This window comes from Peromyscus eremicus, chromosome 13, assembly GCF_949786415.1.
Source record: "Peromyscus eremicus chromosome 13, PerEre_H2_v1, whole genome shotgun sequence".
Lineage (NCBI taxonomy): Eukaryota > Metazoa > Chordata > Mammalia > Rodentia > Cricetidae > Peromyscus > Peromyscus eremicus.
The window spans coordinates 7222426-7489303 of record NC_081429.1 but is presented as its reverse complement, the minus strand read 5'-3'; the positions used below and the strand labels follow the sequence as shown (position 1 = coordinate 7489303).

Below are 266878 nucleotides of genomic sequence, written 5' to 3'. Positions count from 1 at the left end.
TCCACTCCCTCAAATGCACCCAAGGGAAAAGCTAACAAACCCCTCAAGTGAACTGTCCACTTAATAGAAAATGATGCACTTAGCATCATCGGGACAGCTCAGGAGCTGCAAAGCAATCCGGGTAAAAGATAAAATCAGAAGCTCCAGCTGCTCACAGTCCAGCCCACCGCCGCCAACTCAACACTTAGCAGAGAACAGGGGCAGACCGAGAAAAGCTGGGAGACAGGAGATGGCGGCTGACTAGGGACCTGTGGGAAATACAGAAATATGACCAGAGAGTTAACATCCTAAACAATGTAGAAATGAAAACAAAAACAGCCCATGCAGCTGAACACGGGGAGTCAGTTCTATCCAGACCTATGCAAACGATGAAGTTTCACACATGTAACACAAGAGACCCCATATGAGTGCGTGCACGCTAGCTAGGGCTATAGAAGTGAGACCACACAAACACAAACAAAACCTCAAACAAACCAAGTACACGACCACGAATATATTAATGCACAGTCACACTAGGGACCAAGGGACCACTAATCTCTGACAGTTTAGAATGGACTCATCTGACTACATTCTGCACAGCTGAACAAGTGCTTTCAAATGCTGCATGCCAGTGTTTCTCACAAGACGATGGTTTGGAAAGCTGCAACGGCCTTATGTACAGACTAGAGTTGGACAGATAAACAACAACTATGAGCCAAGTTTACACAAAGAACAGACATGCAAAGCATCGTCAGGAATGTACATAGACACAGGTACCACCTCCAACTGCAGAACTGACACAGGCACGTGACCCAACAGACACCAGTTCTTGGCCTCAGACACTGCACAGCAGCAAGTGTCCCGCTGGCCACATGGCTGCTGTTGGTTGTTTTCACTCTTTACTCCTTTGGGGGCAGGGTGCCGCCTAGCTCCCAGTAAATCACACACGGAGGCTTATTCTTACTTATAAATGCCCGGCCTTAGCTTGGCTTGGTGCTGGCCAGTTTTTCTTAAATTATCCTATTTTTGGCCTCTGGGCTTTTCTTTCACTATATCTGTATACCTTTTCTTTCCTTCTTACTCAGTGTCTAGCTGGCCCCTTACTCAGGTGGCTGGCCCCTGAAGTCCTCTTCCTTCCTCTCTTGTTTCTTCTTCTACTCTTCTTCCAGATTTCTCCTCCTATATATTCTCTCTGGCTGCCAGCCCTGCCTATTCTTTCTCCTGCCTTGCCACTGGCCGTTCAGCTCTTTATTAGACCATCCGGTGTTTTACACAGGTACAGTAACACAGCTTCACAGAGTTAAACAAATGCAATGTAAACAAATGTAATACACCTTAATAATATTCTTAACACATGGCTTTTTAAATGCTGCTCTCCCATACACGAAAACAACTCGTTGGAGCAGGGGATGTGCAAGACCAACCAAAAGGCCCTGTAGTGGCAGAAAACAAGCACTCAGAAGAAGACAGAACCCACCAAAAGGAACTAACTGCTAACACTGGCATAATGAACAGTGGAAGACTCAACGGATATACTTGAACTCAGAGAACAAACACTGGCTTCACACTGTTCTAAGAATGCTAAACAAGTGAGAGGAGCGTCCACACAGAAGTGATGAAGAGCCACATTCTCCATTACAAGACACTGCAGGAATTGTTTCCAGCAAAATGTACCAACAGGTACTGGAACTAGTAAGCACAAATGTTAAGATTCTTGTAAAGCTTCAAAGAACTCCCTCCATTACAGAAGAAAGATCTCTTAACTGAGTGGCCAGGATCACACACGTGCTTGGGCAGAGGAGACAGGCTTCTGAGCACAGTCACCAGAGCATCTATAGAGTAACGAACAAATGTCGAGATCACGGACCTCCAGAAAGCGCCAAAGTACCATCACAGGATAAAGACAAAGGACAGGATAAAGGGGACAAGCAGCCGCCGAGGACCCTGGGTTGATTCCCTGCACCCAGATAGCAGGTCACAACCACCTGCTAGTGAAAATACAACGCCCTCTTCTGGCCTCCATGGGCACCAGGACCACAAGTAGCACACAGACACATATGCAGACAAAATGCTCATACATATAAAAATAAAAGTTAAGAAAAAAAAATAACCCAATGTAACGTGGCATGAAGGACTTGATAGGAGAGCAAGACAGAACAAGGATAAAACAGACACTACCAAATGAGATCATCTGTGTGGCAATGCTAATACTGTGGCTATGTATGTTTGCTTTAGGAGAAACAGTGGGAAGGGTATACTTACGTTTTTTTTTGTTGTTTTTTTTTTTTTTTACAGCTTTCTTCTAAAATTATCATACAGAAAAAACTGCCTTGTGTGCCTATTTCTCAGTGTTTTTTTTTTTTTTTTGTTTTGTTTTTTGAGACAGGGTTTCTCTGTATATCCCTGGCTGTCCTGGATCTCACTCTGTAGCCCAAGCTGGCCTCAAACTCTCAGAGATCTGCCTGCTGTTTTTTGCTTTTTTTTAAATTATTTTATGTGTATGGGTGATTTAACTACTTATATGATTGTGCACCACTTGTATGCCTACTGCCTGCTAAGGCCAGGAGAGGGGGAGATCCCCTGGAACTGATTACAGACGGTTATGAGCCACCATGTGGATGCTAGGAATCAAATCCAGGTAGGTCCTCTGCAAGGGCAGCTCGTCCTCTTGATACTGAGCCATCTTTTTAGCCCCTTCATAGTGGCTCTTAGAGAACACTTTTCCTGGGGAAAAGGAAGCCTTCAAATCTGACTTACGTTAGTGCTGGAAGCATTTTAGAAAGAGGCTGTGGCCCACTACGCTGTGGTTCTTCAGCTCTGCCCTGGATGATAGCTTCTCTCTTTCTGGCACCCCCTCATGGATGCCCACAGGAAACCAGACTCCAGTGTTCAAAGCTTGCACTCTTACACAGCGTATGACTAAAGACAAAGCTTAAGTACGACAAACAAAAGCCACTTGTATGTCTATAACATGAATAAGGAAATATTCTGTCAGCCCCAACTGTCACCATGTTATGAGAAGTGAGTTCTGTCCTTATTAGCAGCCGAGGAGTTTACATCACTCAAGGCAGCTCTTGTGTAACTTTTCCCCAAGACTGAAAATGGAGGCAGATACACAGAACAGTTGTATTTTGATGGTTAGTGTTAGCTGGGGAGTTGACAGGTTCTGAAATCACCAGGAAGGTAGGCCTTAAGCAAACATGTGAGGGAGTATATTGCCTGGGTTAAAGGATGTGAAAAGATCCATTTTAATTGTGGGTGGGCCCTCCCTGGGCCAACATCCTGGAGTGTGTAAAACACAGTGAGATAAGCGGATCACTCACTGCTGTCTCTCCTGACTGCAGGTGATGTGACCAGCAGCTTCAAGCTCCTGCTGCCTCCACTTCCCACCGTGATGGACTGTCCACTGTGCGCTGGAACGGACCCTTCATCCTGCTGCCTTCATTTCCCACTGTGATAGACTGTCCACTGTGCGCTGGAATGGACCCTTCATCCCTAATCTGCTTCTCCAGAATATTTCATCCCATATCAGGGAAAGGTGCTTATTGCTTTCTATTGATGTACCATCACCACAAACTGGAGGCCTTGGCAATCTAAGTGTGTTACACTTGAGGAGGCCAGAAGTCGGATGCAGGTTCCCTGGGCTAAAACCAAGGAGCTGACAGGGCTTACTTCTAGTGCTTCAGAAAAGTGTGTTGCCCAGGCCACTCCATCTGCTGGAGGTGACTGCCGTCCTCGACTCCTGGCCTTTACTGCTTCAAAGGTAGCAAGTGGAAGGCTAGTCTCTTCATCTACTTTAAGAACTCATGAAAGGACTGAGCCACCCAGGCAATCCAGGACTACCTCTCTCTCCATGGCAGAGCCAACTTACTAGCAAGCCTTCTCTGCATGCACAATCAATTCTCTTTGCCACAAAGGACACATCTACATGTTCTGAGAATGAAGATAGGACATCTTAGAAGTCCATTCCTGCCCGCATGAATTTTTTCTAGAACCCTCTTGAATATAAAACAATTTTTGCTGGGGCTAGAATTCAAGGCCTTACTCATGCTAGGTAAAGCACCCTACCATGCTAGCAGTAATAGTCAACTGTGAAAATGCAGTACTTCAAATACAGGCTGGGAACAACTCCTAATAAAACTACATGCTATCTATCCACTTACTATCTCCTATGACCAGAATCAAGGCCAGTACCAGGCACAGACAACAGAGAGTTTTTAGTCCTTTTAACGAGTCAGGGAACTTACTTGTTACTTGATATAACGAAGTGCTCTTTGTTCTTCTGATACTATGGTATCAAAGAAAAGCCATTTGAACAACACTGAACTACATGAAAATTATGTGATATTTTACCTCTGAAGATATTTGGAAACATTTATAATTTGGTCAGTCTTAAAAAAAATTAAGTAGCTGGGTAGTGGTAGTGCATGCCTTTAACCCCAACACTCAGAAGGAAGAGGCAGGTGGATCTCTGTGAGTTCGAGCCCAGCCTGATCTACTGAGTTCCAGGACAGCCAGGAATACACACAGAGAAACTCTGTCTCAAAAATCAAAAACAAAATCAACAAGTATAACTATATTAGAGACTTTAGAACATAAAAATTGATTTTACTTCAGATTCCAAAAGATTCATAAAGAACTATTCAAGTTTTTTTAATGACTTTATTTTTAAATTTTTAAAAAAATATTTTTTATTTTATGTGTGTTGGTGTTCTGCCCATATGTTTGTCTGTGCGAGGGTGGCAGATCTTGGAGTTACAGACAGTTGTTAGCTGCCATGTGGGTGCTGGGAATTGAACCAGGGTCCTCTGGAAGAGTAGTCAGTGCTCTTAACTGCTGAGCATTCTCTAGATATGTTCATTTTCCTTCATGTGTTTTGCCTGCATGTATGTATGTGCACCACACACATGCACAGTGCCTGCAGAGGTCAGAAGGGGTAACCGATTTCCTGGAACTGGAGTTAGGGACTCCATGTGGGTGCTGGGAACCAAACCTGGGTCCTCTGCAAGAGCAGCAAGTGTTCTCAACCACTGAGCCATTTCTTCAGCTCTTGAGTTTCTAATTTAACCTATAAAGAGTCTCAGTTACTGGGTACCACTGAGAGCCCTTTGGTACACAGAAATTGCCAATCTCTAGATTTAGTTATTAGAAAGGACTTCCTAACTCCAAACCCCTGAACATTATTTGAAATGACCTCACTGTATTTTTTTCCAAATGAAATGCAGTTTATTTTGCCTTTTATATATTCTAAGAGATTTATATTTGATTATTCTTTTTTTAAAGATTTATTTATTTATTATGTATACAGTGTTCTGCCTGTGTGCCTGATCTCATTACAGATGGTTGAGAGCCACCATGTAGTTGCTGGGAATTGAACTCAGGACCTCTGGAAGAGCAACCAGTGCTCTTAACCACTGAGCCATCTCTTCAGCCCCGATTATTCTTCTTTAGAAACAAACGACTACAGATATGCTAATTTCTCCAAGCACATTAAAGATAATGTCTAGTCTGGATCACAAGGATATTTAGTGCCAACTGTCAATGTAGCCTTTCAATGAAATGCATATGATTTTATATGTAGGGAATACCCCCATGATTTTATAAGTCTATTAATTTGATGTATGGGCCAGCCAAACCAATTACTTTTGAGTTTAGATATACACACACAGAGGATCTAATTCTTGGCAGATATTTGAAGTAAATCTGGAAATAAATGAGACAAAATAATCATTAAAATAAAAGAGAAAAATCGGGGCTGGAGAGGTGGCTCAGAGGTTAAGAGCACTGCTTGCTCTTCCAAAGGTCCTGAGTTCAATTCCCAGCAACCACATGGTGGCTTATGACCATCTGTAATGAGATCTGGTGCTCTCTTCTGGCCTGCAGAGATACATGCAGACAGAACACTGTATACATAATAAATAAATAAATCTTTAAAAAAAAAAAAAGAGAAAAATCTTGAGCCAGTAGTTACCATTTTATGTATCCACATAGACAGTAGTAGGTGGCTTACACTTTGAAACTCCCACTTAGAGAAAGCACTAGAGTCAGACTGGAACTATAGACTGACTACCTTTATTAAACACAAGGACATCAAATAAATGCTTAATGCGTAATTTTTAATCAAGCAACAACAATGCAGTATTGGATAGAAACAGTTTAAACATTTGGAAAGGTACTAAATGTTAAGGTTATTATTAGTACAAATGCGGCTTTAACCAGTGTATTAGTTACTATTAGAAAGCAAACAGGGTTAACTTCACATTCCATAGTGCTAGAAGACAGGGAACCACATTAGCCTTTGAAAACTGTTTCAATTTATACTCGAGTACAACAGAACTTAGTAAAACTCAGGCCAGAATATGGTGACCTTTTCAATTTCAGGACTTTGCCACAGCACACCTGGGGAAACATATCCAAAAGCTTTACTCTGTCGTCAAAGCACACTAATGCATCCCAAGCAGTATGTATCTCTGCGCATACTGAGTTCATCTTATCTGTACTCTCCGGTCCAATCTGAGTCTTAAGAGCTGAAACTACAATGCGAGCTCCTGACAACCCCATTTTTACAGATGGAATTATGTAAAAATTTTATATAATTTTTACATATGCAATGAACTTTGAAACAGTAAACTTTTTTCTGGACAGTATTTTTTAAATGGACTTATTAGAGATGATTTATAAAAGGACATGACCACATTTTTTTCTAATTGAAAATATACAGCTTGAAATCTTGAGTAATAATTTTGAAGTAAAGTTTATAAACTTAATAAAACATGCAGATTTTAATACTATAGATATAGTTGTTGTTGCTAGATTTTAAAGGACTATCAAAAAGAATATTTAAAGTGTTAGGTCCAATTATAGAGGCTGTTTGATTGTATTACCACAACTTTTTCCTAAGTGCTGTAGAACATTCTCTGATGAAGGGTATTCACACTTTCTAAGGATTTTCTGTAAGATCAAGAACATAAGAGAAAAAAAAAATCAACAATAACATGTGCTGATTATGCCAAATACCACATTCCAGAAAAACTTAGCCAGCAGTATTATTTATTACTACACTATTCATTTTATAACTTACTTGTACATTATATGTACTTTTTTGTTTGTTTTGTTTTTCAAGACAGGGTCTTACTATGTAGTTCTGGCTCTCCTGGAACTCACTCTGTAGACTAGGCTGGCCTCGAACTCAGATCCATCTGCCTCTGCCTCCCGGGTGCTGGGATTAAAGGTGTGAGCCACCATTGCCAAGCACATGCATTCATTTAGTCTGCTCACTGATGAATCCTGTCACTATCTGAATTACTAAGTTAGTTGCAGAAATAGGCCACCAGCTGCCTCATTGGACTCTGGTGGAGCCAGGTGTTGGGTCAGTGTCACTCACTGGGAGGGACTGGAGCTACTGGCCTGTGCACACCCTGCACCACCCATGCGTCCCTTTGTACAATTTGCAAGGATTTGAAAATAGCCTTGCTGAGTTTAACCAAGAGCCCATTTGCCCGGAAGCAGTGCTATCTAGAAGAGTCTGGCTGGCTGAAGTGGGTGACTAGGGGGTGGGCCTTTGAAGGCTGCAGCCTGGACCTTCGTGTTTATTTCTCTGCTTCCTAGCCTGGCCACGAAGGAAGGAACTCATCTACACACTGTGCCACCACGGAGCCTTTCTGCAGTCATCCCCCCACTATGGATTATATGCTCAGAAACAGGACGCTAAAGCAGACCTCCCTCCTAGATTGTTCCTCAGATATGAGCTTTACATCAACAGTTAACACGGTACTTGTTTCCAGTGTACTAGTTTACTATTGTACTGCTGTTCTGTTTGAAGACCAATAGTTTTATGTACGAAACTAAAATCTTTACTATAGAAGTATAAAAGCATATGACTACATTACCTCTGTATTGCTTCTTTTTTTCCTAGCGGGAAGCAGAGTTTCTCAGAAAAGATGAAGTCATTTTGATAATGGTATTGATGGACAAACCATTCAGAAAACCTTTATGATTTATCCTCACTTCCTGAAGAGCCTCTATAATGTGGTCTCTATACAAGAGGAAAACAGACAGCGATTCTGCTTCTCAGATAACCACATGGCAGAAGTTCTGAACATTCCGTTTTCACGTAAGTGTAAAGTTAGAACTTTAGTTAGTACCTGCTGATTTCTGGATGCAGCTCAGCCAGTTTCTTCATGATCTTGGTGAAGCTACGAAGGTTCAACGTATTTGGAGGGATGAATGGAACAGGTGTCTCAGGTAATAATCGAGCAGATTCAATCTGGTTACAATTTTTCTTGACACCCTAAATAAATGTTGAAAACATGAGCAAAAGAGAGAAGAAACTTCTAGAAAGGCAAGAGAACTGAAAAGTATATCAAAGAAGCAAAAGGAGCTTCTCTATCTACACATCTGCACCCAGAGCCTGCAGCACGCTCTCTCCACTCGCCCTCTGCCAACCCCAAGGCCCAGTTGACTGGACCAGAGTGTTGGCTTCGGACTAATGAGCACTTGCTCACAGCTAGGTCAAGTAGACATCTTGCCTATGGAACTGGAACATGGAGTAAACAGATTCAGTCAAATAATCACAAAACCTGACTGAAAATGCTACAGCTAGTCTCGTGAAGTGGAGGGATGCAACCATGAGCAGGAAAACCCCATGAAGAGAGACGTAGAAGGAGCTGACAGATGCACAGTGCTGTGGAGTGCAGAGGGAGGACCAAGTTCCCAAACTTCCAGCTCAGCTCCCAGGAGATCCTGTTTCCTCCTTTCCCACTGTGTCAGGGAAATGAAGGAGAGCATTTTTTTTTCTTCTTTGAGACAGGGTTTCTCTGTGTAGCCCTGACTGTCCTGGAACTCTCCGTAGACCAGGCTGGTCTCGAATTCAGAGATCCACCTGCCTCTGCCTCCCGAGGGCTGGGATTAAAGGAGTGCACCCCTACCCCCATCCCAGAGAAGGGGAACATTTGAAAAGAGACTGCCAGGTGCTCAAGAAGGCAGCAGAAGGAAAAACGGATAAAACACTGCTGACAACGGACAGAACAGTTAGAGTGAGAGAAAAGACCAATGGTGAGGTAGGTCACTGCTGACAACAGATAGTGAGGTAGGTCACTGCTGACAACGGACAGAATAGTTAGAGTGAAAGACCAATAGTGAGGTAGGTCACTGTTGACAACGGATAGAACAGAGTGAGAGAAAAGACCAATAGTGAGGTAGGTCACTGCTGACAATGGACAGAACAGTTAGAGTGAGAGAAAAGACCAATAGTGAGGCAGGTCACTGCTGACAACGGACAGAACAGAGTGAGAGAAAAGACCAATAGTGAGGTAGGTCACTGCTGACAATGGACAGAACAGTTAGAGTGAGAGAAAGACCAATAGTGAGGTAGGTCACTGTTGACAGCGGACAGAACAGTTAGAGTGAGACTTTAGAGAATGAAGTCAGCTTACAGGACAAGGAGGAATGGTCAAATAAATGGCGACAATGGATGTAAGCTACCTCAGTGAGAAGCTTGGCAATAAAAACTCAGGACAAGTAAGGGTTAAGTTCAAGAATGTAAATGAGACCCTGCTGGGCTTAGGAAGGGCTGTGGGTGCCTACCTACCAGCAGAGAAAGGTCTGAATGGAACTGCAGTCACCAATGTGTCTAAAGGTATCATCAGATAACCAAGAGTCAGGAAAGGGCTCAAGAGGACAGTGGAACACACAAGCATCAGCACAAGAGAGTGCTTTGGGAATGCTGGTACTGTCTTCTCATTTTGGTGGTGGAGACTTTCTTAAGTGCATGTATCTAGTCATGAACACCATCAAGAGTGAATTTTACTGCATATTAAAAAAACATGGACTGCTCACTGGATACCAGACACTTTGTTGAGTGAAATGGACACATTCCAGGAAGCACTTACAACTGTAATGAGGCGAAAACAGGGTTATGAAAATGAAATAACCACGCTGGGCAGTTTTGAGAAGTATGAGGTAGGGTTACTAGAAAGAGTTAAAAAACAACAACAAAGCAGGAATCCTGATGGAAGAATGACTACTAGAGCGGTACTGTTCAAGAATAAAGAAACAAGACTGTGAAAGACGGCAATAATCCAGCAAAAAGAACCTGGTTCTCTAAAGCTGGGGGACATCTCGATTTCTCCACAAGAGGCACTGCAGCTGTACAAACGCACGTTAGGTGGCTGAGACAAGAGCCGTCTTACTGATCTGCTGTACCAACACAAGGACTGCCACTACAACAGCACTGCAGCAGCACGGCACATACAAGTCATTACTCATCCGTTAGGAAACTAACCTGCTCCAAGGGAGGAAACTCACTGTCTTGCTCAGACTCCAGCTGCCTTAGTCTAGCTCGGGGCAGTCTACAAGTGGAAGAAGCAAAGGCGCCTTCTTTGTTGGTTATTTTCTCCAAATGATTCACACCAGTGTTATTCCCATTTTTGGATAAAAGTGGTGGTGTGTGTTCTCCAGGAATTTTCACAAGCCGCACGTTCACTGATTTTCCATTGATTTCTATACCATTCATTTCCTGCACAGCCATCTTTGCATTACTGTTTTTTGTAAAAGCAAGAGATGCATATCTAAAACACAGAGCAGAAGACCAAGGGTCTTTGTTAATGACCAAGTCTAACTCACTCTTGTGAAAACTAAGATGACTTTCCCAAGAACAGCTAGCTGCTTGTAAAAGGTCTTAAACCCACAGGGGTAAGTAGGTGGTGGTTGTTGTTTCTGTTGTTTTTTGAGACAGGGTCTCTATTTAGCTCTGGCTGTCTTGGAGCTTGCTAGGTAGACTAGGCTGGCCTTGAACTCAGAAATCTGCCTGTCCCTGCCTCTGAAGGGTTAGGATTAAAGGTGTTCACCACCAAATAAGTAGGTATTTATTCAGGATAATTGAATACAGGACAAATGAAAGGAGAAATAGGATAATGTACAATAATTATAAATTATTATATTAAAATTTAATATTTAAAATTGCAGTCTATAGGATATATATACATACATACATATACACACTTGCTAATTTTTATGTATAAACTCTAGGTGGCTCAAAGCCTTAAACGTTAAAGGCAAAACTTGAAAATACTTAGCAGAATATATGAAAATGCGTTTATAGTTAGTAGTGAGAAAATATGTTGATAAAGACAATCTAGTCAGAATTTTAATTATGTAATTGAGAAAGCTGGGCCAGAGCTATACCTGTTAAGCCAACAACTCTATATAATGTTAATGGAAGTATATATACCAACTCTTTTTTTTTGTTTTGTTTTGTTTTTTTTTTTTTGTTTTTCGAGACAGGGTTTCTCTGTGTAGCTTTGCACCTTTCCTGGATCTCACTCTGTAGACCAGGCTGGCCTCGAACTCACAGAGATCCGCCTGGCTCTGCCTCCCGAGTGCTGGGATTAAAGGCGTGCGCCACCACCGCCCGTCTATATACCAACTCTTAAGCAAGTTTTTTTTTTCCAAATGATAGGACTATGGATATAATTTTAAAATATCCTTATATTTTTGTATTGAACTACATTTTCTAAATTTATACAGAAAATACATATTTTAAAGAAGAAAAAAAAAACTCACTAAGATTTTTAAGGATTCAGTAAGATACCAAAAAAAAAAAAAGGACATGAAATATAATATTCCTAAGGGATATATCCCTAGTTCAACATGAGAAAAATACATTAACATCCTATCAATGTGTAATAAAGGGCACAGTCTAAGTGACAATTAAGAAAATTAGTGCCGGGCAGTGGTGGCACACACCTTTAATCCCAGCACTTGGGAGGCAGAGACAAGTGGATCTCTGAGTTCCAGGCCAGCCTGGGCTACAGAGCGAGTTCCAGGACAGGACCCAAAACAACACAGAGAAATCTTGTCTCAAAAAACCAAAAAAAAAAAAAAAAAAAAAAGAAAGAAAGAAAAAGAAAATTAGCATCTACTTTTACAAATTTAAGTCTCTAACACAAACAAAATCCTTCTTAATTATTTCTTGACCTCTGAAAACAACAGATACCATTTTTATGACAGAACAGTACAGTATCTCCATGAAGTAACTATCACTGTGACTGGAGACTCTGAAGAACTGATACATGTCAAAGCAGCGAAGACACAGACACACACACACACCCAAACCACAGATGGGCGATTCAGCCACCTATCTAAAAATATAAAACAATGCAAAAGTAACTAAAGAAAAAAAATAAGTGAGTTAAATATTCCCTTCCAAGCCACCTTTCTGTCTTCACTCCTAGTACTTTACCTGGTCAACTAGTGTGACAATAGTATGTGACAACATTACTATTATCCTTATCCTCATTTACCAGGATGCTAAGACTGAGAGGTTGAGCTGGGATTGAACAGTCCATTTCTTTTTTCTTTCTTTTTTTTTTTTTTTTTTTTTTGGTTTTTCGAGACAGGGTTTCTCTGTAGCTTTGGAGCCTGTCCAAGAACTCACTCTGTAGTTTGAACTCACAGAGATCCACCTGCCTCTGCCTCCTGAGTGCTGGGATTACAGGCGTGCGCCGCCGCCATCACCACCCGGCAAACTATTTTTAAAGTTTTCTGCAGTTGTACCCATTTCTTGAGTACATCTTCTTAACTGATGCACTCTGCTCTGCTATGAAAAGGCATATAGCCAGCCAGCCAGACAAAAATCAGTGAACTCTCCTATACATCACAAAGAGGCCATGTGTGAAAGTGCATGATCTCAGCAGCCAGGATCAGAAGAAAGGATTAACAGTCTGGACTACACAGCATAACCAGAAGAGAGATCCACTGGAGAGAGAGAGATCTGCTAAGAGTCCCAGTTATTCCTGCAGCTGTCTGTTCAGTCCGGGACTCCTGCTTACTCAATCTGTTGCACAGCACACATACAGTAATGCACACTTACTGAATTTGGGTAACATACCTATAATTGGTAGAATCATAAATTGAAATTTCAGAAACTTGGTATTTTTGGAAATGAGACCTTAAATCAGCCTAAAAGAAGAAAAAGTAAAATTTGTGAAAGGTTGAAAAAAATCACAATAATTTATAAATCTGAAAGTGAAGCCCCCGCCCCAAAGAAATTCTGGCCATACCTCAGATACAGAAGGGCAAAGACCACCAACATGTATCAAAAAGCCTTTACTTCTTCGAAGCAGTTCACCGTTCTTCATCTCTGATTACAGAAAAAAATACATCACAGAAATGCCCACCATGACATCAATAGTTTAAGGAAATGCCAACAATTTTAAATATCTCGTTTTCTTTCCAAGTACAAAGCTTATTGATTCTGTGTGTGTTGTATGTGCATGGGCATGTGCATGCCACAGTGCACGTGTGTGGAAGTCAAAGGACAATTGACAGGAGCTAGTTCTCTTCTTCTGCCATGGAGAATATGGGACTTAGACTCAAATCATCACTCTTGATGGCAGGGAAACGCACTTACTGCTAAGCCTGCCGACTTGAGTCCTGTCTTTAGGAATCACATGGTAGAAGGACGATGGACTCAAGTTGTTCTCTGATCTCTATATGCATGCCATGGCACATACATACCCCCACACATGTCCACAAAATAAATAAATTAAAAATAACAAAATCATAAAAAATCAGCATTAAGCCAAGCATGTTGGTACATACCTGCAATCCCAGCACTAAGAAAGCTGAGGCATGAGGATCACAAGTTCAAATCCAGCCTGGAACACATACTGTAACCTTTAAAAAACAAAACAAGGCCGGGCAGCAGTGGCGCACGCCTGTAGTCCCAGCACTCGGGAGGCAGAGGCAGGTGGATCTCTGTGAGTTCGAGGCCAGCCTGGTCTACAGAGCAAGATCCAGGACAGGCAGGGCTACACAGAGAAACCCTGTCTCGAAAAAAAAAAATTCACCTCCAGGGGCTGGAGAGATGGCTCAGCGGTTAGCAGCACTGCATGCTCTTCCAAAGGACCAGGGTTCAATTCCCAGCACCCACATGGTAGCTAATAACTGTCTGTAACTCCAAGAACTGACACCCTCACACAGACATACATGTAGGCAAACATAAAAAAATAAATTTTTAGAAAAAAAAATTCACCTCCAACTGGGCAATTTTCTCACTTTTTAAAAATAAGCAACAGGTACCAAAGAGGAACAAAATATTTTTATAGTTTGTTTCCCAAAACAACAAAGAAGTAACTACCACTTTTAGTTAGGTACGCTAGGCTGTAATTTTCCTGTGATTCTTAAGAACCAACCTAATGGACTCTTTGGGCTCCCCCCGTCGTGTTCTGTTCCATTTTCTTGAGTCCCCGAGAAGTCAACTCCAGTCAGCCTCTCTGTTGCATCAAACCAGTCTTCACTTACTTCACGAACACTTTTGTATTCTAAGGCATCGAGCACAAGGAACCATGAACTTACATGTTACTTACTCTCAGGAACACAGTTATAAACCCCACTGTCAAGACAAGGGTGGCCTTTATGTGTGACCTAGATGAGCACTGTGGACCAGAGAGCCAGGCAGTCTCTGACCTGGTCTTGTCAGCAGGTACCCAACCCCAAGCTCTGTTCAGCCTGAGGCTTCTGCTCCCATTTCCTTCTCTGGACACTGATGCCTTTCCCATTCACTGCCATCAGTCACCCTTTATTGATGAAGTTGTCTTTGCTTAACAAACCCAGTAAACATGCTGCAGTTCAACTCATTACAATTAATAATCATCTGGAATTATAATCTTTGAAAGGAAAAATTAGTAAAGACTGGGGGCATTTTATTTTATTATTTTTATTTTTTTTGCCAAATGCCGTTTATTGAAGGAGGGAGGAGGTCTTAAATACAGGCTTACAGCACAATGGGAGAACCCCAGAGGGCAGAAGTTCGCTACCGATGTTTTACAATCTTGCATCTAAGCTGTTAACGCCCATTATGCAGGATACACAGACAAGGAACTTCCCTTAAGCATTCAGGAGGGTGGAACCTGGCAGGGAATTAGCATAGGGAGGATATCAAGGTCAAGGTCAGCAAGCAAGGCAACAGTTACCCAAAACGGGAGTCAGGGCCCTACAGGTCTCTTTTACTAGAAAATGAGCTTCTGACTTAGGTTGCATGGGAAGTCAGCAGGTCACCTTACCCGTCATGGAGACACCTGCCCAGGCCACACAGGCGCTGTCTTAGGTTGGTGAGCGCCTGACTGGGGGCATTTTAAACATTACTTGTTTTCTGGTTTTTTATTTTTTTGTTTTTGTAGAGAGGGTCTCACTATGTAGCTCTGGTTGTCCTGGAATTCACTATATATAGCAGATTGGCCTCGAACTCACAAAGTACCTGCTTCTGCCTCCTGAGTGTTGGATTAAAGGTGTGTGCCACCATGCCTGACACAGTACATGTTTTCTGGAAGCCACGCAAACAAAACATTTTCATCCTTACCTTTATCATCGAGCTTCAGCTGAGTAAAGTCTATGTTTATATCACCATTTTTAAATCCATCATTAATGGGTGATTTATCTTGTTTAAGATGACTATTGTCAGATACAAAAGACATCTGAGGATTAAATAAAAACAGTCAGAAAGATAAGGACTAACAGTCACTGAATTCTACTTAGTGACTGGCACTTTTCACTTGCATTATTTTGCCCTCCAAATAATAAAGGCTATGACAGAAAAATCATTATCATCTGACTTTGTGGTAAAAATACTCAGTATAAATTGTTGGTCCATGTCAGTAAGAATTGGGGTTCTACTGCTGTGTACAGTGATGGTACAAGTATTTATGATTTTTGAGATAGTAACCTTTTATACATTTCCGTGTATAAGCTTTCATTTATGGGAAATAAAAACCCTGTATGTAGACCTGAGTTGTTCTCTACATTGACATTTCCTTAAAAAGGAGGCCACTTCTAGGCTAGGGTAGATTCAACAAGGGTAGTTGTTTGCCTAGCATGTGTGATGGTTTGTGTTGATCTTTAATACCAGACAAAGCAAGCAAAACCCAACCCAGACCTCCCAAAACCCCAATGAACAAAAACCCAGAGCAATCTACAGAAAACCACAAAGTAACATCATAGTTGACACATAACTACCGCAACCTGTGAAGGCAGCACCTACCAGCACATCATCTTTTATAAACAACCAGTTAATTTAACCTTACAGGCATCGTGTAACTTCAGGGCCAGTGAGGTGGTATGGGGTAAAGATGCTTGCCACTAAGCCTGACAGCCTGAGTTTCATCTCCAGGACCCACATGGTGTGAGGAGAGAACTGCCTCCTAGAAGCTGTCCTGACGGCCACATGTGCACTGTGACATATACATGTCTACACACACAATAAATACAAAATCAAAAGTAACCTTACATTGCTTTATAGTCAAAACTAAGACAACAAAACTATATTATACTGCATTTTAACTTTTATTACTTAAAAGAATTTTTTTGCAGTCCTAAGAATGAGGCCTTATACATGCCAGACAGTGTTCTACAAGAGCTGTGTCCCCAGCCCCACTCCGTGTAGGTTAAGTTTTTTCTCCTGAATCAACACTACCATTGACAGAACAGCATGGACTATTAAATGGCTAAATTATTTTAAAAATATGTAACAAATCTGAGCATATAGAATTTAGCTTTAAATCTATTATTTCTTCTTTTTAAAGAAGTGTTTTCCAGTGGGATGGTTTCCCAATATCATTTGTTTGCATAATTTCTTAGTGGAAAGCAACTATTTTAACATTCTGAACTTCAGTCAGGAAGTAGACTGCCTTCTTATTCAATAAGGAGACTTGGTTTCTGTGTCATTCTACAATTTTCAGTGTTCTTGTTTATTCATTTCTTGATTTTTTTTTAGACAGTATCTCACTATGGGGCATGATTGCACTGGCCTCGAACTTGTGATCCTCTCATCCGTCTCCTGAGTGCTGAGATTATGGACATGTGCCACCATGCCTGGCCTGCGATGTACTCCTCTACAATGATTAAACCACCTTTCTTGGTTGTCATCTGACAAATATTTCCTCAGGGGAATGGGACAGACTGAGAGTCCATGGCACATTTCATAAGGGAAGAATTAACACTTCCCTTGTCCAAAACAAAAGAAGTATTACTTTACCTCACGAAATGAAGAGCTAAACAGCAGTTGCTCCCTCTGGCTCACGATGATGCTGGCAATACATCGTGGCTTGCCTATCCCCTTCACTTCCAGTCTCTAGGTTTATGATGAATTACATGTTACCTTCCTCCCCACACTGACAACAACAGCCTGAACAAGACTGGGTTCATATTCCACCCACACCAGTTGCTCAGTCAGTTTCTCAAATGGCAGTCCAGGAAGTCAGTCAGTAGAGGAGGAAGGAGGGAGTGTTTCTGAGAGTTACTGTTTAGAGGCTATCCAACTAAGATTTAAACGGATGAGATTATGGAGCGGAACTTAGCTGGCACAGTGCTTGTTAGGCAAGCCTGAGGACCCGCGTTTGCCTGCGCTTTTACTCATGTGAAACACTGGGCATGGCGGCACAGTGGTAGTCTCAGCACTGAGGAGAGGACCAAAACCACATTAAAAACCAGGCAGGGAAGAACAGGTCTGTCTTCCCAGATCTCCTACTGGACCACAGAAGATGGAGACTAGACAGGTGCCTGGGAGTTTATAGGCCAGCTAGCCTAGCGTAATGCAGTGGTGAGCTAGAGACCCAGTCTCAAGAGGTTGAAGACTGACAGCAGAGCAGACCTCTTCGGACCTCCACACACCAGCCCTGGAACATGCCTGCTGTGATACGTGTCCTCTTACCCTACCTCCATGAATGCACATGTGAGCGGCTCTTCGAGAACACCCAAGGTTGAATTCTGGCCTCCACGTGTGCGCATGTGCGCAAACACACACATGCACATCTGCACACACACACACATGTGGACCCTGCTCTCCAATTCCCACCTGGGACAATGTCTTTTGTAGGCTCGGAGACGTATCTACATCAGGTACACTTTGATTATCCAGCTCAGAATTTGCTCCTGAAAGGCTGAACAGACAAACATTCCTTAAATGTTCTCAAAAGGAAACAAAACAGAAAATTTAGATATATGGCTTATATAGTTAGTTTTTAAAGCAGGTTAAGTTCTGTTAGATAAAACTATAATTACCCACATGCTTCCTCTTCCATTAGCTAGAACAAAGGAGGGAAACAGATTTAGTATGCTTTCTGTCTGAACAAAGTTAATGTTTCATTCTAGAACACATACATACCCCGGAAGCAAAATTGGAGAAGGCAGATAACAGTTTGGACTCCATCGACAGTGGAGGCAGCTCTTCCAGTGGTATGCCCTTGTGGACTTTTTCTTTCAAGTTCATGTACCTAACTTTCAAGTCTCCCAGAACAGATAGCAGTGTTGATCCTAATTCCTTCTTAGCAGAATTGCTTGGTAAATTCCTGTTCAAAGTTCACAGAACTACATTATTTAGGCTCAAGTCATTCACCTAACACTAACATGGTATCACCCACTTAGTTTTAGCTCTACCAGATCTTTCATTTTACCTGTTAAATGAACCACAGTAGATACATTTTCTAGGGTCAGTATTAGCAACCCTTGATAGGTAAGCCAGAAAGAATGTGACAGAATATCATGCAGAAACCCCAACTGACTTTACCCTTACTTGGACTTTATAATCAAACAGCAAACCCATTTATTAGATCATTACAGCAACCACATCTCACCAAAACATTTAATTGTGTTTTGTTTATTTTTGATTTTAAAAACAAATCTCAAAATGTAGCCCTGGTTGGCCTGGAACTCACTAGGTAGACTCGGCTGACTTCTGAGTCAAGCCCCTGCCTCTGCCTCCCAAGTGCTAGGATCATAACCACACCTAGGAAAAGAAGCTCTTTTGAAGTTCCTATTATATTTTTGGTTGGGAGCCTAGCCTTTAATGGCTGAGCCATCTCTCCAGCCCTAAGTTTATTACTTAAGGTAACTGATAAACCCAATTACAGCCTATATTTTGTCTTCAAACATTGAAAATGGATGTCTAGAATGCAGTCACAGGGATAAAGTGTAAGGAGATCTAGATTTAAAGTTGATGACCACCTATTGACTCCTGCTCTACTTTCCATGACAAGCTTGTGAATGTGACAGCAGTGGTGACGGCACATCTGATAGCAGACGTCCAAAAGGTGCATCTCTGCCTTCACGGCCCTCTCAACGGTCTTCTCACAGCACTTGGATGGCAAAGTCATCTCTTCACAAAGCTGAAATGCCCTTCAGAATAAAAGATAGTGTTAGGAAAGACTCTGAACATATTCACAGCAGCACAGACTTCTTTCTAGAAACACATTTTAATTTTTTTTCTCCCCAAGACAGGGTTTCTCCATGTAGCCCTGGCTGTCCTGGATCTCACTCTGTAGATCAGGCTGGCCTTGAACTCAGAGGTTTGCCTGCCTCTGCCTCCTAAGTGCTGGGATTAAAGGTGTGTGCCACCACTGCCTGGCCAGATTTTATATTTCTTATATTTCCTTGTGGTTTAATTCAATTCCTCCTAAAAGGGTGAAGCTATAGAACACGGCTGTTTGGAAGTTTCATTTTTAAGTTTAGTTTTATAGCTTTGGGACACCAGACTAAACTCATTAGGCACCTGGTTTCAGAGTATGGTAATATATATATATACATACACAGCTCTCGATTCTTCCACTCTCACTTTCTGGCTCCAAACTGTCTTTTGGATTATTAATAAATGCAAAGTAAAACCAACGATGAAGAAGCTTAGGTTTAACAACACTTCAGTAAGTGTATCTATTTATCTCTTCAAATATGTGGCATTTTCCCTAAGATGCTAGTTTGTTTAATCTATGGGTGATTCAAAAGGAAGAAAAAGGAAACTGGACTAGTCTGGATGTGGTCTGAGAGAAGACGATGCCTTACGTCTGAGGAAATGGTGGTGACTGCAGGCTCCTCATGATGATTTCTAACTTCCCATGTTGCTATACTCTAGCCCCTTTAATTCGACATGGTTAAATATGCTACACAGAAGGTAACACCATTTTGAGTTTCCCCATATACATGTGTGAGCTTCTACAGCTGACCTACCTCTCAGGACGTTTCTTTTTGTCTGGGCTATCAGATGTTTTTCTTAATTCCAAGGAATTCTGGAAACAATATAAAATTATAAATATATGACAACAATGAATGTTATACACAGAGTTCCAAAATGGTAAAATATAAAACCCAAGTCTGAAACAATCTCACGACACTGTCTGCCACCAGAAGACAGAGCTGTGGCAGGCTGCCATCTTTCCCGAGCTAGCGTTTGCTCACTAAGACTCTAAAGGAACCCAACCACATTTGCAGAACTTCTAAAGTTTGTACATTACAATTTTGATATTACTGATTTTACCTCATTCGGGGAACTTAAACAGTCAATTAATGGTGACCTTCCTGATTCTTTTGGTACAGCCACCTGTCCATCTCTGCAATCCTGTCTGCATGACCAGTCTGTATTACAAGCGACACTTTGTTTCTCACTTTGCCACACATCAGGCTGATGTTTTTTCATCGTTAGCTCTGTGTTGCTTGAGGTAGACACTACAGAAGATCTTGCATTTGCTCCTCTGCTCACGTCCAGTGTCTGCGGCTCTGTAAACAAATAGCTCGCTGCATCTGGCACTGACTCAAGACACACTTCTTTCACATCAGGAGAGCATGTGTTATTTGTGGCACCGCTTTTTACATAGTGTATGCAGCTGTCCTCTACTTCTGCCTGGCTATCTGTGACAGCTACCCTTGGCAGCACAGGAGAAAAAAAGCCTGCTTCAGGGAGGCTTTTGTATTGCAAAGAGCCACAGAGAGAAATGACTGAGTCATCAAAAATACAAGTCCCAGAAGGCTGGTGAGTGTTATTAGTATTATTAGCCTTCAGTTGTGTCTCAGGGGGTTGGTCTTGGGGAAATGAGATAGGGTTCTCAGGGCGCTGTAATGTTTTATTCTGGAAAATTCTACTTCCGCAAAAATCTTTCCTTTCAATTGTCTGAGATTTCATTTCCTTAGCAAACATTTTAGTTTGGGGTACTTTCTGAGGGTTTAAGGGAGAGCTGCTTCTCTGTAAAATGTCTTCAAACACTTTACGGGTTAGTAAACCAGCCTCTTGTTTACGCTTCTCAAATTTGGGTTGATGGTATTCTTTTAACATATCAGAACTCTGAGATGTAGAGGCATGAGGTGAACATTCTTGTGCAAAGACACTAAGTGACTCCAAAGAGGCGCTAGGAGCACTCTCTAATTTGACATGGTTATCTTCTAAATTGCCAACACATGTAATGCCACAGCCGGATGTTTTCACCTCCCTAACATCCAGGCTGGATGTGCTTGCTGTTTTAGCTGGATCGGGAAGTAAGTATGTACTGATGCACTCCTGCTCTGCACTGTGATACTCCTGCTGCGAATCATCATCCATGCCGCTCCTCTGCGCGTCTCCACAAGCTCCACCGGAAAGCTCATGGCTCCTTTCCAAGCCAACATGATTATTATCTTGCGGTCCTAGAATGTCAAACAATGCCTCCACTTTCTTGTGCACTTCTGGACGTAATTCTGAATATAAATGTGGAAGATTTTCATTCTTGAGTTTTGATTCTGAGCAATGTATAGAGTATGTCTCATTCAAAAGAGCACAGTCAATACTGTCTTCAAATTCACTTGACTGAGAGAAAATCTTCTCTACATTAGTATCTTGATTTACTGAAAAAGATGGTTCTGATAAATCTGTCTTGTCAATATTGCTGATTTCTTTGTCACTAGCTCTTTGTTCTGCTGCCAAGGAATCCCATTCACCATCAGGAAAAGTCAATTTGACTTCGTTGCAACCATTGAACATACTTTCTTTCTTAAGATTATTATAAGGTTTATCTGTTCAAAAAAGTGAAAGAGAATATGTTAACAACAACATTATAGAAACTAAACATTGGAAAAGACTAGACCTAATCTGTAAGAAGAATTGCTAAATGGTCTTATTAATAAAAAACCCGGAACCAGATATTGGGGTGGAAGCTGAAAGATCTGAGAAACAGAACAAGCTACAGCCAACCTCACCTCACCAACTCCTCAGCTGATCGAAAGCCTCTGAGTCCTCACCCAGAAGGGTCTTAGCTGAACTCTTAAAAGCTTCTAGTTCCTGGTCCTTATATACCTTTCTGCTTCCTGCCATGACTTCCTGGGATTAAAGGTGTGTGCTACCATACCTGGCTCTGTTCCCAGTGTGGCCTTGAACTCACAGAGATCCAGATGGATCTCTGACTCCCAAGTGATAGGATTAAGGGTGTGTGCCACCACTGTCTGGCCTCTATGTCTAATCTAGTGGCTGGCTCTGTCCTCTGATCCCCAGATAAGTTTTATTTATTAGAGCACAAATAAAATATCACCACAATAATCTGGTCCTAGTTCCCCCAAATGCTGGGCTACTTTTACATTATCAATGACAAATACAAATACCCCTTATAGCAACTAAAATAAATTGAAACCTCTCCCAAACAACCACCCTGAAGTCCTAGCCCTACTGTAATGTTATTAAAGATGGGCCTTTAGAGACTAGGAGTGCAGGACCCTCATGATAGGGTTAGTCCTTCTTAAAATGCAACAGAGTGCTTCAAGTCACACACCATCTGAAGACAGAATATGAACCATTTACCACCTAGGATGAGACACGTCAGGAGAATCTGACCATCTTGGTACCTCAATCTCACACTTCCAGCCCTACAAGAAAATCTCACACTTCCAGAACTACAAGAAAATAATCTGCAGTTCTTTAAAGCACTTAATCAATAGCTATCCAAGGTGATACAAGTGTCAAGAGTCTTCCTGAACTCTTGAGTAGTGAGAAGTCTTTCCTCTATAGGGCAGCCACTTAACTTGTGGATAGGTCTAATAAGAATTTTTTAAAAATACTATCGTTGAATAAATTTTGGGGTACCTACTGGGTCATTTGTAGGTAGTGTGTAAATGAAGGTAAGAGGACACTGGTGTTGCCACCACAGCTTATGGCTTTCCAAAGGGTCTTAGATAAACACACAAACACCCCACCACAGGTAAAAGAGACGCCCTGACTGCTGTGCTGATGGAACAGGTGAATCTGAGGAGAAAGGAGGGGTAGGCAGACTTTGACAAAAACTTGACATTTCAAAGTGTTTTCAAACAAAAGGGACAAACTTGTCTTAGATAAATCCAACAAGTGCAGCTGGCTGTGGGAATGAATGTGGCCCTTGCAGGAACTAGGCCAGCCTGCACGGAGCAGAAGAGATGTCTGAGAGAAGCACGGCAAACTGGAAAGGCCTTTATGAGGTGCTAAGGATGTCCTAAGGGATGGGAAAGCCACTGCAAGCCTCTTAAAAGGGTAGTCATGTGACTGGGATTGAGCTGTGAAAAGCATCTGTAAGAAGTCTGGAAAGTGAAGGAAGGTAGATCAGGAATACAGAAGTAAGACTAGAGAGGGTACTCAACAGCAGACATATAATGAGCCAAGAAGGGATTCAAAAAGCTTATAAAACAGAAACTACTCTTGGGCCAATGCATTCTGGGAGTTTCTATTTCATTTTACTAAAAAGCACAATCAGCTCATTTTATTTCACGACCACCGATTGGCCTCTACCTGCTTAAGTCCCTCTCTAAGATTCACCGGGCACTGCACACGAACGGGAATACTTAGCACTAAAGAGGGCCTGACTGCCATGAAGAGCAGGTGAGAGCAGGGGAGGGGGAGCAGGAGGGAAGGAGGGGTACAGTTCAGCCCAGGCAAGGGGTCTGAGGTCACTGATACAAGACGCAATAAACAAAGACTCACACACGAGCTACTGTCACACATCAGGGACACTGATTACTGGATTTTTATGCTTACAAGTATTGCTCATTTTAAACTTTTTATGCTGTCTTATATTAAAATTTTAACAGATTAGTTAAACAGACTGGTCTCCCATGGACTTACAAGGCCTGTCCTTTGCCTTTCCTACTACATAATTATAAAAGCAGTTTGCCCTCAGCTACCATAGACTCACAAGGGAATTGGCAAAGTTAAAAACATGCGGAATTGTACCAGCTTGCTGGGAGAGGCTTTAAAACAGCAACCCTGAAGGGAAACCTTCGTTTATAATTAGCATCCTTCTCCAACAGGCTTGGATCCTTACCTTTTTGGAGGTTTCCTCCATTTTTATGGTAGTTTTTATCAGAATCTGTTTCTACCACTGCAGTGGCCTGCATAGTTCAAAGATGTACATTCTAGAAAAGGCATAACATTGAACTATTAGTTAACTGGCACAGAGTTAAAAAAAATCTTAGAAATAACAAAGCAGCAGCTATAGTCAAAGATTCTACTATCACAACCAATAAACATTAAAACAGGTAGAACACGTGGGTAACCTTGGGTTTTTTTTTGTTTTTTTTTGTTGTTTTTTTTTTGTTTTTTTTGACAGGGTCTCCATGTATCCCAAACTGGCCTCAAATTCACTATGTAGCCAAGGATTACCTTGAATGGCTGACCCATCTGTCTTCATACTCTCAAGTATTGGCATTATAGTACATGCCACCATATCTGACTTATGGAGTATTGTGGATTAAACCCAGGGCTTTGTGTAAACACTATCAACTAAGCAACACCTCCAGCTTTTTTGAATAACTGTTTTAAAAGTCTGAATTCACACACATACACACACACACACACACACACACACACACACACACACACACACCCCTCTATGGAGGGACCGGAACATGAACAGGACTGGCGTATATGATGTGAAATTCTCAAGCAATCAACAAAGAATTATGTTAAAAACAAGAAACAACAACAAAAACCTCAAGCAAGACACAAGACATTCTTAAATTTCTATAGTACATGAAATAAGGCGAGGTATCTTAATCACTGTTCTATTGCTGTGAAGAGACACCATGACCAAGGCAACGCTTATGAAAGAAAACATTTAATTGGGAGCTTGCTTACAGTTTCAGAGGCTTAGACCATTATTATCATGGCAGGGAGCATGGCAGGCACACACACAGCAGACATACATGGAGAAGCAGCTTAGAGTTCTACAACCTGACTCACAGGCAGCAGGAAGAGAGTGAGTCTGGGCCTGGCTTGGGCTTTTCAAATTTCAAAGCACACCCTGAATGACACACTTCCTCAGAAAAGACCACACTTCCTAATCCTACCAAACGGTTTTATTCCCTGGTGATTAAGTATTCAAATACATGAGCCCACGAGGGCCATTCTTATTCAACCACCACAACCAGGTTGCTCAGAAATTGTTTCCTAAACAAACCGTACGGTTTTGAAACACCAACAAGTTGAGAAGGTATATGCTTGCTGCAAGCTGAAGGATCTAAGTTTGGATCCCCAGCATCCACTAACATCCCCAGGCATTCTGTACAAAGCTTCATTTTATAGTTTCTTGCAAGTAACAAAACTAATTTCCAAGATCCCCAGCTTTCTAAAATTAAAACAACAACAACATCCTTTGATATGTTTTCCTTGTCGACTCACACCTATGAGGCAGCCATAGTAAGACCATCAGGAATCCAAAGGCATCATCAGTCAAACATGACATTCAGGCCAGCCTGGATCCTTTCTGACTAGGAAACTCTGAACACTGTTGAAGCTGTTAATTTGCTGTTTGGAAAGGATCCACTGAAGTACTCACTAAACGTCTGGAATCAGAACCCTAAAACTAATAATGTTTAGAGAGCTGGGAAATGGGAAGCAGCCCATAAAACATTAAGAGATAAATGACTGATCCCAAGGATTCGCTCATTTATGTGTATGCATCAAAGATCTTTGTCTGCAAGCCGGTCTCTTACCTGAAAAACAACACAACTGCTGGATGGTGGCGGTGGTGGCGCACGTCTTTAGTCCCAGCACTCGGGAGGCAGAGGCAGGTGGATCTCTGTGTGTTCGAGGCCAGCCTGGTCCAGGACAGCCAGGGCTACACAGAGCAACCCTGTCTCTGGAAAACTAAAAAACAATGAAACTTTGCAAGAGCAAACTACTACTGTGGTAGTGGGTCACAAACGCCACTGAGCCCTGGCCTGGCTGCTCGAGAGCTCCGGCGGAACCGGCTCCCAGCCCCACCTTCCCCGGCGCGTCGCCTCCGCGTTGGGCTCACCATGAGTGTCGCCCGCGTCCCCGATGTTGCACCTCTCCGCCAGGTCGCCTTTACCGCCTACTCTGCTTCCTAACGAGTAGTATCCCGGGGCTTGTCGGGTAACGGCTGCCGGCGGCCCGCCCACCGCTCGAGGAGCGCTCCTATTGGCCCGTGCGAACAGTCCCGCGCCGTGATTGGCCTGGTGGGGCTCGAAAGCGCGGGAAGGAGCCGCAGGCTTGGATTGGGTGGCCAGGTGCATAGTGTCTTCTCGCGAGACTTAGTGAGCTTCATGGTTTCTATGGCTGTCTTTGTCCTGGTCGTGGAGCCCTATGGTTTTCTCTGCACGCTGTGTCCCTTTCTGCAGGATGAAGGGGCCTAGAGATGGGGGACACGTACTTGCCTCTGGGACAAAACTTAGGGGAGCACCACAAAATTCAGAAGACAAGGCAATATTTCAGAATAATCAGCTAAAAAAGAAAGTGACGGAAAAACTCAAGATGAGGAAATTCTCCAAACCGTTCCCTCCTCCCCGCTTTTTGGTCAGGCTGTAAGTGGCTCCACGGAGCAGACTGTTTATGATCATGTTTCTCTTTAAATTGGTATCATGGGTTCTTTTTGTATTAATTTTGATTTTTATTATGATTGCATTAAAAGATTATTGTGCCGGGCTTTTTTTTTTTTTCTTTTGGGCCACCAACCAGCTCCCAAATCATGACACAGAGACTTATTAGTTTTGAATGCTCAGCCTAGCTTAGGCACATTTCTGGCTAGTTCTTTTAACTTAAATTACCCTGTTTCTCTTTATCTACCTTTGCCTCCAGGCTTTTTACCTTTTCTTACTTTATGTCTGGCTGGCTGGGGCTGTGTTGCTCCGGGCATGTCCCTCTTTCTCGCCTCCTTCTTCTCCTATTTATTCTCTCTCCTTGCCAGCCCCGCCTATCCCTCTCCCAATCAGGTGCCTTAGGCAGGCAAGATGAAACAGATGCAACCTATCTTTACATAATTAAACACACATCCTTACATCATTAAACAAATGCAGCTTAAACAAAAGTAACACATCTTTACACAGTTGAAGTAACATTCTGCAGCATAAACAAATGTAACACATCTTTGCCTAGTTAAAATAATATTCTTCAACATTATTTGATTGCTGAGGGTTTTAATGTTCCATATATACTTAAAGAAGACTTTTATTAGTAATTACATATGTACACATTGAGGACAGTGTCACTAGAGGCCAGAAGAGGGCATGGGATCCCCTGGAGTTGGAGTTGCAGGAGGTTGTAAGCCCTGACCTTGGTCCTGGGATCCCAACTGGAGTCCTCTCAAGAACTGTCTGTACTCTTAACCACTGAGTCATCTCTCTAGCCACTCCCACATATATATTTTGTTTGTGCTCTCAGTACAGATTTGGTAGATAGTTTAAGTCTGCACAAAATTGGACTATCCAGGAGGACCAACAATTTTGTAGCATTGGAAATGGCTTTATTTGTTGAAACATATCCTTAATTACTGAAGAGTAATGGAGGCCCTTTCAATAAGGACAAAAAGACTTTAAAGCCTGGGCCTACCTTGCTGTGGAGTAATTCTTTTGTACACTGTGAAGATTTGTCACCGTGAGTGGTTTAATAAACAAGCTGACTGGCCAATAGGTAAACAGAATAAGGTTAGGCAGGAGAGCCAGACTAAGAGAACGCTGGGAGGAAGAAGGACAGAGTCTGGAGTCACCAGCCAGATGCAGAGGGAGCTGGAGATGAACATGCCAGGCTAATAAAGGTACCGCCACGTGGCAGAGCATACATAAGGAATATGAGTTCACTTAAAATGGAAAAGCTAGTTAGTAATAACTCTGAGCTAGTGGCCAAGCATTTGTAATTAATATTAAGCCTCTGAGTGATTATTTGAGAGAGGCTGCAGGACAGGAAAACTCCACCTACACTACCTCAAAACTGTCCCATCAGAGATTGAGGCCTCTGACTTGCACCTCATGTGTTCTTTAATTAATAAATAGATTCACCAAATTCATGTTGACCTACCAGTAGCTGGGTACTGCACAGTGAACTGTGAACATGAACGTGGGCCTGCACAATGTCACCTTTCAGTGACTTAATTGGTCATGCAAGTCTCTTAGCTACCATGACTTTGGATTAAATGTTTGAAACCACTATTTCATTTTAAATAAGGCAGGGCTGCTGGCAAGCGAAGGGAATCTGGCAGCTGTTCTTCAAGCTGGTTCAGACAAGGTTCACATTCAGTTGGAGACTGTAGCCTCTACTGGGAAAACAGCTTCTGGGCAGATGTCTAGTTCTGAGCTGTGGAGCCCTGTAGCTGGGGAAGTGTGTTGGGAGGAAGGAGCACTAAGGACAGTTGCAAACCACTTTCTACCCTCGGCTTGTAGTGTTTCCCCATTGACTTCTGTAGCACAGTTAGAAGTTTTGGAAGTTTCTCTCCTGGGCTGGCAGATATCTGTTCATTCTACTGCTGGTTTCCTTATACCCAATGAGACAACACAGAAAGTGTCAGATTTGTCATGTGTCTGCATTTTAAACTACCAAAGACAGCAGATCATCTATTTGAAGGATGGTTGGGACCTGGGGAGATGGGATGTCGTGTTCCTAGAGGGCAGGGTCCACACTGTGCATAGTTTTGTTATATGTTACTAGGTAAACTGTATGGACAGTGAAGCTGGGCAACACAGCCAGCCTGGCTTACATGGCTAGACCCTGTCTAAAATCAATCAATCAAACAAACAAACAAACAAACAAACAAAACCCAAACCAGCCAAGTGGTGGTGGTGCATACCTTTAATCCTAGCACTGAGGAGGCAGAAGCAGATGGTACTCTGTGAGTTCAAGGCCAGCCTGGTCTATAGAGTGAGTTCCAGGATAGCCAGGGCTGTTACACAGAGAAACCCTGTCTTGGAAAACTAACCAACCAACCAACCAAACAAACAAACCCAAAACCAAAGAAATGGAACTAATTTCCTTTCCACTGAATGTGAGAAACATGTTATTCTAGGGGAGGTCATGGCTTCCAGTTTTTTTTTCCTTTTCTTTTTCTCTGTGTCAGATCTTTCTGGAAGAAGTGAGCCCTGAAGCTAATTTTGGAGCACCCAGGCTGAGTCATCAAGGCCTCTAGCCAACGGTCAAACAGCAAGTGATGGGCACCACCAAGTGAGTGAGTTTGGGAAGCATTCTCCAGGAGTTTGGGATCTTGAGCCAGAACTATCCAGCTACATCACCCCTAGACTCCTGATCCCACAGAAGCTGTGAGATAAGCTATATGTCGTCTTGGGTTAATTTATTACAGAGCAATGAATAACTCTCACAATGAATTTGTTAAGAAATTTCTTCACAGTAGTCCAAACAGAACAGACAAAATTTAATTATCTGAGTTTAAATTAATTAAATTAGAATTAAATTAAATTAGAATTAAATCTCTAGCAAAATAAGTAAATAAAATAAAGAAAAAAAAACTGGGGCAATACTGGGGAAAGAATATAGGGACTCTACATGCTGGACAAGTGCCAGCCTCTTTGTTTTTGAAATGGGGTCTGTCTATCTTCCCTTGGCTGTCCTGGTACTCTCAGCGTAGACCAGGTTGGCCTCAGACCCACAGAGATGCATGTTTCTGCTGCCCAAGTGCTGGGACTAACAGTGCCTGCTAGCACGTCTGCCTTCACTATGAGACAAGGTCTAACCAAGTTATCCAGGTAAGCTCAAATTCAGTTTTTAAAAAATTGTGTGTGTGTGTGCGTGCGCATGTGCGTGTATGTGTGTGTGTGTGTGTGTGTGTGTGTGTGTGTGTGTGTGTGTGTACCATAGCACACTTGTAGAGGTCAGATAACAACTTGAAGGAGTGGGTCGCAGTGAATAAACTCAGGTCACTATGCTTAGTGGCAAGCATCTTTAGCCCCGAGGACTTGAACTTCCAGTCCTCCTTCAGCCTCCCAGGGAGCGATATGACAGGTCCACACTTGTAGAGGTCAGATAACAACTTGAAGGAGTGGGTCGCAGTGAATAAACTCAGGTCACTATGCTTAGTGGCAAGCATCTTTAGCCCCGAGGACTTGAACTTCCAGTCCTCCTTCAGCCTCCCAGGGAGCGATATGACAGGTCCATGCCACTTGGCCGGGCTCAGCTTTGTAAGTGATGCTTGGTAACTTTGTAACTTTGAGAAGCAACGGAATGGCTCAGGCAGTTGCCAAATGAAGTAACTTGAGCTGGAAAGACAAAGAAATCATTTCAGCTGTAGGAAAGTTTTGCTAGAAAATTGTGGAAGACTGTTTCACTAAATGAAAAATCTTCAATAAAGCCACCAAACCATTGCCTGGGTAAGACAAAACTTTTCAACACTAAAGGTCAATGGGCTGGATGGGTTTCAATGGCGGTCACGTTTCCTTAGTATTAGGTGAGTCATTTGACAGAAAGACAACCCAATAGATAATTTGGATCCATTTTATTTCAAAGGGCCTTCAAACTTAGGAAGAAGTATCAATCAACTTAAAAGAATGGACTCAGGCTATGGCTATTTACAGCTCTATTGCATCTGCTAATAATGAGGTAGAGACAGAATGAGGTATAAACCATTAGCTTTGTCTGATGTGGGGCTCCAGATACAGTGAATTCAACAACAAAATACCCAGGACCTAGAGAGATATCTTAGTGTCTAAAGGCACTCACTACTCTAGCAAAGCACCTGGATTTGGTAGACATGTGAACTCACAACCTCTTCTAACTTCAGTTTCAGGGGATCGGACACCCCCATCTGGCTCCCAAGGGCATCCGTACTCACATATATGGGAATTTTTTAAAAAACCAAATTTTCTGATATTTTGAAAGGAGCAACTGATGTTCCCTTTTTTGTTTCATTTGACCATATGATATGTATAGAGAATATTTGTGCTTGGCTTTATGAAGAAGTCTCTATGGAGAGGAACCGTGGACACTGTCATTAAAATTACTCAGAAAGCACCGGGAGATGCCGTGAACCACCTTTTAATGAAATGGCTGAAACAGAAAAGGTCGGCGATGGCTATGTGCTCTGTGCCCCCACTCATCATTGAGTCACAGAGGATTACTGTTGGTTAGCTCATTTCAAGATTTTCTTGAAACAAAGGCATGCTTGGCAAATAGTCAATAATTAAAGCAAAAAACAAAACAAAAAAACCAAAAAACAAAAAACCCAAAGTTGACAGTGAGTGTTCTCTGTTGTCACATTACACATGAATGAACTAAATTTGGAGTGCCAAGATGTTGATATGAAGTGGATATGAAGATTTATGAGGAGATGTGTGTAAACTTTTCAAATCACACTGTATTTGATGTGTGCCCTCCCCTCCCGTCCATCCCTTTGTCTCTCTTGTCCCCTGTAGCAACTTTACTTTACTTCCATGTTGTATATACACACATGATGTTATGTATCTATAGAAACTCCAGGAGCCACAAGTGAGAGAACATACACAGTATCTGTCTTTCCAAGATTGGCTGAATTCATTTATCTTCACTTAATTCCCATTATCCTTCAGATAACATGACCCCACTCTTCACAGATGAAAAGAATCCCATTGTGTACCCATGACACATTTTCCTCATCCATTCCTCCGCTGCTGGGCACCTCGATTGGCTGTATGACTCTGCTCTTAGGACGGGTGCTGCGGTAAACAGTGATGTGCAAGTGTCTCTGTGATGTGTTGACTTAGAGTCCTTCAGAGAAACGCCCACAAGAGCTGCATCTGGATCTGTTGTTAGTTTTTTGTGAACCCTCCATACTGACTGCTATAGTGACTCTACTTTACATTCTCACCAGCAGTGTGTAAAAGGACTCTTAGGTCCATGTCCTTGACAGTAGTGTTTATTAACAGTGTTTTTAAAAATCAGTTAGGGACCATAGAGTGTTTACTAACTCAGTCAGATTTGATGGCGTGTATTTGTAATTCCAGTCTCTCTCTCTCTCTCTCTCTCTCTATCTCTCTCTCTCCCTCCCTCCCTCTCTCTCTCTCTCTCTCTCTCTCTCTCTCTCTCTCTCTCTCTCTCTCTCTCTCTCAACAGGTGGATTCCTGGGGCTCAGTAACAAGTCAGCCTAAACTACATGGTGAGCTCTAAGCCAATGAGAGACAGTGTCTCGAGGGAAAGGTGGTTAATACTCCTGAGGAATGACACATGAAGTTGTCCTCTGCCTCCATGTGCACACACATGCCCACACATGCACCTTTATACACATCATAGTAAAGACGCAAGACCTCTACTACTCGCAGGAGTCAGCTCTGCTGCTGGTCTCCTCCCTGACTCGGCATCCTCAGTGGTCCTCCAGGAAGCAGCTTGGGTATGCTCAGCAGATCCATTCACCTCAGATCTCCATACCCACTTTGTTCTTGTTTGCCCCCCACTGCTGTAACCCCAAGGGATTCTCCTGTGCACCCCTTGCCATGTTTATTTGCCAAATCCCAGCTATGCTGACTTGACATGTAGGGTGACTTTTCAGGATCTTCTAATATTTGGGGGAAACAGAGCTAGTTTCTTTTGTCCAACCCCAAATGGTCTGCGAGAGGGGGAACAACACTTTTCTATGGCATCAGAATGGCATTAGATCCAGGTTGTCAAGAAAGGGGGGGATATAAAATTTTGGACATGGAAATGTAAAAGCATGTAGCAAAACCCTGGTGGGTGAACTTGTGTTTTTATCGCGGCCGACCTCCACACACAGGCCGTGGCAGGTTAAGACAACCCAGGCAGCTCAGAGTGGTTGGTACGGTGGAGATGGCTGCCTCTCCCCGGGGCACCATGCTGGCAGCTGGGGAAAGGAGGAAGGCGGAGGAAACCCATCCCACCTGACCTGGGCAGACATGCCTCGTTTAGATTAGGGTTGGACACAGGTGCCACTCTTAGACGAGGCGGTCGATGACCTCCGCTGACCGCAGGTGGTGATGGAGCCAGAGCTAGAGGGAATGAGTGAAGACAAACCCGACCGTTTTCTCTTTCACTTTGGTTGTCTCCCACGCGGAGCACAGTGTGGGACGCTCCCGGAGCCTAGGAATGAAAGACCCCCAGCCTCCCCGCCTAACATAGCTTAGCTCAGCTGCTTATGAATAAAGCCTGAGAGGTACTGAGGAGTTCAGTTAACGGACATGGGATAAACAGAACATTTGTACTTAGCCACCAGGCCCCAGAGCAAGGAACTAAAAGGTCAGAAAAACACCCTGTACCCTAGACAGAAGCTAGGCGTGGGCGAGCTCGGGGAGAAACCACGAGCTGACCTGGGTTCGAACCTGGCCTCATATGAATCATCCAATCAGAACTGGCCTCATTTGCATCATCCAATCAAAACTCTGTAACCGGGCTTCTTGTTTCTGTACCCGTGCCCGACCCTATAAAAACCCTCTGCTCCAGCCCGTGGGCGCGCCAGTCCCTTGAGCTACTCGAGAGTCTGTGTCGCCCCGGGTACCCGTGTTCCTGAATAAAGCCTCTTGCTGTTTGCATCTGATTCGTGGTCTCGGTGTGCTCCTTGGAGGCGAGGGTCTCTCCTGAGGGAAGACTGCCTTCGGGGGTCTTTCAGGAAGTGCTCACATGAAGCTTCAAATGGTCCTGGGTCTGAAGCCTCTCCCTAAGTCTCTAGTAGAAGACCAGGAAGAAGCAGGGAGGAGGAGGTGAGGACAGCAAATAGACAAATAGTGGCATTAGACACAGACCAGGATGGGGACAACTTTCCAGTCCTCAAATGATTGATTACTGGGAACACTGTCCCTGAGGCTCCTGGGTGGGACTCTGATCCCTGAGCAGGGCTCCTCCTGGTCCCCAAGCATCCTTCACACCTATGTACTATGTATGGCTCCAGGTAAGGGAGTCAGGCAGGTCAGGGACAGCAGCTCCATCACTTTCAAACACCCAGGCAGGCACATGTACACGTGCCACATCTAGTTGTGACCACTTAGTGATACAAACCGATGTGAGTGCCTCATTTGAAATCTGAAACTGGCTAGTCCCACCCAGCCAAGAACTGACGCTTCTCCATCCCACCACGCTACTCCATCCCACCACCCGCAGCCTCTGAGATGGCCCTGCTCCCCGCTGAGAAGTCGCCTTATTGTGGATGCTCTTTCACCTTTCCCTAAGAGTGTGGCACTGTACTCACCAGAAATGTGTATTTGAGAACTAATACAAATACCAGCAGCCAGATGTGGCAGTGCATGCTTTTTAATCCCAGCACTTGGGAGGCAGAGGCAAGCAGAGTTCTGTGAGTTTGAAGCCAGCCTGGTCTACCTTGCAAGTTCTAGGCCAGACAGGGTTATACAATGAGACACTGTCTCCAAATATGCATCAGCTGTAGATTCTTTAAAAAAACAAAGCAAAGTCATGGTGTGTGTGTGTGTGTGTGTGTGTGTGTGTGTGTGTGTGTGTGTGTGTGTGTGTTTTGTGTATATGCACACCAGTGCACACACTCCTGCAGGCAATGTGTGCAGGTCACAGATTGATGTCGGGATCTTTCATTGATAGCTTCTCTAATTTTTGAGACAAGGTCTCTTAATGAACCTGGAACTTGCCATTTTATTTAGACTGGCCAGCAAGCTTCCAGGATCCACCCATCTCTTTCCCGGTGTTGGGGTTACAGGCACACATGCCACCATGTCCAGCTTATGAGGGTACTGAGAACTGAACTTCGAGTTTCACACTGTGTAGCAGCTACCTTCTCCCACTAAGCCGACTCCCCAGAATAGATTCTGCTGTGGATAGCGCTCTGTAAAAATAAAATGCTGATTGGCCAGTAGCCAGGCAGGAAGTATAGGCGGGAATTCTGGGAACAGGAAGGCTGAGTCAGGAGACGCTGCCAGCCGCCGCCATGAGTACCAACATGTAAGATACTGGTAAGCCACAAGCCACGTGGCAAGGTATAGATTTATAGAAATGGGTTAATTTAAGATATAAGAACAGTCAGCAAGAAGCCTGGCACAGCCATACAGTTTGTAAGTAATATAAGTCTCTGTGTGTTCACTTGGTTGGGTCTGAGTGGCTGTGGGACTGGCAGGTGAGAGAGATTTGTCCTGACTGTGGGCCAGGCAGGACCAGAAAAACTCCAGCTACAAGATTCCCTGGTTGACATTTTAGCTGTTAGTGAAATGCAGTGGAAAACGCCATCCCATTACAGTCTCAATTGGATTTGTAGTATCCACTCATGTTTTTGAATGGGCTTTTGACTGGATGCTATTTTATTTCTAAATGTCAATACGATTTGTAAGAAATCACAGCGGTTCTGGCCTAAGATCTCAGCCATTACTCTCAATTTTTAAAATTCAGTTTCCAGCATTGGTTCTCAATGGCGCTACTTCACAGCACGGAGAGACTTATTTCCTGCCACGATTTAAGGTGCAGTCCAGCGTCATCTGAGGGTAGACATCAAGGGTACAGCTCAACATTCTGTCGTGCGTGAGTGCGGTGTTCCCCCAAATCCACGCATGCTCCAGCTTGTGAACAGCTGAGGTGAGGAAGGCTGGGTCACAGGGAAGAAGCCAGCCCCAAACCCCAGGAGTTTCACCTGCAGAGAAAGCTTTCCTATGGGATGCATTCTGAAGCTGTGTTCTAGCTTCCTCTTTATTAGGAGCTGGGTGTAATGCAGACTCTGAATTTCTGCAACAATATTTACTGCATAATGCTGTCATGGCAATTAAGAGTGGAGACCCACGAAAGCATCGGATTTCACGTCTGGGTGTCACAGAAGAGTTTGCAATTGCCAGCATTATCTGGATCATCCGCTTTGTTTGTTTTTACTGGTTAAATGCACTTATATTAAAATACTGTGGAAGAAACCACAGGGTAAGACAGTGAAATATCCACTGCTTTGCTGCAGGCTGGCTGGCCCAGGAGAGGCTCCCAGAGGAATTTCCACCTCGTTTCTTTCCTTCTTTCTTACTGTCCTCACAGAGCATGGGATGTGCAGTGAAGGCCACCCAGTAGACCTTCCCTCAAGGAAACTCTGCTCCCTTCTCCCAATGCACAGATTCCTCCTTAGTGCTTGTCCCCAGGAGTGGATGGCATATGGGGGCACAGGATTATTTGGGACCCAGTGAAACACGGCCTTGTTTACCCTCGGTCTACACAGGCCTGGGCGTGGACCCTCCCAACCTCTAGCACTTTGACTCGTGTTTTTCTAACTCCTTGAACTCATGGCCCGCGGCATCTCTGGATGCTGCTGTTTCAGTTCACACCCGTAGTCACCGTCAGAGGTGGGCCTGCTTCCCAGCGCTATTTGAAACGTGACATACATACAAAGGTTAACTGAAAATCGGCAAACAGTCAGCTTGCTCGGCGTTGGCCTCCTATGGTCCTGCAGTGGAGTCTACCTTTCTTACCTCTTCGGTGCCCTTTACATGCCCAGGGCACTGGCTCTAAGATTGCTTAAAAAAAACAAAACAAAAACAAAAACAAAAAAAAAAACAGGGAAAGAAAAAAATTGAATTCATGTGCTATGCTTAAAAAGATGGGGCCAGTGAGATGGCTCAGCATTTAAAGGTGATGGTTACGGATGCCTGGTGGCCTGATCTTAATGCCCAGGACTCACATGGTAGAAAGAGGGAACTGACTCCCTTCAAGTTGTCCCCTGTTTTTCACACATATGCTGTGGCACACACACACACACACACACACATTGAAGAAAAAAAATCAAAACGAAAGATGATTCCTAATAAACAAATATGACGTCAAGTAATGATATTTTTCAGTGGGAAAAGTAAAGCCACATGGCTTTGGGGGTTGAAGAGATGGCTCAGTGGTTAAGAGCACTGGCTGCAGGACCTGGGTTCAGTTCTGGTGACTGACATCTGTAAATCCAGTCCTGGGGATCCAGCGCCCTCTTCTGGCACTGCACACATGTGGCGCACATACATACATGCAGGCAAACATTCAGGCACATAAAAATAAATAAACCTTAAAAAAGCCACACAGCTCTCTTTAACATTTCATTTTTAAAATTTTTTTTCTAGCAGTACATTCTTTAAAAGAAGTTAACAACTTCAATTCCAAATATAAGGATTAAATAATGCAAATGAAAAGCTGTTGTTTTCGGTGAAGCTACCGCCTAATGAATGACCCTGGGAGAAAGTACTCTTATAACTGAATCGATGCAAAAGTCCCTTAGAAAAGCTTCATGTGTTGCCTGTAAAGAGTCTTCTTAAGGTCACTTTACGTCTAGACCATCGCCTTGTCTCCCTCCGGTGGAGGAGCTTTGCTTGGTAATGGCTTGTGGTTCCACAGTGTTTTGTGTATGGGAAGCAGGGACGAAGAGACACTACAAGAGTCACTCAGACTGGAGGGTCCGCCATGGATATTCCCCAACACTGCCACATTTTCCCTCAACCTTCAGCAAGACACAAAAGAAAATCAAGTCCCACCTTACCCATGACCTCGTTCACCCCTGTTGGTGGTGTTAAGAGGCCCCTGTGCATCAAGTCCAGAGCTCTCACGAGACCCAGTGTGCTTATGAAGAAATCTGCAGGCTTTGAGCATCACCCGGCTGGGCCAGGGGTCTGCAGTTGGCAACATCTGGTGCTGCTGGGTTCCCCAGGTGACCCCTGCTCGGAAGCACTTCTTCCCTCAGAGGCAGGGAAAGATGCAGCGCTCGCTCCTGACAGTACAGAGAAAGGCCCGCGAAGCCACACTAGGCGTCTGAGTCCCCCACGAGCTGCCCAGTCCCCCGCAAGCTGCCCACTCGGTGCCGGTGTTTACTGCTGGGACAAGAGCGTGTTGCGGTTGGCTTTCATCTTTTCCAGTCGCTTCACCAGGTGGCCATTGCTCACCTCCAGCTCTTCTGTTTTGTCCAGTGCGGATCGAAGCTGGAAGGGGGAGGAAAAGCAATGAATGAGCTTGGGGAACCAGGCTTCCCCGCAACGTGACGGGGTTTTGCGTGGCTAAGGGTCCAGCCTTACTAGAAAGCAACACTACAGCCCACCCGCACTGAAATCCTAAAAACCATGTGTGTGCATGTTTTTCTTTTTTTCCTTTTTAAATACTTGGTCATGTGTTTATTTATGGAAGTTAGTACTCTATGTATATGTTTATGTCTGTGTACCATGTGCATGCAGGTACCCAAGGAGGCCAGAAGAGTGCACCAGAATCTCAGAACTGGAATTACAAACATTTGTGAGCTGTCATGTGAGTGCAGGGAACTGAACCTGGGTCCTCTGGAAGAGCAGCAAGTACTCTCAACCACAGAGTTATTGCTCTATCCTATGTTTCTTAACTGAAAAACAACATATGGCTCCCAGTTCTGGCATCTTAACTAGGAGATGTTCCTTATCTGGAACTAGACTCCAGACCCACACTACCTTGTGGGTCTTGGTGGGCTCAGAAATGGTGAGTGTAGTGAGCCATCAAATACAAATGAAATGGAGCCTGGACCAGTGGGAGAAGGTAGCTCTCTGGTGTGGGGTCCAGAGCAAGGTTTCTGTAGCTGAAAATCAAAGCTTGAATGTCAGAAGCCCAAACAGCCACAGCCTGGAGCCAGGGGCAGAGGGCCTGGGCAGCATCTAGGTAGCCATGGGAGCAGGTTGCTTCTAGGCTTGCAGGCATCATGGCAGAGGGCTGGCCCTATGGAGGGAGCTCCCTACCATAGAGGTGGAGCTGTCGGTGGGTAGGGCACAGCTCTGCTTTCTAACCATGCGGATAGCTGGGTTCTAGGAAAGAAGATTCCACCTTCTGCCTCCCACCTCCTTCCTCAGGCCTGGGATGTTCCTCTGGCTCATAATCAAACTTAACCTCACAGAACACTGAACTCGAAAAGGGAGAAACCATGGGGGTTGGGTGGGTGGCGGGAAGCAATACCCAAAGACTAAATACATGCTAGTGGTTGGGAATGGAAAACAGAATGCTAGGTTTGCAATATTTAAAGAAATGATTTCATTATTAACTGTGCCCGCTCTCCAGCATGCAGCTACAGGCCCCAGCAGATGCTGCATTTTCCAAGTGGGCATCTTTGCCAAGTGTTTTCGGGAAAGTAAAACATTCAGTCTTCAAAGAAGGAGTAGAAGCATGGCAGGTGGCCTCAAACCACTCAGCCCAGCGCTGGCCTCCACCCCTGCCTGCCTCTCCTGAGTTGCCCTGTGTAGCACAAAGTATGCAGGCGTTAAGAGGCCTGGCTGCCCCTCTATCTCATAATAACTTGATGTTTATGGACGAGTCCTGCAGCGCATGCTCAGAGGGGTCCCAGCCGGCTGTACCATGATGCCTTTGGTAGCATGTCAGAACTTGAGGGTGGCCGGGCTGAGCGGGTAATGAATGGCCCAGACTTGGTCAATTCACTCTCTACTGACCTTAAGGGACAGTCGTGGCCCATTTGTCCCCTAGGAAGTTTACCTCTCTTTGGAGTTTCCGTTTCTCTGCCTTTAGTTCATCTTCTATTTTTTCTGCGTTTTCAGCGGCGGATCTATAGCGTGTTACTTGGCTTTCTAACCTTATTACCTGAAAGGAAGGGGAAAGCCGTTGACACAAATTCTTCCACCGTATTCTTTTGCAGTTTGATTTAATAAAACTGAAAACACGCAGTTGAGAGTGTGGCATTTTGGAGGTTGCTCGGGTTCTGGCCAACTAAGCTGTCCGGTAGCATCTCTAAATGACCCCATCCTGACAACAATGGCCTCAGTCTAAAGGGTGGATCTCTCTTTGCTTTCATTTTCCCTTGTGGGACTTGAACATGCTTGCAAAAAGACCCGAGTTTGATTCCCAGAACTCGAATAAAAAGCTGGGCATGGGGGTCAGAATGTTGTCCTCTGGCCTGTGCTCACTGGTCTGGGCAGAATGTGAGGCAGAATGGTGCTGGCGGGACCTCAGCACACATCCTCGGCTGCTGCCCTGGAAGGCCAGGAGTGATGTGCAAGAGCAGAGGGAGGCTTGATGTGGATGTGACGGGTGCGTGTCTACATCCCAGCACTTGGAACCCAGAGGCAGGAGGATCACAAACTCAAATACAAATTCATAGCGGCCATCCTAGATATATAGCAACACCCTTTGTTGCTATGAAAAGTTCCAGCACGTATAGCCATAGCTGAGGGGAAGTGCTTCCTTTGGACTCATCCTGGAATGTACCATAGGCTATCCCTAGGATCGAGGATGCAGAGGTGGGAGGGCCCTATGTTTGTTCATCAGGAGGAACTCACCTGGCTTGGGGGAGAAAGGCTAAAAGTTCAGGGAAGGAGATGTCTTAGCATGACGTGTGTTGAATTAACAACTATTTTAATTATTCTTATGTGTCTGTGTATTCATGTGTGTGCGGGTACATGTGTGCACATGCATGGGGGCGCAGAAAACGACACCCAGTGTTGTTCTTCAAGAGCCATCCACTGTGTGTTCTTTGAGACAGGGTCCTCATTGGCCTGCAGCTCGGCTGGTAGGCTGGTAAGCACGGGGATGGAATGGTAAGCTCTTGCCACCACACTCAACTTTTTATGTGGATCCTGGGGATCCAATTCAAGTCGTCTTGCAGGCACTTTATAGACTGAGCCATCTCCCATATAAAATAAACAGTAAAGAAAGTCTAAGACATTCACAAGCCCCATTGACATGAGCTGTTTCGTTACAACATTTAAATAACATCAGTACCATGGTGACAACAATCTTTCCTTCCCAACTCTGCGAGCAGTGCCTCGAAAGCCAGGCATGCGGCACTCTCTTATGATGCCAGCACTTGGAAACAGAGTCAGGAGAATCAGGAGTTCAAGGTCAGCCTTGGCTACATAGTGAGTTTGAGGCTAGCCTGGGCTACATAAGATCCTGTCTCAAAAAACAACAAAAGACTAAGTAAATAAATGCCTCAAGAGACTTACTTGTCGCTTTAACCACACCCTCAGGATGTGTGTGTGTGTGTGTGTGTGTGTGTGTGTGTGTGTGTGTGTGTGTGAAGGCCAGAGGGTGACATCAGGCATCTTCCTCACTCACTTTCTACCTTAGACTTGAGACAGGGTCTCTCACAGAACCCGGACTCCATTGACTAGCTAGCCTGACTGGCCAGCAAGTCCAAAGGACCCTCCTGTCTCCACCATCCAGGCAAGGCGTACAGACACGCTGCACCACACGTGCCTTCTCACATGGGAACTGGGGATCTGAACCCAGGTTCATCACCCTGCCTCTCTAGAGCCACTTATTCTCCAAGTCACTGTGGAAATGGTTCTCAATTTGTGGGTCGTGACCCCTGGCCTTTGAATGACCCTTTCATAGGGGTCTCCAAAGACAATCAGAAAACACAGGTATTTACATTACGATTTATAATAGTAGCACAATTACAGTTGTGAAGTAGCAACAGAAATAATCTCATGTTTGGGGGTCCCCACAACATGAGGAAGTGTATTAAAGGGTCTCAGCATTAGCAAGGTTGAGGACCACTGCTCTGTTGCTTTTTGCCCCACCTCAGACTCTACTCCAGCCACCTGTCTATAAACTACCCAGGACGGAGGAGAGTCGCACATACATTTTGTTCTAAGGCAGTTATCTCTTGCTCAGACTTTGCAAGTTTAAATTTGAGGTCGCTGATCTGTCTGTTGGCATCTCCTAAAGGGCAACAAAAAAGGGACATGGGTTAAATTCTCAGGTGCTAGAACATTCTGTTCCTGGGAACCAGCTCTTCTAGAATCATCTCACACATCTTCAAGTTCTAGTCTCAGTCTCCACAGAATCAGACAAGGCATGCCTTCCTTGAGTCCTGACCAGAAACATGCCTGGTATCTCTTATGTATAGGCAGGAGACCCAAGATAAGAAGGAACCCTCAAAGATGCAGGAAGAAGACATAGGAGAGGGGCAGGACACAATCTCATTCCTTGTAAGCTTGTCTCTAGTAGACTAGCATGAAACATCATATCGGCAGACCCATGAAGCAAAGCAAATAAGTTTCCTCCATGTCCCCCTGTGCATTCTGGGACACTAGCTCCATCCCACAGGCTCATGCTGCGCCCTGCCCACTTTGCTCTACCCACAAAATGTCTTTGTGCTGTGGAACCCAGGAACTACCAAGGGACAGGAGGGAATGTCGGGAATCTTCACCACAAGCGTTTACAATCAGCCCACAGGAAGCATGCATTTCCACACAGGAGGCAACATTTACTTTGCAGATCCAGGACATGCACATCTGTCCCATTCTCCAAGATGCCGTCCTCTGGTCGCAGAAAATCCTTGCTGTTCCTCTGTCTTCCCTCCAGCTGCCCTTTGAGCTTCTTAATCTGAAAACACCACCAGTAAAATCCGTTCATTTCTTTTTTCTAAAGGAAACTGAAAAGCTGAATTTAGAGCCTGTCATACCCAGAATACAGCAGGTGACTGCCTTGCTGTTAGCGTGACCCCCAAGGTGCTAGAGGCAAGGGTCACAGGAGTATACAGGAGAACTTCATGAAAAGGGTACAGTCTAGCCTGGGTTCCACCAGTCTGAGAGATGAAATAATAAAAACCAACCCAAAAGTTAAATGAAAAGATCCTGAGGACCAGAGCTCACCTCAGAAGGGAGTAGGTGAGACAAAGACTTTACAACTTCAGGCATGAATTCTTTTGTAACCCAGTGCACAGTAATTCTTGTGTACATTGTACGTATGTGTTTGTGTGAACCTTTGTGTGTGTAGGTGTGTGCCTATGGAGGCCAGAGGTTAACATTGGGTATGTCCTTCCATTATGCGCCACTGTTGTTTTTGTTTTTGTTTTAGATAGACTCTCTCACTGAACCTAGCTTATGCACTCAGGGAAGATGGCTGGTCAATCAGCTCCAGGGATCCACCTGCCTCCACCTCCCCAGCTCTGGGATTATAAGTGCATGTCATCATGTCCAGCTTTTACGTGGGTGCTGGAGATTTGAACTCAGGTCCTCCTGCTTGTTCTGCCAGTACTTTACTGATTGAGCTATCTGCCCAGCTTCTGTGAACAGTAGTTTCTCAGGCTGAAATTCTTCTGGGACTCAGGAGTAGATTGCCCAACAAATATTTGAAATTAGTATTTCACGACACCGACCTTTGCTTAGTCACAAAGATATGAGGCCCCTTAAGGCCCATGGGTGCAGGTGTATGGGAAGGAAGTCCCTTATAAAGCTGTGTGGTTCTGCACAGAACCTGGTCAAGCAGCATGTTGGCATGGAGGCACTGGCCAGCTTTTATGGAGGGGTCCTTACAAGAGTCTTCTCTCAGAGATGGAGAAACATACAGGGTCAGAAGAGTAGTTAACAGCCATTTGCTTTTCTGCAAGCCCCACCCCTCTACTTCAACACCACCTTGGGTGCATGCTACTTCCAAGGGATCAGGTACAGGATCTGTAGTGCATATATGTTTTAAAATATGCACAGGACCCTCAATGACTCCTTTTGAGTTTAGTCCAATTCTGAAAGGCTAACAGAACTGCAGAAAGTGAGGGAGAGTTGGAAGAACTGACTCCCTTGGAAAGTGGCTGAGGAATCATTTTTAACTATCCTGCAGACAAGAAAGATGAAACAGAGCCCTTCGGCATTTCCTGAAGTCAGAGAGAGGGACAAAGATAAGTCATGATTTAAACCATGTTGCCTTCTAAATGTTTATGTTTTTACTTATAGTTCTGGGCTGCTCTCAACCTTGGTCAGAGAAGCCTCTCTTAGCGGTGGGCAGCAGTCAGTGCAGAGACTCATAACTGGTCAAAGTGCTGAGAATAAGAGACTAGGTGCTCAGCCCTAAAAGGGACATCTTTATCACTCCCCCACCCTCAAGAGCTCAGGGAATGTCACAGGGAGGAGGCAGAGAGAATGTAAGAGGCAGACTGTGGGGAGGCGTGCCGTGAAACGCTGTCTTCTGGACATGAGATAACTGTTGTGCTCATGAACTCAGGGCAGCTGTGTTACCTGCTCAACATTAAGTGAGTCAAAATTCCAGCATAGACCAGGGCGTGCTCACTATGCCCCAGGCCTTAATGAGGGGCTATCGGTACTTCTTGATAGCTGCTGGGGGAGAACCATTCTTCTTCAGGCTCTTCCCATTGCTAGGTTTCTGTGCTCCAATGGATGGCCTCACATCCATGCACATGAAGGCAGCGCTAACTGGCCTTAGTGCATTATTGGGGGGGGGGGAGAACATGAAGTTCAGAGGGGACATGTTGAGGGGACAGGGTAGAGTTGAAGGATGGAAATTGGAGGTGGATATGACCCTGCTTCCTTGCATAAATGTATGAAATTCTCAAGAATAAAGAAAAATTATGATTAAAACCAATTTCGGTCAGTTCTTCTAAGAAATGTCGCTGGAAAGGTCATCTGATTCTGAGTGCAGGGACAAGTGGAAGAGCAGGGTCACCTCTCTCTCTCTCTCTCTCCACCCTGCACTGCAACATTCACGGCTGAAGCAGCAGCTCATGTTGAATGTACCAAATGCTGCCCCATCTGTGGTTTCGGGTCCTCACTAAGCCTTTTGTGACAGAAATGTTCTATCTGGGTCAAATCATCAGGTCAGCATCGTTCTCAGACACAGACATTTGGGGGTGTCCAGAGTGAGCAAGAAGGAAGGCTGAGAAGAGGTGCATGCTTTTAGGTACCCTACCCAAAATGCTGTAAAATAACAGAAAGGTGGTTACCTGCTCCAACAAGCATTCCCGTTCATCCATGAGCTTTTTCAACCTAACATCTGAAGAAATCAGAAAGACACAGGTGAATCTGTATTCCGCCCTTTCAGCCTATCACCGACAGAACAACGTACAGATCGGTTAGTGGATGAGTGATGGAGGTAGTTAAACACGTACCACGATGGATGAGGAGGCCACAGACAGGATGGGGAGGACCTCAGCCAAGGGGTGGTGCCAGCCTCCCGACATGCTTCTCATCAGGACAGCCTCCGGCTCATGCAAACAGGCTAATCTTCTACTTAGGCTAGCATGCAAGAACGCGAGGGAGACGCGCTGCAACACAAGATCTCACAGGCTTCACGGTTTAGCAATGTGCAGTGTGGTCGCTCATGAGCACCAAAGTGTCAAGGAGAGCTCTTTCCGAGTTTACACTCCACATCTAGTTAGCTTTCTCATTTCTCGCACAGACTTCACCAACGTCAGAGTTTTAACTCTGCTTACAAACCACAAGCCCAGTGACAACATGTCCACTAAGCCAGTTATAATATGTTGTTACTCTTCTGAAAAAAAGCACAGTACCAGCTTTGGTTCTTGCAATTCTTCCCATCCTGGACATGGAAGGATGTGTGTGTGTGTGTGTGTGTGTGTGTGTGTGTGTGTGTGTGTGTGTGTGTGTCTGTCTGTCTGTCTGTCTGTCAGTTTACCAAATCTCTCTAGGAGAGTACTAAAGACTCTCCAGTCTACAGGAAGACCTGAGTACAAGTGAGGATTTTCACATTTAAAGGCAAAACTCAGGATTCCTGGTACTGACAGATGCTGGATGCCTATGGGGATACTGTTACCACTTGTGTTGAGCCCAGGGTCCCCATGAGCAGCCATCTTGTGTTTTCCAGATGTATGGGAAGCCCAGTATGATGGTTAGGTGACTCCTAATGCCTAAGGGCTCACAGCCCAGCCTGGGGTGTCCTGACCTTAGGTGACTCCTAATGCCTAAGGGCTCACAGCCCAGCCTGGGGTGTCCTGACCTTAGGTGACTCCTAATGCCTAAGGGCTCACAGCCCAGGCTGGGGTGTCCTGGCCTTAGGTGACTACTAATGCCTGAGGGCTCACAGCCCAGCCTGGGGTGTCCCTGACTGCTGCTTTCTATGGCCTTTTCAGATCTAGACTTAAATCTCTAAGTGGAACCCTTAAAACCTGGCCCAGACCTCCCATTCCCAACCTGATCTTGTTCTCACACTGTCAGTAATTAACTTGGATGAGCCATGTGTGAAAACCCATGCACATAAAGCTCATCTTTGTTTTCATTTCAGATCATCCAGACACATCCTAATCCAAGTTACTGGTGTTTGCTAACTATCTTGCAAAAAACTCTTAAGCTGTTACCTGGAAAGGCAGAATATAGCAAAATAAAAGCCAACAGAAAATCTCAATAATAGTAATAATAATAATAATAATAATAGTTTTCTGAGATAGAGAGATGGCTCAGCTGTAAAAGGCTAGGCTTACAACTAAAATGTCAAGAATTAATGCAGTTTTCTGACCCTTTGGTGTTCTACTTTAATTTACAGCCCTGTGGCTTCTGCTTCGTGTTTTATTCTTTCTTTTCCAAAATTTACCCAATAGTGAAGCAATCTTCCCTTTATGTATTTTAGCCTCATAAAAACAAACAAACAAAAACTATAGTTGTGATGAGCATAGACTTAAAGCTCATCTATCAATTACACAATATTGTTTTTTTTCTCTTGACTTGAAATAACCTAGAAAAGCAGCAAAAAATGAATGGTAAGATGTAATGACAGAGGCAGTGGAGAACAGTGCGGGTGGTCTGAACTTCCGTTTTACGGAAGAGACCATGAAAAACAGATACTCGGAGACCAGAAAGAAGGATTGGAGAGGCAAACACAGAGTAAAGTGTCAAGAAAATGGAAAAACAAGAGTCAAGTAGTGGAATATGAGCCTGTAATGCCAGCTCTAGGGAGCTACGGCAGGAGGGTCGCTGAGTTTGAGGCCAGTCTGAGACCCTTAAAAAAAAAAAAAGGAAAGTGAAAGTATTTGATGTAGACAGAGCAGCATCTACCTTGCTGTGGAGGGTGGGGTGCACTGGTATGCTCTGTGCGGAATCCTCTACCTTGACTCTGTAAACAGCAGGCTCACTGATCCATAACACTTGATGCCAAAACAGGCACAAACTACTCACTAAAGACAGCGATTATAATCTCCAGAGATGAGGCACCAAAAAAGAATTCACATTATCCTGAACTTGAGGCTTTCTTTTGTACTCGCGTTAAAATTAGTTGGCTGGCTATTAAAGTTATCTTTATATCATTAAAGGGCTCATTATTATTATTATTATTATTATTATTATTATTATTATTATTATTATTATTTTGGCCAGGTGGTGGTGGCACACACCTTTAACCCCAGCACTTGGGAGGCAGAGGCAGGTGGATCTCTGTGAGTTCCAGCCCAGCCTGGTCTACAAAGCGAGTTCCAGGACAGCCAGGACTGTTACACAGAGAAACCCTGTCTTGACAAAAGAAAATGAAATTAAAATTTTAGCAAAATTTCTGCTGTTTTGAGACTCAGAAAATGGGAAAAAAAGAGACTTCTAGAAAATTCCTGAGGTAGCCAAACAAGTGCTGGAATTCTCCAAGCTCCTGGTTTCTTTGTCATCTTGAGGTCTAGGAACCTTAGCGACTCTACCCTGGGGTCACTCAAGGCCAGTGAACCCCATAACTCCAAACGGTGGGACTCACATCTTCAGTAGGCAAAAGGAAGCCTTCCCAGGTCTAGTGGTTTGTTCATGACAAATGTCTGCAATGTGTACTCTGCACTGTGTGGGGTACTTTCAGCCATCACACGGCCCTCCCCATTACCCAGTGGAGTCGTCTCCTTTCCGTATGATCAAATGTGATGATGGGGGCGCAGGAATGCACCAGCTGCCCCTTTTCTCTTAGCCCCCTCCCGATACCAACTCTGACGGAACCTAACAGTGTCAGCTTCCACCTTCCCTGAGGCTAAAAGATGGCTGTTCAACTGTGTCTTTCCTCTAGTTATAGCATCCAAAAGGTCTGCATGGGTGGGGGAAAACCCTCCTTCAGCCACTGGACTTTACAGCCAAGAAATGTGTAAAAGGCCAAGAAGTGTGTAAGGGGGCAGTGGAAGTGGCCAAGGCGGTGGGTGAAATGCCTCTTCTCCCTGGAAAACAGTGTTCCAAGTATGACCACTACATGGCCCTAGCCCAGGAAACACCCCTCCCGTCTTTCAGAGGCAGGCCATGGGGAGCACATTTTACTGTGTGCCCCTTGACATAGAGACCATGTGACATGCTGCACAGTGTGGCTTCCTCAGAAGGGAGCAACTAGTAGAAAACAAGATCCTCAGGTAGGCTTCTAACCCCCCAGAGGTGGCCTTCAAGGGTCTGAGTGAGAGCAGACATTTGAAGTATGAATGGGAGCTTGACCGGAGCTGGGGCTAGCCTTCAAGGGTCTGAGCGAGAGCAGACATTTGAAGTATGAATGGGAGCTTGACCGGAGCTGGGGCTCCGACTGCAGCCTTCTGGTCCTGCAGCAGAGCCCTGGGGTACAGCCTGCAGCCTGATTTGTTTGACGTTCATGGCACAGGACAGCAGACACCAGCTCACCTGTCCCATTTCTCAGGACACGTGTGCACACGTGGCTAGTGTTTCCTCATCACTTTATCCTCTTCCACAAACAGTCCTAGGCACTGGGACATTTTAGCAGAGCAAGTGGAGTCTTTCCCTAATTTAAGGGGGGCGGGGCACATGACATGTCCACAGCGTACAGCAGATGGGCTACAGGGCTGTTCTCTTGGCTTCTTTGGGCTCCCATACCAGTGCCCGGGCAGCCTCAACATGGGGTTCACTTGTCAATGATGATGGCACTGAGAACTGGTCTTTCTGGAACCCCTGAGGGAGTTCAAAGCCAGAAGTGACTTCATGTGGGCACTGTGCTAACAGGGTCAGAGGTCAAGGGGCTCAAAGACCAGAACCACAGGCTTGTAAAATTATAAAATGTTTTTATTTCAATTCTACGACACTTCAGTTTGCCTCAAACTCACTGAGGTTTTGGTCTTTTTGACCCTCTCTACCTTGTAACAGTAATATGAATTCACATGATCCCATGGCATGTCAACAGTAGTCATACAGTACACAGCCTTGTGATTTTATATCCACCATTACTTTTAAATTCAACTTTACAATTATTTTCTAAATGCTTCTTTATATAGAAAATACATATTTCCTTCAGGCAGATAAAATAATAACTTTCCAATAAGAAAATACTGAGAAACAACAAATAAAAATATTTATACCAAACATAAAATGTTGGATTATAATCGAATGAGTCCTTTGCATAAGAACAAAGAACTTTTGTATTTTTTTTAATAATAAGTAGACATTCAGACAGGAAGATAACTTTAAAGTTAAAAAAAAATTAATGACTGTTTCTCCTAAACACTAAAGTAGGAAATGTAATTTCAGCTTGTCATTAACAGAAAAGAATAAAAATATAATATTCATATAAAATGAATTTTGTGAAATAAAGATCTTTGATAAAATTAATTTGGGTACCATTGGCAATAAGATCCAAGAGCATCGGTGCAAAATACAGCACTTATGTGAGGTAAAGGCACGCAGTTTCCCTGTGTCTTCTGATACCTGTTTGAATCCCTACAGTGATTACTCTCTACCCTGAGGTACAGCTCCTCTCCCCCAGTGACTTGTATGCTACCTATCAATCTAGCTCCTTTAAATACAGCTTATGATGTACATATTAAGATCAAATATGAAAATACATCTATTTTAATAAGACATAGTAGTTTGACGCTTCACTGCTCACAGTGCAGAAATCTAAGAATGATGTTTGGTCACTTCCACTAGATGCTGATACATTTGGTCAAGAACATCCACATTCATCTCGGTCTAAAGCAATGGTAAGTTTGGACCTTAAGGCTGGAATGCAGACATGACAGGGACAGGGTGTCACCTGATGCTCATGGAATGTCCTCAGCTATAACCGAAACTGAACACAATGGTGTCTAGGTGATCAATGGTTGAATACAAATCTACAAGTAACAGTCTATAACTTAAAGTAGTTGATACTTGGTGATTGACGGACACGTGGTACATCCACAGAAACGGGAACATTCATGAACCTTGGCAGTGGAGCTGAAGGAGGAACTCTTGAGGTTGGGCTTAGTGTGTTGAGTCCTGGGCCCGCTGTCTCCCCCACCCACCCGCCGCCTGCCTCTGCCTCCTCATGACATGGTGCAATCCTCCTTATTCTTGCTATTCTCAATCTCCCCTCCTGTCTGCACGCCACCTTCTGAACTGAAGCCCCCCAGCTCCCCTGACAGGTCCCTGTTGTCTACACTGCAGCCATCCACAGCCTTCTCAACCGTCTGGCCTGGATGTTGGGACAGCACATGCCCCTCTTTACTTCCTCTCTTAGCATCCTTTCGGGGACCTTTCTTTCCCATCGGGGAGGTGTCCCCTTCTTCACACTGGGGACTGTTCTGATCCAAGACATCCGTGTGGCCATCAGCAGGACCACCTGTGACACGTTCTTCAACTTCCTCACCCTCAGCACTGGTGCCTGATGACTGCGCTGTGTCTGCCTCAGACGTCAACTTGTCTCTGTTGGCTGTTGCTTTCCCTGCCTGGGTTTTTACATCATCTTCCTCCTTTTGGTTCTGTTTTCCATTCGACTCACTTTTAGGATCTTCTGGGCACTCGACACGTTCACTGCTTCCTGCCGTGATTTTTTGTGCGGGGTTTTCTGTGTCTTCACTCTGGGTTTCTGCCGCCTGTTTTTGGTCAGGGTACTGGGTCTGCTCTTCTTCCTCCGGGTCACCCGCTTCTGTGTTCTGACAGTTCGACTCTTTGCTGGCGTCTCGGCGGGTTTCCACTGAGGCTGGAGGTTTCTTCTTCTTGTTTTTCTTCTTCTTGTTCTTAGTCTTCCTCTGTGGTGAGTCTAAGGCCTCTGCCTGCTGCTCACTCTTTTCTTTGTTGGGTTCTTTTGCATCAAGCGGTGCGTGTTTGGTGTCTGAGTTACCTGGGCCTGCTGTGTCCTGATGGCCTCTCTGTCCTATGGGAGCTCCAAGGGTGGCCTGGACTTCTGCCTGGATGGGCTTCTTGTCCCTTACTTCTGTGTCCCCAGCCTTTGTAACAGCATTTTCTCCACCCACCTCAGGCTTAGCCACTGCCTGGGTGAGTTCTCCCTCTGAGCTCTGCCCTACCCCATCATTCATACATCTTCCGTCATGACTCACTGTGTCTTCGCTGTGCTCCAGAGGACCGGAGGCTACTGTATCCACTTGTTCCCCAGCTACAGCTCCTCCTGCCTGGACCACCTTCTCCGTGGGGTTTCCACCTGTGCCCCTTGAATCTGTACAACTCACCCCATCAACTTCAGATGTTTGCCCGAAAACATAGTGTGGACATGGTTCGAAACTAACTTTTTCCAAATCTGTTTTCAAATCCTCTTGTTTTCCTTTATCCTGATTACCTACAAAGTTTTCACTTTGATTTTTGATACCTAAGGCGGCGGCGGCGGCAGGCCCTGACCCTTCACTGTCTAGACCTCCCAGGCAGTTGGACTGTTCAAAAGAGTTTCTGGTCCCACCATCTGGGTTGTTTGTGACCTCATGTGACTCAATCTGCCCTGGGTTTTTGAGGAAAGAAGTGTTCTCTTGAGCTTGGCTCTGAACCTGCTGTTCACATTTGGCCCCTGGGAGTGGTCCTGGGGATAGAGCGCTGTCTTCAGCGGGTTTCTGGTCCTCAGCATTCTCACCGGGATGTGACACCCCTTTGTCCACACAATCCTTTACTGGGTTGGGTCTGGGCTGCTCTTGCTCAGTATTCTGTAAGGTTCCTCCTGTCCCCACATTCTCCACAATTGCCTTTTCCACCTCCACTTCTTTGGCTTTTCCTAAAAGACCATTGAGAGAATTGAAGGGACCCCATGATGCGGTGGGGACTTAATACATATTAAAATGCAAACACATGTTCTAATTACCACCCAGTTTTCTCTGAGAGGGAGGGAGAGAGAGACAGAGAAACAGAGAGAGAGAGAGAGACAGAGAGAGAGAGAGAGAGGGAAGGAGGGAGAGAGGGAGAGAGGGAGGGAGGGAGAGGGAGAGAGAGACAGAGACAGAGAGGGAGAGGGAGAGAGAGAGAGAGACAGAGAGAGAGACAGAGAGAGAGACAGAGAGAGACAGAGACAGAGACAGAGAGACAGAGAGAGAGGCAGAGAGAGAGGCAGAGAGAGAGAGACAGAGACAGAGAGAGAGAGAGAGAGAGAGAGAGAGAGAGAGAGAGAGAGAGAGGGAGGGAGGGAGAGAGAGACAGAGAGAAAGTGGAACCAAGCCTCTGCCAAGCCTATGCGCCAAAGCAACAATTGCAGAGCTTGTTTTTGACAAGCAAAGGGCCACTGCCACCACCTTCAAGGCCAGAGTGGCTGCTACCATCTGGGAGGAACTGACTTTTAAAGGTGAGGTTAGGATTTAACTGACAGAGAGAGCTGTGGATCAGGCAGGCAGCCAGCCACACGAAGGCTTTCAGAAAGGATGCCAGGTCCCCCTTCCGTAATCCTAACTCTAGACGCGCATCTAAATGCTCACGCTCTGAGCCCCTCAACTCCTACGAATCTCACAGTCCTAACAGCAGCCTTCATGTTTCCTCAAAATAACATTCACTTTCAGGAACTGGCTGAAAAGCCAGTCTCAAGGAAGACGCTTCTAGGGTAAACCCTTCAAGGTCGAAAGCAATCTACGTTCCCCTACCCGGTATTGTCTCCTTTGGAAAATGGTCTCCTACAGACACATCAGATCTTTCATCCCTAGGGGAGTGATAAAGAACCCCAACAAAGGAAAGCTGAAGATCAAGGTGAATGCTTAACCTATCCATCAAAAACCTTATCGATCAGTCAATAAATCCCCAGCCTATTGAGTATTATCTTATTGGAAGTGAAAGCCTGTCAATCTAAGAACCTTGTAGTCTCTACGGTGGATCGCTGATCCCAGGAAAATGGTGGGAAATATCTGGCTTTTATTCAGAGGCAACTTAATGTCACCCTTAAAGATTCTCTACTATCACTCATGTTTAGTGGTATATAGTTCGTGTTAAAGAAACATCAGAAATAGGTAAATTTACAATAAATATACTGGGAAGTTCCCACAGCATTTCACTGATTAGATAGATACTACATCCCAAACCCTTTGGGGCCACTGACAAAAGTGGCATTTCTTCTTCTTTTAGCCATGTCACATGATTATTAGGAATACGTCAGCTGTGCATAGAGATAATAGCAGCAGGAGCAGTCCCCTGTGGGGCCGTCCTGGAGGCACGGCAGAAACTATGGCTTCTTCCTGTTTCGGACGAGAGCACATTGCTTTGACAATCACAAGGGGGAAATGGTCCCGAGAAGCCGGGCCTACAGGCTTCTACGTGGGCTTCAATGTATATAGTCACAGACTCCCATCTCGTAAAAAACTAGAAACATGATTTATCCCAAAGCCAGAATTTAAGGCTCATATTAGTATGTGAATCTTTCTGTCTCTGAAAATTATAGAAAATATTCCTGTATCCATTAGATTTCCCAATCGCTTATTCTTATAGAAGCTCAAACTGTGGCATAGAGAGGAAGCCCCCTCTGTATAAGGCGGGTGAACGCCAACTCCTGTGAGCACACCCCACTTGCAGCAAGGACCACTCCCAGCGCCAAGGCTGCCTTCCATTCTCAGGGTGGGGACAGCAGCTTCAGGGCTGTCATCCCCAGGTGCCATCTGTCCCACTCAGGCACCTTACGCCCTCTCCAAATGCTTGCATGGTGGGTGCCCAAGTGTGCCAGGCTGACAGGAAAACATGGCCAGTGAACCCACTTCACGGCCTCCACTGTTCTGACCTTTGGACAACTCCATTACGGGATTACGTTGACAGTCATAATTGGAATGCATCCAGAGAGAAGCCAAATGGAACGCTCAGCGCTATCACCTGACTTTGAGCCTATCCCCTTCTGCTCAGCCTCGAAAAGCAAAAAAGAAATGTGTCCTTGAGCCATGGGTGGAAAGCGCTACACAAAACGCATGCTGCACAGCACTGTGGGTGATCACATGATTTGGCCGGGACACTACTGTGAAGTGACAGAATGAATGGCATGCCGAGTGACTGTTAACGATCAGTGGCCATCACTCCGATGCCGATGGTGCACAAAGGTGAACCAACGCTGACCACACAGCGAAAGGACCTTACCTAGTGTCCCCTCCCCAGCTGACTTGAGCGCATTCAGCTCCTCCTTTGTCATCTTCGTAGGGGCTTGATGTCCGACGTCATTTAGTGTGTCTGAAGTCTCTCCGTTGGTGGCTATGTCTGAATTTAGGATTATTCCATGTTTCTGCGAGCAAAACAGGTTTAACATAATACTCAGTGAGACCAGGTTAAACTCTGGTTTGTTTTTTTGTTTGTTTTTTGAGACAGGGTTTCTCTGTGTAGCTTTGCGCCTTTCCTGGAACTCACTCTGTAGACCAGGCAGGCCTCGAACTCACAGAGATCCGCCTGCCTCTGCCTCCTGAGTGCTGGGATTAAAGGCATGCGCCACCACCCGGCAAACTCTGTTTTATTAATGATAAAGGGATCCTCAGGGATGGAGAAGTGCCTAGGCATACACTCACAGTCTATCAACAGAGGCAGATCTGTGATGCTTCCTTCTTGTATGTTCCAAAACGCCAGTGGTTCTCAACCTTCCTAATGCTGTGACCCTTTAATACAGTCCCTCATGTTGTGGTGATGCCACCACCCCGCAACCATAAAATTATTTCATTACTACTTCAAAACTGTAATTTTGCTGCTGTTATGAATCATTGTGTGACTATCTGATAGGTGACCCCTTTGGGGGGTCAGGACCCACAGGTTGAGAACCTCTGCAATACACACCCGATTTTTCTGGTGACAAGATACTTTAAAAAGGCTTTCTTCTAACTAGGGCAATGACTAACCTGTGGGCTGCCACAAAGTGGAACATCAGGACAGCGAACCTTTCACTATGAAATCTGATCACAGTCTTTAAAAGAGGGAGCCCAGGATGAAGACAGGAACACGCAGGAGTTACGGAAGGACTGAGTGTCGTTTGCATAGAGATAGCATTTGCAGGTGGTCATGATGCTTCATATCTTCAGAAGGACCATCTGTGCTAAGGACACGGCAACCCCTTGGAAAGTAACTGCCCACCTCAGTGGCAGAGGACTTCTGCTATCTACTCGGTCGCCCACACTTTTTTTCCCCTGGCTCTTTGGAGACTCCCAGCTGATGCACACAGCCTGGACGAGGAGCATCATTTAGGTCTTAGCTCTAAGCCTGTCACCAGACACGTTCCTGCTCTGACTTTGGGGAGATGACACTGACATGTGTCTGGGGGCAGTCAGGATGTCGCCAAGGCCACGTCCCTCAGCACTACTGCTGCAGCAGTCTGTGAACCCACCTCTAGCTGCCTGCTGGTTTCCCCTGGGCATGGCCCTTACAAAAAGTGAAACCATTCTTCCTGTGATCTGGTGGGTAAGCTTGAGCCCATCCCTCCACGTATCCCACATATTGTTCAGCTAAGGAAGTCCTCGGACAAGAGGCTTAAACAAGGAAGCACATACATTCTAACAAGGGTAAGAGAATACTTAGATAAATGCCAAACTCAGAGCTACAGCTCTGACCTACTTTCCAGATCGGTTATGGTTGTAAACACCTGATGGTCCCAGGCAGACGCATGGCCGGGCACTGATATCCTGCTTTGTGAGGATAGCTCACCGAAGACTTGAATTGATTAACACAACCACAGTGACAACAGCAGAGCCAGCCTCGGTGGCCACAGACACATAGGACTTGGTACTTTGTTTTTCTTTCTTCTTTGGTTTTTGGGGACAGGATCTCTCTGTGTAACCCTGGCTGTCTTGGAACCAGCTCTGTAGACCAGGCTGGCCTCGAACTCACAGAGATCTGCCTGTTTCTGCCTCCTGAGTGCTGGGATTAAAGGGGTGCGCCACCGCCGCCCAGCAACCTTGGTGCCTTTCTTAAACTGCACTTCGGTTTCGTACCTTTAACTCCTCTTTCAGCTTGACTGTTTCTTCCCTAAGGTCGTCTCGTTCGCTCCGTATGGAATCAAAGAACTCTTTCTGTCTTTCTAATGCCTGAGTGTGCAGCAGAAAAGAGAGAGAGAGAGAGAGAGAGAGAGAGAGAGAGAGAGAGAGAGAGAGAGAGAGAGAGAGAGAGGTGGGGAGGGGGAGAGATTAGCACAGACAACTGGATAAGCAAGAAGTAAGGACTAGGAGGCACTGCCATCCAGGGCATCAGTGAGAAAGGATGCGGCTGGGTTTATGCTGGCTTAGACCAGCTCCTGTTCACACACTAGCATTTCAAAGCAAGGGATGCTGTGGAGGAAGGCTGCTTTACAGCATCCATTTCTGCCTTTTGTTTCCTCATTGCAGAGCTGGGGACTGAACCAGGGGTCTCACACATGGGAGGCAAGTGGTCTACCACTGAGCCCCATCGCCAGGAAATCCCATTACTAGCTCAGTTTACTTTTCTTCTTTTTGGGGTGGGTGGGTGTTGTTTGTTTGTTTTTGATATAGGGTCTCACTGTGTAGCCCTGTCTGGCCTGGAACTCGCCCCCATGGTGCTGGGATTAAAGGTGTGTGCCATCACTGCCTGGCACCTGGTCTGTTTTTATCTCCCGACATGGTGCTGGAGAGTTACCAGGAGTCACATAGTCCTTTAAACGAGAGATACATGCAGAACAAGACAGGTTGCTAAAGAACGCTACTTTATAATTTTAGACTTTTCTGAGTTTCTGTTCACATGTGTGCATGTCTGTGTGCTGTTTCTGTGTATGGTTCAGAAGACAATACCAGGTGTCATTCCTCAAATTCCATCCTCTTTGTTTCATTTTTTTATTTAAAGACAGAGTGTCCCACTGGCCTGGTGGTCCCTGATTAGGCAAGGCTGGCTGGGCAGTGAGCCTTAGGAATGTTCCTATCTCTATACCTCTCCAGCGCCAGGGTTACAAATGTGTGTCACCATGCCTGGTCTGGTGACTAAAGTCAGGTCCTCGTGCTCATACTTTACCAGCAGCCATCTCCCTAGGCTATTTTTAGACATTGATTATGAGCATCTGTTGTCAAAAAAAAAAAAAAATGTTCTGGAAGAGCATGTTTGCACACATGCATGTGTGCACAACGCACGAACACAGTCTCTTAGCTATGGCTTGTGAGTGTGTCAAAGTGGAATGGTGAGGCTTCACATTGTGAACACTTCCGTGACATGGCCGATCACCTCTAGACCCGTCTCGGGGCCCTGTCACATAGGTTGCTCCTTTTTAGGTACCATGCGCCACTGAGTCAGCAGTGACTTGGTGGGGGCCATTCTTCTCATTTATCACTCCTAAATGTGGATGGTCTGTCTCCTCCTCTCTGCTGAGGAGGGAGAGGGGGTCTGATGAGGGCCTCCCTGTGGAGGCTTCAAAACAGGAATCCGTGGAGCACGGCATGTTGCCACCCACAGCATCACACAACCCCGAGGGAAATCTGGAGTTGGATCCTCCACGTTGAGCTGGCTGCCCAGAGCCTTTCTCCTTGCATGGCCTGTACTGCACCCAGGCCCCTCTGGTGCAGCAGGGAGAGGGGGGCAACCCAACTACCCAGCGACAGTTCCATCCACCCGGGGAAGTGGGGGAGTCATCAGGCTACTCATGTTGTGTCCCATGGGGGTCCCATGCACACCCATGCAAACGTTCTCCCAAACCGAAGCTTCCGCAGGGACCACATTTGCTGCCCCCGGCCCGCCCCCGCCCCAACAGTGTTGCGAAGGCTCGAGACTCCTACCCCTATCTTTTTGTCTTTCCACTCTATCGTTTCCTGAAGATCAGAGATCTCCCTGATAAACCCCGCCTGTTTCTGCTGCAGCTGCCGGATTTCCTGAGGAGAGGGACAGACAGAAAGAAAGCAGACACAGAGTTGAGCAGAGAAAAGAAATCAGTGCTAGATGAGCAGGGCGGGGAGGTCTCACCATCCACGGATTCAGCAGCGTGTTAGGATTTTTTTTTTTCTCGTTCTACTCTCAGTTCCAGGAAGAGAACCAGCTTGGCTGATAGCTTACCTCAAAGCCATCCCTTACAGTTCTGATTAAGTTAAAGAACAAAAAACCAACCCTGTGTAGTCAGTCATGCTTTGCTTACCTGTAGGATAGCAGTCTGAGAAAGTGCAGGGAGGTGAGCTCATCGTTTTGCAAACATCATAAAGTATGAATAATAATGATGGCTGCAATGTCACTAAGTAATATCATCTACAGGACCACTGTCACGTGTCCACTGTTGACTAGAATGCTACGTGGCACATTCTTGTGCTAGTTTCCTATGGCCGTGGTAACAAAGGACCACAGCTTTCATGGAATCACATAACCATACTCTCTTAGGTCTGAGACTGTTTTGAAAGAATCTTCTAAGGAGATGATCAATAAACAGCCTTGTCTTTTCCAGGTCCCAGAGTATCGGTTCTCAACCTGTGGTTCATGACCATTGGACAACACATATTTCTAATGGTCTTAGGAACTGAGACACTGCTTAGTATTAAAACCTCAGTTATGAAGTTGCACTGGAAATACGTTTATGGTTGGGGGTTCCTAAGATCATCGGAGATATGTTTTCTGATGGTTGCGACCCACAGGTTGAGAACCACTGTCCTAGACCCTGCCCGCATTCTTGCTTTGCACTCTTTCTTCATAAACTCTAACCTCAACTGCTCAACACAGCTCCCACCTCAGCATCTGATGTGGCCCCTCTCTTGAGTACCTTGTGATTCCGTCAGAGCCACACAGATGATCAAGGACAACCTTCCATTTTAAGGTCTTTAGTCTCACCTTCAAAATCTCTTTTTTTCCCTTATTTATAACTTCTAGAGACTTAGGATGTGAACTTCTCAGAGGTGGGCATTATTTTATCACACCTCCCAAAAACACACACCAGAGCACCAGAGTGAGAATCTTCACCCATGAGAGGAGCTGTCTCCTCAAGGGATGATGGAAAGTTAGCCTGAACCCTGGATTTTAATCAAAGCTGTAACTTTAGTGATTGCATGCACTGACTCCCTGGCCTCCAAGGTGACTAGTGTTTGGAGGTAAGATCTTCAGTGGTATTAGGGTTAAATGATATCATGAGGGTGGGTCCCAGATCGGACAGGATGAGTGTCCATATTGAAAGTGTACACTCTCTGCTCTTAAGGACACAACACTGAAGGTGGCCCTCGGTGCCCAACCTTGACCTGGACTTTGATCTATAGACCTGTGAGGAAATATACCCCAGCAGTCAAGGCCACCAAGTCTGTGGAACCGGGGCTACAACAGTGAGGAACCAACAGAAAGGGAAGAAAAAGGTGTTGCCCACCTCGAGCATTTCCTCCCTCTGCCTCAGGGCTTCTTTGACTTCCGCAAACTGGAACTGCAGGATGCTGTGGGCATGCTTCTCCCTCTCGAATTCCTGTGGATGAGGAACACAGTCCTGAGGCTGCAGCTCAGTGGCGTGTTTCTGCCACAGGGTTCATGTTCTCGTGAGTCACATTTCCCTCATGACAAACAACCCATTTCCACGTCATCGCGTTTTCCACGGCACACAGTAACACAAACTCATTTCTCTGTTGCCCATAGAAGACCATTAGTTTTTTCTAAAATTAACCTTCGGATTGTGCACGTTGAGGAGTATTTCCCAATTCCTCTCATGTTAAGATGCATCCCAGATTCTCTTTCTAGGGGTCTGTGCTGAAGGCTGGGAATATGCAAGAATGAGTCCCAGTGGATCCTGAAGTACATACACGACCCCCCGTCTCTGGGCTTTGAAGGTATGAGTTCCGAAATGGATTATTGTGTCTTATCCAAATAAATAGAACTAACAATACAATTTTCCTAAAATCTCCGATGTTTGAGGTTAATACCCTACGAAGCTGACATAAAACAAAAGGCAGGAAGTGTATTTTAGCATGAAAATCTGGAAGCATCTAGCCGTGCATTATTTAAGTATAACTGTTCTTTCATATACACGCCTTTTCATGGTTGATTTGTTTTCATGCAAAATACCAACATTCTAGTAAAACCCTCCGGTTTACACATTGAAACTATGCATACCAACATTTCACACAGATTCCTGAGTTTTAAGTGTATATATGTGAATGTGTATTGTGTATATGCACGTGTGCACCTATGTGCACAGGTGTGTGGAAGCCAGAAGCTTACCTTGGGTGTCATTCCTCAGGAGCTGTCTACCTTAGGGTTTTTGTTTTTTCCTTTCAAGGTTGATTTTATTATTTTTTATGATGTATATGCATGTGGGTCTGTGCACATGTGTGTGGATGCCCACAGAGGCCACAGCCATCGGACCCCCAGGAGCTAGCGTTACAGGTGTTGGAGAGCCACCTGACTTAAATGCTGGGAGCCAAACAAGACAGTGTGCACCCCTAAGCACTGGGCCATCTTTCCAGGCCTGACCTTGGTTTTTGAGAAAGAGATTCTCACCATCAGGAGAGATCTGATTAAGCTAATCTGGCTACCCAGTCAGCACCATGATCCACCTATCTCTGCCTCCCCAGCACTGGGATTATAAGCACATGCTACTACAAATGCTGAGGACTGAAGTCATGTCTGAATGCTGTGCAGCAAGCGCTTTATAGAGAATTCTCTCCCTGTACCCTTGAGATGGCTTTGTTTGGCCACAGAAGTCTTGTTAAGCAGCCCAAGCCAGTCTTGGACTTGCAATCCTCCTGCCTCAGCCTCCTACATGCTGGGATCATAGGCATGGCCACCACGGATAACAAAGACACAGTATCCTAATTCTCTGACTCTGGGCTTTCTGGACAAGTGGAGAACCACTGTTTTAAAAAAAATATAAATGCAGGCTGGAGAGATGGCTCAGCAGTTAAGTGCATATACTGCTCTTGTAGAAGACCTGAGCTCAGTTTCCAGCACCCACGTCACGCAGCTCACAATTGCCTGGAACTCCAGCTCTAGGGGATCCGACACCCTCCTCTGGCTTCTGCAAGAGAGTGTACTCGTGTGCAAACTGCCCCCGTTAGGATTCTGTACATGCGCAGCTCGGGGTCCTGTGTCTCACGTCTTACATCATCAGCAGGCGCTGACGCAATCCCTGCCTTAAAAAAGCTGGACAAGGTCCCCCACCCTCTCTCTCTGTTTCCTCTCTGCTCTCTGCTCTGTTCCATTCCCTGCCCCATCTTTCTCTCTCACCAGGCCTGGTCCCCGTCCCCACACCCATTTTCCCTCCTAATAAAGCTCTAAAAACTAACATTGGGTTCTGCCGTGGCCTGTGACTTTTCCGCGGGTAACCGGCGCCACCCACCAGTGCTGTTTAACCATCACCCCCCACCCAATAATTAGCAAAAAATAAAAATCCTTACAAAAATATAAGTACCCTTCACTTACACAGTTCCCCCAGCATTCCCGAGCACGGCGGCACTTACCTTGTTCTTCTCCTCGTACTGTCTCTGAGACTCGGCCAGCTGCTCCTCCAGCTCCAGCAGCATGTCCTTCAGCGTGTCTACCTGGTACATGAAGTTGGTCTTCTCATTGTCTAGCTGGGCGTTGGAGACCATGGCCTTCTTGTACTTCTCCTCAACTTCGGCCAGCGAGTCCTGCCGATACCAGGCCATCGTTTCCAAAATTGAAAAAGGAAAACAAGCCGAGCTTAAGCCAGGGTTCTTTTACAAGCTCAGCCTTTGTTTCTCAGAGTAGAAGAGACACACACAGTACAATTTCAGAGGCAGAGTCCAGTTCTCAATGTCCCGTCCACTCAGACGAGTCGCTTTTAGCTGTGGGGGAGAGCGACTGTAGCCTATGGCTTGCCTGTGAGGAATTATGTTAACGAGGCTAATTGAAGTGGGAAGACCCACCCTAACTGTGGGCCATCCCTGGGCTGGAGTCCTGACTTGCAGAGAAATGAGAAAGGGAACAGCAGCACCCACAGCTGTCTGCTTGCTGACTGCACAGGCAACCTGACCAGCTGCCTCGTGTTCCTGCCACCAGGACTCCCTGCCACGACAGTCTGTATCCTTGAACCGTGAACCCTTTTCCTTCATGTTGCTTCTGTCGGGGCATTTGTCACAGCAATAGGAAAAGTAGCTACGGCAGCGATCTATCAGCGATCTATCTTCTCGTTAAGACAAGGAGGTATGTGGGGCGCATATTGCTGGGGGGTGGGCGCAGCAGAGCCGTGGACTCTCTGATTCAGTGGCAGAATCTTTCCACCTTGGGCCCTGGCAGCTCAATGGGTTTCTGAAATCATCACTCAATGTGTGGCTACAGCCGGGAAAGAGCCAGTTACTATGGCGATAAAACCCTGCCACAAGCCACGGCTAGGCCACCCCGCTCAGGCTTGGGAACCAGGAAAGGATTTGTGGTTATAGCAGATTTCTGACTCATGGGAAATAAAACAAGGTACACAGGTGTTCCTGGGTAGGTCCTGGAAAGACTAAGGTCATTTGTTTGGAAGGGCAGTCGTGGGAAAGAAGCTGTAAAGATAATATTGACAACGCCCGAACATGGCTCCCACTCTTGTAGGCTCCAAAGTGTGAATGCCAGGAAAGTGATGCCGTCAAAGCAGAGGGGGCAACCACCAGCAGTGAACCACCCGGAGCCTAAGAGAGAGGTGTCGGCCCAAGTGTCAGAGCTGCCCAGAGGCCCTGTGGAATCCTGCACCGGTCTTTGTGGGGGACCTGCCCCCACTTTTTCCCCCAGGGTACTCTTGAGCAGGGAGAAGTGAGAAATATTTAAATAGAAAGATAGAGGAGAGAGACAGATAGAAACACAGGATAGCCTCGGGAGGGCCTGGGTCAAAACCCACCAGTCTCTTCTGTCTCTACAAAAGAGCTTTTAAAGGAATGCCAAGGGGCAGAGCAAAAGACCTCCCCCAGCACAGCCAAGTGCAGACCCTCCCAAACACCTGGTAACCATGCACGTGGTCAAACCATCCCCTAATGCAGCCCTGCTGGGTAAAGCAAGCTCAGATCTCACTAGGAAACCTCTGTGGGCCCCCACAGTCTTGCTCTGGGTATACACACCATGGCAACCCGAGGTGGTATCGCTGGATCCCAGTTGATTCACTGGCTCCATTTTTAGGTGAGTGAAAAGCCAGGGTCTTAACTTTTTCATTATATAGAAATGGCCATGAAAATGACGAGTTTGTACGTGACTTATGCCACCTGTCTGTCTGGTGCTTGTTGCTATGGAGTTTAGATGCTTTCTTAGTAGGCCCTTTCTGGGGAGAGGAAAAAGAAATGACAGCTCTGTATCCACTGCTGGATCCCAGACTTGCCATGAGCTCTTTGGTGGATATGGCTACCTGTGCCTTGGCACCTGCTCCCTATGGCACCTGCTCACCCCAGCATGGTTAAGGAACTGGGGAGCTACATTCCTGTTGGCATGACGACGTCCTTCACAGTCTGAGAGCAGTGTATGCATATACGCTCTCAGCTGCTGTAGCCGTAAGTAAAAGTTGACAGCATGCACTAACCTGGAAGCTTCCCATGCACACAGGTTAGGGCAGCTCTAGTGAGCTCGGCAAAGGAAACCAGGAGAAAGACACTTGTATGTCACAACTATGGGGCGTGCAGAGAGCCAAAACTCTCCAGTCTGCGGTGTTTGCAAAATGAGACGTTGGCTCCGAGCCTAGGGCGAGGGTGTTGAGCACCACCCCACATCAGGGGACAGGCCGGTCACCTTTTCCCCTGGGGACTCACTGTGTTCAGAAACTGCATTTGGAAGAAGGCAGATGCACACAGTGTTAGAATTCCCACGCTCCCACACTCCCCACAACTGGTGCCCTTCAGGGTGAGCATGCGCATGGGTCCTCTGTGAGGCTCTTTAAAGTTAAGGTGGGTTAGTGTCACGGGCTCACACGTCCACAAACCGGTACCTTCATCTCTTTCAATCCCTGCATGTATTTGCCTTCTACATCCTGAATCTGGTCCTTTAACTCATTAAGTTCCTGAGGGAAACGCACAAAAGGCAGATGATGTCAAGGGGGAGGGTCAGCAGAAATCACACGCAGAAATCACACGCCCTTTCTTAAGTCTGGGACCGTCCCCTTGTCTAGGCAGTCTGAGACATGGTTTCCTATTTATTTTATTAGCCGTCAAAGGAAAGTTACTATAAAGATTAAAATTTGCACTTCACACATTTTAATACAATATTATAAAATTTAAGTGTATCTTGTATTGTTTTATAATTTTTTTAAAAAAAAGAGCAAAACGTTGAGGCTGGAGAGGATGGTTCACTGGTTAAGAGAACTTGCTGCTTTTTCAGAGGACCTGGGTTCGATTACCAGCATCCACAGGGTGACTTACAACCCTTTGCTACTGCAGTTCCAGGGGATCTGGTACCCTATTTTTGTCTCTGTGGGAACCTGGCACACATATGGTACACAGGCACACATGGAGGCAGAACATCCATCCACATAAAATAAATAATAAATAAGTAAATCTTTAAAAAGCAAACCAGGGTCTTCCAGAGGACCCCGGTTTAGTTCCCAGTAACCAAGTCAGGTGGCTGGCTCTATTACCACCGGCAACTCCAGCTTCAGGGGATCCAACACCCTCCTCTGGCCTCTGTGGGCACTGCGCACACATGTGGCACAGATATACAGACACAGACACACAGAAATAAAACAATAATAATAAACCTTAAGCCACAACACCGAGCCACAAGAACTCTGACAGGAGTTTAGCTCCCTGTCTTCCTTCCCCACAGACACAGTGAGCTGCTGGGGGAGATCAGCACATCCCAGTGTGTCTGCACGCAGAGTCCCCAGTCTCCATCCCAGTTCTCTCCATGTGCCTGGTACCTGGGGACTGATCTGCCACAAACTAGTCTCCTGGCAAACACCTGCCGGGCAAATGAATGGTCCTCATGCCTAAGAGCCGAGTCTAAATAGGACCGGAGTGACCTCCACTTCTAGCCCAGAGAGAAAGCAACAGTGTTAGTTGCTGAGGATGTTAGGGTCCGGTATGTGGCATTTTAGGGGTGACTATCCTGGCTTCAGACTCATAAACCACAGAAGCTGCACTTCAGGTCTACCACCCGCAGCTGCTTCAATCCCTTCTCTGTTCTTCTGGCAAATGCCATGTGGCTGCTTAGTCACCACCGGTGGTCTGGTCCCTGGCAACCAGATTTGAGTATGATGAAACTCTCCCACAAAATCCAGCCCTTTCAGACCCTCTGTCTTGCTCTGTTCTCTGAAGGACGCACATTCTGGTCACCCACCCTCCGTTCCTTTCCTGTTTGGGACACAATTGCTCGAGTTACCTAACAGAACACGCTGCACTAATAATTCACACACAGTGCTGGGCTGTGTGTCTTCCCACATACCGAGAAGGTCACCAAAGGGCACCATCCTTGGTGTCAAAGGTTTAACGGAGAATAACGTCTGCGTTATCGTAGGAAAAAAATCATCACTAAGATACAGTGGTGAAGTTTACCAAAGACATGCTACTAACAGAAGGGAGAGCACACGTTTCTCGGCAAGGGAAAAGATGTTAGTGGGTGGGCACTTGCTGTGGGCCTGGGACAAGGATATGGGGGTAGATGACCAGAATGTTCCACCATCTAGAACACTCCAGAAAATGAAAAGTGAATATCTACACGTGCTACCACATAGTGAAAGATGACGTGGCCTACGGAGAGCATACTGATGGCCACAGAGGACACATACTCCTCCCTTCTTGAGTACAGGCAGGTAAAGCTTCCCACAGAGATGCTGCTTTAGCTGGGCCAGTGTTAGGAAAAAGCCATGTTTTCAGGCAGATAGAGGAGATGGGATTGATCTCAAACCTCACAAACTGAAGCTCTAAATATGAAGACTAATCAGTCTTCCAAGGGGTTCTGTTAAGTCACAAATGAGAACAGTGTCTTACCTTAATTTCCCTAATGGACGCCTCGGTGTCCATGGAGATGGAGGTATCTCCACTTCCTCTCCGCGAGGAAGTCCCACCCAGAGAAGCCAGCGTGGCAGCAGACAAGCTGGGCATGTTACGGGACCCCTGGAATGAGGGAAGATCATATGTGATTCAGGAAAACCAAAATTACCAACAAGCCTAACATTTCAAAGCCTTTTCTTTCGTGTGTCCTTTTTAGCGTTCACAGATGATCATTTCTTGTGTGTAAGCGTGTGTGTGAGATATGTGCATGTGTAGGTAACTGTGTGGAGGCCACAGGAGGCTGCCAAATATCCTATCACTCTCCACTGAATTTTCTTAAGATGGGGTCTCTCACTGAGCCAGAAACACACCAGTTTGTCTAGACTAGATGGCCAGCCACAGTACTGGGGTTACAGGTATATGTGAACACACTCAGCTTTTTATATGTGTGCTGGGGATTTGAACTTAGGTCTCATGTCTTAACCACTGAGCCATCTCCCCGGCCTCAGCGCATCTTTTCTTGAACTTAGCTTCTATACTGGACCATCTCCCACGGGCTTCTGGCCAGTGTTAAAAAGGCTCATTCAGAGATGTTTCATGGGGATTTGGGGTTTGTGTAGTTAGCAGTGAGCTAGTCTCTGACCCTTGGGTTTCAACACTCATGCCGGACCCCTTTGGAGATATGACGTCACGCTGTGTGGCCCTGGACCCCTTCGGAGATATAATGTCACGCTGTGTGGCCCACTTAGCAGCTCTGTCAGTCACTTTATTAAACACCAAGTCACTGAGCTCATGTCACCCAGGACCCTCTAGGTTAAACACTAACCCGAGACAGAGGCTTGCAGAAATCCCTTACCTTCTCAGTGAAGTCTTTGTCTGGTCTTTCTTCGACCTGTGGAAGAAATGGACAACCGTCAAATATTTCAAAGCACTGAACTGGTCATATGAACTCTGGAGTATGATGCTGAAAAGAAAAAGAAAAGGGAAAAAGAAAAAAAACCGAAAACAACAAAGTATTAGGTTGTGCTATAATTTAAAAACTAAAAACAACAACAACAACAACACCTAAGACTTTGGCTTTCCCATCTTTGCTGTGTGGAAGTCTCTCTGAGGCTTTCCTCTCCTCAGAGCAGCCTATGAGGCTGAGAGCAGGTGTGCATTGGTGCTGAGCCCCAGGGGAGACACCTGGGGTAGAAGGGCGTGTCTTGGGGACCAAGGCTGAAACAGGCGGAAGGACTGTTTCTTTCTTTCTCAACATCTAAAATGAGATCAAGTTTTGCCCCTGGCCCTCTGGGAAGTCACACAGGTTCAGTGCTGGGCCACCATCAGCAACCATGCTTCCTACCTCAGTCCTAAGTGCTGTTTCCCACAGCTTAGGAGTTCTTTACTTTGATACCAAGAGCATTCACCAAAAATGTCAGCGACAAACACACATATCTCAGATTCACAGATCTGAGTGGCATGGGACACTGTGGACACCTGTGCAGGTTTACAATGGATGGTCCCGAAGTCACCACCATGCTCTGAGGTCATAGCTCACAGACAATATGAGTAGAGAGGAAACGGTCACTAGGCATAAGACATTCACCTCCACTGTCCATTTCTTTTCTACGTGTGTCGAATCTAACCAGTCTGTGGAAAGGACTCAGAGGTCCAGCTGCTCAGACCCCGTGGACCCACTCACTGCCGGCCATGCTGATGTGCAGGATAATCACCAGATGTTGTATATTTCCAGATGTGTAATTCATACTGGCTTAACTGTACACTGTGGGGGTGCTAAGGCAGGCCCCAATGGAGACAGTTTTATCTCACTGTCTACGGAGTTGGAGAGCCCTGCTCCATTTTCCTTGGGTGTGAACCATTTTCCTCAGGTATGAATGTAAGTGTGTTCATGAACATGTGTGTGCACGTGAAGACCAGGATCTGACATACAGTGTCTTCTTCATCTCCCCACCTTATTGTTTGAGACAGGGTCTCTCACTGAACCTGGGCTTGCTCATTCAGTGGCTGGCCAGCAGCCCAGGGCTCCTCTTGTGTCCACCTCCCCAGCCTGGGATAACAGGCATGAACTGCAATACCTGGATTTTTACATGGGTGCTAGGGATCTGAGAACTCAGGTCACCATGGCGAGCTTTTTACTGACAGAGCCACTGCCTCAGCCACTCTGAGTTTCCAGGATGATTTTGGCAGGAAATGTTCTTTCTACTAGGGAATAAAAGTATTTCTGAAATCCTGTTCTGATGAACATTTTGGGCAGCTAAAGAGAAGTAAGGTAGTGGGCACCCACTCTCCTGAGGGATCAATTTACTAACTCCCTTGGGCCCAAAGCCTCATTCCTTAGATGAGTTGGTCTGCAGATGAATATTGATGAGCCCAAAAGAGAGATAGGATACACAGGTCCAGCTCTGCAGCGCTGGGGATGGAACCAATGCCTAGCGTATGGCAGGCCACCACTGTACCACCAAGCCCCACTCGGCCCCCAAAGTCCAGATCAGCAGACTCAGGCTTTCACCTAGAAGGCTGCTGGCGTTTCACTCCTTGGTTAAATACTGTTTTCTCCTGTTCGTTGTCATAAATATTGTATAGAAAAGATGGAGCTCAGATCGCCAAATGGTCACAAAGATCTATGTCCGCAAGTGAAGGGACTTTCACTAGAAACTGGTACATATATAATATGGCTTTTATAATTCACAAAACATCTAACCAGAAAGGCAAAAATTCCAAACCATAGTTTAGCCAGGTGCAGTAGTAAATACCTTTAACCCGCCCTCCTCCTTCCCCCACACACAGGAGGCAGAGGCAGAGGCAGGTGGATTTCTGTGAGTCTAAAGTCAGCCTGGTATATGGGGTTAGTTCCAGTCCATCTTGAGTTACATGGCCTCAAAAAAATCCAATAAAACCCAAAGCATAGTTTGCTTCTTCCATAGTTAAAAAAAGTCTCTTCTCTAAAATATATGATGAATGGAGAATATGAAAAATTGGGGAGTGGGCTGAAGCCATGCAGAGAAAAATAAAAAAACTGCTCTCTCAATATAGAGACATGAAATGTGCCCTGCAGCACGTGATTTTGTTTTCAAATTGACAAGGTACATGTATAGTCCAGGCTTTTTGAAACAGGCCACTGCTGGGGCCCCGTGGGATGTGACGAGGGCCCACAGAGCTGCTGTTCCCACTGACTCCACTAGATGGCAGCCTGGCCAGGTCTGCCTCTGGTCAGGTCTGCCTCTGGTCAGGTCTGCCTCAGGTCAGGTCTGCCTCTGGTCAGGCCTGCCTCTGGTCAGGTCTGCCTCAGGTCGTCAGGCCCAGAAAGGAGCCAACAGACAGCTGCACCCTTTTCACAAAGCCTCTGACACAGAGGGACAGATAAGTAAACCAGACGGTATCCTTCACTCCGATAGAGAACGTGCCACCGTCCCTCTGAAAACAATATACAAGGAAACAATACACATCCATGGCTGCGGCGTGACCCGCTGTGGAGGTTGCCATGGAGACAAGGCCACTAGAGGTGGACACAGAAGAGTGGAACTCAAAGACTGTTGTTATTGGACACAGCAGGCACATGGACAAGCCCCTAGACCTACCAACACTGGCCTTCCCTTCATGGAAAGGGCAAGGGTACCAGGAATCTTGTGACCTACTGAGTTTTTGTTTTTTGTTTTTTAAATCTCCATTCCCTAGCACTCAGTATTTCAGATTAATGTCACACTAACAGAATTCTAAATGATACATGCTAGTCTTTTATAATCACCACTGACTGTATTCAAAGACATCTTCCAAAATCTACTGGAACCAGGGGTGGTGGCACATGCCTGTAATTCTGGTACTTGAGAGGCTGAGGCAGGAGGATTGCCATGAGTTTGAAGCCACACTGGGCTACAGGGTAAGAACTTGTCTCAATTTTAGTTTTTTTTTTCCTCCTGAAAAAAGTCCCCTCTCAGAAACGTCTGTGGGAGAATAGGTCATGGCAGCTCCTCCTTCCCTTCCAAAAGCAAGTCCTTTAGGAGGACATTGGATGTGAGTCCCACCCACGCCACCTCAGCAGGTTTCTTAGGAAGAGCACATAATGAGGTTTTAAACACCCATTGCACGTCACCGTCCCTCCACTGGCCCATTGGAAGATAAAGAGACCCAAGCAAGATCTGACCCAAGAGAGAACCCAGCCTCACGGTCCCAACTCCCAGACAGGCCAGCCACATCAGACACTGGAAAGCCAACAGGGTCCTTGAAGCAATGTCACTGCTACAACATTTGTAAAACAAGTGACACAGCCAACAGCACTCAGGGACATCCACTTAAGGGCCGCATCCCCTCCAGTGTCGTGACGGTGGCGCTTCCCATCAGGGTGGGAATTTTTGGTTTTATTACTTATTATTTATTCAGGGTGTACGTGCATGCCATGACATATGTGGAGAAGTCAGGGGACAACTTGTAGGACTCGGGTCTCTCCTTCTATGTGTGTCTTTGGGATCAAACTCACATCATTAGGCTTGGCAGCAAATGCCTTCAGCCACTAAGCCACCTCCCTGGCCCTAATCGTATTTTTGAGACAGAGTTTATGTAGCTGAGAGCAGCCTGGGATTCACTATGTTAAAATCGTGATGCGCCTTTCTCAGCCTCTCTAGTACTGGGAGTACAGGCACGTGTCACCACGCTTGGTGAATCGTTGGTTTTAAATCTACTCTTGTACCCATAGATTTGGGCTTGCTCTCCACCTGGCCCCTGCCTCGCCTCACATCAGGTGAGTCACAAAGGTCTTTGTTTTCGAATGCAAATAGACAAACAGCTGTGCTCAGCACTTTTCTATGAATACAGGGGACAACAGGAGCCCTGGCTGCATTCAAGACATTCCTGAAGGATGTTGCAGAACCACGGAGGCTCTCCTGGATTCCAGTGGGCTGTGAGACTTAGTCCAGGGAGATGCCCTAGATGTCACCTGGCTCTGCTTGAGTGTGGTTTAAGCCTAGACCTTCAACTCCAGATCCCACCTTTTTCTAAACACCTGCCTTCACAGCTGTTCAGCCGATGTTTATGTTATTTATTTGATGAACATCTTCTGGCCCAGTCTGTGTATCTCATGAAGGGCAAGGGCAGATAGGTCTATATTGCCTAACACTGTAGACTCATGACCAGAATATTCTAGGTGCTTAATTAACACTGGGTGAACTGCAACGTCTTCAAGAAGAAGATTCTGGGTGTAAAGGAGAGAAAGAAAACATGGTTCATTATGTGTGTGTGTGTCTGTGTGTGTGTGTGTGTGTGTGTGTGTGTGTCCCCTACTTTTTTCTTTCTGTGGTTTTTCAACCAAAAGCAACTTGGAGAGGAAGGGTTTTTTTTGGCTCACATTGTCCAAGACACAGTGTATCATTGAGGGAAGTCCAGGTAGGAACCCGAAGGTAGGCACCATGTCTAGCTTTCTTATAAAACCCAGGACTGTCTAGGAATGGTACTGCCCACAGTGGGCTGGGCCCTCCTACAGCAGTTAAGAGAATTCCCTTATGGGTGTGTCCACAGGCCCACACCATAAAGACCATTACTCACCTTTTCAGGTGATTCAGGCTGTGTTAACAGTTAACACTAATTAGGACTGGTGATAGACAGGTGGAATGGATGTGGGGGATGGGGGCTGTGGGAGTGAAGAGGAGGGGGTGGGGAGTGGTGTTAGAATGAGGGGGAACACGGCCATCTGCCCCCTGCATTGGGACTGATGCCTCTTGGCTTTCCCAAGAATTGTATGGTTGGGAACCCCAAGCTTTTGGCCTTGACCCTTGCAATAGTCTGTAGATGTGGAGGCATGTTCATGTTCTTAAAGGGGAATGGACGACCACTTCCTTTGTTCTGGTGGCTTCTGCTCTTCTGTGGCACCACCCTGCCCCCAACCTGTAGTACCACCTCGCTTCCCGTCTGACAGATGTGAGATGCAGAGCCTTGAGTGCCACAGCTGACTTCTGTATTTTCTTCTCACCCCTGGTGAAGTACTAGGTCAGGGGTATTTTCCAAGAACCAATATGGACACTAACAACTGTGTTGTAATGTGGCTGAGGCAGCAAGAGCCAAGCAGGGGCAAATTATGCCTTCAGGGGGCTGTTCCTTCCAGCTTTAGCTCAAGGCGTTTATATGTCTGCCTACACATCTCGAGCCAGGAGTGGGAGCTGTGGCATGTGAACCCCATCTTATAACTCCTGCCTTGCTGTTCATCCTCCTCTGTGTGCCTCCCACAGAGGCCAGAGGGAGGGTCACTGTAGTCCTTGTTTGTCCCAAGGGCAGAGGGTGTCAAACCCAGCATCCTGGTGCCTAAAGAGGCATAAAGAACACTATGCTTTTCTGTGTCCTGGGGCTATTACTCCACGGGAGGGTGGGTGTGTGATTTGGGCTGGCTGTCAAGAGAAAGTGTCTGTGAGTGAGTACAGACTTGCTGATGGGAAGAAGCCCAGAAGTTTGTGTTTGGACTTGTGGGTCTTCCCGTCTGAGAGGGAGGAGGAGGGTCAGGGCCAGGGCTCAGGGAGAGGGACTTGGCAAAGGCCAGTGACCCTCCCACTGACAGAAGAATCTCCTGGGGCTACCCTACATTTAGAGGTATCGCTGCACCTGAGAACCACACCTGAGAACCACACATAGGTTCCTTGGTCAGCGGACCTGGCTGATGTGAGGGGACAGGATGAGTCGAGAGGCCAGTCTGTGTTCCACCCATCTTTGCTCTGACCTTTGCTCACTAAATGAGACAACGGAAAACAATGATCGATGGACCTTTGGGGCAATGACCAGGTTACTAGAGGAGGAAAAAATGTCTACTGATTATCTCTGCAATGGACTTAGTGGGGGGGGGGGGTGCCCACACCCCAAAGAGATCATTTCCTTTGCCTCACAGGCTGCACAGATGTACAATGCACCTCTGTGCAAAAACAACAACCAAACTTGTTTCATGTATGTAAATTTTTCAAAGATCTAGAAACACACACACACACACACACACACACAGAGAGAGAGAGAGAGAGAGAGAGAGAGAGAGAGAGAGAGAGAGAGAGAGAGAGCGCGCAAAGGGTTCTGCATCCGACTTCAGTCTTTCCAATCACAGTAACCACGAATGATGTCATACCATGACTTCATTGTTATACTTAAATAAATCCAAGGGCCATGCCTAGTAATGATAAATAATCCTGCTTTGCCACCCCGGGCTGAAGTTGCTCAGGCAGTGGGGGTGGTGGATGTTATGGGGGATTGTTGGGAATCTTTGAAAGTAAAAGCTGCAGACTTCTCTTGGTTGCAAACTCTCCACTTACTCCTCAAGGGCACACTCGATTATTATGCACAAGGAAGAGGATTCTACACTAACTTGCCATAAAAAATATTTTGTTCCTAGTAATTTGAAGGCTCCTCATGGATTAGTTTGTATGTGTTATACCACCACAGAGCCTGAGGTGCTCATGACAGCCATTCCAATTTAAAGGACAGACACATAATGGGATGGGGGAGGGGCACCAGGCCATTGAACTGATTCCGTGGAGAGGCTCATAGCTGCAAGGGATCCCACTGGCTCCTCCAGGGGAAGCTGCTTCTGGTAGGAAACCCCACAGTGAACCCATCTGTGTAAGTGGTGTGTCTTGGCTCCCCTGCGTTCTATGGTGGCAGGGACCAATCCTGGGCAACACAGGGTTGGAGAACTGAGTCCCAAACTGTGTGTTTATGTCTGGGGGTTTTTCATGTGAGCTGATCAAAAGAGATTGGCCTGGACTGTTTGCACTTTCCACCCACGGCTTTCCAAGTGTGGGCCTCCACCCACACCTCTTGCTACAGCCTGGGCGTGTCTCCCCACTCCAGCCAAAACTGTCCAGTCAGGTGTGGTGCTGCTATCTATACACCTGAAACCCCAGCACTTGGGATGTGGAGTCAAGAGGATTAGGAGTTATCGTCAACTACATAGTGAGTTCAAGGCCATCTGGGGCTATGAGACACAAACAGGGGACTGGGGGATGGCTCAGTTGGTAAAGTACTTGCTCTGCAGGCTTGATGAGGACCTGAGGTTGATCCCTAGCATCCATGTTTAAACAAACAAACAAACAAAAAGCCGGCCTGGTGGTGTGCACCTGTAATCCTAACACTGAGGCAGGAGGATTCTGGGTGTTTGCTGACTAGCCAGCTCAGTTAAAGCAGCAAAAACCAGTGAGAGACTCTGTCTCATAATATTTAGGCAGACAGCAATAGAGGAAGTCAGCAGATATACCCCCCGACACACACAAACAAAATAAAACAATTTCTTGTTTAGATAATGATAAAGTAGCCTCAAAGACAGCCACCGATTGATTGGGGGAAACCATCAAACTGTGTAGGACCTGATGTCGGGGCCTTGGCTCCTCCCGCCATGTCTGGCATGCGGTGAGCCACAAATAGGAGAGCAGGGCCCTGGTGACAGCGTCTATGCAGTTTTTGAGCAGATGTGACAACAGGTGACCTAAGAAGAACTGAGAGTGGCGAGGCATTCACAGGCCCATACTTTACTTTAAAACTCGTCTGGTAACCGGCACGGTTTAAAGGCAACATTAAGTCAAGCCCTTGCAAGTTTAAATTGTAAAATACAGCCCATCCACACACGTGGCTACAGCTTTCACCCCCAGAATGGACTTTTCCCTCTCAAGTCTCATTTCTAAGCACCGCTATAACTTCTGTTCTGTTATGGACCTTCAGAAGTTGAGCAGTCTACCCCTGACACAACCCAACAGCGTCTTCAGCACTCAAAACCATTTCCCAATCCCATTTTTACTAAAACCTGAAATAAAGTGAGCGGCTTCAAGCTTCACCCCACATTGGCTTTCAAAGACAGGGGCCATTTCTAAGGGACAGAAAGGTGAAGGACAAGGGGTGGGAGGCCAGGGGAAAAGGACAGGGAGGCAGAGGAGAAGGAGGAAGGAAGCTGAAGGGTGGCAGGGCCAGGAAGCAGACTTACCACAGGGCTGGCCCGCGCCGAGCTGGCCCTAGAGGAGGCCCGGGAGCTGGAGTTGAGGTGGGTGCTGTACTCCGAGGGCTACGATGGAGCCGCCACAGGATGCAGAGATGGAAACAAAGGAACAGGGTCAGCAAAGACACAAGGAGAAGGAAAGCCACCAAGATTGTGCTTCAGTTAGTGTGGAGGTTAGCCACACTCACACACAGTGGAGAGGAAAGACGGGTTAGGGTTAGGGAGCAAACAGGACTCAGAAAAGGAGTCTGCATCTGCCACAGCATCAGGTAAACATCTACAGGGATAAAATACAACTGCATTTCCCACAGGGTGCAGCTGCAGGAGAACACCAGGCGTCGTTCAACTTCCGTGTGCATCCCGTCTCCTGCGCTCACCTCCTGGGTCTGTGGTGGCAGGTCGTGAGATCCTGGCTGCCTTCAGCTGTATCCTAGCTCAGAAACTAGCTAGGAGGCGGGCTGGCATTTCTGAAGGGGAAGTTTGGCTTTTCTGCCACCTTTCCAGGTAGAAACTGGAGGACCTGTCCTCTGGGTGTGCCTGTCTAGTTGTCTGTTCAAGCTTTCTAACTCCTGATAAAAGAAGATGACAGGCCCTGCCTGGGCTGTAGCCTCTAAACTTTGGTTTGTATTCAGCCGCCTGCCCTGGGACAAATGCTAGATGGACCTCTGGGCTGAGAGCCTTCCAAGCGTCATCGCCACTGAAAACTGTAAGGACTCTGGATCTTCAGGGGTGCTATGATGCCATCTTAAGTATCGTCTCTGTCTTCCCACCAGAGAGCCGGCCCCAGTGAGCGGATAAGGCCTGGCACACTTCAGAAACACTTGCTGAAGGAAAGAAGAAATGACTCCAGCTCTTCGCTAGCAATGGTCGGAGGGACTGTGCCTCATGCTGCTTCCTGCCCAGTCCCAGGCTCCTGGGTCAGAACACTTCTCAGACCAGCTGGCCTGACTTGACCCTCCTGAAAATCAGCAGCTATATCACGTTTCCCAGGCCCCATGTGACATCTCATGTCTAGAAGTCACCGAGGGTTAAACAAAAGCACTGGGTGCTTTAAAGGGCTGTGGCCAGCATGGTCAGGCCCGTGGAGGCATTCCAACTACATTTCTTCCCTGGAGAAAGATATGTTTATTCTCAGGTGTGGGGCATCCAGAGACATAAAGACCACTTCATATTGCTTAAGGACCCTTAGTCAGAGCAGTTCTCTGACCAGCTGGACTGCCTTGACCCTTTGGAAGAGAAGCATTCACGTCATCAGGCCTCAAGTGTCACCTGTGCCTGGGACTCAAGTGGCCCATGGGCAGCTAATTAAGTCAGAAGGCTCTGAGTTTGAATCACACCTCCAGTTCATTGGCCATAAGAAGACTGAGAAACAGAAGTTAGGTCAGGCCCACACAGACGTGCCCACCATGAAGAAGAGAATGTCTGTAGGACCTGTCTCTGATCTCACTTCCTGCTAGAGACAAACCTCCTGGATCCTTTGCTCAGATGGGTGGAAACTCCTTCCAGAGGGTCAAGACTGGGTTGCTACACACAACTAGGAGCCGTCTCAGGGTCATCAGGGGACAGTGGCAAGTCCTGCAAAGTGGGACCAGCGTCGTCATAGCAACCCTGGGGGTCTGTCCAACTCCCCCCACCCCTTTTCCTTTCTCAAGTTCAGAAATTCATTACTTGTTCCGTTAGTTGGGAGTTGCAGGGACTGAAGCGGACGAAACCCAACTAAAGCGAGTCTCTGACCTCAGTACGAACTGATGAGTGAGGACATGAAATTAACAAGCAAAGATTTCCTGATTCCATCATCCATGACCTTTATCACAAAGGAAAACACAGACAACGTTTCCTCCTGTGACATCAGTCACCATCCAGCAAACACCCCAGGGTCGTGCAGCACACAGTGAGGCATGATGGGAAACATGAAAAGCGCCTTACAGCTCGGGAACCACAGGCACTTCCCCTCCGAGCCCCATAGAGGCTGCTCTCATCCAGCATGGACGCCTGCGACAAGAACAGACTGTCAGGGCAGGAAACACACTCTTTTTTAAAGGACCACACAGAAAACACTGAAAGGTAAGGTTAGGAAGAGTGACGTGTGCCAGGGAGAGGTTCTGGAAAACACCATGCAGGCTCCACATCACCCTCTTCAGCTCTTCAGAGAGCCACAGAGAACAAAAAGGTGCAGAAGTCAGAAGAGAGACGTTTACGTTGCTGTCAGTTGGCATGCATTTTCACGAAAGCACTGGAGGCTGTTATTCTGAAAAACATCCCACATGAGAATTGCCAATCAAGATTGAAAATTGGCAAGCAACTCAAACATCCTGAAGTTCGTCAAAGCATCCTCATACGCCCTGTTTACACAATTATTCCTGTGTGAAGCGGCTTTGGAATGAAACATTACGGTAATTTTCATTTTGATGTTGGATATTTTATGTCTTTTCAGAAGTTGCTACACAGAAAACAGTATTTGATTACCTTGAAAACTGTATGCAATTAATCATAGAGAAAGATGTTTACAAGAACTCAGCCAGTAATGTCAAACTCTGTCCCATTTAAAGACACCTGAATTTTCCTTATTCCTCTTCGGAGAATACTGGCTAGGTTAGCCAGGTATACGTACGTACGTACCTAACCCCCTGAGTGTGCAATGTGGTGGAAATTCACAGTTATCAATACAGTAACTTTGAAAACCTAGTTTACTGCAGAATGTAAGAACCTACATTTAAAACGGGAAGTTTCCAAAATTATATAGTCATATGGAAATTTCCAGAGTACTATGGCAATGTTGCTCAGAGTCCGCTACGGCTGTCAGCACCCTCAGGAGCCATCTGTCTTTCTGCCAACAGGTAAATGTTGTCACTGTTCCTTCCTAACAACCTTAAACAAGTCTTCCGAGAGATGGAACAGGGCGACAGCTGTTGTCAGCCGTCAGGGAAGAGAAAGTGCACATCTGACTAAAGGGAACCTGCGGAGACCACAGAACGTGGGTAAACTGTGAGCCAAGTGCCGCTTCCCCGGCAGGGCAGGAAACGGGGTTCAGGGCGGCAGAGCATGTGCAGCAGGCAGAGGGGAGCATGCACGGCAGGGGTGGGGAGCACACGCACCCGGAAACTCCCCGCAGGCCGGGGGGCAGCATTGCACAGAAAGGTGGACTGCGGGAGGAAAGCAAAGGGCAGGCTTTAGACCTTGGGAAAACAGCACCGGACAGCAGCATTAAGGCAGCCACGCCATGCGGTCTGCTTCTGGTAACTAAGTAACTATAATACAACGGTTAGAAGAAAAAGCCAAAGCTAAGGGATTGTGTTTTCAGGGGACTGGACATATGGAAATCCAAAATTTACAGGCAAGATAAATGATACAATTTCTAACTTTAAAACCACAAACTCCCTCAGCATCTCTGGAATGGGCTATTGTTTTTCAGTCATTCCTTTTGAGGTGTTGCTGGAAGAAGACCTGAAGGGAAGCCAATAGATGGACATAGTCCCCGGGCCAGGTTCAAGGCCACCCAGGCTTCTCATAGCTCAACCTCGTTTCTAGGGTTCAGCATTCCTGGGTTCAACCAACCAAGGATCAAAAATATCTGAAAAAAAAAAAACCAAAATAAAACAAAACAAAAACCCAATGTGCACTGAACATGGGCAGATTCTGCCTGCATCATTCTCTGAACACAGTGCACCAACTATTCCACAACATTTACATATTAGACACCATGAGTAAGCTGGAGATGACTTAAAGTTCATAGGCAGATGTTCGGACACTATGTAAATGCCACATCACTTTATCTGAGGGGCTTGAGTCCCTCTGGATTCTGACACCAAGGAGGACTTGAACCATCCCCTCGGGTCCAGAAAACTACAGAGAGAATAAATATATCAGGGTACGACTGCTTCTATCAGGGTCACAGCAGCAGTCAAGATACAAAAGAGGGTGTAAGGGAGCTGGCTGCTCAGGGCTGGCACTTCCAGAAGCCCAAGGGGACGCATACTTAGAATACAGAGTAGCACAGAGCTCTGGGGGTCGTGCTGGGATGCAGAGGCAGCTCTCTGAGGTTCAGGACCTAGCTACAGAGATGGGTCAGGACTTGGTACAGACCCGAGGCACAGGGCACAGGAGAGGGCAGGGAAAGATGCAGGGCCAAGGGACAGACCTTCCAGCAGCTGAAACTGCCCACAAAGGAGACAGCCAACCTCCAAAAGAGCGTGTGCACTGGGATTTCTGACGTGGCGCCCTTATGCCGCAACAGAACTTGCCAGCCCAGAGCAACAAAGGCCCATTTTGGCTGGCCCTGAACCTCGTTCTTGTGAAAACAGGAAAGAGGCAGCATCAATGAAATGCTCAGTCCTGTCCACTTCTCCAAGATGCAGGAGGCAATGTGCACAGAGACCTTGTAGGTTGCTTCCTGGACACATTTACAAAAGAAAAAAAAAATTTTTAAAAAACAAATTGGAACCCCAAATGGGGGAACAATTGCTGGAAATGGAGAAACCCAAGAGACCAATTTTTCTGAACTTGAGGGTTGTTTTGTTTTGTTTTTGAGTATACATTTCACAGAACCCTCCTTCCCCTAAAGTCTCTTTTTCCATATTAGGTCCTAAATTACAATTTTAGGAGATTGAGGAAAGTCTCAGCAAGCTAGCCAAGCCATTCCAAACAGCCCTGAGCCTGGCCTTGTTGACTGCACACTGAAGAGGCTAAGGTGCCCTTTAAGGGCACCAGCCACAAAGTGCTTTGCAGAGGAAAGGGCAGAGGAACAGACCCGGGTTCCATTCTGGGTAGACAGGGGCTTGGAAGCAAGGCCACTGCTGGGAAGGCCGAGGTCGGAGCAAAAGTGTCCCTGCAAGGAAAGAAAACAGTCAAGTCGGGTCAGGTGGGTGGGGAGGTGTGAAATCACTCCATCTCACGGGTGGATTAGGGCTGGAGACACACGGAAAACAACCTGATACTATCACAGCATCAGCACGCACTCGCTGGGCAGGAGGGAAAGAGAGTTAGGGGAACAGAAGCCCATTAGTGGACAGAACCAGAATGACCCCATCAGACTGACTTAGGACTTTAAGTCAGTGTGCGTGTGTGCACGACACACACACACACACACACACACACACACACACACACACACACACGGGGAGGGGGTTGATTTTAACCAACAACAAGATCGAGTGGTTTTAGTCTTTGTAATTGGACTTCTAAATTTACAGGGACCCCAGCTTCTGCTTAGGAATAGCTATTTCACTGGGGATGGTCTCTGGTCTCACCCCCCTGGTTGGACATTACATTATAAGAATGAATCAGGCAGGCACACTGGCAGGTCGAGTATCAGGATCCCAAGATCCAGTCTGGAGAACCGTGTTTTATGTCTGAAGGGGCCAGCTCTAATTCTGACCTTTAACTCTTAGGGTGCAGATTCCTTCTGTTAAATTTAGAGTTGAGTTGAACATGGGCTCTGTTTCAGCTGAGTATTGCCTTTAATTCATTAGGGACTTTCGTCTCCTCTTTACTTTTTTAATTTAATAAGATTTATGTGTTTGAGGGTTTTGCATGAATGTATGAAAGTGCCTGGTCTGTGTGGAGGCTAGATGAAGGCGCTGGATACTCTGAAATAGGAGTTACAGATGGCTGGGAGCCGCCATGTGGGTCCTGGGAACCGAACCCAGGTCCCCTGCAAGATCAGCCAGTGCTCTTAATCACTGAGCCATCTCCCCAGCTCCTTCTCTTTGTTCTTTAAGGTTTACATCCATTCTGACAACAGTGCTGGGGAAAGAAGTCTCACTTTCATCCCATTGACTGTGATACTGGGACCCAGCGGTAAAGACTCAGGAGTACCCATCCTGCGGCTTATGTGGGCCCACTCAGTTCTCCACCTACCCAAACTGGTTCCCTGGCTCGGTTAGTAGATGAACCTTAACTAGGATATGCCAGGCCCAGCTGGTAGGACTCTTCAATAAACAGAAATCACCTGCCCAGGTCAATGCACATGAGTGTACACAGATAGTTAGACTGGACTGGATTTTCATGCCAAAGCCACACCATCCCTGACAAAGTACCACGAAGTGTGTAGCGCCTAGAGAGTATCATTGTTTTCAGAAAGAAGGTGAGAAGATCCAGGCTTTTAATTTCCCCCCCTTTGGATCAGACAATATATACAAGCATGCCATTGGCTCACTCACGGTAGTTGGCTGCATGTGACAATTCATGTTAAACACAGGACAGTGGTGAGTCTGAATGAAGTAGCACATGTTAATTACTCCTCATAGAACATCCATTCCAAGTGGAAACTTGTAAAATAGGCTGGGGGAGAAGAAGGGATCCCACACACAAGGGTGCATGCTACAAAACCTGCAGTTTCTGTAGAGAGGATGGGAAAGATTTAAATGGGAACCAACCAACTTCTCCTCCCTAGAGGACGACAAAGCGGAGGATCTGCCATCGCCGCCGCCGCCGCCGCCGCCACTGTAGCTGGAATTCTGAGCACCAGAAGAGGAGAGTTTGTGAGTGGTGAGTGCTTCCTTTTCCTGCCCATTCACAAGGCAAGCACAGCCACACCAGTGCTGGGGCCCGGGAACCCTGGTTCACCTGAAGAATTTGCAGCACAAATTCCTAGCAAGTGAGTCTAGATGTCTTAGATGTGAGCCTTTTGAGTCTCAGAGCTTACACATCTCAGACTTAAATGTGAGCCTTTCACATCTCAGAGCTAGATGGCTTAGATGTGAGCCTTCTGAGTCTTAGAGCTCTGCCCCCATGAAGCTGAGTGCTCTATTATTAGCCAGTTGCTTACTGACTCAACTCTCCTCTTCGCATATCTCCTTAGGTAATTAAAATTCTTTCTATTGCAATAACTTCAGCCTTTCTCCAGCCTAGCCCAGCGCCTAGATGCAGGGAGGCATGGGGAGGCTGAGAGCCAGCTTCCACCTCTGCACCGGAGGCAGCTGGCGTCGAGCATGCGCTGGCATTGCGCATGCGCTGTAGAGCATCAGGTCAAAGAGACTGTGGGAGAGGTGACATCGCACAGGAGGTGACATGACACACAGAGGCACGAGATCAAGTCACTAAGCGGGGAGGAGACGGACATTCCCAAGCTCTTATCAGACAAGGCTCATTTACACCTGCGAAGCTCCTCTATCCCGTCTACTCTTTCCTCCAGAGTGCCCCACATGTTTGGAGTTTCTTAAGTGTGACTTAGATGAAGGTTATTTTGTTCTTCAGTCATGTGACTCTCCCTGGCTACTTGCTAGACCGATTTTACATCCAGTTTCACTCCGTGAGCCGTTCTATATTCAGTATTTGACTTGTAGAGGCATTGCTGAAACCCTAACTAAATCATAAAGGGCATTTGTACTGGACATAGGTATGGCGCAGCCTGATGTCACAGACGGGTTGATGAGTTCACATCACATGTGTAGAGAGAAGTGTTAACACTGAAGGAAGTTGGCTCTAAGAACTCCCAAATAACTTCAGTTATAGCAAAACCGGGGGGGGGGGGGGGAGCGGGGCGGGGCACAGCCGGTCAACATTGGGAAACATTGCAGCTCTTATCACTTATGCTGGTGGCCAGCTCTGCAGGCTCGCTGGGCACAGTTGGTTAACACCACTGAAGGGCATGCACAGGGCAGTGACTGCAGGCTTCTGTCCCTGGAGTGCCGAGCGGCCTTAAAGACTCAGCAGGTGTCAGTGTGAAGGTGACAGAAGACCTCAACTAGGAGGTCTCTGGAGTCTGGAGCTAGAAAAGTTTAAGAGGGGTCATAGAAAAAGCACGGGTAACTCTCAACAGGTTTGAGAAGGCTCAAGCAACCTGTTCGGCCAGTTTGGGAAAGCCGAAACTGTTGGCTCAGTGTGTGTGTGTGTGTGTGTGTGTGTGTGTGTGTGTGTGTGTGTGTGTTCTGAAGCCTGGAAAAAATGGAATTGAAGTGGAATTGAAGTGACTAAATGCTATCTTAATATAATTAAAATAGATTAAATTTTACACAAGAAACTTATTAGCAGAAGGGGGAAAATGACATTAAGGACAGGAAGGTATTAGGTCGTTTAACTCAAGATTAATCTGTTTGGAGCATGAGGCTTAATTAATATGTGCCCAATTTAACCTTCTGAGATGTCCAACAGCTACAGCCTTGACAGACCCCAGACCTTGCCCAGGCTCTGGGCCTCTCTGTCTCTTGTGTACTGCTCTGGCTTCTTCGCTGGCATGCCTGCCTCTCACCCTCAACACGAGCACTGAAGACGGCAGAATTCTGCCCTCTTCCCTTCCTTCTGCTCGTCAGAGAAGTCCAGGTTCTCACACGCGCATCTTTAAGATAAAGGTGAACACGGCCGGCCTGAAATGCGGAGAACTGAAAATGGTGGGCTCCCATCCACGTGAGAGCCGACTCACCCACAGACACACACGTGAGGGCACTGAACAGTGGACAAGCTAATTCTGCTCTCTGGGTATTTTTAGGAACGCTTATCAGACTTTTAGCTTAACATCTAGAATCCGAATCATGCTAAGAATGCTTGAATACTAACATTCTGAGAATGTTAGAGTGTGCTACGGGGGGGGGGGGGGGGGGGGAGCCAGGGTAATACAAAAAGAGCAAAGTAACTAAACTGAGCAATATAATTTAGACACGTTGAAGCAGCATCCCGAGAGCACGTGCCATGCATGGTTGCTGTACTAACCCTGCCAGATCTTCTACTTAGGGACTGGGATCCGCAATAGTCTCCATCATAACCGTTAGTCTGTTTCAACAAAGAGAGAAGAGGTCACATCAGTGTAAAGAACAGCACAGGTACAAACCAGAGAGAGCCACAGTTATCCACGAATACACTGAGCCTTCTCTGCAGCCAAGAGAAGCAGAAAGCCTGGCCACCCCCAAACTGCCAGCATGCTCCTACCCCACTGCAACTCAGAAAAAGCCTGTCAAACATGGCGCCAGTGGCATTCCCTCCTGTGAGTGAGGCACATGGCCTGACGTAGCTGTTTTTCTGGGCAGTTTTTATGGTGCGCGTGCGTGCGTGCGTGCGTGCGTGCGTGCGTGTGTGTTATCTTGTGTCCAATCTTAGGATTACTGCTGTGGAAACTCTAGATTTCAAGAAGGCTGAACGCCAGGCCAGAGGGTAGTGACCCGCCCGGGTCAGTTAGACCAGATATGTAGCCCTAATGAAGCTGTGCCCCTAAGATTTGGAATAGGGTTTATGTAACCTGTAACTAGTCCTATACCATGTAACCTATTTACTAGTCCAGGAGGAAGGACTAGGAAACCTTCAGGAGTCACCTTTCCGTCACCTACTCTTTCAATTGTGTTTTTCTAGATAAGACGGGAATATAAACTTAATGATGTTATCATTTGTCCTCTAGGAAGAAACCAAACCAAATCATCCAGAAGGCTGGACACACTAAAGGTTTGCCTGGCTCCCTTGCTCCCCCTAAGCCAAGGCAGGGCCGTCTAAAAGTGCTGCAGCTGTAGGGAATGGTCCATTTTACTGCAGAAAGGAACGATGTATGAGGAAATGGCTCTTGATTCAAGGTAAGGAACACCAGAGACCGAAGCAGCTTCAAAGGCGGGAAAAGGCAGAGTGGCCTCACATCTGGTCAAGATGGAAAGGGATTTATCTGTCTCGAGCCTGAGAGGCTCTAACTGCAAATGCAAGGTCTGCCCTGTGTCCTTAGGCAGGTTATTCAATCCACCTGCACGTTCACAGCCATGGCAGTATGCACAGAAATGAAAAAATTACAGGGCCATGGTGAGGGGCACATTAGCCTCTGGAGGCACCTGATGGTCACACCAGTGGGTAGGAGGCTTGGCTTTGGAAGGGCTTGGTACTGGGGGATCCTCATTCCAGGGTAGCAGGGCCATGCTTAGCCCATACTGGATAGTCATGACATTGATGTAGGATAAGTAACTGATGGGCAGATTTTTAACTCCAGAGTTATAGAACCTTCATTATAAACATATGCTTATTTTTGCTACAACTCAAAAAAAAAAATTCAAAGTTTCTAAGTGAAACAGGAACATGTAAAAAGCCTTCCACATGAAATCTGAAAACCACAAGAAGCCATAAAAACACTTCTAAAATGTGTTTAATGTTAAAACCGTTTGGAGACTGGCAGAATGGACTGCTGCCATGCAGCTCCAAAGCATGGGTGCTCTCAACCTGGCTGTGTGGTGCCAGCTGTCAGCCTTTCTGATGGACAATGTTTGCTGTCTGTTTCTCCATGTAAGTCACAGGGCACACTCAGAGTTCATTAAAATGGGAAACAAAGCAAGAAAGGTAGGCTGAAACTTGTGAGCGGCATACTTGACGCATTCGAATTAATTTTAAAAAGAAAAGACATAGGCCAGGCGGTGGTGGTGCACACCTTTAATCCCAACACTCGGAAGTGAGAGGCAGGCATCGGATCTCTGTGAGTTCGAGGCCAGCCTGGTCTACAGAGTGAGTTCTAGGACAGCTAGGGCTACACAAATAAACCCTGTCTCAAAAAAAAAAAAAAAAAAAAAGAAAGAAAAAGAAAAGAAAGAAAAGAAAAAAACACTTTGAAATGAAATCCAAAATGCCCCTGGCCACTGCTAAAATTCACAGGTAGCCCAAGGACCAGCCCTCGAAATTGAGTTTAAAATACAAAGGATGATGTCTGGAAACGGTTCAACTGCCTTTGGTTCCTTACAGGTCTGAAGAACTGCTGGTTTCACCGTATGACCGTGGCAGGTGGCAGGGCTCTGTGGACAGGGAACAGGCACTGTCGGGCACACCCTGAATCTCAGGCCTTGTCCTGCGCTTCCTCCTTGCCGGCTTGCCTCACCAGGCTAGGACGGTTGCAGTAGCTCAGTGTGTGAGGTGGGGTGAGAGTTAACATGCTCAGCTCTGTGGGGACCCTGGGGGATCAAACATACTCAGCCGACACATGGCACTATTTATTAATGACTGGCACTAAACATAAAAGTAAATTTTCCAGATAATTTTGAAATGGACAATACATGAAGCCCAGGGGCTCTGAGATAAAAAAACAAAAACAAACAAAAAAACAACTGTGAAGTCCCAGAGATGAGGCTACAGATTTGCAAAACCCACTGGAGAATTCTTTTGGGTGTAAACTGTCCACATTTCCAGAGCACAGAAGGCATTGGGACTCTCAGATAGAAGACATTTCCAGGGCTTTATTTTTGTCGCTGGAAATGGAGTCTTCTTCAAAGGTTATTTTCCCAGCAAAAGAGCCAGCTGGTACTATCAATTTGAATGGTTACAGATCAGGAAAATAGTTTCTTAAGTCAAATGATCTCTTCACACTTAAGTCTTTTAAAGGACACAGAGAGGCCCTGGGAATTCTTGGTCTGGTGGGTCCTTTGAAGAACCCATGGTGGGTGGCCAACAGCCGATACTCAGCACCCGCTAGTGAGTGGGACCCAGGTACTGCCGTCCAGGCTTTAAGGTCCCATATACAGGCCAGGAAGCAGGGGGAGGAGGATGACTCATTCTAGAGGAAGCCGTGCTCTCCTGACCTCATAGTGTCCCGGGGGAAGACTGGCAGATGCACTTGGGAAAAGCACCCAGGAAGTTAGTAAAAACAGCACGGCTATCATCTGTCACTGCACACAGAGTCACACAGCAAAACTATCTGACCACCTCACCCAGGCATAGGGACTCCCATACTCGGGCTCAGGCTGGGCCTGTTGGCAGAAGGTGGAAGAGGAAAATAGAAATTGGAGTGCCAGAGGTAAGTCAGAGCTAAGCAAACACAGAGGCGAAACCAGGCCACCTTTAAAATCTTAACAGAAACACATTTCCCATGACTCCTAACGTTTTACTTAAAAGAGATACATTTATCAGAATGATAGCTATCATAAAATCTAAGAACATTAAAGTGTTTCTATGCACCAGTTGTTTAGTTCACGAAACACAAAACCATTTGGATCTTACTCCTTCTTGACATAGATATGATCTAATTAAATTAGGGAAAGGTCTAGAGATGTACCATTGCCAGATTTTAATAAAGATAATTAAAACCTTACGATAACCCCCAATCTTGATTTCCCCAGGGGACTATGCATGCTGATCCCAGGATGGTAACTACCCCTCCAAGCCTTCAGGGCTTATCATCATAGCCAGGGCAATAGAGAAGGCATGTTTGGGGAGTTGAGAAAGAAACCATCTTTGGAATTTGCAAAGTAAAGGCTTCAGAATATTCAAATATATTAAGCGGCATCATCTGGCCTCCATGGACACAGAGTGAGATGTGAGTCCACTCAGCAGGGTTGCCAGATGTCCTTCTTAGCTGTGCCAATCAGCAGGGGACAGAGTTTTGGGCACCTGACAGGTGTGAAAGTCTCTGGGGGATCAGGGGCTGGCACTGTCACTGTGACCTCAAACAGACCCCTAAATAATCTAGGCTTGTTCCACACCAATAAGAACAGCAGGTTTGACTCTTATTTCCAGGACCCCAGCTCTCAGATCTGGATTTCTTTTTTTAAAGAGTCTAGTTCTTTGAAAAAAAAATAAACAAACTAGTTTTGGGGGTGGTGGCATGTGCCACAGTGTAAGTGAAACTCAGAGGACAACTTTCAGAAATCAGCTCTCACTTTCCAGCATGTGGGTCCCAGGGATTGAACTCAGGTCGTCAGGCCTGGTGGCACAGGCCTTTAGTTTCTAAAGTACACTGTGGGAGAGTCGTGTAGCACACGGAGGCTGACAGTGAAATTCACTGACTTCCTCCCATTCTCCTCTTCGGCTTGCTAACCGTGGACCTCCTGTGTGAAACTTCAGAGCTCAGAACAGATACACTGGAATCTGACAGAGATGTCCTGCAGAGACTCAATTCACTAGAGGTTAATGTGGAAGGTGAATGGATACTACAACCTTTATGAATGTTGAAACTACCGTAAACTCTTTGGAACCAGGGCACGCCTCCCCACCCCCAAGAATCTTAAGATGGTGAAATCCCTCCCTGGGGAACCCTAGGGTCCACAGGTCTGAAGATGACACATTATCCCAGAGATCTGGCTTCTGCCTCCCACTCCCGCCTGTTCCGTCTCCCATCCCTGTTCTTCGGCTTCCTTCCTGCCATTTCTGGGAAAAGCTCTCTTGCAAAGCCACCATTGGGAGACCACATCCAAGGGTCAGCTCTCGGTTCTGTCCTTCCCCGTCCCTCTCCTCATCCCCAACTGTTCTTCCTCCCCTTGGTTTCAAGGGCTGGACTTTTGACACCGCCCACGACTGCAATGCCTGGGCCTGGCCACAGATGTTGCAAGTTGAGCTTGTACTTATATTCTGCTTGCATAAATCTTGCTTCCTCTAAAGCAGATCGTGCCTGAGGGGCCTGTGAGGAAGTCGCAGCTGCATCATGAAAGACACTCAGCAGAAATTTCCCAGCTGCAAGGTGTCACTTCACATGTAACTGTCCAGCAAAACCACTCAGGGTCTGCTCTTAGTGCTAGAATGACAGGGACAGTGATGGTGGCGTTATTGTTATACGCCAAGGGAAGCATACACCTGGTGTGTGTTTAGTCAAGGTGTAATACTGTGTGACCTAACTGTCACGGCAATGATAAGCCAACCCTCAGCTCTATAAAGTCCCTTAGCAAACCAGAGTGGCTGCTGCTTGGAGACCTGGTTATTAGAGTAGCGAGATCCCAGGTCAACCCTGCAGCCAATCGAATGGACACGCTTGCTAAGCTAAAGCCCAAGCATTCTGCTTCGTTTCCCAGAGCGTGCACACTTTCTTCTAATGCGGCCACAAAGGCTGTGTTTATTAGCCACAAAGCTGTCAGTGAAGAGCTTGTAGTTCAATAGTAGAGCACTCGCCCAGTTTGGGTGAAGTTCTGAATCCAGTCCCTAGCACTGCCGAGAAGAGCCTTCATCATAACTGGCTGGAAGGCTCGGGATGATGAAGGTCACAGCCTTCTCTCCAGGGAGCCTCCAGCAGTTGCAGAAAAATCGTAAGTAACTTATGGCTACTCTTGGGTGTGTTTTCACACACATGTATTGTATGTGGAAGCTAGTGAACAACCCTAGATGTCGTTCCCCAGGAATGCCCTCTGTCTTTTTTTTTTTTTTTTTTTTTTTTGAGACATGGTCTCTCACTGGCCTGGAACTTACTAAGTGAGGCTAAACTAGGTAGCCAGTCAGCTTCACTAATTGCCCCCTCAAACTGGGATTATGAGCGCACACCACCACACATGGCTTTCTTCACATGAGTGGTGGGGATGGAACTCGGGTCCTCGTTGACCACCTGAACTATTTCCCCAGTCCAACTGACAGCTGGTTTAACCAAGGCTGGCTTTCATGGAGAGTGTATGGGAAAGGGGGCATGCCGTGTGCCTTCATGTTCTAGGCCATCATACCAGCAACTCTGAGGCAATCTACAAGTTTTGTAGTTTCACGTTGTGGAAATTTTTTTTTAAAAAATGGTGCCTTTCACTCTTTGGGAACTCACAAGTAACACCCCACCCTCTCCCCAGTCCAGCCCGGCCGGCCCTTGGTTAACTTATACACAAGCATTTCGTCAGGTAGGTGGGGACCAGCAGGGGAGAGGGGTGATAATCTAAGGACTGAAAGCAGAGGTGGGAAACAAAGGCTCTCGCCCACACGTGGTGTGCCATGCAGAAGCAATCATGCCGTTACTGACCCTTAGGCTGCCGCGACTACCCACGGACAAGCGCTCGTCTTCATCAGAAGCCTAGTAAAAGACAGGATGAGAATACAGCCGTGAACTGGACTGGGAAGAATCTGCTGACCCGACTCCACAGCAGTGGGTGGACCAGCCACCCCGAGAGCTCAGAGGATGCGAGTCTAGGCTCTCAGTATGCCTCAGTTTGCCTGAGACTGGTTATGGAAACACAGTACGTCACAGGTAGCTTTTAAGGAGGGTTATTAATAAGCCTCAATGATTATAAAAATTATTTATGGACATTTAACAGCAACAATAAGCATTTACACTGTTGTGAATAATATATTAATAATAATATTTAAACATTTCCAAACAGGGCCGGAGATACAGTTTAGTAGTGGTAGAGTGCCTAAACTTGCATGAGGCCCTGGGTTCAATATCCAGGCTTTTAAAAATCCCAAACACAATTTCTTTACATAATTTAGCCCCAAATGCTGAAGGCTGAGTTACGGTCTTTATTCAGGTAAAGACAGTATATCACCAATGGCAACTCTCTCTCTAGCACTGTGTCCATTTCAGCCACTAGAGGAACAAATCAGCCTCCGCCAACTCGTCCCTGGCAGTGAAGGAGCGTGGTACTGACCGATGGGTTTCTCCGGAATCTACGAGAGTAGCGCTCGCTGTCTTCCTACCGAAGCAAAGGGAATGGCAGAGAGAGGTTAGAGAAAGCAAGGCCGAGTCCTTAGAAACCCCAGGAGGTCCTGCTGCCCCAGAATCCAGCATTTCTGATCTACATGGCAAATCAGCATTTTCTCTGCTTTTGTTTAAAGGGTCTAAGTAAAGGACTGTGGGAAAGAGCTCCTTGGGAGAGGTCCTTAGGAACACAAATAACTGGCATAGTTCGTGGCTTTAAAAGCAGTGAGCAAGCGCTGGGGCAGAGACGAAGCCTTGCTTCTTTTGTAACCCCATAATCTGGTTTCACATCAGCTCCCTTCCCCTTCGGACTGACTCTCCTCCGGGAAGTGATTTCCCCAGAGAACCCCAATGTGGATGCCACCCAGCCTGCTTTATGGGCTCCAGGACAAACAGGTTTTTGCATGGTTGTCTCTGAAGCAGGAGTGGGAGGCACGGAGTTGCTCACAATTGACTAGCAGCTTTCCATTCTTTCCAAGTGGCCATCTTTTAACTGTCCTTAAGATCTGATGAGAAGACACATACCTCAGGGGATGTACAATACACTGACAGTTAACACAGGCTGACCATGGCGAGTTTTTCAATAGCTATTTATATCACTCATAGCATCTAAGATGGTAGAGATGGCCTTGATCTCCCTCAAGCTGTTTAATGGTGAGGAGGCTTGCTGAGGACATTTCCAGGTCTCCAATGCCAAAAGCATGCGTCAAAGTCCAGGACAGCAGCCAGGACATGAAGAGGCGTGTGTCTTAATAAGACTAAAGCTTTGCTCTGGGATCACTGGAAAGCACCAGAGGGTGCCCTGCCCAGAGCCTTGCGACATGGGCACCTGTCCTGAGAGGCCTGAGGGCAGGTAGGCTCTGTGGGGTTGAGCTAGTCCTTGGCTGCCCTGGGAAGGCAGACAGATTTCTTAAAGAAAACAGATAGAAAGGGAGGAAGGGATTTTTCTCAAGAGTAGGGGTTTCCATGGGCACAGAGGAGCCAATAGCGAGAGTGAGTGAGGAGAGTGAGTAGTTTGGGGATAGAGTGGGGGTGGGGGTGATGATAGGGCAGCTGGCTGTCCATGAAGGAGGCAAACAGTCTAGGGCCTCTTCTGGTTCTAACCAGAACAGTGAGATGTTCTGATGATAACATGAGGTTCTCTGGAAAGTTCTTGCACAAGGGCACATGCCTAGCCCGTCCCTGGGGATCTTCTGATGCAGAGAACTGGGGGAGCCGTGGAGATAGAGCCTCACACGACACCAGCCTGCAGACATCAGCAGTCCCCTTCTGCAGAGGGACAGGTCACATGCCTGACCAGGCCGTTTCTAACAACACCACACCAGATGCAGAAATGCCCTCGAGAAGACCTCTGAGGATCAAATTACAGCGCAAGAGGAATCTACTGGCATAATTAAACTGCAGTCAGAATTAAATTATAAACCATTTAAGTCTTAAAATTATATTCAAGGCCTACCATCCACTGCTCGATGTCGCCCCATTTTGTATCCAGCCCATAATATTTCTATAGACAGAAGGGAAAGAAAATTAGGCAAGAAGTAAACAAACAATAAGGGCATAAGGAACTGTCCTGCCAGGCCCTCCCGCCCGCAATCACTTTTAGAGGTAGCATGCCAGGCGCAGTGGCCGCAGAACTGGGGTCTGCAGAGAAGCCATTTCCTGAGCATTGATGCAGCGGCCTGAGATGATGCCTCCTTCCCTGCAGGCCCCCTCAGAGGCCAGAGGAAAACACTCATAAGGCGGGGTGGCCTCCTAAGACGTCAGGAAAGCAAGCCTTGTGCGGAAGCACGGCAGGACCCTCTGCAAAGCCGTTCACAGCTTTGGGGCACACCAGATGCTGTCCAGGAGCACACGGAGAGCCATCCCATGCTGCTGCCCCAGGAAGGGGCCCCAGAGGAGGGAGGAGCAAGCGCTGCTGTGCTGAGCCCGCTTCCAGCTGCATGTTGCTGCTGTCTGACAGCTGTACCAGAGGCAGGTGGGAGAAGCCACATCTGCTGGCAGATGTCTGACACCTACAGAGCAGGCCTTTGGGTAGGAAGAGGTTGCAGCTACCAGCTCCAAGTTTTACCCACCTACTGTAAGCCATGGTTGTTCAAGTCAGATTGAACAAAGTAGGTCAAAATGGCTGCTTCTATCACTAGAGTGTTCCCCAGGTTAGAGGAGAGCCTGGGCTTACCAACCGGCTTGGCATTGTTCCTTACTTCCCCCTCAGTTTCCAGTAAGAAAATCAAGGAACAGAAAACCAAACCTCTAGGACGTCACATTTTACACACTTCAAGCTGACAATCTGAAATATAAAACTGGGTGCCAGAAATACAGGGACATTTTAGAATAGTTTTCTAATCACTCAAACATGCTGTGGTTATTGTGTTTGGTTTAGTTTCACCTTGAAGGAGGGCCGGATTTCAGAGACATGGCCCTGTCCCTTCTTCAGAGATATGTTGGTAAGTAGAAAACCAAAAGAGGAGAAATTAGAACCTCACACAGCCTTGAAAAGCCAAGCATGTCAAGCTAGTGCAAAAAGCCACACAAGCAACCTTTTCCGCTAAGTAATGTGTAAAAGCCACATCTGTGTAGAACAGCGGTTCTCAACCCGTGGGTCGCACATCAGATATCCTGCATATCAGCTATTTACATGACATTCATAACAGTAGCGAAATGACAGTTATGAAGCAGCAACAGAATAATGTTATGGGTGGGGGACACCACAGCGTTAGGAACGTTGAGAACCACTGGTACAGAAGGTTCTGCAGGGTGCTGACCCATTAGAGGGTTGTGATTGTGGAGATCAAAAGCCAAAATTATCTTTGCTGTCTATAGTTCTCACGGAAGCTACCGATCATCCACCTCTTTCTGCTCCCATATCCTTTGACAGCTGACGTCTTTGGAATGTATTAACTCAGTGTACCTAGCTTCCACCAAACCAAAACCTAGGATTATCAGCTAGTGCCTAAAACCCATCGTGAGATTTCTCTTCTCTGCTCTAGGCCGCCTACTTGATTTCCCTACCAATGTATATGGAAAAAGGCCTTGGTTCATGACTTACTTTTGTAACTCTAAACAGTTGAAGTATTGGGGGGCAACCCAAATCCCTGGCTATGGTCATTCATTTCTGGCTCTGAGTAAACTCTCTCTTATTCCCCATTGGAGTGAGAGCTGGGTTTTTTGTTTGTTTGTTTGTTTGTTTTTTGTTTGTGTTTTGTTTTTTCATCAATACTGATTTCCATAGAATACTCATTTGTAAAGGAAATCAAACACTTTGCCAAAGAATCCAAGTCACTTTTTAATTACAATTCCAGCAAATGCCTTGTGTTAGGACCCCTTCTGCATTCAGCTAATGCTAGCTCCACCTTTACCTATGACATCCGGATCCTCATTTGTGTGTAACATATGGCGCCTTTGTTTCTGTCTGACTTTTACTTAACAAGACAGGAGGGAGCCAGGCTGAGGCACAAGGTGCTTGACTTTGAGAAACAGCCTTGGGCACGAAGAAACTAATTGACCCAATGGTCACAGGACTAGGAGAGACCGCTCTCCATCTCCTGTCCTCATCATAAACTTGAGTGTTAAGGAAAGCCTCCCCTCGGACGCTTCCGTACAAACTGTGGTGGGTTTCTGGAGCTCCCCCAGTGTGCCCTGCACCTGAGTGTGATCACAACTGTCAGTTCTCACAACACATCTCGGGCCTGTTGGCAAAAATTCAACCATGAGCTGGACAGGAAAAGTAGAATGTGGGGAAATGACCAGATCCAGCTCCTTTCCTGAGTTCGGGGCAGCAATGTCCTGCAGCATGACTGTCCATCGGGGCTTCCCAGCCTTACCGGAACCTGTCTGGGATTCTAGAAGACGGGACTCTGTCTTCAGTATCCATCCCCATATTGGATGCTAGGACCATGAACAGTGTGCCTACAGATTCTGCTGGCTACCCATTGGGCCTTTCTGCCTCTTCAGGAGAGGAGATTTCCCAGTGGAGACAGGATGGTTTAGGCTGAGGGTCATCAAATTGAGCTCAAGATTACAGGCTCTGAGGCTTACCGGTGATATTTGTGTGCTCTGAACTCTGAGAGTCTGTGTTCTTACTCTGACTTACCACTTTAAAAGGAAGACACAGCTATTCTAGGTAGAAACTAAACAAGTTCAGGAAAGAACACAAGCTCTCCCACAGGAAAGGCTCACACATGGGAAAGGCTCACCGAGCCCCATAACCTCTCTCAGGGGCCAGTTGCATCCCACTCTGTCACGGCTTAGCTGCAAGTTCCTGGAGAGCCAGCCAGCTCTCAGTACATCTGCTCATTGTCCTTGCTTCTAAGCCCCAGCGGCTGTCACGAAATGGAGAAGGACATTAGCCTATAATGCTCTAGTGCTGAGCGGGGACAACAGCTGGATTTTCTCCCTGTACCTTTTTTTTTAATTAAAACTTTTGATTAATCTATAATATTTTTAAACAATCTATAACGTCCAATAATCTATAATCTTTTGCTATCTTCTTACCTCTAGATTTTTATTCTTTTCTGCCCTGAAACTTATAACTTGTGATCCTCTGTCTAAGCCTCCCAAGTGTTAGGGCTACCACACCTAGCCTAATAACCAATTCCTCCATCTATCATCCATCCATCCATCATCTATCTATCTATCTATCTATCTATCTATCTATCTATCTATCTATCTATCTATCTATCCATCTATCCATCCATCCATCATCTATCTATCTATCCATCCATCCATCCATCCATCTATCATCTATCTATCTACCTATCTATCTCCTTCCCTCCATTTCTTTGAGAAAGGTCTCACTGTGGATGTAGATCAGACTGGCCTCCAAACAACCACAAAATCCCAGCATAGCCTTAAACTTGCAGTGGTCTTCCTGCCTCTGCCTCCTAAATGCTAGGATTAGAGAAGTCTGCTACTACACTCAGCACAACAATGTCTTAATATGTGGCAATTTACACTGGCATTTTTAAGGTGACTTATAATAAAGTCATGGGGGGGAGATCCTTTATCTTTTAATATACAATTTTAAAAGCTTCCTCCAATTCTAAAATGTGTGTTAGAATTTTTTTTTTCTCCCTCAGAGACAACTTTCCAATTCCTTGAAGCAAAAGGATCAAGAGTTGTGTTGAATGCATGGCTGCTGCCTTGTGTGGAAGAGACTCGTTAACCAGGTGGGTAGACAGAGGAGGTGGTAGACAGAGGTGGAGGTGAGCGCGGCAAGCGGGGTGGTCAGCACATGGCATTGTTCTGCAGGGGGCAAGGCCTCGGTGAGGGGAAAGCGCACATGCACAGTAGAAACGAAGGCCAGAGCCTACCTTTTGGACTTGATAGATCTACAGGAAAGGGAGAAAGGGAAAGGGGAAGAGACAGAAAATGCAGTTAAAATTGCAGTAACCGTTCAGAAAGGTTCCGTAACAACCAGAAGTATGAATGAACACTGTGCTGCAGGAAAAACAAAGATTACTGATTAAATATGAAGAGAAAACGTATTAAGTCCCACTTCTTCATTCATTCTGTGACGATGGCTGATGGTCGCTTCCTGCCAGGGTCTGCAGAACCCACTGTTAACTAACGCAGAGTATGCACGGCCTATTGCCGCAACAGGACATAGGAATTAAAGGCATCTTTTCAGACTTTAAAGGATATGGGACACACAGGGAAGAAGGCTCAGAGGAAGTAGTAGGAAGGGCATAAGGGGTCATGGCAGGAGATTCTGATCAAAGTGCATCATATATACATGTATGAAAATGCCCAAGAATAAACATCAAATTACCTTTAAAAGGAAAACTGCTTTTCACACTAATAAAAGTTTCACCAGAAAGCATACAATTTTAAGCAGGAAATTGAGTGGTCAGATTCAGAAACGATTATTAAAGAGGCTTTAGCATCCTGGCCCATGCAGATTTATAGGAAAGAATAGCAAGAACACTCCAGCAAAACAGTCCAGCCATGGGAATGTGCTGAAATAAAAGAGGGGCTCCCTCTCCCCAACAGAGTGGTTCTCATCAGAACCTTCTCTTAATTTCAGTCACCATGAAGACATAGATACTTGCATTCATTGGGCAAGTCATGGGTTGCATAGGGCCTTGTTAAGGACACGGGCCTAGAAATTGGGCACTTTTCTTCATGTGGGAAAACACAGGTAAATACAGTCAACATTCAACTATAATAAATGCAGTATCTCTAACCGAAATGGTTATCCAGTCAGTGACATTAAGAGAGACGCTTATTTCTATCAGTGCAAGCTTTCCTGTGAAGTTCAAGGAGCCCTATGATTTCCCAAAGAATGCCTATATAGTATTCTCATCTGGAAAGTCCACTAAAAAGGAGTTCAGATCCACTCAAGCAGCCTCAAAGCACAGCTTGAGGATGCTGTAGTTGACTCTTGCCATCTATGTGGCTGACAAGTCTTCACCAGGGATCCCTAGAACCCCCTGGGTCTGGATACAGCTCATGGTCCTGACCTGGTGGCAGACCTGCACCCCAACACGGCTGCCTTTCCCATCTTCACTCTCTGTACACTCTGCAAACTCTCCTAGGGGACCCCACTTCTAGCCACCAGCTTGAGGCCTCCTCATCCAGGCTGCCTTGGCTCTGACCCCTTCTTCTGGGAAAGCCATTCCTGCTCAGCAGTAGCATGTGTAGGAGAAAGCAAGGATCATGTTTCCCAGTTTTATACGAAAATACCAACCCTACTGGCTAAGCACTGGCCGTCCAAAGCATATTCATTTCTCCTTAATCAACAACTTAAAATGCCAGTGCCCTGGGCTGTCGGATGGTATGAGCTCAAGTTGGGCTCGCTGCTTCTAATAATAGCCAGGACTGAGAAGACAGGTCTGCAGGGGGCTGCGGCGTCAGGCTGTGAGCTGCTCTCACTCCCTCTTCTCTGCAGACTTGTCCCCTGACACTAGTGCATCCGCACATTGCTTCTCCTCCTATGCAGTTCCTGACGTCAGCTCTGCCTGAGGAATTCTGCCTCCGATGCAGCAAAGAGGAGATATTTGGTGTTCAAGGCCAAATATCCTTCTGCTCAAAAAAGAAAAAAAAAATATAAGGACTCACTCAACTTCCTCTTAGCTGTGGATGCTGCTAAATCTGCCCAGAGATTCAACCACGAATCTGTAGGAGCTTTTAACGTAATCGCGCACATATGCCAATCAGCGCTACTCATCAGTAAGAACGAATGTAGTTTACAGTGTTGCTTAGTAGATGCATGTACACATACTCTATAACTCACTTCCACCTTAATCTCTGTAGGATTTTACATCTTGGGGAAAGTCACTCGGGACACCAAGCTCACTAACAGGCATGAGCACAACGTGGAGCCAGCTCCCAGGCTCACTGCATCCCACTGCGCTCAGTCCTTTTTTTGTCTCTAACAAGAGCTGACACCGACAGCTGTGAGGAGCGTCATGCACTGAAAGAACAGTGGGACATAAAGTGCAATTAACCCCCGGAACTGGCAGAGCAGCAGAGTACCCTGGGAATTTTTTCAGACTGTTGGTGCTGGTGCTGGGACTCAGTGGGGGAGTGAGTGCCCAGTATACATGAGATTCCAGGTTCAATCCCCACTACTGCCTAAAGGAGAAGGACGGAAGGAAGGAAGGAAGGAAGGAAGGAAGGAAGGAAGGAAGAAAGAAAGGAAAGAAGGAAGGAAGAAAGGAAAAAGAAAGGAAGACAGAACCAGGGTAAGCTGACAGTGGGTGAGCCTAAGCTGGGCATAGCACCCATGGGGGCAGCTCCTACGGGGCTGCTGGCTCTACCGATGACAGGAGCTGTCCTCTGTAACTGGGATGCATCCTAAGAAACAGCAGTCCCCAGCTTCAGAACTTCCTGCCTCCCCATCCTACTACCCTGTGGCTCCCCCAGTCAATGGGCGGGGCCAGCAGGGCCCTACACACAGTGGTCCACAAGTGTCTATTAAATGGACAGAAAAGTTTCACAGAACAAATGATACCAGGCGGTCTGAGAAATAAATGGGACTTGGTCATTACAAATAAAATAAAATAAAAAAAAATAAAAATTCAGTTCCAAATAAACTACCCAGTATGTATGCCAGAGTCAGGTGAGCCAAGGAGCTCTAGTTGGGACGGTCTCCTAGGCAGCGCTGGCTCAGAGGTGGAGTGCGGCGTGACAGTGACCTACAAAGCAGAGTCACCTTTTCCTAGTCTCCACTTGTGGGTCCAGACATTTGTCTCTGGCGAGTTTCCTGAAATCGCTTCCTGGTGGGAGCATCCTGACTGACAGGTGTTCGCCGGGTTCTGATTCCCCTTAAGCCCACCTCACCCTTGGCCAAGAGACTGGGGAAGGAGGCACCTCAGTTAACTCAAAGGCCTGGCAATCACGGTTCATCTGGGAAAAAGCCCAAATAATTAACCCCAAAAAACCAGGATGCCTATTTTCTGATTTTGAAAAGATAAACCTGCTTATTAGAAAGGAGACAGATGCTTCTCCAGACAACTAAGAGAGAAAAATATTAAAACACATACACACACCAAAGTACCAACTTCTAAATGTAAAATAACAAAGATTAGAGCATATTGCACTTTTTTTTTATTTTATTAGCATTTGCAACCAGAATGGAAGACAGTGAGTCACCTTCTGAAACTGGTTGAATTTTTTGCTCACAGCTCAGCACACAGGAGACGCTTGCCAAAGTCACTTCCTGATCGCCGCAGAACAGGGTGCGGTCCCCTCATGGTGGCGAATGCCCTGACCCACCTTCCTCTCCCACTAGGGTTCTGGTACCCTTTGGCTGAGCCAGGAGGCCAGGGCTCCCAGTACTGTATGGCCACCCACACACCGCCTGGAAGTTTCCTTCCCCAAATCAAGTCTGGCCCCACCCCCTCTTCTGTTGGCATATTTCTCCCTGGGGTGGCAAAGTCCCCAGACAGGGAGGGACAGTGAACATCACAGTCTAGTGGCCCAGCTGTCCCTAGAGAGCACATTGACAGCCTTGGGCCTGGTTGGAAAGAGGGAGGAATACACAGTGGTCTCAAGAGAAATAGGAAATGAGAACTTCCATCTGAAGTTGCACCATGGTGAACATCGGCTGGGCTCCATGAACAGAACCGGAACCTGTCTGTGAAGGACCACTCCGGCAGCTGCTTACTACTGCCCAACACATTCAAACCTTCTTAATGGGCAAGCCCTGCAGTGCGGGGCTGGAGCGAACACTCAGGAAGGGTTCACCGGCAGGGTCCACCGGCAGGGTCGTGGAGAAGCCAGCAACCTAACAACCTAACGCACTTAAAGAGCCGACACACCAGCTGCTGGAAAGGAATTCTGATTTGAGGTTTTAAAAGCAACAGCAGATAGGATGAAGGGGTGTGGGCACCTATGACCACTCTGGTCCCCTGGAGTACATTTGTTCGCGTGACTACTTATCCACAATGCTCACCCTGTTCTTCGTACCGCTATATAAGCCTCAGGGAAAACTTTTTTTTTTTTAAATGAAAGAAGTTGGCCAATTAAATTTAAAAAAGACTCTGATCTTTTCTGGTTCTAACTGAGAGGATCCAGACCCTAACCCCATCGTTAGACAGAAGCCAAACCCAGTTCTCTCCAGCCCTTCTCAGCTAGAAAACCGGCCCGGGAACTCACTGCTAACAGGTAAGCTCACAGGCTATGCGCTTTCTCTCAGGCCTCCGGTTGGGCAAGCATGCCTGGCACCCACGCTACGTGCACTCTGGGCCGAACCTAGAACAAAACCCACAGGGCACACCCACGGGGCACGCACATTCCAAGCAGGAGCGACGCACAGGTGACAGAGAAGGGAACAGGAGCTCAGCAGCAGCAGGTGCTCCGCCTTCACGTCCTAACACACCTCAGAGAGAGAACCAACCACGAGCCCCCGGCCTCCATTACCTCCTTCTGCTGCCGCTCCAGCTCCTTCATGCGGATCTCTCGAGCCTCGGCGCGGGCTGCACGCTTCGCTGCAAGCCTGGCTTCCGCCTGAAACAGACCCAGAAACCTTATTAGAGAACAGACCAGGCACCTTCTGGGTACATAGTTAACGACACTGTGTAGAGGAAGCCTTGTTTAGAGCTTAACAAGCATACAGTGCTGATTCACAGATGCGCTCGAGAGGCAGGGTTGTCAAGAGTGGGAAGAACAGTGGCTAGGGGCCCAGGAGCTCCTCCTTTACCAGTTAACTGGGGTCCACCGAAGTTCAAAAACACGTTAAGGAAATTTTCAGAAACAAATAATTCCTGTGTTTTTAAAAATGTGCAATGCTGATCAAATGCATGATCGAATCCAGCGCCATTTTGTTCTATCTTGCTCAAGCGTTGACTCCCAGAGTTTCCACGTCTTATGCACTATCTCCCACTCCAGCAACAGCCAGCACTTGTATTGAGGTTATGCTCATTTCACTTAGCAATGGCCCCAAAGCACATGGGTTGTGATTCGGACATATGCCCAAGAAGAGCCTAGAAGTACTTCCTTTTAATAAAGAGGTGAAAGTTCCTGACTCAAAAAGGAAAGGATAATCATATGCTAAGATTGCCATGGTGCATTGTTAATGTTCTACTGTGCCCAGTTTAGAAATAAAGTTATGTCATAGGTACACGTGTCTAAGAAACAGTCTGACAGAGTTTGCTATCACCTGCCGTCCCCTGAGGACAGGGGGGTGACTGCTGAACCCTCACTAAATGCCAGGGGAACGCTGTTCTAAGCACACTTCATTCCACTCCTAGACCCGGCTCAGTGTCAGAGCCAGGTAGCCCTGCAGGGCCCCAGTCTGGTGGCCTCATAGAGAGATCTACTCTTGCGACTCCTGCCCGGTCCCTCTTGGCCTACGCTGATGCCCTATGACTCCCCTCCCCCTGCAGTGAGGGGAGCTCAGGTTCTCCCCTGATGGCCAACAGCACAGTGGAGGAAGCCTCTCAGTGGAGGGCTCTCAGTGGAGGGCTCTGGATGGTAGAGTCAGTCCTGGCATTAAAAGAACTATCTTCATCTAACAATCTTTAGGCCCCCAGCAGATCAGCCACCAGAACACAGTTGACTATGTCAACCAATGGGTCACAGATGGCATTTTGACCCTGCTGTATGATGACAGAGCATGGGAATGCTCTTATCTCATGCAACCCAGAAGCCGGGGAGGTAAAAGGCAGAATGTTCTAGAATTCAGGGTCTCTGGTGTCAAGTCCCACCTTCTTGGCAGGTAAGTTCCTTGGATACACAGTCAATAATTCTTCTACCCACAGCTCTGGAGTTTTGTAATGTCTCATGTTCCCTAGGTCATTTTAATACAGCACTTTCCGGACCCAGCTAGCTAGTGGAGCCAGCCAGGAGCAAGAGCCGAAGCATGTTTGGATTTCTGAGCTGCATACTCCCACTAGGAGATAGGTCCTGGTGGCTGACCTGAATATTGCCTCCCTGACCACACACACAGACACACACACAGACACACACACACACACACACACACACACACACACACACACACACACACAATCCCAGAAGACAAACTGGTCCTTCCTTTTCTCTTCCCTCCCTCCTTTTTATTTTTCCACTTTTCGATTCTTTGAAAAGACAAGGTCCTGCTATCTACATAGCCCAGGCCAGCCTCAAATTCACCATCCTCCTGCCTCAGCCCTGGCACCTTCTGCCATGCTAGGATTTCAGGAGCTCACCACCACCATGCCTGGCCCTGGTCTCTTTCAATTCTAATGAAAGTTGACTACTAAGATGAATCACAAGGGATTTCTTTCCAGCTTCCAAGGAATTGACTCCGTAGCAGATTTTGCTTGTGTGGTCCCTTATCAGTCCAAGTCCACGTCTTTCGAATCAAAGGGCATCCAACACCGCAAGCTGAGGGTGAGGCTGGAGCTGGGGCTGGAGCTGGGGCTGGAGCACAGAGGTGAAGTGCTGCCCCATCATGGCTGTATCAGAACTCTGGCACTTGGTGTCATTTTAAAGGTTCCACACCAGTTACATGTCCTAAATGGGTACTTGAGGTCTGCAAGAAGAACCCAGGGCTGGAGAGAAAGATTGAAGGAGGCTCTTTACATTCAAGACCCACCCTCGGGTGAGGAGGCACACGGCCCTGGGCCTGTTGGTTCCCTTCTAAGAAGGCAGAGACTAGGCAAGAGTTTTGACAACAGTATTAGCCCATCGGCTTGGACAAGGAGGAACAGGGAAGGGTTTATGGAAAGAGCCAGGAGAAAGGTATGAGCACCAGATGGGGCAGGAGAGAGGAATGTAGCTGAGAGACTTCTAGAAAGGCCTACAGGTTCTAGGAGGGTCCCCAGAACTCTGCTGACGATGCTGGTATAGATACCCTGTATCTATTCCATCTGTATAGTTTCCTCCCCTTGAGTGTGTATGTGGGGAGTTGTGAACATGATGATGTCTTTCCTGTCACTACGTAACATTATATGGGAGGGAGGACTATACAGATTAAAGACTTTCATCAGCTGACCTTGAGTTGAGCAAGAAGCATATACTTGGGGGGCTTTGACGAGGCCTCTAAGACAGTTTGGGGAAGTCTTTTTGCTCGTCTTGAAAAAACTGGATGCCATATAAGAGAGGCTTGTGAGGGGAATCTCAAGAGCTGTGAGTAGCCCCCAGGTGACAGCCAGCAGGAACAGGGGCCACCATTCTATAATTCTATAACCTCCAAGAAAGTGAAGGTTCTGGAACCACAAATGAGCTCAGAAAAGGATCCTGAGGTCCAGAAGGACCTAACTTGGCTAACTACTGTTGACAGCCTGTAAAACCTGAGCATAGGTCCTAGCAAAGAGAGGCCCACACACCTGACCCCAGAGCTGTGAAGTCACAAGAGGAACGTTAGTCAAAGCTGCGAGTCTCTGAGGATTTATTCCATACCAACAGATGACCTTGCTTCTGGGATGACTTGTTGGCCTCCTCTGAGCTGGGGATGTTGAGTACCTCATACATACTCCATGCCAGGATGCGTGGCTAGCCCCTCACCCTAGCTGGACTAATTCTTGGCACTGGGCCAAAGTCCCTAAATGGGGTCCACACACTTGAGCTTGTAGAGCCTGTCACAAGAACGCCCCCTTGGGACACAGCTCTCCCGCTGTGGTCCATCTTAGCCCAACATGCTCCCTGTCCTTGAGGGCAGTCGTGCTAAAAACCGTAAAGCCACCCGTCCTGCCTTGAGACGTCGAGGCACCGGCTGACAAAGGAGCCACATGAATGAAGTCTGCTATGTGCCAGCTCTTCCTGATATCAAGTTTTAGAAGCTTAGTTTGTAATTCAATACAGCTCCAGGTCCTTGTAAACTCCACCATTCACGACACCCACGTCTCTTACCCTGCTCACATGACTTGTGGGGAGACAGAGCCTCACAGTACAGGAAGTGATGGCAATCATCTTGTTTCCTGGAACCTGCCCAACCAAACACCAGCAGACAGAGGAGCCGAACACTGACACGGATCCAAACCCGACATGTGACTGTGCATGTCTTCGTAAGACAAAGCCTGCACTCAGTGGAGCTCACTCTAGCTCTGAGGCCTGCAGTTAGTGCTGCAGCAGCATGCTTCGTCCTATTCAGACACACTGCTAAGAAGAGCACCACACAGACGGGAGCTGGAGGATGATGGGCATGCATATGGTCTCTGTGGAGTCACCAGGGAAGGCTGGATGTGACCAAGTTGTGAAATGAACTGATGTATGAAGCAACCGAGGTCCATCAGGTGGCACCCAGGCTCAAGGTTCATCCCCAGTGCACAGGGCAAAGCCCAGGTCTGTCCTCAATGTGCCAACTGTCCAGGTAGTTCTCGGGGTCAGCTGCCTTGGGCAGGTACTCCTGAGGTATGCATTCCTGGGCAGCCGCTTTGCCAAAATACAAAACCATTGTGTGAGGTCACAGATGGATTTAAAAACTCTCCAAGCACATCCCTTGGCCTGTTGGGGACTAGGGACAGTTTCCTGAGGAGCATTGGCAGGGACCTGCTACCTCTCCTCCAGAGGCCCGATCCACCGGGGCTTCACAAGCCCCCTGCATGCCGGTGCTTGCCCAAGGGTAGGGACATTGCTGTGTGGGAGTACATGTATGCCTTGGGATATTTGACCTTTTTCAGTAGGTAGCAAGTTGGGGAAGGAAGGGGTGGGGCACAAACCCCAAACCCGAGGTCACTGGCTGCTGGGAAGCAAACATGATTGATTGCTCTAGAAACTGTCCAGGTGTAGACCCATCCTGGCTCCTCAGCCAGGGCACGAGGCAGAGGGTGTCAGGAGCAGGCTCCTGTGACAAACCACAGGCTTGCTAGCTTCTTGGGGACTGCCAGAGCTGCTGGTTCAGGATGTGAATTTCCTCTCCCCTTCTATGGTCCATGGCTGGCATTCCCCTAGCTGCTGTGGGCCCTGGCCTGGGAGCCTATAAACAGCTTTTACAGGCTGGGCTTTTAAAGCGAGGTACTCCTTGGGGTGGGGACAGCTGGAAAGGGCCCCTAGATCACCAAAGTTGCCTATGACAATTCCACAAGGCTGATCCTCTGACTCCAGACTCCCCTTTACACACCATAAACCATCCTCAAATCCAAGAGTACGCCCACCTAAATGAGACATACAGTCCAAGAACACATCCACCCTGGTGACACACACAATCCATGGACACACCCATCATGGGTGAGACACACATATCCAAGGACACACCCACCCTTGGTAAGAAGGATGGCAAGGAGAGCCACAGAGAAGCACAAGTCTGACCCAGTGCCTCAGGTCTCCCATCTATTATCCCCAATGCCAACCCCACAGCTTGCTGCAGGGTCCCTTGGCCAAGTGTCCAGTTCACTGGGCAGCTGCAGAAATAATTGCTATTGAAATGCCTACTATGGGCTATACAGCCATATGTGTGACAGTCCGGGGGTAAGGCTGGCAAAGGCTTCAGAGAGCTGTTTGAGAAGTCAGTGGGATGTCTTGACTATCAGTAAAGTATGCACTGGGGTGTCACTGAGCAATCTCCCTGGGCCACACAAATATTTCTGAGGCTCCTGCCATGAAAGACTAGATACATGATCCGCAAAGTGTGCTCAGACAAGATGGGTCTGCAGGAGGCCCACCCCTCACCTCCAGGGTACACCACCCTCAGTGAGTCCTTCAGCATCCAGGCTCTGCTCATGCCAGCCTGGGCCTTGAGGCTTTCCTGATACTCAGGCCCAACAGAGAAGGTATGCATGCCAGGCCCTCTCACCCTGTGGTCATGGTACTGACACCAAAGGGTCCTGGAGTCTACAGAGAAGCTGGAAGGATGTACACCCATGGGTCACAGCTCTAAGGAAGTTCTTGAGAAAGGGGATTGAGACAGTTCTGGTCTCAGGTCACTTCCTCCACCAGACTGAGGAAGCCTTGGGCCTGCAACGCCAGCTCCCACCTCTCCATCCACAGACAGACTCATTGCACATAGACAACATGCAGCTCAGTCCTGCAAGGTGCCTGGAGGTGGCATGCAACAGTCTCTAAGTTTCCAGAACTCCAGGTGGGCTGAGACCTCGGTCACAGATAGATGAGGGTCCCCAGGGACACCGCCACCTCCTTGGTCTGCCTCCTCAGATGCCACCTGGAAATGATGCCCCACTGGGGCTACTTAGACATAAAGATGTCACAAAAGATACATTTTGTTGAAGCCTCCAGGCTTTAGAATTGAGCGGAATTGGTAGTATTTTCCATCAGGGGATATTTCATCATGACATAACAAAACTAAAGCCTTTTCAGAAAAGTTCTAAGGATGGAGTGAAAGTTCACTCATGTGAGTGCAACATGAGTAGCCCGCTGCTGAAGCCAAAAGTGACACACACACACACACACACACACACACAAGCGGGCTTGGTTTAGAAACAGGCAGAGGCCTCCGTCCTGTGGGAACTCGGAGATCCTGGTGTGCGCCCACCCACACCCATGTTAACATGGCTGACAAACACATGGTGGTTTCCAGACGGGGTGGAGGTTGCAGAGTGACAGAATCCCTTTCCTGAGTTGCCTTGGTTACAGGAAGTAGCAACAGTTACCAACTTTTGTTTCTACGGAAACCCCCACAGCTTATATTCGGCAGACTCTAAAAACAGTCCTGCTATTGAGTGCAGCCAAGTGGATGTGCGGTGGAACAGGAAAGGGCAGGCACTAGCTGGGCACCTCTGGAACAATGACCACGGCTGGCCACCGTTCCACGGATCCACTGCCCATGTCCCTCAGCTACCACCTGTCTCATCCCATTCTTAAAAGAAGTGTTTATCGTTCCAGAACCTTCCTAGCTCTGTCTCCTCATGAGGCCCCCAGGAGCAAGGGAACCTGCTCTTTATGGCTGTGACTGTGAGGTAGGACACAGCGGGGCTACCTGTCAGTGCAGGGGGGCACTGGAAATAAATGCTGAGGAATCGTGGCCTTCAGGGTGAGGCCAGGCTGACCAGTCATCTTGTGTTCTGACAGGACCACACTGGGAAGGGCTTGCCATTGGCTACTCAGGTAGGTTGAAAGAACAAGGTGGAATTTATACAGACCAAACATACACGCTATGCAGCTCAAACTACACCGCTACCCTGTGAATGATGTCAGCGTGTTTGGTGAGGGAAATGCTCCAGGTGTGGTGATGAACGCCTGTAACATCAGCATTTGGCGTGAAGCAGGAGGTGGGGAGCCTGAATCAGATGAATCACGAGTTCAAGGCCAGTCTGGGCTACTTGAGATCTTGTCTCACAAAACAACAGGAGAATGGAAGTTTGAGAAGAGTGTACTAGGCTCTGCTCAGTACTTCCTAAGGGCCGGAGGTTGGCTCAGAATGGCTGATCACGGACAGCAAGATTAAGTATGGCGTTAGGGGGTCTTAGTATAACAAACCCGTGTCAGTCTGCAGTTATAGAGATGAGGTCAGTCTCAGATTTATGTAAACACCTAACTAGAGCTCCTGAGATAGGCATTTCTCTATCAAACACACAGTGCTACAAACTACCTTTACTTATTTCGTGTGTGTGTGTGTGTGTGTGTGTGTGTGTGTGTGTGTGTATGTGTGTGTGTGTGTGTATGTGTGTATGTGTGTGTGTAAACCAGAGGTCAACTTCAGTGTCTTCCCCAATCACTATTTTTTGATACAGGGTCTCTCGCTGACCCTGGAGCTCACCGGTTTGACCAGACTAGCTGGCCAGCAAGCTCCAGGGAATCTTCCCAGCACTGGGATTACAGGTGTGCCAAGTCAAACGCTTACTTGGGTACAGGGACTCCAAACTCAGGTCCCCATGCTTGAGCTATAAGCACTTGACTGTGTCCTGAGCACCGCTTGATGGCACTCAGCCACACTGGCCATGCCTGCCCTGGTGGGACTCAGAGCTCGGGTCACAAGATCATTGGGGCTCAGGTTCCACAGCACACTGGGAGGGATACAGGGCATAGAGTTAAAGGCCGACATCCAACTTCTTTAGTATAATTTCTTTAAAGAAACACTATCAAAATTAACTAAGATGAAGTACAATCTCTAAAAATATCCTTCAATGAAAAATCAGTTACTTTGTTGCTCCTAGCTATTATACCCACAGGCTCCAAGGAGGTGCGACACTGCTCTGTGCTTGAGGGACGCCCAAGGCTGTGTTGAGGATTCTCATGTGAGCAGAGTTCCCCGGTGGAGGTGGAGAGGGGGGCTGCAGGCCTGGCATGGGTGTGAGTTCTACCACAGTTCTGGGACACAGCTTAGCAAACTGAGTAGCAAACATCTTCTCCACTACAGAAAAAAGAGCTAGACTATACCATCTCTAAGAGAAACAGGCTACTTCCAGACCAGGATGCTTGTCTAGCACACATGACATTCTAGGTCATAGCTGGCACCAGAGGGGGTTGGGGACAATACATATTACACTGGTAACTTCAAAGCCAAAACCAAGGACTTGCAGGGTTGACAGAAGAGGGCCACTTCCCTTCAGGACCCTCATCTGGGCTCTCCTCCCTCACCTCCGTCTGTTCCAGTCTGGACGGTTCCCTGAAATCCACTCCTAAGCTTTCATCAACTGTTGACCGTTCTTTCTAAGAATAAGCCTGAAAACTGCAGACCCCAGACACGGAACAGCTTGTAACAACTTGTGGCAGAATTCTGTCCACCAAGCAAAACAGCTGCCGTCTTCATCAAGGAGGCTTTGCCTGCCTGCCAGATCTAGCTGAGTGTTGACATTCCTTAATGGGGAGGGGGTGGAAAAGTCACTGGAGATTCCTACCACTGCCCCCAGTCATGCGTGTGCAATTCAGTCCTAACTGAACATGGCTGGCGGGGGTAGGGGGTAGAAGGGGAGTAGTGGGGGGGTTGTGTCTCAGGTGCTGGACTATATAGGCCAGAGAATGTCCATCTAAAGGGGCTCCATCTATGTGGCGTTGGAGACGCCATCATTCATGCTGGGAAAAGGCTTTCCAAGGCAGCTGCTTTGGAATCAGCCACGCTCCTTCACCCAGGATCTCTATAAGTAAGCCAAATCAATTTTTTGGTTCCCCAGGTTGAACTTCAGTGAAATGGTACTTTGATTCCTGGATGGGACCTTGGACCCTGGATGGAACATTGTTTACATCTCCTCAGGCAGGGAATTCTCACAATGCAACACTTCTTGTATTCAATCAACATTCCTGGAAACAGCTATGGAAGAGGCCAGGAACTTGTCCATCTGGGTGGAGGTGGAGAGGCGCCACACAATCTACAAGCTAAAGGTTTGTATCAAAGTGATGTGTAATTGGCATAGGCTTGGAATATAACTCAGCTGTGCTTGCCGGCATGAGGCGAGGCCCTGAGTTCAATCCCACAAAACAAAGACTCACAAGCAACATCGAAAATGCCAGTACAACTTGAAAAACAGCAAAACTACCCATCTTCCATTTCCACTATTCCCTATCTTATTTAGAAAAATAAACTCCACTCGACATTGTCTCCTGTGAAAATGACCAGACACAGAAAAGGGTGTGTGGTATCACATGCCCGTATTCCAGCACTTCGGAGTCAGAAGTGGGAGGGTCAGGACAGACCACTGTCAACTGCCTGAGACCTGTGTCAAAAAAGGAGTGTGGGGGCTGGGGCAGCAGAGTGATGACACCCCAGGGCGCTGAGAGAAGCTTATGGCGGTGGTGACAGCAACTGTGGTGGAGGTGACTGGCTGCATATTCGCTCCCCGCCAGGCGGGCCTGAAGCACTGTATACAGTGGTGCTACAGTCAGCTGACCAGGGGTCTGCATGGCCCACCACCACCTGGCTGTGGGGACTCAGCAAGCCCCATGTGCTCTGTATCTATAAATCGGAGATAACTGTCTAGTCCTGTGGCTTGACATCGGCTCCATAAACCTCACCAGGCTGGTTCAGCGGGGGCCTGGTAAGTTGAGCTACTTTTACTACTTATGAAGTGTCTTCTGTGACAGCTGCCGACGGAGGGAGAGGCTTGAATGCAGTTCACAGCAAGTTCAGCCATGCAAGACAAGCGCCCGGGCCCTAGGGAGGTTACACTGAGGGAGGGTGAACTCCCACCCACACCTCACGCCCACTCCTTACCCTGCTTCCTCTGAGAAAATCTCCCCACCTCCCTCCCCTGCCACACACACACACACACACACACACACACACACACACACAAACACACACTGCCTTGCCCCACACACGGATCAGAAGCGACGTTGTGAGCCAAATATGGTGGCCTTTACCTGCTGCAATGCAACCCCAGCCCTCCGGAAGTGAGGCAAGAGGATCACAACTATGCAGAAAGTCTGGCCCACACACTAAAAACCTGTGCCCCAAAAAGTAAACTAAAATAAAAATGATGGGTCAGCAAAACGGCTCAGTGTGTAAAGACACTTGGCACGAAGTCATGGTGACCTGAGTTCAATTCCTGGGACCCTTGTGAAGGTGAAAGGGAAGACAAATGTCACAAGATTGTCCCCTGGCCGCTATACATACGCTGTCACACACACACCCATTCCCCTCCAATAAAATAATAATAAAAATTACTCGCTGGGCTGTGGTGGCGCACGCCTTTAATCCCAGCACTGGGAGGCAGAGGCAGGCGGATCTCAAGTTTGAGGCCAGCCTGGACTACAGAGTGAGTTCCAGGAAAGGTGCAAAGCTACACAGAGAAACCTTGCCTCGAAAAACCAAAAAAAATTACTTATTACACACACACACACACACACACACACACACACACACACACGACTGGAGAGAGATGCCGCTAAGCGGTTAAAGGCACTTGTTGATAAATCTTGAGGACCAGAGTTCGGATCCCAGAACCCACCTTGGGCTGGGAGGGTGGGGAGACCCTCCCAATCACCTGTAACTACAGCTCCAAGAGATCTGACATGGTCTTCTGGCCTCCTTCACTCACATGTGCAATGCACATACCCACACACACATATAAAAAGTAAAACTAGATCTGAACAAAAAAGAAACTGCTACTTTGAAGAAAAAGAAAAATTTCCATTAGACAAGTGAGAGGACATTGAAGTGAACCCTCCTTCCAGTAACTTAGGTGAGTTACTAATTCATCCTAAAGTAGCCATACTTAGATTCAAGGGAAACCAGCCTGTCCACCATGGAATACTACACACTAGCATGGCTGGGCGTGGCTTAGTTGTTTTTGGTGTTGTCTCTGCCTTTATTGGTAGTTCTGGAATTTGCCCCTGAGGCAAGTGACTGTTGCTGTGGTCAGCAATCACTTGGCAATTCTGAATCAATTCTAGGGTGTATTCACACTGTTTGGCTTAGTTTGGGGGAAAAGTCAATTCATTTAACTGTATCTACTGTCCCAAATTCATCTTAAGAAAGTCCCTAAGTACCCCAAGTCCATCTTAAGAAAGCAAGCCTCCTTCTTTAAAACACAAACCAGAACTGGTGGCCTCCAGTAAAAGCAGTCAGGTACTAAAGCCACCCCTCACCTCTACCCCGACCCCAAAGCTGCAAGGCAAGGCCTCTGGGCTCTGAGGTTAATCCTTTAAATTGAATGGAATTTTGGGAACTCTGGCATCTGAGTAACCGGTCACAAACAGCTCCATTGCTGAGTCACACAGCCTGATTTTTCTGGGATGAGCCATAACTCCGGTGCATTGCCTTTTGGGGAGCAAATACGTGGTACCAATGCCTGGTCCGGTTCTGCCCGACTCACTGTGAATCTCACTCTGGCAGGTTGAACGCCAGCCAGTCAACCGTGCTGAGAGATGGCCACCATAAATAACTCCGTTTCTTGCTCTCCCTGAGAGTAGGTGGTGGCTGGACCTCCAGTTTTATGCAGTTTTCGAAGGAGGCTTCCGCTATGTGCGTTGTTAGGCTAAACAGAACATGACCCAGAGAAAAAGGGAAATTTGGTCTCCACTGTCACCCAAGGATACTACAAGTAACGACATCTGTTTCCATCTTAGTTCCTGGTCTTTATTACTGCATGTCGTGGTCTCCTGTCCTGGGAAAGTTTCAGCTCAGGTAGCCTGGAGCCTCTGACTGGGATGAGCCTGACTCCAGCAGTGACGGGGGAACAGCTGACCTGTGCCCCATCAGCAAGTACCACGGAAGCAGGGGGCCGAGGTGAGCAGGGGACCGAGGTGACCGACACTTGGTGCATGGCTTTCAAGGTCTCTATGCTTCCCAAGCCAGGAAGCGCATGAAGTCAGCCTCAAGTACAAGTGTTTCAAAGTCAACCTCCATCAGTCTGCAGGGGTGGCTGAGGTGCCTTTGGGGAGGGTGGGGGAGGGGGGAGGGAGAGGGAAGGGAGGGGGAGAGAACTCAAAAGCATGCTTGGGACACACACACACACACACACACACACACACACACACAGAGTAATAAGTCAGGCTAACAAACTGAAGCAAATAGCTTCAGAGCTACAACTCAAAAGAAAAGTTACTACTTTTATTTCAACTACTTGGGGAAACACCACATTTCAAATGTCAGTCCATATCCCCAGTTCCAAAACCAACAGGTTCCTGTGACAGGGGCTTTATTGTGATACAATGTCATCTACAAAGTTCATGTTGAGAACGCTGCGATTGAGTTTCAAAACAAAACAAACATCTAGTGTTTTAGGTAAGTTTATGCTTTTTGTATAGGGTGGCACTCATAGCAGCCTGCCTGCTTCCTGCCTGCGGGCCGTGAATTGCACATGGCTGGTAAAGCTAACCTTCTATCAGAATTCTTGCCCTGGTGTGGACTGGCTCCTCTCAGGGTCAGAGCTCATCAGTGTGTGGTGGAAAGAGGCCAGAGTTAACACAACCTCAGCAACACAAAGAAGTTACAGAAGTTTAAAAAGAATGCCAGTTTGGGGCTGGAGAGATGGTTGCTGGCTGCTCTTCCCAAGTACTAGGGTTCGATTTCTGGCACCTACATGGAGGCTCACAACCGTCTATAACTCCAGTCCAGGGGATCTGAAGCCCTCTTCTGGAACCAGGCAGGAAGGGGAGCATGTACATCCATGTAACCGAAGTACCCATACATTTAAAAAAAAGGAAAAGAAAGAAAGTGGCAGTTTCCACCGCGGATGTGGAGCCTCGGACTTTCCACCAGCAGACCTGCCTAGCACCCCTCAAAACTGCTCTCGCCTCCTTTTTTCCTTTTTTATTGTGGTGCTGAGGCCTTGAACATAGAGTTAGGCAAGCACTCTACTACTGAGTTAAATCCTCGGCTTTTAGAGTTTTCTGTTTGTTTGGAATCAGGGTCCGGCTATGCCCAGGCCGGCCTAGAGCTGGAGTTCTTTCTGACCAGCCTTTGAATGCCACCGTCTCGGGCGTCCAGGCATGCACCACACACTCTGCTCCAATCATGCCCTTCGTCTTAGCTCTGGACTGAGGAGGTCACGCCGTCTGTCCTTCCTTTTGGTCACCGTGTCCTCTACCAACCATTTAACCCAGCCCTTGTCACCGGGAGACCCTTGCTCCTACGAGCCAGGGACACTTACTGCAGAACACAAAAGTCATTCTGTAATGCTCACATCTGGTCTCCAGTTACACGCTCAACCCAGGGTCCAAGGCAGCTGGGTGGCCCCCCTTCTAACACACCGGCCATTGTCATACCCCTGCAGACTTCCTGCCCAACAGGCCATTAGCCTCATAAACAAGGGCCACATTTTGTTTCTTTTTCCCTGTTCTCCTTTAATAAAGTTTCTGCAACTGTTTTGTAAACCTCTTAAAGATTCATAATTTCCTTCCAGAATTTTCTAGGACCAAATAGGCTCCAGAAATCAGCATTGTTAGATTTCACTAGGGTAAGAGGAGGCATAGACCATATTTTGTGAGGTAGCAGGTCCCTCATCAAATGCATGGAGAGGGCTTTAGAGCAACGTATGAAGGTTTCATTGCACTAAGGAGAGAAAGAAAGGCTAAAAATAGACTTGTCCAGGACAGGGCAGGGCTCACTGCTAGATGAATTCTGCCATAATCTTACATATAAACATCCACACACTCTTTAGTGCTCTGTGCTTCCTGGATTCTGGAAGGCATGGTGGGATTGATTGGCCCAATGAGAACTTGGGAGAGGACCTGGTTCCATGCCGGGCAGTACCTTGCCTGGATCTCAGGCAGGCTCCCATTACTGCACTGAGTAGCGGGACCTGTGCCTAGCGTCTTGCAGTTGGTGGTGGAGTCCCCATCTCTTGGGCCTTCCCCTGCCGTCCTTACGTGCTGTTTCGGTGTTAGGCTGTTTCTTCCTCCCTTTGCTCAGGACTCTGGCACTTGGTTCCTGTATGTTAGAACAAGCCCGGGGCCGACTTCCTCCTCACTCTTGCCTTCTATGGTGTGTGCCTGGGCTGCGGTTACAAACATCACTGTTTCAGAAGCTCTCCCTCCTCGCGGATCTCAAGACTGCCCTGAAGAGGGTTCCAAAGCGGCCCCGCTGGTTCCTTCCCTAGGCCCACAGGCTGCAGACTAGCTTCCAAAAGCCCGAATGACTGCCAAAACTTGAGTGAAGGCATAGGACAAGCACAGGGAGGGAAAACCAGTCCTCAGCAAGGAACTGACTTTTCCAGTCTATCACTGGAATCAAAGCTTACACCTTCCCAGCACTTCCTAGGAGGCTCCCCCAGCCAAACAAAGCAGCCTCATTGTGACTATTCCACAAACACCAACTACAGGATTAGCTCCTACCCGGTGAATGAGTGAACGGAGCTCACACTTTTATCAAGGACTCACAAAAACCTGACAAAGTGGGAACCTTGGGTCTCCTTCTTCCTCTAGTACTAACTCCATAAAACCCATTGTTTCAAAGAGTACCTTTTACTTTTAAATATTCCCATTCACTTCACGAGCAACCACAGCAATGGGCGAAGTGGGGAGGTGCCGGCCTGTAAGCCCAGAACAGGAGAGGTTGAGAAAGGTGGATCCTGAGTTTTAGGCTAGTTTGTGTTACATAGTCTAATCCTGTCTCAACTCCCAGCCCCCAAACCACAACCATGAGCTACGGGCACTATAACAACCAAAGGTCCCCAACTCGCTGGTGCCCAATTTTAAGGTCAAACTACTCCTTATCCACCATCCCTCCACAAGTTAAGCTCTGTAAGTGAAACACCAGAGACCGACACCCGGTAAAGTGGTTTTGGGGCCCTAGATCCTTGAGGGAGGCGTTCCTAAGGTCAAGAGCCTGCATGCCCTCCAAGCCACTCCAGGCAAGGTGGTGACTCCCGATGAGGGCCCAGTTCCTAGGTGAAATACCAAATAGTAATACCAAATACCAATACTTTGTGAAATACCAAACTAGCAGTTCTCTATGAAACTCTACACCACACTCAGATCTCAGATCTCGGTTGGATCCAGGCCAGAGCCAGTCAGCTGGGCAGAACCTGCCTAGAGACCATCACCAGAGGCGGAGAGAGAGACCACGCTCCTTTTCGTCCTTGAGAGGGGCGTTGGGACGTAAGATGTACTTTTCAGAGCGCCACCTGCAGATACCTTGCACTCAGCCAACCACCTGTCCGTAAACAGAGCCTGCCCTACAATCAGGATTTTCGAGTGTCTCTGACGGAGCCCACTTGCCTCTGCCCCAGCAGGATCGCTGCAGCTGAGGGGACCACTGCCCTTGGCCTTAGAGCCATGGGGGGGGGGGGGGACCCAGCTCTGCGGGGGGCCGCTGGTAGGCGCAGGACTAAACCGCGTGTTCCCCTTACCAGTCTTTGCGCTTCTGGACTCAGACAGTCGATTTCCTGGTTTTGTGCGCCCGCCGGGCTGGTCATGTTGCCGGAGTGCAGACCAACTTCCCACCCGTGAGTTCGCGCCGCAGACCCGCTCAGTCGGAGGGCTCTCAGCGAGACCACATTTCCGGACTCAGGTCAGCCGTCCAGGCAGAAGCAGAACTCGCGATGATCCCCTTGGCACACAAGAAGCCCGGACACCCGGCTCCGTGGTTCCCCAGCTGGGGTGCGGCCGGTAGGGCGGGGCGCAGGTGGCCCCGGGCCGGGGGTGGGGGTGGCAAGAAAGGAGCCCGGGGCACACTCCGCCCCAGCCCCGCCTGACCCCGCCCCCACGCCCCACCCACCTTATGCCCGCCACTCCTTCCTTCCCAGCCCCTTTCCCGCGCTCTTTCCAAGGGGGTGTGCCCCTTCCTCCCCGCCTCCACCCACCCGGAGATCCGTCTGTCTCCCACGCTCCTTCCACGCGGCCCCATCCTGTCCCTTCAGCCGACTGCTTCACCCACAATGGCACTCTCAAGCCCAGCGCTCCTTCCATGAGGTCCACCCGAATCCGCCCACCCGGGACCCCACGCTCCTCCTCCATGGCCCCGCCCATGTTCCTCCCTTTGCTCTGCCTCTGAGTCTCGGATCCGCCTTCCTCCCCGCTCAGACTGCTTCTGGCTAGCCGGCTGCGGTGCCATCAATCACCACCCAGTCCCTGGGGCTGACACCGGAAAGGAGGAGGGGAATGACCCTAGGGATCCCACCCGCAACCACGCCCTGGCCGTCCTTCGGCTGAGTCAGCGTGGGAGACCAGCCTAGGTCTTCGATTAGGACACGCGTGGCTTGCGCTGGAACCACAGCGCACGAGTCTCTGCCCAAGCGCAGCTGCCCGCGCCGCGGCGGTCTTCCGAGCCGGCGCCGCCTTGGGACCACAGAGCTACCATCCCTGGCCACTCAGGACAGGAGCGAGCATCAAACCCCGGTGACAGCCACGGTCTGGCAGATCCGGTGTCTGGAACCACCGCTTTTGTGCTGAGCCGACAGGGCGCGGCGAGAAACTGGTCTCCACGAAGGACAGTGACCCCACTCCTAGCACGCGTCTTCCACATCCACTGAGCGGGAGTGCCCCTGATTTAAAATTAAAGCCATTCGGGAAAGCAACCACAAGATTCCAACGTTGTGCGCTGTGGGCTGAAGCAACCCAAAGCCAACTGCACGGATTTCATTCACCCTTAGCCAATCCTGGCCGCATAGCTCCCCACGGCCTGTGCAGCAGACCTGGGTGACGTGTTTTCCCCACCCTAGAAGGGCCGCCTTCAAGCTCAAAAGGAAAAGCAACAGGGTCCCTTAGTCTGTTTTTGTTTTCTGGAGTCACCAGAAAGATTCTGGAGAAGCCAGGGTCACATCTGAGCCTTAATGGCTCCCTATTCTCGGCCTGGCTGACATGCTTCTTGGTAACAGCGAACACGTGTGTGCACTGGCCTACGCGTGTGGACCACCATCCTGACACTATGTCTCTGGGCAGTGCTTCAAAGGACTGGGTTGGCCAGAGGGTGGACCCAGCGAAAGACGGCTTCTGAAAGCAGGAGAACCTGGCCTGAAGGGATAAAGGGGGCGTGGTTTAGGGAGGAAAGGGCGTGTATTTGGGAGTAAGTGCAAGTTGAAGGAGAACAGGCACCAAGCTTTGCTGGAGCATCTCAGATGGGGTCTCAACGTAACATTTTACAAGTGCCGGTTTAAAGTTCTTGACTCTACAAAGTTTAAGTAACTGGAGAGAATAGTGTTAGATAACATCGTCACGGCAAAGGTTGGTGGAATTTATGTGGGGTACAGGTAATGAAATTCTGCTAGGACTAACTTTACAGGTCAGAGTGGAGGCCGGTTAATAACAGGGTCCTGCTAGTGTATTCTGACCTAGATAGGTAGATAGTGGAACCCTGGGACACCCACACCATCGCAGCCCAGGGACAGGCTCTGTTTGCTCTGTCTGTCCCCAGACAATACTTGAAGACATTTGCTGCTGACACAGGGAGCATTTCTCCAGCCCTCAAGGTACCCCTTGGCGTCTAACAGGCTCATAAACAAGGTCTTTCTGTGCCTTGTGTCCAAGAGTCCAGAAAAAAAAAAAATCACGGAACACTGTCCTTGCTGCCCTCCGAATCCTCCAGCAGGAACCGCCACTCACCTTTGGTACCTCCTCTTCCATAGCAGGAAGCTGGGCCCTAAGTTAAGACGGCTGAGAACTGGACCGAGCCAGAGTGATGAAGAAAGGGAAAATCTACAACCCCCTCCCCTCCAAAAAAAAAAGCTGTGGGAGGGAGTCAAGTGGTGTGACTCCTGGGCTCAAGATTCAGGGAACACCACCAGCCACAGAATAGCAATGTAAGACGTGTGGTTCTGCAGAGTGGCAGCATGTTATGGCAGCTGGCATCCCAACACCCCGCTGTCTCTGATAAGAGGGTGTCATACTTTGACTTAGGTGAGTCCAGCCTGCCTTGTTTGGTGGCTGGAGGCAGTTCCCAGCTCCAAAAGTGTGCAAGTCCGTACAGTGAGTGGCATGGTTCGTGCCTACCCTCTCTGGTGACATTTAAATCTAAATTCTAGGGCCTAGTCTGACTACACATGCATGTAATACTTGGGAGGTGGAGGCAGGAGGACTGGGAGTTGAAAGTCATCCTTAGCTGTTTGTATCAAGTTTGAAGCCAGCCTTGGCTACCTGAAACATTGTCTTAGAAGAAAGAAAATCCCACCCAGTAATAGGGAGGCAGAGGCAGGCAGATCCATGAGTTCTAGGCCAGCCTGGTCTATATAAAAAATTTCAAGACAGTAAGGACTGCAGAGTTTGACTCTGTCTCAAAACAAAACAAAAAGTGAATAAATCAACCTACGTTCTAATGAACTGTAGAGGCTCAGAGTTGCCTCCCAATAATTTTGATGCTTCTCCCTGAGCCTCTCTACCCTTTTTAATGTTTTGCAAGGTCATAGTGAGGGTGATGAATGTGAAGGGAACCTACTAACTTCTGGGGGGCTGTGTGCAAAAAGTGACACTCAGTGGAATGGGGTGTGTACCTTCATACAAAATTTTCATAGCAATAAAAGTCTCTTAGCAGAGCAATAGAAAAGCCTTTGCCTTGAAGAATACATGAACTCTTCACACATGAATACATCAGACAAGAAGCCCCAGGGCACCTTTGAAAGTTCGAGGGGAGGCCAGGAGGTGGCAGTGCATGCCTTTAATCCCAGCACTTGGGAGGCAGAAGCAGGAAGATCTCTGTGAGTTCGAGGCCAGCCTGGTCTACAGAGTGAGCTCCAGGAAATGCACCAAAGCTACATAGAGAAACCCTGTCTCGAAAAACAACAACAACAACCACCAAACAAAAAGAAAGAAAGAAAGAAAGAAAGAAAGAAAGAAAGAAAGAAAGAAAGAAAGAAAGTCCGAGGAGAGCCTCATCCTGTCATCCACTGGACTGACAACTTGGTATTGTCAAAGGTCTTGTCTTTTCTCTATTTAGATGGTCTCATGCAGCTGATGTCTTCAAACTCTGGAGTCTCCTGTTTCTACCTCCAGAGCGCTGGGGTGACAGGTATGTGCCTCCATGCCCTGTGGGGCCCAGGGTTTTTATATAAAGAGCTGTAAGGCATATGATGCACTTCAGTTTTCTCCTTGGTAAACATGATCAACGGCCAGCCATTTCTAATAAGCTGCCTTTGTAGCTGCAACCCTTTCCACATGGGCGGGCACTGACTGACCTGTGAACTCAACAGATTTGTTGACACTATTTAAGCCCTGGATCTCCTGTGAGCACACAGTAGGCTTTGGGAAAGATCTGTCCCTACCAGCTTATGGGGTGTGTGTGTGTGATGTATATGTGTATGATGCATGTGTGTGTATGTATATATATGTGTGTGTGTGTGTGTGTGTGTGTGTGTGTGTGTATGTGTGTATAGCATATGGGAAGGGGTTGGTATGTGTGTGTGGTGAGTGCGTCCTCTGTGGTTTCATAAAGGAAACAGAGTCTCAACATCAGTTCTCAGGTGTACAAGCTCGTGCCCAGGGGCCTAATTTTAAAGGGACTCCTGAAAAAGGAAGAACAGGTAACTGCATTGTTGGAGGACCACACGGATCACAGCTAACTAGCTCAGCCACCGGGTGAGCCAGACTGGGCCCCACCCAAGCCCAGTTTACTCTGTCTCCCTGGCATCTGTTGCTAGGCTAACTAGCTTTGCTTTCCTCTGTGGTTTGGGCTGCAGGGTGACCACAGAAGGCAGAGGCAGAGGGAAGGCAGGGCAGGGTGGCTCTCAGCCTCCCCACTAACCAGGTAGCCAACATGAAATCATTTCTCTCCATCACAGTCCTAACACTTGTTTTTCACAGACATGAATCACCAGCCCCATGGATGGTGGACAACAGGGCAAATGTCTCTAATGGCTTGTACACCCAAGGTGCTCACATGTGTGTTCTTACTTTGTTTGGATCCTTAGACAATTGCCTAAAAACCATAGCTGTGATTATATGTTATGATAACTGTGGTTCAGACCATCACCCAGGCTTTGTGCGGCATCTTCTGTTTACAAAACACTTGGCACACACACACACACACACACACACACACACTGGGGCTCACAGGTGCTTGACTGGTCCACAGATGTGTTGCAGGAGGGGAGCCAGGTTTCAACTCCAGGTCTCCACTCTAAGTCCCTGAACATCTATCTGTCATGGAACATGTCCAGCATTCTGTGTAACACAGAGGTGCTCCCTGCCAGACACCCATAGGTCCTCACGTGGGAGCAGGCAGTCATCAGACTTAATGAGCTCTTGGCTGTCTCCCTGGGCTTAACCTGGACTAGTAGCCCTGTAGGAAGCAGAGCTAAGAAAAATCCCTGGAGAAACCAGGCTTGTCAATCATGCGGGCCTATTTTCTTCAAATGAAGGAAATGAATGATGCCTAGTCACCTGGAACGCCAGAGTGAAAAGTAATCAATCAACTTGGTGATTCTCAGCCTCCACCTGAGTCTGCCCAATATCGTGAGCATTTTTTAGGCCCAGTCCTTCAGTGAATAGAACACATCCCTACAAAAGAGTACTTTGCATGAGGACTTAGGCTTATCACAGGTCCTTCCTCTAGGCTCTAGCCCTGATCTCTGTTTACCAGCCAATAGAATCCATTCTTGTTGTAAAGGTCACAGGTCACAAGTTCTACTCTATTTAAATGTGTGAGAAAAGTAAACCACAAGGTCAGTCTCTGGAAGGCTATGACCCTCTCCCGGATTGTGGTCAGCCCCCCTACCCTACCCTCCACCCCTGCCGGCCGTGAGGTTTGCGGGAGATGGGGTTTCCCTACATAACCCCACCACCCATCTAAGGCCATTGGCAGGGCGGTCAAGGATGGAAGCTAAATCTCCCATGAATATCAGGGGCACTAGCAGTAGTACCATTGAATGGGAGGGTGGGATCATCCTACCTGCTGTCTGGAAAGAGTGGTACCCCAAGCCAGCACCCAGCTCAGGCTAAAGTGCACTTGGACTCTGAGTCACTGTCCTGACCACCTCCAGTGAGAGATGATTCTGGAACCTGAGATCTGGAAAGGAACAGCAAGCTGGTTGCTAGTGTGCCAACCAGCTCCTGGGCTGGGCTTCAAGCAAGAGTGCCTCATTCTCATCCTGTCCTGTGCCTCAGTGTTAGCTTAGCCTCTCCCCATCCGGCTGCAATGGATGTCTCAGGAATGGCTTCGTGTTTTCATTGTTTGGAACAGATGGCCACTTTATACATGATAGGTGGGTGGACAGACGGACAGAAGGGTGGTTCTCCTAATAAGACAGAGACTTTTCATAGGTTATCATGAACTCTTTGATTTTTCTTTTCTTTCTTTCTTTTTTTTTTTTTTTTTTTTTTTTAAAGATACGATATGTAGCCTAGGGGCTAGGGGACTGGCCTGGAACTATGTGGCCTAGGCTGGCTTTAAACTTGTGAAAATCATCCTGCCTTAGGCATCCCAGTGCTGGGATTACAGATGTGAGTCGCCATGTCCATCCAGCTCATTGATCTTTAAGTATTTTGTATTTTTGTAGCGAGCGGAAACAGAAACTTTCAGAAGTTAGCACAGAGCAGTGGCCAGTCAGGGGTGACGTCAGGGACGGCCACGTGGAGAAATGAGAACAGGGCTGAGGGACGTAATTTGGAACTCCCACATTTAATGGCTCAGGAACAAGCCAAGACAGAGAAGGGGTAGTTAAAGAGAAAACAGAGGTGTCTCCTGGAAGCAAGAGAACAAAGTTGAGAAAGCCTTTAATCTGCAAGTAGGAAAACAATGATTACTGCGTTCTGTTGGTAGAGCCTGGGACTGAAGACTGGGAGAAGGCCGGAATAGAGGGAGGGGCTGGGGTGCCAGAGGTCTGTTTATTGGTCCATGGGGTTTTTAAATTTTTAAAAGTTATTTTACGTATATGGGAATTTTTGGCTACATGTATGTCTGTGTACTACATGTGTCCCTGTTGTTTGAAGAAGCCAGAAGAGTGTGTCAGATTTCCCGGAACTGGAGTTGTGGATGGCTGAGAGCCACCATGCAGGTGCCGGGGATCAAACCCGTGTCCTCTGCAAGAGCAGCCAGGGCTCTTCAGTGCTGAGCATCTCTCTTGCCCCTGGTCCAGAGGTTTTTAAGGATGGGAGAGACTCGAGTCTGTTTGAAAGCTGAGAGTGAGAAAATATGGAGCTGGGGATGTGGGGAAGTCTCACATGGGAGACTGCCCATGGAGGAACAGTAGGGAAGGGGCAGGACCTGGAGCTGCCCTGTCTAGAAAGGGCCTGCTTGAATGGGGTGGGGATGAAGTTAAGAGAACCGAACCCAAGTGGTCAGGGGTTGTGGGGGTGGGGGTAAGAAGCTCTGCTCTTGGTTGGGGACAAGTTAGGCAAGGTTGGGGCAGGAGGTCAGAAATGGGAGGGATCTGAACCTGCTAGCGGGGTCACACCATTGTCAGTAATTGGAAACAGCGGGAGCCAGGCCATGCCAGTACTGGGAATAGTGGGGGTCATACCATTGCCGGTACTAGGAAGCAGGATCCTTTTTTGGGGAGTCCCATCAAACCCACCCAGTTACAATTAACTGAGGATCCCTTGGAGATAATTTTCAATCCATGTCACTCTGAGTCCACTACCACCCCCAAAGTGTGCAGGAATCCAAATGTATTTTTTCAAGCCATCCTTCAGTACTGGTAACCCCTGGGATGGCCAGAGCCACGCCAGAAATGCCCCCCTTTCACTGTAGGACCCAAACAACCACCAAGCACCTCTGAGGAAAACCAGTTCTTTTGTTCATGGATACGACATACTGCAAATACCACCCAATGCTTTCCTAAAAATGTTGCAACCAACACCTACTAAACTCTCTTATGTATTCCTCTGCCATATAGGTGCACACGCTTTCTCTCTCTCTCTCTCTCTCTCTCTCTCTCTCTCTCTCTCTCTCTCTCTCTCTCTCTCACACACACACACACACACACACACACACACACACACACACGCATGCACACACGCACAAAACCCACTAGGTCAACTTGATAGCAAAGGAAAAAGTAGCTATTTTGCTCAAAGAATAGTCCATTCAAGGTGTTTTGTCAATAAGCAGGGTTGTATTCACTGGATAACAGAATACCCAAGGGCAGGAAGTAATTCAAAGACTTCAACATAGATGGAATAGAAAACAGCAATTTCCAAAAAAATAAAAAATAATGTTTTTCCAAGTATTATTTAGTTTACCTTAGCAATCCTGTCTGTGAGTTTAATATTCTAGAAAACATGTAGATTATCCTTAAAAACCAGGTCTCAGAGTAAATCTTTACTACCTGAGACATGTAGAAGTCAACTTAGCTACACATGATTGGCAAGTGTCATTCTCAGAGAGGAAGCACAGGGGATGTAGGACCTCATTGATAATCTGATTTTTACAGGGTATCCATAGTAACCAAGGAGATTGAAGGGTTCTGAAGATGGAGTCAAAGGTTTACAAAAAATGTGAGTGAGTAACCTTCCAGCTGAAGGTCCTCACACCTGAAATAATATCTCTAAAATCTACCAAGTGAACTCCCCCAAAGGAAAACAAAGACTAAACCCACTTCAGCAGACTCCTAAGAATGCAGGCCCGCACTCAAATATATAAGGGTTCCTCTTGCACTCCAGCCCTGAAATTATAGTTCAGACAGTCAAAACTACCAGACTACAGAAAACTGCCAGGTCTCGATCAACTTGTACCTTTCCGGCTCCTGCGAACTGGATGTCTGTCGAGAAGACTTAGCGCGGAGGGGAAACACCTCGGCATTGGAGGATGACGGCTTTAGGTGAGCCTCCTGAGCTCTTGGACAGGGAACAGCATCTGGAGAGGCATGCTTGGCACAGGAGTGGAAATTCTGGAAAAACTGGAGATCAAATAGCCACTCCTGACCACGTCACCTTTATGCCTGCCCGGCTCACTAGGGCAGCTGCCTTTGCATAATGCAAGGGCGTGGCCCTGAGCCCACAGGAGGGTTTCCAAATGGAGGATCTCCTCTGACCATCTTGTCTAACTGCAGCGATTTAGAGCGTGAGGCATCCCTCCCCTGGTCTCTGCTGCAGTAGCACATCCGTGTTGCTTGGGTGTTGGACTCTGGAGAGATCAGCGTTAAGTACAGAGCTCGCTTTCTTAAGGTCAACCTTACTGACATTTAGTGGTCCAATGATTTGTTTGGGGAGGTATCCTGTCTGGTGAAGCATCCTGGTTCTCACTCAGCAAATGCTAGCTGTACCCTCCTCCCGAATGCAGCAACCCAGACAGTCTCTAGAGATTGCCAGGTGGTTTCAGCTGAGAACTCCCGATAGAAAGGAGAACCAAACACCCATAGAGAGAGTTACCTCCAAACACCCACAGTGAGGGAGAACATTCACTTACTGATCACTACAGAGGTGCCAGGGTCCCACAGACCCATGGCTAGACACAACCGTATTGGAGACGGTGGAATGGCGAGAACGCACCATTAACGCCTGCTGGTCTAGACTACATGGGCTATGAAATCCAAAGCAAAGCTGTTGTCAGGAAGAGACCGAAAGCCAGCACTGGGAACCCAGCAAGAGGTGGCCTAGGGTAGGGAGCTGAGAGCTGAGATTTCTGAAGCCATGCGGCCATGTGGAAGTGAAGGGTGGGATCCTACAGGTAGGCTGGTAGAGCATCAAAGTGAGGAGGCCAAAACTTGGGGTTAGCTTCCTGGTACCTCAGGCCAGACCTGGCCAGAGAACATAGGCTGAGCGTTCCGTCCTGCACCCTAACATAGAATGTGGGGTGTCAAACTCCCTGGCAGAGTTTGACAGTCAAGTTTGGAAGAGAGTCACTGCTATGTCAGGGGAGCGCCACACAGAACAGGGACTAGCAGGCACAGATGCTGCCAGCCTCACAGTGCACTCTGTGTGACACACACACCCTTTTTTCCTTCTAGATAGCATCTCTGGAGTCATAGATTACACCCAGGTTAGAGAGGTCCCGCCACAAGTCCAGTGTCACTTGATCCGCTTTGGAGGTGGTTGAAAGCTTCTGTTGGCCTTTGGGGGCTCTCGGGGAGCTCTGGCCCCTTTTCAGGCAGCTGCCATTCTTTAAGCCCAGAATTCTGCCATTGCCTTGGGCTACGTCCAAAGCCAAGCTTCTGGTGTTTCGGTTTCTAGACGAATGTGTTATGACTGACAATGTCTGCATACAGCGGCTGGAAGGAGACAGGGAGAAACAGCGGGCTGCCCCAGGTACAGGCTGAAACGTGAGCGTTTGGCTGCTTCCGCGACTCCCTTAGACATTGTTAGGAGGCTCTTTTTACAGTTCCTTGTGCTCAGGAACTTGAACTTTATCCCAGAAGCCGTAAAGGGTCCACTGAAAATGTCTGAATAGAGACAGGAAAGATTCTGTCTGAGCACAGCTGAGCGGCTATAATACAGTTGAAAACCACCCTCCCTATTCTTTTGCAGAAGTGTCTTGGCTGAGTTATTCTTCTTGATTAAGTCGAGAGTCTGTTTGCTAAGCTTTAACCCAATCCTCCCTCTAAGCAATGATTTTATTTGAAGTTCATTATATATATAAATTATTCAGGGATGGGATTAATAATAACTAATGATTAATAACTATTAATAATAATAACTATTAAAAATTAATAGTTTTAACGTGGGGTTTTCTCACCAAGGAGGAATATTCTTCTTTGCACCACTCAGTGTGGTCTGTCCTCCAGGAAGATACGTCAGTGTTCTTCCTGCAGGCCCTGCATATTTTATTTATTTTTTAATTGTTATTAGATTTATTTAGTGTGTGTATGTTTATGGGCGTTTATGTGCCACTGCACATGTGGACATCTTTTGGAGTCCTGGGAGTCAGTTTTCCCCTTCCACTGTATGGATCCCAGTGATTGAACTCGGGACCTTAGGCTTCATGGCACATTTTTCAGCTGAGCCATCCTTCTCCCTGACCCGACCTCTGAATATTTCTTAATTCCTGTGTGTGCCTTTGGATCAGATCTTACATTTTTTCCCCCTACAATTAAAAAAAAAATCATGATGGTAGGCCACAGGGATGTGTGGGCCTTTCTGTTACTATACAGTCTCAGGTGTACAGTGACCTTTTAGATTGGACATAAGCAGAATCTTGAGGCCTTAAAGTTTCTTCCCTGGGGGCTGGAGAGATGGCTCAGCACTTAAGTGCATTGACTGTTCTTTTTTTTTTTTTCAAATATATTTATTTTTATTTTATGTGCATTGGTGTTTTGCTGTGGGTGTCAGGTTCCCGGGAACTGGAGTTACAGACAGTTGTGAATTGCCATGTGGGTGCTGGGAACTGAACCCAGGTCCTCTGGAAGAGCAGCCAGTGCTCTTAACCACTGAGCCATCTCTCCAGCTCCACATCGGCTGTTCTCGAAGGGGACCAAAGTTTGGTTCCCAGTGCCCACTTTGGGATGCTCACAATCACAGGTAATTCCAGCTCCAGGAGATTTCGTACCGTCTTCTGGCCTCTCCAGGCACCCGCATGCAGGTGCACGCACACGATTTAAAATATTTTTTAAGTTAAATTTTCATCTCTTCCTTTTAGGAGAATTTCCCCAGTGGTCTGAAGAGCAGAACTCTTAGTGCCATGGTTTCAAACGGCTGTGATCCCCACCTCCCTTCTTTAAGTAGACACTCTACGGACAAGGAGGGCATGGTGGCTTTGAGCTCTAATGCCTGCACTGTAATAGGCCAGGATAAGGGCTGTTAAACCTGAAACAGCATCTAAAATGGCTGACCCAGCAGATGGGGAGTAGTGTACTCAGGGTCCTCTCAACAAGACACTCTTGCTGAAAGGAGAAGATCTAATCGTGAAAGCAAAAGATAAACTGATGGAGCAACTTGGAGACAGAGCCATCCTTCAGTCAGGGAGTCACTGTTACAGTTGAAGTTAGGATGCTCCTGTGCTCTGCAGAGGGGCACTGTGGACTGTAACAGAATGCATAGATCCTGGGGCTCCCATGACCTGATGGAAATCTCCAGCTCTGGACGGGGTGACCTCTCTGTGTGCCTCGGTTCCCTTGTCTGTGAAATGGGAGCAATAATGGTCCTTAGTTCACAGGGTTTATGAGGAGTAGATGAACTGTCATTATAACAATGCTGAGCATAAAGCACAGTGAGACACAGGTGGTCTGTGTCATTCCAGCACAAAACAGCTGAAAGAAAATTCCATCTGCATTCATTGGACCAGTCACAAAGGATGTGGTCGTAACCTGTGTCCCAGATAAACCTGTACCTCATTCCTGTCCCACCCAGCGAGACTCCTATCTGGCCCTCAGCTCATGACCCCCATACTGGGGGAGCCATGGTACCCGCAGTACCATGAGCTGGTGGAACACATAACCCCAGCATCAGCTGAGTCAGGGCTCCAGGGTCCAGTGGACTAAGCACATGGCTTTTCTAGAGTAAGAGGCCTGAACTTTGTGCTGGTTCCTTCGGTGAGACACCTCACTTCCTTGTTGTGCTGCAATCTTGAAATCTCTTGTACCTCACCAGCCAGATAAGGAGTGATGACTATGTTTTTAAAGAATGGGGTTGGGTAACAGAAGCTCATAACTTCCCCTTTTGGGTGAAGAGACCCTCCCACAGCCGAGATGCTTGCCTGTGTGTGTGTGTGTGTGTGTGTGTGCATGTGTGTGGTGTTCCCATGTATGTTGGTGCATGAGTGTGTGTGTAAGGCCAAAGCTGACATCAGGTGTTTTCCTCTACCGCTTTCCACCTCACTTACCGAGTGAGGTAGGGTCTCTCAGAGCTGGAAGATGCAGCTAGTCGAGCTAACCAGCTTCCCCTGGGATTCTGCCTCCACCTCCAGAACACAGGGAACGCAGGTGGGTCGCCACACCCACCTGGCATTTACGTAAGTGCTGGAGACATAAACTCTGGTCTTCATGCATGATGGGCAAGTATTTTATCCACTGAACCATCTCCCCAGCCTGGCAGGGGTTTTCAACGGGGTGGTGGTTATACAGAGACAAATCATTTCAGACTATGAAAAAAAAGAAAACATTCAACTCTTCAACTCTAATGGTCTATGATTATTAAAACGTAACGCCACACATTTTGACTCCAGTATCCTAGATCCACAGCTAACTTAAAACATATTTGTTATTATTATTGTGTGTGTGCATGTGCATGCAAGGGTGCTTATGCCACAGCATGCATATGGAGGTCAGAGGATAACTGTAGAGCCAGTTCCCTGCTTCATTGTGGCGTTGGAAATTGAACTCAGGTCATCAGGCTTGCTTGTAAGGCCAGCACTTTTACCCACTGAGCCTTCTCAGTGGCCAACTCTTTAACACTGCTTTTTGTTCATTTCTAACGTTAGCATGTTCATCTCCACGAGAAATCAAAAAGGCATGGGCAGAGAGAAAACGGAAACAAGGGAGCAGGAGGCAGGTAAGAGACCTGTGTCTCGGGCTCAATAACATCAGGTGATACAACGGCAAGGAGCCCACATTAAAATGTCAAAGACGTCACGGTAAGTGTAAAAGCTCACATGGCGCACCGTCGATGGGAGTGACCCACAGATAGCTGATACGTAGATGATCCATGCAGCGTGATCCATTCAGTCTGGGACAGGAAGGGATTCTAGCACAAGGTCAAAGCTGTACAAACGCTGAGGACATTAGAGTCTGTCTGTAAAGTGTGAGTATTGCAAGACTGCAGTTGCATGAGGTCCTGAGAGGTTTTTAAATTTGGTTTTGGGATGTTGGGAATCAAACTCACGGTCTCTCTTCTGCTAAGCACAAGTCAGTGTGCTATACCACAGCCTGGGTCCCCTGGGTGGTCAGAGTCACAGGGACAGAAGGTGGCAGCATGGGTGACAGAGGCTGGGAGAGGAAGAAATGGGAAGCTGATATTTAAGTTGTGCAAGAAGGAAATGTATATAGTTAAGATGGTAAATTTTTGTTGTGCGTATTTTACCACAGTTTAAGTAATTCTATTTTTAAAAGGCAAGTGTCCTCTTTTGTTTAGGTAACATCACAAAGAGAGGAAGAAGCAAGCCAGGACAGGCTTCCCCTAGGAAATGGAAGGGCAGTGGGAGTTCCAAGTGACTCCAGATGAAATCGACCATGAAAAACAAACAACAAACAAACAATAAACCTAAGGAATCTGTGTGGGGAGAGGTTCTCAGAGAGTGTAGGCAGCCACCTCTCCATTTTCAAATCACCCCTACCCGCAGCTCTGAACATCTGAAATCCCCCAAAGTGGAGTATCACTGGTGACTCCAACAGCCATCTGGGCCTGCTAAGCTGGTGTGGCATGTTGAGGACTGCCAATTTAACTTGAAAAGGAGGAGCTGAGGATGGAAGACCCTTCCCTTACCCACTCTGTGCAGGACACTGAGTTATACCGCCAGCCAGGGAAGAGACTGTCAACGCTGTCTTCATTAAGCAATGGTGGGGTGGGGAGATGGCTCTCCGGGAAGGTGTGCTCACTGCACAAGTACAAGGACCTAAGTTCAAATCCCCAGAGCATACATAAAAAGCCTGGCAAGGCTGTGGTCGGCTGTAACCCTTGCACCACGGGACATGGAGAGAGGAGGATTGCTGGACCTTTCTGAACCAGCCTAGCTTCTGGTTCAGTGAGAGACCCTGTCTCGAAGGAATATGTAAAAGATTGAGCAAGGAGCACACACACACACACACACACACACACACACACACACACACACACACAGCAATGGTATTTGTGATAGTATGTAAAGTTCTTTTTTTTTTTTTTTTTTTTTTTGGTTTTTCGAGGCAGTTTCTTTGTGTAGCCTTGTGCCTTTCCTGGAACTCACTCTGTAGACCAGGCTGGCCTCGAACTCAGAGAGATATCCGCCTGCTCTGCCTCCCAAGTGCTGGGATTAAAGGTGTGCGCCACCACTGCCCGACAGTATGTAAATTTTTTAAAGTGTTGAGTATATGCATGTAGCTAGAGTTTTCCTGCCTGGCCCACAGTCAGGACAAATCTCTCTCACCTGCCAGTCCCACAGCCGCTCAGACCCAACCAAGTAAACACAGAGACTTATATTGGTTACAAACTGTATGGCCGTGGCAGGCTTCTTGCTAACTGTTCTTACAGCTTAAATTAATCTATTTCTATAAATCTATACCTTGCCACATGGCTCGTGGCTTACCAGCATCTTCACATGCTGTTTGTCATCATGGCAGCTGGCAGTGTCTCTGACTCAGCCTTCCACTTCCCAGCTTTATTCTCCTCCTTGTCCCGCCTATACTTCCTGCCTGGCCACTGGCCAATCAGTAATTTATTTATTGGCCAATCAACAACACACTTGACATACAGACCATCCCACAGCATATGCGCACTATTATATTTATGAAAAAACATTAAAAAATAAGGAAAAATGGGCCCTGCCATCTTTGTATTATAAGGACACAGGGAGCTTCCTTCCTTCCTTCCTTTCTTTCTTTCCTTCCTTCCTTTCTTCTTTTTCAAGGAGGAGGATTAATATTTTTCTTGGAAATAATTTTTTTCATGCAATATATTCTTTTAAAATTTATTTATTTATTATTTTATGTGCATTGATGTTTTGCCTACATGTATGTCTGTGAGAGTGTCAGATCTTGGAGTTACAGACAGTTGCCAGTTGTCATGTGGGTGCTGGGAATTGAACCCATGTCTACTGGAAGAACAGCCAGTGGTCTTAACCGCTGAGCTATCTCTCCAGCCCCACACAATGTATTCTTATCATGGTTTCCCCTCTGTCTCCTCCCTGATTCTCCCCACCTCCCCACAATCCAACTCTGTGGCTTCTTTCTCTCTTTAGAAAATAAACAAGAAAAAAGATCAGACCAGAAAAAAAGAAAAAGCACAAGAAATACCCCCCCCCCACACACACACAGACACAAAAACAAAACCTATAAAAACACAAAATTGGAAACCATAATACACAAGCAAAATGGGGTGGGAGGGAGTCCAACAAAGCAACGTGAGACAAAAATATCTCCAAATATACCATCGGGTTCTCTCTGAGTTGGGCATTTATTGCTGGGCACCGGGCCTCCCATAACTGTCACTTGAATATCCAGTGAGACTCGGTTAAGGATGGGGCAGGCCCTCCAGCACCGGGACCCTGCCTGGCTTGAACTTGTTCAGGCCCTGTGCATGCCGCCACAGTCTCTGTGAGTTCCTATGTGTGGGTCCTGCTGTGTCTGGAAGACTCTGTTTCCTTGGTGTCCCCTCCCCGTCCCGCTCTTCCTCAGGGTTCCCTGAGGGGAAGGGTCTGATGAGGAAGACTGGGAGGAGTCATTTTATTGCCTTTTCTTTCTGGTGTTTTCCATGAGTGTGCTCTGTTTTTGTTTTGTTTTGTTTTGTTTTAAAGAGGCACATAATACAAGGTTCAATTTCCTCTGTCTCGTTCTTTGAAAAGAAAGAAATAAAAAAATGGAAGGAAAAAAAATCCTTTTGTGTGTGTGTGTGTGTTTCCAGAGGCTTTCAAACCTTCTCTAGGAGAAAAACAAACTTAGCCTAGGAAACTGCAATTAGTTAGTTAGTCTGGCAACAGTTTTTGGTTTTTTTTTTTTTTTTTTTTTTTAAGTGTTTGCCTATTTCTCTGTGTTAGGGATCCTTCTGGTACGCTAGGGAGGCATGAGCCCTTCAGAATACTCTAAGTTACAAACCAAAACTGTGCTACACCCAAACCAGACTCTTGGCAAGCATACTTGCTAAGTGTGATACTCGGTAAGTGTGTCTTTTAAACCCTGACACCATGTGTGAGCCACGGTCTAGTCAGCACAAAGACAGCCCTGGGGTTATTTTTAACACAGTGAGCAGGTGCCGGTAGCTAGGCTGTCCAAGGCCAAGGGCCTCAAGGAACACAGGCGCAGTGTTTCCAAACAGCTAAGGCTGGAGACAAGGCCTGAGTGACAGGGCCCCAGGGGCTTGGAGAGGACCCCAGCCTCTGAGAAAGAACTCCCACGACTCTTGAAGCTGTTAGGGCAGAGACGGACAACAATAGAATGGTGAGTGGCTGCCACCTGTTGCTAGGACAATGCTGTGAGAAACAGGAACCCTTCAGGAAGGTAACCTGGGCAATTCTTTTCTGCCCTCTAGCGTCAGGTTAACAGAGCCCTCTGCTTAGGCTGGCCAGGCAAGGGGGCTGTGCAGAGCTCAGGGGAGGGAGGGTTTGGAGTCTGAGAGCTTCCTTACTGATATGGTAATTCCCCAGAGCTGACTTCAACAACAGTACTGACCCCTGATAGATGCCAGCCATCTCCTCCAGTGACTGTAGCCACCGACAAAAGATGTCACAAAACCTGAGATGTCACAGACACTTCTGATGGACTAGACGGTCTGGCCTGCCTTCATCACCGAAGGTAACTCCCATCCACTCAGTTTCAGAACTCTGAAAATCTATCCAAAGGTCCTTGGAGGATTCTCAGACCCAAGCTTAAGAGTCCTGTGAAGTCTTTCAAGGTGGCAAATGCAGCTTTCTAGTCTTAAAGTTTGGTTTTAAAATCAGTTAAGCAGGTAGTGTGTTGCTGCTCACTGATGCTTGCAACCCCAGAGCTAAAAGTGGGAGGTGGGAGGATTGCAATATAACAAGTTCATAGCCATCCTGGACTACACAGTGCATCCCATGCCAACCTGAGGCACCAAGTGTGAGGTCAAAAAACAAAACAAAAGAACAACAATGAGTAGTTATTGCAAAACAGTGCCTTTCTGCTCAGCTCTTATTTGATGTACTGCAGGAGGAGCTTGGAGGAGCCTTTGGACATTCTTTGCAGCATGCCTCCTTCTGAACTACGCAAAGAAAGACAGCACAGAGGTGCCTTGCATCCCAGGCCGCTCTGTGGGAGCATCTCAGAGTCCCTGGGCTCTGCAGAGCATTTCATCACTCTTGCTCCTTGGGTTCTCACAGACCTTCTGCTTTGAACGAGGCCTAGATGGTACTGAGCACCAGCTCTGCTTTCCTAACCCCAAATTCTCAGAGCTCCAGCAACTGCCAGCCTGGCCTGAAAGTCCCAATGGCATCTCAAAGGCCACACAGGTCCAAAGCAAGCTCCCCCAGGCTCTTCCCCCTACACTTCTTCTCTTGAGGAGGGGGTTGCTACCACCCCGCACCAACTCAGAAGGCTTTGTGTAGTTACTCTATGCTTCCCCTCACCATGAGGGAGAGGCTGTGTAGTGGCAACCGCAGAGAGTTGGCTGTTCCCAGGAGTGTGGAGATGCTTGTGGGCAGTACAGCTTAGAGCCACATAACAGTCATGGCTACAGGAAGCAGAGATGGACACTGCTCTCAGGGTGTCTTCTGCACCCTCTTCCTCTCAGGTCATCATCAGAGCAGGTCCCCCCATCACACCACTCCACCGTTTCCCACAGCCAGTGTCTCTCTTCAGGTCTCCATGCCGTCTGCTCAGAATGACTGAAGCGCTCCCCCCACACTGCAGCCGACCTGTTCAATTATTCCATAAACAAATATGGACAGTCCTGCCACATACCACACTGCATGTCCACGATGGTGATAGTAATGACACTGAGACCAGGAAGGCGAGGAATCAGACAGGAGAAACCCAAGGATAGCTGCTGCATGTCTGGTACCCTGGTTAGGTAGAAAGTCAGGTGTGAGGGAGCCAAGCAAACTGTATCTCCCTGTCAGTCAGGATGTCCCTCCATGGCTAAACATCCTGGAAGCGGGAGCTTGGCTGTTCCCTCTAGATCAGAAACTCAGTCACTGGACTCGTTCCCATTTGACACACATGTGCTCCAAGAAAGGGTCTGTGTCCTCAAGATTAATATAATTTGCTTTGTAGTTTTGACCTCCCCTGTGGGCTTTTCAAGAGGATTATGGGAAGAAATATCCTAAATGGAAGATCGGATCTACCATGATTTGGAAGGGGAAAGAGTGACCTTACCGCATAAATATGCCACCTGTCTCATAAATATTCATAAAACTTCTTTTGGGGCCAGAGAAATGGCTCAGCTCATAAAGGTGCCCATCACCAAGCCTGAGGTTCAATCCCCAGGAACACATGGCAGAGGAAAAGAACGGACTTTAGAGGGTATTCTCTGACCTCCAGAGGCACATTGTGGCATGCATGTGCGTGTGCACACACAAAAGCAAATGCAACACAAATAAACAAGTAAATAACTTCTTTTCGATCCACAACACACAATCTTGCTCCCCAAACAGACCTGGGCTTCGTCTCTGTTTCTTCTTCCTTTGAGAAGACAAGAGCCAAGGAGAAACCTTCACTGAGTAACTGATAGCCGAGATTAGCACCATGACCTGAGACAGAAGATTTCCCTCCTTGGTGGGCCCTGGGGAGTGCTGGGGAGTGGGCAGCAGGAGGAGGGTGTGTGAGTGTGTGTGTGTGTGTGTGTGTGTGTGTGTGTGTGTGTGTGTGTGTGTGTGTGTGTAGCCTTTGAGGGGCGTCGCCTGGAGACCTGAGCTCCGTCCAGCTCCCCTCCTTGTCCCTGCAGAGTTTCCCTTGCTGGGCTGAGCTCTGCCAGGGCTGTCCATCATCATCCTAGGGACTCTCAGACCCTGACAGAAAAATCTACCATGACTTCTGGTTGTGACTTCACGAAGAATGAGTTTGTAGGTTTCCTTTTTCCACAATAACATAAAAATCCAATGATACTGGTATGACAGGAGACCCACCCATAGATGGGTAACTTGGTGACTGACTAATGTATTCATGCCAGAAACATTTACTGCAGAGACATGATCCCGCCTTCGCTCTTTCACACAGGGAGTAACCACAGTGTGTCAATCAACTTGCCTCTCATCCAAAAGTATGAACACTTCCCTTTTTCCCCCTTTTATTGAAAAATAGATATTTTTCTCACATAATATATCCTGGTTCTGATTTATCCTCCCTCTGCTCCTCCCAGCTCCTCCCCATCTCCCCTCCTGTCCAGATTTCTATCCCCTTTTTTGTCTCTCAGAAAACAAACAGGCTTCTATGGGATAACAATAAGAGAAAATATAATATAATAAGAAAAACAAAAGCTAACACATGGGAATTGGACAAAACAAATAAACAGAAGAAAAAGAGCTCAAGAGAAGTCACAAAAAGCAGAGATGCAACCGTTTGAACTCTCAGGAATCCCATAAGAACACTAAACTGGAAACCATAATATATACGCAAAGGATCTGAAGGGTAAAAAGAGAGAAGAAATCAATAAAATAAAATAAAAATAGTAAGATAAAATTAAAAATAAAAGGAAGAACTCTGGCATGAATTACGAGATGAGGAACTTCTAAAGATGCCACTGAGTTCATTCTCTGTTGGCATCTGCTGCTGGGCAGGCAGCCTGCCCTTAGGAGTCGTTTGTTTCCCCAGAGAGACTCCCGTGGAGGAAACCAAATTTTCATTTGCAATGAAATTTCGTTTCATTTCATTATCAATTGGTGATCACTTCCGGGTTAGGACTGGGGGCATGCGTCCACTTCTCCTTTTAGCTCTAGGACCCCAACTGGTGCAGAGGTATGCAGGCCCTGTGCATGCTGCCTCAGTCTCTGGAACACTTCCCTTTTATTATGGAAGAATTTCGTCATGTTTTATGGGGAAATTGAAAAACTGAAGCTACTTTTTGTTTTTGTTTTTCAAGACAGGGTTTCTCTGTGTAGTTTTAGTGCCTGTCCTGGATCTTGCTCTGTAGACCAGGCTGGCCTCAAACTCACAGAGATCCACCTGGCTCTGCCTCCTGAGTGCTGGGATTAAAGGCGTGCACCACCACCGCCCAGTTTTAAGCTATTTCTTAAAAACACTGAGCCTCAAAATTTTTCAGGCAAAACTTTAAATCACAAAATAGACGATTGAGAGATTATGATTAGAATCTAATCTAAAAGGAACTTTGTTTAAAAACTTTTAAATACATTTAAAAACAAGCCGGGCGGTGGTGGCGCACGCCTTTAATCCCAGCACTCGGGAGGCAGAGGCCGGTGAATCTCTGTGAGTTGGAGGCCAGCCTGGGCTACTAAGTGAGTTCCAGGAAAAGCGCAAAGCTACACAGAGAAACCTTGTCTCGAAAAAAAAAAAAAAAAAAAGCAAAGAGCCTTTAAAAACAAGTAGTCTCCACTTTTAGGTATCTGTAAGATCTATTTCAACATATGATAAAGTGTACAACTTCTCCCAGTCATTGGAAGGAAACCACATTTAAAATACAGTTCAAAGGCCGGGCATGGTAGCACATACCTACAAGCTCAGCACTTAAGAAGCAGAGGCAGCAGGATTGCTATGAGTTTGAGGCCAGTCAGGGCTACATAGTGAGACCTTGTCTCAAAAATCACAGGGACTGGAGAGATGGCCCAGTGATTAAGAACACATATCGCTCTTGCAGAAGACCTGAGTTCATTTCCCAGCACCCATTTTAGGGAACTCCTGCTCCAGGGGATCTTGATGTCCTCTTCCAGACTGGGCAGGTACCTGCACTCAGATGCACATACACTAACCCCATCCCCATATACACAGAATAAAAATTTAATAAAACTTAAAAAAACACACATATGTGGTGATTTGAATGAAAATGGCCCCCACAGGCTGATAAGGAGTGGCATTATTAGGAGGTGTGGTCTTGTTGGAGTAGGTGTGGCCTTGTTGGAGGAAGTGTGTCACTGGGGGTGGGGGAGCTTTGAAGTTTCAGATGCTCAAGCCAGGCCCAGTGTCACTCTCTTCCTGCTGCCTGCCCACCAAAATGTAGAACTCTGGGCTCCTTCTCCTGCACCATGTCTGCCTGCACGCCACCATGCGTCCTGCCATGACAATAATAGATTAAACCTCTGAACTATAAGTCAGTCCCAATGAAATGTTTTCCTTTGTAAGAGTTGCTGTGGTCATGGTGTCTCTTTGGAGCAATAGGAGCCCTAAGTAAGATACCATAGCTCAGTACTTTTTTTCAGGATGAGACAAAGCTGTTACCAGGAACAGAAGGGTTCCCCCCCCCATCCACTTTGAATAAATAGTCTAACCATAAGAGAAGCCTATGTATTTAATATTAATTCATTCATCGTAATTATTTAATCTTTCAATTATTGAGTCCTCCTGGAGCACACAGCTCAGCTTTTTATTGACTGGCATTTCTCACTCTCTTTTGAGAGGGACAAGTGGCCAGTGCACAGCTACATGCTGTCTCCTGAAGGAGCTGAGGAGCTAGCTGGCTATGGGGACACTACTCTGCTGTGCTGACTACCTCCCCTGGAGTCACATGAGGGCCTGTAAATTGGACAGGACCATTTGGTCCAACTTTTCCTATATGAAACAAGCCATAAAGATCACCAGAGGGTCAGAGGAGTCCTCCATGTACCTCCAGGATAGTTTTGGAGGCAACAGACTGGTTCTCCTGAGACATTCTGTCAGTCTCTCCAGAGAAGATGGGAGGGGTAATATGGAGCCTTGGAAGGCAGAAACTTCAGGCTGCCTAGCACGGTTGTTGACACCACCCAGTGACCTTGCTGGAGCTCGCTCTTTCTTTCTTTCTTTCTTTCTTTCTTTCTTTCTTTCTTTCTTTCTTTCTTTCTTTCTTTCTTTCTTTTTTTTTTTGTTTTGTTTTGTTTTTCAAGATAGGGTTTCTTTGTATAGCCTTGGCTGTCCTGGAACTAGCTCTGTAGACCAGGCTGGCCTCGAACTCACAGAGATCTACCTGTCTCTGCCTCCCAAGTGCTGGGCTTAAAGGCATACACTACCACTGCCTGGCCAGGGAGCTATTTCTCAGGGGGAGAGAGGAGGAGGAAGAGGAGGAGCCGATTATGACAGCAGCCAGCACTCGGGAGAACTGTCTGACATGGCGTTTAGTCCTCACAGCAGCCTGGTGGGGAGGATGCTCACAGTCTCCAAGCTGAGATGAGGACATCAAGGCTCATGGAACAGCTTGTGCAGGCCCCATAGCTGCTAGGTAGTGTAGCAGCACTCTTCTGGGCATACAGACTGCACCATCTGAGGGGCATGAATAGGGGCCACTCTTCAGACATCCTCTGGGTGCCCTAGCACTCGCACCCTGATGACTGCTTGCTCATGTCAGCCTTGACAGTCCTGAGAGTTGGTGATGTTATGTCTCCCACACCACTGTGTAAACAGGTGCTGGGCTGAGTCGGGCAGCTGGACCTTCACCTCAGCTCCACTGGGACCCCCGCAATGCTGTATCCTGACCTCCTTGACACGTTTCCTCTCTTGTTTCAAGTCACAAAAGAGGAAGAAGCTTCCAAAGGTGATCTGGTAGAGCCACACTCCCAAGCGGGCCAGTGCCATTATTCCCAGTCTTGACAGGTGACCTGTCTGAGGCCACATGGCTCATCCGTCAAGCACCGAGGCTGCCACCCCCCCACTGTCGTGGTGATGCTGCCCATGTCCCACCAGCTGTGATACGGACACAGCAGACAGCTTCACTTTGGACATTTCAGAGTTCTCCCTCTGTGGAAAAAAAGCCAATTGACACATCTTTCTCAGAGCATGTATTACTTGTCCCGCTTTAAAATCCCAACCAGCAGCAGGCGCCAATAGTCTAATCCTGTCAGCCTTGCCTCCAAACCGGGAGCAACAACTGGGAATGTGCACACAAAGGACCACAAGTGGATGCTCGCCGCAGTGACTTTTAGAAAAGAAAGCCATCAGCTTCAATTAACAATAATAATAATAATACCCTGTGAGTCACACAAATAGAAAGAGCCATTCGGCAGAAAAAGCACATTTAGAAAGATTACAAAAGATATGTTTAAAATGTAAAGATTCACACAGAAAGGTCCTAAGAAAGTAGCAAAGCAAGCTTCCAAAGACCAGGCCACTCGCCTTCAAATTTTAGCCTAAGCAAGCCATTGAGCAGTGTTCCTTTCTAGAAAGTCCTCCCTGGGATACACAGAGCATCCCTGGCTTCTTCCTGAGGTGGCACTGTTCCAGCCTTGAACACCCTGCCCCATGTCCAGATTCCTGTTGTTTGCTGAGGGGCCAATCCGTGGCACTATGGAGAACTGAACAGTGGCATCTGGCAGAAGCTCTGGGTGGCTGCCACAGGCATATGTGTAGACAGACACAGCCAGCCTTTGCCAAGATCCCAGCTCCAGGGAAGAGGCCTCTCCTCTCCATGCACAGTCTTCAGACACTAGCAAGAAAGCAACCAGTCTTCGCCAAGATCCCAGCTCCAGGGAAGAGGCCTCTCCTCTCCATGCACAGTCCTCAGACACTAGCAAGAAAGCAACCAGTCATTGCCAAGATCCCAGCTCCGGGGAAGAGGCCTCACCTCTCCATGCACAGTCCCGCTGAAGTCCCAGCTGTGACTCAGTGGACCATGGTCCTCCTATATCCGTGCACAGCACTGAGATTTCTCTGGATGAGGACCCTGGGACCTCCCTCCTGTAAGGCACAAGTGAAGTCCTTTCCTGTGTCCTTTCTGAGGATCCCATTTGCCCATCCCCACACATCCTCCTCAGGAACCCATTCCTCTGTCCATTCTCAATGCTCTGATCTCCTGAACTTTTAAAGAGAGATCATGGCCCCATGTGGATGGACCGCCCACTGTGGTGGGTGACTTCCTGCTCTCTCCTACTCATTCAGTTCTACAGGTGTCTTAGTTAGGATTTCTGTTGCTGTGAAGAGAAACCATGACCACAGGAACTCTTAAAAAGAAAAACATTTAATTGGGGCTGGCTTACAGTTCAGAGGTCTAGTCCATTGTCATCGTGGTAGGGAGCATGGTGGCACGCGGGTGGGCATGGTGCTGGAGAAGGAGCTGAGAGTTCTACATCTGGAACAGCAGGCAGCAGGAAGAGAGAATGACACTGGCCTGACTTGAGCATCTGAAGCTTCAGAGTCTGCCCCCGGTGACACACTTCCTCCAACATGACCACACCTACTCCAACAAGACCACACTTCCTAATAGTGCCACTCACTATGAGCCTGTGGGGGCCATTCTCATTTACACCACCACAACAGGGCTGTTTATTAAACTGTTCCACTTGGGCAACCCTCAGCTACCTCACACACATCACCTGCAGAGGCATCTTAGCTCCTCATAGGCACCCCATTGGCCTTGAAGGTCTCTAGTCTATGAATCAAGTATATCATCACACCATTCTCTCCAGGCACTCTCATGGGAAGCTCGGAAGCCATTCTGTGTACCTGTCAGGCAACTAGAATAAAATAGCACAGATTGTGGTTGGGAGAAATATCTGATAGTAAAGTGCTTGCTAATGTAAGCATGAGGACCTGAGTTCAATCCCCAGAACCCACATGTATAATAATAATAATAATAATAATAATAATAATAATAATAATAATAATAAAATAGCAGCCAGGAATGGCAGTGTGCACCTATAACCTTGACAATAGAGACAGACAGATCCCTGACAGGCCAGTCAGGCCAACTGAATTAGAAAGTTTCAGGCCAGTGAGAGGCCAAATAAAGCAAGTTGGACCTTTCCCAAGGGTTAACATCTATAGCTGTTCTCTGATCTCTCCACACACTTGCGCACACACAAATGTACACATACACCCACACAGTATCTTGATGGCTTATTAATGACAGCAACTATTTGCGGGCTACAAGTCCAAGACTAAGGTGCAGCTAGGCTCAGTGTCTAGGAAGGGCTCCTTTGTGCTTCACAGATGGAGCTCCCCACTGTGTCCTCGCACTGTGGGTGTGGTCGAATGTCCTCCCCTGAACCTCCTTTATAAGGGCACTGATCCACCAACAAGGGCCCCACCCTCACACCCAATAGGAAGATTCCATCTCTCCACACTGCCACCTCTCAGGTTAGGGCTTCAATATGGACTTTGAAGGACACACACATTCAAACTGGAGTGACCCTTTCCCTCTCCATCCCACAGACCGGTCACCTTAAGCAATCATTTGCTGAAACCCCAAAATACTAATCATCTTAGTTAAACGGGTTCTAGTTTTTAATGTTAACGATGTGCTTTAATTCAGAGAAAATAGGTTTCCCTATAAATAACCAGGTCAAGAAGGGAGTGGCAGCCTGTCCCAGTTACAGGTAGTATTATTGGATTTTTCTGTGGAACAAAACATTTCAGGTCAGTTTGTGACATTATGTCATATGTCTTCAAATCCCAAAAGGAAAAAAAATACATCTAGTAGTTGGACCCGAGACTACAGACAGTTGTGAGCTGCTATATGGTTGCTGAGACTCAAACCCAGGTCCTCTGGAAGAGCAGCCAGTGCTCTTAACCACTGAGCCATCTCTCCAGCCCTGATATTTTGATTTAATAAACCAAATATCTCATCATTGTGCTAGAAACAAAGGTGTCCATGTAATATCAGCTAAGTTAAATGTTCAAGTGTCTTAAAGTCTATACTTCATGCCTCCTGATAAAATCACTCTTGACTTGAAAATGTTCTCACTATAACCCAGAAGGTGTTATATAGGCAACACTGATTTGCTTATACAGCCTGGTTTGTTTTGGACAACTTAGGTCATTTATAGTACACAATTAACGATGGTACCAAAACCCAACTCTTAACAAATACATTTAGGCCAGATACGTGTGACACTCAGAAAAAGATCACCCTACCCTGTGGTGATACATTGTGCACCCTAATAAACTTGCCTGGGGATCAGAGAACAGAGCCAGTCACCAGATTAGACATAGAGGTCAGGCAGTGGTGGCACACACCCTTAATCCTATCACTCAGGAGGCAGAGATCTGGATCTCTGTGAGTTCAAGGCCACACTGTAAGCAGAGCCAGGCAGTGGTGGCACACACCTTTAATCCCAGTACTGGGAAGCACACAAGCCTTTAATCCCAGGAAGTGATGGCAGGGCGGAGAAAGGTATATAAGGCGTGAGAAAACACTCTTTAGAGTGAGGATTTCATAGAGGTAAGAACTAGTGGCTGGCTGCTCTGCTTCTCTGATCTTTCAGCTTTCACTCTAACATCTGGCTCTGGGTTTTTTATTAAAAGACCATCTAAAATTCGAACAACACTACCCCCTACTACCCCACCTCTCACCCCTGTGTACCCTTGGTTATAAATTACAGGTTCAGGGAGTTGAGGCTCAAAATAAAACAAAACATCCACAATAACAAAACAAATGTCTTAATGCATGAATGAATTTCACACTGGAAGTCAACTGTTCACATTTGACAAAATGAAATCCAAAGGAGACAGAGAAGTGAGAGCTAGAGGTGTGCAGAATTTTGTAGATTGCTGGCCTTGCTCATTAGAAAGCCAGTGGGCAAAAAGCAATACTTTTGTTTTTGTCTCTTAATTCACTGGAGGGTTAGTATTTTTATCCTTTTGTTTGCATAATTGGGTTTTAACCAAGCCCAGTCTACTGGGTTGCTTCCCACAGTGAATAAACAGAACCACTTTGGTTTTCTTGTGTGTGTGTGTGGGGGGGGGGGGTGTTTGCCAGATCAGACATGGATGTCTGGTTCTCTGTTGCTCTTTACCTTTCACATTTTAAAATGTTATTATTAATAATTATTTAATTACATGCATGTGTGTGACGGCTATGTGCATGTGAGTACAATGTCACTGGATTCCAGAAGAAGATATCGGATTCCCGGAAGCTGGAGTTACAGGTCGAGAGCCACCCAACATGGGTGCTAGGACACAAACTTGGGTCCTCTGTAAGAGCAGTCCATGCTCTTAACTGCTGAGCCATTTCCTTAGTCCCGCTACCTTATTTTACTGACTTACTCTTTGAGATAGGGTCTCAAACCTAGGACTCACCAATAGAAAGACTAGGTGGCCCATGAGCCTCAGAGATCCTCCTTGCTCTGCTCTCCAGTGCTAGGATTATAGACACATGCCGCCATGTCTGGCTTCTTATGTGGGTTCAGGGGATCGAAATCCAGGGCCTTATGTCTGCACAGCAAGCTCCCCACCCAGCACCTGCCTCTATCACTACGTACATCTCTATCTCTGTATTTTGAGACGGGCTCTCACTCAGTTGCCCAGGTTTGTCTTCAAACCTTGAGCTCATTACTTCAAACAGCTGGGACTGCAAGTACATGCCCCTGCAGCTGCGCCACGTCACGGACTTGAAACAGTGTCCTGTACACATCCAGTCACAAAGCAAGTGAGCACACGGGCTTTGGTTGATTTAGGAGACTGTTCGTCTGTCCTGTGTGCTTCCTGCTGGTTTCAGGGTGACAGACATGCTGGTAGCCTGGGAATTAACTAGAAGCCACTTAGCACTCAGTGGTGAGAGGTTTTGGAGTCATTTATGTTTTGGACAACCTGTAGGTGTCAATCTAGCCACCAATATAAACCCTCTCTGTTAGAAGGTCTTGAAGGCTTCCTTAACAAAAAGCAAACTAAAATAATTGCACTTCTTTGGGATGCGACTGTGACTCAAAAAGATTACTTCTACCCAGGTATAAGCCAGTGATCCCACCTACTTGGGAGCCTGAGGCATGAAGATTGTTACATTTAAGGTCTTCCTGGGTAACATAGCAAGATCCTGTGAGATAGTTGATCTTTAGCATTAAAATTTGCACTAAATTTGGAAGTACTTGGGAGACACACCTCCAGGCATGTTTATCCAGAGAGTCTTAACTGAGGAGAGACCTATCCTTACTGTGATGGTACCACCCCACTAGCTGAGGTCCTGTATTGAACATAAAGGAGAAAAGAAGCCAGCTGAGTACTATTCATTTATCCCTACTTGCTGACTACAGACACAATGTAACCAGTACCTCGTGCACCCGATGCCAAGCCTTACCCGCCATGATGGGTTGTACCCTCAAACTGTGAGCAAAAAAAAAATAACACTTTCTTACTTAAGTTGCTTTGTCAGATCAACAAGGACAATAAAGAAAGATCCCTGTCTCGAAATAATAATAATAATAACAACAATAATAAAGGCTGGTAAAGTGGTTTGAGTCAGAATGCCCCCATAGACTCAGACTTTTGAACACCTGGTCCCCAGTCAGTGATGCTGTTTTGGAGGGTTAAAAGGTACAGCCTTGCTGTGAGAAGTACATCAGTGGGGGCGGGATTTAAGTGTTTATTGTCTCACTCTGTTCTCATTCTCTATTTCGTTCTTACAATTTGAAAACGTGCGCTCTCGTTCCTGTCCTGGCCACCACGCCTGCTGCTTGCTGTCATGTTTCCCTGCCATGACTGACTCTTATTTCTCTGTAACCATAAGCCAAGACAAGCTCATTCTTCCATGAGTGTCTTTTAGTTGCGGTGTTCTATCACAGCGACAGAAAGTAACGGATACAGCTGACGTGCGCTTCAGCGGCAGAATGCTTGTCTAACGTGTATAACGTGCAGGGTCCAGTCCCTCGTACAGCTCAACCAATCATACAAAATGAAAAGATACTTCTGACAGTGGTGTCCTAGAGAGGTCAGCCTTGAAAAAGTCCAGGCACAAAAACACCTTCACTGGTCCCCGAGCTGACCACCACACCTTGCCCGGACGCAGGGGGCTAAACCAGGAGACAGGGAGACTCTGAGTTCCTGGTTGAGTGACTCTGGGGAGAGCAGGTCTCAAAGGCATAAGCAAGGGCCACATCCCAAAATAGTGACTCATACTATAAAATAATGTCCAACACTCTAAAATGCCAAATACCCTTAACATTTAAGAAAAGTTATTCATAAACACCAAACAAAAATCCACCCAAATATCTAAAACCATGGAAACTGCGGAGCACACTTTGCTCGGCTCTTTGTGGCCGATGTTTTGTCTCAAGCCATTGCCCCGGGTTAAGATCTGACTTCCACTGTGCCAGCCGTTCCCTCACGGAGTTCCTGGATGACTGAGTTGTTTTCTCATGAGTGTGTGAGTCACTTCCTCCGTGAACAGACTGGCCTTGGAGTCACAGAGTGACAGCCTTGTCAGACTGGAGGATCCGTGGCAGACCCTGGGTGACCTGATGTGATGCATCAGTCCCATGGAGATGTGTGGTTCACGGGGTGGACATGGGGCGCTGTGGAGTCTCAGGCAGGTCATAGGTCTCCTGAATCCCAGTTTTCAAACAGGAACTGGGATGGAGATAAATACGCTTCAAGATTCCTTCTAGCTCTGACTTACAATGATTGTTTCACTTAAATCTGGCAAGTATTTAGCAGAGGTCCCATTCTGATATGAGCAGGTGGCCCGTGACATTTTTTCCTTTTCTTATACTAGGGATCAAACCCAGGACTTTGTGCATGAGGGACAAGCTCTCACCAACTGACCACATTCCTGGCCTGGAAATGCTTTCAATTTCTTTCTTTTTAAAATTGTGTGTGTGTGTATGTGTGTGTGTGTGTGTGTGTGTGTGTGTGTGTGTGTGTGTGTGCACCCTCAAAAGCCAGAAACATCAGATCCCCCTGAAGCTGGAGTTACAGGCAGTTGTAAGGCCTTATACAGGTGCCAGGAACTGAACTTGCGTCCTCTGCAAGAGCAGTGTGTGCTCTTTTTTTTTTTTTTTTTTTTTTTGGTTTTTCGAGACAGGGTTTCTCTGTGTAGCTTTGCGCCTTTCCTGGGACTCACTTGGTAGCCCAGGCTGGCCTTGAACTCACAGAGATCTGCCTGGCTCTGCCTCCTGAGTGCTGTGATTAAAGGCGTGCGCCACCACCACCCGGCTGTGTGTGCTCTTAATAGATGAGCCGTCTCCCCAATCCTCATGGAATGCCACTTTTAATAGGCTGTCTTTGACAGAGTCAGCCAGTGGCTAACAGCTGCCATCTATCCAGTACCCAGCCTATTCCTCTGCCCCCCTCACCCAGGATAGGCTCAGCCACACCCTTGGAGAGCAGCCCCTAATAACTGCTACCTTCTAACACACCCCTGTGGCAAGCCAGGTGACAAAATCCAAAGGAATGGGCTGAAGTTACAAATGGCTTTAAACTTCAAGGCTGACTCAGAGCTATTTCTAGAGAGACACTTCTTGAGACTGTTCCTCTGCAGAGGCCCCCGGGGTGGGAGGTGGGGCGGGGGGAGTCAATACGCTGCCTGGTCCTGTTCCTTGCACCTTGCGCCTTGGTCTATGAAATGGGAGCCCAGGCCAGCCCTGAGTGACAGGCTGGCCTCCGGGTCTCCTCTAGGGCTGCTGCTCCAACAGTTAACACATGTGGCAGGGTTGGGTGCAGGATCTCCTGCTGGAGTGAGTGCTGCCAATGGCCCCAGCTACTGGGAAGCCATGAGTGGAGCTGGGCCACTTAGGGAGTCATCGATGTTGTGGTCACCTGGTCTACACTAAAAGGCTTCCATGTTGTAAAACTGTGCATTGAAGGGGCATGGAGCAGGACGAACCCCCAACGACAACAAATGCAGCATCCCCCTCCCATCTTCACGGTAAACCAAAGAGTCCTCGAATTGGGGAGGGGGCAGACACAGAAGAAAAGGGGTTGGACTACGTGAGGGTGAACCGCTTTCAGAAATGTATCTGCCAACCGTAACACCCATCTTCAAGAGTGCAATCCAAGAACTTCTGGTAAATCCACAAGCAGGGCACCACCCAACACACCCTGGTGGTGAGCCAGGCTGAGTGACAAAATGCAAAGGAATGAGACTGAGGTGACAAATGGTTCTAAAGTCTAAGGCCGACTCAGAGCTATTTCTAGAGAGCCACGTCTTGAGGCCGCTCCTCTGCAGAGGCCCCAGTTAGGGAGTGGGCATGCTGCCTGGCCCTGTCCACTGCGCACAGAGGCGCAACACTGACCATTAACAATCCCTCCACGTCACGAGTGCAATTCAAGGACTTAGGAAATTCATAAGCAGTGCCACCTCCAGACGATCTAACTCAGGACATCGTCGTCACCCCCGAAGACCACAGTTTTATGGTCTGCTCTGATCAATCCCTATAGCTGGAGTCCTTTCAGCTCTGCCTAAAAGTTACACAGCTTGTTTCTGCAGCTTCCAAGTTTGGAGTTAGGAAGTATCCAGAATACTGTTTTCCTTGGTCAGCAGCACCACATTTCGTAAGAAAGACACCGTGCTCTGTCTCCCGAATGGCTATTCTTCACAGCCTCACTTCTCTAGCCTCCCCTCAACATTATTGTGAGACCAACATCTTCCCACACCTTCTCCTCCCAGGCCCTGGTAACTGAGGTTCAATCTCTGCTTCTGTAAGAGTTCAGCTCTTTAGATCCCGAGTTACTTGGGATCAGGCAGTCTTTTGTGCTAGGCTTATTTCTGTCGCCAGTGGTCTCCATATTCATCGCAAGGGTCAGGATTTCCTTCTCTAGGGAGGAATGGTGTCCCAATGTCACTCAGCCTGCCATATTTTCTCCACCTGTCATTTGTTGATATACCCTGGCTGCTGTGAATAAAGGCACAGTAAACTGGGAGTGTAGACACACACACACACACACACACACACACACACACACACACACACACACCTCCACATGTGGGATTGCTGGACCCTGTGAATGTAGTGCTCATGAAAGCCAGAAGAGGGCATTGGATCCCTTGAAACTGGGGTTATGGATGATTGTGAGCCGCTATATGGATGCTGAGAACTGAGCTTAGGTTCTTTTAGAGAGCAGCAAATGCTCTTAACTGCCAAGTCATCTCTCTAGCCCTGATATGAATGATTTTACTCTATAAGCACTGAAAGCCTTTCCAACCATTAGTGTCTTTCTGAAACTCTTTTCTCAATGTTTTATAGTTTTTAATATACAGATCTTTCCTTAGGTAGTTTACGACTTTGGGTAACTATCGTAAATGGGGTTTTGTCTTAATTTGTTCCCCAAGTAACTGTTTATGTGAACATGCCTGAATAAATATCTTCCTGAAACACCATTTCCAGAAGTGGGATTGTGAAAGTGTAAGGTGATTCTATTTTCAAGTTCTTGAGAAAAGTTTCTTTCTGTCCTGAACTTGCTTCAGGCAAATCCTCAGGTGAACTGATCTCCTTCAGGTAAAACTTCAACCCTCACACCTCATTCAAGAGCTGACCCCTGGTTCATACGACACTTCTTCCTTTGGTGGGGAGAGAGGACCCAAAGGTCTAGGAATAAAATAAAAAACAAAATCTGTGAGCGTCCTTTGCAGCCAGCCAGCTTTTATTTTAGAAAACTACAACAAAATCTGGAAGTAAGATGTCTGTGCCCAGTGTCATCTGTGCCTACACTTGACACTCCCGGTCACCTCCTTCAGACCCACTTCTAATGAGGCCACAGGGAAGTTAGGGATGTAACAGGGATTTTTGGAGCTAGGGGCAGGAGACTTCCCACCATCACACAGTTCCTGGCTTCAATATACAAATTTAATGGGTGGGTCCCAGGGTCAAGAGCACATACTATACATCCCCCACCCAGTAGATAAGCACATGTCCCCCACCCAGTAGATAAGCACATATCCCCCACCCAGTAGATAAGCACATGTCCCCTACACAATAGATAAGCACATGTCCCCTACACAATAAATAAGCACATGTCCCCTACTCAGTAGATAAGCACATATCCCCCACCCAGTAGATAAGCACATGCCCCCCCCACTCAGTAGATAAGCACATGCCCCCCCACTCAGTAGATAAGCACATGCCCCCCAACCCAGTAGATAAGCATGTATCCCCCACTCAGTAGATAAGCACATACCCCCCACCCAGTAGATAAGCACATGCCCCCCAACCCAGTAGATAAGCATGTATCCCCCACTCAGTAGATAAGCACATACCCCCCACTCAGTAGATAAGCATGTATCCCCCACTCAGTAGGTAAGCATGTACCCTCCCCACTCAGTAGATAAGCATGTCCCCCACTCAGTAGATAAGCATGTCCCCCACCCAGTAGATAAGCACATGCCCCCCCACTCAGTAGATAAGCACATGCCCTCCCACTCAGTAGATAAGCACATGTCCCCCACTCAGTAGATAAGCATGTATCCCCCACTCAGTAGATAAGCACATGCTCCCCACCCAGTGGATAAGCACATGTCCCCCACCCAGTAGATAAGCATGTATCCCCCACTCAATAGATAAGCACATGCCCCCCTACTCAGTAGATAAGCACATGCCCCCCCACTCAGTAGATAAGCATGTACCCCCCACTCAGTAGATAAGCATGTATCCCCCACTCAGTATATAAGCATGTACCCCCCCACTCAGTAGATAAGCACATGTCCCCCCCACTCAGTAGATAAGCATGTATCCCCCACTCAGTAGATAAGCATGTATCCCCCACTCAGTAGATAAGCATGTATCCCCCACTCAGTAGATAAGCATGTATCCCCCACTCAGTAGATAAGCATGTATCCCCCACTCAGTAGATAAGCATGTACCCTCCCCACTCAGTAGATAAGCACATGTCCCCCCGCCACTCAGTAGATAAGCATGTACCCTCCCCACTCAGTAGATAAGCATGTCCCCCACCCAGTAGATAAGCATGTCCCCACCCAGTAGATAAGCACATGTCCCTCACTCAGTAGATAAGCACATGCCCCCCAACCCAGTAGATAAACATGTATCCCCCACTCAGTAGATAAGCACATACCCCCCACTCAGTAGATAAGCATGTATCCCCCACTCAGTAGGTAAGCATGTACCCTCCCCACTCAGTAGATAAGCATGTCCCCCACTCAGTAGATAAGCATGTCCCCCACCCAGTAGATAAGAATGCCCCCACCCAGTAGATAAGCACATGCCCCCCACCCAGTAGATAAGCATGTATCCCCCACTCAGTAGATAAGCATGTATCCCCCACTCAGTAGATAAGCACGTACCCCCCACTTAGTAGATAAGCATGTATCCCACCCACCCAGTAGACACAACTGCTTTGCCCTCTGCTTTGTTATCTTCTGGGGTCTTTCCAGGGGAGCAGAGCTGAGAGAAAGGGAAGGGTCTCCAATGAGCGAGGCCCAGGGCTGGCACTAGGGGCTCCATTCTGAGCACTCTTGGATCCTAGTAGGTCCCTGGAGCATTTTACAGGGAGAGAAGTGCAGTCTCTGCCATCCAGTGTGTGCTCTAAGAGGCCTCTCCACATTGTCTTGACTCTCTCTCATCCACTGCTCACCATTATTTAGGAAAAGCTCAATTTTCCCTCCTTTTCACAAAACTTTCCCTTAAAGTCTTTATTCACTGTTTGCATTTTTAACTTTTTTCAACATTTTTGTGTGTGTGCATGTGCATGCACATGGGTGTGAGTGCACATGAGAGCATGCACATACCAGAGCATGCCTGTGGAAATCCGAGGACAACTTGGAGTTGGTCCTCTCCTTCTACCATGTGGGTCCTGGGAATTGAACCCAGGTAGTTAGGTTTGGCAGCAAGTGCCTTTACCCACTGAGCCATCTTGCCAGCCCTTTACAAAATTACGTCTGTTTATTTATTTGTCTGTTTGCTTGTAAGGGGGTATATGTGGAAGTCGGAGGACAACTTGTAAGAGTCTACTCCATTCTTCCATCATGTGGGTCCTGGGGATCAAACTCAGACGGTTGAGTGGTGGGTGCTTTTCTCTACCCACTGATCGAGTTCACTGGCTCTGCTTTTATTTGTTTTGCTCTGAAGACAGTCTCACTCTGTAACCCACACTCACAAGGAACTTGCTAGAAAGCCCAGGCTGGCCTCAAATTCAGCAGCAATCCTCTTGCTGAGATTACAAGTATGTGCCACCATACTATGCTATCTTTACTCATTTTAAAAGCAAGAAGCAAGAAACAAAAAAAAATTTTTTTTTTAAAAAGTGTCCACCAAATGGCAGTTTAGATCCCTGGCCAAATGAGCTGTAGCTTACAAAGGTGTTCATTCTCTGCTTCTAGAACTGTTTTCCTTTCCTTCCTTCCTTCCTTCCTTCCTTCCTTCCTTCCTTCCTTCCTTCCTTCCTTCCCTCCTTCCTCTTCTTCTTTGTTTTCTCTCTTTTCTTTCTTTCTTCCTTCCTTCCTTCCTTTCTTTCTTTCTTTCTTTCTTTCTTTCTCTCTTTCTTTTCCTTTCCTTTCCTTTTTTTTTTTTTTTTTTCCGAGACAGGGCTTCTCTGTGTAGCCTTGGCTGTCCTAGAACTTGCTCTGTAGACCAGGCTGGTCTGAAACTCAGAGATCCACCCACCTCCGCCTCCCAAGTGCTGGGATTAAAGGCACGCACCACCACCACCAGTCAGGGATGCTGGGGTAAGAATCTGAGGCGAGGCGAGCGCTTGCTTAGCATAGGCAGCCCTGAGTTTATCCCCAGCACTGCCAACGGGAAAGCCAGCTGAGCCACTTCGATGGCACACTTGTGCTTTTGAAACCTGAACGTCCATCATCTCAGGCTGAGTGAGTAAATGAGCAGATTACACAGTGATAATGAAGGAAGGTCAAGACAGTTGTCATTGTTTCCAGTCAGACAGATGACCTTCATTCAAACAGTGACCCACTCCCAGCCCTTGAAGATGATGTCAGCAGGATGACCCATCAGGCCAGCATTCCTGCGTCTGCGTGTTGGGAAGCGGAGTTCTCTGTTATTGCGGAGGCAGAAGCCAGAGCACGGAGCTGCTGGGAGCTCTCTCTTCCCTGCTGTGGGCTGGGGGTCAGGGTGGGGGAGCAAGGAACAGTGTGGGCAGGAAGGAGTCTCGGAATCCAAGATCACAGTGGTGAGCAGAGGCCTGCAAGGAGCTGGCGAGACCCAGAGGCCCATTCACAGCCCAGCTGGGAGGATCGAGGATAAACGGTCAGGGCTGAGAGCCAGGTCCAGAAGTGGCCTTCCAGGGCTTCCCACAACTCCCTCTTAAGCTCTTTGGTGACACCAGATAACCCACTTTTGCCACTGACACTAAGGGAAAAGAAAAGCAACACACAATTACCCGCCGCTGAGCACAGTGATGCTTATCTGTCATCTCAGCCCTTAGGAGGTAGATAGAGACAAGGAGTGACTGCAGGTTGGAGGGCAGTCTGGGCCCCATAGCAGCCAGTTCTTGTCTCAAAAATAAGTAAACGAGAGCTGGAATATAGCTCAGTGGCAGAGCGCTTTCCTACTGTGTATAAGTAAGTTCAATTCCCAACACTGAGAAAAGTGAATAAAAGCAATTACAGATTCACTGGCAAACACTTTAGGGTGGCACAGGCCATTGGCACAGCCTCCAGGGTTGCTCTTTAAGCACACCACTAAGATGTGAGCCTACATCCTCTTTCCAGCATGGACACTGGGTGGGGAACCCGCTTCCAGTAAACAGAGCTGGGAGAGGGGCACTACCTTGACAGTGGGGGAGCCCGGCATTTGCGTGGCACTTTACTGACTCAACCATCTCCCCAGCCCTGGATTCATAACTTGATGGCATTCTTGGGAGGCGACGAGCACTAGGAGGTGGAACCTACTTGGAAGACGTAGGTCATAGGAAGGGGTGCCCTGAAAGGGTACACCTTATCCCTGGCCCCTGCTTCTCCTGGCCCCTGTTTCCTGCCTGTGGTGAGTGGGGCAGAGCCCCTCTTCCATGCCTTTTCATTATGGGGTCTGCCTTGTCACAGGCTGAGAATCCGTGGAGCCAGCTGACTATAGACTGAATCCTTTGAGACTGTAAATCAGCATATACCTTTCCTTCTTTGCTTATTCAGTGTTTGATCACTGATAAAAAGGGAACTAGAACAGTGAAGAAGAAGGAGGAGGAGGAGAAGGAGAAGGAGAGGAAGAGGAAGAGGGAAAAGGAGGAGGAAGAGAAGGAGAGGAAGAGGAAAAAGGAGAAGGAGAAGGAGAAGAGGAGGAGGGGGAGGAGGAGGAGGGGGAGGAGGAGGAGGGGGAGGAGGAGGAGGAGGAGGAGGGGGGGGAGGAGGAGGAGGAGGAGGAGGAGGAGGAGGAGGAGGAGGAAGAAGAAGAAGAAGAAGAAGAAGAAGAAGAAGAAGAAGAAGAAGAAGAAGAAACCCATCTTGTTAAAAACAGGTCATGCTTTGTCTTAAAGACCAGGCTGGGATTGAGGCTAGGTCTTGAGGACAGAACTCTTGTCTCTTGTGCCAAGAGGTCCAGGGTTCCATCCCTACCCAGCACTGTGGGGGAAAGAAAGAGATTAGCCTGAGTGACTTTCTGCTTTCCTGAGGCACATCTTCAACATTTCCCTCATTTTTGGTTTGTGTCTGAGAGCCCCAGCCCCCAGCTGCCTGCCCCCAGCTCAGGAGAAGCCTCGCCCATGTGTGTTCTGTTGCTCCAGGGGCGCACAGGACTTCTCAGAAGTGCGGCACCGTTGGAGGTGAAGGTCAGGCAAAGGCAGCTATTTATTGCACCTGGCAGGGCCTATTAATACATTGAAATTCCTGCAATTCAAGTGCTTCGCCCCAGCAGGGCTGCCACACAGGAGAATGTTCTACACAGGATCCAAATGACTTCAGCCCCTGGGTGAGCGCCACCATTGGAGGGCCGAGCCTTCCTGGACACAATGAATGCCTTTTTAGGGTGTGGGATCTCAGTACACTGGCAGTGTGCAAGGCAACCCGATCGCCCACGCCGCCCCCAGTAAGGTCACAGGCCCCTCCCCTGGACTGTTGGAAAGATTTCTTTTTTTTTCCCCATGTGCAGCATTAGAAGAAAGCCAGTGGGGCAGTGCCAGGGAGGAAGCTGTGGAAACGGGACACCGGGGAAGAGTCGCAAGAGTGGGCAGGAAAAGGGTTTAGTGTCTTACTGCAACTGTCCCCTCTCTGTCCAATCTCATGGAAGGGGATGAAGTCACAAACCACCTGCCAAAGTTCAGTTATCGGGGACTAAGGGGGTCCAGCCCCTCGACAGTCCCCTCCCAGGGTCTGGGAAGAATCTACAACCAGCTGATAATTAATCTTTGATGAAAAGAAATGAATCTATGTACACGAAACTCCTTAGTTCATACACTTTATTATTCTGTGATAGTTCTCTCTCTGCACAGCTTCTATTCTGCTCTCATGTCTAGCTCCTTTCTTGCCTGATTTCTCTATATATTTATCTACTGTCCCCTCTAGGTTCTATCTTAATTCCTTCATCTAGTTCTGTCCCTTCTAGGTTCTCATCTATCTAGTTCTTTCCCCTATCAGCTCCTCTCCCATCTTCTTCTCTCCCATCTGGCTCTTCCTCATCTTGTTCTTCCCCATCTGGCTCTTCCTCATCTTCCATCTCGTTCCTCTAGTCCTCTCTTCTAGCCCTTCAATCTAGTTCTTCCCCATCTCAGTTTGTTCCTCTCAAGTTCTTACCCATCTAGTTCTTCCACTCTCTTCTCTCTTCTCCCCTTGTGCCCTGGAAGTCCCCGTATATAAAGGGAGGGTCCGAGCTAAATTGTGTAAAGCTATTACTTAACGTCCACCTCTCCTAGGCGGTGTTTCCTTGTGGAATTTACAGTAAGTCAGGAGACTTGCATGTGGGCTGTTATCATTGTTAGTCCTTGGAAGTTGGGGCCCACCTGGGCGGTGTCTCCTTGTGGAATTTAAGTCAGGAGACTTGCAGGTGGATGGTTATCACTGTTAGTCCTCGGAAGTTGGGTGCCCACCTGGGTGGTGTTTCCTGTAGTCCTTGAAAGTGGCTAAGGGAGATAATCTGATTCCAGAGAAAGCCTTTCCTGAGGCTGTTCTCCAAATACCTGGAATGTGTATGTCCAGAGGGTGATCAGTCCACACTGTTAGTCCTTCTTAGGAAAAAGTCAATTGGGAAAACTATGAAGGCACACATGATTTTCATAACAGAATACAGCTGATATATAACAAGCCAAGTAACACCAAAAACCCCTTGGGATTTGGCTTCCTCTGGAGAAATTCCCTGATCCCTCCAGGTAGTGACTTTGCCATAACCAGCTGAGTTCTTATGATATATTCCTGCGGCCTGCAGCATGCAGTGGACCAAAGCACAGGCCCAGAGAAGCAACACAGCTTGACCTGTGCTACCCTTGGGCACTTGGTGAATTTTCAGCTATATATAGGATACACACCTGGTCCTCACCTTTAATCCCAGCACTCGGGAGGCAGAGGCAGGTGGATCTCTGTGAGTTCGAGGCCAGCCTGATTTACAAAGTGAGTTCCAGGATAGTCAGGGCTGCTACACAGAGAAACCCCATCTCAAAAAGACAAAAAGAAGAGGGAAAAAAAGAAAGAAAGAAAAAAATAAAAGAAGTAGATCCTTCACATGTTACTTGGAAGTAAAGCTATGTCCACTTACTCATTCAGGCAATCATTTCCCTCATTGCTCAGACTGGAACTCAGCATCTGCTGTGTGCTAAAAGACACCCCACAGTGAGGGCCACCACCTGGCTCTGCCTCAGAAAGGGGCTGTGATGGGGTAGTTCCTCAGCAGGCAGCTTTTCGCAGCCTTGTGTTTATGGTCAAAGCAACAATCACAACGGAATGCATTGCCGAGCAAGAGGCTGCACTGTTCAACGGAGATGCAGGATGATGCCGGGCCTCCATCATCCCAAGCAGACAGTCCAAATGGCTAAGGCTCCCCACATCGACAGGTGCAAGGCAAGACCCTACCCAGGGCTCTGGATCCAGCACTTCTAGCTGCTTCTAGGTGAGGGAGACCCTGTGTCTGGAGGCCACACTTTGAGGACCACAGGATTGGAAGTGGAAGCCAAGTCTCCAGGCTCCATAGCAACGTGTTTTGCTTTCTCAGAATTGGACTAAGTAGCTTTCAGCCACTGTTACAGAGATGTCTTGTGGCAGCCACATCTGAGGGGTGGGGACCATCTAGGAGACATGCTTGCAACTTCATCCCGTGAGGAATATGTGGTTTTGATCTGCAATTTACATCTATATAATACAAGAGAATAGGGAGGGAGGGAGAGAGGCAGGGGGGAGGAAGGATGGAGGGAGGGAGAGAGAGAGATGCACCTGTGTGTTAGGTCCTGCTTTGTGTGGGGCAGGACCCTGTGGCTCTCATATGTAACACAAGGCTCATGCTTTCTTCCTCCTCATATGCTGTAGACTGGGCAGCCACACAGGAGAACGGGTCCTCCTACCAGATGACATTGAAAGTAGGCGACATTCCATGGAAGCCTGAGTGGGCTAGGGACAGCCCTTCCAGACTAACTGAGGCCCCTTCCTGACAACCTCGTATAACCTTGATGCTCCTGGGCATCTGTGGTCGTCATGGTGATGGTAACTCCAGTTTCTTCTCTATCTCCACATGGACCTAAATGGACCAGGGCCTCCAAGGCTAGAGAAGGCCATAGTTAGGCTATCTGTACATGACTTTGGTGCTTCCTACCACACTTCCAGCTAGCCCTTTACCTTCCTGAGGGACAGCCTGTGCTGGCTCTTCGGCCATAGGGGAAAACAACAGCATTGTCAGGAGGCCTAGAGTGTGCTTTGTAAAGAGCAATGCAAGCTGGGCACAGTGGTGCAAGCCTGTAGTTCCAACACTCAAGAGGCTGAGGGAGGTGAATCTCTGGGAGTTCAAAGCCAGCCTCATGTAGATGAGTTCCAGGACAGCCAGGGATAGATCTTTTTTCAAAAACAAAACAAAATAAAACAAAACACCAAAAACAAACAAACAAAAAACAAAACAAAACAAAAAACCCAATGTAGCCTCCAGAGCCAACGAGCATGCTGCCCATGTCCCCATGTCCAGCAACAGTCATAGATGAGCCAGGAACCTTTGGGGGCCCTTTAGGGCTGATGTGTGTTAGCCCAAATGTGTTCCTTTTGGAGGCCACATGAATTCTGAGAGGCAAATAGGTGGCCAGTAACCCACCTCCAAGATGCCTTTTCCTAATCCAATCAGATAGCCTGGAGTCTGGAGTCTTTAGGTGACTAGGAGCCTGGAGTCAAGGCTGAAGTAGAACCTGAAACCTAAAGCCTGGAGTCTTGAAGGGAACAAGGAGTCTAGATTCTAGAGCAGAACCTGGTGCTTAGAACCTGAGGTAGTGGGTCTGGGCCCTAGAGTAGAACTTTGGGTGCTGTGGAGCCTGAGGGAGAACCTGGATACTGGAGCCTGGGGGAGAATCTAGATGCTGGAGCCTGGGGGAGAACCTGGATGCTAGAGCCTAGGGGAGAACTTGGATTCTGGAGCCTAAGGGAGAACCTGGATGCTGGAGCCTGGGGGAGAATCTAGATGCTGGAGCCTGGGGAAGAACCTGGATGCTAGAGCCTAGGGGAGAACTTGGATTCTGGAGCCTGAGGGAGAACCTGAATGCTGGAACCTGGGGGAGAATCTAGATGCTGGAGCCTGGGGGAGAACCTAGATGCTGGAGCCTAGGGGAGAACCTGGATGCTGGAGCCTGGAGTCTCAAGGGGAACTAGGAGCCTGGAGCTAGTCTTGAGAAGAGTTATGAGCTGGGGGGGGGCAGGAGTGCTGTGGGATGTCTTTCTGTACACTGTGACTATGTGTTGCTCTGATTGGTTGATAAATAAAGTTGTTTGGCCAATGATAAGGCAGAATAAGGTTAGAAGGTACATTCAAACTGGACAGTGAAGAGAAGAAAGGAGAGTTGGGAGGAGACGCCAGCCCACCATGAAGGAGCAAGATGCCTGTAGATAGGGAAAGCCATGGCCATGTGGCAACATATAGATTAATAGTAATGGGTTGAATTAAGCTGTAAGAGCTAGCTAGCAAGAAGCCTGACCTATAGGCCATACAGTTTGTAATTAATATAAGCCTCTGAGTAATGTTTGTTTGTTTGTTTGGTTTTTCAAGACAGGGTTTCTCTGTGTAGTTTTGGTACCTGTCCTGGATCTCACTCTGTAGACCAGGCTGGCCTTGAACTCACAGAGATCCGCCTGCCTCTGCCTCCCGAGTGCAGGGATTAAAGGCATGCGCCACCACCACCTGGCCTAAGTGATTATTTTATAAGCAGCTGTGGTCCAGGTGGGAGAGATTCATCCGGACTGCTAGGCAAGGCAGGTCCAGAGAAACATCTGGCTGCGCAGGAGTCAGGCCTCTACCTCTTTAAGCACAGGTGACGGACGGGTGAGAACTGCACACACATTTGTGGCTGGCATGATGTCCTGTGAAGCTTCTGAGGGTGTGTAAGGAGATCACCCCTGCTGAGCATGTGTGCATTGACAGCAAGCTCACCCCAAGAATGACATCCACATCAGCTCGTACGTGCCACGATTTTATCGTGGCTTCCATCCCTCAGGTGGGCGCACTGGGGCTCAGGGACCCCACGGCTTCATCAGAGATGGCAAAGCTGGTATGTGGGAACTGCAGAGCCCAGTGTTGATGGTCAAGGCTGTACCCTCCAAGAAAGACTCAGAATGACTCAGGGAACCTCTTAGAGGATGCTTCTGGGCTGGGAAATTAGGGGAAAAAGTTCTCCCAGTGAGAACAGTTCAAAGCCTTGGCCACAGGGACAGCTGTGGTCTCTGGGGTGGCTGGCCCTTTGCTGGTGAACTCTGAGGAGGCTAGAGGGCAGAGAGGCTACACTTTCTGAGCACGCTATCCATAAAAGCTACTCCATCCACCAGCACACGGACTTTGACAGGTTTGTAACCTGCCTTAGTTACACTATACTCCCTATATATATATATATACGTGTGTGTGTGTGTGTGTGTGTGTGTGTGTGTGTGTGTGTGTGTGTGCGTATATATATACTATATTCACAGACGTTCAAAAAAGTTAGTGTCCACAAACCAAACAGGAAATCATGGTTACCCTTTGACCTGCCCTCCTCCCACAGGTGGTACTATGACAGCATGAGGTCCACCAGTCACAGGGCTGGGCAGCCTGGAAGACTCGGTGTATGGTGGTGATGGGGGACAGGGGGAGAGGAGATAACATCCCACTGAGCAGTATGACAAGGAGAGGTACCTGGGAAAGGGACACATCTTAGGCTAGGTGGGAGATGGGCAGGCCATGAGGCTTCCCAAAGAAGTGCCATGGACCAGAGACCTCAAAGGAGACGAGCCAGCGCGTGAAGGTGGAAGGGGCGGTGTACGCTGAGTGAGACAGACCTGGGCTGTGGACGCACATCAACCATAAGCCCTCCTAATGGCTTCTGCCTTCCACCTACAGAGGAAGACCCTGAGGCCTCCAGGTAGTCAGAGATCCATGACACAGACACCAGACCCTGAGGCCTCCAGGTAGTCAAAGATCCATGATGCAGACACCAGACCCTGAGGCCTCCAGGTAGTCAGAGATCCATGGTACAGACACCAGACCCTGAGGCCTCCAGGTAGTCAAAGATCCATGATGCAGACACCAGACCCTGAGGCCTCCAGGTAGTCAGAGATCCATGATACAGACACCAGACCCTGAGGCCTCCAGGTAGTCAGAGATCCATGGTACAGACACCAGACCCTGAGGCCTCCAGGTAGTCAGAGATCCATGACACAGACATTGCTGGCAGCAGAGCTCAGCTCCATTCGCACGCTGAGATAAAGGCATCACAACGGGACCCTGTGGGGGCCTAGAGAGAAAGCATCAGCTATTGAAGATGAGGGATAAGGAGTCCACCTAGGGGGAAGGTGGGCTTCACCTAAAATGGCTCCAGACTTCAAAGAGCAGAGTAAAAACCACATGGGGTGCAGAGTGACCACTGTGTGGGCTGTGGCCTGTTCCGCTTCGCTCCTGAGGAACATGTCTTAGAAACTGCTGTCAGAGGGCTAGCCGCTGGGCTGTGGGCCTCCTCCCTCTCCCCACAGGACTCAGGAGCGTTAATTAGCCCTCCTGCTCCATGGAAGGAAACCCGGAAAAGATATTTAGCCAAGAAAAAGAAACTAAAACAGAAACAAAATCCAAGCACAGAGGCCCAGTCAGCTTCACACCACAGGTGAGTACCGACGCTGGGTTACTGAGAGAGACTGTGGAGTGTGCTTCACTCACAATTCACACCTAAAAACAGAAGCAAGGGGTGGAAGTGATGGAGGCAAATGCACCAGAGCAGCAGTTCTCAACCTGTGGGTCATGGCCCCCTGGGGGAGGATCAAACAACCCTTTCACGGGGGTCACCTAAGACCACAGGAAAACACAGATATTTACATTACAATTCATAACAGCAGCAAAATTACAGTTATGAAGTAGCAACAAAAGTAATTTTATGGTTGGGGGTCAGCACAGCATGAGGAACTGTATTGAAGGGTCCCAGCATTAGGAAGGTTGAGAACCACTGTGCTAGAGCATTAACGAGGCATTCCTGTCCCCTTCAGCAGCCCAGGGTGACTCATGTCCCACTGGCTAAGGGAACGGAAGGCCCTGGGTAGAGGAAGGGGGAGCCCTCAGCCGCCAGTGCTGTGTGCACAGCCCTTTCTTGGCTAAGAGAGAGAGGGTGGAGGCTGCACAGCACGTTCTGGGAATAGTGGAGACGTAAGGGAGGCGCCAAGATGGGAGCTGCAAGGTGATGGAGGGGATCCTGGGCAAGACGGTGACCCAACATCTATTTTAAGAAGCTTAGCTGTGTGGCTTTGTAGGAAGTATGGCGATAATTTTAATCCTGTGGAAAGGTGGATGTCATTGATCACTTGTTGTCCAATATCTGTGCCCTGCTAATCTGGGTGGAGTACTGGTGGGACTCCAGCCCCACCCTCACATGCCACACTGAGTTGGGAAGTGTCCCATTTTCCTTCTGAAGCGTTAGCTGGATTTCAAGTGGGCCAATGACAAAGCAGACCGAGGTTGTACCTGAATATGCCTTGATCTTGAACTTGTAGCACCCAGGACTGTAAGCAGCCAGCGTCCCTGCACTATTATGCAGCCTGTGATGTACTGCTATAGCAGCCCCCCACAGACAAATGCCACCACACTTCTGGAACACAGGCAAGTGCCATTAAATTTGCAGCAGAGGCTTCTACTTCTAGAATCGGCAGCTGACTTCTAGAACTGCCCCCCACCCACCCCGCTGAGGTGACAGTCCCCTCTCTACAGCTTTCCAGGTCTGATGGAGGAAATAAAAAAACAGGCTAGACTTTCTGCCTGCCCCACAGAACAGCCACTCACCCTGACGGTAGAGTGGAGTGATGTCTAGGCTTCCATAGCAGAGGCCAGTGGTTCTGAGCTCAAGGCACAGACTCAGCAGAGGGGGAGGCAATTCCTAAATCAGTGTTCTCCCCAGGAGCCATCTGACAATGTCTGGAAACATGTTCCCGTATCACCACCACCAAAGAGGTGGGAGTTATTGGCATCTGCTGATCAGAAACTAGGGATCTTGTTGAGCCTTCTATGGTACATACAAAAGCCACCACAAGAGCTATCTGGTCCCCCAAGCCGACAGCATCGAGGCTGAGGAACCCCAACCTAAAACCAAAGTATGAAAGAAGACACTGAAAACAGAAATGAGTTGGAAGGCCCTCACCTCATCTCAACCCATGTGGCAACCACTCTGGCGGCTGGAGGCATGGGTTAAAAATAGGGAGGTAATTCGGTAGCTTCTCAGAGGTCAGGTAAGCCCAAAGAAAAACAGTTGTGAACGAGCCTGGCCTGCAGGGGCCAGGTCTTCAGGAAGTCACCCAAGACAGGCACTCACCTAGGCTACACAAGGATGGAGTACTAAGGAAGCCAGAGTGCATCCTCTTGCTGACTTGAATTGAGGACCAAGAAACAAAAGTGATACTGGATACAGGGGGTCCTTTGTGCAAAGAACAGCATCAGTGGGCCTTTTGTCACTAAGATGAAATGCCTGACACAAACAACCTAAGGGAATGAGGACTACTTCAGGGAGGGGAGTCAGTCCATGGGCCTTGGCTCTGTTGACTCTGGGTCATAGTGAGGCAGAACACTATGGTGGTGGGAGCTTGTGGCCAAAGCTTCCTACCTCATGGCAGGCAGCTAACACAGAATGAAAGAGAGGAAGACCCTCAGACTAAATACAGCCTTCAGAGACACATCCCATTGGTCTATTTCCTTCAGCTAGGCACCACCTCCTAAAGCTTCTAGAACCTCCCAAAATACCACCATCAACCAAGGACCAACCCCTTCAATATATCAGCCCCTTTTTCAGGGGGTACAGTTCATATCCAACCATAGCAGCCTCCAGCTCCCATACTCTGAGCCAGGGAAGCCCACAGGCATGCGGGGACACACACACACACACACACACACACACACACACACACACACACACACAGTTAAACCATAGCCAAGAAGCCAGATGCAGTGGTGCATGCCTGCCATCTTACCATTCTGAAGCTAGAGAATCTGTTTTTGTTGGTTTGTTTTTTCTGAGACAGGTTTTCTCTGTGTAGCTTTGAAGCTTGTCCTGGAACTCACTCTGTAGACCAGGTTGGCCTTGAACTCACAGGGTTCTATCTGCCTGCTCCTGCCTCTGGAATGCTGGAATTAAAGGCCTGCGCCACTGTCCCCCAGCAAAGCTAGAGGATCTTGAGTTCAAGGTCAGCCTGGGTGACATAGTGAGACTCCATCACAAGCCAACAAGGCCACAGCCATGAGCATTTTCACAGTGAGTTCATTTAACCAGTCCTTTGTGCCACCTGTGTCTCTCTTCCGGTCCAAGGTTATCTTCCCGGTCATTTCTCTCTCATCCTTCCTCTCTGTCCTCTCTCTCCTCACCCCACCCTATCCCTTCACTCAGGAGGAAGTTTCAGCCCTGACCCTGGATCCCTGGCTACATCCCAATTGGATTCAAAGCACCAAGGCCTCCTGATTATCTCCCCAAGCTCCTTGCAGGCAGGAAATGTCCACTGTCCTTTCAGTAGTACCTGCTAAATGCCACACGACACACTCGACCACATTCCCACAACTGCCCTGTCAGTACCATTCCTCTCTCACAGACAAAGGGAAGGGGTGAAGACTGTGCCCTCTCCACAAGCGTGCTTCAGGCAGAACCCCACTGCAGGCTACCCCTCCTGCCTGCATCTCCATCTCCCTCCGCTTCTGTGCCAGACTATGAGTGACATATGGCTTGAGAAAACTCAACTGGGATTCCAAATGATGGGCTATGCCTATCATAATATAGCTCCATAAAGGATAAATCATTGCTCCAGGGCTATGGCCTATGCCAACACAGTGGCTGCTGGCTTTGTAGCTACTTGGATTAGTTCTAAAACAATGGAGAATGAAGGTCATCAGTTGCACGGGCACACTACCATTGCTCAACAGTGACGGAGGACAGTATGATACCTTGCAGAGACACAGACAATTCCCAGTTCCCATCACAACAGATGTCCCACAGGCCAGGGTGCTGAGAGAGACAGAGAGACAGAGAGAGAGAGAGAGAGAGAGAGAGAGAGAGAGAGAGAGAGAGAGAGAGAGAGAGAGAGAGCTGATGTTCCAGAGGCAGTGAGAAGTATCTCAGGGTATACGGGATGGCCATGTTCCCTACTCAGTCTACATGGGAAGCCTGCTTCCAGGACTGTCAGTGTGGATGTCCCCATATCTTTCCAGATGCCTGAGGGATGCCATAGAAGAAGGTGGGAAGTAAGAATAAATGAAATAGCTGGGTGGTGGTGGTGCACATCTTTAGTCCCAGCACTTGGGAGGCAGAGGCAGGTAGATCTCTGTGAGTTTGAGGCCAACCTGGTCTACAGAGTGAGTTCCAGGACAGCCAGGCTACACAGAGAAACCCTGTCTCAAAAAACAAAAACAAACAAACAAAAAGAAATCAAGGATAAGGGCAGCATGGGCAGCGGTGCAGCATGGGTATGGTGCAGCATAGGTATGGTGCAGCATGGACATGGTGCAGCATGGACATGGTGCAGCATGGGTATGGTGCAGCATGGGCAGTGGTGCAGCATGGGTATGGTGCAGCATGGGCAGCAGTGCAGCACGGGCAGCGGTGCAGCATGGGTATGGTGCAGCATGGATATGGTGCAGCATGGGTATGGTGCAGCATGGGCAGCGGTGCAGCATGGGTATGGTGCAGCATGGATATGGTGCAGCATGGGTATGGTGCAGCATGGGCAGCGGTGCAGCATGGGTATGGTGCAGCATTGGTATGGTGCAGCATAGGTATGGTGCAGCATGGGCAGCGGTGCAGCATGGGTATGGTGCAGCATTGGTATGGTGCAGCATAGGTATGGTGCAGCACGGGCAGCGGTGCAGCATGGGTATGGTGCAGCATGGGCAGTGGTGCAGCATGGGCAGCGGTGCAGCATGGGTATGGTGCAGCATGGGCAGCGGTGCAGCATGGGTAGCGGTGCAGCATGGGTAGGGGTGAAAAGCAGAAGGGACAATGTGTGAGACCCTGGGTTGTTCTATAGTAACAGGGTCAGAGCCGCCATGTGGATCACACCAAGAAGGGAGTGGAAATCCTGACAGAGCTCCAGTGCAATGCTGACTGTTCCTGGCTCACACAGGCCGCTGACTTGAGAGTTCACCCACGGCCAGACCAGATCACATTCTGCCGACCCAACTCTCCAGGTGCTTGTTTATGTAAGGTGTAACTCGGGTGCTAGGGAGCTCGACACACCAATGGATGAATTAAAGATTCTTCATGACTGAAGTCCGAGAAATCTTTTGTCTTGTTAGGTTTTTTCTCTCCTTTCCTTTCCTTTCCTTTCCTTTCCTTTCCTTTCCTTTCCTTTCCTTTCCTTTCTTTCCTTTCCTTTCCTTTCCTTTCCTTTCCTTTCCTTTCCTTTCCTTTCCTTTCCTTTCTTTCCTTTCCTTTCCTTTCCTTTCCTTTCCTTTCCTTTCCTTTCCTTTCCTTTCCTTTCCTTTCCTTTCCTTTCCTTCCCTCCCTCCTTCCCTCTTCTCTCTCTCTCTCTCTCTCTCTCTCTCTCTCTCTCTCTCTCTCTCTCTCTCTCTCTCTCTCTCTGAGACAAGGACTTGCTAGATAGCCATGGCCATTCTGTTACTTGCTATGCAGCCCAAGCTAGCCTTGAACTTGTAGCAGTCCTCCTGCTTCTGCTTTTCAAGTTCCACACGTGTCCCTAGATCCAGCTCAAAATCTTAGGTCTTTGTTTTGTTTTGTTTTTTAAAAAAGCTCTGATCTCTCATTCAATTTGGCATTTTATTTTTTCTCTTGGGAAAAACAAACTAATGAGTAATTTGTCTGCTTTGTAGGAGGATAGTGGGTTCAAGACCAGCCTAGACTACACCGTGAGGCGCTGTGTGTGTGTGGAGGAGGAGGAGGAGGAGGAGGAGGAGGAGGAGGAGGAGGAGGAGGAGGGACAGAGACAGAGACAGAGATTAAAAAGAAAAAGAGGGCTGGTCAGATGGCTCAGTGGGTAAAGACACTTGCTCCAAGACAGACAACCTGCGTTTCATCCCTGGAATCACATGGTGGAAGGCGAGAACCGACTCTGACAAGTTAGCCTTTGACCTCCATCTGTGCGCTGTGGCATGCACACACACAGAAAATAAATGTGATGCAAGCATGGTGGCACACACCATGGGAGGCAGAGGCAGGCACATCTCTGTGAGTTCAAGGCAGATCTGATCTACACAGCAAGTTCCAGGTCAGCCAGGGCTACATCATGAGACCTTGTCTCAAAATAAACGGATAAATAAAAATAAATGCATAATCAAACAAGTTTCAAAAGGGAAGAATCACAAAGAAGAAAGAGGGTGAGGGGCAGGAGGGAAGCCTCCAGAAATTAAAATTAAAAATAGCTCAGGTATATTTAGTAGGAGTAGATTCATCTGAATACTCTCCCAGACAATCCAACAAAAGACAGAAAGGTAGAAAAAAAAAACAAAAGGAAGATCTGTGCAGACAATAGGCATGCCTAGAAGAGAGGAGGGAGCTGACGGGATTGGGATGCCCACAGACCTCTCAGAACTGGAGAGTCACCTCTCAGAACTTCTGGATAGTCATTTCCAGATTGAACGAAGCTAGTCATGCTCAATACACACGGGAAAAGCCCAGGATACCAAGAACAAAGTGACTGCTACGGAATCCAGGGAATAAAAGCAGATTACAACATTGAAACCGTGGACAACACTACCATTCTCAGAACAGCCCCAGATGCCAGAATAAAACAGGAAGACGTATTGGGATGACGGCAGAAATCCATTTTTAATTTTACTTTTCCACATTGATTTACTGACTTATTAGGTAACACCGGCATGTCCTTGGCAAATCTGCCAGCACTACTTCCCACACTCCTCTGGTGTGGTTCTGTTAGCATTTCAAGTGAATGCCAGCAAGTGCAGCCTCCCCCCCATCGAGGACAGAGTGCCACCTTCCCTTTCTGTACAGGGCTCTTTTCAATCAACAGTGCCAACTGGGAACTACTTCAGAGGACAGAGAAATCGTTGACATTCTTCAGAACCTTGTTTTTAACCTAGATCTCTCTATAGAACCAAACTATCAATCAAGCGTGAGGGTGGAATAAGGCTTTTTTAGATGTGCAAATATTTGGAAAAGGTACTCTTGTTCAGAAAGTGACTGAAGGATGTGTTCCAGCAAAACGCATTTTGATCTGAGAAAGACAATGTACAATCCAGGAAACAGGGACTGAACCCCTCCACCCAAAAGGGCGAAAGGATCCTTCAGAGCTGTAAAAAGGGAGTAAGTGCTGAGGTGGGCAAAGCCTGGGTCACCCAGACCTGACTAGATGGATTGTGGGTAACAAATGGGATGACATGATGATCTGACTTGCCTAATTATATTACAAAATGGGTCCATAAAGAGTTCTGTTAAGTCTTTGAAGAATTACAGATCAGGTGAGCAATTTAAATAAAAAGAAATAACTCTAGGAAGAACAGAAAGGTGTATGAGTTGGCTCCACAGTCAAAGTGATTTGTAGTACGCAAAATGGTCACCTTCCCTGGCATTTCCTGAACACTAACTTTGGCCTTTGGCCACTGTTCTGAGATCTTTACATGACATCCCTCATTTGTCCTCATAACAACCTCACGGGAAGTGGACTGTTAACATTTCCCTACTGTACTTATGGGGAGGTCCACATGCTTATGCAATTTGCTTTTGACCATGAATAGAGGACAGATTTGAACCCATGAAACCTTATGGTAATATTTCATTTGTACTGAAATGTGATTTTATTTGTATGTTAATAAATAAAGTTGCCTGGGGGTCAGAGCTAATAGCAAGCCATAGCAGAAGCATAGCGGTGGTGGCATACACCTTTAATCCTGATCACATGACAGGCAGATCTCTGTGTGTTCAAGGATACAGCCAGCATGGAGACACACGCCTTTAATCTCAATACCAACCATAGAAGACCTGGAGGTCTGTATAGACAGGCAGTGATGAGGAGGTCATGTGGTTGAGTTTACAACCAATGAGAAGGCAGAACAGAAAGTCAATAAAAAGACAGATACACAGGAAGTAGACCTCTTTCTGAGGGGAAGGACGACAGCGGCAGCAATAGGTAAGAAAGGTTTTTAGTATTAGCTCTTAGCTACTGCTCTGACCTCTTGGGCTTTTAACTCTGAATTTGGCTCTGTGTTTCTTATTTAATAAGACTGTTACATCTACAAAACCTGACTCTATTGCCCATACCCTCAACCACCCTGTCATTATACCAATGAGCATATTATTTAACCCACAACAGTGGAAATACAGTATGAAGATGTGGGAATGGAGAGAGGCCTAACTTGGGTCCACAGATACCCACTCTGATTCTTCAACCCAGGAAGCCAACAGACATTATCTAAACTTGATAAATCCATAAAGAGTATTTTTTTAAAGGCAGGGTTTCTCTGTGTAGCCTTGGCTGTCCTGGAACTCACTTTGTAGACCAGGCTGGCCTTGAGCTGACAGAAATCCACATGCCTATGCCTCCCAAGTGCTGGGATCAAAGGCATGCACCACCATTGCCTGGCTGAGTATTTTTTATAAGTAGTATTTTAGTAATAGAATATCTATTTATAAGCATAATATCTGTGAAAATGATGATACTCACCAGGGCATTAGGGACTTATGGGCCCTTTAAATATTTGTCTTTCACAGGGTTGTGACAATGTAATATTTATGAAAATATCTCTTATAGTCTAGAAACTGGAACTCTTGTTGGACCTTATAGCCTATTAATAATACACCTTTGAGCTGGGTGGTAGTGGCGCATGCCTTTAATCCCAGCACTTGGGAGGCAGAGGTAGGTGGATTTCTGTGAGTTGGAGGCTAGCCTGGTCTACAGAGAGAGTTACAGGATAGTCAGGGCTACACAGAGAAACCCTGTCTCAAAAAATCAATACACACACAACACACACACACACAACACACACACACACAACACACACACACACAACACACACACACAACACACAATACACACACACACATACACACACACACACACACACACACACACACACACACACACACACTGTATTAGGGTTTCTATTGCTGTGATGAAACACCATGACCAAAAAGCTAGTTGAGGAGGAAAGGGTTTATTAGGCTTATACTTCAGCATTGCTGTTCATCACTGAAGGAAGTCAGGACAGGAACTCAAACGGGGCAGGATCCCAGAGGCAGGAGCTGATGCAGAGGTCATGCTTGCTTCTCATGGCTTGCTCAGCCTGTTATAGAACCCAGGACCAGCAGCCCAGGGATGGCACCACCCACAATGGCTGGGTCCTCTCCCATTGATCACTAAATGAGAAAATGCCCTACAGTTGGATATTATCAGGCATTTCCTTAACTGAATCTACTTTGCTGATGACTCTAGCTTGTGTCTGGTTGACACAGAAAACCACACAGCACACATACCTTGAGGTCATGGAAGGCTCAAGGCCACTCAAGGAAGGCAGAGGACACTGGTGTCTGCCTCATGGCAAGCTAAGCTGAGGGCTCACAGGTCAGTTGCGGACAACTGTCCTAGGGACAGGGGCAGTTGGCCTGACTGCAGGATGTCATCTGCAGTGAAGTCTTAGATGAGGTGTCAAATGCTCTGCTCTTCTGATGGGACTCAGCACACATGGGATGAAACACCTGAGGATGGCTGGCTCACTGTGGTCCCCCTTCCTCCTTTTGTGCCCCACACTTGGACAGGATCTCTAGGTTGACAAGCTTGATTACAGTCCAGGACCGTGGTCTTTACCATTCACTCTGGTCTCTTCAGCCTTTCCTAGTAAAATCCCAACACTGAGCATGGAGCCAGGCCTCAGTGAGACTCCACAGATGGAGGAAGAGACAGCTGGCTATGATGGAAATAGCTGTGGGTGGGGCCCAGAGGCCACCAGAGACAGCAGACCGTCCAGCCGAGGCCCTGAATCCTCTCTAGTCTCTTCCACCTTTTGGCAATCACATCAACAGTCCAAGCTCACAGGCCCAGGAACTCCTGTTCTGGCCATTCATAATACCTCACAGATGATGTCCATCCCCCAGATCTGTGTCTCTCTTAGGAAGGCCACCCAGGGTGGCTTCATTAGTATTTGAGGTGGGGAAGTTCTTCACATTGAACAATGAACAGCCATATGTTTCCCCACCCTATGGAAGTTGGGGTACCACCACTTCCTGACAGTACTAGCCAGCCACCCTGGATGGCACAGCCAGCCAGTGTCCATCAGGTTCTTACCAGCTGACCAGTCTTACAAAGACAACGGCTCAAATCAAGTGGCTGGGTAACAAAGACTTTTCGTCTTTGTCTACTACTCCTCTCCTTGTCAAATCCAGGCAGTAGCTGGCCTCAGTGTGCTGTCACAGTGGGCATGGGGACTATGACAGAGGCCAGGAGTAAGAACTCCTCCCAGATCCCTCAATCCAAGAAAGCCAGGTCAGCTTGATGCTGTAGGTAGTGGAGGGAACGGGTCTCAAATGAGCTAACCCATGAGTACACCCCAACCTACAGCAATCTCAACGGCCTTGAGGCTTGAGAAGACACTGAAGCAGGGGCGATTCATGAGGGCTGAGCTCTGAGGCCTACCTGGAAGGATGGTAAGAAGATAGCATGTGGAAGGGTTATCTTAACGGGCTTGCCGACACAGATGTGGTGCTCACAGAAGGTTCCCCAGAAGTAGAGCCTGCAGCAGGCCTGTGGCTGCTATTGGTTTCTTGCAAGAGCCCTAGAGGCAAGCAGGACGGAGCGTGGGCTCATCAGGGTGCACATGCACAAGGACCACCAGCCTGATCTTGCTGTGAGCCCACGGCAGGAAGTCAGCAGAGTGGAAACGTGGCATGCTCTGTCCTCACGTGAGCTAATGGCTGCAGGCTCCCTGTCCCAGGAACTCCGCTGGCTGGGGGACCTCTCCTCCCACACATTAGGAGCTTTGCCCAGTGAAGGTGAAGTTGGGGGGTGGGCTCTGAGCTTTCAACATCCAATGCTCCTGGACCACATGGCAGGGGGATCCACTTACAAGTGGGTTCCTTGGACAAGAGGCTTCAGGAACAGTTATGGACTAGAGTCCCCCTCCCTGCTTCCTGCCCTGCCCTGCTGAATGAGGAAAGGCATCTCTTGTGGGCCACAGAGGGAGGGACCAACTCACCACCGGAGGAGATGCCTTCACTAGCTCATAACAGACGGACCCATATGAAGCCAGCTGCTGTGACAGCAGCAGGAAAGGCCTGAAAAGGACCCTGAACAGCCTTGGCCAGAGTGCTGAAGGGGAAGTCCAGGCACTCCCAAAGTCCTTGGCAGAAGCTCCCACGTGGGAGGAGGGGAGACTCAGCCTTGGGGTTTACCTTCTGAGAACTTCAGAAGCACGTCTGCCCAGATGTGAGATCTGGCACTCCTAACCTCCTAGAAGGCCATGTCTTAATGTCTGAAGAATGCTGGCAGGCCCCTTTCCCCAGCATCATGCTAGAAGTCTACCTCCCAAAGACGATCCAATCAGTGCTGATGGGCCAGAGGCATATTAGATGACAGCCTGTCTGCTTGCTGGGTTGGAGCCAGGCGGGACCTGTGGACGTGGGAAACCAAGGCAGCCTGTGGAGGGGGCACTAAAAAGTTCTCCTCTGTCTCAGAGAACTTCAGAGCCCCAGGAGAACTGAACACTGGATGGGTCCCCTGCCCCTACGGCTCAGGATTTCTGATGATCTTGACCCAGAATCTCCACTTGTTTTCTTGAAGGCCACCATTCATGTCTCTACAACATCTTAAAAAAATTCAGGGCAAGCTGGCCCACCCCAGCTCCAGGCCTGGCACGGGTAGTCCTGTCTCCTTTTGTCACAGGGACTTCATGGAAGCCAGCAATCTGTGGTCTTGGAATTCGGAGCAGGAGAGCCATAGAGACCTGCAGAAGTTCCCTAAAGAGATGTTTCCAGCTCTCTGGAGAGAGTCAGGCAGAGGAGACTGCACATTTCAGGGGGCCAGCTTGGGATGATTCCTTTTGTCCAGCCTGAGGCCAGTGAACTTGTACACAGCACCTCTCCACCTGTGGATGGGGTGAGCATACAGGAGCCCGTAGTGTTGAGATACGAGTACCAGCAAGAGGGGAATCCTGCCTCCCCTAGGATTTTTGTACTCTATTGGTCTGTGTCCCTCATCCAGGTCAAGTGGTCAGGGTTTTTGTCCTGGCAGCCAAACCATCTGGCTGGTAGATACATCCTTCAAGAGCTCAAAATGCCATTTCCTCCAGGAAGCAGCCTCTGATCCCATCTGCTAGCTGGAATAATCTCTCATTCCAAACCTCCAGGCCCTTCCGTGCCCTTTCCCATCAGATCGTGTCTTCTACGGGCATTGTGGACCTACAGGTCCCAACCCACCCTTCTCTTCTGTGAGATAGAGTCTCACTATGTAGCCCATACTGGCCTCCAATTCTGTATCCTCCCAGCTTAGCCTCCTCAGTACTAGGGTCACAAGAGAATTCTACTTAGCTTGCCAGACCCATTTTTAATCCAAATCCTTGCCAGTTTCCCCACTAACTGGTGTATTTAGGATAGGGCATTGGATACCACGATCATGGATTAAAGAGTGAATAGCAAAGTACCAAACCTGAGACAATTTGGCTAATGTTCATAAGAATGCTCAATAACTTAGGGAATAGATATTTGCCATCTGAATTCTGATTTAATTTCACAGTTGGGCAACAGACTTTAATTGCAGAGCAGACAGTATCACCTGCTCCCTGCAATCTTTTCAATGACTGTCACTAGGTCTGGGTACGGGCCACATCTGTGGCTGATTTTCACTGGGGCTTTGGGACATGTGGCGGTGGTGGTGGGGTGCACTCATTTCCAGAGTTAGTTGGATATACTTTATCTGCTGTTCCTTCTCGTCTCCCACAGCCTCAGGGAGTCTGTCCCTCTTTCAGAGATGAGAATGGGGCTAAGAGGGGGGCTGGGGAGCTGGCTTTTCTAGACCAGCACAGCTGGTACAGAGTGGTCTGTCTAGTCTGCAAGCTCAGATCTGACTCCTGCCCGTCTTTATAACTGCTGACTGCAGCTCCCTGGATGCAAGGCAGAACCATCCCCCGGCCTTGCGTCCAATCTATTTTTATAACAACCAGCCGATAAGAGACTGGTTGACGGGACTCCCAATCTTCTCATTCCTTTGTCCTGCAGCCACAGGGATTTGTGGGGCACTCTGGCTCTCCCAGGGACACTTGTTTGCTGTGTGGTCACATACTCATGTAAGAGACTGTTGTGACCAGGAAATTAATTACAGCCAAAGGTCCTGTAACCAACACCGTTAATCACCTACCATCCACCTGTCTCTATGAGCCCTTGGTGTAAGATAGTGCCTGCCTGGATGGCACCTTCTACAGATAACCAACTACAGGCAGCCTCAGCACATTCTGCCAGCTGCACCAGGTACCCACCGAGCCGGGGAGGGCTAAGTGTCAAAAAGCCTCACAGAGGACAGAGCTCGACAGCGGGATTCAGGGGATGGATAGGAGTTTGCTGAAAAGGCCTCTCCTGTCTTGTACAGAGAACATCGTTTCTCAACTCAGTGTTCTGCAAACACGAATCCACATACCAGTAAAAGTGAAGTCAGGCATTTACAACTACCAACCAAGAGAGCCGGTCCTGGGCAGACCCCAGCCACTACCGGTACCATATAACAGCAGTCTAAATTGCTGGGAAGTTTTTCCACGTGGAAATAATATGTAAGGCTAACTCTCCATCACAACCTGCACGGAAGAGATGGGAGGAGCCCGGATTTCATCTGCATTGACTTTTTTTTTTTAAGTTAGTATGTGCACAAGACACTCAAAGGGAACAGAAAAGCAACAGAAATTTCTCTGATTCCTTTGTCCACCCTCCGTCTTAACCAGTCGGCCCCCTCCCCCAGAGCGGCTGCCACCAGTTTGCTCAAGTCTTTCCACGTGTCATGCATGCTGTTGCAGCCTGAAGGGTTGCATCTTTGTGGGAGAAAAACGGGGCGTTTGTGCAGACACGCACACCCATGCGCCCTCCTTTGCCACACGAGAAGTTCATTAAAGAACCGGTTTGCCGTTGTAATGAACTGTCCAGGAAACTTCATGAAACCTCCAAACATACCCTGGCTTGCTTTCAGGCTGGTCTAGACACGGGACCCCGAAGTTACCCACAAGCTGATCCTTATGTGGCAATGGTCACCAACCAACTGGGGCCATTTCAGCAAGGCCATGTGGCTTCTGGGGCCGCTACTGGTCAGCAGGGTCGGCCTAACCTCCTTTCCCGGTACAATGAGGGGTACTGGGCCCCCACTCGACTGGCACCCGGCTACCTTGAGCCCCTGGTGGCCCGATTCAGCCAGTCCCCGGGACTAGAGGCCCACAAGGACCAGGGGCTGTGGCTGAGGGCAGCAGCGCCACCGGCGTGTGGCGGGCGCGGAGTGGTCCGCAGGCCATGATGGGAGCTGGGGCCCAGCGCTTCTGCCCCACGGGGCCGGCCCAGAGCGCGGCCGCTGGGGACCGCTGGGGGCGGCTAGGGACCGCGGGGGACACTGACAGCTGTGGCCGAGCCTCGCTCACCTCGCGCGCGATCTGATTCAGAGCGTCGTCCTCCGCCGTCAGCCGCTCCCGGTTGGGGAGCCGCTTGCGCCCCGATCCCTGCGTACCCATGTCCATCGGCCACGGCGCACAGCTGCTGCGGGACCGGTCTCGGAGCCGCGCTCGCCCGCCTGCCCGCTCCGCCCCTCGCTCCGCCGCGGCGTCATGGCGTCAGCAGCGCGGGGCTGGGGACGCGGGGGGACGCGGGAGGCCGGGGCCAGGACCACTGGGATCTGCGGGTACCCTGGAGACCACGAGGTGGGACGCAGGGACGCAGGAACGCAGGGTGGTGATGGAGATGCTGAAACGGTGGCGATGAGAAAGCTGGAGGACAGAGACGCTGGTGACCCCCGCGGGGGGCACTCGGGGCAAGGCAAAGGCAGAGGATACTGAAAGTAGCAAGGACCCACAAAAGAGCCTCCCTCATAGGGGCGGGCCAGGCAGGGACCTAGGAGTAGCAGATTGTGGAGGAGGTGTATTGGAATACCAGAACACTGGGGTCTGGGCTTGAGGGATACTGTGAGACCAGGGGCTGTTGGTGGTGCTCAGGGGTGTGAGTTGTGGAGGGCATACTGCTCGGAACTGGCATGACACACGTCATGGTTGGAACAGTGGGCAGTTGAGTGGAAACCTCTGCTGGGGTCATACGAAGGTTTTCAGAGGACTGAATGGTCTGGAAGAGTTTGCACTGAGGGATGGGCCCAGGTTATGGTTTAAGCTGGGCATCCCTACCTCAGCCAGTTAAGATAAAAGTCCATCCCCAAGGAGTGAGGGCCTTGCTCTGGGATCAGGTCCAGGTGCCTTCAGATGGCAGTCCAGGTACCAGTGACTTCCTGGCACTGTGCTCTGGGAACCATCCTGTGAGAGGATACAGTTCTGTAGGCCTCTCTTTCTGCCGATCTTTCTGCTCACACTGCCTACAGTCTGCCCCCTGACTGGCTATGGCCACTTGCCTAGTGTGTCTCCAGAATCTGAGAAATGGCCGGACATATTCCTGCTATCCGTGGAAACTGGTGCTCGGAAGCTCTCCGTGGGCACCTGTGAGGAAGATGGAAAGGCTGCCCTGGGGCTAGGCAAGGCGCACGAAGTTCTTCTGCCCAGGCTGTGTCCCTTGGCTCTCGGTGGACTTTTTTTATTTAGACAGGGCACCTGTAGAAGTTCAGGCTGGGAAAGGCATTAGGGTACCTGAAGTTTGGGTGAAATTCAAGGTGGCTGGACTCGGGGGAGGATGGCCCAGAAGAAAAAGACAAGCCTTCTGAAGTCACTGGTGGTAGCCTTGCCCCCACTGGAATCAGGATGGTTAACATTCTAACGTGTTTCCAACCGAGCTGTATGACCAAGTGGGTGGGAGCCCTTAGAAACATCATGTGGAAACTGAAGGGGACAAGAAGCAGACCCCTCAGTGACAGCTGTTGGAAGTGTGTGCCAGGGGGAAAAGATGGTGAATGGAGTGACGTGTGAGGGGTGAGAGATTCTGGTTACATCGCTCAGGGTGTGAGTAGACCCAGCTGGTGCCCTGCTTGACACACTGTAAGGCAAAGGGAGATACCTGTCGGCTGAATCCCCGATGCCATCTCCACACCATGTGGGGCCCCCCTACTCCTTAGTGATGTAATCCTGCTCTGAGAAGCCACAACTATTATCTTTCTTTGCCCAGACTGGCTGGGGGCTGCTCATCATCTTCTCTAGCCAAGGCGCATTAAGATGAGCCCATGCCTGCCAAGGCTGTGTCCTGCCAACCTGTTCCTGCCCTCACACCTGCTCCACACCTGCTGCCTGTCAACCGCTTGGCCAGGCATAAAGGAGACAGGGCCTGGTGCTGCCCTCTTAAGGCTAAGGAAACGCTGGGTGTTCCTTATCCACAGCCAGTTCCAAGTTCTAGCATCTCCCTTCTGGGAGAAGCCTGCCTGATGCCCAAGACCTTTCCTTCTCCCTTAGATCCTCAGCCTGCCCACCTGGCACCCCAGGATACTGGTCCTTTTCTTCTGAGAGGCGTTCTGCCAGCCGGGCTGGCACAGCCTTCCCCTGTAGCTCTCTCCTGCCCCACACAGTAACATCAGCAGATTGTTTCAGAGCAGTGAGAAAAGACACCTCAAAGATCTAAGGTCCAGGGCCACCATGTTCATCTCCAAGACCATCTCTGATGTCCTCCTTAAATACAAATGCCACCTTAGAAAGGGTCCAGAGAAAGAGTGTGTGTGTGTTGGGGCGGGGGGGGGGGGGGGAGCCTTCATAAAGGCCACTGTATAGTTGAATGCTATGGAATTTCCCACCCTGGATCTCTTTGTTAACTGTGTAAGCCCTGCAGGAGGCTTGGAAGTTACAAGCGGTCTAGTCCAATCTGCATGAGAACTGAGAGCTTCTGGGGCGGAGGTTCCCATTAGCTGTCACAAGGCTCCAGCTGGGTGCACTGAGTCATCATGTGATCCTACCCCTGCCTCCTCTGCTGTCCTCCACCAGCAAAGGATGGAAAGATCTCTCTTGGACTATAGTGGAAAGAGTCAGGGGAGCTACAACCCCTCCCAGGGATGGCTGGCATAATGGCCAAATTTATGGCCACCAGTGGGGCTGAGAACAGGGACTGTGTCCTGCCAGGGGGGTTAGCAGCTTTGACCAGCCACCCATTTTCAGTTGCTTCTTTCAATGGCTCACACATATATTTCCAAAAGAGTAAAATGGTTTAGCTCGCTCACTCTGATGCTGCCATCTTAGATATCTGTGGACAAACATTTCCAGCAAACTTCAGGTTTGCTGGAGGACACACTTAGGGGTTGTCTTGGGCTCTTTCTCTCCCCCTCCCGGTCAGTTCCCAGCTCAGTTAGACTCCGCCTAGCTAGACTCCGCCTCTCTAGATTGCTGGGGTGGATGGCTTCCTGAGTGGACTGTATGAAAAAACCGCAGGGGGGTCAGTAAGAAAGTACTAGAACTCGTATTAATAGCCAGAATGGTCTATATAAGGATGCTGTGCTTCAGAAACAGGGATCTGGTCCAAGCCGCTGGGTTCCTTTTACAGGGCAGGAAAGGAGCACATGGGCATGAAGTCCGAGTAGGATTCGAGTGGGTTTTATTAGGAGGCCCCGCAAGGCCGTCTGAATGCCATCGAGACTGATGCCATTCATTCTGTTCTAAAAGTCCCCTTCCATCAAGCTGCCCACTCGGATCTGCAGAATGGCATCTCTGTGGCTGTCACAGCAGCTCCGGAGGGGACCAGGAGGTGTGACTGTGTTGCTAACTTGTGACTAGTTAGAATGCTGAAGCTCTCGAAGCCATTTAAAGTGTTATTCCCGTGGAATCTCACACTCCCAAGTGCTACCTAGTTCAGGAATTTTCTAGAAACGAGGAGGCCGAGTGGGAGGGTGTGATGCTTGGACATGCCATGCGTGTCTCTGGGAGGAGAAGACTGTGAAGGTGGCTGTTCTGCACATAGCCAACTCCTCAGAACATCGGCTTTCTCCTCTTCCACCCCCTCCTCCTCCTCCTCCTCCTCCTCCTCCCTCTCCTCCTCTTCCTCCTCCTTCTCATCCTCCTCTTTCTGGCCTTTGATCAAAGTCAGGACTCTGTATCTGCTAAGCATGCTGCCTATCATTCTTAGAACATCCCTGTGTAGCTCTCTCAGGCAGTTTCCTGAGGCCTAGGACCTTGCCTTTTTATCCCCCCAAGAACCTCGCTCAGGCTTGTGGGTCCATGAGTGTTTAGAAAATGTACTTGAGGGTCTGGATAGATATCTCAGCAGTTAAGAACACCGTCTGCTCTTGCAGAGAACCTGAGTTCAGTTCCCAGAACCCACATGGTGGCTCACAACCATATATGACACCAGTTCCAGGGGATCCGATGTCCTCTTTTGACCTCCTTAGGCACCAGGAATGAACATGATGCACACACATATATACATTCAGGCAAAACACTCATACACATAAAATAAAATAAATCTTTTAAAAAAGAAAATGCACTTAACTGCATACAGAGTCGTTTTTTTCCCTTTTTATATATTGCTGTGTATAGTAGGTATGAAAACCAATATTCACTTTACTTGTGAAAGGGAAATGCTACAAAGCCTTGTCGACTAGTGATGGAATTAACTTTCTCCGGTGTGGGATTCATTAGCTATTGAATCGTTGGCTTTGAAAAAACACAGGGCAGGGAAATTCCCAGGCCTAGCAATGGAGACTAAGCTACATTTAAAAAAAAAATCATTCTTCTGATAATAGCAATGCAAACCTGTCTGTACAGAGAGGGGCCATTGGAGAGTACCAGGGAGTCAGATGCAGACACGAATCCAAATGGACACAGCCTTCACAGGAAGGGAAAGCAAAGGAGGTGACCTCTCCCCCATGAGACGTTTGCTACCATTGAGACATGTTGTAGGATATTTGATCACATCATGAACCCTGGGATTGTGTCATTTACTGGAAAAACCTGCCTCTAGCTGTGGTGTGGCTCAGCTCTAGTACACACCCTTAATCCAAGAGCTTTCTGTTTATTGTAAACAGGATTCAATAAAATCAACCACAGGTCAAGAGGTAGAGCAAGCAACTAGTTGACAGGAAGTAGCCATAGAGAGTAAGAGGGAGTCAGGGAGACAGATAGAAAGGCACACAGGAAGTGGTAGGGAGGAACTTTGAGTTTGGCAGTCCCTTTTGGTTTGGGATGGCAAAAGAGAAGCTCTCTGTCTGGGACACTGGTGAAGGAGGAAGGTCATCTGGCTGCTTTCTCTGCCTCTCTGAGCTAGCAGGTTTTCACCCCAGCATCTAGTTCCCGAGTCTTTATTGGTAAAATAGATGATAGGGACTTAGTTAAAACAACATTTGTCTCCCTATATGGAGGTGGCTAAGGAGGCTGTGATGGGCCTCTGCCTGAGCAGCTGAGGTGCACTCAGGTGCTGAGACAGCAGTAGGTTTAGGTGCAGCCACTGTGCCACAGATATAAAACAACAGAGATAGACCAGGAACAAGTCTCAAGATAGTGGACCGCCGAAGAGTTACATGTCAGAGTCTGGGACTAGAAAATCAATAGGAAAATCAAAGAAATGGGGAACCATGGAAGAAGCAAGTTACAGGATGCTAAATATCCTGAGACCTGAACTGCACATGTGTGGTTGACTCTCCAAGAAACCTAGAAGAATGTAACAGCTAGAATCCTGAAAGAGCTGAGCAGAGGTTGTTAGCAACTGCCTAGTACTAGGGAGATAAAGACAGAAGCTTGGGTCCTGTGGAGCTACCAGGGCCTGGGGCTGTGGTTTGGAACTGTCTCCCAAAGGTGTTTGTTTTTTGTTTTTTGGTTTTTCGAGACAGGGTTTCTCTGTGTAGCTTTGCGCCTTTCCTGGGACTCACTTGGTAGCCCAGGCTGGCCTCGAACTCACAGAGATCCTCCTGTCTCTGCCTCCCGAGTGCTGGGATTAAAGATGTGCGCCACCACCGCCTGGCTAAAGGTGTTTTGAAAGCTCACCCAACAGCCACTGACACCTCTGGAGAGGTTGTACTGGTTAGTTTTTGTCAACTTGACAAAAACTAGAGTCATCTGAGAAGAGGGAGCCTCCTCTATCAGATTGACCTGAAGGCCTGTCTGTGGGGGCATTTTCTTGATTAGTGGTTTGATGTTGGGAGGGCTCAGCCTACTGTGGGCGAGGCCATCCCAGGGCAGGTGGTCCTGGATGGTATAAGAAAGCAGGATGAGCAAGACATAGAAAGCAAGCCAGTAAGAAGCATTCCTCCATGGTCTCTGCATCAGTTTCTGCCTTCAACTTCCTGCCCTGACTTCCCTCGGTGATGGACAGTGACCTAAGATGAGATAACACTTTCCTCCTCTAAGTTGTTTTGTCAGTGTTTTATCACAGAGAAGTAAACTACAACAGAGGTGATGGAACCCTTAGAAGGCGGGACCTGATGAGAGGAAGTTAGGTCATTGGTCCATGTTCTTGAAGAGCAGAGTGGGACTCTTGACCCTCCTTGTCTCTTTGCTTCTGACTACTATGAGGGAAGCAGTCTCGTCATCAGCAAGGTGTGTTGCCTTGCCACAGGCTCTAAACCAACAGAACCGATCAACTGTGATTTGCAACTTCTAAAACCATGAGCCCAACAAAACCTTTCTTCCTTACAAGTTTCTTCCCTCAGGTATTTTGTCATAGTGACAAGACTATTGACTGTTACACCTGGAGGACACCTCGAAATCCCAACCACTTCTTAATTGTGAGGCCACATATTTTGGCTGAAAAGTATGATAGGAAAACCCAGACAGACACACTGTGACAAAACCTGTCTCAATAGGACCAAGGTGACAATCAGGCTGTGGAAAGTCAACTTACTGCTGGGATTCACATTCTTCAAAAGAAGACAACAGAATCCAGACTCTGCAAAATAATGCCAGCACCATACACCATCCTAAGGAATTACTAGACAAGAAAGAGATTCACAGTCAGGAGGCACAGTCAATTGGGAAAAATTCAGAGATGACATAGATGTTGGAATTAGCAGAGAAGCAGCATAAAATAGCTATGAGAGGTGTGGGGATAAAGAATGTAGAGACGTGGGAATTCTAAACATGGACATGCCAAGACATGGTGGTACATGTAGAAGTTCCAGTTCCTCATGAGCTGAAGGGGAAGACACACTTAAATCTATGCTTGTGTGGGTGTATGCCACATGAGTGTAGGTGCCTATGGAGAGCAGAAGAGACTGTTGGATTCCCTGAGATACAGGCAGTTGTGAACCATCTGATGTGGGTCCTCTGGAAGAATAGCAAGCACTCTCAACCACTGAGTCACCTCTCAAGCCCAAATACATTTTAGCAAAAATATATGGAATAGTATTATGAAGAATCTGGATAATATATAAGAAAGGACTAGGAAACTTGAGGAATAATCAATAAAATTACCCAAACAGAATGACACATTTAAAAAATGTAAACAAACAAAAGTGAGTTCTAGGGATTCAGGCTCCCATGGTGGTCAACGCATTTTCAACAGAGGCACCATGAGAATTCAATGAAGAAGAGGGACTGAAGCCACTGGGAATCCATGCGGGTGGGTGTGGGCACCTTGAATTTTACCTTCTGTCTCAGTTAGGGTTTCTATTGCTGGGAAGAGCAACCATGACCACAACAACTCTTATAAAGGAAAGCACTGGGTGGCTATTAGTTGAGTTCAGTCCATGGTGGGACATGGCAGCGTGCATGCAGACATGGTGCTAGGGAAGGAACTGAGATCCTACATCTTGATCCTGCAGGCAACAGGAAGTGGTCTGAGATACTGGGCATGGCTTGAGCATATATGAGATCTCAAAGCCTGCCTCCAAGTGACGCATTTCCTCTAACAAAGCCACACCTCCTAATAGTGCCACTCCTAGTGAGCTTATGGGAGCCAGTTACATTCAAACTACCACTCCTTCCCTCACACTGTATATAATTATGTCACAATAGATTTTAGACTCATACTTAAAAGTTTCTAGAAGAAAATGAATGAGAACATCTTTCAGACCATATAAAAGACCAAGATTTCATAAATAGTACACAGAAAGCACAAATCTAAAATGAAAATTTACAAAAGTCTAAAAAAATTTAAATTCTGCTGATTTATGAATTTCATTATGAAAATGAAAAGACAATCCACAGATCTGGAGGCAATTTCTATAATAGACTGTGGTGACAAAGTACCTGTTTCCAGAATAAAGGCTTCTGAAGTAGTACTGTCACATTGAATGAATACAAATGCCAAGAAGTAACCAAAAAGGAGTTCAACAGTTGTCCTAGTTAGGGTTTCTATGAAGAGACACCATGACCATGGTAACTCTTATAAAAAAAAAAACACATGTAATTGGGGCTGGCTTATATTTTCAGAGATTTAGTCCATTATTATCATGGTGGGAAGCATGGCAGCATGCAGGCAGACGTGGTACTGAAGAGGTAGCTGAAGGTCCTAAGTCTTGATCTGCAGGCAACAAACAGGAAGTGAACTGTCACACTGGATGTAGCTTGAGCACAGCAGACCTCAAAGCCTGCCTCCACAATGACACACTTCCTCCAACAAAGCCACACCTACTCCAACAAGGCTACACCTCCTAACAGTGCCCCTCCCTGTGGGGGTCCATTTTCATTCAAACCACCACAGGCAGTATTGTTAGGGAGATGGAAAATTAGTACCAGGCTCCTGTTAGAACATCTACATCAAAAAAGACTGACAAGCCCAAATGTTGAGGAGGCTGAGCCAAGGCGGGCATAAATCAGGCAGCCATTTTAAAATGCCACCAGCAGTTGCTTAGAAACATAATACATTAGTTACTTTTCTCTTTGTTGTGACAATATACCCAACAAGAGTGACCTAAGGGAGGGAGGGTTTATTTGGGCTCATGGTTCTAGGGATGCAGTCCATCCGAGCTGGAGAAGAAACAACAGTAGGGGTGGGAAGCAGTTGGTCATGTTGCATCGTAGTCAGTAAGCAGAGAGATGAACGCTGGAGCTCAGCTTGACTTCTCCTTTTTACTCATTCAGGGACTCCAGTCTCTGGAACAGAGCCACCCATGTTTAGGGTGGGTCTTCCCACCTCTATGAACCTGATCTAAGTCTCCCTCACAGACATACCCAGTGGTTCGTCTTCCAGCTCCTCCCAAGTTGACAGTACCATCACACATAAACTGCCACGCGATGCAGCCATTCTACTCCTAAGGATTTACCGAAGACAAATGAAAATATGCCCTAAAAGACACACACCAGAATGTTTGTGGATGTTTGATTCACAGCTACCAGAAGCTGAGAACAACCCACTGTCTGTTGACAGGTAAATGGACAAGGGCAATGTAGAATACACAGTCAGTTCTCTTTGGTAACAACATAATAATGTAGACAACGATGATGGTTTCTAGAATGGCTGTTTTGCTGCTAATCTCCGGGGTTACCATGCCTACAGGGACCCCTGTTGTGGGCTGGCTCCCCTGCATCCTTAGAGCATTCACGCACATCTGCACATCTGGATACAAATCCACCATTCCTCCGAGGTTTCTGGCTACCTATCACCAGCAAAACTGTGCCCAGAGCATCACAGTATTTATACGAAAAGCACCACCCTTATCAGTCATACAAGCCTCTTCCTCCACAATGGAAACTGAGCACAGATGTTTCAGCTCTCTTTTCTGGGTCTGGAAGATGCGTCTCATATTTTTGGCAGTGACTTTTAAAGCACGTCATGTCCTTGATTTGGCAATTTTAAAATAGCACAAACATTTCATCAAGTTTTTTTGTTCGCGGAATAATGCCCTGGAGACTTTTTTTTTTTTTTTTTGGTGAGAAAAATCACTGGAAATTTCCCCACATTAAGATAATGCTGACAACGCAACCACTTTGAAAGCCTCACTCTGCCTGGCTTCACTCAGCCTAACTCTAGGGAAGGTCCGAGGTGAAGCATTCCACACCAGCATCCAATCTATTTTAAGAGCATACCAGAAAAAAATAGCTCCTGGAGCTGGAGAGACGGCTCAGCAGTTAAGAACACTGCCTACTCTTACAGAGGACCTGGGTTCCTGGCCCGAGTGTCTGCATGGTGGGGATCACAACTGTCTATATACCCAGTTTCAGGGGGTCTGATGCCCTCTTTTGGTTTCCTTGTGCACTGCACATATGTGGGCACACTTACATACAGGCAGGCAAAACATGCATTCACACACACACACACACACACACACACACGCACACACGCACACACACGCAAAATAAATAAATAAATCTTTCGATAAAAGAGGAGCAGCTTGTCACTTATTCATTTGTGTGGTATGTTCAAGTTGAATTTTTTGTAGTAACATCTTTAGGCAAAGAACGGCTAATAAAATATGCTGTGATTTATCAAATTTAGATCGACTTAGAGTAGAGGAAAGGTCGTGGAGGTTCTTTGCTGTGGAAGGCTTTTCTCGCAGTGGAGTATGATAAAACACAAGGTAGGATCATTGAGGAGATCTGTGGGAGTAGATTTGTTTGAAAATATCTCATGCCTTCAGAAATAGAATGCTTGCCAGATCTTGCAACCAAGCTCATAATATGCCTGAAAACCATTTAAAACTCTGCATCCTGCTTCTCTACTATGAGCTCTGCTTGTTCAATTTGCATTTAAGAAAACAATGTAACCAATCTTACTACGCCCTGGACTTCTTATGTAATCAGCCTTTACAATCTAAGCTAAATACTTAGCTTTAATCTTGAATTATGTACTCTTCTACGCCCCAAGCTCAGAATAGTGTGCGCGTGCATACGTGTGTGTGTGTGTGTGTGTGTGTGTGTGTGTGTGTGTGTGTGTTGTGGTAATAATTTAGCTAATAGGTTGAAAGCAGCCTTAATGAAAACAGGTATCCACCATAAAGGCTGGAGACGAAGTGTGGATATAGGCTGGTAACATTTGTTTGCAGCTTGAGTGCTATGCTAGTCTGTGTTGGCTGGGGTCAGGCAAATGACTTCTTCCCTTGTGAAACTGTTAAGGATTTCTGTAGAAGAGAACTCATCATTCCCCATGCCATGCTTCCTGTGCTGTTCAATAAATACAGAGCAAACCCCTTTATTGGGGGTAGAGGCTGGACAGACATCGTGCACATACGATAGACAGACAACACACAGGCCATAGACCACACATGACAGACAGATGGAAGGTGCAGGGAAAGAAGTGGAGATGTCACATTTTGGCTCAGTCTCGGTTTAAACTACTCCAAGAGGAAGACCCTTTTCATTCTTTGATGCTGTGTTGACATAGGATCCCTTGAAACTTCTCCCCTCGGGTCTGCCGTGACCCAGATCCTAGGACACCGTAAACGTGCAGCAGAGTGACTGCTGAGAGCAGGTCTGGGATGAGCAGGGCACATAGCTGCCTGTGGTGTGTCTCAAGGTGTTAAGGTAGAGTTATGTATGTGGGGAACTGGGAATGCTCATTGGGAAGAGGGTCGGGTAGATGCTGAGGCAGGGGGATGTACACTGGTTCTCTGTACCTGCCTTCTCTTTCTTACAGTGACTTTTGTAAACCCTGTGTCCCCATCAGGACTTGGCCTTTTCAAGGAAGTGGGTCAGGATCCTTGCTCAGCCTGAGGCCTCAGCTGCTGCCCAGCCCTGAAGCTGCCCTGGTGGAGTGCAGAAGAGATGCCCTCTCGGGAAGAGAGGAAGGTTTTAGACTCTAAGAAAGTATTCTGAGTTGAAGAATATCCCCCCCAATCCATGCCCATGTGGACCCTTGAGAAAATCCAGGTGCAGTAGTTACCCCTGAATTCCCAGGGCCCAGAAAGCTGAAGAAAGATGTTTGCTATGAGTTTGAGTCCAGCACGGGTTACAAAGTGAGTTCTCAGCAAACCTGGGTTACAGTGTGAGACCTTATCTAAAACCAAAACAAAACCAAAACAGCAACTAACAGATGGGCCTGGAGAGATGGCTCAGTGGTTAAGAGCACTCACTGCTCTTCCAAAGGTCCTGAGTTCAGTTCCCAGCACCCACATGGCAGCTCACAATGGTCTGATGCCCTCTTCTGGTGTGCAGATGTACATGCAGACCAAGTATCCATATACATAAAAAAAATACATAAATAAAAAGAAAAACCAAACAGAGCTAAGAATGATTGTTTACACCTGTAATCCCAGTACTTGGGAGACTGAGGCAGCAGAAAGATTTCTATGAGTTTGATGACAGACTGGGAAGAAAGAGATGGTTCTCACATATGCTGGAAGCAGCATTCCTTCACCTTGAACTTGACTGAGGGGGCATGAAGCTTTTATCTCATACCTAGGGCATCCAGAAAACAGTAGTTGAATATGCAAGTGAGTGAACAGTTGGGTGCATGAAAAACAAACCCAGAGTCAGAATTCCCACTGAAGCATGCCTGGCCTGGTGCAGACCTGAATGGCTTCTGGAGGGAGTATGTGGATAAACGAATGACCCTCCTTACACACACACACACACACACACACACACACACACACACACACACACACCAGTGCGTTCTCTTTCTTATCAAGGCACTGATATGTCTTCTGGCTTGTTTGAAGGGTCATCTTATTCCCAGGGGTCAGGCCTGGTCCTGCCCATCCACCCTAGCTCCTCTCCAAGGCCTCAGTCTCCCAAGCACTGGGATTACAAGTACAAACAAGCATTCTTGGCTCTATTTTTTATTATTTATTTATTTATTTATTTGTCTGCGTGTACATCTGCAGGGCATCAGACCATTGTGAGCTGCCATGTGGGTGCTGGGAATTGAACTCAGGACCTTTGGAAGAGCAGTGAGTGCTCTTAACCACTGAGCCATCTTTCCAGCTCTAATCTGTTTTTTGTTTTTTTGTTTTTTGTTTTTTTTTTTCTGAAGTAACATTTCACACTGTAGCCCAGTTTGCTTAGAACTCACCATGTAGCCCATGCTGGCCTCAAACTCCTAGCAATCATCTTTTTTTTCCCCCCAAGGGTCCACAAGGGCATATTCAACTCAGAATATGTTCTTAGAGTATAAAACCTTCCTCCCTGGCTCACAAACCCTCAGAGGACAAGTCCTTGGGAAATGTGCACACAGGCTCATCTTCTCATGAATACTGAAGACACATCATGAATATTTATCACTGGAATCGTGTCTCCCCAGGATGATCTTGTTTGAATTCCTAATATGTGCCCCTTAGAATGTGACCAGACCGGAAATAGAGACTTTTCAGAGCTAATCAAGTTAAGATGACGTCACTAGGGTGGCCCTAATTGAGCAGGATTAGCGGTGTTAGAAAAGGCAGCTTGGTGACAGGCGCTAGCACAGGGAGAAGCTGTGTGAAGATGAAGGCAGAGGTTAGGGTGCCGCTTGACAGGCCAAGGGCACCCAAGGTTGCCAACAGTCTCCAGGGAGAGGACCAGCTACTCCTGAGAGCTTCCAGACACCTTGACCTTGGGCATCTGGCCACCTGACTATGAGACAATATAGTTTTACTGTTTAAGAATCTCAGTTTGTGGGTCTTCTGCAGCTGTTTTAGCAGATGTATACACAAGGGTTGGGGGGCACAATTTCTCTGCTTTCTGTAAGATAGGTCTTCCTTTATTCCGGACCTTCTCCAGGCCTGCCTGGGTCTCTATGACTTTGGCTGTGAGCCTCATTTCTGGAGGAGGCCTAGCCTCAACATTTGTCCTACATGTGACTATGGGCATAGCAGCCCTGGAGACTCAGGAGTGAGTGTGGCTCTTTGTTGTTAGATATTTGTTTGTTCTTGTGGGGGGCCCGCCACCCAGCTCCCAAATAAATCACATAAGGAGGCCTATTCTTACTTATAAATGCCCAGCCTTAGTTTGGCTTTTTTCTTGCCAGCTTTCCTAAACTTATCCCATCTACCTTTTGCCTCTGGGCTTTTCCTGTTCTCTTACTTCTGTAAATCTTACCCTTACTCCATGGCTTGCTGTGTAGCTGGGTGGCTGAACCCTGGTATCCTCCTCCTTCTCTGGCTACTTCTCTTTCCTCCTAGATTTCTCCTTCTAAATATTCTCTCTGCCTGCCAGCCCCACCTAGCCTTTCTCCTGCCTCACTATTGGCCATTCAATTCTTTATTAGACCATCAGTAACACAGTAACACAGTTTCACAGAGTTAAACATTAGATGCAACATAAACAAAAGTAACACACCTTAAAATAATATTCTACAACAGCTCTTTCCACTGACCCTCCAGGTTTGGGAGGGTCACAGGTGTTTGAGAAGGCTTCCTTCAGAGCCTGTTAGATGGGTCAGTGTGGGAATGTCAGTGAAATACAAGGAGCCATCAATTGGACACCCAATAACTTGGGACTCAGACAGTCACCAGTGCCTTCAGCTCAGGTCCCACGTGATAATTAAAACTCAGCTGGATCCGCACTCTTGTTCTGCAACCACCCCCCCACCCCCACTCCCCGTGGCCCCTTGTACTGAGTTTCCAAAAGGCTTTCATAATGCATGCTTTGGCAGGCTGGCATGAGGGTGAGCAATGCTGCCATCAGCATTAATGAAGCTTTGAGCAACAAAAGAACCAGAGGACTGAGTCACTTGCGCCACTGTGCCCACTGGGCTCCGGATGCGCTCCGAGAGTGTGACCACAGCACTGAGTGCTGCTTCTCCCCGGGGAACTGCTGAGTCAAAGGCTGTATTGTTGCCTGGGCCGTTGATGGACATTCCTGTGTGTCTCTCAGCAAACAGCTGCCCTGGTGTGTGAGCCGCAGCTTGTGGAAATGCCATCCGCCCACTCCCTTGCCAACCTTGGATACCATGGCTCTGTTGATCCGCTTTCTGTGGAGCCTGGACCAGTGAGTGCTGTGTACACTGGCCAAGTGGGATGCTTGTGTGCTTACTGCCCATCTCTGACCTGTTTTCAGTGAATTGTTTGTGCCTTTGTCTTTTGTTTTTTTCTTTCTTTCAGATTTATAAATTAAGGATTCAACAGCTCTACAGAAGTCATTTCCTCAGTGTTTCGTAGGAAGATGGCTTTGATTGGCAGGAGCTTGTTTCCCCTTAGGGGAATGCATTCAGCTGTGTGGTGTAGTAGTCACCAAATATGAAAATGTGAATCTTGCTTCAATAGCTGCATGGCTATGGGAATGTATTTGGGCTCTCCCTGAGCCTCAATTTTTCTACCTTTGAAGTGGAGATAACAATCTAGGGCTTCTTGGGATGTTGTGAGGATTCTTGTTATAATTTATGTAAACACTGAGCTGAGCAGGTGCCCTTTAGGCATTCTGAAAACAAGAGTTCAAGGCAAAGGTGCTGTTCTTGGGGGTGAAGGGAAGAGAAAAACAGAGTTGTTGGGCCTTCTGTTTGTGCCTTCTGGACAACAACGTTGGACAGGGGTGTTAGTGTGGAAGTGAGTAGGCGAGAAAGTGAGACCATGTCCAAGAAAAACAACATGTGCTGTAGAAAAGTGCTTGCCGAGCAGGTACAAGGCCCAGGATTCCACCTTCAGCACTGTAAAACCAAAACCAAAACCAGGAACTAAACAATGGAAACAGACCTGTTGTGGAATAGAATATTTGTTTAACTCTGTGGAGATGTGTTGCTTTTGTTTATGTTGTATTTGTTTAACTATGTAAAGATGTGTTGCTGTTTTACCTTGCCTGCCTAAGGCACCTGATTGGTCTAATAAAAAGCTGAATGGCCAATAGCTAGGCAGAGGAGGGATAGGCAGGGATTGTGGGCAGAGAAAAGGGGAGCCAGCTAGCTAGATGCTGATGAATCAGGAAAGCAGGATGGACAGTATGTAGATGAGGTAAATGAGCCTCGGGGCAGCACATAGATTATTAGACATGTTTAATTTAAGTTAAAGAAAAAGAGCTATCTAGAAATAAGCCTAAGCTAAGGCTAAGCATTCATAATTAATGATAAGTCTCTATGTCATGATTTGGGGGCTTTGGTCCAAGAAAGCCTGCTACATAGACCCACGAAGCACACAACTACAATGAATGGATATGGAATCTAAGATACTATGTTTAATACAACAACAACACATCTGTAAGAGAAAAGTGTACACAACAGGCAAATGAATGGATTTCCAGAGAGATTTAGCAACCCATGAATAGAACTGTGTAGAAACAACAGGACTGAAAATCTGCAATATAGTTCACCTAAGAACCCAGTAAGGAGAGGGAATGGACAATAAGGATGGTTAGTTACATTAAAAGGAGAAGGAAAGGAAGAAAAAAGAATAGAGAGCACAAGACTGTATTGTTGCTGAGCTCTGACAACTGGGAGCCGTGGTGAATTGATGATGTTACCGGTCAGCTGACTTGGGTCCTTTTGTGAGGAGAAAGTGCTCAGTGTTGGTCTTCAGAGCTTCGGTCTCCCTCGACACCTGGCCACAGGGAACAGTGGCAACAGGCCCCCAGGAGCAGCGGCAGGTGGCTCTTTCTAGTATTAGAGTACTCCTGTGCAGACCTGGGATGTCAGGACATTGAGCCATTATATAGGCCTAAGGCAGGATTCTTCCGTGGCCAGTGTTTGATTTCCCAGGCCTGAGCTGTTTGAGACCCTCGGCCCTAACGACTTGACAACTCTCTAGAACTCTCCGGGGCTATTCTCTGGCTCGTTAGCCTGTGTCCTTCAGCTGCACCTCTCTTCTCTGCCCTCAACTTCTGCTGGCCCCCTTGTTCTTGCACTGGTTGCTCTCTCGAATTGCTTAGCTGCCTTCCATTGCTACGGTCATCGGTCATCGGTCATCGGTCATCGTCACAGTCGCTGCCACCTGAGCAGCTGTTGCTGCTGGCGGTGCCGCTGTCAGCCTGGGTCTTGTGGTGCTCCTTGTCTTGCTGCTGTCAGGGCAACGGGCTGTCCTGCTGTGTTTGCAGCTCAGCCTGCTGCCGGCTTGGCTTTGCCTGCTTGGCTGTCAATTAGCCATGGCTTTGCCCCTTCGGTGGCTTGTTCTGTCATCTCGTCAACTATTGTGGACACGCTACTCCTTCTGCTTCCTCTTCCTCTTCTTCTTCCTTCTTTTCTCCTCCTCTTCTTCTTTCTTCCTCTTCTTCCTCCTCCTCCTCTTCTTCCTCCTCCTCTTCTTCCTCTTCTTCCTTTTCTTCTTCTATGCTACAAGAGCTACCCATGTGTGCTGGCTAATTTTATGTCAACTTGACACAAGCTAGAGACACTGGAGAGGAGGGAGTCTCAATTAAGAAAACGCCTCCATAAGGTTATAGGCAAGCCAGTGGATGTAGAGTGTTTTCTTAATTAGTGATTGATGGGGAGGGCCCAGCACATTGTGGGTGGAGCCACTCCTGGGCAGATGGTTCTAGGTTCTATAAGAAAGCAGACTGAGCAAGCCACGGGGAGCAAGCCAGTAAGCAGCACTCCTCCATGGCCTCTGCATCAGCTCCTGCCTCCAGGATCCTGTCCTGCTTGAGTTCCTGTCCTAACTTCCTTCAATGATGACCAGTGATACAGAAGTGTAAGTCAAGCAAATCCTTTCCTCCCCAAGTTGCGTTGGTCATGGTGTTTCATCACAGCAATAGAAATTCTAAGATGCCATGATGATACTATAAGTAGCCAAGAAAAGACCACTTCAGAGAAACCTTGTGTTGAGCTTAATGTTGTATATTAGGGGAGACATCAGCACAGGAGGGCACCCTTCAGCCAGCTCACTTTGTCAACCAAGCATTGTGCTTGTGTAGCTAGAAAGGGGGTATTTGGATCAATCATAAGCAACCTCTCATGCAAAGGAGGAATGATGATTGCATCAATCACAACATTATCCGTTTTACACAAGTCATAGTGTCCCTGTGCATGGCCACCTGGGGAAATGCTTTCCATTCTGGCTAAGGTAGAATAATTTCAGGGTCATCTAGAGCTCACCAAAGTGCGTGAGAGCAGAAAGTCCTGTATGAACTGACCCAATCCTTTTTGGGGCTGTGCCTTAGAGAGCTGGAACATCATTATCACTAATGCTGATTTTTAACAGATTTTTAATGCACCTTCACTTGACCAAACATCTCTCCAGTGACCCAGGGAAAGGGCACGCTCCCTGATCTGTCGTATGGAAACCTTTTCAATGATGGGAAGGTGGAGCAGGTTCCAGAGTGAATGGGAAGCCAGGCACATCGGGCTGAGGGCAGAGGTGACTGTAAAGATGCTAGGAGGGAACCGAGGCACATCTGGCTGCTCTAGAAAGGACGCTGGCCATGTAAGAGAGAGATCGGAGTGTCCTTTCTCGGGCTGATCGTGTAGCCTGGCCACGTGGAGGAGTATGCATGCTACCCTATCGAAGAACAGCCTTCTTGAGAACATCTAAGTCTTCTTCCACAGGCCAGGTAGCAGGGCAGAGTGGGCCAGACCACCCACAGGATCAGAGGCTGCTCCATCCCCTGACCACAGAGTTCTTGCACTGGTTTTCTTTTGTGGGGCCTTGGGTCAGTCTGGGCTTCCCTTTCCTCATCTGTGAGATGAGCTGAAGGAGTTGAATGCATCCCCCAGTGCTGACAGGGACTGAGTGCAAGCGGTGGCCCAGGTACCCAGGATATAAAGGGTTAAGAGTTACACAGAAAGCTGAAGGAGCACTGAGGATGGAGCACACCCCAACCCTCCTCCGGTAATATTGTTGGTTTTGGTGGCGATTTGACACAAATTAGTATCACCCGAGTAGGGATCCTCACCCGAAGAACTATCTTGACCGTTTTCACTGACATGGACAGCACAGTCTAGGGGCAGTCCAGATTTAAAAAAAAAAAAAAAAAGAGCATGGCAGGGCTGGAGAGATGGCTCAGTGGTTAAGAGCATTGACTGCTGTTCCAGAAGACCTGGGTTCAATCCCCAGCACCCACATGGCAGCCTATAATGTCTGTAATTCTAGTTTCAAGGGGCTTGACACCCATGACAGAACATCAAGGCATACAAAATAAAAATAAATAAATTTTTAAAAAAAGCATGGCCGAAGGAAGATTACTCACCTTTAGCGCTATTGACCTTCCCTCTTGTTGGCTCAGATCTCCCTCTTGCTAACAATTGATTCACCCTGTTGTTGCCGATCCTTCGCTGATACCACTAATCCCAGAAACCAGTATTTCTAGGCTTCCATTGTGAACTAAAGGCCAGAAGCTCTCCAGGAAACTTCCAGGTTTTCGGCACAAGATTGGGACTCAGCCTTGTGGAGAGAGCGACTATGGAGTTATCAGTCTCTTCAGGGACAGACAGCCATTGTGGGATGACCCCCACGGCTGAGGCAGGCAGCCTCAGGGACTGGATAACTACTGGGTTCTCAGCCTTCAGGTGCAATTCAGCTGTTGTTGCTATTTTAACATAAGCTGACTTAATCAATACACACGCGCGCGCGCGCGCGCGCGCGCACACACACACACACACGCGCACACACGCACACACACACACACACACACACACACACACACACCCCATCGGTTCGGTTCCTCCAAAGAACCCCGCACTACTATACTTATCTACCTTCCTGACACCAAGAATCCCAAGTTTGTATCTGGAACCTTGGAACACTGGCCAGGATGGACTAGCCTGGCCTAACTGCTGTCTTTCTGTCCTACCAGGTCCATCCCACACCAGGATAAACGTGTGGGTGCCTTCCTACATATCCATCCGTGCTCTAGGCACACTCCCAACCAGCAGCTGCTCCTTGCTATGACTGGGCAGGGACCATGATGATGCTTCTGGGAGGGTGGATCCAGGGCAGAGTTCCTAGAAGACCCCAGACGTGGACTTGGGGCTACTTGGGTGGGGAACTTGGGTTGGTTGGTTCCACGATGTGGGAGCACAATCTGAAAGTAGTGTTCATGTTTATGTTCATGTTCACAGTAGATCATAACATGGGGACAAGCTTGGACAAAGCATCCAGGCCTGGCTTTGCCGCCTGCCCCTCCTGTTGCCCACTCAGTTCTGCCTGCTGACACAACCCCTGCCTAGCACACGGTTGGCCTTACCCTGCTCATTCTGCTCCTGGGATGAGGGCACCTCTGCCCTCTTGCTGTGCCCGCGTAAGCATTTCCTCCTGGGAAGGGTCTTCGCTGACCTTTCCCAATCTTTTCTGGCCTGGGGCTGCTGAAGCCTGGACAGTGACCTGTCGCTCTGCAGGGCTCTGTCTCCCCCTGCTGGGGTACCTGGGGCAGGACCTGACCTTCTTGGTTTCCTGCTGCGTTGGCTGTCAGCCAGGAGCAGCATTGATCACTGACCTGAGGAATTTAGCTCGGCACTCAGGAACCACTGCTGGAATTTTACTCTGCGATAAGAAGGAGAGATAAAAAGGGTGAAAGGGAGAGGCAGTCCCCAGCTCCTGTCTATCTCAAGGGCCTCAGGAGATTAGAGCATTGCAGAAGAGGCGATCTCAGATGATTATCAGTCTGTTTGTCCTTAGCCACCAGCTCTGCAGGGAAGCCCAAGAAAGAAGTGGCTTGGGTCTCCCTCCCTGCTTCTGCCTGTCTCTTCCCCCACCCCCATCCCCAGGAGAGCACCAGCATGCCTGGCTAGCCAGAGCTTGGTCATCTGGTTGCTTCTGTTGGAAAGGCGGGTACATTAGTGATGGCCCCACAGCTGCGGTCTGTGCACACGGAACAGGGGCACTGGTCTGCGGCAACCCAGAGAACTGCTTGGAAGTCCCACACGAGGGGCCAATGAGATGGCTCCGTGGGTAATTACAGACACTTAATGCCAAGCCCGGTGACTAGATTCCACCCCCAGGACCTATTCCCACAAGTTGTCCTCTGACCTCCGCAAGTTCACCGTGGCATGTGCATGCGCACGCATGTATGTACATACACACAAAATGAATGAAAACATAATAAAAAAGGGGGGCTGGAGAGACGGCTTAGGGGTTAAGAGCGCTTGCTCTTCTTCCAGAGGGTCTGAGTTCAGTTCCCAGTACTCGTGCTGGGCTCACAACTCCAGCTCTGGGGGATCTGAAGCCCTCTTTCAGATCTTTCTGGCCTCCACAGCACTGCATGCACAAACCCACACAGAGACACACATGCATGCATCTGTTTACAAGTACAGCCAAAAGTGTTTACAAAACTCTCACGCATGTTTAAGCAGCATTGGGTCTGGCTGCTTCTGTGGGGCATAGCATAGGAATTCTGGAGGTCATAGTTCTAGAGGTCATACATAGGTCAGCCAGGAGCGCACATGGAAGAGCTGTCTATGGAAACAGAAAATTTCTGTCACAGAGTATTTGAACAGAGGTTGGGGGTGTGGTGATATTTTGCTTGTGCTCTGACGAATAAAGCTTGCTTGAAGGGTAAAAGCAGGAGCTAGCCACCAGTTAACCATAGAGGTCTGGAGGTCTGTATAGACAGGAGACAGGAAGTGATATGACTGGGCAGACAGAGGAATATAAGGCAGGCGGAGACAAGAGCTCAGCCCTTTTCAGTCTGAGGAGTTGTGGAGGTAAGAGGTGACTTTGGCTGTTCCTTTATTTCTCTGACCTTTCAGCATTTACCCTGATACCTGACTTCAGATTTTTATTATTAAGACCAATTAAAATTAATGCTACATTGGGAAGGGTTTGCATAGGCTCTGAAGCCCTTATAGTTGTACTGGATTCTATTATTTTGCTTTTTTTTGAGATAGCATCTCATGAAGCCAAGGCTATCTTGTCCCCTGAGTACTGGAACTTTAGGTGTGTGTCACCAGTCACCAAGCCTGACTTCTCTTGAAAGGTGAATGTGTGCCCTGGAAGTTAAGTGCATGCAGATGTGACCTACTAAAGTGGGTTAGTGAGAATTCTTGTCAGGGCCCATGCAGCAAGGCTGATGAGCTGTCTGGAAATGCAAAAAGTAATAGAACATTATAAAAATAATGCTAATTTTGTCCACATACACGAATTACTTAGGAACCCTTTTGTTTTATTCCCACTGCCAGCAACTATGGTGTTGGGTACAATCTGAATTTTTGAGTTGTGGGTCCTCATCATCCTGAAGTAGAGTTTATCATGTCTAAGCCCCGAGGAGACAGCCTTTGGTTCATAGAGCCCTGGAAGTTTCTCTCACAGCAGGCTGCTCCCAGCACCTGGTTAGAATGACCTGGTCACACACAGCAGATAGGCAGGCCTGGGATTGCCTGCTCCAACCTCTGTCTTCAGGAGTGAGCAGACAGGTGTAGGGTAGGGGCTGACTGGTCCAAGGTCTCCAAGAGAGGACCTGGCAGGGGAAGACTGCCCTAATGACCTTTGGTACAGGGTAACCTCAAACACAGAGAAAGAATGCCCTGGCCCCATTTCCTGTAAAATGTCTGGATTCTGGCTTATCCTGATCCACCCTGGAAGAATATCAGGTTGCTTGAAATCAGTCAGAACACCAGGGCCCCAGTACACTGCTAGACATGAGTCCAGTATTAATGGGGGGAGTCCAGGCTTTGGGGAGCAGAGTTCTAGGAGGGGAGCCTGGTGCACTCACCTCTTCCTGCTCAGGCCTGTGATGCCGTGGGCAGCACTCCTGAGGTTAGGTCATGCTACAGGAACAAGGTGAAGATGTGTTGCTAAGTCATCGGAGGCCTTGTCAGCTGACTCTGAGTTGAGCCGAAGGAGGACTGTGCTTCGTAGGCCTGTCCTAACCAGGCAAGCCCTTTAAGAGAGGGGTCTAGTGCTCAGAGGGGGCCTCTTCTGACTTTGAGATGGTAGCCTGCCATGTGAGAGAGGCCTATGAAGGGATCTGCCACCCTAAAAGCTTTGAGCAGCCAACAGGAATGGGGCACCCAGTCCCTCCATCCCAAGGAACTAAGAAGGTTCTGTTAACATCAGGTGAACTCAGGAGGACTATCCTGGTTACCTTACTCGATGTGGGAAGACCCACCCCCATCGTGGGCAGCACCCTCTGGTAGCAGCCCATATATAAAGAGCACGGCAGAAGGAAGATTATTTACCTTCCCTCTTGCCTCTGAGTTGACTCCTTCACTGACGTCAGAACCAGCATTTCCAGCCTTCCACTGTGGACTGGGGACCAGCAGTTCCCCAGCATTTCCAGCCTTCCACTGTGGACTGGGGACCAGCAGTTCTCCAGAAACCTTCCAGATTTGCAGCACCACACTAGAACTGCTGAGGCACCCCAACAGTTCCAGAGCCTCATTACAATTTACCCGGCATGATCCTTAGCCTTTAAAAAACGGTCGTTTTTTACCCGCTCTGTGTCAGACCTAACACCCTGCGACTAGACAGACCTCATACACTGACAACAGATAAAATACTTTTGAAACTTGAAAGAACTCCACCAACCAGAGGGCTGAGTGCTGTCATATAACATCTGAAGTCTATAGTTGAGATATCCCCATCTTCCTGTAACTGCCTAATTAATGTTTCCACCAGCGTAGTTTAGAATTGGCTTCCCCGACAACTTTCTTTGTTCTGTTGTTTTAAAACTCCATAAAAGTGTGTCCATGTTGTTAGACGTGGACTTGGTAGCTGAAACTTGGGATCCCGGTGTTAGCATTCTGAACCACCCCTTGGGGACCCACCCAAAGTCTGATGCCATTTTATGTAAAGCCTCCTTTAAGAGGAAAAAACCCTTCCTCCTCTTCTTCTCCTTCTTCCTCCTCCTCTTCCTCTTCTCTCTCTCTCTCTCTCTCTCTCTCTCTCTCTCTCTCTCTCTCTCTCTCTCTCTCTTTCTCTCTCTCCCCCCCCTCTCTCTCCCTCTCCCTGTCCCCTTCTCCCTCCTTCTCTTCCCTTCTCCCTTTCCCCTTTAATACTAAAACTTTCCACGTGGATGCCGTGTCTGCGTGGTGTGAGTAACTTTCCTCCACGCTCCCTTGGCTGCTGCCCACATGGCGTGTCTCCTTGGCTCAAACCCGCCAAGGCCTTTTGAGCGCTGTTTCTCTGCACCCCGGGTCCGTAATCACTCATATTTTGGCTCCTGAATTAACTACCTCCTATTCCCCTTGAGGCGAGAACTGTGTTTCTGTGTTGACATTCTGTTCCTCTAGAGAACTCTGACTAATGCAAACAGCGAGTACTTTAGCTGCTGGGCCATCCTCCCAGGCTTTTGCTTGATATAGTCTTGGCTGACAGATAACCTTGTTGAAATGCATCAGTAAGCTTAGAAGGCCTCCTCCCGGCCCCAACCCTAGAGCTCAGAATGCCTGCATGTAACATCTGAGTCCTGTGATGGGATTTCCCTGCTCTGCTGTAGCCCCCTTCTGATGCTCCACCGATGTCATTGGCAAACGTGTCAATGTCTGACTGTCTTCTCTCCCATAGCTGTAAAAGTTCATGTCACCTCTTTTCTAGTGGAAGTGCCATCCCAGGTGACTTGCATCTGTTTTCCTGGATCACAGTCCGTCACATCTGGCTCAGAATAAAGTCTGTTTTTGTTTGTTTAATCATTCATTCATTGAGGCAGGGTCTTGTCCTGGATCCTAGGTTGTCTTAGAATTTGCTATGTAGCTCAACTGGGTTCAAACTCTTGCTGATGGGAAAAACACAGCTTTCACATCAAAGGGAATAAAAGACAGTTCATTCTGAACTTCTTTTTACATAGTTTCATTTTATAAGAGTTGCTTTGGTCATGGTGTTTCTTCACAGCAATAGAACAGTGACTAAGACACATAGTAATAGGACAAAGAGAGTTATAAATCAAGGCATTTAAAAACTACATTGGTGGATACAGAGATTGGCAGGTAAGACCAAGATGGGGGAATTTCTGCCATAGGCTTCAGATACTATCTGACCATGTTCTTAGCTTCTGGGTCAGGGATGCTGGCGTCTGTCAGGATTCCAAACAGTTTTTATTTATTAGTGATAAGATATTAGTCCCAGCACAAGGGACAGGGCAAGGAATGGCTACTCACAGGGATAGAGCTAGCCTGAGATAAGGTCATTAGCCTCTGGACCTGCAACATTCCAACCTCTCCATACAGAGCAGCTAACCAATCAGTCTTTGCAGACACAGCTTCCTTCCAGGAGTTCTGCTTACACTCTCATCCTCTTACCTCCCTTCCCAAGTGTGATGTCTTCCCTTTCTTCCTTGAAAGCAGAGCTACTGTTCTAAGTGGACATTGTTACATTGTTAGGATCCAGACCAGGTCAGGTCATGACCCCTACCACGGCTCCTCCCTCCTCACAGACACCATAGGTCTCCAGCTCAGAGCACTTTCTACTAATCTCTAGCTATGGACTTCCAGAAGGGGCACATCAAAGGGCCAGCTGTGGCTATGGTGTCCGTACATCCACTTCCCCACCACCTTCCCGTATCCTGCAGGGGACTCTGGGAGCTCAGCTGCTATGCTGTGAAACCTTCCCGATCTTCAGGACCTATACGAAGGGACTGTCTTGTGGGCCCAATTCCTCCTCAGAGCCCTTCACTACAGTCTGTCAAGCTATTTATCAGACTTGGGGTATCCAACCTGTGTCCCAAGGAAGGTCTGGCCACCCATCCTTAATAAGCCAATTAATCCCAGCACTCGGGAGGTAGAGGCAGGTGGATCTCTGTGAGTTCGAGGCCAGCCTGGTCTACAAAGTGAGTTCCAGGATAGCCAGGACTACACAGGGAAACCCTGTCTTGAAAAAGCAAAAACCAAATATATACATTCACACACACACACACACACACACACACACACACACACACACACACAAGACTGAAGCTCATATGAGGATGGGTCAGTGATGGATGGGACCACACCTGTCTGGGACTGCTTAGATATATGTCCTTGGCCCTCTATTTAGTCTCTGATGTGGTCAGGGACTACTGGAAAGCCTCTTGGGAACCTGAGACAGCTGCACTCCCGTTCATGGTGCTTGGGAACCCAAGCTAGAAATCGAGGTGAGTTCTGAGTACAGAGAGAATAACTATTTACCCAGGATTCATGGCTGACCGACCCCTGTAAACCCAATCTACATCTTCCTTCAGCCTAGAGTTTCTCCTTCTGGGAATTGATTCTCCAGCCCTACCTAGGCAATTACCTGCCCAAGGCACACCATTCCCAGGCTCTGGCCCCTGGCCCTGCCCACCTGGGATACTGCCCCATACCTGAGCTGTGTGTATAAAGAGTTAAGAAGTGAGCTCAAGTAACTGAAGAGCTGTTGGCCAGGTCTGTGATGCTTTCGGGTGTAAGGAGGGTGTAAGGAGCCGTGACAGGTAAGACCCGGAAATGGGTGAAATTCTGGGCTGCAGCTGGGTGAGGCCAGAGAGAACCAGAATGTGACTTCTAGCCTTCTCTGTTCCAGGTGATCACATGATCATGTGGGGACTTTGCCCTGGGGTTTACAGGAAGAGTAGAGAGGCCTGACCTGCAGGCTGGGGCCTTGGCAGGAGGCGGCCTTCCTACTTCCTTTGCTCTGTACTGCTTGTCCAGTGGTACACAGCTCCTCCCATCTTGCCCCGGAAGGCCCCTGACCAGCCCATCTAGCACCCAAGGGAAGCATAGCCAGCGGGCAGGAGAAGGGAAGTAGGGGAGCCAGCTGGGGTCCTGTGGGATGATGGTCTGTTGAACTTCCTCAAAGTGAACAGGTGAGTCATTGTTTTAACTGTACTTTGCAGAGTGCTGTGTGTGTGTGTGTGTGTGTGTGTGTGTGTGTGTGTGTGTACATGCATGCAGGTGTGTATCCCTGTGTACTCAGGAGCTTAATCAGAGGCAGAGCTGAAACAATACACTCCTTGTGTTTGTCCCGGGTCAACAGTGTCCTTGTTTGGATCACGGGTGGCTCTCGAGGTCATACTCTGGGAAGGAAATTCCATTTGAATTTTCCTTGAACATAAACTGCCAGTGTGAGGAGGAGGCGCCTTCTAAGGAGACCTTTTCAGACGGCAGCAGAGACTCAAGCAATAACAGAGGAGCTTGGCAGACTTGCTTCCAAAACTCCCTGCTAATCTGCGGCTTGCTTTTTCGCTCATATCAAATGCCGCATTGTTCTGAAGTTCAGAGTGTCAAGAATGAACAACAGCTTTGAGGATCTGGGCAAGGAGGATGGGGTGCAGCCTCCCTGGACTCCCTCCTTCCTTGAATGTTTTTTCTTTGGTGGAAGAGAGGCAGGCTTGTGCTAGCTGAGGAAACACCTAATTGGGATGAGAAAAGAGTCCTAGTCGCAGCCTGGCCGCCACTGCCTTCAGAAAGATCTAGATTCTAGAGCGGGGGCAGACACCACACTTCCACCTTTCTCTCCCTCCGTACAGAGAGTTCTTGCTGCTGTTTATTGGAAGCTTGCAGCACATAGTTACTCAAAAAAACTTCTGCTGTGGTTTTATCTATCACAGAGAAAAGTAATTAATACCAGAAAAAAATCCGTTAGTAGGGAAGTGAAGCATTACAGTGAGGTAATTGTAGGAATCTGACAGAGCTGTGTGGACACTGCATTTGATGTTATGAACAAGTTTTATGATTTTAGGGTGGAGTATATGATCACATTAAGGCTGAACGATTATTTATTTAGCTGTTTTTTTTTTTTTTTTTTTTTTTTGGCTTGAAACTTGCAGCAGTCCCCTGCTTCAGCATCCCGAGTGCTGGGATGGTAGGCTTACGGCAACACATCAACATTGATTTGGAGGTGCAAAGGCAGGGATCACCTGTACCGTTCCTGAGGCTGTTGGCACATCCTGCCACCCTACAGCCGCTAGGACCCAACTAGTGCCTCGGGAGTCCCCGAGAGCATACGAACAGCAGGCTCCAGCTCCACATTCTGTGTCTTGGCCTTGGAAAAGCTGCTGGGCCTTTGTCCCGTGGAGGTTGTGCCAGCCCCTTAGGCTTCCTGCTCAGCTCTGGCAGGTGTCTTTGTGCGGGAGCAGGTGGGCTCAGAGAACACACCCACCGTGATTCTCTCTGGAGGGCCCTGGCAGCTGCACCCTCTACAGCCCTATCTGAGCCATGTCCAGGTTGGCCCCACGTGACCCGCGAAGGTGCCTCTTGGGGCACCACTGTCTCCCTTTCTGCAAGTACACCGGGCACTTTTCCAACCAGCATCTGCAATGGGAGTGTGACTGGCATGGGAGCCTAAGGGGGCGGGGCGGGAGGGGGGGGGGGAAGAAAGCACATTGATCCAGTTAGAATCTGTGGAGTCACTTCCGGGTTCGTTCAGGAGAGAGTGAGCACCTGTTGTTCCCTCAGTGTCGGGCTATGGCATGCTCACTGAAGGCAATCCAGTTTCGGGGTCTTGGTCACAACCCAGTGAGAGAGCCGAGCCACTGATAACACAGGCATACTTATTTACACACCGAGACCACTCCAACCAAGGGGACGCAGGGAGTGAGGCTCCATGATGGCAGGCCTACGGTCTGTGCTGCTGGTTTTCGGAGGTGGAGACACGGTAGAGGAGCTGAGGTGACAGGTGTGACGTCAGGCAGGAGGCCGTTGCTGAGAGAGTTGTCCGACTCTGGTGGCAGTGAGTACGACCAGATCTTTCGTGAGGAAGAGACCTGGCCTGTTTGGTGTGGAGTTGGTGGATGGCTCCTGGCACTCAGTGCCTGAACTCCGAGACTCCTGGTCCCTACTCAGGATTCTGGACTCTGGCTTGCCCTTGGGCTCAAAGGGTGGAGTTTCTGGGTGGAGGCTGCACATATCATCCTGGAGGCCGACTGCTTGCTCTCTTTTTTCTCTCTGTCTGTCTGTCTTTCTGTCTCCTTCTCTCAGTTCAGTCAGAGATTTCAAAACACAGGTGCTGGGTAAAGTGTTCATCCTGTCTATCCACCCTTCAGTCAACTGACTAACCCATCCGTCCACTCCAACCAATCACCTACCCACTTACCCACCTATCTATCCACTATCTATCTATCACTTACTTACCCATCATCCACGCACATGCTCACTCATCTCCATCTATGCACCCATGCATGCAGCCCATCTTTCCACGCATCATCTATCTACCCACCCATAGATCTACTCACTCACCCATGTATCCATCAACTCACCCATGTATCCACCCACTACACGCATACATGCATGCATCCATCCATTGCTTAGGTGTGTGATGAGCACCTACTATGTGCTAGACCTTGTTGCCACACTTGAAGAAACACAGGCAACTCTAGCCATGGCTCTTGGACTTGGCTTCAGGCTTTGGTCATCTGTATTTTAATTTTAAGTTAATTAACTTTTGTGATGTTGTGTTGTCTTTGTTAGGGTTTTATTGCTGTGGAGAGACATAATGACCATGGTAACTCTATAATGATATATTGTATACTCTAAGAAACTTGCATGAGGATCAGAGGACAGGGCCAGCCCACTCAATTAGACATAGAGGTCAGGCAATGGTGGCACACACCCTTAATCCTATCACTTGGGAGGCAGAGATCCATTTGGATCTCTGTGAGTTCAAGACCACACTGGAAATAGAGCCAAGCAGTGGTGGCACACACCTTTAATCCCAGGAAGTGACGGCAGGGTGGAGAAGGGTATATAAGGTGTGAGGAAGCAGGAACTGAAGCAGTTCAGTGAGATCCTTTTGAGATCAGAGGATTTCAGTCAGAGGAAACAGGATCGCTGAGGAGTTGGTGAGGTGAGGTTTGCTGTGGCTTGTTCTACTTCTCTGATCTTTCAGCTTTCACCCCAATATCTGGCTCTGGGTTTTTTATTATAAGACCATCTAAGATTTGTGTTACACAGCTCTTATAAAAGAAAACATTTAATTGGGATGACTTGCTTACAGTTCAGAAGTTTAGTCCATTATCATCATGGCAGGAAGCATGGCATGGCAGCATGCAGGCAGACGTGGTGCTGGAGGAGGAGCCCAGGCAGCAGGAAGAGACAGTGAGCCACTAGGCCTGGCTTGAGCTTCTGAGACCTCAAAGTCCACCCCCACAGTGACATTGACTTCCTCCAACAAGACCACACCCACTTCAACAAGGCCACATCTCCTAACAGTACCACTCCCTATGGGCCCGTGGGGGGCATTTTTATTCACACCACCACATGGGTGAACAGGATTGTAAAAAGCTTTAAACAGGGAATTTAGTTGTTTCTGATCCTGCCCTGCAACCAATACACGGGGAAACTCTAGAGGTCCCTGGGATGGGCCCCACACCTGTGCTGCTGGCCTGAGCTCCTTCCCAGGGGCAGAGGAACCCTGGAGCCTTCTCTCTCGGGCTCCAGCTTTTCTCTCTACAATTGCTCCTTGGAAAGGACTCTGTGAGAGACTTGGTGTCTATGCGGTGTCCTTTTCTTCGGTTACCACAGTCTCAAGTGGTCTGTGTTGTGGTTCCTGTCTGTCCTCCCTTTGCCCCTCCTCGGTTTCCACCTATCCTTTGCCCACTGTGGTGGGAGAAAGGCTTATTTGAGAGACTAGCCACCCATAATAGGTGTAGACATTAATTAGGGGAAATTCCTAGAAGTGGTCCAGATAATAAACACGGGGATGACTCCACAGTCTCACCGTTTTTATTCTCTTTGTGATACAGCAGACTCGGGCAGAGGACCCTAATGACTGTAAACATTAAGAGACCACCATTATCTGCCTTCTGTGAGGTGTGCACACCACATTCATAAAACGTCCTGCCCTGTGCTGTCTACATGAGATGAGACAGACCTCTGTCCTGAACCACAACCCCATCCAGAGCTCACAGGCATATCTGTAGCCAGGACAACCCCATCCAGAGCTCACAGGCATATCCTTAGCCAGGACAACCCCATCCAGAGCTCACAGGCATATCCGTAGCCAGGACAACACAGGGAGGTTGCCAGCAGTAGGCTGGGGCACAAGAAACCCGATGTCTTCACACATAGGTTGTAAAGGAAGGTGTCAGGTGTGGTGGCGCACGCCTTTAATCCCAGCACTCGGGAGGCGGAGGCAGGAGGATCTCTGTGAGGTTGAGGCCAGCCTGGTTTATGAAGCGAGTTCCAGGACAGCCAAGGTTGTTACACAGAGAAACCCTGTTACAGGAAAAACAAACAAACAAACAAACAAACAAACAAACAAACAACCCACCCACCCATCCACTCTTCCAAAAAGAGAGAGCTCACGGATCTGTGTGGAGGTTTCCTTTGGGAGCTTGGGAGGTCCTGTGGGAGTGAGCACCGGGCACGCAGCTCCTGCATCTGTTGCTGCGGTCTGGTGTATGCCTGGAAGGTGCTGCCATTAACACCATGCGGGCTTCTGTGTTTTTACTGCAGAGCTGGGCTCTGAGGCCTCAGAGACAACAGAAAGGACAGGTGTGTTGAGGTCCTGAGACACAGATATCTCCCCCATCCCACTGCTCTCCCTCCCCTCTCTTCCTCCCTCCCTCCCTTCATCCCCTCCTCCCACTTGTTTGATGGAGTCTTACTGTGTAGACCAGACAGGTCTCAAATTTGACACCCTCCAGCCTCAGCTTCCGGCACACTGGAATTGTAGGTGTGCCTCACCGTTTCTGGTCCTAGGAAGATTACCCGCCTCCCACTGTAGAGCGAAGTTTTAATTGGAAAACAGGGTATAAGGGAAAAGGGACTGGCAAGTCTTGGGAAGCATAGGCTGATGCTGACAGGAAGAGAGCCTCACATGTTTGGGTCTGGGATGTCAATAATGAGGGTAGCTTTTTTTTTTTTATCCCTCTCTCACGGGTAGAGGGAATTTTCCTAGGGGGAAATCTGGAAACATTAGGGACAACCAAGAGGTGCTCAGGTGCTTTTGATTTCTCTTGGGTGCTTGGAAGCAGTGAGTGAATTGGGATAAAAAGCCCATGTGACGCTGGAGGCCTTTGTAGCGAAGGGTCCACAGCCCCTTCTCATGCAGCGGTTTCCCAGCACAGCTGCTTTTGGACCTCTGTACAAAGTGTCTGTATTTTATCTAGGAAGTAGGCCCCCTCACCCCCACCCCAGTGTGTGTGTGTGTGTGTGTGTGTGTGTGTGTGTGCATGCTCATGCACGTTGTGTGTGTTGGACTTTGCTGAGGTTTTCCACCCTCCTCAGTCTTCTGTGGTTTCTTGCAGGCCATGGCGCAGGCTGGTGGGCTGCCACAGGCCAGCACTACTTCTGGCCAGCCCTACGTGAGCAAACTGGTTCTGCTCGGAAGCAGTTCTGTGGGCAAGACCAGCCTGGCCCTTCGCTACATGAAGCAGGACTTCAGCAGCGTCTTGCCAACTGTGGGGTGTAAGTGAGGAGAGCCCTGGCAGGGGCAGATGGGAATGTGGTCCACCTCAGGATGGCCCCTGTCCTGAAACCCAAGGCTGGGTGTGCCAGGATTGCAGGGAGGGGCGGGCTGTCCATCAAGGGCAGGCAGGTACAGTATTCCTCCACTAGGGGTCAGGCTTCAGCCCAGCTGGTATTGGTGTGTGTGTAGATCTGGGTGCCAAGGTTCTGGTCCTAGAAGGTCCTAGAAGTCCCCCTGAGTGTGGACTGGCAGTGAGGGCAGCCTGAGAAGGGCCTCCTTTCTAGCTGTCCTCCAGCCAGCTAATGAAGCCCCCTAACAATTCACTCTATTGAAGACTTGCTCTCTGCCCAACATCATGTACCTAGGCTTCCCCCAGCTTTCCCTGATTCTCACTGAGTCCTTATAATTGTAGCTCTCACTTCACACTGTCTGCAATTCATCAACATCAAAGACTGACCCCCTTTCCACTTGGATTTGGTCCACTGGGTCTGGGCTGGGGCTGGGGATGCTATAAGGGAAGAGAGGGGAAACCTCTCTGTGTGCTTGCTCTATGTACGTATGTGAGACAAGGTCTCACTGTGTAGCTCAGGCTGGCCTGGAACTCTCCATCCTCATGCTTTTGCTTCTCATGTGCTGTGATGATAAGTGGGCGCCATCATACATGGCGTGCTTTAATTTGGAGCAAGGACAGGTTAGAGATCACTCTCCCCCTCCATGTCTGTCCCCCCCCCTTTTTTTTTTTCCGAGACAGGGTTTCTCTGTGTAGTTTTGGTGCCTGTCCTGGATTTCACTCTGTAGACCAGGCTGGCCTCGAACTCACAGAGATCTGCCTAACTCTGCACTCGGGATTAAAGGCGTGCACCACCACTGCCTGGCCATGCCTGTCATTTTTGTTATTCAATACCTATCAGGGTTTCCTTAGCTCCTTAAGTGGATGGTCCTGCCTCCAGGAACCCAGTTAGAGAGAATGAGCTGTGGTGTGATCAGGGGCTGGCCTGGGTAGGAGGGGTCTCTGGTGCCGAGGCTCTCTGCTGGGAATGCACTTATGCATACGGGGCAAGCACTCTACCATGAGCTGCTTTCCAGCCCTGGAAATTAGTTTTTAAAAGACACCTTGACAGTCCTTAGAGAGCCAGGGCAGAGCTAAACGACCCTCCAGCTGCCTCTGCTCTTAGCTGCCGCCATTAGTGGATGTTAAAATGGACTGGTTTTTGAGGTCACAGGCTGGGCAGCAGGTTGAGCCTCTCACTCACTTCGCTGCCCTTCTGACGTGTGTGGGCCGCGAGACAGCAGTGATCTGGAGCCACGAAGTCTGCTTCTGCCCTGATGAGTTCCCTTTCTCTAATTACGTTCCCTTTCACTGAGTCACTCTTGTTAGAAGACAAGTAGGGTTGGAGATATGGCTCAGTGGTTAAGAGCACTGGCTGCTCTCCCAGAGGTCATGAGTTCAATTCCCAGCACCCACATGGCAGCTCACAGTCTGATGCCCTCTCCTGGTCTGCAGGCATACGTGCAGACATAGCACCTGTATACATTTAAAAAAAAAAAAAAAAGACATAATATTTGAATTGTATTCTTTGAGAATTTCACCCTCACCCCAAACCCACCCACACACTCCCCCACTCCTCCTTCCAACTCCTCCAGAAGTCCCACACCACAACCTAGCTTCATGTCCTCTTTCTCTTCCTCTTCTTTTGGGTAACCCACTGAGGCCAGTTAGTGTTGCCCTTAAGCACATGAGCATAGGGCCATCTCCTGGAGAATGAGCAACTTACCAGGGGCCACATCCCTGCAGAAAACTTTTCTCCTTCCCCCAGCAACCATCTATTTCCAACAGTGCCTCTGAGAGAGGGAGGCCTCCTGAGCATCCCCCATTCATGCTGAGATGCTGACTCCCTTCATCCTACGGAGGCAACCACAGCCGCTGTGACTCAGGGGTGCAACATCCTTGCCAGGACCAAGAGACACTGTTGCATGGTATTCCTCCCTAAGCCCTGGCTCTTTTCTGATGCTCCCCCAGCCGTGGGGAGGAGTGTGGTGTCGGTGTCTCATTAAGGGCAGAGAACTCCACAGTCACCTTTTCCTCCAGTTTGACCAGTTGCAAACCTCTGTATTTACTGGTGTCCTCTGATGAGGGCTAAGATCTGCACTAATCTACGGGCACAGAGATAACTTCTTCGAAGGCAGCTTGGTACTGTGTCCGCTTAGCAAAATATAGCAATGGGTTCTCTCTTAGGGTCCATGAGCCTCCAGCCACCTCACCCTGTTATTATTATTATTATTATTATTATTATTATTATTATTATCCCAGAAGTGACAGGAAGCTTTGTCCTCAGTGTCTTGGGTCTCTCCTTTCATGCTGCATCTTATTAATGCCTCCATCTCTCCCCCAAAACTCACCGCCGCAGGGATTGGCACTCTGTCCAGCCAGACCTGATGGGGTGACCCCTCCCTTCTCCCCAGAAAGGCTCAGCTCTGTTGTGTAAACATCTCAGCACTGGCTGATGGGTTGTAGCTTGAGTGGGAAGCCATACTACCGGGATTTGACACTGAGGACTTCCGGCCACCGTGGTTAAACTGGAAAAGGAAAATGGGGGACAGAGATTGTCAATGGAGAAGGCAGATCTGAGTTTTACACCCACGTGGTGCTTGGCTCTCCCCTCTCCCTCCCTGCCTGCCTGCCTGCCTCCCTCCCTGTCTCCCTTTCTGTGTGTGTATGTATAGGATGTGTGCACATATGTGCGTGGTGCATGCCCACACAGAGGCCGCAGGAGGATGCCGAGTGTCCTGCTCTCTTACTCTGTATCTTATTCTCGAGAGAGGGCCTCTCACTGAACCTAGAGCTAGGCTAGCAGTAAGTGATCCTCCTATACCCCCTGCTCCCCCCCACTGGCCCCCCACCCTTACCCCTCACCCCACAGTGCTGGGATTCCAGGGCTGCATGAGGCTGTGCCTTGCTTTTTTTGTTTTTAATATTTATTTATTTATTATGTATACACTGTTCTGCCTGTATGGATGCATGCCGGCCAGAAGAGGGCACCAGATCTCATTATAGGTGGTTGTGAGCCACCATGTGGTTGCTGGGAATTGAACTCATGACCTCTAGAAGAGGAGCCAGTGCTCTTAACCTCTGAGCCATCTCTCTAGCCACTGTGCCTTGTTTTTTATGTGGGTGCTGAGAATTGAACTTGGGTCCTTATCCTTAGGCAGAAAGTGCTCTTACCCACTGAGCTCTCTTACCAGCCTTAGAGACAAGACAATGTTTATCAGAATATCCCCCAGTTGACTCCAAAGCCAAAAACATGATCAGAAGTGAGAATGAACAGACCAGAGTGTGGACTAAACACCAATGTTGCTATGACAACAGTCCAGGGGGTACAGGAAGAGGAAGCAGAAGTTGCTACGACAGACCTGACATTACATATGCTTTCTCTCAGGGTTTTATGACCACTCTGGGGGAGGGAAACATTGGGTCATGTTAAACAGGAGGAAAACAAGATATTGGAAGTTTAAGCAAGTTGTCAAGGCCCATGAAGCTGAGAGGCATCTGTGTCCAGGGCCACCCCAGGCCTTCCCCTGCACTGGGGTACCAGCTACATTGGATGGTCAGTGCCCAGCAGTAGCCATGTGAGCTGGGAGCCCCGTGTTCTGCTCTCCACAGGAGGCTACTGCTTTGTGTGAAGAGCAGTTTAGTCAGACCTCACGTTCATGGACCCTCAGGTTTACACAGCCTACGTCAGTGTCTGCTGAGATGTGGCTCCAGTTCCCAGAGAGAATCCATTTCTTTCCAGACAGTTCTGTCCAGCCAGCCCTATCTCTGCTCTTTGCAAAGTGGATGGAAATGTGCCCCCAGAGATGACCAAGCCCTAACTCACAAGCCTGCGGATTGTGATGCCTTCTATGGAGATGAGAACACCTTGGACTTGGGTCCTCCGATTCTGTGACTGTCATTCTCAAGAGAGGAGGAGAGGGTACAGGGTTAGTGAGGGAAGGTGGGTGCTGTAGCTTCATTTCTGTTGCTGTGACGAAACACAGTGACCAAAAGCAACTTGGAGGGGGGAGGGGCTCATTTGGCTTACCCCTCTAGATCACAATCCATTACAGAAGGAGCTCAGGCAGGACCTGGAGGCAGGAGCCACGGAGGATGCTGCTTGCTGGCTTGCTCTCTGGCTCTCTCTTAGGCTCATGCTCATCTTCCTTTTAAAAAAAAATATTTTTATTTTTAATTTATGTGTATGGTATTTTAACTGCATGTATGTCCACGCATCATGTTGAAGACCCTGGAACTGGAGTTACAGATGGTTGTTAGTTACTATATGGAGTTACAGATGGTTGTTAGTTACTATATGGATCCCAGGGATCAAACTCTGGGCCTCTGGAAGAGCAGCCAGTGCTCTTAGCCATCTCTCCAGCCCCTCAGCTTGTTTTCTTAGACAGTCCAGAACCTCCTGCTTAGGGATAGGAGCCCTCACAGTGGGCTGGGCCTTCTCATGTCAATCATCAGTCAAGACCATCCCTTATAGACATGCCCACAGGCCAATCTGATCTGGGCAGGTCCTCTGGTTGAGACTCTTTCAAATGACTCTAGACTGTGTCAAGTTGTCAGTTGGAGCTAACTAGGACACCAGGTGAGGCCAGAGGCAAGATAGGGGTGGTAAATCCACAGCCAAGGAACACTAGAGGTTGTTAGAGTCCCTGGAAGCTGGAAAGAGGTGGGGATGGGTTCTCCCCTAGAGCCATGAGAAGGAACTGACCTTGTCCACAGCTTGACTTGGGACCTCTGGCTTCTAGAACTGTAAGAATAGATTTCCTATTTTAAGCTGCTCTGTGGTCATTGTCATACCAGCCCCAGGATACTTATTCAGTGTCCTTGGGCTGGAAGTTTCATTTCACCCATGGAAGTCTGTCTCCCAGATTCTCCCCAGGTGGCTCCATACCTACCTTGGGTCTGTGTGGGGAAGTGACTCTGAGTGAAGCTCTTGGCCTCTGCTGACCCTGCACGTCCTGGGCTCCCTGATTCCCCTTGGCTCTTTCCTTCCAGCTCCTCTAGGAGCTCCCACACTTGACATAGGAGTTTTTGGTACCATTAAATGACTATTTAAAAATCACACCAGGGCGGGAAAGATGGGTCATTGGTTAAGGACACATGCTGCTCTTCCAGAAGACCCGAGTTCTATTCCCACCCCCTCAGTGGACAGCTCATAACCATCTCTAACTCCAGCTCCAGAGGATCCAATGTTGTCTTCTTGTCTCTATAGGCACCGTGTGCATGTGCCCAAACCCACCCAACACCTACACATAGACACATAATTAAGAATCAAAATTCAATGTTGGAAAGCAAAGCTCAAGAACAAATATCTTCAAGGAAAAGATGGATTGCGTGTTATGTGAAGGGGTTGGAATCAGTCTCTGTGATTGGTTAAGCAGGTGCCTGAGTGAGGAAAGGAGGCCCTGGGAGCTGCACAGAGCACCTCAGGAGAAGGTGGGGAGCACAGTGGGTGCTCCCTGGGCTGACGGCTGCAGAATTAAGCAACTCCTGAGAGATTTTTAGGTGCAGAAGAGAGGACAGCAGCAAAGGAGCCATCAGGGGAGGGAAGCTGAGGAGGCTGGCTTCTGGTGGCTTCAGAATGGGTTGGGCGGCTGAGTGGCCCATGGACCTGAGCTGAGGCACTAGGATCCTTAGAGTTCATTGCATCGCTGGACACTGCAGAGACATGTCAGATTATTCATTGCTGGAGGTCCCTTCCGTGACATTCTTAGCTCGGGGTCTTTTACTTCACCCCAACAGTTTAGCTCTACCCCAAGTGGAAACCTAAGGGACACAAAATAGTTGCCAGCTGCGCTTTGCTTTATAGGGAAGCTCCAGCTTCCAGAACAGGCATTCACTCAGCCTCCATCAGCATGTGCCTAGCTGCCTCTCACTGGGCTGCTGACCATAGACTGTCATGACACACTAGGAGCCATGGATGACCATCTTATCCCCAGCAAACACTCACTGGCCTCCTTGTTACAGGTGCGTTCTTCACGAAGGTGGTGGATGTGGGCTCCTCATCTCTGAAGCTTGAGATCTGGGACACGGCTGGCCAGGAGAAGTACCACAGCGTCTGCCACCTCTACTTCAGGGGTGCCAATGCTGCGCTCCTGGTGTATGACATCACTCGGAAGGTAGGGTTAACCCCGCCTCCTTCCCCGGGCAACTGTACTGTTTACTGCCTTCTGCAGGGATCAATGGTGAGAAAGCAGGACTGGCACCATGTTTTGTGGGAACGTTCATATGAGCAAAAAGGGACTATTAAGCCCATACTACTCACCTCATTCAGGAAGCCCTCTTGGCAACCCCTCACACTCAAAGTTAGGGCTTGTTTTTCTGCAGTCTCCTGGCACACCCCTTACCCCACAGCACCACCATCACTGGTGCTGGTGTGCTGCTGAGATGGTAAGGGGCTGTTACAGACCCAGCCTACGCCATAGGCCATCCATCTCGTATCACCAGGGGTGCAGAACACAGAGCATGCGTGGAAATGACACTGAAGAACTGGACTCGCATGTCCGTGTGTGTCCAGCCTGGCCTAGGGCAGAATGAGCTTGCTGCCTCGGAGCCTCTAACAGGAGGTAGAGAAGGGGGACCAGGCATACTGAGTGGGAGGCAGGAAGACATACTGGGTACAAGAAGCCTGGGAGAGGGTCTCAGAAAAACAGTTGCAGTGCACCCAGAAAGTATGTGTTGGGCGCAGGTACAGGAGTGTGGAGAGAGGGGTCCCCACATCAGCCTTGATGCCAGAGGTCAGGAGAAGGTGCCAAAGGACCCGGGGCCGAGTCCCCCCACCTGGCCTATGAGGAGCTGCAGTTAGGAACTGGGTTGGGGTGATGACAGTTTCCCTCAAACTCTCCTGCACAAAATGGTGTCCAGAGGGGAGCTCCTGACCCCAAATCCCTGTGACCTCCACATCCCTGGCTCTCTGGTGTGCTTCCGGGTTGCATAGCCCTCCCCTACCAGGGTCAGCCCATCCTGGCTGCCCTCCCAGAGGAGCAGAGCAGTCCCTTGGCATTGCATTCTGGGAAAAGGCCTCGATGTAGCCACATACCCTCAAGGGACACCTGCTTTGCTCTTCTGGCCCAGCAAGGGGAACTCCAACATGGTTTCTCTTCTGTCTCTTTAGGATTCCTTTCACAAGGCTCAACAGTGGCTGGAGGACCTGGAGAAGGAGTTCCAGCCAGGAGAGGTGGTGGTGATGCTGGTCGGCAACAAAACGGACCTCGATGAGGAGCGGGAAGTGACTTTCCAGGTGCCACATGGTGACAGGCAGCAAGAGGGAGTCCTTGTCTCTGTGGACTTGAGGGCTTTTGAGACCTTGAAACACACACACACACACACACACACACACACACACACACACACACATTCTTACCCTGTGCTTCATGTACTCATGTACCTACATACTTGCACTTGCATGCACACCCATGATCCCTCTACCCACATATATGCTCATACTTCATAAACACACATGCTCACACTCATGCAGAGTTATGCTGCATAAATACACTCTTCATAAGTACAAACACACATGTGCCTCCAAAGTCATACATATTAATACCTCTACATGCAAACCCACATGCACACGAACTCAGAAGTACACACAGAAGATTCCATCATAGTTCCCCTTTTGGTTGGAGATTCATGTAGGAGGTGTGTGTACACATAGGTACATAGGGACTGTGTACATGGGGAGGTGTGTGTGAAGAGTGTGTGCACACACATGCAAACCAGCACAACCAGTTTTCTTTCATTTTGAGGCAGGGTCTTATGTGTTCAAAGCTGGCCTGGAACTCACAATCTTTCTGCCCAAGCTTCCTGAGTGCTGGGATTGTAGGTGTATCCCAGTTTCTTGTAAGCCAACCAGGTATCTTTGGAGGGACTCTTTTTAAACACAGTGACTTTCTCCTTCAGGAAGGGAAAGAATTTGCAGAGAGCAAAAGCCTGCTATTCATGGAAACCTCAGCCAAGCTGAACTACCAGGTGTCCGAGGTCTTCGGCACTGTTGGTGAGTGATGACGCTCCACTGGAGTGTGGGAGCTCTCCACTGGCCCCTCCCCCGGGACCTTCTGGTGTTCCTGGGACTGGGAGGGTCGTGAGGAGGAGTGATGGAGTGCTTGGGTTAGGGTTCTGGGGGCCGGGATTCCCTCCCCATTAACCCCCCGTTTTCCACAGCCCAGGAGCTGCTGCAGAGAGCAGGAGACAGCGGGAACAGCAGCTCACAGGAAGGCGAGGCTGTGGTTCTGAACCAGGGACCTGCTGCCAGGCAGAGCCAGTGCTGTGCACGATAGATGCTGCCCCCACAGGAGAGCGTGTGGGGGACACCTCAGCCTGTGCCTCAGAGGGTCCGCAGCCCGAGCAGGAGCTTCAGAACAAGGCTGGCGACTCTTTGTCCATGCATGGTCTCTGTTGAAGATGGATTATGACCGAGCCCTGGAGGCTTCCAGAAGTTGGCTTCCTTCATGATAACTGCTTGCCAAAGCTGATGGGAACTGTCAGGGATAAGATCCAGTGCCAGACGGCTCCCAGAAGACTGTCAGCCCCACCTTACCAGATACTACCCGATTCCTGGATGCCCTGAGCCAGTGTGCCTGGCCCACCTGGGCTGTCCCATTCAGCTGCCTTGCTACCAGCACAGACGAGTTAAATGAGGCAGAGAAGAAGCATGGACTGGAAACATTCTTTGATCTATGTGATGGGAAGACAGATGTTTCATCCTGGGGCCACTGGTCCACAACTGGACCACCTTAGTTCTGGGAGTTGTCGGGGGGGGGGGGTGCGCGAGAAAGGCATCTGTGCAAGGAAAAACATGGAGAGATGAGCCCAAGGTGGTGGGTCTCAGTGAGGTGAGCCAGGAGAGGCAGAGTCTGGAGTGGCTGAGATGGGAGTGTCCCCCTTCCAGCTGTGGATGGACAGAACCAGGGTCCTATCTAGTGTTGCCCGGACTCTAGAGCCTCCACCATACTGTCTATGCATCCTTCTCTCTAAATATTAAATGTCTCGACAATGTGACCACTTCACAGTGTTACACTAGGACCCCCAGCCTGACAAGTCACACTGGTCAGTCCTTCTGCACACAGGAGACTGGTTTGTGGGCATCGGACATGGTGAGGGCTCCACACTATTCAGTCCTTCTGCACACAGTAGACTAGGTTTGTGGGCATCGGACATGGTGAGGGCTCCACACTATTCAGTTCTTCTGCACACAGTAGACTGGTTTGTGGGCATCAGACATGGTGAGGGCTCATGGGGCAAGTGTAACAAGGGTGGGCATGGGCATTGGTCTGGGTAGGCTGTCTCTCCTGATGGTGATTGTGTTATCTGCATTGAGAGTTCTCATCCTTAGAGAGAAATCCAGTTCTAGGTCCTTATCTAGGGAGGAAAGCCCCAAAGGGTCTCTCTCTTGACACGTGCTATGATGGAGGTATTTCAAATGTGTCCATTTGGGGTGCAGAGCTGGGTTTTTTTTTTTTTTGTCTTTGCTTCTAGGAGTGTGATAAGCTGTTGAGTCTGAATAATGAGACACTGTTATTGGGTGTGGTGATATCGGCCTCTAATCCCAGGACACACAAGGTTGATGCAGGAGAATGACAAGCCTGTTCTGGGCTGCACAGTGAAAAAAACAAAGACACAACAAACAAACAAAATTAACTGAACGGAAGAAACCCCAGAGAACACCACCAAGTGGAACACGGTTACCTCACTGAGGAAGGTGACCCCGCTGTGTCCACTGTAAGTGCAAACGGACAAACATGACATCCTCTTTCTGACTTTACTACAACTTCTCAGCAAAGTGAGCTCAGGCTGGCCAGAAGCTTGTCTGTGCCTGGGGTGTGCCCTCTGCTCTCATTGACTTTGCCTGGACAGAACCACCCCAGCTTCCTGCCTTCACGCTTCAAGTGGGGCTCAGTCCAGGGAGAGCCTTGCCTGGGTGGGTACTGGAGGGAGCATCCTGGGTCCATTGCACCCCTGGAGGGTTCCGGCTTCCATTCTGGGGCCTGGAAACAACCCTGACTTTTTGGGTACTGATGTAGTCCCGACCTGACCTAGAGGAAACTCCTGTGGCCACTGGACAGATGTGGGTCTGCCACTGAAAGACTTGTTTTCTAGTGAGGCTTTTTTTTTGGGGGGGGGGTTTCGAGACAGGGTTTCTCTGTGTAGCTTTGTGCCTTTCTTGGATCTCACTCTGTAGCCCAGGCTGGCTTTGAACTCAGAGATCCAACTGGCTCTGCTTTTCTGATGCCAGAGAAAATGGACAGTGGCCACATGATGATGCTCTCTAAGTGAAGTAGGGGAAGTGAATATTCCAGCATCTCAGGCTGTCCCCTTCATTTTCAAAGTCTCCATCAGGCCTGGGGAATCGTCCAGCAAGCAGGCAAGCCCCTCCTAGAGGTGATGAGAGGCCCTGCTCATCTATGACCACTAGGTGGTGATCCACTATCACCCAAGGCAAAACCTTCTACTCTGTCCTAAGTGCCTAGAGAGAGACTCAGGTGCACCTCCTAAGAGCAAAGTCATTGCTTTGAGGAAGCAGGACATGGGGAAACACCAGGGAGATTTGTAGGGTGCCTGTCTGTTTGATTGCCAATCGCCTCTCTATCTTGACTGATGAGTAATGCTCCCTTTGACACACTTCACCAGAAAGCCCAAGACTGGACGGATCTGGTACCACGCAGCTTCCTTGCCTCCTCCCCACCAGGCAGATGAAACTCAGGGATGTCCTGGAATCACACTGGAGAAATCTCTTATGGCTGAGAGGCAGGGTCCCAAACTCACGATCAAGGTTAGCAAGTTGAGGCAGGACCCAGGACCCTATCAGAGGACCCAGGGCCTTTTGACAGTGGAGCACAGTGTCCAGCTAAGGCCCAGGTTCTTTTCTATGACAGGAAGTGCAGGAGCAGAGCCAGGCACACCAGCAGGGGGACAATCGGCATGGATCATTTTAAAGAACTGCTTACTGGGTGCTTTAGAAGATCAATGTTATGACTAAAGGCAGCAATAAGATCAGGGACTAAGAAAAATAGGGCGCACGCACGCACACACGCACACACGCATGCACGCACGTAATTAGTTACTTTTCCGGGCTTACATCTTGTCTTATTCTTGTGAGGAACATGCTGAACTATTCGGGGACAATGTCTTGGTGTTTGCAGCTCACCACCCAGTACAGGTGACTCTAGGACACAGAGCGGAAGTGGGAAGACAGCACACAGGCTAGCTGATGAGTCCAGGTGGGCGGGATAGTCATTACAGCATCTTTTGGAATTTCCTGCATGCTTTAAACCTGTTCCAAGACTGCTGTGGGAGATAGTCCTCCAAGCACACCAGCTACTACCATTGCCGTAAGAGCATCGACTGTTACCTGCAGGGAACCGTCAACAAGATCCAGCCTGCGCAGAAGGGGAGGGGGTGGGGAGGGTCATTAGACCTTCATCTGAGATCCAGGCACTCCCTGTGTCACCCTCCCGCCCACCTCAGCGGCATGTCATTTTGCCCCAGATGCCAGTGGTTTTGGAAGATGTACAGGGAGCGGAAAGAACTGAAGGGCAGATGGTATGTCTCCCTAGGCAACAGTCACAGCAGATGCCCTGAGAGCAGCCCGAGTAGAACAGCTTAGACAGCAGACCCCCAGCTGAGGTCCAAGATGGTCTGTGGGTGGGATGGCACTTTCTGAGCCGGGAGAAGGCCAGCTCAGGCTTCTGCACTGGCTGATGAGGCTGCTAGAAGCCACTGGCACTCCTCTGTGCAGGCGAATCTCATCGCTGCCCCAGCTTCCCATGAAGCTCCTGCCCGAGTGTCCCCCCTTTCTAAGGACACCGGCTGTGTTGTGTTGGCATCCCCCTTACTCTGACTCAGGTATTCAAGTCCAAAGTCCAAAGTTTGGGTATAGAGACACCCCATGAGACTTGAAAGGGGCTTATAGGATCAAAATATTTGGGGTAAAGTCTCTCGGGGATTCTCCTCTGAGCAGGAAGGAGGGTGACGTGACCACATGTGTTAGTGGCTCCCAGGATTCTACAAGGGACAAGGAACAGGAATGTTCAGGGTGGTGAGGGACACCATGTGTCACTATACTGGTGGAGCCAAGTACATTTGCCCAGACAGCAGGCATAGTACTGAACATGAACCCAGTGGACACCACAGGTTCTGGGCAATGGCACCATGCAGCTTCCTTTTCTGTAATGAGTGTTCTTTGTCCTGAAGGGTGCTGGGGATGGAGCTCCTAGGACCATCTCTATATCTTCTAGTTTTTGCAGCAAACCCACAACAGCTCTAAAAGTCAGTCTTGGAAATACGCTAAGAGGAGGACATGGGTCACACCAGGGGAGTTACGCTGCCTTTCTTTGGGACCAAGTATCTTATACACTCTAGTGTGTGGTCTCCCTAGCTTATGCGGTGTGCAAGCTGAGTATGCGTTCAGGGTAGCTTGGGTGGGTGGGAGCTTGTGGAAGCAGGTGACCAAGGAAGGGGCACCCCATTTTTGGGCAGTGGTGTGGCTTTGGGGGAACAAGAATTTACAAGAACACCGATATCACCATTCCCTTCCTTCCATCAGTTCGGGTTATTAGGGGATCAGGCCAAACTCCGCAGGGCCTGGTAAGGAGGGTGTCTCAGCTGTTTCGGGGGCAAGTCAGAGCCTTTTCTTTCCAAAGAGGCTACTGGGCTCTGAGCTTCTTTCCTGGCCAACCTCCCACGAGAGAAAACATCTTTGTTATCACACAGCTACAGGTGTACGGTGAAGAAGGCGGCACTTTTATTAGATTAAAAGGAAAGCAGAGAAGAGAGAGGGTCGGGGAAACTCTGCAGGGAGGGGGAGGGTGACGTCAGGCCCAGCATCACTGTCATCACGAGCTCGTCATCAGCTGTCGTCAGTGCTGAGAGAACTTGGCACCTCCATCCAGCGGGAGGCAGCTTAGCCGGCACCGCAGGCCGGGTACGGTCACGTCCCTCAGGGCTACCCTCCTCCTGCCGAAGCGGCCCACAGGCCTGATCCCACGGCCTGTGTACCAGGCTGGATTGATGTCAGGGGCTGGAAAGGAAAGATCCGGAGCAGCATATGGGAGACACGGCACACAGGTGTAGTGTCTCCCACACAGAACCCCTAAGCTGATGGAAACCAGGGCACCAGGCCATGCTGGCACTCAACCTGATGAAACTGGCCAGGGCATGTCTGGTCAGTGGTGTGGCTTCGGAAAATTAATTTAGATGTATACCGGGAGAGACATTCCCTTCCTGTCCCACTCGATTCCACCCCACCGCCCCCGCTAAGTTCTTAAGGGACCAGCCAAGATGGGTAGGGGCATGGCAAGGACAGGACCGTTCTGGGGAGAGGCCCATTCAATAGGATCTTGTTACCAAGAGGCCAGCCTGTAGAGTGAGCCCATGACAAGGTAGCTTTGACTTAGGAGATGGCCAAGGCCCACTCAGGTGCTGAGCACTCAAGGCATCTGGGGAGGGTATGGAGGGGAGGGAGAGAGACGCTGTCCACCACAAGCCAGGCACTTACTTCGTGTCTCCATGGAGTGCTGGTGGGCTCGGCTGGAAGCTCCTGGGAGGACCAAGGCTAACAGCAGCAGGCACAGAAGCCACGCCCTCAGAGTTACCATGCTTCTGGCTTCCTCGATGATGCCCTGGAGACGGGATCTCACAGGGGACGGTATAGCCTGGGGGTCGAGGTGTAAGAGTAAGTTGTCTGCACAAAGCTGGGACCCTGGGTTGTGTGTGCAGACGCACATGTGTGTTTGGTACATGTGTGTGCACATGAGATATACAAATGCGTGTGTTTGGTGCACATAGCCACACTTCTCAGGTGGCTGTCTTGGGACATTCTTGGGCCTGTCTGTCCATCTGTGTGAGGAGCCAGGAGGTAGGCACCCAGGTCTTGGTGGGAAGCAGTTTTATGGGAAGGTCTCAGGGCAGCAGAGGTGGGGGGAAGAATTTGCTCAACCTCAGAGGTAGTTAAGGGTTTGGGAGTTTGAGACTTCATTGCCCAGTCCTTCTCCACACTTGCCTCAGGATCTCCTGGCACTGAGAGACAGGCAGGCCATGGAGGACACAGCATCCTACATCCCTAGTGAGTACACACCCCACAGCCCCCACAGTAACCCAGGACTTCAGACCTAGTTTGCTGAGACTCCGGAATGAGTCTGTGGCACCTGCTTCTCCTCACAGAGCCCTTTTGAGTGACAGAGGAGACGACTGATGCTGTGTATGGAAAGGGGTACCCTGCTAGAGTACCCCTCCTTGTCCACACCCCTGACATTTCAGTTCCCATTAGAAGATGCTCTAGGACCTCAAATGCTTCAAGGAAGACCTTTAGCTGACCTTGACTTCCCAGCCCCTCCTTGACCGCACAGAAAGATCTGTCCATCAGAATTCTTTAAAATGCCCACTCCATCCTCTTCACAGCATTGCTGGGGTGTCCCACACTGGGCAGGGGAGCCCCAGCTAGAGGAAATGGAGGTGCCACCATGAATCACTATAGAGACTTCATCCATTCAGGCTAGGTGATGGATACTCAGAATGCTAGTTGACCCTGAATCCTGAGCTCTAAGCACCCACTTTCTGGAGCACAGTAGACCTTTCTGCTCAGTGTGTCTTCTGGGCTCTGTTTGAGAAGGTGTCCCTCAGTGGGACACCTTCACCTGCCCTCCACCATGGACATCCCTTCAGTGTCAGAGTCCCTAGGAGGGGGTGTGATCTTGGACCCCAGACCGTGGGTAGCTCTCTCTGCTTGTCCTGCTTGGTTACCACACCTGGTCGCCAGTTGAGTATGGCAGAGAAAAGACTTGCTGGCAGTCACAGCAACCCCCACCCCCACCCCAACACGGCCAAGCTACTCACCTGCTGTCCCTTGAGTGTGGTGACAAGGCTGCCTGGGTGTGAGGTGACGCCTGCCTGACCGCTCACCTTTTATAGGCCAACAAGGAGGCAACGGACGCCCCCGGCCCCTCCTTGAGATGGCGTCTTTGCTTATAGCCAGCAGTCCCCAACTGCGTCTCCTCCCTCATCAAGACACTCCGTCTTTTTACTTTCCTTTCTTTTTACCTTAAAAAAACCTCTCACCAGCAGTGTGATTTGTTCCTTCCTGAATTATATAATTTCATTTGGGCCAAGTGGTTTTAAAACACATTAACTGCCCCTCTTCATGCTCGCCTTTGGGCAGACTCTGCAGTTATGTGTCCACCCGTCTTCTCAATGGGAGGCGGCCATCGAACTGAAATATGCCCTATTCTGAACGCTCTTCTCCTCCTTTCCTGCCTCACCTAAGCCATGGCTTCCTGGAATGGTGGCCAGGAAGTCCCTCGCACCCAGGTGGGTGCTTCCTATTCTGGCTGTCCCCTCAGCTTGCTTATCCACACACAGGGTCTTTAGACACAGTTCCTCTATTCCATCCTGCCAAGTTTATTTTTAATAAAACAAAGAGAAGCCTGGTGTTGTGGTATACAACTGTCATCCCAGCACTCAGGAAAGTGAAGCAGGAGGATGGCTATGAGTTCAAGACCAACCTGTTCCAATAAAACAAAAGAAAAAATTGAAAACAGAGAGAGCTCCTTTTTTTTTTTTTAAATTTATTTATTATGTATACAGTGTTCTGCCTGCATGTATGCCTGCAGGCCAGAAGAGGGCACCAGATCTCATTATAGATGGTTGTGAACCACCATGTGGTTGCTGGGAATTGAACTCAGGACCTCTGGAAGAGCAGTCAGTGCTCTTAACCTCTGAGCCATCTCTCCAGCCCCAAGAGCTCCTTTTATTATAAAGAAAGTTTAAAGGTGGTACTCGGCAGTGTTCTAGCTATAATCCCAGTGCTGAGGCAGACAGAGCAGAGACAGAAGAGCCTCAAAGCTCATTGGCCAGTCAACTTAGCCACATTGATGACCTCCGGGTTCAAAAGAAGAACGTGGAGAAATGACTGAGGAAGATACCCGGCATTGATCTCTGGTGTCTACGCACATGTGTGCAGGGTCCCCACATAAATGTGTACATACCCCATACCTCACACATACAAAACAAAACTTCTAAAAAGCAAGTTTATTTTGCTGTAAAAGCCATTTACAAGCAATGGGAAAAAAATTAGTGCATTTAAAAATAGAGAAAAGAGCCCAGATAATGTGCAAAGGCTAGTGTTTTCACTCCGGGTGTGCCTTCTGGTGAGTTCCCTGTACCTGCTGGGTAGACTCATCCTGTTTATAGGTGCTGAGCCTCATTCTTCTTACCATCACAGCCTGGAATTGTTGAAGTACCTGTAGATCTATGCTGTTGAAAATGACTATGTAATATTCTGTCGTTTAACTTGGACCCATCACCACCTTGTCAATAGTTACAGATTATATGAAATATCATTTAAGTGCAATAAAACATTCTTGAAGGAGCTATGCATGATAAGAGACAAAGCAGGTGGACTCCCTGGGATCATCATTTCCTGGCCTCCTCCAGATGTGTAGGGAAAGCTTCAGGCTGCCACTTCACCCTTTGGGGACTTGGTCAATGCAACATCCGTGCTCTCAAGGCATGGCTGCCTCCTCCTTGGCAGAGGGCTCGTTGGGAGATGTGGTAGGAGGTGGGCATGGTAAGGAACTCTAGGAGGATGGCATAGCCTGTAGATTAGGGTCATGAGGAGCTTTAAACATTTGCTTGGTGCCTTGGTTCCATCTGTGGATAGCTCAGGCATTAGCATTGATGTTAGCCCAACCTCCCACCGTGGTGAGAACAGCCATGGTGGGGCATGCTCCTGTCTTGGGGGTGGGTCTTGTGGGAGATTTCCCCGGATGTGTACGTAGTCATAGGGACCAAGGGGACTGCTGTGAGACCTTGGGAGTGGGAGTGAGTGTCCTGAACATCATTGTGTGTGTGTGTGTGTCTGGGATCATGGGTCCTTTTAGCAGGGTAGCTTTATCAAAGTGTAGTGTGGACATAGTGTCCCTCTGAGGGTCCTAACGGGAGCCAGCAGGCGGGGTGGGAGAGAGCACAAGGACCTTGGTCTCAGCCCAGTCTCCAGTCTCCTCCTCACCCCATAATTAATGGCACCAGGCAAAGGATCTGCGGAACTGAGGGACGCTTCGGACAGCTGGTGATGTTCCAGAGGCAGGTGGCGAAGCACAGGGGAAGTGTGGCCTGTGCTGCTCTTGAAGTACTCCACAGAACCCCAGCTGCAGGCCTGGCCCGGGTACCTCAGAGCCGAGAAGTGGGATGCCCAGAGGGTTTGACCACAGAGATCAAGGAGCTTTCCCCTCATCTTATTGATGGGCCGTGGATCCCAGGACAGGAGAACCAAGCAAGGACTGTTGAACCAGCTTTGGGCACAGCAGAGGGCTTCGTCATCCAGCATAGGCCTGCTCGAGGTGACCAGCACTGAGGCCGCACACGGCCCTAAGTAGCTGCCCTGGGGTCTGGGATAGTGAGCTGCGGCTGTCACAGGGGAGCAATTACAGGGTTGTAGCCGGAGGACCGTGACTATGGACCATCGGCTGGAATTCTGGACAGGTGACAAAATGAAGAGCGGGGCGGGGGGGGGGGCATGTGGAGAGGCAGAGGCTGTGAGGGTGCGCCTCCCCCTTGACACCCTGAAGCTCGACGGCTTGTGTCCCTGGGCTGCAGGAGAAAGCTTGTGTCTTTCCCCACACTCGTACTTAAATGGATTTCTGCTCCATGCAGTAAAGGGAGCCCCATTTGAACAGGACACCCTAGCCAAGGCCCCACCTCTTGGTCTTCCTCTAGCTTTCAACAGCGATGAGGACACCACAGTTTGGGGGTACACTGCAAAGCTTTGAGGTCTTTGAGCTCTCATGCTCTGTAGTGTGTCAGACAGTGTCTCCCCAGTTCACAGCCACATAGAACTTCAGGAGACAGTCATCTATGGAAATAGGGTCTTTGGAAGTGTGTTGACTGAGGCGAGCACACTGGGTAAACTGAGGCAAGCATACTGGGTAAAGGTGGCCCTACATGCAACACATGGTGTCCTGGCAAGAGGGCAGCCGTTCAGAACCACACAAGGCAAGGGGGCATGAAGGTGAGGATGGGGACTGATGTCAAGGTGGACTGGGTTGGTGGCAATCCCAGGAGGAGGAAGAGGCACCTACCCCTCAGAACTGCAGATCCCATGGACACCTCAATTGGACTTTCGTCCTCTGAAACTCAGGAGGGCACCTCTCCTGTGGGTGTGATTGGCTTGGTTTGCAGTACTTTGCTAGAAGGACACGGGACATGAACGTGGGACTCCTGAGATGTGGGTGTCTGAACGGGTGGGAGGTTCCTTCCTGAAGTTCATTCTCAGAGTACACTAGGCTGTTTGTGGCTCTGGCCTGGGTGTTCTCTGGACTCCTGGGATATGACACAAACTGATGGCAAGAGGCAGCCCTGGGATTGGAGACTGCCTCCCTAGAGTGGCGGGAAGGCTGTGAAGGGCAGACTATGCAACCACGAGCAAGATTGGTTCGAATGCACTTGGTTTGGAGAACCTAAATTCTTGACAAATTCCAAAGCCGTCATTTGTGTGAGCTACAAACCTAAGTTTAAAGCATGAGATGTCTTGAAAGTGAGGTGCCTGTGTAGTGCACCCCAAGAGCCTGTGTTAGAGACTTGGTCTCAATGTGGTCCTGCAGTTGTGCTTATGGCGGCGGAAACTCTGGGGTGGGGGTCGGCGTTATGGCTCCTGTCTGTGACCCACAAGGAAATTTGAAGAACAAGGTCTGCGTGGGTGGGTGAGGAATCTAGCCCTCCTCACTCACTGTCTGTAACTGTGCACTCTCCCACCATACCCACAGACACTCTTGTATCTGCCTCTCTCCCTCAAGCTAGGAACGTGAACATGCTCAGGGCCTCCATTCCGTCTGTGAATGTGGCTCAACAAAGTCAAGAGACAGGGTCACAGCAAAAGGGGATCTGGGTGTCCTGATAGCGAGCATCATCTAAGGATAAAATCATGTCTCTCCTGGGTCAGAGGCTGGCAGGCACCCTGGCTGTGGTCAGTGGCCTGGTAACAGCTGGAAGTCTGAGAACTTGCTGTCTCACAAGTGGACCCGCACAGGAAGTTCTTATTTCTCACTGGGATGGTGATTACAAGCAACTGTGAGCGTCAAGAGGCACAGAGCCCGTGGGGATGCGATGGCCGTGTGGAGGAAACAGTGTGGGGTGCTTTGTGGTACTCTTCTGTGTCCGTGTGTCCCCTTTTAGGGCTGCTGGGCCATCACGGGTTTCTGCAGAGCACAAACACACACATTCATTTAAGTGTGCACATGGGTTCATGTGCAAAGTGTACACACAGATGTAAAAAAACTACTCACAATTATGTGACAGATACAGATGTAACAGAGAAACATACAAATATATAGGTGTTCACACAGGTGGGGATATAGACACAAACTTAGATATATGTATGTACACACACGCACACATGTTGACACACACAGATATACACACCAGCACGTGCACATAGATCTAATGTATGTATATACAGAGAGACGTGTGTTGTACACACAGACACACACACAGACAGACAGACAGACACACACACACACACACACACACACAGAGACATGTACACTGACACCCATGTGGGCATGCACAGACATACATACCAGCATGTACACGACACATGGACACACACATAGACACAGACATAGATATGTATGAAGGAAAACATATGTGGCTGTGAATACATATAGACCCAGTCTCAGACATGTGAATGACACACGGCACACAGGTACACAGGCAAGCTCCCTGTTCTGTGTATTCACATGTACACACACGCTCAGTTGCTTGTGTTTGCACTAGCCTTAGTCGATGCCTTGGTTGCTTGTTTTGTTTTTGTCTTTCAATAAAGGGTCTCTCTACACAGCCCTGGCTGTCCTGGAACTCGCTCTGTAGACCAGGCTGTCCTCGAACTCACAGAGATCCACCTGCCTCTGCCTCCCGAGTGCTGGGATTAAAGGCGTGTGCCACCATGACTGGCTTCTTTTTTTTAATTGTGTGATACCTACATGGACTGATTAGGGTTGGTGCTGGTTATAGACTTCAGCTAAAACTTGCTTGCTGAGCACACATTAAATTCTACGTGACAGCACAGAGCTGACTGGTACACGGAGACCTGTCCTTGGAGGAGGTTCCATTTGGGATCCAAGATACAGAGAGACAGTGTTGTCATGAGGTATGAGCGTGACATATGGCCTGTGCAGAATGCTGCTGTGAGGGGCCTCATGCAGAGGACAATGGCTGAGGCCACCCCTGATGCTACGCATTGAAATACCTTTCCCCAGTGGTCATTAATATCCAGCCTAGATAGCAGGAAGACTCAGACATACATTTTAAATCAATACTTAGACCATCCCAAGAGAACTACTGCTTTCCCTGTGGCATGGGTGACAGACAGCCTGCCACCAAGCTACACCTCTAGCCCAAGGCAATTTTTTAAGAAAACAATAAATCTGGAGCTCTCCTTGGACAAGGTTTGACGAATTGAGCCAGGCAGATCTCTGCTCACTCATGAAACCAGAAGTAAGCTGAGGTGAACATTGGACAGTGCACTGGGTTGGTAAAATAGGGGGAGGGAGAGACTGGGGGCAGGGGTTGGCATAGCTTGGATGTAGGGTGTCCCTCAAGGTTCATATATTGGACGTTTGGTTCCAGTGTGGTGATGGACCTTGATAGGCAGGGCTTAGTGCGAGCTCTGTAGGTCATTGGGGGGCATGCCTTTGGAAAGGATTAAAGACATTCTCTTGGGGCCTGGTGAGATGGCTCAGTGGTTAAGAGCGCCTCCTGCTCTTCCAGAAGAGCTAAGTTTGGGTCTCAGCACCCACATCCAGGGGGCAAACAACCAGTTGTACCCCCAGCTCCAGGGGATCCAATGGCCTTTCTGCTGGTGCCCACACACATGGCACTTACTGGTATATACTCACACAGACACACACCCTCACATAGATGCACACTTTTTAAAGTCTGCATCTGGCTCCTGTTCCTCCTGAATGTTCCTTGCTCTGTCTGGTGAAATGATCTCTCCTCACAGACATTCCCCACCATTACGAGCATCTGCTAAGAAGTGATGCTGGCATTATGTCCTTGAACTCTGCAGAACTGTGAGTCAGGTAAACCTATTTTCTCTGTAAGTAGCCTGCCTGCCTAGTGTATTTCATTACATTAGTGAAAATTGGAGTAACACAAAGTGTGTTTAGGCCTTAACTAAGGGCACTTGTCAGAGATGAGGGCCACAACCTTGTCATCTGACAGGTCACAGTGTCGTGTTTGAGTGGAACCGCTGGGCATGCTCCTGACTCAGTGCAGAGGCCTAAGGCGGTTCACAGCTGTTCTTGTGTCCAGTGCTCATGTTGCTGAACTGAGGGCCTCAGGGGTCAAATGGGGGTCTTCAGGGTCCACCCTCTGTATCTAGTGGCCCTGCCTGGCCTGAGGGCTCACTGGAGAGCAGCCTTGTAGCTTCTGGATTGGCCCCTTCCCAGAGCTGAGCCTGCCCCTTGGGAAGTGGGTGCTGGGTGTTCCTGCCATTCTTCCTCCTTGCTGGACTCGGGTGCTTTAAAGAAACGTCTTCAATTCTCCTTTTGCAGATCGATGCTTACCCCGGATCCCACCTCTCTTTTGCTCTCATCTAAGACTCAGTATCAACACGTGAAGCTGACAGGTCACATGGAGAGAGGAGACATTACCGCGAAGATGTGGCTGGCCGTCCCTCTCCTCCCGTTGGGGTTCCTCTGTGTCAGAGAGCCACGGTACACTGATTTCCGATCAAAAGAACCACCATCTACGCCTTTGGGAAAACAGAGGGGAGGCGCTTAATGAGCCAAAGACCAATCAAAAAGAGTTCTTGTCTACTTCAGACATTGGACGGCACCGCACCATCAACGTGGACATGTCCTCTGTTGAGGAAGTTTCTCACCGTGATATACTTTGCCAAGAGCACTCAACGGTTGTGTGAATACCAGTTCAGAATGCTTTTACCTCTTTTAAGAGCCAGGGCTGCTAAGAAAGTAGGCAGGGCCAATAGGAAAAGGGTGGGGCCAGTGGCCAGGAGGCGGGGCCAGCAGCAAAGAGATGGGGGCCAGTGAGAAAGGAGGCGGGGCCAAAGCGTTTAGGTGGCTGGAACAGGAGTTTGCGCCTTTTTCTCTGTGGCCCTAATATAACAAGGGACTTAGGACACTTGGGCCAGGGGCGCATGTATCTTCTGCCATGTAATTCTGTGACAGGACAAGGGACCTGAGGTGAGGGATGCTGGGACTCTAGTCCTCAGAGCAGAAGTCTTTTAGGCCTGTGGCTGCAGAGTTGAGGGCTTTGGCCTCCAGCCTTAACCAACTGTTTGTGTTTAGGTGAGGGGGCTGGACAAAAACCGATACCTGCATGGCTCAGGGGGGAGTTTCCTGACTGAGGGAGTGGGGTTGACTCACAGTACGCCAGAGTCCTGACAGTCTTCCTAGACCCATATTCAGTGATGTGCTACACATCAGGCCTGTGTCCCTCCCCTCCCTCCCCTTCCCTTCCCTCCCTTTCCTCTCCCCTCCCCTCCTCTCTCTCCCTTTCCCTCCCCTCCTTGCTTCCCCCTCTCCCTTTTGTTTTTGAGAGCTGACTTATAGACGCACAGCTGTGATGTTATCCCATTCCCAGGAGGGTGCACATGAACATACATTCCATCCCCAGGATTAAGCTCGGCCTGACAGAGAGCTCTTCCAAGGATCACAGCACCGAGTGGAGAGGATTCAGCTGGCTTTGCAGGCCTATGGATTGAGCCCTGAGGACCTGCCATGGGGCCACTGGAAGACCCAGTGGTGAGCCATCTTGCCTACACGCTGGCACTGAGATGTGGTAGGAAAGAACTGGAAAGGGACACTCAGGGCCTGCAGTGGCCTGGCAGTGGGATGCTCTGGCCTTGGGCTGAGTGTGAGCGGCCTCTTGGCAGGACCCAGTCTGTTCTTGAAGACAGCCACAAAGAGGACTTGGGCTCACCTCTGTCTTCTTGTTGCATACTCCTGTGTTTGGAGGTTGGCAGAAACTGCCCTTTAAGATTAAACCGTGGTGTTCCAGAAGCCTTGACATTTCAACAGCAGCCCCCCATTGACCCCTCTCTAAGTTAACCCTGACTGCGAGGGCCTAGGGTACCAGCCCTGATCTTCAAGTGAGCGAGATTTGTGCTGGGACCTCAGTGGATGCAAAGAGGTCTCTTCCTGGGCTCTGCTTCCCATCTGGCAGGAGGTAAGGACCCTCCTCCGCCATACACTCTCACCACCCCAGTGTGCTACCCGTGGGCATGGGGGAAGCTGAGACTCGACCCTCTGAACTACAAGCCAGAATGAACCTTCATTCCTTTGAGTTTCTCAACAGGACTTTTCACAGTGATAGAAGTCGTCACTGGTACACTTCCATATGCCCAGGACAAAGCTGATGTCCTCATCACCACGGAGAGAGACTTCAAGGTCTTCTAACTGCCCGATAGTCTGTGCTTTCTGCAGGGACTGTTTACAACGAAACCATGGAAACACGGGCACTTCCAGGACCACCTGCACTTGCTTAAAGTGACCCAGGACTCCATGCACGGGCCCCGGGGCAGCATAGGGGCCTTTCTGGGTGTTCTACCCAGTCAGGGCCTGACGTGGCTCCCATGGATTAGAGAGGAGTGTGCAGAGCGAGCCTGCCTGGCTGTGTTCCTCCCCTGAGCTCATTTCTCAGTAGTAATGAGGCAGGCAGGGGAACAGGTGGCTCTTACCTTGACCGCTGGGGGAGTACTTCCTCCTCTGGAGACAGGGCACGGCTGTCACCTAGGAGGAAGAGAACATCCCTGGGTGTTCCAAAAGTGTAATCTGAACTACTTTGAGACTTCTTTTTATTCTGATTTTTAACTACCAAGGTCCCCCGTTTTCCATTCTCTGCCAAATATTCGAACTCCTAATATGGGAATGCACACTATCTGTAAATTATGCGCCAGTGCCTATGTGGAGGAGATGCCAGGGAACTGCCTGCTTTGGCCGATGGGTTGGAAAGAGTACAGGGACCTGGGTTCGAATCACAGTGCTGTTGCTTACTAGTGTATGCTGGAACTTGTCCTCAGTGAATGCCACTCTCTTCCTCTGTAACACACCCACTCACAGCTGTAAGTTGTGCTCTCTATGGCTCCTTTCCACACGACCACCTCTCTACAACATGCTAAGAAATCCAGTCTCTGTCTGACCTTGTCAGAGGTGGAGAGAGCAATCGGCCCATTTGCCACCGGAACATTCCCCAGGGTCAGGCTTCTCCGGTGTGTCTAGCAGCAGGTCCTGCAGGTAGAGCTTGCAGCCTGTAGGCTGGCCTTCTTGGCACTCACAGGAATCCCATGGGTGTCAGGACCCAGGGTTCAGTCAGGACCCTGCTGTCATCCCCACACATTTGACCTTGGCCACACACCCACCTCCCTGCATGGGGTTCATGTGCCAACATTACAAGGTGTCATCGCCCACCCAACCAGGTTCTGTAACGCAGGTAAAGGGTGACAGAAACCAACTTGGAACTGATAAGCTGACAAGTGGCTGGACTTGCCATCTGGCACTCAGTGGGTACCTGTGCCAGGGTGGGCAGGGCCTGGAGCAGGCCTGGAGACAGCACCCCAGTCCTGTTCCTGATATCCCTTAGACATACGGAACTTCCTCCTCCCAGCCCTCTCCTCCACTCACACCCCATCAGAGTGTCTTCCTGTGCTGGGGCCATTTTCCCATACAGTGGCTCATGTGGGTTTTCATTCCCAACAACCAGCAACCATGATTCTCAGACAGAGGACAGGTGACAGGCTGCTATGTCTGAGCGGGGTGGCCGAAGTATCTGGACACACATGTGGCTCTGGCAAGACCCTTACCCAAGGCTGAAATGTACGGAGAGATAAAAAGCCCAGCTACTTTGCCCCTGAGTAGAATAAGTGGAGTGTGACATCCCTGTTCCCAGAGCTGCTTAAGGAACTGAGCTAGGGAGCCTGGGTGTGCTTGACAGAAGTTCCTCCCACCCTTCCCCCATCTCTGCATCTTGTGGGCTCTCTGGGATTGCCCCATCTGTGGACCCCTAAGGCATTGCTGAGCTGCTGGGTCTCTCTCCACACCCTGCCTCAGTACTTGCTCTTCTGGGGGAGTTGCTTTGGACGGCGGTGGTGGAGTGTACCTTGGGCACGTTGGCTTGGTCCTCAGGGTCTGCAGATGGATCCTTTGGGATCCTGTCAAGTCTCTCAGTCACCCGGGGAAGAAAGATCTGGAGACCAAGGAAGAAATACGTATTTCTGTCACCTTGCTGAACCATGACAGCCAGAGTGGAATATTTGTTTAACCAGACAAAGCCTGTTAACGATGTAAAGCTGTGTTGCATTTATTCATGCTGCATTTATTAACGATGTAAAGACGTGTTGCATTTGTTCATGCTGCATTTGTTAATGACGTAACGACGTTAAGACGTGTTGCATTTGCGTTAACTAATTAGAATTAACCTGGGCTCAGAGAGGCAGGTTAGCAACTGGCTGACAGGAAGTAGCAGGGAGGAGCTTAGCGTGGGTTGTTTTAGTTGGGGAGGTGTGGAAGGAATGGCTTCTGGGACACCAACAGAGAGAAAGTTAGTCAGCTGCTACTTGGACTCTCTAAGCTCACAGGTTTTCACCCTAGCCTTTGAATCTCGAGTTTTATTAGAACTGTAGAGATTTAGTTAGAACTACATTTAGAGGCAGCAAGGAGCCATTGTCTGGGGGAACAAATTTCCCCCCAGGCTACGTAAGGCCTTAGCAGCCTGGGTGGCTAGTAGTTTGAAGTGGAGCCACTGTAACAAAGGGAAAACCAGAAGACATGGCCGTGGACTCGGCAAATTAAAACACACTTTCTGTTTTAGATACCAACAAGCAGTTTCTTGCCGTGGTATGGACTTGAGGTCACATGGGGGATACTAACAGGTGAAGGTCACTTTTTTATATTTTATCTTATTTATTTAATTGGAAACACCACATTGACTGGGCAGTAAGAATTTAATCACTAACCCTACCCAGGGGTGCTGTGGTCATTCTTCTGCCCCAACACCCCCACCACTGCTCTATCCGAAGCCTCTGAGTGGACTTGGGGAAGGATGCGAGGCTCTGGTCACCACCATAAGGACAGGTCCAGCGGCACGAGCCTTCCCTTCCGTTATTCTAGCCACACCCATCTCAAAATGGCAGTGTCATCAAGGTCTCCATCACCAGACGAGGTTGACCACGCAGTGGCTGGGTTCCACATGGGGAGCTGTGTGTATGAATGCGTGGGCGACCACTGTATACGCAGGCCAGAGGACAACCTTGGGGGCCACTTCTCAGACGCTAGCCACCATTTTTTTTGAGATAGGGTCTCTTACCACCCCGTAGCTCACCAAGTAGACTTGGGTGGCTGGCCAGCGAGCCCCAGATCTCTTCCTGTCGCTGCTTCCCCAGCCCTGGGTTTGTAAGTGTGCACCAGCACCACCATGCCTGACATTTTTTTTTCTTCTTCTGTGTTTACAAGTTCTGGGGATTGAACTCAGGCTATCATGCTTGTGTGCCAGGCACTTTATAGATCTCCGGTCTTCCCAGCCTATAAGGAGTTTTTTCAGGTCAAAGCAATAAATGATTAAAAAGCTCCTGTATGGGTCCAGCTCACCCACTGGCTGTGGGAAACATGACTGGCAGCCTCAAGAAAATCAGGGCTTTTACTCCGTGGGTTACTGGGAGGTCCTGGGTGGGCACTGTGGGCTACTGAGGAAGTCCTGGGGGGACACAGGCTTGGTGTTCCATACCTTCACTCAACTCACCGGGATGTTTGACTTTCTCCGGGGTTTTCCTGAGGGTTTCACAGTGAGCCCTGCTGCCCTCAGGGCTGCAATCCTGGACTCGATGTCTGAGACCTAGAAAAGAGAGGGACAGATGACAGACATGACAGAAGACAGACAGACAGATGCCACTCAGCATCCCATCTCAGATCATAAAGATCAGAATCCCAACCGTAGCCTGGTCCTGGGGTCCTCTATCTCTTCTGTCTGGTTGTGAGAGTCTTGAAGGATGTCTCGGGCTGCTGTTCACATCTGGAGGCACATCTGGAAGGCTGGCTCCCACTAGCAGGATGATGTGTGTGCGGGAGCGGGGTCAGCTTGCACTAATCCTGACCTGGCCACTCCTCCCTCCTGCCACCACCAGAACCGCCCATGTCCTGTTCTCTTCTCTGGTCACTCTTCCCACAGGAGCCAGAGGAAGCATCTAGACACAGAAACCAAGTTAGTTGCTTTCTCCTGCATTTCTTTATATCGTGGCATTAGGAACTGAACTCCGGGCCTTGCACGTGTTAACCATGGGCTGTATCACTGAATCACACTACCAGTCATTATCTCTGTGGTCCCCAGGGTTCTCCATCTGCCATCCTCTGGAACTTTCTGCTCCACTTCCCCATCACTGTGCTTGGGTCTTGGGGTCTCCTAGCCAGTCCATGAGCTTACTAAGCTCGACACCACCCCAGTGCCTTTGTACATTCTGTTCTCTCTGCCTGGACTTCCATCCCCTCAGGCAAGTGGTTCTCAACCTTCCTCATGCTGTGGGGACCCCCAACCAGAGATTTATTTTGTTGTTACTTTGTAACTGTAATTTTGCTACTGTTAGGAATTGTAATGTGATTATCTGATATGCAGGATGTCTGATATGTGACCCCCCCAGGGGATCGTGACCCACGGGATTGAGAAGCACTGCCCGAGAGCTTCTGTGTTGGAGCTCTTCAGTGTTTCTCCCACCACGTTCTCTAAGCACCCCTCCCTGTGCACTCTGTGCGATAAACCTCCATACTGTCCCCACAGCTGTTTCATGATGTAATGATTTGGTTTGTTTTCCCTTTTTGTTATGGATCTCCTCTCACAAAGAATCTAAGCTCCACAGAGGCACGGACTTGGGCTCAGGTCCTCACAGCTGTCCCCCTGTGTGATCTACCCAGGTCAGCCACATTTTAGAAGGGAACCCTTGAAGAAAAGGCCTGGGCCTGCCTTACCCCTTGGACGTGGCGCTGGCTCACACCTCCCTTCCTTGGGCACTGGCAGCCACTGGCTGATGAAGGTATGGGCACTGGTTGTCCCCATAGCCTGGATGCAGACCTCTTTTCTTTACCGGACTCCAGGGGGAGGACACTGCAGTCCCCGGCTGTCCCTGGAAGGCCTGTCCACACAGGCTTGGCCTGGACCTGTGCACTGTTGATGTATCTTCCTCCCCCAAGCCCCTGCTCTGCAGTCACTACTCAGGCTCAGGAGAACCCTCTGCCAAGTCCAGTTGTGAGTCCTGCTGTCCTAACTTCTCAGCCTGTGTCTAGGCTCTGCTCATACAATGGGAGGTAGTGACAATAGGTATCTTTTTCATGGCTGAAAAGCTCGCCTCCAGGTTGAGCACGGAGCAAAGACATGGGAAGAACCCCAAGCTTGTACTCTGCCCCACTCCTGGCTGCCAGGGAGGCCTCTGTGAGCCCGTAGGTGGGCTGTTGGGTTCTCAGACCTCTAACTGGGTCCCATCACCAGGACAATGTCATCTCTGGGGACATTCCATTCAGGGGAGATGAGGCTACCTCGCTTTCAGACTGTTGAACCTCAGAGGCTGTCAGGGCCACTTTGTCCTCCATCTCTGACAGTTCTTCATCTGTGCTCTTTGTAGTCCGAGTAGGGTTCCCGGGGCCCGGAGGGCTCCTTCCCTGTGTCTCCAGGGGTCCTGTGGCTACGTACACCTAGGGACAAGAAGGGTAACACTGGTCATCCATGAAGCAGAGCATAGGCTGCTGCCTCACCGCTGAGTTCCCACGGTTGGCCTCCAACCTCTTCACCTGTGCGGTCTTGTCAAGCCCCGCCCCCCAAAGCCTGTAGCTGGTTAGCTGCCCTCCCTGAAAGGGTAGATGGCTACCTGGAACTGTCCCTCTTGCCCTGCCCTTTGTTTGGGACCAAAAGCAAGACCTCACCTCTGGGGATACCGCATGGAGGGTGCCATCTGGCTTGATCTCGTCTTCTGATGAGGTGCCGGGATCACTGATGTTGCTGGTCAGTTCCTCCAGCCTCTTCCTGAGAGTCTCCTCCTCTGTGTCTGCACTGGAGTGTGATTCCACAGCTGGTTCCTGACAGGGCCGGGCAAGGGGCTCAGAGGCAGCTTTGGGAGGTGGGCCAGCCTGAGAGGACGCCAGCACTCATTCCCATTTAAGACCCCTCCTTTGCCCTGCTTCCTCACCCCCTAAAATGTTCACCTAGGTAATATAGGCATATGAAATTTACCACCTCCACCATTTTAGGGTACACAGCTGCTCAGATTCTCATCCTGCACCCAGCACCACCCTCTCCCCATGGAACTTGCCCCTCTTGCTATACTGAGACTCAGTCCCCATTGAACCTCGCCATCCTTCTCCCAGTCCTAGGCATCCATCACGCTCTTTTCTATCTCCCTGAATCTGACCTTGCTGGGCTCCTCGTACGAGCACATGGCCTGCCTTCTGGGGCTGCTCATCTCACTTAGCCTAAGTTCTCCTGGTCGGCCCATGTTGTAGTACGAGGCTGAACATCTTTCTCTCTTAAGGATGACCCATCAGACCACAGGGTTTGAACAAGACGTTGAGCTTTCTTTGGGGGGAGTGCTCATATGTGGAGGGCACCTCCTCCCTCCACTGCTCCCCACCCCCACTGGGCCCACAGCCCTTCCATTTCTTCCCCAGCTCTGGTCCTATGTCCGTGTACCTAAACTACAGCCATTTATCTGGCGGCGGCTCATGCGGCTGAGGACAAGGGTCCTGGTTCTCTGCACCCTCCCTTTGTGAGGCTGAGGTGTGCCACAACAGTGTTCTCTCAGCACTACCTAGGTGTTCTGTGTTCCTATAGGACTTTGGGGTCTATCCTGGATTCACATAGCAACAAGGACCCTCATAATTTCCAGTAATTGTGAATCCAGGGACAAGGTGGAGGTGTCACACCATATCTTCATGCCACTTTCATGTCACAGGGACTAACCCCCTCAGGCCAACAGCAAGTTGCAGGATGTTGCTGACAGAAGAGGAGGTGGCAGTGTGTGGTGACTCCGTGGCGTCATCCTTCATAGGCGAGTCTTCTTGAGTTCAGATCAAAGGAGGCAGGCTGCATGGGGGCTTGTCTCTTTGTCTTAGATGAGACTTTAAGGACTTAGAATATCTGTTTGCTCCAGCTGGTAAAAAAGTCCAAGAAGGCCACATGTGTGTCTCAGGCTTCGGACACCAGACAGTGACCATGTATTTGCTGCCCAAAGCTACTCTCCAACATGATGTACTTCAGCCACAGGTCTTGTAAGTGGCATCATGACTTCAAATGGAGTTGGATCATGAATGGACTGGAAAGTAACTACCAAGAATAATGTAACCATGACCAGCTGGCTGCTGCGCTGCGCACTTATCCTGCACTTGACTTAGAGATAGGGAAGAGGTGTGAGAGTCACGAGTTGCTTCAGTGAGGTAGTGCAGGCTGGGGATGCTGGTCCAGCTTCAGCACCCATGGTGTCTACATCTGGGTAAAGATTCATCTCACGGCAGTTTCGGTGATACCTACCCATACTGTAGCACCTTGTTATTGGCCACAGATGGCTTCACATGGGTGGGCTATGTAGGAAACCTCATCTATCCATCCTTGGAGCACTGTGCATCAATCAGCTGCAAGATCTCTGAGACACTTGTCCTGAAGTTATAACTGTGACTTTAATCTCCCTTAATAGGAGGCTGTGGGATGACCTTGCATAGCCCAGGGAGTTACCTGGGCCGAAGGAGGCAAGACTACATTCTCTAGGTGGACCAGCAGGTGCTCCACAGCTGACATGCGCTTGCTCAGCTCCAAGATCTGCAGCAGAGGAAGAGGAGCAGTGGTCTGGTTATAGAAGAGGGTCTCACTGCATCTCCCACCAGCATAGGTGTCTTCCTCCTCTGAAGCCTCAAGTCCGGCTCTGACACGGCCCTGGAGGTTAACTGTGAAACAAGTCCTTTCTGATACCAAGGGCGCTGGGACCAAGAGAGGAGGTAAGTGGGGTGGATGACCGTATAGGAGAGATGAGAAACCCAAGGCAGCTGAAAGCAGACTGTGTCTGTCAGTGGGCAGCCCCTGTCACTGGCCTGGCTGATCAGCACAGGAAGGTGTGCATTAAGCTGGACACGGTGACCAAAATCATTAGGAAGCAGGAGCCCTGGGTCAATTGTGACCCAAAGCACAGCTTCCTAATTCTTTGAGTCACCAGACTCTTGAGTCAGCTAGTCTATTAGCTCCCAGACAGAGCCCAGAAAATCAATTCCTCTTTGCTTTGCTTCCTTGCAGGCGGCCTTTCTGTCCTGAATTATCTCATTTACCGCTCGCCTGGCCTTATGAGAGGGAAGTGACGTGTATCGGGTGGGAAGCTGCCATTGTTGGTGGGTAATTACCACAGCATTGAGGACTTGGAGTGGAGGAAGACTGCTCATTGGAAATGTCAACCCAAGTGTCTGTGAGTCCTCTGCCCAGGCTTGCCCTCTGTGGGCAGCCATTGACTGAGGGTTCATATGGCCCGGCCCATTTGGTGTTTGCTGTGGTGGCAATGATCAGTGTCCTCAGCAGACTGCTCAGCACATGGCCTTTGTCTGCTGGCCCAGGAGGCACAGGTGGGGACTTGGAGGGAGGAAAAGGCACCCAGTGCCAACGTGTCATTGCGAATGCCACATGGAGTGAATAAGCTAAGCTAAGGGCCTGGGAAGCTGGGGCTGAAGAGGAAGGTAGAGTCTGGGAGGGGCAGGCAAAACAACACATCAGGCAGTTCACTCAGAGGGCGCAGCATGGCTTTCTGATGAGGCCCTGGCTGTAGCTAGGCTCTGTGGAGAAGTGGGGACCACCAAGCCAGTGAGACACACAAGGAACACAGCCAACTCCAGTTTCTGCCTGGTGGCTGGAGCCTCTGGTACTTTGAAGACAAGTGCACAGCACAAAGGGTCTCACGAGGGACCACAGTTTCAAGGAGGGCTGGAGTCTCCCATTTTGCCAAGATGGAGGAAAACAGAAGGGAGACGAGCAGCCTCATTTTCCCTGTGGAAAATAAAAGACCTGGGTGTTCCAGGGACACTGTAACCCAGCACTTGAGAGGCTGAGGCGGGAGGATGGCAAACTTGAGGCCAGCCTGAGCTACAAAGAGAGAGCCTGTCTTACAAATCCACAGGCTGGGGCTGTGTGAGACTCAGTGTTAGAGTGCTCACCTAGTGGGCTTGAGGCCCTGGGCTCTATCTCCAGCCTGGGGTGGGGATTCCTCCCAGGCTCTCATTTCAGAATTCCCTCCTCTGTCCATTCCATATGTATGTAAGCCTTCATAGTAGATTAATAAGCCCTGTTTCGGCTCAGAACTCCGGACACAGCCTTTTTGAAATACAAATGTCACCATCCCCTGCAGGAAGGAGCAGGCTGAGTGTGGCCTAAACCTTGCTTGAACAAGAAAAATCTACCTCTTGTCTTTTTTTTTTTTTTTTTTTTTTTTTTTTTGGTTTTTCGAGACAGGGTTTCTCTGTGTAGGTTTGCGCCTTTTCCTGGAACTCACTTGGTAGCCCAGGCTGGCCTCGAACTCACAGAGATCCGCCTGGCTCTGCCTCCCGAGTGCTGGGATTAAAGGCGTGCGCCACCACCGCCCGGCCTGCCTCTTGTCTTAAAGATGGGGGTGGAGGGTGGGGGCTGTGGGTGTGTGGGTGTGTGGGGGCTTGGGGGGTACAGGTTCTCTCTGGCTAAATCAACTCAGATTACATGGCTCTCTCTTAGGGGGCTCTGCTTTCAATCTTGGTGACCAGCTAATCAAAATTAATTATAGTTCTGCATGTTATCACAGAAGAACCAGGTGGTAACTATATTTTTAATTTCTTCTTGTAGACAGATTCTGGATATGTAGCCTAAGCTGGCTTTGAACTTGAGATTCTTCTGTCTCTCAAGTCATATGAATTTTTTTCTCTTTTTCTTTCCTTCCTTCTTTCTTTCTTTCACATTTTGATGAACTGGGATACTTAAATGTCAACTTTATGTTATACAAATCCACTTCAGTAAGGCTTATCTATGGACATATCTTATGATATGGGCAATTTCATGTCTGAACGTGCTGAAAGCCTCAACTTCTCTAGAGTAACGTGGTGTGAAAGAAGAAAAAAGAATCCATCCAGAGAAGCACAAAGATGGAATTCTCTCCAACCCCATTACCTGAGTGTCAGGCACTGCCCGGGCCTTCCTCTTGGAATGCTGGGAGGCTGCCCTGGGATCCCGGAGACTGTCTTCGTCAGAGGTGTCCACGTCAGCCAGGTACTGTGAGGGGATCTGTTTGCCTTTGACATTATCTATCCCTTTGGAGAAAGAAGGGGTTCGAATTGGAGTGAAGGGACATGTTTGCTCCAATGAGGCAGAGTGAGCCGTAGCCACATTCCATGAGGGTTTGGGAGAAGATTCTTGGGTTATAGGACGATGGATCCCACACACACCTTCAGGAAAGAGGCCCCTGGCAGCCTGGATGGGCTGGTGGCATGGGGCTTGAGAGTTGAGGAGGGTAGAGGTAACATAATCCTAAATCCTAAATTGCAAATAGCACCAGATTCTACACATGTATGGGGCAGGGCATAGCTTTGGAAACCTTTTCCACACCACCGCGGCCACTACTGATCATTTTTCACTCACAGAGCTTTGTGGGTAAGAGTCTCCTACAGAGTGGCTTGAACGATTCTTTCTGAGCCATAGGGCAAGGTGACCCCGTCATATTGTATCTCACCAACAATTACCCACCACGTCTGCTTGGCCCAAATGGCACCTCACATAACAACAGAGAGACCAGGAAGGAGGTACGCAGTGGCCCCCTCCAGAAAGTTCAGGGCACACACCTTGCCTGTGTCAGATGCTCAGCAGGTCCCACCCTGTGCTATGAATCCTGCCCAGAAACTGCTTGAGTGACATTGCAGCCCCTTCAACACAGCCTGGGAGATCCTGTGCCAAGGACAGCCCAAACCCAGCAGCCCATACTCTGACTCCCTATGAGATCACACTTGTCATTGCTCATTTGGTGATGATTTGTCAACACATATGACAATCTCATTTAGTCCCTACAACTTCAGGGTGAGGTAGAAATCGCTGCTTTTCCTAGCAAGGACAATGGGGGCAGGAAAGCCATATGACCTGGTGGCATACCATATCATCGTGTCCCTGATCTTGGGGACAGTCTGCTCCATCAAGCTGGCCACACCCTGACACTCTTTTCTCATCACCTCCACTGTGACGCCCCTTCTCCTCATCTAAGGGATGCTGTGTGGAAAGTCTTGTGTGGGCACCACTGAGCGCTGCTGCCTGGGCCCACTCTCAGAACCTCCTAAAGAAAAGGGCCTTTGCATGGCAATGCTGGGTCTTTTGTCCCTGGCTTGCCTCTTCCACATGCTCCAGGGTCATGCCATCATGGGAAGGAATATAAAGTCTTATCACTGGGCAGGATTATTCACTCACAGTTTTGAAAATAAGTGGAACCCCACTTCTATCCCCAGGACCCCAATCACGGCAAGGGACATGAGGTTATATAGTCTCTAAGGACCCACGGCAAGGAGGCAGGAGTGGAGGTCTCCCTGCAGCAGCTGCACGTGTGGGGATGGAAGACGCGGCTGCTGCTGTGACCTCATTTACGCTAATTTTACCCGTGTCTGAACTGCTGACCCCGGCACACCAGCACCCTTGTGCACATGAAGAGGCATCCTCGGGATTCCACTTGGAAAGCTAAACTGTCTGATAAAATCGAATGGAAGCCGCTTCCTTCTCTTGCTCTTAGTCTCCTGATGAGTAGCTACAGGTCCCCGGGTGGGACCTGCTCGGCTGCTCTTCCAGTGAAGCTTCGGACTTGGTGGGACTGTAGCCGTTTTGAGGAAATTGACATGTCCCTACCCTATACCAGTGGCAGTGGACTGGGGAAGGCTCAACTTCTTTCTTGGTATTTCCAGATATTACAGGGAAGCACTGGTCCCAGGGAGGAAAGGGTCTATGAGGTTTGCTGAAAAACAACTACACTGAAAGAATCAGCCAGTCTGTCTATGTAGACTAGAGGGAAGGACTGGCTTCTTAGGGACTCCTAGCCCCAGAGCTCCTCAGAAAAGAGGTTGGCTAGGTAGGTACCTACCAGGCATAGTTGTGGTCCCTAGGGCCCTCTTGCAGGATGCTCCGGGCAGGTCCAGACCAATGTGAGCATCCTCTCTGGAGGGCAAGGGGATGTGTGGCTGCTCTTCTGGACTGGAGTGACACCCCAAGGGCCCTGCATCAGTATCCTCCAGGCCCTCAGGCTCCAGGGAGGTGGTTTCCTCAGAGCAGGGCTCACCTGAGAGAGACTGAGCACATGAGCTGTCAGCGTTGGCCGTTCCAATGTTACTGACTGAACACCAGACAGCCATCTGCTCTGGCAGTGGGCCGTTCATTTCTATTTCCAAACACTGTGCCAAGAGCATTTACCACCCTTCTGCTTCATGTCTGTGACACCAGGGTTCCCTGGGACACTGTGCCCAGGCACCAGACAGGAGACAGAAGTATTTCTGAGTAGCCAGGAGCCCAGGCTCACTAAAGCTGAAGCCATGAAAGCATTCCTGTGAAGATTTTCCTTCTTTCTTGGGAGAGAGGAAATGGTTACTGTGTCTGTTTTAGCAATCCTGGACAGTCAGAAGGTCAAAGGGGGAGGTGAGGTTTCCTGAGCAGATTGCCCCCAGGCTGAGGGGTCTGCGTGGTGCCACCGCCCCCAAAGGATCTAGGTATTGAGGGCTCCCAGAAGCCGCTGTTCAGCATCTCTACAGTTTCACCTTGGCTGGTGGAGTGGTGTGGGTTCTGGGGAGGGGGAGTTGGAGGAGCAGGACCCTATGGCCCAATGTTCCCTAGGGGCTGGCTTCTATGGCCCCTGCTCTTTGTCCTCTCCTTCCATGGGGGTCAGAAGACCCAACCCTACCTAGCTCAGTCCATCACTGCCTGAGCCCAAGAACTACTGAAGGGTTCATAACAAAACAGGACCTGCCTGGTCTTGTGCTAGCTCTTGTGTTCACAACTATTTTTACTGCCTATCTGCATGTCTCTTGCATGCTGGGCACGGACCCTCATCTCAAAACCAACCCTGAGAGGCAGAAGTTATCAGCCTTCTTCCAAATGAGTGGATAAGGTTGCAAAGAATTTCCAAGGACCAAGGTCCCATGTCTAATGAACAGAGTGTAGCAAGAGCAGGCGCTTCACTCACAAGACCAGCCTAGTTTGAGCAATGAAGCGCGTGATGTCCCAGTAAGGCACAGGTGCAGCTCAATGCTGGGTCCTGCCTGGCTCCTTGGTGGATGCCATTGTCCATTCTGCCCTCCCAAGTCCTTATTTCTAGGCTGAGCACCAATCCTCACATCCCAAGACCACAACTCACCCACCTGGTCTTAGTTCCTGCCTGCCCCAACCTCTCCAAGTGTTTGCTCAGTATCCTGAGATGCTGGCCTTGGGAGGAGGTGAAGCTTCTGAATCTTATTCTCCCACATCCTGTCGCCAATTGTCTCCCCGTCTTGAGAGCCTATTGGGACCAACTATATGACACTGGGACCCCAAGCGCAACCCCAACTGAGGCCTAAGCACCTGCCCCTCTGCTCAGGTTCCTAAAAGGAATGGGGGTGGGGGGATGGACAGATGCCAGAGTGCACTGACCTGCAGGCTGTGTGCAGACTCAGGGACTGAGGACAGGCCCAGGGTATGGCTGCAGGGCTCCATTGAGTGTTCTGGGTCTTCCTCAAAGTCCACATCACTGAAGGAGAGCAGACGCTTTTTCTTCTCGGGGGCAAGATAAGCAAGACTGGTCAAACCCCCGCCTCACACTCGGCCTTTAGACAGTCAGCAGCCTCCCGCAAGAGCACCCGCCTCTAGCTGGAAACTGACCCAAAGGAGCCCTGAGGTGGCAAGGGGGCCGAGGAGCCCTTACTGTCTACCCCATCAGAAGTGACACGGTACCCATGGCCCTCGCTATGCTGTAAGGAAAAAGAGTTCTTGGCCTGCCAGGTACTCCTGGGGTGGGGGCTGCTGTAGCGCTGAAGGTACCCCACACAGAAGGCTTCCTGGGACTCTAGGTATATGTAGCTCACTGACTGTGGGGTGGAGAAAGGTGACCGCTCTGTTTTTTTTTTTTTAAAAAAGATACATCAACATTTCTTTATAACCACCACCCCTCAATACAATTACTCTGATCCTTTAAATGTATGTTTTATTGTAGAGTGTTCTAGATACTGACTGGGTTGTATTCTGTCAGCTCAGCCAATGGTGTGAATCAGATCTTGTGCAAAAGATGATCGAGTGTCCCTGGAGCGTTTCTCAGATCTGATTTCTACAGCCCTGTCACCTTCAAAGGGTTCAAGGCCAAGCTCACACTCTCCAGGCCACTTCCTTCTCCCTCCGATTCATCATTGTCATCCAGTCCCCAAACCAAGGCGCTGCCTGGCCTTCCTCCACCACCAAAAACAATCGAAAAGATGCACGAGAAGAGAAACAACCACTTATAAAGACAAGTCCCATGATCTGAAAGGTGCAAGGGCCACTCTCACGCAGGTCCCTTGAGCTATCTGGACACAGGGCTGTCTTCCTGCACACTCTTTGTCACAGCCCCTGGGTGCCCCAGAACTCCAGTTAGTCAGGCCAGGCCTGGCAGTGGGATTTGTCCATCTGTACCTTGGAGTTTTGCAGTTCTGAAGTGAACACTGGGCTCCCATGCTTAGGAGGGAGGGTCTTAGGAGGGAAGGGCTCAGGAGGGAGGGGCTTAAGAATGGAAGAGCTCGCCGGGCAGTGGTGGCGCACGCCTTTAATCCCAGCACTCGGGAGGCAGAGCCAGGCGGATCTCTGTGAGTTCAAGGCCAGCCTGGACTACCAAGTGAGCCCCAGGAAAGGCGCAAAGCTACACAGAGAAACCCTGTCTCGAAAAACCAAAGAAAAAAAAAAAAAAAGAATGGAAGAGCTCACGAAGGAGGGAGTCCCATGCTGGGGATGAGTAGCCACTGAGAGCACAGAGGTTCCTAGGTGGGTATGGAGTGGGAGTAGGGGAGAAATGCAGGTCCCTGAGTTATGAGCTGGCTAGGAGGAGGTATAAGGGAGCTGAGAGGCATGAGGATGGGCAGGAGAGGTATGGAATTTGGGGAGAGAGACAGTGCCAGGGGAGGACTTACTTTGCTGTTGAGGGGCTGTGCCTGGGCCTCCACATCCAGGTTTCCATCCTCATCTGTCTGTTCACTGTCTCCACTGCCTTCTCCCAAGGTTGGCTCAGATCCACCTGCAATACACAGGTGCATGGCTCCACCCTTGGAGGGCTGGATAGGGAGACCACTTAACTGTGTCTCGATTCATCCTTCCACTCACCTGCCAACTGCCCATCTGTGGTAGTTTGAATGAGAACGGCCCCCATGAGCTCATATATTTGAATACTTGGTCTCTTAGTGGGTGGAACTGTTTGGGAAGGATCAGGAGGCGTGGCCTCGATGGAAGAGGTGTGTTACTGGGGGTGGGCTTTGAGGTTTCAAAAGACGAGTGCCATTCCTAGTTACCCCCTCTCTGCCTTGTGGTTGTGTCTCCAGATGTGAGTTCTCAGCTACTGCTCCAGCACCATGCCTGCCTGCCTGCCTGCTGTCATGGTTTCCACCATGATGATCATAGGCTCAAAACCTCTGAAATAACAAGCCCCAAATAAACTCTTCTATAAGACGGTGTCTTCACAGCAATAGAAAAGTAACTAAGACACCCTCCCTCTCTCCTTTCTTTCTTCTGTTTATATATCCACCTACCCATACACCTAGCCAAGCACCTGTTCACTGCCATATACCCATCTATCTGTCCATCCATCCATCCATCCATCCATCCATCCATCCATCCATCCAGGAACCCTGTATACCGTCCCTTTGGCATTTTCACAGCAACGGACTGTTCTAAAGTGAGCCAGGTCTCAGATGGCTCTGGTTCTTCGGGTGTGTCTTAATTCACAGTGACCCTGGTCAGTTTACAAACACTTTCATCCCTCATCCTGCCTGTGGCTCTGCTGCCTATGAACAACCACCTGGGGAAGTGCTGGAGGGACCAGCTTTCTGCCTTGTACTGCTGGGCTCCGGGGTCATGGGCCTGGAAGGCTTACAATTTGATTTTTCTCCTTCCCTCTACCAGCCATACCTGCTCAGTCTGAACCTGAGCCTGCAGGTAGCATGGTGGGCAGAGACGCCTTTGCAGGGCCGCAGAAGGGGAGGGGTCTATGTCAGCAGAAGCAAGCATGCAGGTTGTAGAGATATCAGCTGACTTCTTGGGGTGCAATCAAAAGCTAAGCACCCCTCCTCCAGCCTTCAGGATCCTTTTAGATACGGCTTCTGACTTCTCTACACTGAGGACACAGGTTCCAGCTACACTAGTCACCTGTCTGATCAATCATGCTACACAAGTCCAAAGGGTTTCCCATGGTCCTGCCACAGATCAGGGATGGCCTGACCTCACTTGACCGGGAGAAGAAAACAAAAAGGAAGACAGCCGAGGCCTCACTGTTGACAGGGAGTAAATCCTGCTGTCTGCCAGGAAAACCTGCGCACCAACACGGGGCTTTGGTAAGGAGGGGTGCCTGGGTACCTAGCAACAGTGATTGTCCTTCCCTGTCTCACACTGAGGCTGCTCATGAGGAGCCCATGGAAGGCACGGTCTGGAAACAGGCCTCACTGGGGAGGTCTGCAATGACACCGTGGCCGGGCTGGGTCAGCTCTCAGAACGGTGACTTTGCTCCTTCAGTTGGTTTTTTCTTTTAAGAAGTCCCCTCCAGTAGGTTGGGGTCATCACAGTGTTCATGCAGAGGATCTGGGTTCAGTTCCCAACACCCACACTGGGTGGTGGTATGGGGTCCACAAGCACCTGTAACTCTAGTTCCAGGTGTTCGGACGAGCTTCTTTAACATCCATGAACACACACACACACACACACACACACACACACACACACACGATTAGTTTTTAAAAATACTGGGGCCTAGAGAGGTGGCTCAGCGGTTAAGAGGACTGACTGCTCTTCTAGAGGACCCGGGTTCAATTTTCAGCACCCACGTGGCAGCTCACAACTGTAGCTCCAGTTCCAGGGGATCTGGCACCTGCACAGACATACATACATAGAGGCAAAACAGCAATGTACATAAAATAAAAAATAGAAGAAAGCGCCCTCTCCTGACTGCGTCTTGCCCTGCTCTGTTTTCAGGAGCCCAGCAGGGGAGAAGGAAGCTTTGGGATCCCTGGGCAGAGATCTGCCTCAGCTGGGTTGCTGGGACTCCTCGAAAGGAAGTGCCTCTATGTTGTTTTTTGTTGTCCCACAGCGCCACCTCCTGGGAGAGTGGCAGGTTATCGCAGGCAGGAAGCCTTAATTCCCAGAGCTCGCAAGATGGCTAAGCCGAGAAACTCTCGACTTCTAAGTGACAGACAGCTCCCTAGCTATGAGTCCTCAACAGGGTGCAAAATTTTAGAAAGATAAGAGTCACATAAAACAATGACTTCAAATATTGGGGATGTTTACAGCAAGCTGGAAACCCCAGGGGACTGGAACGTGACTGAGGGCTCCAGAAGTCTGGCTCACACAGAAGCCAGCCAACCACACTCTTAACGGTTCGTCACCATTAAAGCATTCCTGGCACATCCGCAGGCCAAGTCCTCGCCTTACCTCCGCCCTGCAGCCGCCCACAGAGAGACCGGATCACTTTGGCACTCCCGAAGCGCTTGAACCGAGCTCTCACGTGCTGGTAGTACCACTCGAGCGAGCCAATCTTCACGACTCTGCGGGGAGATGAGTGAGATGAGCGCAGGCCCGAGGCGGTGCCTCCCCCTCCCCCGGCCAGCCCCACCAAAGGGACGCACCAGGCGCGGACCCCACGAGGGACGCTCTGCCTCCAGGCTCACCTGGCCAAGTGGCAGGGGTCGCAGAGCCAGCCCTGCTCTTCCGGGTGGACGTGGCTGCAGCTTTTGCAGACAAAGAGGCCACACTCTCGGCACTGCCGCCTGCTGTTCACCAGGAGCCGGTAGGGCTGCAGGCAGCGGGCACAGTGGGTCTCGTTCAGATGGGCCGTGTCCGACAGCAGCTCTCTCTTGGAGCTCTCCTTCTGTATCTTGCCCTTCAGTCCCCTGGGGGAAAATGCGGGAACAAGAAATACATCAGACACCTGTTTCTACATCAGGTACGTGAGTGCACTCAGTGTGTGCATAGACACACACACACACACGAGGGCACTTTCATATGCAGAAGACAGTGGCCCAGACTGATGGGGGGCACTCTTGGGCATCCTGACCATCAGCAGAGCGCCCGCTTGCCTTCTTTCTGGAGGGGACGAATAGGTCGGGCTTAATCATATACAATTTTGGTAGGCTAGAGTCGAAACCTATGATTTTCACAGAAACGGCACTGCCCTTAAGCATTGCTGTGGCATTATGATTGTACCCTATGCCCTCTCTTGTGGATCAGAGAATCCCGAAGTAAGGCCCGGTGACATTTCCTCAACAAGTGTTTTGGGTGTCTTCCAGCAAGCCCCAAGCTGAGGCCCAGGATTGTTCCTGCAGAGCCTGACCAAGGTGCTTGGCTTGGAGAGTCTCCAGACAGGAATCACCCCACACCCACCCGGAAGTCCCAGGAGAGAAACCTGTTCTTCGAGACCATCCGGTTCAAAATAACACAGCTTCCTGGCAAGCCTGCCAAGTGGAACCAGCTGCAGTGGACTGGAAGATGTACCCCAGATCCTAACGAATGCACCCTTTTTGTTCTGAGTTTCACCGACTACCTGCCAGACATAATATTTTTAGTTTTAGATAGGATAACGGTAATCTGTCCTTCGTGAGAAAAATTAGCAAGACACTGGGTCCACTGTCTCCTGAGGACTTTCAAGTTTTCAGTTTCTGTGGGGACACCCCAGTGTGTGTGTGAGGGGTGCTGGGTGGAAGAAGGGTGTGCATGAGAGAGAGAGAGAGATTTTATACATTTTAAATCAGACTACAAAGCACTGGGCTTCATCATGGCATCTTCACACACGTGTCATACTTTGTTCTCAAGTGTCTCTCTCCCTACATCCCCTCACCAGGTGATGCTGATCACCCTTTTCAAGTATCTACTGTGTTCATAGTTCTTCTGAGAGTTCTTCTGAGTTCATTAGCCTACTTACTGATGGCTGATTTTTTGTATTTAATTTTGTAGTCTTGTGATGTGTTTTTATAATCATTCTATTCTATTTTTAGCTGTGCTGTTACTCTCTTCCTGTACCTAGTCTATACGCTCCACTGTGTCTCAGGTATGGACCTATGGCAAGAGACACAGTGTCTAGAGGCTTGGCTCCATCCGCCACTTCAGACATTGGAGTACATCATTTCTGAACAAGAGTGCTTGTTCTGCTTGTGCTGGCTAATTTTTATGTCAGCTTGACACAAGCTTGAGTTATCTGAAAGGAGGAAACCTTAAATAGGAAAATGCCTTCATAAGAACCGGCTATAAGGCATTTTCTTAATTAGTGATTGATAGGGGAGGGCCCAGCCCATTGTGGGTGATGCTACCCCTGGGCTGGTGGTCCTGGGTTCTACAAGGAAGCAGGCTGGGAAAGCCATGGGGAGCAAGCCAGTAAGCAGCACCCCTCCATGGTTTCTGCATCAGCTCCTGCATCAAGGCTCCTGCCCTGTTTGAGTTCCAGTCCTGACTTCCTTTGATCATGAACAGTGCTGTGGAAATGTAAGCCAAATAAACTCTTTCCTCCCCAAGTTTCTTTTTTCTTTTCTTTTTTTTTTTTTTTTTTTTTGGTTTTTCGAGACAAGGTTTCTCTGTGTAGCTTTGCGCCTTTCCTGGAACTCGCTTTGGAGATCAGGCTGGCCTCGAACTCGCAGAGATCTGCCTGCCTCTGCCCCCCCCCCCCAGTGCTGGGATTAAAGGCATGCGCCACCACCGCCCAGCCCTCCCCAAGTTTCTTTGGTCATGGTGTTTCATCACAGCAATAGTAACCCTAACAAAGACAAGTTGGTACCAGGAGTGGGGTAATGCATTGCTGTGACAGACCTGACCATGTTTTGGAGAGGATTGTGGAAGGGCATTGGAATTTTGGACTAGAAAAGCCATTGAGTCTTGAGAGCTCAGTGAGCTGTTCTGTAGGCACTCAGAAGATAAGAATGGTGAGGGAAATGCAAAGATGGAGACCTGGCTTGTGAAGTTTCAGAGGGAAGTTTAAAGACTCTGGGGGTGGGGCATTAGTTTTTTGAATTGAGACTATGGAGTTCTGGTTAGCTGGGGCTTAGGAATCAGCTGTGATTAATAAGACACTAAAACTATTAAAGTGGAACCTTTGCTTTGCTGGGATACTCAATGCCAATCAGCTAGAACCGGTAAATGAGCAGTGATTTAAGAAGAGACCAGCATCGTTGAAGTGAAATCTTCTGGGAAGTGTTTCCTGAGAGTCAGCACACAAAAGCTGTTTTCAGAGGCAGCCAAGGTTTTACCTTGCACTGGCAGATGAACTTGGTAGTGTAAGAGTCGCCCAGGCCGTACTGGTTTTGAAGGCATGAAGGGGTTGTGAGACCAGCTGGGGCTTGGCACTGTGAGAGGCCATGAGAAGTCAGTGGTGAAGGTGCAGCCTCAGTAGCAGTTGAAGGCCCAGGGTCAAAGGGGTCACACAGAGAAACTGAGGCTTGGAATCATGAGGAGAGCCCAGGGGAGGCTATTGGTGAAAGTGCAGCCCAGCGGCAGCAGAGTCCCCAGCATTTTGGAAATGCCAATACCATGGGACAAACACCGTGAGCAGCAGCAGTGGAGCCAGCCAGAGCCCAGAAGGCAAGCTGTGTGTGCCGCAGAGGGCAGAGCTGGAGAAGAGACCCAGGCCCAGTGGAGGAGCCCAGAAGATCATGAATGAATCCCAAATAACTGGACATTGAGCTAGTTATACTTTTTGGAGTTGTTTTTGCTTTGTTCAGATTGTGACTGTGTCCTGGTTCTTTCTTCATGAAGTAAGGAAGTATTTTTGATTTTACAGGAGCCCATGGTTGAGAGACCTTTAAAAGACTGGATCTTGAAAGGGATTGGCTATGTTAAAAAGATTGATTTTTTTTTAAGTGTTTGAATTTTTAAAGACTGTGGGACTTTTAAAATTTGGAATGTTTTATTGTAATGTTGATATTAATGCTTGATCTTGGGGAAGAACAAGAAAGGAAAGGTTATGGCTTAACAGTGATGTGTTTATATGTCAAGTTGACAAGGGGTCAATTGTGCTGGCTAGTTTTATGTCAAATTAACCCAAGCTAGAGTTGTTGTTACACTCAAGACTTGTGGTCACACTCTGAAAGCCAAGAAAAAGAGGGCAAGGAGTGGCCAGAAACTTGGAGCAATACTGGTATTGCTCTACAGCACAGTGAGGACACAGCCACGCCCACAAGGCACCTTGCTTTTAGCAGAGCCACAGGACCTCTGGAGCCAGCTGGGAAGGGCCAGCCTCCTCCACTTCTACTCCTTCCTATCTGCATCAATCAGGGAAGCTATGGGCTACCCCTCCTCCAGACCCCTCCATTTCCCTCCCAATGGGAAATAGAATCCTGGGGCCAGCTCAGCAGGAAGGAGGTACAGACATTTGAAGAAGTGGCAAACAGAATGTGAAGAGAGCCTGGGCCTGGGGAGGGAGCTGGAAAGAGATGAATTACAGGTGTTGAATTTGGGGGAATGCACTATTCCCATTTCAGGTTCTAGCTGGAGACTGGGAGGAAAGAACCAAGGAGATGACATGCTGGGGGATCAGGAGACACGTGTCTGCTGCTGGGCATATCACATAAGCTGGAGCATCGATCATCTGGGGAGAAGCGTCTGGGGCCAGATATTTTCTCCAAAATGAACAACACAAACCAGCAACTTCAAGAAAAAGACTGATTACTGACCACAAGAAAAATGAAAGTTTCAAACACAAAGAAGAACTTTAAAAAACTCTTGCCCTCTCCCACAAGAGTGACAGTTTCTAGCCTTCACATTTCTAAGAATAGTAGGGCAGTGTGACTCAGTTTCCTTCTGTCGAATGGACATGGTACCATTTGAAGATCTGAACAACTCAGGGAAGCCATGTTTTTCAAAGGCTAAGTTTAAAAAAATTACAGTTAGAAGACCCTTTCCAAGGGGAAGACAGACTTGACGTCAGAATGAAAAGCTCATCAATAAGGTTTGAGAGCCCACATCACAACCAACCCTCAAGAAACTATAAGGAGTGGCCAAACTTAATGTCCAGAATTACCAAAAAATAAATAAATAAAATAAATAAAAAAATCCCCCCAAAAGCAAGTCAACTCCAACTGGATGTAGTGGCACATACCAGCAATCCCAGTTTTCTGTGGCTGTAGATCATCCTAGATTACATAGAAAGACCTTACTTACACACACACACACACACACACACACACACACACACACACACACAAAGAGAGAGAGAGACACACACATAGGGGTAGAGCAGAGAGAGATGGAGAGGGAGAGAGGTAGAGCAGAGAGAGAGAGAGAGAGAATAAAAACAAAAAACTACTCTTCCATTTTGTAGACACTGATATACACAAGGCTAGATTTTCTTCTGTGTCTCCCCAAACACCCTACCATAGCACCCAGCATACAGAGGCCGCCTTTACCTTCTGTTATAGCCAACACTGGATCAATTTTCAAATCTGTAGACCAACACCATTCTCACTCATGGTTTTGTTTTGGAAAAAGTTATTAAAAATTATAAATGTGTTAGAATGTAAGGGGTTTATTGCTATTAATTATTAATTTTTTTCTATGCCTTACCTGCCTCCTGACCTTTTTTTTTTTTTTAAGATTTATTTATTTATTATGTATACAGAATTCTGCCTGCATGCATCCCTGCAGGCCAGAAGAGGGCACCAGATCTCATTACAGATGGTTGTGAGCTATCATGTGGTTACTGGGAATTGAACTCAGGACCTTTGGAAGAGCAAGCAGTGCTCTTAACCTCTGAGCCATTTCTCCAGCCCCCCTAATTATTAATTTTTGAGACAAGTTTTCACTATGTAGTTCTGGAACTCACTATGTAGACCAGGTTGGCCCTGAACTCATAGAGATTCACCTGTCTCTGCCACTGGAGTTCTGAAATTAAAGGTGTGTGCCACTATGCCTAGCTATTATTTTTAAATAAACATTTTCAAAAACCAGTTTTGTGCTCTAGTATGCCAAGTGTTATGATATGAGGCTCATAAAAAATAACTTTGGGGCCTCTCAATAATGTAAGCATTGGAAAGGGATTCCCATGCCAGAGATTGAGTGACAGCTGATTTTCAAGGTGCTTGCTCTCTCCCAGAATGCTGAGCGAAGATATGGCTGAGGGGAGGAGATGAAGGCAAAGCACAGAGAACAAGGCCGCAGCTGCAGAGTGGAGGCTGGGGAGTGGAGATGATGGAGTAGGAGCGGGATGTGGACCTGGGTGTCTCTGCAGCATGGACAATTAAAGTCGGGGCTGGTGGGCAGGGAGGGGAGGGGAGGGGAGGGAAGTGGAGGGAGAGCCTGCTCTCAGGAAGGCTCAGTGTCCCTGGGGAGAAGTGGGAATGAGGGAAGAGCAGCTTCTCAGACAGGGAATAGGGTGAGCGAGGAGAGTCAGACCTAGGGGTTGTGTTGGGTGGAGCCCAGGCAAGAAAAGGGAAGGATGGGAAGAGTAACCAAAGAGGAGAAGGGAGGACCAAAGGGAGGGTGTGGGGCCTACCCTGCACCACACTGAGGATCTGCCTTGCTGGGGCCATGGCTACAGGCCCAACAGTGCAAGGAGAGGGGACACTAGTACCTGTGTCCAGACATCAGGGGGATGGGCTCTGGTATCTGGTATCCCCATGGTCCTTAGTGTATACCTACCAGACCAATGTGAGGTACTGAGCAGCCAGGGTACTGACTAGCAAAAATGTAGGGCTGGTGTGAGATCTTCATGGTAGGGATCTTCATGGCAGACACTATTTACAACCCCACATCCAGCCAGGACCATTGGCACAGAAGCCAATGGACAGTGTATGGTGTCTAGGTCTCGTGGCCTGTGTTACTGTGAAGGACATGTGACCAAAACCTCCTTAGAGTCCCCATTGTTGTTCTGGCCCAAGCTAGGGAAGGAGACTCATGAGGAGAAGATGGTGCCAGAAGAGGAGGTCATGCAAGAGGCTGGGAGACCAGCAGCCACCAGAATTCAGTTTTCTGGTTAAAGAGTTGAGGACTCGGGACTAAGATTAGACGAGAAGCATGAGACCAGCCTTTCCTTTGCACACTGTGACGGTGACCACAAGGTCACAAGGACATACACACAAAACCCTCCCAACCAGAGAAAAGAATCAGAAAAAGAGCTGGGTCTGCACATTAGAAGAGTCATAGGGGACTCCCAGCCAAGTGGAACGGAGTCTGAAGAGCAAATCTCAGACTCCTTACCACTTCTGTGAGCAGTGTGAAGACATGCCCCTTACCCCAGCCTCCATGAATGAAGAGGTAACCCAAAGCAGGACCTGATGATGGTAATGTGTCACTCAAAGGCAGCGTGACCATCAGAGACTGCTGCCGGATGCATGGAATATGAAAGAGTAAGGGGTGGAAGCAGAGACCTGAAGGTAGGAGGTAGGATCCAGGGTCAGGAATGTTTGGGAATGAGCGTGGCAGCCTTCCTGAAGGCTCTGGGAAGGGAACAGTCAAGGTGGTAAGGAAAACTCTGGGGACAATGCAGGGGGTGATGTGTGAGTGCAGGAGACAGGAGCAAAGTAGCGGAGAATCCCACCGGCCATCCCACACCAGTGCTACCCTCCAGCCCCGGCACAGGCAGCTCACTTCCGGTTTCAGCCATTGTTCTTTGCAGCCCTGGATCTGCTTGTCTTCAGGGATGATGAACCAGCTAAGGGTGACTTCAGTCTTCTTATTTGTCTCCTGGGGTTTTTTTTGTTGTTGTTGTTGTTGTTTTTTGTTTTTTTTTGTTTTTTTTTTCAAGACAGGGTTTCTCTGTGTAGCTTTGCACCTGTCCTAGAACTCACTTGGTAGCCCAGGCTGGCCTCGAACTCACAGAGATCCTCCTGCCTCTGCCTCCTGAGTGCTGGGATTAAAGGTGTGCGCCACTGCCGCCCGGCTGTCTCCTGGTTTTTAACTTATTTTTATTTTATGTGTATGGATGTTTTACCTCTGTGTATGTCTGTGTACCATTATGCATGCTTGGTGCCCACGGAGGCCAAAAGAGGGCATCAGATCCCCCGGAACTGGAGTTATAGATGGTTGTGAGCCACCATGTGGGTGCTGGGAATCAAACCTGGTTCCTCTAGAAGAGCAACAAGTGCTCCTAACTGCTCAGCTGTCTCTCCATTTCATTCTGCCGATTTTTAAATGAGCTGGTGTGTGCCACAGGTCTTTCACGGATTATCTCAGGAATTCCTGTGTATTTGCAGAGATCAAAACACCACACTACCACCTATTTGCCTTTGGGAAGGTTAGCAGGTCTAATATTTGATTAGTGGGCTGCGTCCTTTGGACAGGATGTGGCATTTAAGCATACTTCAGTTACTCCCTTCTCAAGGACATGAGTCACTGAGGCTGGCAGTTCATCAGCTGGCTGGCTGCTCTTCCTGGGTTTAGGACCATCAATGATTTCCACCACAGACTCAGCTGAGCATCGGACCTTTACACGTGGAGGGAGAGATGTGGAGAGGACTCTAAATATTCCGGCATGAGGCAAGACCAAGGCACAGGCTCTCAATTTTCTTTCTTTGTACACAGAACCAGGCCACTGAGGTCCAGGATGGGGGTGTCCCAGGAGGGAGGGGCTAACACATGGAGGGGAACCGGGTGTTTCCTCCAAGGTTTGCTTTGGCAATACTGTGTTTGTATAGCATAAAAATAAAAACGTGATTATATTTTCTGTACTTAAAGCTTTTTAAAGCCCCAGGTGACACATGTGAATACGGGATGCATGGAAGATAAGAAACACTTCTCTGGAGTTCTCTCTCAACTCAGGGAAACAGGAGAAAGGAACCTTGATCCAAAGGTCAGCAGGACATAGCCAGGAAAGTTCAGAGTGTGGAAGGACACAGAATTAAGCAGTCAGCTCCTTCTACGACAAGCTTCGAAGGAAAGAGAGAGCAGTGTGTGTGTGTGTGTGTGTGTGTGTGTGTGTGTGTGTGTTGTATGGTGTGTGGTATATGTGTGTGTTTGTGGTATGTGTTGGTGTGCGTGTGTGTATATGTGTGTGTTAGTGTGCGTGTGTGTATATGTGTGTATGTGTGTGTGTGTGTGTGTGTGTGTATGTGTGTGTGTGTGATGCATATATGTGTGTAGCTAATAGTTTAAACATGACTGAAAAGACAGAAAACTGAGCTGGGCCTGGTATCGTACTCCTATAAACCTAGCACTGAGGAGGCTGAGGCAGGAGGATCCTGAGTTTGAGGCCAGCCTGAGCTACATAGTGAGATCCCCATCAGAAGTAAGAGAAGGGGAAAGAGGAACAGAGGGTGCAGGAGAGAAAGAGGAGGAAGAGGAGGAGGAAGAAGGAGAAAACTAGTCACCAAATGCAAAGTCTGGACCTTATTTGAAGGTAGGTGGAGAAGCCGAACAGGTTGGACACTGATACTGTGGACCATTTACATGACATTGCTGGGAGTTATTCTAGCTGGAGGAAAAGGGATGAGGATCATAGTATAAAGCAGCACAGCTAATTGTCCCCTCCTGGCTTTCCTCCCGAGCACTCACGGGGCATTCCTCACATCTGGGCAACCTGTCTCCTCCTTGGCCTTCCGCCTCTGCGAATCAGAATAACAGGGTCACCTGGGGATGAAGTGGGGTCACACAGATGGAGCTCAAGTGTCATTGTGTGACCCTGCTGGCTGCAGAGCCCACTAGTAACCGTGACAGACACTGTTGACACACAGCAAGCTTGTGCAGTGAGGACAGCAGAGGCTAACAGCCAGCCACTGAGCTGCTGTCACGTGAGGCTGTGGGACCTCATGGTGGGTGCGCGGGGGGGGGGGGGGGGGGGATTTGAGTCACAGTGATCAGGTAGCTGCTTCATTAAGCACGATGGAATGTTCTTTAGAGAATAGGAGTGTGACATGACTCGGGGTCCAGTTTTTAAGCCATGACACTGGGGTCCATGGGGGGATGGACAAGAGGGCAGCGGTAGAAGGAGGACTGAGGGGGCAGAACTCTCCCTCAGTTGGTGTGGCCTGACTTGGGGCTAGCACTGAAGGCGGTAAACGGATGTTGCACCCCTATTCTAATGGGCTTGCGGGTACATAAATGAGAAAAGAGATGAACAAATGTGACTCCTGGGAGCTTGACTTTAGTAACTAAGATAGGGATGAGGTCTTGGTGGAGACAAACCATGAGTTGTTGACCAGATGTCCAATCTGAGGGCTAAACAGGGGTTCATTGAGTCAACAATTTAGAAGGGTCTTAGCTTGCTGTGCAGGCCTACTGTGACACCCACTGACCACTGGCCATAGGTGCTACTTAAGTTCTAAATAAAATAAAATGGGCTGGAGAAATGGCTTGGTGGTTAAGAGCACTTACAGAGGACCCAGGTTCGGTTTCCAGCACCCACATGGCAGCTCACAACTGTCTGCAACTGCAGTTCCAGGGGATCTAATGCCCTCTTCTGGTCTCCATGGGTACTGCACACAGGTGGTAACATACACAAATCCATATGAAACACTCATATTCATACAAATTTAAGAAATATAGAATAAAATCAAACAAAACAATTAGTCCTGTCAAGTACTCATAGTCATGGAAGTGGGTGAATGGCTGCCATACTGGGAAATAGTCTGTACAGCATTCCCTCCACTGCAGGTTGGGCAGTGCCATTTGACCTTGGGCATAGCTAGGTATATATTTCAGTGGTAGAGGAGCCTGAGTAAGGCCCTGGATCCAGTCCTCAGCAGTGCAAAACAATACCCTTACCCCAAACAAAACAATAAACCTAACCCCTTAAGGCTGGACATGGTCATAGGGGAGTGAAGACATACAGAAGAAAGAGAAGGGTTGAGCTCAGGGCACTGAACCTTCCAAAGGTGAGTATATGACAAGTCTAGACATCACCAGCAAAGGCGCCAGAAAAGGAAGAGGCTAGATATCAACATACACAATCTCCCAAGGAAGGGCTCTGGGAGTGCTAACCCTGTTGTTATTATATATAATATATTTAAAGATAAAACTACACTTCTATAACTTGCTCTTTCCGCTCAACAGTGCCTTGTCAGCTGCCCATGTTAGGTGTCAGTTTATTTTTACAGTTATTTTTAATGGATGCCAAGAAATCATGAAGCTCATTGTTAAAAGTTGTCGTTTTGGGGGCTGGAACAATGGCAGCCACAACATGCGCTCGTGGCTTGGGGACACTTGAAAAGTGGCTAGGGAGACCCAGGACTTAACATTCTTACTTATTTAACTTCCGTGAATTCAAATAGCCACATGTGGGTGGTGGTTTCTGTCACCTGCCTTTGGGAGGTCAACATGGTGACTTCATCTGGTTGTACTTTCTTTCTTCTTCATCAGTGGAAGGCATCAGGGTGAGGTTTGCAAACACACTCTGGTATGCAGAAATTTAAACAGTGCAGGATGAATTTGTTCTTTGAGTGATTGACAGGTTGCTCACAAAAGCACCTGACACCAGCCAGTGAGGGAGACCTGATGGGTGTTTTATCCCATGAACAAGCAGGGAAGAACACTACTCATGGGTCCCTCTACCCTGAAGGGCAACCTCTGCTACATCCAAGCACCGACCAGTAGCGAGCATCATGGGGCATCACGGCGCACGTCACAGGTATGCTGTGCCTGTGAATTGCAAGACGGATTTTGGTCACAGCTGCTGCATGACAGACACTCTACTGGAGAGACCGAGGGGACATAAGGATTGGGACTCTTAGTCAGCTCACTTTGCTGAACCAGTTTTGCCACCAAGAACCTGGTTTTGGTTTTGTGCCTGTTTCAATCTTGCCTTTTCAAAGAGTCAGCCTCGCCCAGTGTGAGTAGAGCTAATCCTCCTGTTGTGACCTCACTGTGCTCTCCACAACCTGCCTCAGGACCTAGGCCCTGCACCCTGCTACTTCCTGGGGTCAGGTTGGACTTGCAAACAGGCTAGTCACAGGGAAAAGCAGGGCTACCCTGTAGCGGTAGACTTCCCAGGACAGCAAACACGTGAAATCCTTCCGTCAACTCTCTGCCGCACGACTGTCCCCCAGGTGTGTGGCCAGCTATAATGAACTGTTTGCACAGTGAAAGCCAGTGGGCCACTCAGGCCTCAGTGGTTTTGCGGCTGACTTTCCATCACCATCTGAAAGATTTACAACACGCCCCCACGGTCAGGCGTGTTCGCATATGCCTGGCGGACACTTCCGCCTAGCCAGGCCCAGGTCAGGATAGCCATTTCCGGGTCAGGGCATCTCGCGGGACCGAGATGCGTGACGTTTCACTGGCCACGTAAGCGTGCAACGTGGCCATGTGATCTACGCGCTTGCGTGTAGTAGTGACGCTGATCTGTCCACGCCCAGCCTTTAAAAAATCAGGCGCCATGCTCCTGGTTCCTTCTTCTCCACACACGTGTTTCCCGCAGGCCTGTTCACTCTCTGTCCCTTTACCTTTAATAAAACTCTTTGTTAGCGGATTCTGTCGTGTTTCGTGGCATTTCCTTGCTGGGTAAGAACACAACGCAGCCAAAAAACTAACACCATCCCCTTTGCAGATGTCAGCCCCGTCCTGTATGATGTGAACGCTGTGCACAGCCTCTCCCCACCTGATAGGCACTGGGACTTTTAATAAACCCATTCCCTAGTCCCAGTGCTGCTGTGAGACACAACATCCTGGGGCAGCTACATCCACCCCTGCTGGCTCATTCTGTGCAAACAGCAGGTACCCTGGCTGTGGCTAGCTCACCAGCTGGGGAGGTCCTCTCAAGATGCTTCCTATCCGAAGAGTACTTAGAAGTCCTTAATAGTGCTTAAGGAAAAAACAAAACCAAACCCTGGGGGGAGGTGTTTTTTCTTCACAGGGAGAAATGACCAAAGGAGCATGGAATAAGGAGAGCCAGATGTTAGAAGGGAGTGATCCAGAGGCATGCAAAACTCTCTGAATTTCACTAAACTTGGGGTGGAGGCGGGGCCTGCCCTCTCCCAAGTCCTTGGGAAGGTTGTGCCTGCCTGGCACCCTGTACTTTGCTCCCTGCAAAATGAAGTCTCCCTCCCTTGCATGTCAGTGTGAATGAGGGTCTAAGTTTCCATTCATTTAAAACAAAGGCTGGCCACACGAGGTCTGCTCTGGAGATGGGCAAAGTACCAGTCCTGCGCTTGGCCGGAAAGAGAACTAGTGGAGATTTGGATGTCCGTTGCTTGGAAAGTGGGTCCAGGCTGTTGTGCGCATCAGGCCTGTGCTGGGGGTGGGCTTTGCCCCAGGCCAAGCAGGGGGTGGTGGTGAAGGAACTGGCTCAAGATGAGGCTGATTCACGATCAGGACCCCGGGGTGACAGGCAGGGCAAGGCAGGAGGGAGAGTGGAGAGATGGAGCTGATTGGTCCCTTCCTGTAATACTGGAGCCTCTTACTGTGCGCCGGCCTTGAACTGGGCTTGTCTTTGGCCATCCGTCCTGGACTCTGCTCTGTTTTGGGACCCAGAGGCTCTTCCTTGCCTGATAGACACTTCTCTGGGCTTTATCTGAGTTCCCACCCCAGGAACCTTCTACAACACTCTTTCCTCCCGGCTTTAAACACTGTGGTCAGATGAGCCATGTCCCCAACCCCAAGACCTCTATGTGACAATCCTGAGAGCCTGTGTGGTCTGTTCCTAGCCTTGCATTTTTCAGGCTGCCCTTAGTTGCCTCCTTTGCTTCTGTTCAGTCTTTGCTCAGGGTCTCCTCCCCTCTTCTCAATAAGCTGACCACAAAAGACACAGAGAGAAGATGGATAGTTGCCGGGCGGACTGATAACCTTCTCTTGTGGGCAGAGACAGAAGTGAGGCAAGGGAGGTGTAGGCAATGAGGTGAATTTTGGCTCAGCTGGTGGGGAGAATGAGAGACACAAGCTGGGGCCACCCAGGAAGAAGGGTGCCCCCCACATCACTGAACAGGATGGAAGCCGGCCTCTGCCTGAATCTCTTTCATCTCAGTGTCCAAGTGATTCAGAGCCAGACCACATTGTCCACATAGCCCCATTAGCTCTTTTTCTCTCTTTAAGGTGGGGCCTCGGGACCACGTGGCTCATGAGAGAGACAGCACCCAGAAACCCAGTCAAGCTCAAAGGATCTCTTCAGAGAACAGAAAGCCTCGTTTTCATGATGAGGAACACAAGCTTGGGAGGGGAGCCAGGTCCCAGATCCTAGCTTGCCATCCATTCTGCTCACCCTGTACCTCAGGCCATGTACCCACGCAGGACACCTGAGGTGACAGCTGCTTGGGACATCTGAACTCCGTGGCTTAGCCAGACACTTACTCAAGTCTTTCTTCTTCTCTTCTCCGAAGGTCAAAGTCCCGCTGAAGCACGGCCCATACATGCTTGGCTTCCTCATCTGTGAGCTTGGAGAGGTCCAGTTTCTTCCCCATCTCTGTGCCTCATCCAGGCCACACCTGGAAAGTCACAGGATCACAACCAATCAACTCCAGGAGGCCCCAGAGACACCAAATAAGTCATAGAGTATGAGGCAGATAAAACACCCGTGGATTCCTCAGGATGTATGTACACTGAGTTTTTTAAAAATGGATGAATATCTGTCTGGGGCTAGGGCCATTTAATAAATTTTGCACAGTTAAAGGAATGGAGTAAGATGTGTAAGGGAATTAGTTCTTGCCCCTGGGGCATAGACAGCTACCCCCACTGTTCCTACTGTGAGGTGAGTGCCCATGGTTCCCTATTACATTTGCTCAGAAAAGAGGAAAACAAGCCAAGTCTGGTCCATCTCTGAGTCCCTGGGGCCATTCCCCACGACCTTCAGAGCTGACAATGCTGATCTCTGAGAGCAGGGGTGCTTTGGAGACCAGCCCCCCATGTAGGCATGATGGTTAACCTCTACTGTCAATGTGACTGGATTTAAAATTATCTAGAAGACACACCTCTGGGTCTATCTACAAGAGGTTTAGCTGAGGAGGAAAGACCCACCATAGGCTGGGGTCCCTCACTGAAGAAAAAGGACAGAGGAGAAAGAGAGCTGAGCACCAGCGTTCATCTCTGTCCTCACCACGACTGTGGACTCAATGTGACCACCTGCCAGATACTTCTGCCACCAGACTAGTCACATGATGGACTGTGTCCTCCAACTTTGAGCCATAAATCAATTTTTTCCTTCCTTAAGTTGCTTTTTTCATAACAAGAAGTAACAAACGCCATAGGAAAGGTGAGACGATTCCTCATCATCCAAAAGATTTATGTCTTCTGGGGTGGGGCCTGCTTGCTTAGGGTTGTCACATGGCGGAGAGACCCCCACAGGAATGTCATCGTAGCATGACGCCCAATGTGCTGCTCCAGGAATATTCACGCAGGGCTCACAGTGAGACTAAAGGAAGAACACCTGAATGGGCAAGGTGGTTAGGCCTGCAAACTTTGCTCACTGGAAGAGGTCAGCTGAGGGACTGTCCCGTGGGAATTCTTGTGCCCAGTGCGTGTTAGGGTCACCTGACAATGGCAACAGCCAGGACTCCTGGGATTCTGGATGGTTCCCTTGCAGTCAGAGAAGCAAGGCCCTGAGTGTACTGGTGTGCTGTGTTTCTAGATGACCCAAGGGAGTGGAAGTCAAACCAGATTTTTGATTAATTAATTAATTTAAACAAAATTAATTAATTAATCAAAATAAAATAAATTAATTAATTTTACTTAAGGCATAGTCTTGCTGTGTGACCCAGACTAGAATGAAACTCTCAATCCTCCTGCCTCAGCCTCCTGAGTTTTGATATTATGTATTTGTACCTTCACATGGATTTCACATGGAAAATTCAGATTTTGAAGTTCTCCAAACCCGATATCCTTGCTAACGTCAATGTTAAGTCAATGTTAATGGACACAGGAAGAAAAATTCAGACGTCAGACCGAAAGACGGCAGAACCTGGGGACATTACTCTAAGTGTGGTTCGCACTGGCAGCCTGCTTTAGAAGTTGGTTAGGATGAAGGTTCCCAGGCTCTGCCCAGCCTTGCAGACCAGGAAGCTGCATTTTGGCCAGCTCCTCAGGCAGCTGTGAGCATGTTAGAGTGGTCTGAGCTAGTCCACAGATTCCTGTGGGTGGCAATACTATGGGCTGGGGGTCATTTATTTAGTAGTTACTAACAGATTCAGTCTGCATGCTCTGTGACAGGACCACTGCGGGGTGGGCAATGGGTGTGAGGCAGGCCAATGATGGTGATGGTGTAGAGGAGCAGAGAAGGGATGCTCTCATACTGGCTTTTTGGATAGAGATGCCACACGGTTCTCACAGGTCATATCAATGTGACACTCTGTCTGGGCATCACTGACAGTGGAGGACCCTCCCTCATGCGTCTCCACTGAGTGCATGGTACAGCTCGACCCATGACTGATGAGGATGTCTCTGACCACACCACACGATCGCTCCCTGCTTCCACCCTTCTGAAGTTTCTTCATACTTCCTAGTGGTCAGTGAGGTCATGTGACTGTTAAGCTCCAGGGGGACAGTAACTCTGTTTGCCTGTGGTACATAGGTCCTTTCTATGCTCCTCAGTGTTTGCAGGGAAGCCTATGGGTGACCCTTAGTCCAGGTGGCTCCAGAAACCATATAGTCTTTGAAAGGGCTGTGTTTAGATGCCAGAAAGACCTGTTTTGGGTGACTGAGAGTTGAATAGCACTGGGAGAGCCTGGCAAGTCTTCCTTAAGGACTTGACCCATTTTCTTGGAAATATTAGAGAAAGGGACCAATCAGGTGCTCTCATGGGGAACCTGCAAACCACCTGGAAGTCTCCATCTTGCTTTCAGATTCTGAGATATACCCTCCTTCAGGGCCACCAAACAGTCAGAAGAGGTCAGTATGAACTTTTGAGAGGAACTGGTTCTATACCAGAGAAGTACTTTTTAACTTGGCCACACAGAGGTTAATTATGGCCCATAGCCTCAGCACGCAGTTGGCTGAGGCAGGAGGATTTCTGGTTGGAGGTTAGCCTGGGCTACATAGTGAGATATGTATGTCTCACAAAAAAATTCAAAACTAGCAACAAAATGGCTGTGAAGATTAATCTTCATTGTCAGCCTGACTGGATTTGGGATCCCCTAGGAGACAGACACACCTGTGGGCGTGTCTGTGGGTGCATTTCTAGAGAGGGTTAATGGAGGAAGGAAGACCCACCCTGAATGTGGGCAGCACCATCCCACGTGCTGGGGTCCTGGACTGAATCAAAAGGAGAAATTGAGCTCAGTGTGAGCGTCCATCTCTGCTTCCTGGCTGTGGGTGCAATGTGACCAGCTGTCTCACACACTTGCCACAGCTACAGTCACTGCCACTGACATGCCCCTCCCCTCCCATGCCATCCTCAAACTGTAAACGAAACTAAACCTTTCCTTGAGTGGCCTTTGTTCAGGTATTTTTTTCCACAGCAAGGAGAAAAGTGAGCAATAACAGGTTAATAACGAGAAGGCAGATGTTATTAAACTGAATTTCCAGAGTCCACCACTGCCAAGCAAAGTAATGCCCCAACTTTCTGTGTGGCTGCCAACCAGAATAGCCCCCAATATTCTGGGTCTTCGCATTGGTGAAAGGTAATTTCTCAATATTTTTTTCACTCACTCCTCAATATTCCCAATCTCCAGCACAGTGGTGATTTTGAGGAATGTATTTAGAGGGTGCCGGGTAGGCATGGGCTGGAAAGTGCCGCAAGGAGCCAGTGCATTCTTCAGGCGCCCCCCTCAGAACACGTGGTGTCTGGCTTCTAAAGAACAGAACAAGAGGTTCTTAGCAGACGGGTGACTGGGGCCCATTCATTCTGAATTCTCATCGTTTTAAAGCAAGTGTCTTACGGGCCGTATTCACTCAAGTTCTATTTTTAGAGCAGATGAGCAGCATGACCCTCAGCTGAGGGCCCTCACCCCCTCACCCCCTCCCCTCCTGAAGTAGAAGTCAAAGTCCATGGGCATTTAACTCCTGAGTGTGAAGGGAAAGCCAGAGGGGAAGCCACCTCTTTCTCATCCTCATAGCTTGAATTCTTTTTTAAAAATTAATTTTTTAGGTTAGCACACAAAGTAATGGGTTTGTATCAAGGAATCCTCATACATATTTGTCATTATATTTTCTCAGAGGATGCCCAGTGCTAGTAAGTGGATGTACAACAATATTGACACGTCGGTACCGAATCCAGAGGCCACGGCATACTGATGACATGCACCCTTCCAGCCCAGGTTGAGACCACGGCATACTGATGACATGCACCCCTCCAGCCCAGGCTGAGACCACAGCATACTGATGACATGCACCCCTCCAGCCCAGGTTGAGACCACGGCATACTGATGACATGCACCCCTCTAGCCCAGGTTGAGACCACGACATACTGATGACATGCACCCCTCTAGCCCAGGTTGAGACCACGGCATACTGATGACATGCACCCCTCCAGCCCAGGTTGAGACCACAGCATACTGATGACCTGCACCCCTCCAGCCCAGGTTGAGGCTGTTTCTCTTCCTATGATGCTTGTTTTTCATAATGAGAGTCACTTGGTTTCTTAGCCACATGCCAATGATGCCTGAAGCTAGGAGGAGGAAAAGGGCCAGGGAGTTTGCTGAGCCTGACAGGAGTCTGAACACTTGCTGCTTAGGATGCTGCCAGAATGAGGCAGGAGAAGGGTCCAGACAGGTGGTAGGACAGCATGGCTGGCCCTCAGCAGTGAAGTCAAGGGTAGATCCTTGCTAGACATGTAGGGGAAGCAGTGTGGAGGGGCAGGAGCTCTGCGCCCCACACCGAGTTGGGAAATCTGTCTTGACAAAGCACATCTTGGAGGATCTATGAATGATCCCAAGTTCCCTTTGCTCTGCTTATGAGATCCAGGAAGGGTGGAATTCAGTGTTTGGAAAGTGTGTGCGTGCGCGCGCACGCGCGCGAACACACACACACACACACACACACACACAGACACACACACACACCCATCGCTAGGCTAAGAACAACATGTTGGCACCTTATGACTTGGAAGCCCTACGAACCTTTCCTCTGATGCCCTTTTTTAGATCGAGTCCTATGTCTTTGAGTGCAGGAGGCTCTAGGGGGAGCATTTTCTGAGTCTGTCTGATGGAAACTTCGGAGGGTGGTACTACTACAGGACGACACTTGTTGAGTGTATCATTGGACAATTAGAGGCTGAGAGCCAGTGTCCCCAGCATGGTATGTGTCTTTACCTACCACAATAAACCCCTCCCATTTAGTGAATCGATACAAGGCCAGGGCATAAAGCTTGATTAAAATTGCTATTTCTAGAAAATAATCTAAAATCAAATGAATAATTGGTTTGATGTCAGTATTTTAAAATTGCACAAACCAAGTCAGTGGCATTTTGAGGGCACGCTGAGAGCTTCACTGCCTAGCCCAGGCTGGCATAGGACATGCACACTTGAAGTGGGTGAAAGGGCAGCCCCTTGGTCTGCAGCCTCCAGCAAGTCAGTGCTCCCCTATCATCCCCGCTTGGCTTGCTCCTCAGGAATGAGTCTGCTCCCAAGTCTGTACTTGTAATGGTGAGGGGTAGGGAATGTGCCAGACCCATGGAGGGACCAGGGCTGCCCTGTGCCTGGCTAGGCAGCGGGGGATGGGTGTGTGTTAAGGCAGGACGAAGCCTCTGGGCTCTGACTGTTCCTTGTCTGTGCTGATAACCCAGTCACGAGCTTCCTGAGCCCCAAAGCACTCTGAAGTTCTCTCTGCTCGACCGCTCAGTGGCGGCTTTAATCCTATTTCAAATCACCCAGATGCCAGCTGTCCCCAGTTACTTAATGATTATACTGGGGAACAGGGAGGCATCAGAAAGAGCGGCCAGCAGGAAGGAGAGATAAAAGCTAAGGGGGACCACTCAGACCCAACCACAGAGTTTCAAGGGAATGTTGTCTTTAGCTATTAGAGATTTGAATTAACGCTCCAGTCACATTGAAGGAGAACTTATAGACAAAGACCTGGCTTATCTACTTCTAGGGCCATCTGCCCAGAAGCTGGCACATCAGTGACTGTGAGCAAACAATTGGAGAACAACTCAGCAGATGCCAGCTGACAGGGGCAGGGATACCCGCTGTGTGGACCAGGCAGGTCCTGTTGATAAAAGTGTAAGCAAATGTGCCAGCCATGACCCCTTGGGGGCTGTCTCCAGAGCCTCTGGGTGTGGTTATGTGTGTGGACAGGGCTCACACCACAGGGGTCCTGGGGATTCCAGCCTCCAGAAACAGGATGAGCATTCTGCTACCCAGAAGCACTCGCTTCCCCACAGAAGTGCCAGATGCCAGTAAAGCCCTGGGAAGGCTCTTATGAGCGGGGGTGGGGGGTGGGGGGGGGGTGGGGGGGGTGAGGGTGGTGGTGGGGTGGGTGGGGGTGGTGGTGGGGGGGTTGGGGGTGGTGCCTGCCATCACTTCTAGCTCGATCTCTCTCTCGGGAGCCTCACTTACCCATGGCTATTGATTCTGACCTGCATGCAAAGCCTCTGGTCCAGGCTGTGGCAAGAGCTAAACCAAGTACAGCTGCAGGGCCTGCAACTGGGCTTCCACCCCAGTTCAGTCATAGCCAGCTTTGCTGCAGACTGGTCCCTCTTCTCAAGATCTCAGGCTCCCTGTCTCGACCATGAAAGGCTGGGCTCCATGGCCTCTCTGGTCATCTCTAAGCCGGCATGATGCTGGGAGCTTAAAAATAAGAGGCACCAAGGCGGTAGGGTACAGGGTACATATATGCGTATGTGTGGAGCATCTTCTTTCAGAAGTTGCTTTTGAAAAGAACATGCTAGTGAGCCCTAAAAGGTGCTTTAAACGCTTGACCAGGGCACACGCACCTCTTTGCCCCTCCGCAGCTTCCTCCCCTTCCCCCTCAGTGCTCAGCAGCTTCTCATGGCCGCTAAAGCTTCAATCAGGAAGACCCACCGACTTCTTGTGCATATGCCTGGACCAGGTTCTCAGTCCCGTGAGGCACCTGCCGCGGTCCCCAGTATGGAGATGGGACATTGTTGAGATGGAGGAGCATGTCTCCCCTTCCCCTGCCTGACGCTGCTTGATTCTATAAAGTGACACCTTGGAGCCTTGGGCAGGGGTGGTGCTCGTGGCCAGGAAAGCTGTGTATTGCTAAGGCCCAGTAATCGATTGGGGGATGGGTGTCAAATGACGCATCCCAGTAAGGAGCCATCAAGCACCCAGGGGTGCAGCAGCCTCACTGCCCAGCTACTCCTGATCTTTTCAGAGCATCCCTTTCCCTGAGAATTTATGGCCTGGGCATCTACTGAAGTCTTGAACCCTCATTATCACACAAAGCCCTCCTAAAGACACTTGAACAACCACACTGCAAGAAAACAGGACAGGTAAACTTGCCAACCCATTTCAGATGAAAGCAAAGAGCTGCGTTTTTAGTTCAGGTCAGTAGGGTACAGGTGTGCCCTCTGTGAACTCTCCCTGGGTCTGTGAGACTCAGCTCCCTCACAGGCTTGGAAACAGTGGTGGAGATGAGGGCTACACCTACAGCCCACCCACCTTTCTTTCCATATCTTCACAACAAGGAGGTGGACCCAGGGAACCTATGGTCCAGAAAAAAAAATTCCACTAAATCTGGTGCTGCCAGGGGTCTGGAGGAGGGCAGGTGCCTCCTTCTGCTCGGATCTTTTTCTTTCCTCTTGCTTGTTCAAGACCAGCTGGTCAGCCAGGAGGAAGTCTCTCTCCAAACAGCCTCTCACCCTGGGCTCCAGTCCAAGTCTCCCGGGGCGCCAGCTTTTTACCTCAAACGAGGCTTTTGATTAAAACCAACTGTTTAACACCAAACGGGCTCCCTAAGGATTTAGCCCACTGTGATCGAGGCATCCAGAAGCAGCCTAGAGTTTGGGGTTTGCTGAATGAGCACTCTCCTCACCAGCACGGACCTAAGCCGGAGGGTGGAACTACACCCTCCCTGAGCTGGGTTCCCTCTCACGAGAGTCCTGCAAGCTCCAGGTTCTCCATGCACTCACCAGCCTCGCTCCTGGGAACTCTCTGCCCCTGGCTTTGGCTCTTGAGTCCTGGGCTCTGCTCCTTGCCCTTAGGTCCTGAGAGAGAAACCCCGAGCACCGAGCACCGAGGCCTGTGTTGGGTCAGGGTGCACTGAGCTAGACAGAGCGGAGTGCAGGGAGCCAAGCAGCTGTACACAGGACCTGCCCAGCTTGCCGCCTGCTCAGATCACATGGCTACTCCCCGTCCCGCCCAGCTCCGGGATCACCGTGCTGTGCATCCCCGTGCTCTGGCAGGCCAGTCGCAGAGCCGAAGCCAGGGGACCTCCTGAGAGGCGCCAGTGCAGTGTGGAGGACAGAGCCTCCTCGTCCCCTAAACTGGTTGGGGAGACAGGGCGGGGAGGATGGGAAGAGCCAGTTCTACCAATCCACCCAGGTCCCTCAGAGGAGGGACCCGCAGGCAGAGCACGTCCTCAGGGAGCGCTGCATTTCCTCGAATACCCATTCTAACTCTTCAAAGAGATGGCGTCACAGATAAGGACACTGAGGCTCAGAAAAGCCCTACCCAGAGTCACCGACTGGTCAGTGAGACTGTGAGCCCAGGGTTTCCAGCCAGAGTTGTGTATCCCCCAGGGCCTCAGATTGCAGGATGCAGCTGGACCCA

The 266878-nt window shown here is 48.5% G+C and overlaps 5 protein-coding genes across 13 annotated transcripts; 1 reads left to right on the top strand and 4 right to left on the bottom strand.

The window, feature by feature from the left end:
- Positions 1-6074: 6074 nt before the first annotated feature.
- On the bottom strand, positions 6075-26161 carry Rbm44 (RNA binding motif protein 44). 2 transcript variants are annotated; one of them, XM_059277913.1, is made up of 17 exons: positions 26028-26161; positions 24054-24144; positions 20282-21786; positions 19975-20033; positions 18979-19149; positions 18140-18323; positions 18037-18059; positions 17831-17915; positions 17012-17107; positions 15341-15455; positions 14175-14303; positions 13041-13120; positions 12869-12939; positions 10262-10547; positions 8124-8269; positions 7869-8014; positions 6075-6930 (listed from the first exon to the last, which is right to left on the bottom strand). In XM_059277913.1, the coding sequence occupies exons 2-16, from the start codon at positions 24124-24126 to the stop codon at positions 7891-7893; spliced, it is 3147 nt and encodes a 1048-aa protein (XP_059133896.1). In that variant the 5' UTR covers positions 24127-24144; positions 26028-26161; the 3' UTR covers positions 6075-6930; positions 7869-7890. The 2 variants fall into 2 exon arrangements, with proteins under 2 accessions (XP_059133896.1, XP_059133897.1); XM_059277914.1 differs by lacking the exon at positions 17012-17107.
- A 10819-nt stretch (positions 26162-36980) lies between these two features.
- Positions 36981-172812, bottom strand: Lrrfip1 (LRR binding FLII interacting protein 1). Of its 8 annotated transcripts, XM_059278086.1 has the most exons (22): positions 172704-172812; positions 99578-99664; positions 95026-95043; positions 91173-91220; positions 89667-89711; positions 89042-89092; positions 86049-86087; positions 83101-83160; positions 77550-77597; positions 76381-76446; positions 74443-74520; positions 66361-66396; positions 65502-65627; positions 63506-63577; positions 61056-61226; positions 58976-59068; positions 53809-53950; positions 44550-44599; positions 42085-42199; positions 41454-41533; positions 39347-39451; positions 36981-37827 (listed from the first exon to the last, which is right to left on the bottom strand). In XM_059278086.1, exons 1-22 carry the CDS (start codon positions 172797-172799, stop codon positions 37717-37719), a joined length of 1737 nt encoding a protein of 578 aa, XP_059134069.1. In that variant the 5' UTR covers positions 172800-172812; the 3' UTR covers positions 36981-37716. The 8 variants fall into 8 exon arrangements, with proteins under 8 accessions (XP_059134069.1, XP_059134063.1, XP_059134064.1 ...); XM_059278080.1 differs by lacking the exons at positions 74443-74520; positions 76381-76446; positions 77550-77597; ... (4 more) ...; positions 91173-91220; positions 95026-95043; XM_059278081.1 differs by lacking the exons at positions 63506-63577; positions 74443-74520; positions 76381-76446; ... (5 more) ...; positions 91173-91220; positions 95026-95043.
- Positions 172813-198350: 25538 nt separating this feature from the next.
- Positions 198351-213176, top strand: Rab17 (RAB17, member RAS oncogene family). The gene is made up of 6 exons (XM_059278407.1): positions 198351-198587; positions 203970-204129; positions 210144-210295; positions 211291-211416; positions 212079-212172; positions 212340-213176. Exons 2-6 carry the CDS (start codon positions 203973-203975, stop codon positions 212453-212455), a joined length of 645 nt encoding a protein of 214 aa, XP_059134390.1. The 5' UTR covers positions 198351-198587; positions 203970-203972; the 3' UTR covers positions 212456-213176.
- A 3857-nt stretch (positions 213177-217033) lies between these two features.
- Positions 217034-217771, bottom strand: Prlh (prolactin releasing hormone). The gene is made up of 2 exons (XM_059278731.1): positions 217672-217771; positions 217034-217194 (listed from the first exon to the last, which is right to left on the bottom strand). The coding sequence occupies exons 1-2, from the start codon at positions 217769-217771 to the stop codon at positions 217034-217036; spliced, it is 261 nt and encodes an 86-aa protein (XP_059134714.1).
- Positions 217772-223137: 5366 nt separating this feature from the next.
- Positions 223138-266557, bottom strand: Mlph (melanophilin). The gene is made up of 16 exons (XM_059278513.1): positions 266239-266557; positions 258570-258703; positions 245045-245266; positions 244809-244921; positions 242306-242409; positions 240804-240923; positions 239269-239473; positions 237327-237466; positions 234891-234974; positions 233090-233242; positions 232706-232861; positions 230925-231017; positions 229287-229373; positions 227869-227920; positions 225821-225921; positions 223138-223363 (listed from the first exon to the last, which is right to left on the bottom strand). The coding sequence occupies exons 2-16, from the start codon at positions 258677-258679 to the stop codon at positions 223337-223339; spliced, it is 1767 nt and encodes a 588-aa protein (XP_059134496.1). The 5' UTR covers positions 258680-258703; positions 266239-266557; the 3' UTR covers positions 223138-223336.
- Positions 266558-266878: the final 321 nt, after the last annotated feature.

Bases quoted from the DNA above. Each gene is read 5' to 3' on its own strand.
- Rbm44 (XM_059277913.1), bottom strand. From the start codon at position 24,126: ATGCAGGCCACTGCAGTGGTAGAAACAGATTCTGATAAAAACTACCAT. The intron at 20,034-20,281 runs GTAAAATCAGTA...TATTGTTTCCAG, and splicing joins GTTTAAGTTCCCCGAATGAG to AATTCCTTGGAATTAAGAAA. The intron at 10,548-12,868 runs GTATGTTACCCA...TCTGTGTTTTAG, and splicing joins TATGATTCTACCAATTATAG to ATATGCATCTCTTGCTTTTA.
- Lrrfip1 (XM_059278085.1), bottom strand. From the start codon at position 114,831: ATGACCAGCCCGGCGGGCGCACAAAACCAGGAAATCGACTGTCTGAGT. The intron at 65,628-66,360 runs GTAAGGGATTTC...CCCTCATTCCAG, and splicing joins ACAAAGACTTCACTGAGAAG to GGGTCCCGTAACATGCCCAG. The intron at 53,951-58,975 runs GTGGGCAACACC...TTTTGCTCGCAG, and splicing joins AGAGGGAGGAAATGCTCGAG to AAACATGGAATAATCCTAAA.
- Rab17 (XM_059278407.1), top strand. From the start codon at position 203,973: ATGGCGCAGGCTGGTGGGCTGCCACAGGCCAGCACTACTTCTGGCCAG. The intron at 204,130-210,143 runs GTAAGTGAGGAG...TCCTTGTTACAG, and splicing joins CGTCTTGCCAACTGTGGGGT to GTGCGTTCTTCACGAAGGTG. The intron at 211,417-212,078 runs GTGCCACATGGT...TTTCTCCTTCAG, and splicing joins AGCGGGAAGTGACTTTCCAG to GAAGGGAAAGAATTTGCAGA.
- Prlh (XM_059278731.1), bottom strand. From the start codon at position 217,771: ATGGTAACTCTGAGGGCGTGGCTTCTGTGCCTGCTGCTGTTAGCCTTG. The intron at 217,195-217,671 runs GTAAGTGCCTGG...TTTCCTTTCCAG, and splicing joins GCACTCCATGGAGACACGAA to CCCCTGACATCAATCCAGCC.
- Mlph (XM_059278513.1), bottom strand. From the start codon at position 258,679: ATGGGGAAGAAACTGGACCTCTCCAAGCTCACAGATGAGGAAGCCAAG. The intron at 240,924-242,305 runs GTAAGTCCTCCC...GCCCCCGAGAAG, and splicing joins CACAGCCCCTCAACAGCAAA to AAAAAGCGTCTGCTCTCCTT. The intron at 227,921-229,286 runs GTACACTCCACC...TCTTCCTCCTAG, and splicing joins ACCAAGCCAACGTGCCCAAG to GTGACAGCCGTGCCCTGTCT.